Source organism: Poecile atricapillus, chromosome 2, assembly GCF_030490865.1.
Source record: "Poecile atricapillus isolate bPoeAtr1 chromosome 2, bPoeAtr1.hap1, whole genome shotgun sequence".
Lineage (NCBI taxonomy): Eukaryota > Metazoa > Chordata > Aves > Passeriformes > Paridae > Poecile > Poecile atricapillus.
The window spans coordinates 68,006,375-68,273,556 of NC_081250.1; the positions used below are offsets into that span (position 1 = coordinate 68,006,375).

The 267,182-nt window shown below is 42.7% G+C and overlaps 8 protein-coding genes and 1 long non-coding RNA gene across 16 annotated transcripts; 4 read left to right on the forward strand and 5 right to left on the reverse strand.

Annotated features, from left to right (window-relative positions):
* Nucleotides 1-5,701: 5,701 nt before the first annotated feature.
* On the forward strand, nucleotides 5,702-113,586 carry SLC22A23 (solute carrier family 22 member 23). Of its 2 annotated transcripts, XM_058830400.1 has the most exons (11): nucleotides 5,702-6,247; nucleotides 22,865-22,968; nucleotides 28,215-28,369; nucleotides 78,650-78,818; nucleotides 84,219-84,346; nucleotides 90,849-90,938; nucleotides 96,456-96,558; nucleotides 99,493-99,725; nucleotides 102,333-102,365; nucleotides 104,170-104,293; nucleotides 109,182-113,586. In XM_058830400.1, exons 1-11 carry the CDS (start codon nucleotides 5,717-5,719, stop codon nucleotides 109,537-109,539), a joined length of 2,028 nt encoding a protein of 675 aa, XP_058686383.1. In that variant the 5' UTR covers nucleotides 5,702-5,716; the 3' UTR covers nucleotides 109,540-113,586. The 2 variants fall into 2 exon arrangements, with proteins under 2 accessions (XP_058686383.1, XP_058686384.1); XM_058830401.1 differs by lacking the exon at nucleotides 90,849-90,938.
* A 1,262-nt stretch (nucleotides 113,587-114,848) lies between these two features.
* Nucleotides 114,849-120,780, reverse strand: PSMG4 (proteasome assembly chaperone 4). Its single transcript, XM_058830403.1, has 3 exons — nucleotides 120,507-120,780; nucleotides 120,329-120,404; nucleotides 114,849-115,110 (listed from the first exon to the last, which is right to left on the reverse strand). Exons 1-3 carry the CDS (start codon nucleotides 120,681-120,683, stop codon nucleotides 114,989-114,991), a joined length of 375 nt encoding a protein of 124 aa, XP_058686386.1. The 5' UTR covers nucleotides 120,684-120,780; the 3' UTR covers nucleotides 114,849-114,988.
* Nucleotides 120,781-135,110: 14,330 nt separating this feature from the next.
* On the forward strand, nucleotides 135,111-137,743 carry LOC131576554 (tubulin beta-2 chain). The gene is made up of 4 exons (XM_058833389.1): nucleotides 135,111-135,266; nucleotides 135,769-135,877; nucleotides 136,123-136,233; nucleotides 136,451-137,743. The coding sequence occupies exons 1-4, from the start codon at nucleotides 135,210-135,212 to the stop codon at nucleotides 137,509-137,511; spliced, it is 1,338 nt and encodes a 445-aa protein (XP_058689372.1). The 5' UTR covers nucleotides 135,111-135,209; the 3' UTR covers nucleotides 137,512-137,743.
* An 8,297-nt stretch (nucleotides 137,744-146,040) lies between these two features.
* On the reverse strand, nucleotides 146,041-170,860 carry BPHL (biphenyl hydrolase like). 3 transcript variants are annotated; one of them, XM_058833393.1, is made up of 8 exons: nucleotides 170,695-170,860; nucleotides 167,679-167,782; nucleotides 165,617-165,783; nucleotides 161,302-161,455; nucleotides 158,844-158,975; nucleotides 155,074-155,197; nucleotides 147,781-147,882; nucleotides 146,041-146,179 (listed from the first exon to the last, which is right to left on the reverse strand). In XM_058833393.1, exons 1-7 carry the CDS (start codon nucleotides 170,802-170,804, stop codon nucleotides 147,825-147,827), a joined length of 849 nt encoding a protein of 282 aa, XP_058689376.1. In that variant the 5' UTR covers nucleotides 170,805-170,860; the 3' UTR covers nucleotides 146,041-146,179; nucleotides 147,781-147,824. The 3 variants fall into 3 exon arrangements, with proteins under 3 accessions (XP_058689376.1, XP_058689373.1, XP_058689374.1); XM_058833390.1 differs by lacking the exons at nucleotides 146,041-146,179; nucleotides 147,781-147,882 and adding an exon at nucleotides 151,610-152,050; XM_058833391.1 differs by lacking the exons at nucleotides 146,041-146,179; nucleotides 147,781-147,882 and adding an exon at nucleotides 152,379-152,475.
* On the forward strand, nucleotides 148,880-151,672 carry LOC131576553 (tubulin beta-1 chain). Its single transcript, XM_058833388.1, has 4 exons — nucleotides 148,880-149,037; nucleotides 149,691-149,799; nucleotides 150,071-150,181; nucleotides 150,398-151,672. Exons 1-4 carry the CDS (start codon nucleotides 148,981-148,983, stop codon nucleotides 151,456-151,458), a joined length of 1,338 nt encoding a protein of 445 aa, XP_058689371.1. The 5' UTR covers nucleotides 148,880-148,980; the 3' UTR covers nucleotides 151,459-151,672.
* A 205-nt stretch (nucleotides 170,861-171,065) lies between the features above and the next one.
* Nucleotides 171,066-231,971, forward strand: LOC131576774 (uncharacterized). Its single transcript, XR_009277068.1, has 3 exons — nucleotides 171,066-171,168; nucleotides 212,320-212,382; nucleotides 231,784-231,971. It is a non-coding gene; the product is annotated as an uncharacterized LOC131576774 (long non-coding RNA).
* Nucleotides 179,407-205,427, reverse strand: RIPK1 (receptor interacting serine/threonine kinase 1). 3 transcript variants are annotated; one of them, XM_058833800.1, is made up of 13 exons: nucleotides 205,220-205,427; nucleotides 203,450-203,591; nucleotides 199,922-200,133; nucleotides 198,099-198,252; nucleotides 197,056-197,193; nucleotides 194,470-194,698; nucleotides 193,502-193,651; nucleotides 192,276-192,352; nucleotides 189,119-189,209; nucleotides 186,303-186,890; nucleotides 184,698-184,769; nucleotides 182,732-182,896; nucleotides 179,407-182,069 (listed from the first exon to the last, which is right to left on the reverse strand). In XM_058833800.1, the coding sequence occupies exons 3-13, from the start codon at nucleotides 200,071-200,073 to the stop codon at nucleotides 181,783-181,785; spliced, it is 2,103 nt and encodes a 700-aa protein (XP_058689783.1). In that variant the 5' UTR covers nucleotides 200,074-200,133; nucleotides 203,450-203,591; nucleotides 205,220-205,427; the 3' UTR covers nucleotides 179,407-181,782. The 3 variants fall into 3 exon arrangements, with proteins under 3 accessions (XP_058689783.1, XP_058689782.1, XP_058689784.1); XM_058833799.1 differs by lacking the exon at nucleotides 203,450-203,591 and having other exon boundaries at nucleotides 205,220-205,426; XM_058833801.1 differs by lacking the exons at nucleotides 199,922-200,133; nucleotides 203,450-203,591 and having other exon boundaries at nucleotides 205,220-205,421.
* NQO2 (N-ribosyldihydronicotinamide:quinone dehydrogenase 2) lies at nucleotides 208,918-216,136 on the reverse strand. Of its 2 annotated transcripts, none has more exons than XM_058833803.1 (7): nucleotides 215,940-216,136; nucleotides 215,600-215,652; nucleotides 214,032-214,196; nucleotides 213,014-213,144; nucleotides 211,373-211,486; nucleotides 210,898-210,999; nucleotides 208,918-209,747 (listed from the first exon to the last, which is right to left on the reverse strand). In XM_058833803.1, the coding sequence occupies exons 2-7, from the start codon at nucleotides 215,604-215,606 to the stop codon at nucleotides 209,574-209,576; spliced, it is 693 nt and encodes a 230-aa protein (XP_058689786.1). In that variant the 5' UTR covers nucleotides 215,607-215,652; nucleotides 215,940-216,136; the 3' UTR covers nucleotides 208,918-209,573. The 2 variants fall into 2 exon arrangements, with proteins under 2 accessions (XP_058689786.1, XP_058689785.1); XM_058833802.1 differs by having other exon boundaries at nucleotides 215,600-215,659; nucleotides 215,940-216,037.
* Nucleotides 228,069-235,722, reverse strand: LOC131576773 (ribosyldihydronicotinamide dehydrogenase [quinone]-like). 2 transcript variants are annotated; one of them, XM_058833806.1, is made up of 7 exons: nucleotides 234,435-235,722; nucleotides 234,250-234,302; nucleotides 232,998-233,162; nucleotides 231,981-232,111; nucleotides 230,893-231,006; nucleotides 229,460-229,552; nucleotides 228,069-228,580 (listed from the first exon to the last, which is right to left on the reverse strand). In XM_058833806.1, the coding sequence occupies exons 2-7, from the start codon at nucleotides 234,254-234,256 to the stop codon at nucleotides 228,407-228,409; spliced, it is 684 nt and encodes a 227-aa protein (XP_058689789.1). In that variant the 5' UTR covers nucleotides 234,257-234,302; nucleotides 234,435-235,722; the 3' UTR covers nucleotides 228,069-228,406. The 2 variants fall into 2 exon arrangements, with proteins under 2 accessions (XP_058689789.1, XP_058689788.1); XM_058833805.1 differs by having other exon boundaries at nucleotides 234,250-234,309; nucleotides 234,435-235,721.
* Nucleotides 235,723-267,182: the final 31,460 nt, after the last annotated feature.

Below are 267,182 nucleotides of genomic sequence, written 5' to 3' on the forward strand. Positions count from 1 at the left end.
GGGAGAATTGTAAGGAGTCGCATGTGGACATTAATCATTAGTTTTTGAGAGTAGGGTAGTACCTTAAATAAGTCATGGGTCTCCATACCAAACAAAGGAAAAATAAAATACTGAAATGCTTCTCATTAAGATGCAGATTCCCAAAGGTATTTTAAATGCTGAGAATCAAGACTCTTAGGTGAGCATCTATTTTTTTTGATTTATTTTTATTTTTAACTGAACAAAATAGGAGATCTACAAGAAAAAATGTCAGCAATTATGTAATTATAGGTTGTAGTATAATGCACAATTCATTAAAGTTTGCATCAGTATGCATGTGCACCAGATCTAGGGCACAAACTGACATTGCCCAAGCAATCTTAGTCACAGCATTTACCAATGTCAGATTGCTTGACTTTGCAACACGTAGGATTTTTTCCAACAATTACTGTACAAATAATTTTCTCTGGTTTTAGGATAATACACAAAGTCATCCACATTCCTCAGTGTGCTCACATCCGTAGGAGACAGGATGGGAACCTTTTGCCTGCTTCATCCCTCCCCATATGGGGTACATACCTCTGCCAGCAGAGTAAATGACACAAATAATTGGCTGTCGTCTTTTTTGAATCAGCATCAGGAGGGACAGAACATTTTTCCGGTGAGTTTCACCAATGTTTGCTGACATCAGAACAATGGTGAAAGTCAGGTGTTGTTGGTTCAATCAGGATCATAAGAGAGCACACTGGAATAAGCACAGGCTTTTCTACCTATTCCCCAGGTGGCTTAGCCCCTTTTACAACTTTCAACTCATTCTTGTTTCTTTTGGTTCATCTTACCTAACATCCAGCTTTGACAGTTCTCACCTGACCCTCCTGAGCTGAAAAATCTCTTATAGCACTTTGATAAAGTGCACATCCAGATCCAACCCCATAGCCAATTCTGCTTCAAGAGGAAGGGAGACTAGAGACCTCCTGATCGTTTTCAACTTGAATTTTCATATGATCCTATGAAGATACCATGCTTCTCTCCAGTATATAAATAGTCTTCATTCCAATAGGTAAGTTTATTAATCAAACTTTGCAGCAAGTAGCTTTGGTTTATTGCACTGTCATAATTTCACCTCTACAGTACAAGATTCCTTTAGACAAAAAAGGCAACGAAGCATGCATCCCATAAAACAATAAAATATAGCTACGGTTGTTGCTATGGAATGAAGCTGCTGCAAATTCCACATAAACCAGGAATTTATGCCAGGAGTTCTTCAAAGTACTGTGGCTGGCCTTCCAAGAATGTGAAAATATTAATGCCAAGGCTAAGAGAGCTTGATTTTTTTTTCCTTCCTTTGTGTAATTATGATAATATTTCTCTGGGTCCTGGCTTGAAACCCTCTTAAGCTGCGGTGGGTGCCAATAGACAGGATGTTTGTTCTGCAACAGGGCAGTCAAACTGCTCCTGTCAGAGTAGGTCATAGTCACCTTCTCTGTTCCTCCACCCCAAACAGTTGATGACCCAGGTTATAACGGTGCACAGTTTTTCTAATATAACTCAGTGAAGCTGGATGAAATAAATCAAAATATATTGATTTGTTCTCTTCTTGAATACAACTTATTTTTTAAACTGTATCTTTCTGTATTTTTGTGAAGGATTACTTCACAAATATCCTGCTTCTTCTCTCTGAGGTCAAAGAGGCACTGCTGGAGAAACCTTGATCACAAAATGTAGCTCCTCATGAAGACTTGCTCAAGAGAGAGAATCTTGGTGATTAGCTTCAGCATTTTTTCATGTGTAGGGCCTACCACACATCTGGAATATTCCTTTAAAACAATTTTTATTTTCTCATTTAAACCAAAATCAGTTTTCACAGAAATATATAAAGGCATTTTTCTTATTTGAAAGTTGGGTTTTTTTCCATAGCATTTTGCTTCAGTAGTACTTATTTCATCAAAAATTTATTTCTTAGCTCCTAGAAATGTGTTTTCTTTCCTCTTTTGTCTGCAACCTTCTCCAACTCAAAAACAGTCTCTTGAGGATCACTATTTCAAGGGCAGAACTCCTACTATGTAAAAATGCGTAACCCTCAGGAATATGCTACCTTTGAAATTTTTCAGTTCCAAACAAAAACTCAGGTTGTAGAAGCAGCCCAGAAAAGGTGCTTGGGATGAAAACATTTGATCAGTTTGAGTAAGGGTTGTAACCTCTCATTACAGGCTTTTCATTGTACTGTATGACTTCATTCTCTTTCTACAGATCTGCTATGCCACTTGCTTCTCTAAGGGCTCTTTTTTTCCCTCTCATTTCCCCCCAGTTTTCAATTCTTCGCGTTCTTCAGTCAAATTTCTCTTTTCTTGGAACTTCAGCTTGAGACCTCCATTCCTAAAGTTCTCTTCCCCTCAACATTTCAGTCTGTCAGTCCCAAGCCATGACATAGTATTTCCTCTTGAGTGAGCGGTAGCTGTGAATTTCTAGAAGACCTGTCACATATAATCACATTGCAGAAGAAATTTATGTATGTTAGGAAGCAGGCAATTGGGCTAATGATGAGCTCACAAAAAGCACACACAGAGAGAGCAGATCTTTCCATGGGATGAGTGTAGAAGTGCTGCTTGGCAGGAATGGGTAAGGACAAGCACAAAAAAAAAAAAAAAAGCCAATACCAGAAATAAAACTTAACTAGCAAGAACATCCTAAGTAATGAGAAATCACATGGTAAGTACATCAATGGTAAGAGGAAGTCAAAAGTAAGTGGCTTACTCATCAGAGAGAGAAAGCTATCGACTGGTGCCAGAGAGGGCTCAGACTGCCTCAGGCTTTCTTTGCACCAGTCTTGGCTAAAAGAGGTCTCTTTTGATCAGGTGACTGGTGTGATACACATTAATGACTAGGGAATAAGGCTTCAGCCCAAGCTGGGCTAGAACCAGTTACAAGAGAGTACTTCTGGCTGCACTTTATGCCAGGGTAGTGAAGGAAGTGTCTCAAGCAGCGCTGGAAACACTAGTATTTATCTCTGAGAATCCAGGGAAGATGGCCAAGAAATAAGCAAACTGATGACTGTCCTTAAAAGTGGCATTTGAAAAGAAATAAATAAGCCAGATTTTAGCCCCAGAAAACATCTAGTACAAAAAGACACACAATTTGTATACAGGTAGAAGGAAACAATAGGATAATCAACTATTAATATGAATTTGTCAGCTAGAAACTGGGACAATCTGGCTGAATTTCCCTAGGCAATGAGGAGCAGACCATGTTATGGAAGAGGGGAGAGTGGACTCCACTCATCTGTGCCTTGGTTAGGCTCTATGCACGTGCTTATGAGGAAGATAGTTGAGTTTATTTGAAAAAGTTCAAATTTTATTAGCAGCCTTCCAAGCTGGCATTAACTGGGGAGCAACTGCAAACACGTCGGAGGATGAAATAAGAATTCAAAATAATCCTAAGAAGTTGCTTGGAAAGCAAAGAATGTGACTGAAAAGCAATGAGAGGAATTGTTTTTGCAGGCAGGGCTACCCCCTGCATGTACAGAGGCTGGGGCACAGCTTGCAGACACCAGCTGAGAGACCAGAAAGCTTCAGGCAGTCAGTGGCCAAAGAGACTGCAAGGAAAGTGGATAAATTGCAGCTGGTCATCTTAAAACATGGCACAGGGATGTGATAGCAGCCATCAGATGTAAAAGGACACTGCAACAGAGAAAGAGGAGACTTCCCTTGGCAGGGACCACCACATTCACATTTCAGTAAAGAATATTCGGAGAGAAGGATAAGGTGTCACCTGGAAAGGCTGTAGAGCCTCTGAAGCTCTTCCTCAGAGCAGAATCCAGGGAAGCCCCAAAAAAAGGGACACAGAGCCACACTGAAGTGGTGTAGATGTGAAACCTTTCTGGTGTCCTCTCTAAGACAAAGAGCTAAAGGGAGGAAGGTCTAAGGCATTAATGGTGTACAATAATTTGCCAGCAGAGACCAAATCAAGTACATGAAATTCCATCAACAACTTGCTCTCCCATTTATATTTGGCAATGACACCCATCCTCTTCTAATGTACACAAGCATTTTCTGCTCACTAGGTGTGTTTATGTGTACAAGTGTATATTGATCTGTTTTCTCCCCTTCCCTTCTTACAAAGGAAAAAATAACCACACAGTTCAGTAATGCACGGGCTGTGCTCCACGATGAAAATAGTCGGAGGCACTTACACGCTGAAGTAAATTTAGCTTAACATAAAAATAACCTTCACAAATTTGAAATGCCTGTTTTACAATTAACGTCAGGTGCTAACAGGATATAATTTTCTTCGAAGTGTGTACTAATGTGACAGGCTGACTGAAGCGATGCAGGCACGTCTCCTCGCCGCCCTCTAGGTCTCAGAAATGCCCCCTTCACCTTTCAGTCCTTCCCTCCGAGTCTCGTCCTTTCTTCAGCCACACAGGGTGCTCCTGCGGCTCGGCGATGCGGTGCGCTCCCGCCCAGCCCGCTGCAGCCGCGCTGCGTTATTAAAGGCACGCATACCGTGTAAATAATTGATACGGAGCTAGCGCGCTGCGGAGCCGGAGCGCCTCCTCCTCCTACTCTTCCCCAGCCCTCGCCCTACCTGCCCCGGCCCGCCGGAGCGGAGCGGAGCGCAGCGCGGCCGCGGGGAGGCGCGGAGCCCCCGCCAAGCCGCCCCGCGCCCTCCCCGCCCCGCGGCGCCGGCCCGCCCCCGGCGGCGGCGGCTCCGTGCGGGGGGGCCGGGCCGGGCCGGGCCGGCGGCGCGGCGGGAGCAGGTGCGGCCGCCCGGCACCGCGGGGGCGGAGCGGGGGGCGGTGGCGCCGGGCCGGCAGGTGGGGGCTGCCGGGAGGCGGAGGGCGAGGAGCCGGGCGGGTTTGTCCGCCCGCCTCTGGAGGTGCGGCCGGCGGCACGGCGCGGAGAGCGGGTTGCCGCGGGAGGCGCACGGCGGCGGCGGTGGCGGCGGTGACCGCGTCCGCAGCCCGGGCCGCGGAGGGGCCGGCGGGGCCCCTTGCTGCAGAGCCAGATGTGCGGGACGCGGGACTGCGAGGGGTCGGCGGGGAGGTGCTGGGGGCTGCCGCCGCCGCTGCTGCCGCGGCCGGGGGGGAGCCCTTAGCTGTGCGGGAAGCGGGGAAGCCGCGTCGGGAGCTGTTATTTTCTTCTCCTCCTTCCTTTGCCTTGCCTCTCGTCCCTCCTCCCCCTCCTCACCAAAACCGGGAGAGGAGGCGTGTTCGGTGTCTTGCTGCACCGGTTTTGCTTGGTTTGTTGTTGCAGGGTTTGGTTCGCAGGGTGGCTGGCTTTTTTTCTCTTTTTCTCTTTTCTCTTCCAACCTCCCGCCTTCTCCCTTCCTCTCCTTTGGCCCATCGCATGCTCGGATCCGGCTGGATCCTTTCTTGTATTTTCGGCGGTGCCTCTCGGAAGGGGGAAGGGAGAGCTGGGATGAGTGCAGCTTGACGCACAGGAGAGGAGAGGGGGGGCACCGCCGGCAGCTGCAGCGGTTCGTGGCCGCAGGGTGCGGGTGAGGAACGGAGCGAGCGAGGGGCTCCCTCGGTGCCTCCCCCTTTCTTCGCCCCTGTCCTTCCTCCCCTCCTCCCTCTCTCCCTCCCCCATCCGTCTCCTGCCGGGTCCGGCTGGGAGCGTGTGTGCAATATCTTACGTTGCAAGGTGTGTGTGCGTGCGCGGAGCAGAGGGAGGGAAGGACTCTCGAGGGAGCCGGGGCTGCCCCGGCCCCCCCTATGTGAGCCTCCCCGGGCGGCTGGATGGCGATAGACCGACGCCGTGAGGCGGGCGGCGGGGGCCGGCCGCTGCCGGAGGAGAACGGCTCGGTGCCGGGGGCCGTGGGGGGGGGCGCCGCCGCCCCCCCGGGGCCGCCCCCCGCCAACGCCGCCGGGGCCGAGATCCAGGCGGTGCCGGTGCCGGCGCCCGCAGCCGCCTGCAGCCCGCTGCTCCTCGACTACGACGGCTCGGTGCTACCCTTCCTTGGGGGGCTGGGCGGCCGGTACCAGCGGACCCTGGTGCTGCTCACCTGGGTCCCGGCGCTCGTCATCGGCTTCAGCAAGTTCTCGGACTCCTTCCTCCTGGACCAGCCCGACTTCTGGTGCCGGGAGGCGGACGGGCAGGGCAACTGGAGCGAGACCCTGGCGCCGATCCACGCCAACCACAGCGGCAACGGGAGCATCTTCCCCCCGCCCGGGCTACCCACCCCCGCGGGGGGCAACGCCAGCGAGTGCGGCTGCCGCGAGTGGCACTACCGCATCCGAGCCGGCCTCGTCCAAAACGTCGTGAGCAAGGTGAGAAAGGCGACTTCCCTCGGCCCCTTCCCCGTCCCGCCCTCATGGACCCGCGCCTTCCAAGGCAAGGGGAGTAGCTGGACACGACACGGATCTGTCCTTGCGTGATGCGGTTGGGTCAGTCGAGCCCCCGTGGGTTAGCCTCCCACCCGGAGAAAGTCAATCCGGCAGCCCTTTCCCTCCCGGGGTGTCACACTAGGTGTCCAGCCTGTGGACTTGTACCCGCACGCTGGTTGGGGCACTCAGCTGCAAAGTTATGTCCTGAAACGGGATCCTGTGTGTGTCTCATCGGGTTCCTGGTACTTTCCTGCTGTCTCTGGGTGTCTGTGGGAAAGATGCTGTAGGCATGTCCCCCGCTGATAAGGGGAAAGGGTTGCGGAGAGGGCTCCAGTTGATCTTTGTGGAAGTATGCTAAAGCACATCAAAAACCAGGTTGGTTTTTGGGAAGAAATGGTGGCTGTTGTGAGTAAAATAAGACAAAAGTTCTCCTGAATTCTTCCGGTTTTGTACTTATGCTCTTGAGAACTGTTTTGGCAGAGCAATTAAAGAAACGTCTCACACAAGTTGTTTTACTCCAGAAGCAGAAAGTGCATGCTGCTGTGTTTTGTGCTTCCCCGTGTAATGACTAAAGTGGAAAATTTTTATTGAAGGGACTGTGCCGCTTACTGCTCTCTCTTCATATTTGCTGGCTAGTGCATAACAAAAAATCACCTTCCCTTTTCACCTGAAAGCTTTTGCTTGTTTATAGTGTCGGACCTGCAAAAGCCCTGCTGACTGCAGATGGGCCTTATTGATATTAACAGGCAGCCGGAGCTCCTGGAAATGTAAAATGAAATGGTTACACAAGGGAAGTAGTTCCCTTATTCTCAAGACCCCCTCCTAAGATCAGCAAAAATTACTTCCTGCCTGGGAACAGTGTTTTAGCTTAACTGTGTTTATCTAGCTGGGATAAAGAAACGAGGCAACAATCAGATGAACAACATAATTGTGCTTTGGTCAGCCAGCATGCACTTACATTAAACCACTGAAAATCATTTAGCTTTCTCTTTGTGTCCCTTGAAAGAGTGTGCAACAGGGAAAAAGAAAATCCCTCAATACCTTGAACCCAGAATGGATTAAAAAGGAGGGTAACCCAGCTACTACACTCCTTTCGTGAGAGAAACATAGGTACATGTTGGATCTGAATAGTTTGTGATACAGAAATGTGTAAGAAAATTAGATTTAAAAAGGTCAGAAGGTTTTCTTCTGTTTATATCCAGAGACTGAGCTATTCATATGTTTGGGGCTTTAACACCGAAGTTTTGGCGTGAAAAAATTCTCCTGAAATATTTTTTTTAGTCTAAACTTCAAAAAAATTTTTTGGAAATGTTTGAATCTTTTGAAGGTCATCGTCAAGTTGGCCACAAAAGGTCAAGGGAGAGTTAGTTTGCTGTCTTGCATGCTTCTTTAGAGATAATAAAAAAAGTGTTCTTTGGAAGAACTTGTGGTAAAGGGCAGATCAATTTTAAGGGATAAACAAACATCTGTGGCCCCTGCTGTCTTGTTTTCTATTAGAAAGAAAAATAATCATCTTTTGAGACTATGAGTTTTTCCAGTGTGGAGTTTTTATTTTTATTGTATGCTCACTTCCAAAAACCTGGCAGCTTTTTTGCTTTGATTTGTAATCCCATGTAATTATAATTAGATTGTTTTCTCAGGGTCAGGATTCCTCCTTAGTTTGTGCTTTGGTTTTGTTTTGCGGGCTTTCTGTGTGGGTGTGCTGCCTGTTTTTACTCTAATGAAGAAAGAGAGGAAAAACCCAGACAGAACACCATCATAGCTTGATTTGGACTTCATTTCTTATCAATCCCCAGGAGCTCTGATACACTGGGAGCAATTCTTGTAACTGCTGATTCCTCTTACATGCATCTCACTGTCCTTTGTGAGAAAGAGCTGCTCTGGATGAATTCAAGAGACTGGATGTTCAGATCACCCTTAACTCTCCTCAAAAATACATTTATTTCTGTAATGTATTATGCAATGTTCTCATCTTTCTAAATAGAGTTTTATTAAATCTTAGTCTAATATATGCTCATCTGTGTAGTAGCCAGGGGTTATATTGAAATATCATAAAGAGAGCCAAAAGTATATTAATAAAAAATGTACTTTTATTTGGCAAGTAAATCCTCTTGTACTTACTTTCAGTGGTCTGAGCTAATAGCTGCTGGATGCTCCATCATTGCTTTGTATTCAGAAACAATGAAACAATTCTGGTTATTTAGCACAAAGCATATTTGGTGTACGTGCATATGAGACACCACTGTTCCCCCCATTCCTCAGGGGCAGGATAGCTGTCCTTAAACTGTGCTAGGTTCCACTGTCTCCATAGCCTCTCTCTTAATGGTACACCCTTCATCAGATGCTGTATCCCTTTGCAGGCTTTCTCAGCTGACCCCTCCCTGGTGCCCGTTTTCTCCCAGCCTGTGTCATGCTTGGGATTGACAGAGCGGAGGTCTTGCTATTTCCTGCCCTGCTCGGTGCTTTGTTTAGCCCCACTTTTGAGTGTTTGCTGGAGCCAGGGCTGGCCTTGCACCTTTCTTGAAGACAGGCATTGCTGTGTTAGACACTGTCATTACCCTGACCTGCTTGACTGAGTCACTGGGAACGGTGCTTTTTATAGTGCTGCCAGTCATTAGAACTGGAAATGGTAGTAAAGGACATAGTGCTTATTATTTAACACTGCTGAAATACATGTAGTGAAGAGGTCAGATGCATAATTTAACCACAGGGATTCCAGTGGCCGTGTTAAATCACCCTTCTGAGCTAATGTCCTGACTTGGCACATAAATCTTGGTCTTTAGCTTGGTTTGTACATAAATATCTTCCCTTAGCACAATCCACTTGCAAGGCTTTTTCACTGCTAAATGATTCTTTGAAAATTTCCATCTATTCTTTATCACAACATCAACATCACCATACTGTTATAAACAGAGTGCACATGTATTTCTTGAGAGGTACACCCTAAACCAGCCCTTAGGCAAAAGGCTAGTTTAAAAAAAAGTCTTTTTAATGGTCCATGTATCATCTCACCAGTGTCCGAAGGAAGGATGCTGAGAAACACTGTTTTAATTTCTTTTCTGTGGGGGAACTTGAGATCTCCTTTTAGCCATTTGCAAACTGGTGTTTCAGGTAAATTATTAGCATTAACACAGTGAGCAACATAATGACAACTAAGCATATGTAGCCATGAAGTTTAGCAGGAAGCTGGAGTGTGTGCTCAGCAGGGACTTTTCTAACTCTCTTACTAACTTCTTTAGTGCCTGCACCTTCTGACTACCTACAAAGCCAGCTGTTATCAACGTTTTCATGGAAGCTCTTAGTTACAGGGTTGATGATTGTTGGTTTTTTCACTCTGTTACTAGGATGACCCATCCTCTGTGTTTGATTGTATTAAGTGGTGGGGTTGTTTGCTGTTCTGCATGCTACTTGCATTGTACAAATCAGTATAATGGAGACCAAAAGCTGGTGATGAGCAAGGACTGGGCTTGATTAAATTGCAGAGGTTGATGGCATAGCATCCCTCTGTGTGCACTTGCAACGTTCCAGATCGTTCCACCTCTTGGGGTTGGCGTAAGAGGGAAGCGCTTAGTTGAAGACTGCATTTTAATCACTTGGAGCAATTATGTAATAATATTTCATGTCTAGTCACAAGGGAATTCCTGTTGTGACTACTTTTATGCTCCAGATGCCTTGTTTTCCTGCAATGCTGTTCGCTTGGCTCTCAACTTCCCACTTGATTTGGGTTGAGTCATCTTCTTTCCAAAGTAACATGGCAATCATTTTACCTATTTGCCGCTGGTTCAAACATTTTCATGCCAATTTGGCTGAGCCCTTAGCAAATTGTCCCTGCCAAAAAAAGGGGAGCTGAAGTCAGAAGAGCCAAATTGTCCAGGGGCAAGGCTGGCTGAACTCGAATTGGTTTGGTCTGTGACTGGTACTCTTTGCTCCTGCAAGGGGAGATGTCTGTGATTAACTGGTCTTCCTTCTCCTTGCTTTTATTGCAGTTCTGGCACTTTTCTGGGCATACCTTCATCTGATTCAGCTTGTTAAACTGGTAGAAAACTTCCTCTTAAAAGAAACCTTTCCTTCTTTTCCTGTGTGTTCTACTGGGTTAATTGAAGTTAAATTCTTCAGTGTAGTAACATGTGCTTTAGTCTGTGGTGTTGTCTTGTGGGATTATTGCTGGTATCTGCAAGTATCCAGAAATGATGAAGCAAACAAACAAATTTCTTTGTGATAATAGTGATGATAGATTTGGCACAGCTTGCAGAATAATATTTCCTGGGCTAGAGGATAGGTGTGCATTTTAAATGGACCTTCAGAGTATAGTTATTAATTACTCTGAAGGGATCGCTCTGACAAGGTCCTTCCCAAAATAAGAACTGTGTCACCTTTATCTCCTCCCATTTGTGCCTGTAATCTCATTTGTTTCTGCATATTCTCCAGTTGGCTGGTCTCTGCAAAGAGACTTTAGAAATGCTGATGCTTCTTTTTTTTCCCTGCAACTGACAGAATTTGTCTTGTCAGTGTTAGTTTCTGGCTGACTGGCTTCTACCTAGTCCCAAATCAATGAAAACCTAGAATTATTGTACCCACTGTGGTACTTGGGTCAGAATTGGCAATATTGAAACTACTACATCATTTTGTTTCCCCTGACCAGATTGAAGGGGGTGTAGGGACCCGCAAGGCAGAGACTTGCAATGGGCAGAAAGTTTATTCTAAATTTCTTTCAGCCAAGGCTTTGGAGTGACTCTCAGCCTCTAATGGGTGCTGAAGGGGTCAACAAGTCCCTGTGGTCAGAGGTATCCAGAAGTACTGCTGGGTCATTGCAAAGTCTACTACTATCTTATTCCATGGCTTCCTCAGCTATGCGAGAGATCCCAAAGTATGTTTTTTTCCTGCTTCCCTCTGCAGGTTAGCTGATAAAGAGTCAGTGGTTACTGCTCTGAGCCTTCACAGCCTTGACAAATCTTTTTGTTAAAGAGGAGGCGAAGGGGACCTGTTGGCTTGTCCTGCTGCAGCTGCCCTGGCACTTGCTTGCACACACTGAGTGTGGTGATGGAGTCTCCTGATTATCAGGGTTCCATTGAGCAACACCCTGAAAGAACAGGGCGAGTTCCTGGCTGACTGGTATCAAGGAAGGGGACAGCTGTTTTGGGAACAGCACCTGCAACTTCCCATGTGAAGAAGTGTCCTCTGCCTGTAAACAGCAAATAATCTGATATTTGAAATAACCAAGTCTGATATCATAACGCTTCTTGCTTAGTGAGCCTATAATTGGTTTTACTTATTTGGGGGTGTTTTGTACTGGCCAAAGCCTTTAAAAGCAGTTGGTCTAGAAAACAGAGACTGGATTAAGACCGATACTGACGTCGGAACTCAGGTAGTTTGGGGTTTTTTTCTGGCATGGATTCTTTTTCACTACAGGAAACGTGCATGCAGTTCATGTTTATTATCACCCTTAAGATAAAGCAGCTCAGTTACAGGAATCTGATTTCAGCTTACCATCAATAGTTTGTAGCATTTCTAGAGCTAGCAATGATCCTTCAGGAAGGCAATTCTGTATTGAAATATCTTTAAGACATTCTCAGCTATCCAAGGCTTGCTATTGAGCCTTTCATATCAGTCATTTTTTGTATATATGTCAAACAACTGCCTTTTTTTTTTTTTTTTAACCTCCTGGATGGACATGATGTTTGAAATGCTTGGGGTTCTGTTTGTTTTTGTTTCCACTCCCTAATACATCCTGTGTCTCTGTCATGTAATTTAAATATACCGACCCTGCCCATGTTGTGACAGAAATTGCTGGCTGTGGTGAGTCTTTACCAGCTGTGCAGGCAGTCTAACCCCAAATTTCTGAAATTCACTAGTAGTTTTACTTCTTCTTAGCCTGGCTACAAGACTGCCTTTATAAAAGGTGACCTCATGGGTTTTTTTAAGCACTTGTCAAAGAAAGAAACTGGCACCCAGGAAAGCATGTAATTTGGAGCCAGTTCTGATGGTAATGTTGAGATGAGGCTTACAGGACAGCCAAACTTCAGGGGTTCTTTTCTTAATGAAACAACATCTGGACTAGCACAAGATTTATGATTTTCTTGAACTTCAAAACTTTGGCCATATTAATGGTGAAAAGTCTTTAATTAAATCTTAACAAATCATTTCTAGAGAACAGCTAAATTTAGAAAATGCTGAAAGAGATACAGTTCTTTTGTGCACCTCATCTTTTGTTTTCTCTGTCAGTCTATTTGTTCCTGCCTGCCTAGCATCTCTGCTCAGGACAGCTACTCTCACTCCCTCCCTTTCATATTCCTTCCTCTTCCCGTTCTTCTTCAGCACAGCCAGGCTGGCGCTGGCTTACCCACAAGTAACTGTGGAATTAATTAGGCTGAGATCTCGCTACGGAACAAAGGACTGGGGTTTGCTGCAGACAATGTGTAGAAGATCAGAGTAGCCTGTTGTAGGAATATGCTGCAGCTTTGCAGCAGTGCTGAGTGTTCAGTTCTTGCATCAAATTCCATCAAAACAGCTTCTCTCAGGTTTTGATCACCTCTACTCAAACATGTGTTTAGCTCTCATAATGTAATTTATTTTTATTTTTTTTACCAGCTGACAGCAGGTGACTTGTGTGCTTTCTGAATTCCCTGTTAAAGTCAAAAGGGAAAGAAGGAACCTGAAGGAGGGAGAAAGGAGTTTCAACAGCCTTTCAATCCATGTCATCAGGATGTGTTGCAGAGGTTTCCAGGAAAACCCCATTTCAGTGTCTGATAACTGCTCAGCACTACTGGAGCTGCAGTGGTCCACACCCAGTATTTGTGCTGGGAAGCCTACCCCCACACGAGCCTGTAAAAACTGGCAGGCAACAGGGATTAATGCATGTGTTGAGCTGTTCCTGCTGATCCATGCCATGTCACACCTGCTGGGAACGTGCAATAGTTTTGTAGCTATTCCCACAAAGAAGAATCAGTGCTGTGCTTGGTGTGACTGGCATGCTTGGGGTGGAACCTCCTGCCTGTCCTGTGAGCTCATGAGGAGAGGGTAAATGTGCTCTGGGCATGATGGGCTGGGAGGAAAGTTCAGTGTGTAGAACAAGGCTTTGTTAGCATTTTTTGTTTTTTCTTATAATCTGGGACCAATTTCTGGTCATTACACTGAAAAACAAGAACAAAAGATTAGGTAAGTGGACATATCCTGATCCTCATTTCTGGAATGCCTATCTAGATCCCCCAGGAGCAAAGCTGTGAGAATCAAGAATGCTGCTTGTGAGATGCAGAGAGGCGGTATGTTCGCCTTCTCCAGCAGCAAGTGATTTATAGTTACCCTTGTGCATTGTTTTCAGAGCAGGGTGGTCTGGTTCCCTAAAAAAGGTTCTTTGCCTCCAGACAGTGGTGGAGGAATTAATTTTGGCCCAAGTACTGTCTCTCTGCTACTCTGCAGCACTCTGGAGCTGCCTGCTTTCTTCCTGGCCTTCAGGCCAAAGTCCATGATCATGCAGACTGTGTTGCAACGTCCACCCTACAAATATTATTAAGGATAGGGACTGTAAATTAATCTGTAAGACCTTTTCCCTGCTATGTCTTCCAGGGCTGTGTAAAATGTTGTCTGCTTGAACAATACAAGCTTGAAAGAGCAGTTTCACCTTCTGATTTGTAAACCAAGTAGAATATTTTTCTCCCTTCTTACCTACCCTTAATATTTATTTAGGTCTGAATTAATACCAGCCCCTGGGTTTTTTTCCCTCTCCTTTTCTTCTTGTCTACATTGCAATAGTAGTTTGCAAATGATGAGAGGGCAAGGTCAGGGCAGGAGTAATTGCATGTCAGAGCTAAGGTGTCTGATCTTTTTATCTAAGATGGCAAGTATTTCTCATGAGGAATGACTTTCTTCTCTTGCCTACTGCTTCACCCTTCTCCATTTCAGAGTTTCATGCAATGCTTGCATTTGTTGGTTTTTTTTTACCCCTGGATTTAAAAAAGCCCAACAAGGTAGTAAACTAGGTTTTGCCATGTCAGCCCTGTCAAGCCTGTAACATATTTTGTGCATGCATGTTTTGGCAGCCTGAAAAATACCAGTCCACAAAGCATTAACTTATTTTTGATAATGAGATGATAGTGAATGTTAATATTTAACTACAATGTTGCAGGGTTTTTTATGTGTGGCTTCTATTTACAGGGCTTAGACCGGTTCTAAATACAAATTTGATAGCTAGTTTAACTTTTTTAGTTTGGTTGCGAAGTCAGTCCCAGCAGCACTCACCTCATCCAGAATAAATGTCGTTGTCGGCTGAAAACTGAGGAATGGTACCCAAATGCCACTTTTCTCAGTGTGTCTCAGTCCTAGGGATGGGCGTGGTTGCTCATGGTCTTTTCATGCAACCAGAGGCAGGCAGGCAGCTACAAGGTCTTAAAGCAAAGGCTAGATTGAAAATTAAAGCCAGTTTTGTGGTGAAATCTTCTAATCATGTCAGAATACATGCAGAAAAATTACTTAGTTGCAGCAGAGAGATGTAAAAGAGGTGTGGAAATATCCTGCTGCTGCTCTGTGGAAAATTATTAATATAGTATTATGAATGCTGTGCAGGAAAGCTGCAAGCAAGATTTTTTTATCTCCCAACTCTTTGATGTTAGATGACATGGAGTTGGGAAAAACTAAGCAGATCACTAAGCTGAGAAACAAGTTAGTTGACTAATCTCTGGATGGTGAAGGCTGGAAAAGATCTAAATGTCTCAGAATAAAGGGAACTCCTACTAAAAATAAAAGAAGTAGTGATGGAGAAGTGGGTGGTACGTGGATGCTACAAAAGTTGATTTAATCATGTTGAATATTCAGAAGATTGTCATATCATTAACAAATAGTATTTTAATTGTTAGTGTATTAGCGATTATTATTTACTCAGTGAATTTCTTTCTTGCCTCTCCCAGTGGGGAAAAGAAACAGATCTGTGATGAGAGCAAGTTTTGGGAATAGAAAAGATAATTGCTCCTGACTCAAGTGTGAAGTTGAACGGTAGATGAAATTTTTCAGCTCTGCATTATCTTGGGATTCTCTTGATGTGCCCAGTGGAGAGCTTGGAGGGTCTTTTTTGCTTATGGCATAGGCTAAGAAAGAATTTGATGCAGAACACTAAATTTAAAATATTTTCCAAGTTAATTTACTGGCACTGAAATGGAGTCAATGTGTGTCCTTTTGCATATTTGAAGTTCTCAGCTTGTCTTGTGACTGCAATGTAGCTTGAGCCTTCTCTTCACGCTAGAGATATGTCCCTTAAAGGTGAGCCATGACTGAAAGGCTTTTAGAAAGGTCTTTTGGCTGCCTGGGGGGGAATGGAGCCACGCAAATACTGCTTGTGAGGAGGAGAGAGTCTCCCTGTGGGGCACAGTGGACACAGCTTGCTTACTCTGAGGGAATTAATGTAAGGGGCACTGTGCCTCTGCCTCTCTCCAGTTTCAAGCAGCTTGAGGAAACCTGTGCCTTAGGTTTCCCATAATGATGATGGAGTCAAAGTTTTCACACCAGGAGGAAGTGCTGTGTTCTGTATCAGTGTTCACATGGTAATGCGTGGCACCAAGCCTTTGTGCTGTATTTTTAAGGCTGAAATACCAGACTAAAAAAATATGCAGCTAAAAAATGAATGTAGAAATTACACAGCTAAGACGAGCATATCAGAAAATTGTGGTTTTGAAGGAGATGTATTTCAGCAACTTTAGCTATGTTAAATTTCAGAAACCATTGAAGAAACTTGTGAAGTTCATGGTTATGCAGCCCCGTACTATTTTGTGGGGATGGAAGCTGTTTTCATATGTTCATATTGTGCTGCACAATTTAATTATATCTTTCTTGGAAGACAGCTAAGCACATGTCCCCCAGCTCATGTGCCACCCCTTACTTTTGTCCCCACTTCTCTCCCTCCCCATGTTCTCAAAACCTTTGTCTTTGTGGTAGTATCAAAAGCAGTTTCTTTGCTTTACTTTTCAAATGGTGCATTGGCCAGGTGGTCAGTCATGTCCGTAGTTAAAACAATCTGACAGTTTCTGTGTACATGACCTTGTGTTCGCTGTTGACAAGTCATTTTTCTGGGCTGCAGTTTTCCTTGCCAGGTGTCTGCTGTGGTCAGAAATGGTTTACTGGTTTCTGAGAATGAAAAGTACAGAAAATGTTGTTCCCACTGTAAGAAAAACAAATTGGATAAGAAGCTGAACCAAACAAGGCCTCACATCTGTTGAGTTAGAAAGCTCCAGCGTATGGGGATAAAGACCTCAGATTTATTAGAAGTGGGAAGAAGGCAGATGTTGAGCTAAAGGTCATACTGTGGTGCCAGAGGTATTTCTCTTGACACCTGAGTAAAAGTTCTTGCAAATCTGGATGATTATAAACCTCTTAAAATGCCAGTGTGTACTTGCTCAGTAAAAATTTTGTTTTGAAGTACTGAGGCTCTAAGCGCTAAGGCACTGGTCAAAGATTTCAGCAAAAACATCCACTTATGATAAAGCTGAACAATGATAGATGTACTTGGCTTTTACAGGTCTAGCATCATAGAGAGGAAGTAGCTTGAAAGTCAGGTGTTGACTGTGTGTTGGGTTGAGGCATTCCAGTGTAGGTGTGGTGTAGGCTTATTTGAGTGGCTGTTCAAAGAAAACAAACAACACAATCTCTCAATAGCTGGTTTGTTGTTTTTCTTGCGTGTTGTGTTTTTAATGACTCTTCTGGTTTCCAGTCCACTTGTGTCTGATTAAAAACATAAGGAAAGGTGTCGTTTGGTGAGGTTTGGTTCTGAATGTGGCTGGTAAAAAAAAGATAAAATTATTAATTTTTATACCTTCTTCTCAAGTCTTACAGGGCTAATTCTATCAGGTTTTTACTCTACTTAATGTTCTTATTTTCAAATGTGATCTTGATATTTCCACTCAGCTGATTGTACTGATGGTCACAAAAGTGCCACATGTTCTCAAGAACACTTCATTGACACCTCAAATACAGATTGGGAGTACTTTGCCCAGCTGTGATCTCAAAGGAGAGGGAACCTTACTCTGAACCCTGAAGGTTAAAGCATTTAAATGCTCTCATGTTGCCATGGCTGAGAAGGGGATACAGAGATGCCTGTGGCACTAAAACTCCCCCAGCTTTTAGTGTTGCAATTGGGCTGGAGCATCCCTCTGGGAGGCTTCTTCTGTAGTCTCCCTTGTGTGGTTGTACTGCACACTTGTTTTCTGTAGAGTTGAGCATCACATCACTTTCTGGATCTCATGCACTTTCTTAAAGATTAAACGTTGCCAGAGTGTCATTTTTGCTGGGGGCTGAGAAAGGGAGGAGAGAAATTATGTCCTTTAGCAGTCTAGAGGAAAACCTTGGTACAGTGGTGTCCTGTGGCTGTAATTATGAGTACTACTCAGATTATTCAGTTCTGTGAAAAGGAATTACTGGTAGGCATATTGTATTAGAACTACTGACTGCTTTGCTTTCCTGTTTGTTTTGGGGTTTTTTTTAATAGTGCTTGGTCTGCTGACTTGGAGCTTTTCCTCCAAGAATAAGTGCCTGGAGACTGTTCTGCCTTTTTTTATGTATATTGTATGAGAAACAGAACTGGTTTTTTTTTATTATTTTATTCTTTTTTAAAATAACTTTGGTTCAGGTTGTTGGTTTTTTTTAGGAAAAAAACCACTAAGATAATATGAAGGCATCATAAATTTAAAGTCTCACTGGATAAGGTGTTTGTATAGATGATGGATTCTTGTTATGTGCGGGTAAATTGACAGGTTTGGTTATAAAAAGATAGAACAGAAGGAAAGGAATAAAGGAAGATGAGATCCGGCATACCTCAGTGATGAAGAATCAATTCTTATTTTCATTTATTGGTCCTAAAATTGTTTTCTAATGAGCAGGCAAGCTGGTGGCTTTTCCCCAGGCAGGGTTAGATGCTGCTGTGGCATACGTGGTATGTTGAGGACAAGGGTCCCCAGGTGGGACCTTCACTCAAGGGACTGGGCAGTCATAGGTGGCGTGCGAAGCATCAAGGACCAAGGCTGCAGCTTCATGCCTGGCTTAGGGCCTTCCAAGGCAGCAGTTCTGGTAATCCTCTGGTCTCTTGTCTCTGAAACCACTGCAGAGAGCAGTCCCAGCAGAGCTACAATCCACCTGCAGACTGTTTCGGGAAGGGGATGCTTTCTTTCAGTGGCAATCTGGGCATCGAGCATTGGAAGCAGATGTGAGCCCACAGTGTGGGAAACAGGGGGTCTGTGTCCATTCTCCTCTTGTGGGCTTTTTGTACCAGACTCTGGGTTAGCGTTGTAGCAGAGAATCTCTCCTGTTTTCTCATTGCTCCCTTTTAGGACAGAAGGGCCTGCCTTGCATATCTCATGATATGGTGGTGAAGGTAGAACCAGCCAAATCCTCAACAGGCATCTTATCTCTTAGCAGTGAGTATTGAGTGTGCTTAGGTACCACAGACAGCATTATGGTCACTGGAGCACAAGGGCTTTTGAGACAAGAGCCCTTAGTTCAGACATCTCGTGTTTGTAGCTACAAACATGCAGCAGACTTTACTTTTACAACTTATAGCAGTGCAAATGCTGATGCACCACGTGAGCCCTGTCCATATTTTCACCCCTTGTAAGGAAGTTACATGATGGTTACTATTGGGGTGTGTTACTTTTTGCCAGGTGTCTTCCCAAGCATCCCATGTTTTAAAGAGTACTCAATCTTGCAATGAATTATAGTGAGTCACAGTATGGGTGGTGACTCACTGATACCAGTTAAACATTAGGCTCCTGAAGGTGTGACTCCTTCAGCTTTGACCAAAATACCCTGTCACAATGTGAAAAAAACACTTGCAGTATATTGCACAGTTTCCTAGGTGGCAAATTCTCTATGTTGCTGCACTGCTATGAAAAAGAAGCTTTTGCTCTTTTTTGTTCCTTTTCCACCAGCATATTTTAAATATAGTTATTTCTGGTTTGGCATAAAATACAGTTCTTTTTGTTTAGCAAGTCACTTTATGTGATCTCTTTCTTGTATTGGGAGGATGGATGGAGGACAAAAAGACATAAGAAACCCAGGGGCACACAGAGAAATCCCAGGGAAAGTTTAGAAGCATTCCCTTGTCAGGCTCAGCATTGTCAATTCCCTAGTGAGATACCAGGGGATTCGGCCAGACCAGTTACAGGATTTAATGGTTTCCCTGCTTGTAACAGATTAACCTACCCTTTGCAAGAAGTGGTAGAGGATTACTGTCCAGTCTTCAGCCAAAACAATCTCCCAGTGCAGATTTACTTGGAGTGCCTCTTGAACTGTCTTCAGCTCTGCCTCCCCGAGTGTTTTGTTCTGCAGGGCCGTGAGAGCTTGTCACTCCTTTCTCCTTGAAGCAAATCTGAGTGTCATCTTTGCAGGATGAAACTACTGACGCTTGGAGCAGGACCTGCTGTGGCTCTGGGCACAGCTGTGCCATGTGGGAACACATCAGCTCTCTTCTGCTCTGCTGAGCCCAGGTGTATGTAAAGGGAGAGGCAGCACTGATGTCATACAAAGGTTCCTGCTTTATTTCAAGCTCTTCAAAGCTGAGCCTTTTCCCTGGGAAAGGGGGAGCACTGGTCTCTGGCAAAATCTCTGTGCTTTCAGCATGACAAAGCTTTCCTGGTTTGCTCTGCTGCTGTGTTAAGGCATGTGGGGATGATACGCTCGCTATTAAATATGTATTTTGTCCTATTAATGTCATCTTTACCTGAGGCTGCTTTTTGACTCCAGCATCCATGTTTCTTCTCTCTCCTTATTCTCATCTTGCTTTGCAAGTTGAATGCCCTGGTGGCACCTACCACTGTCCTGCCAAATTTATTTTGAGTAACTGCTTCATGGTGACCTCTCTCTGGTTTGTGACAGCTGCCAGAGGAAAGACCAGGATATAATTCAGCTCTTAGTACTGAGCAAGTAATCTGTGGTCATGGCAGATTCTCTGGAATTGTGTGTTAAAGCAGCTGTTGATATATTTCACTATTCATGTATTTACAAGTTTGGAGGGTTTAGCAGAGGGAGATGTTTTGGGAAGGTCAGGGGCTGCCTGGTCTGTCAAGAGTCTGTCCGTGTGGGCTTGGGGGATCAGCTCTGATTTCTCCTGGTCTGCAGTGAGTGCTTAACAGAGGGCAGGAAAGGGCCAGATGCAGGGCTTGCAAGGAAATACATGTTTTTATTTTCAGAGCAGCTGGGGAGTTGGACAATAGCCTCAAAAACAAACAAACAAAGGATGACTTGCAGATAATCCTTATCGAGAGGAGTGGGTGTGTTTTGGGCACCACTGAAGGACAAGCTGATAGACTGACTTTTCTCCTGCTTTTAAACTCTTGCTCTCTGTTCCAGTGTTCTAGAGGGGTTTGACATCTGTTGTCCTGAAGTTTCACAACAGCTCTTCATGAGATTTTGGCTCTTCCAGCCTTTTGCCTACATGTATTCTGGTACTGCCCGTTCCCTGCCTGGGGCTTGCGTGAGGGCCGGCTATCATTGGTTAGCAACAGCAAACTGTGAAGATGGAAAGGCACCAGGATATCTCCTTTTCTTTTTTCACTTGGAGGACACTACTGTTCCTCTGACATCAATTAATATAAAAATGAATGTTTGAATTTTTAAATATGTTCTTGTATAAATAAGAATATTTTTAATAAACTTAATTTTTTGTCTACAAACAAAAATGATTTCTCGGCTTAAAGCAGCATATACACCTTCTGGATTGTGAAAATTAATCTGGAGAATTTTAAAGCCTGCCTCTACCTCAGATGGATCTTCTGAATTTTGTTTTGTTTGCAGCTTGTCTGAGCAGATATTTTTGTTTGCTAGCTAGAGATTGGTTTTAGAATTGCTAGTATTAGTAATTGCATTTCCTCTACTTGCTTCTGAAAAGCCAACATTTTTGGAGAGCAATCTACAGTGCCTTGCTAAGTTCTTTGCTGCAAATTTTTCATAGCTATTTGGTGGAAAAAAAATCCTTGCTTATACTACTTATTTATGGTTCTTCAGTGCCTCCAGTCTATAGGGTGGAAGATGATACATATACGTCCCAACTTCGACAAATCAGTGCAGTGGGGAACTCAAAATACATTTAACTTAAACAAAAAGCCTGAGTGCTGGCACATTTCTTTCAGCCACATAATTGCTATAGCTCTTGGTGAGATGGTATATTGTAGCGAGGACATCTGTGGTGTTGAACCAGAGGGCTGTCTTGCCTTGTTTGTGGAAGGGCTGTGCGTCATGGAAATGCTTAAAAGTGCAGTGCACCTAGCTGAACTCTTTTGAGGGAAGTTTTTTTTTTTGAAGTTGCATCTGACTTTTAAAAATAAACTGCATACTTTGTGCTTTTGGCTATGAAACTTCAGTTACTGGTGTCAGAAGGGCTGCTACTATTACATTACACACAAACAGCCATTTATTCTGCAAAGTTTTAATTCTGGAGTATCTGAGATAAGTACAGCTAGCTGTACTTATTTGTCATGAAAAGTGTGTGGCTGCCATTACCATCAATATTTGAACACTTCACAAACCACGGGCAAACATATCCTCTTACATTTATTCAAGGGTATAATAGTAACTATCCTCACTTTACACATAAGAAAGGTTATGTTACATGTCTGAGGGCAATGAGGATGTTGGGCTAAAGCCAGGAATGCAGTCTGGTTCTTCTGGTTTCCTCTGCCTCAGAGGAAAACTGCTTGGAGTTTAAGGAAGCTTCACTAGAAACCTTGTTGTTCCTATCTTTGTCGTGGGAAGGAGGCAGTGCCCTAGTGACAGGTTGCCTGAAGTAGTCCATTTCCCCTTTCTTTGGACAGAAAGGTTAATTTCAGTATTAGCATAGCTTTATTGTGGAGGTTCAGATCCTGTCCAGTGTCTGAGTTGTGAAAAGTCCCTGTGGGGCTGCTGTCCCAAGAAGTTGTATGAGGGCTTCCAGCTGCGCTGTCTGGCTCTATTGTCCTGACAAGTTGTGCCTTTATTCAGTCTTCATCTCCTTTCTACCACCTAGGGAAATCAAGATGCTTTTCTGAAAGCGAAAGCGTCTTGATGCAGTGAGAGCCCGGAGCAAATGGTCATTCAGGGTCTGTGGCAAAGGAGCTGCTTTTTTTCCAGGTTTCCAGGCAGCCCTGAGGACATTAATTGGAGCACTTGCTCTTAAATTGTCGGGCTTGCTGCTGGTGAACTTCTGGGGCCTCTGGTAATAGGTGTCTGGGGCTGGGGTGGTGAGAGGCTCCAGCAGCAGCAGTGGTACTGCCAGTGCCTGAGGGAGATTTCCCCTTCGGCTAACCTCCTGTGGCCTGGAGAGGGGCACCTCTAAGTGTTGGGTATTATCATCTTATAATTAAGGATCTGATTAAGCTCACTGAGGTAAATGATTCTTTGCTTTTCGTTTTGGGGTCTGGGATTTGACTTGAGGGGGAAAGCTTTCCTCCACCGTTTCCTTACTCTTGTGCCAGGATTGACCTTTGAAAGAAACTCTACACCGTATTAGTATGTTTAAACACATATTAATATTAAAATTAATATAATAATATTAATATAATTAATATAATATATTAATTTATTTCCATTTATCTGTCTCTTCTTTTCTTCCAGTGGGATCTTGTTTGTGATTCTGCCTGGAAAGTCCACATTGCTAAATTCTCCCTGCTTGTAGGATTAATCTTCGGCCACTTGATAACAGGATGTATAGCTGACTGGTAAGTGAAAAATCTTGTAATGCAATGCAACTCTAAATAAATAACAGTATTAAATACTGTTTTGATTGTCTTCTACTTTATATTCATTAGGAACCTCTGCATAATGATTTTTAAGGTTCTGAAAAAATCATGATGGACAAACAGTGTAATTAACAGGTTAATTGGACCTGAGTAATTTATATCAAGCTAAGTAGCACAAACTATTTGATATTTGGCATACTCATTTCCCACTGACACAATTTATTGCAGCTGTAAAGCTAGTATAGAATTAAGTATTTTCTAATTATGCGAGTGAAGCCTTTAATTCAGGATTGGTTTTCGTTTTCTTAACCAAATGAGAGGACCAAAAGAAATTAGAAGCGGCATTGATTTCACTGAATACATGACTAATGTAATGTCGACCCTGTGCTTACACAGTACCTTTTGCTGAGTTGAAGGCTGTTTTTTGCAAACCTTTTAATTGTTCTTTTTTTAAAGTTCTTGTTAGGCAAATGTCGTGATGTAGTGTTAAGGATTTGCTGACTTATGTGCTGATAGTATTGGGGTATTAAATTTAAAAAGAGATTATCACAATTCCTTGAATTGAGACAGTTGAAACGTTATTGGATATCCCACTGATGCCAAGGGTTCAGCTTTAATTTAAAAAGACGGTCTTGTAGTGCAGAAGAGGGGGGAAATATAACATGGATGACTCAAGTGATTTCAGTGGAAACTTGGAGCACCTAAAACAATAGCTCTGCAATGCTGTCCCAGTCACTTCAGTGCCTTCCAGCACACTTGCCAGTGTTGCTGCTTTTAATGGCCCCAAGTTAACTCTTTTGCCATTCATTAAAACAGGAAAAGAAGAAGAGTTGCCTATTAGGGAAATCTTATAAAACATCAGCAACTCGTCAGTCAGTTGGGAGAGAAAAGGCCCCCTGCAGCTCTGCAGTAATTTGGATCAAGCATTCCTAGCAAAAATTTTATCTTAATTTCTGAATAGTCACTAAAAATTTTTGGGCAAGAGACAAATAGTGACATTTCAGTGAAGTAGGGAACATGCATGAAAGACAGTTGAATTTGATTAAAATACCACAGTAAAACAGGGCTCTAATAACCCACAGAAAGTACAGAGGGGAAATGAATGAGGGATCTTGCTTGGCTTTCCTAAAATGGAATCAGTGTGGAGAAAGCAGACTTATTACCAAGTTGGGAAAGTGCTGCTATAATTGACAAATAAGCCACAAATAAGTGAACAACTTGTTGCCTAAGGCACTGGCTTTGAAAGAGAACTGCAGTAAGTGGATTTAATAGCTCTCTGCCACCAAAAGGAGCATCCTGCGCTTCCATCCATTTCTATCCCCAGTGTGTACTTTGTGCTGCCACATGAGCTTGTTGGACCCCTCTGCAAGCTGCTTAGCTGAGCTAATGCAGCATAAAATTACTCTGATTCTCAAATATCTAGAAATGTCTACTGAATTTAGGAGAATTGGTTCCCAGCTGTGTGCAAAGGAGAAAAAGGGTGACTTGGTGGCTGGAGGGAACAGTGACCCTTTTGTGGATGACTAGAATGGTCATGGTTTGCTGCTGCTGAAGTTGGTCCTCATACTCCTGTTTGGTCCACATGGCCAACCGATGCATCTGACACAGCAGGACTCGTGTGCTCAATAGGGTTTTTACCATTCAGCAGTAGCACTTGGGGCTGGTAAAAGAAGACCTAAATGGAAGTTACTTTGCTATTTAATCACAGCTTGAATTTCTGCTAAGGTGTGGGGTTGTGTAAAGAGATGGATACAAAGGGGTTGTACAAATTGTACCTGGTAGAAAGAGAGAATAAAGGTAAAAGGATGTCAGTCCCAAGCAAGAGCCAGGGAGATTAAACAGAGTAATGCATTGGAAGTTTTATAAAAATTCAAAATCTGTTTTCATTTCACTTATATACTACTCTCCAGTTCAGATAATTAGAAGATGCTCTGGGGTTTTTGTCCCATTAGGGGCTGTGCTTTTCGTCTTTGAAAGAAGCTTTTAAAGCTGGATGAGGCAAAGACTCACTCTATGGAGTGTATTAAGGCAATTTGCTAAGTAAACTGAGTGCTCCATGTTCAAAACACAGTAGGTGTGCACACTGGGACAGCTCTGTGTGGAAAATCTATAGGAGGAAGGTTTGCAAACATGCTCAGCTGTGTCCAGTGCCTGAATAAGTTACTTGTTCCACAGGCAGAGAGTGCTGCTGGCAATTCTGCCTGCTCTGCACAGAGCCTACTGAGGTTTATGTGGAAAGTTTTCTCCTAGAGCAAGTGGTCATGGTGTTCATGTAGCGCCAAGACTGTAGGTCTGTACTTGTCATTGCTCTGTAGTGTCCCTGCTTTGCACCTGCTCTAATGCTTTTTGGAACCTTTGAGTCAGTTCCAGTCCCAAAAGCAAGAGAGAGCCTGCAAAGAATGACATGGGAAGAGCAGCTGCGAGGGCAAAGCTTGATTATCTCAGAGTGGCGCGGTACACGCGTAGGAGTGTGGGAAGAGCAGGTCCTGTCCTCAGCCCATTCACTCTCCCTCTCTGCGGTGCAGCTCTGACATTAGGAATATCTTCTCAATGTATTTGCTTATCCTGCCATGTGGGGGCTGCAGATTGTTCAAAAGCCTGGGGTTGCTTGTATCCCTGGTTATTTACCTGTGCAGGCAGCATTTAGCATTTGATCTAGATAACAGCATGCAGTGTAGGCTGAGACTTCCGTGATACAGTAATCTCTCTCTGGAACAGTTTGGATAGCAGCAGATAGCATCCTGGGGCAGTTTTACCAGGGAAATTGTGTATGGTGTAATTTCTCACAAGCGTTTCCATGTACTGTTAGACAGATAATTCTGCCTGCATATAAAAGCCTTTTTTTTTTTTTTTTATGCTTTAAGACATCATCCTGTCAAAATGCTACTGGATCACCAAATATATGGCTGATAGCTGCCCTGGAGCTGTGTTTTTCTAAGAAGTGTGCTGCATGCCTTGGTGAAGAAGATGACTGGCTTTGTGTTTGTGAGGAAATGCCTTTAACCAGAGTGCTTATCTGGCCTCAGTTGGTTTATACAGTCTCAGGAGGCTCTTGGATTTTCTAATTTTTTTATTAGCAGCAACCATTCATTTGTGTGACTTGTATAACAGTAGAAGAAATTCTGTGTCCTAATGATGGATAACCTTGAGTACAGAGGGTGGGAGGAAGGGAACTGAAGTATGCTAAGCATGAGGTCTTTTTCAATCAACATCAGGGAATGGCAGGTCAGGCTTGTGATGAGAATTAAGTTCCTAATTCTGAGTGTTTGCATAATGCCTTTCATCTGCAAAACACTTCCACAAATACTAATTGCTATGAATTACAACTTGGCATAACAAAAATGGGGCTGCAAAAGTCTCTGCAGATAGCTGATAACACAACGTTCATAGGCTATTTTTTGTCTTTTCTGTATTCAAGGTTTTACATGAGGTATTTCCCCTCCCTACCCAAGTACTGTGTTCCATAAATTCAAAATCTGAAGCACAGACAGCAGTCGCTGCCCCTGTGTCCAGTGTGTCCCCAGTGTGTTGTGCATCACAGAGTCAGTGATGCTGAGTTCCCACCCTCAGCCCCACTGCAGCTCATCTTCCAGTGGGCTGTGCTTGTACCCTGATGGAGAGCAGCCTGCTTTGACCTTGCTTTCTTTCAGCTTGCATGTTGGTTCTGTTTTAAAAGTTTTGAATGGCTAATGCCAACGAGTTAAATCTTTGGGGGGCCTCACAGGTGATACTAGAGCTGAAAATAATAATAAACCTGTTTTCATGCAAGGAGCCATGACAACACTTTCTTAGGTGTGACTGAAAAGCCTGGTGCACTCTTCCAGTTCCCAAAAATGTAAAAAATTATAATGATGTCTCTTTTTCAGCCCTTCACTCCCTATTTTATTTTAAGTACTGCAAAATCCACAGTTCTAATTGTGAATGCATATGTATAATGAATTTTATAACTTGCTGGTGACAATCTGCTGAAATAATTAAATAGAAATGTTACAGCATGTGAAACTGGACTAAGTTGTGAGATTTAAATGCTCTTTATTGTGCTGACATTCAACCTGATGGCTGGCTTGCAGCTGACAGTCTGCTTTGAATGGGTCTGTGAAAGCTGCCTACGAAAAGCAAGTTCATGTATTCTTTGTGAAAATGGCATATGGAGCTGACTAAAAGGGATCCTCAGTTCCACTGGAAAACTTGTGGGAGTTGACAAGTTGAAAAATTTTGGAAATCTCCATATAATGATCCAATTCTTGCTTAAAAATAACCGTGTGCTCTGGTGCTTCATAACATTCTCCTTGCACAGAAAGAGGGGAGAGAAAGGGGAATTATAAACACTAAACATATGAATAAGAGATGTTAAAAATCTTGTGTTCCTTGGATGCGAAAGAGCCAAACTCTGCAGCAGCTGCCCCCACATTCACTGGTAGCATAACTCTTCTTCCTCGTCAGCACTGTACCAATACATGCAACTGCAGGTTGCAGCTGCAAAGGAGGGCTGCAAGTCCTCTGCCCCTGCTGTCTGTAATGATTTTTGAAGTGGTTTATTCTTCACCTTACCCTCCAGTCAGGCTGGTTCTGTGGGTCTCTCCAACTGCTATGGGGATACAAGCTGGAGGGCTTGACTTGGAGCTCACAATTTTCCTGTTATTATCGACTCTCTAAGGCTCAGTGAAGTGACCTGAGCCTTGTTTTGTGCTCAGTCCATGTTTGTTAGGCTTCTTCTCAAATGAGACCAAGAAAAGTAGTTTCCTGAGCTGGCTCCTCTTGTAGATGAGACTGAAAAGTACATGTCTCTTGGGAAGAGGAGACCTCTGCACCTAAAAATGTACTATGTCATGCAGCATATAATGCCATATATCCTCCTGTGCTGCTACAGAAAGCTCTGAGAAGTTGATTTTCATCTCCAAGGGACTTGTTTATGGTCTTACAGTAGTTCCTAGATGCTTCCTTTTTTATCTTTGTTGTTTTGAAAATGCTGGTTAAATCAAGCACCAATGTAATGTGCTGTCTCTGCTTAATCCCTTCTGAGAGATGGACTTGTCAATGCAAAGCTGGCAGAGAAATCTGGATTTTGTAAGAAGAAAAGGGAAGAATGGAACAAACATTAAAAATGGGTAGCAGTATTTGGAAGGGATTGCCTGACTTGTTCCTCTCTTTGCCAGTTTTTAATGATCCAGCATTGTGTCCATCCTGGATTTTAACACTGTTTCTCCATACTTCCTTATTTTTAGGGTTGGTCGACGGCCTGTACTGCTCTTCTCAGTCATATTCATTTTGATATTTGGACTGACTGTGGCACTCTCAGTGAATGTGACCATGTTCAGCACACTCAGGTTTTTCGAGGGATTTTGCCTGGCTGGAATAGTCCTCTCCCTGTACGCACTGCGTGAGTATTCCTTCATCGCCCACACAAATGTGTTTTTATCTAGTATGTGGTCGGCTGTTCTCTGGCTTCCTGCTTTTGTTCAAACAGATCAAACCAGAATCATATTGATTGCAAAAGCTTTAAGCCTGAATTTTGGTAAGGAGGATTTTGCAGCTGTCTCTTTAGGTTACTACAAAGCAGCCTGTCAGAGTTAAACTGAAAAGTTAGTGGTTTGAGTGGTTTGGGTTTGTCTGTTGTTTTTTAAACCTAGAAGTTACCTGGGTCATAGGAATAATGTGTAATGGGAGTAGATTTCACTCTGCAATATTGAGCTCAGTGGGAGACTTACCACTTTGGCTGCCTCTAGCAGTTTGTACTCTGGCACTTTTTCAGAACTTCCTCTATTACTTGCAGAAATATCCCGTGTCTCTGCCTCAGGATTGTAAAGTTACATCCAAAATATGTTAGAAGACCCTGAAGTCCTTTTACCAACGCTTTTTATTTTTTGGTTGGGCAATTTTGGGTCTTTGTTTGGGTGTTGATGTTGTTTGTCTATTTCATGAGGGAGAAAGAAATCTCTAAGAGAAACTTGAGAGAAAGCTTGTAAGAAATACCTACATGCTCCCATCTGGGATGACTTGTAAACTTGTAGACAGACCACTTGAAAATCCCCTCTGGAGGCCTTGCCTTTGGAGGGTGCATCCATGATGCCACCAGCCTAATCTGTGTCCCTTGGATGTGTTCCAGAGAGCATCTTCTGCTTCCTTGGCTGTTTGTAATTAACAGGTAGCACCACACCAACAGAAGAAAACACAAAATTTCCTCCTCTTTATTATGGCTCTGGAAAAGTATTATCTAATTATGTCCTAGAAGCTGCTGTGCAGATCTTCATAAAATTCTATTTACTTCCTATTGTGGATGGTATGTAAACCATCAAGATTTAGCACAGTACCCTTACTTTGCACGGAGTATTTTGTAGTATTAAGCTCCAGTTTTTATTTTTGGTCTGTGCCAAGGGGAAAGAGGCAACAGACGAGTTTGTTCTGTATTGCACTTCATTGTTACACCTGATATGGTATAACCCAAGAAACATGATTTTTTAATTCTCTTGCCTTTGCTCATGTAATCTCTAATGAGAATCTTTCACCAAAAAATGAAACTACCGAAGAAGACATTACACGTTTATTGGGAAGCAATTTAACCTGTGTGGTTCCCATGGGAGGGGGCTTCAGCAATTACTAGTGTGATGTTCAGCTGGATAATAGGCTTTGTCAGGATTTTTCACAGCCCAGTTGCAGTGTGGTTTTTTTTTTTTTATTTGATGAGGAGTTTTTTAACTTTTAAGGGATTGGAACTGATGATTTTCATGGGGAAATGCCAACTAAGTAGAAGTTTGATTTTGGACACTTTTATGATTGCAGTGAAAGAGTGTATGTGTTGCTTTAGACCAGATAATAGCTTGTCAGCCCAGGCTTTCATTCAGAAAATGGCATATTCTGGTTGCTTCATGCACTACTTGGTCCAGAGCAATGATTTGAGTCCGATATTTTATCCCTACCCCCTCTAAAATTCAGGTGTTTGCTATTACCACTGCTGTCTGCATAGACAATGCCTAAACTGAGCTAGTAGGTGTTAGGTGAGATCTGTGTGAAATTAGCTGCAGGCTGAACATCAGCACTCTTCTGTGAAGGTGAGAAAATGTGAAAGATGCAACACCTGCGCCTCTGATAAATCTTCTGACCTTCTGTCTCGAGAGATGAAGGGAGTGGGTTCTTACTGTATTAAATAATTTAAACAGAAAAGAAGTTGACACCTTGGTATGGAGTACTAAGAAAGAAGTGAGCCCTAAAGTCTCAAGAGAATGCGAGTTGTAGGGTTTTCTGTCTGGTGGTGGTTTTGATTTTAGTCCTCATAATCTGTTAGGCTTCTTCTCGGTCTTTATTTACTACCTTTTCTGCTTGAATCAGAAAAGTGTGTGGAGTATTCTTATGATATTCTCTCTCTTCCCTTTCCCTTAATGGCCTTCATTTCTTCCCCTGAGATTTTGTGCCCCTGAACTCCCAGCTCGCTGCACTGAACAGAACAATGAAAAGTGGAAAGTTTGACCCGTTAGTGGCAGCCATTAGCCAAAATTTCCAAAGCTACTGTGCAGAAGAAAACTGCACAGGCTTGCATAGCCTGCAAAGGTAATTAGTCTGCCTCTGGGATCCTTTTACACTGTGTTGAGCTTCCTAGTTGCGCTTGGATTTATGGCCTGCCTGAGGGAAATGGTAAATAACAGTTCAGGATGCTTTGGGAATGAGAAGAGCACCAAAGTGGTGTCTTTAAAACACAGAGCTGCCAAGATTGAGTTGCCTTCATCCAAACCACACTCTCCTTTGTAGCCTAGTGCTGTTTTCTGAGCTGTCTGCCCTAAGGTGCAGAGTGTGCCAGGGATGAGCCCTGCCCTCTGTGGAGGGACAGCACAGAGCTGCCCGTTTTCCTCTGCGGGCTTTCCTCGTGCTGTGGTGAGCTCGCTTCTTGTGCCCTCCGAGTACAGCCTCTTGCCCGGAGCTGCTCAGGGCTTATCTGAAGGAACCACCTTGGGATGTTGATTTGTTAAACTGAAAATTTTTCCTGCAGCTGCCATAGTTTTGTTGGAAGACATGTTTCAGGTGAAATTTTTAGTGAAGCTGCAGGAAGAGACAGGCTTTGTGCAGGTGATGGTGTTTGCTGTGAGGGAGGGAAGTAGAGGAGCATTGTGCCCAGGGCTTTCCCCTCTTGGCTGCTGTGGGTCCTTGCATCATCCAGGAGAATGAAAGGCAGCAAATCCTATTCCACTGAGCAAACATATACAGCTTTGAAAGGCTTTTCTTTCATGCTGATGTGGAACAGGAGGAGCTTTTACTGTCTTCTAGAAGTGTTTTCTTGCCTGGAAGCAGGTTTTCCTGCCAATCTTTAGCAGGTTCCTGTACTTGTCAGCAGTTAGCACACATCTTGTGTGGTCAGGGACCAACAAGAATCCTCAGAAAGCTCTTCCCAGGAGGGTACAGTGTCTCCCTGTATGTCACACTCAGCAGCAATGTGATGTGCAGCTGGCGCTGCCCGCTGTGGTATGCTGGGTGGCTTCCCTACTGTCTTTGCTGAGCAGATTTCTGCAGTAATGGGCCATCCCTAATTGGAAGAGGGTGCTGGGACCAGTGGTGAAATCTGGAGAGAGAAATGGTGAAGGGATGCGAAGGAGCATTCTGGCCACGGTGGTTGAAAGGGTGTGTATGGCCTGCCCAGCAGCTAAATGTACAAGAGTGTAGGGACTGGAGGAAGACAGGTTAAGAGAAGGCAGGGGGAAAGCTGTTTTTTTTCCTGAGGGTGCCCTCTGTTTGGTATTTGTTGGTGTGTGCACATCCAGAGAGGAAGGATGGGCATGCTGGGCCTGCTAGCTCAGCATGGAGGGATACACAGTGTCACAATCAGCTGCCCAGCCAAAGGACAGGAGGTCTGAGTTTACCCATTGGGGTGGAAAGCCCTAAGATGGCCCTGAGAGGAATTCTTCTTTGGACAGGCCAAGAGAGAGAGAGCGAGGAAGAGGTGTGAGCAGGGTCATGGGTGCTTGAGTAATGCCTCTACTGGTATCTGTGGATTTGCAGCAGCAGGCGAGGCATGCCAGTCTTACACAGATAGCTCTGCTTGCTGCTGCAACTCACGTGGGACCAAGTACACTCAGCAAATGTGGAAGTCATGGGAGAGAGCAAATCTGATTACTTTGAGGGTGGGGAGGGTGTTGCATCTGGGTCACTTTCCTCTCACTGGGTCATTGCCTTGGCCCTGACCACAGAGCCGCCTTTTCCTGGGTGCTTGTTTTGGGGAGAAGGGCAGATGCTGTGGATGACTCAGCACCGCTCCTGTCCTTAGGGCACGTTGCCATCAGCTTACACCAGAGCTCTCATGGCTGAGGGCAGGAGCTCCCCTTTCACCCCCTCTTCTCTCACATGCTGCTGCCCAGGTCAGGCTGGTGCCAGCAGCTCTCTGCCAGGCAAGCCACCCACCTTCCCTCTAGAGATCACCAAGTGTGCCGTTGTCAGTGGGATTGTGCCTTCTGATCTTGTGCGCCGCTTCCTTTGGGAGATCTACTGGGCACAGCATCTCTTGTGCTGCCTGAGCCTGGGGGATAGAGTGGGAGTGGGAGCTCACACTGGGCAGGGCCATAAAATGAATGAAGGGAAAAAAAGCTTTCCCTTCCAGCTGTTCATGTCCTGTGCTGTATCTGTTTTCCTGTCAGGATCCCTGCTTTTATCACTTTCTGGAGCCAAAGATAGGACTTTGGTATTAATTAAACTATTTAAGGGGAAGGAGAGGAAGGGAAGAGATATTTTTCTGGCAAATGCTCCTGGCAGGTTGAAAGAGCTTCCCATTAAAATGCTGTATGCTGTCGCTAATGACTGTACCTGAGCTCAGGCAGCACAAGCCATGGTGTGGATTTGCACACAATTTCAGGCTGTTCAGCAGTTTCATGGGTGACTGAGCTACAGATTATGCTGCAAAATTAGAAAGTCTAGACTTGAATGAACTAGTAAATAAGCTCTGGAAATAGCTTTGCTGGAAAGAGGAGGACATCTCAGGTTGAAGCAAGGAAGCAGGGGTGTCCCTCCAATGCTTAATAGCAGAATGAGTGGGCATGTTGCTTCTCTTTCACTGTTGGGAGAAAAAAGGTAGAAACACTGTTGAAAATCATAGGTTGTGTTTCAAAAGCCTGTGGAACCTTGCCAAAGGCTTTCAGACCAGTTAGGATGTCCAGCTGTGATGTATCTTTCTCATTTATAGCTAGGTCAGTCTAACCTGTTACTCCTGTAAATTACACAGGCAGTGATCTGAGAGGCTAAATGTGGCTTCTTAAGATATTATTTTTTAAAACATGCATCCTAAAAAGCTAGAGCAGAGTACTAGAAAGTTTGCTGCTGACTGAAGAGTGAGCAAGTGCCAAAATGGACCACCTCTGATTGCTGGGCTGTAGTGATGTCAGATTTGTAAAATAATTTTGCTTCCAGTCAGGTGTTAATAGAAAGGGTGAGATTTATCTTTTATTTTCCTCCTTTATTTTTCAAAAGTGTATAGGCTCTGAAACCCTGAAGTTTTCCCAGTTTATAATTTATTTCATTCTCCGTTTTCCGCTCATGACTCTAGTAGCAAGCATGGCCTTGGCAAGGCAGGTGAAGCACTGGAAACAGCAGGCTCTGAAGCTGTTCTGTGTAATCTGAGCTGGCTCAATAAATAACCCTGCAAAGCATTCCCAAATTGGAGGATGTGGAAAACATCTGATTCCTTTCCAGTGCATTGACATGTGAGTTAGCTCTGCAGTAACGTGCAGTTCTCTCCACTGACAGGTCTGTGATAAGATCAAGGTTGTTAAGCCACCTACCTTCTGTTTATGTAACCAGCCTTCCTTTGTCTGAGTCACTTGACGCAGATCTGGTAGGAGTGATCGCAGAGGGATCCACTCAACAAAAAATCTGACTCACCTTAAAGTGACCATTAATTGTTAAGTGATACAGAACCACTTTGTTTATAGAGCCACCACAGGCTGTTCTATCATTGAGCCGGGATGTGATTTTCTGGAAACAGCACTGCTACAATTTTCGATAGCTCTGTGGGAGAACTGTTAAAAAAACCCCATAGTATGCAATAGGAGCTCTCCAGCTGCTCAAAAAAAATGCTGTGCATGCCTTTTACCAGGTGCCTGGGGGCTCAATTTATGCAAGAGTGGAAAAGGTTATTGGAATTACAGTACTCTCCTTATAAGTATAAATTGTCCTTGTTCTACGCTGCTTCCCTCACTACAGTCAAATCACAACTCATAATAATCTGTTTGCCTCTTTTTCCTCTGTACTTCTGCTGAATTTCCTTCCCTTTTCTGATGGTCAGAGTGGGTATAGGCCCTTTGAGGAACACAATGTCTGCCATTAGGGCATGGACCCTCATCCTTATTTTAACCCCTACACACTGTGATCCAGAGCAGAGGTGCCCTTGAAACATTGCTAACAGATTGTCCTAAATCCTGGAAAAATTGTACCATTGAAGGCAGCCCATTTGAAATTAATTTATACCAAGTCTTCAAGTATGCCAAAGGAGAATAAAAGTAGTCTCATTCTAAAGCTCCTTGGAAGGTTAGAAGATGTTTGCTTGATGCAGATATTGCAGCAGAATATAATTTTAATAAATTTCTCCATTTCGTTTGCTGAAAATCTTGTGTGTTGTCAATGTGACAAAAAGCCTAAGGAATTAATTTTATTTGAGGTACTTTTTGTATGACTGGTCAATTGTGAATGCAATTAAGATGGAACACTGCAGTTGTTACACTTGTGATGATGACAATCAGATGAGATTAGAGTACACTTGCAATTTCCCCAGCTCAGAACACAGCTTGCATTTTTACCATTTTAAGTGTCTGTCTTGTAATTGTTCCAGACCAGCTCCAACACTGGGTATGCTCAGTCTGCAAAATCTTACCTTCTGTCACGCAAATACTTGAAACTGGTCAGAACTGCAATTATACTTTTAGGGTTTTTTTTAATTGGTGTCTTTTTATTTTGAGCAATGTCGAAGAGATTCTTAAGTCTGTTGCACTGCTGAAAGCTTGCTGCCACTGAAAGGAAATGAGAGGGGCTTTTCTCTTCCTCTTCCAAATTCCTTTGCATTGTCTCAGCTGCTCATACAACTAATGACTCTAGACTATAAGTGAGTGTTTAAAAAGTTGCCTTTCACTTGCAACTTTTTGACTCAGCTGAAGTGATGTTATATCCTCACTTTAAGAATAAATTGTGAAGTGTCTGTTCCCTCTGCTGGTTTGTTGGGGGTTTTTTCCCTCTTGCTGTAAGACAGCTGCTAAATGACTTTTTCTTGCTACATAGATCCAAGCTAGTGTCCTGTGTTGTGTAGGGTGGCTCGTAGCAAAAGCATCCCGTAACACATCTGTGCAGGCCACATCCAAGTGACTTCGGGTTTTAAATCTTTTTAATTTTTCCTAGCAGGAAGCTACATTTTCTACAGAGAGCATCAGAGAGAAGTTTCACTGAGTTTTAGCTGCCCTGTTCCTCATCTGTGTGCCAGCACTTGGAAACAGGATGGGCTAGTGTTGGAAATGAGACAAGCAGTGACATTCTCAGGAGTTGCACTTAAGACAGACAGCATTCAGGGTTGGATTTGTTTTTCCCCCAGATGCTTCTTCCAGTGAAGGCATAGACATACACACATTTTTGTGGGTGTGTGAGCCAGCTTTCTGCTGCAGAAGGAAGGATGCATAGGTTCATAAATCACCTAGGAATGAATAGTGCTTTACTTCCCTTTCCTGCCTACCCCTACAGGTTACCTTGTCAGGAAAACAAGCCAAGTTATAGCAACAGGATGTGCATAGAGGAAAAGCCATGTGTATGTAGAAGGTGCATTTAGAAGTTATCTGTTGTGACTTTGAATGTTCAAGTCCAGCAACAAATGTCAATACACAAATTCACATAAATATTTATGTGCCGTTCAAGAGGAACCATAATTAAACAAGGCTAGCCAAATTCCCATCCCCAGTCACGCAGACATGACTCCTATTTTCTCACTTACAAATAATATAACCCTGTGGGATTTTTACTAGTTCAAGTTAATTAAATTTCACTCAAAGCATGAAATTTGCAGGCAGTGCTCATTGAAGTAATTCTGCAAGTATGTATTATTTAGTCAGATACAATAAAAAGTTCACTTTCGTTTTAATTCTTCATTTTATTTGAAGACAGTGTACAGAATTTAATCATACACATCATATCAGTGCTCATATCACTCATTTTAAAGAAAACTCCTTGATGTAGCATTGTGAATGAATTTGTAAGTTATATACTACAATTGCTGATAGATCTAAAAGTATGAGCTATGTTTTTGTCTTTTGAGAACATCTGGTCCCTTCTTAAATGACTTGTACAGATACTTATGTAGTTTTTAGAGATAAGTTGAGACCTAAGTGCTTGCTAATATCTTGGAAACTTGTTTGTTCTCATTCTTTGAATTCTGATTATGGTATGAATTGTGAGAGAAGAAATCAGTTTACTAAAGTCTAGTGAATGATGTGCAAATCTTTGCACTACTCCAGTTTTGGATGTATAAGCTCTATGTCTACTTTAGACACCTTTATATTCAGTATGGAATCTTTCAACTTTTCTTGCAACTGTTCTTGAATTTAGGCCTGGTAAAAAAGCCCAGATAGTATCCTAGAGTAAAAAGGGGTTTGAAGAAGGTTCAGTGGCTTGGAAATAAAGCTGTCCCTTGATGAAGTGCTTGTGCTGAACTGTGGAGGGAAGCACTATCTAATACTTGAATCAGAAATTCTGGATCCATGTTCTTTCACCTCTCTGGGTGATGTCCCCAGCTCCTAGATGTCCCAGCATTTCTCTCTAAATGGCTTGTGCTTGGAGGAATTCTTGGCAGGCTAACAATTCTTGTGGCCTCTCCTTCCAGCTTTCTGCCTGAGTCCCATGGCAGAGACCACCCTCTCTGCAATGCCTCAGCCCTCTCCCTTGCAGTGAGGCATTGAAGTGCAAATACCTCTCCATCAATGGCTTAGATCACATAATCAGTGCACTCTAGGTTAAGGACATACATTTCATTCTGCTGTTGTTTATTCTCTGAGGAGAATAATCTCTGGCAGAAGCAGCAGGGGAGAGCAGTGTTTGCGCATGCCTCGGCTGGACTAGGACTGAGAAATGTCGTGGAGGAGGGCAAGCTCTGCTGGAGCACTGTGCACGGTAATTGTGGTTTTGTTAAAAATGCAGACTGGAGAACCTGTGTGTCCTGGTGCTAAGACATAGGTAGGTTACTTTATACTACTGTTATCCAGACACTTGAGATTAATTCCCTGGAGAAACGAGGAGGGCATTTTCTCTATGAAGCGCTGAGTTCAACGGATATTTATGCACCGGAGTTGTTGTCCAAAATAAATAAATAAATGGATCCCTAGAGTTTTCTGCTTGATGTGAAACTGCTGTCCAGAAGGAACAAAGTGTCAGCCTGTCAGATCTTCAGGGACCTTTTCCAGATCCACTGTTGCTTCCACTCAGATTTCAGTCTTGTACTTGTAGGCACGGTAGCTGTCTCCTGGATATGGAGCACTCGATTAACAGAGTCAGAAGAAAGAAAGGTAACAAAAAAAGCACAGTAAGCAGAATCAATAATGTGGTGAGGCAAAAAGTACTATAAGGGAAGAATTTCTGTGGGTTTTTTTTACTATTATTATAGCAAATAAAAATGGATTGAAGGCAGGAAGGAAAAATAAGAGCAACTTCAAGATTGTGTAATGCTGGAAGTAGCTTATGTGGTGACATTGCAACCAGTGTTCCTAATAACGTCTCATTTTTGTTTTATTTATATCTTTGACTTTGAAATGTTTGGTTGGGGTTATTTTCCTAGAACTTGACTGACTTGTTTTTCAATGCAGAAAGCCAAATCTGTCTTTCTAGGAAGTTTGAGGAAAATTAATTAAAGAGCTTTTGAATTATAGATCCATTAAAAATGACTCTGCTTTGAAAGTTAAATAAATAAATAAAACTGTCAGTGTTTGTCATCTGTTGAAAAAAAAAAAACAAAACTGTTTCTCTTGTTTCTGTACAACAGAGAAACCCAATTAGTGAACTCCAGTGCTTTGGAATTTGGGCAGGAGAAGCTTTGATTATATCAGCCTTGACTGTACTCACAGGAGTCTTTTCAGGTGTCAGGTGTGAGTTTAGAACAGTGAATCAGCCATTGTCCCATTGTGTCCAATCAGTTGTTCTATCCTGCTTATTTTTTTTTCTTTAGTGTCTGTGCTAAGACAGAAGAAAATGGAAGAAAATACACCAGATTCAATCTGCATCTTGCAAACCTGATGGATTTGACTTTTTCAGGAGACACACTTCGTCCTTTTTAACTGAGTGTTTTATTGCAATAAAAAAGCATTCTTGCAGGTGCCTTTCCTCCCTTCTTGACCTTTTCTTTAAAGGTGGTCTTTCCCTGTGGATGTTTCTTGTGGGTCTAGGGTTAGTAACACGTGCTGAAGCAGAAAAGAAGAATAGTTAATGCATGACCCAAAGAGGGAAAATTAAAAAAAACCCAGACTATACAGTACGTACTACAGCTGCCTCCTCTCTCATGCTGTGATAAAAGACAACGTGACAGATATTTTTCTAAAATAAGAAATCTGCTTCAATCCAGTGAAGAATAATAGCAGCGATTAAAGATTTTGTGTCCTAGTTGTTTTGGAAACAAAAAGATGGCCAGACAAAGCTGGCAGCACGTCGTGCTAGCATGTGTGAGTGTGAGTAGGGCTGCTGCCTCTCTGCTGTCCTTTGCTGGGATCCTGGCTGGGGGGCTTTTCGTACCTGCTGGGACCTGCATTGGGCATACCAGTGCTTTCTCCTGCCAGGACAGCTTTGGATTTGACTTCTGACTAGGATACTTCTATTTACCTGTAATCTCTATAGTGTGGCCACCCCTTTGGGCCACAGAAGCATGTCCTGCTTGCCCAGTGCTGCTCAGCTGCCAGCCAACAGCTGCACTGTGGCTCTGCAGTGCTGTGCAGGTGGAATGCCTCACAGGAGTGGGCTGCTGGGAGAAATAACCCACCTGCCTGTCCAAGAAGGACAGGGCCTTTTGTTTATGCATCTGATCCTTTCTGCCCTGATTCTGGGAGTAGCTGAAATCTCAAAATGACAGTGCAGGAGGAACTGGCTGGAGCTTTTGCCCATCAAGAGAGTCTGACAGCAGCTCAGGGACCGCCTAAGCTTACCTGGCTCTGCCTGTTCTGGGTATGTCCATCCTGCCCTGGCTGGTGCTCCCACCTCCCCCTTCAACAGAGTAAACAAGCAGATAACTGTTGATTTTATTGTTTTGTTTGGTTTAGAGTCAGTTTTCCCCTGGACTTTTTCCTTACAAAAGCTCGCTGCAGGGTGGAAGAAGCAAAGACAGACAAAGGTGGAGAGAAGGAGCAAGTGCCTGGGGAGTCAAGGAGAGAGGAGGGACTGCAAGGGCCATGGAATAAATTTGCCTTGCCATAATGCCCTGCTGTAGAAGCAGTTTAAGAGCCCTTGTGGCTTGCATGTCGTGGAAATGAATCAATTCTTGCAAGCTTAGTGCAGCAACCTTGGGTCAGGAAATTCCCTTGGTGTAAACAGATTAGTCTGTTGCAAGTCATGGTGAAGCTTGACTTAATTCAGTGTGGGTCATTCTTAAATGTGGGATTTAAAATTTATTTCTTGCAGGCTTTTTGAAGATTAGACAGTGTTTAATTGCATCTTGGCAGAGACAGCAGGTCTGATACGCTGACAAACATATGTCTTGGACAGGTTGGTGCTTCCTTTAAGGAGAGCTGTCTTTGCAGTAGTAGCAGATGGAAGTCCTTCCACCTTTCCTAGGCACTGACTAACTTTGAGAAGAGCAGATAAACTGGCAGCAGAGAAAAGCAATTCTTAAAATAATTTACAGAGATCTGTATGGCTTTAACTTTATTTATTTAAGCTTTCAGAGTGAGAAGCCTGGCTTTGGATTTATTGGAAACTTAGTTGGAGAACCAAATATGATAAGGTCCTAGTTACGAGACTTCCACTCTTCTGGCTAGCTTTTCTTAGCAACGTCCAAATTAGTGAATAAATAAAACCCTTCAGTCTGCTGATGACAACAAAAAAAAAATCTGTGATTCAGACCAAAACATCTTGATCATGAACTTGGCAGTGCTAACCTTGAAGAGCAGAAATACAGACCATCAAGACGATATTTCAGTACTGGAGAGAGTTGCTTTGAAAAGGTCATTTTGCTGCTGTCCCATCAATTTTATTCAGTAAATATTACCCTTCAATGAGACTAAATTTTATTTTTTGGCTTTGGGATAAGAAAAAGTTAGGTCTTGAACTGGGGGGCAGAGATGATGATGTTTTTGTCTAGGATAAAAATGCTGAAAGATGTTCTATGTGCTGAATTGTCTGTGAAGCTCCTATAACCTTGGTCTTTTAATCAGAACATTTTCAAAGTCTTTGGGATTGTCAAAGTGTGTGGGTGTTTTAGTTTTTGTTTGGTTTTGGCTTACGTGGTTTGGGGGTTTTGTTGTTCTCTTTTGTTTTTTAATTTATTATTTCTGCATTCTGAATTAGTTTTTGATTGCTAATTAGGTGTCTGCCTGAGAATGTCTGACTACAGCATGCCCATTTCTATTTTAAAATATTTTACTGTGTAAAATAGGAAATACAAAAGGAAGTTTCTGGATTTATGTGTTTGGGCTTCAGCTGTGTCTCCTATTTGTTTTGTTATAAATGGCAGTACTGAAAACTGTGCTCCCTGAAAAGTGAGTTTCACTTTCTCGACAGTAGAATGAAATAGTGTTTATTCTGTGGAGAAGACATCTATGAGAAAGGTGCACTACAACACTTGTTATAATATATTGGGAGTGTTCACTAAGATTTATGTGAAAACAAAATTTTCCTGATGATTCTGAATTGGAAAACTGGTCTGCAAAATATTATGCACTATTCTAATTTCAAACAGAATTTTAGTGACTTAAATTAAAGCTGCTGCAAGAGTGGTAAATGCCAAGGCAAACAATATTTAAGCAGATTTTTTTCATATCCTGCATGGCAGTTACACTTGTATAATGTGTAGCTGGTATGAAATGGTACTTTTGAAATGGTACTTTTGAAATGTAAACCTTAAGACAATTATAAGACAGTGTAAAATTTAGTGTAAAATTCACTAGGTTTAATTTCAATTAACCATAAATGTAAAATTATCACACATTTGAGTAACCTAAACATACAATCTGTTGAAAGTTCCATTTTCTGTTTGTTCTGCAAACTGATGAGTCTGGACAGGAATAGGATGTGGCTGGCAAAGCCTTTCCATGTTGTTGTCTGTACCTGGAGATTTTGGCAGCAGCATAGGTACCTCTCAAACAGCCTAATCCTGCCCCAGTGGCGGTACCTGTTGAGAGAGGGGCTGTCAGTGTGGTGTGGGTCTGGGGGCCAGCAGAGCTGCTGCCATTCCTCAGAGCGCTGGTGTTCCCCTGAACGTCTTTAGGGAAAAGTCTTAAATGCATGGGAACTGTGCTGCAACTGTGATCCCATTAGGATACTGATGTTCAGTAATTATTTGCTATAGCCTTCCTGTTAATGCAGTCACCATGTAGGAGAAACGTGTTTGCATTCCTGTAACTGCTCCTTAACTCCCATCCTGGGGGAATCCCAGCAGCTTCTGGTGCAGGGAGGAGCAGCCATGCTCACCTGCATTCCTCTCTGCATCTGCTTCCTCTCTGCTGGTTTTGTTCAGCCGCATAATCCTGCCAAAAAATTAACAAAAATTCAATTTGCTGAGCCGATTTTCTGCACTTCTGTTGAAATATCCATTTAGGGAGCAAACAGACGCAAATGTTAGGGGTCAATGTCAGGGGAGGTGAGAATGCAGGAAGGTGGATTTTTGTGATGGGGTGACAAACTGCATCCTGACCAGCATTATCTCCTGAAGCTAAATCTGAAAACCAAGCCAAGGTGCAGCCGTACCTTATAGCTCTCAAAAAGCACTGCCAGCGTCAGAATTTCCTGCCACATGTTGGCACCTCCTGAATTTTGCCTGTTTGGCTGGTTTTGTAGCTGCACTCAAAATCAACTGTGCAGGGCAATGTGGCTTAAACAAAATAAATCAAAAATACTTCGCAAAATATTACTCCCACCACTGTCAGTTTCTCTGCTGTTTTTTGACAGACCCACCCTAGGATTATTGTGTGTTTGCAGATAAGGGAACCATAGCCAGTAATGTGCTCTTCCCTTCTGGTACCACAATGTCTCTGTGCCTTCAGGGTGAACTATACTTACATGAGTTTCTTGAACTCTGCAGAGTACACTTCAGGTGGAACAAAATCAAAAGGGAAGAAATCAGAACATCATTCAGCGAGGAAAATTGAATTCTTGAAGTATAAAATTTTCTGATGGCAATCACACAACCTTGTCCGATATGGCTACAATCTTTGGACACAACTAAAGGAAGTTAAAGAAATTGTTGGTGAGGAATGGTGCATGTATGGATTGCAGCTGAGCTGGCCACCCTCACATGGAAAGGTCAGGGAGAGGAAGAGACTCAGTCAACTGTTTTTAGTGGCAAGTTGTGGTCTTTTTTCATTTGGAATTCTGGAATACTAGCAGCAGACCTAGCAAAAATAGATGAGTAGAGTGAATGGCAGCAAAGAGGTCAAAGGCACATGATGAAGCACTAAAAGGAAAGTATGGCATATGGGAGGATGTGTCTTACAGGAGGGGAAGATTTTTCTGCGGAAAATACTGTATTTTCTACAGAAAATACTTGGCTTTTCTGGCATCTCCCTGTGCTGGAGAAACCTTGGATGTTTTATTTTTGGTCACATTTAATATCTGTGGTCCCTGGAGATAATGTGTTGCTTTCAAATGTGATAATGTGTTACTTTTAAATGCTATGTGTGTTTTATTCCTCATGTCTGGATTCCTGGATCACATTTTCATTGCAGATTCTTTCCTTGCTAAACTAGTCTGTTGTATCATGGGAATCCTTAAGCAACAAGGACAGATTAGGTGAAAGCAGATGTCAAAATATTAAAATTTCTCACAGGATAGAAACTCCCCTTCCGACATAGGCAACATGTATAATCAATTGTTGGCGTAGTCTCCCACACAATTCATTTGTATCTCTTCCTCTTCATCAAGTTCTTAGTGACCAGAGATTGGCTTTCAGAAAAGACTGAAACAGGCACATGGTCTGACTCTGGGGGATGTTCTGTACAGGGCTGAGTTGGGCTCGATCCTTGCAGGTCACTTCCAGCTCAGTATGTTGTGTGATTTGATGACACTTGTGTGCAGTCTGTTGTTTGGTGGGAGAGACAGTTGCTTCCCAAATCTGCAGACATTACTCTGGTGTCCTGCACACCGCTGGCATTTACTGAAACAAATTCCCAAGTGCTGGCATCTATGTTTCCTTCATTTCTGTTGTATCCTTTTTACCAGAGTTGGAAGCATTTAGTCTTTTTGTGTACCTTATCCCCTCAAGATGGTGTGGTGAAAAATCACAGTGCAAACTTAGTTATTCATGTGATGATAAAATTGATATGAGATCAGGCAGTCAATTGACAAGCAGTAAACACAGGCTTTTTAATTCTGGAATGCTTGAGTGCTTGGTTCCTTTTGTAATGTTAATGTGGTGCATGTGACATAAGAGGAGACTTTTGTGTATATGCATGATGTCCTAGGCTTGTCTGGAGTGATGGAAAATCCTTACAGTGGCACCAAGCAAGCACCCTGAGCTGTGGTGAGGGACACAGAGGCAGCTAGCCATGCTTCTGGGAATGCCTGGAGAACTGCCAAAACTGGGCTGGCACCCTGAGAAAATGTGTCTAAAGATGCGTGCTGTGCAGTGCCTGGCCAGCGGGTATGCAGGCACGTGTGACACAGGAATGTTTCCTTGTATGACAGCCACAGGCTGTGGAATGTGGCTGGAAAGCACGGGGAGTGTGTGGGTGGGTTGTGGAGGTGGTGTTTTGACCACTGGTCCAGACAGTGGTGTGTCTTATGTTTTCCTAAAGTAGCATAAATTTTTGTTTTCTGGTTTATTACGTTAGCAAAGGATCACATAAATTGTGCATGAGTGGGTGTTCTGTCATAAAATCATAATAAAAAGAACAACAGCAAAATCAAAAGTCCTGGATTCTCTGTTAATGCAGTTTCCAAATTCCCAAGTTAGAATGTAAAACTGTATTATTTTTCATCTTAGGGAAGTTCTCTTGTTTAAAAAAGAAGAGGAAAAAAAGGCGAAGTCCCAAATGGTGCTATTGCCTTTAGGTCTTGGTACGGCAAAAGATTATGGGATGCCCTGCAGTCAGCAAATCCATTTTGATCTGGTTTGAATGCTCCTCACCTGACCAAAAGCACATAATTTTTGTGTGTGTCTGCATTAGTATTGATCCTAATTTCTGGGCAGTGCCACTTAATGGCTTTTGCTCGTTTGGAGACAGGCCTGGGCTGACTTTCCCAGCCGTGCCAGTGTCCCTGGAACGTCCTCCACCCCAGCAGTCACCGCTTCTCCCAAAAGCACCGTGCCGCCCGCTGGCGTTGGCATTGCTCACTGCGCTTGGTGTCTTCCTTGGCACAGCTCCTTAATGAAACACCTGATGAGTCACTGTTAACTAATCTCACTTGGGTGTATGGCTGTCACCTCCCTGGAGAAGTTCTCTCTGTGTCTTGAGAATGCCATGAACAACCAAAGAGAGAAGGTTTGTGTTCAGCTGCAGCTCCTCTCTCCACGTGATTTTAGAATTCGGTACCTGTAGGGATAGCAAATTGGAAGTGAAACTGGCACAAGCAGAAGGAAATGTATGTGTCTCTTGCTCCCTCAGGCAGCACTTTTACATAAGAGGGACACTTTAGAGATGCATATTGAAATTGATTTCATCTTTCTGTCCCATTAAACAAGCAATTGGTTTTCAACAGCAGCTCGCAGATGAATCTGAGTCAAAGCAGGATGATTAACTGGAGGACAGCCAGCTTGGCCACTGTTTGTCCTCTCCTGTTTAATACTCAGTGTATAGTGATACACACATTAGAGACTTCAAACTCCACCCTTTGAGAGGCAATACAGTAAATTAATCTGTTGAGAAATTGCTGAGATTCCAGCCTTCCTACCAACTTTTTCATTTAACCGTGTTAGATACTGCTAGCTGGAGTTACTCAACTCAATGACTCACAGCCAAACACTGTGACACACGTTATTTTTGCTTTTTTGCATTTCCTATCTATAGATGGGTGGTTTGGAGTTCAGTTGGGTTGAATACACTGAGGTGAAACTTAATTCCTGTCAGCTGATAACAACTATTCTTCATTCAAACAGAGAATATGTTCTGCTTTCACTCACAAAATTGGGTGATCTTTGCATGGACATATCAGCAACCCCAAACCTACAATGTCTTGAGGGCACATGTGCCCATCCCTCTTCTGAATATCTGAGTTTTGGGGTGTTCTACTAACTAACCTGACTTTAGAAAGGCAAGGATGGTAAGGAGTGTGTCTTCAAACTCCAAGAGGCTTAATCTCTGATGTCCCAGTATTTGCCATCCCAACTATTTTAAAGGAAAAATAGATGCACTTAAAAGCTGTTAATCATTGTCATGATCCCTCTTTTGGTTTGTTAGTCAGGGAAGCAAACATACTCTATTCTTACACGTGCTGACAGGAGAGAAGATAGAAAGACAGAGGAAAATGCCACTGCTGTGTACACTGTGCCTCTTAGCCAATTTAAACCACCATTTTCATCAATTTCCCATTGTAAGAACAAATTAGAAAATATAACTGTTGCTATCTACAGAGAAGGAAGAGTGAATCTATAAATTGAAGCTCAAGGTTATTTGAGCTCTTATCTGTCCATAAAATAGGTATATGTCTCTGAGCTGCTGAATATTTTTATTGCTGCTGGTTTAATAATTAATCTACCCTTTGGAAGCTGCAGGCCTTTTGCCTGGGATTAATGCACTTGTAACATCCCCATGTCTACCACCTTTTCCTGAAAGCTAAGTGGTACCACAAGAATCTGCTGCAGGGGGCTTGTTCCATCTTAGGTTGTGTCTTCATTTGTCTTCATAGAAAGCATTTTTAATCCCTCTCTGCTGCCAGGTTCAGACATAAAATCTCCGCTGCTATTCTGTAAATCTCTTCTACATAAGCTTGGAGGGCTGGTCCATTAGCAACTAGCAATGGCAAATGGAAGGTTTCTCTGAACTAGGCTTTGAAAGAAGGTATGTGAGTAACTGAAAGGGCTGTTGCACGTCTGTCTCCAGCTAGGATTGGGGAAATGCATGCCTTTAAATCACAAATCTTGCTGCCTATGGGATAAACTCCTTCCCCCATGTCAATGACTGAGTCAGTTCAGGGCCTTTCCGTGCTTTTCTGGGAGAGACCTTGCTTGCTGAGATGTTACTCGGATCTGTCAGCAGGCACTGCAGTTTTTTGGTGCCTGTGTGCTTTGTGCTTCTCCTGTCCTGTCGTGTTGGTGTAGAAAAGTGCTGAATTAGTATATAATGTCTGCCACAGTGAAAGTGGGGTGAAGCAGGATGCTCAGCTGCTCCCATTTGCTTGTGAAGGTCCCATTAGGTTTCCTGGTGGTGTTTTCTGAAATGAGGAGCTCTTGCTTTTGTCAGCTGGGAGAATCAGTACTGTGTGCCATGCTCTGCTCTGTCCACCCTTCTGATTACCATTAAATGTAAGTGCTGCCTGCCATGAATTGCCTGTTGTGCATGCTCCAATGTGTCATTCAGGAGCAAGAATCTCCATCTATATGTTGAGCATCATGCTAGGCAAGGTAGGATGAAGGAAAATGTCTTTTATCCTTAAAGGTATGTTTGGTGAATTTTTGATCCCTGTGATAAAGGGGAGAAGAGAAGTGAGGCTGGAATGTGGGATAACAGAAGTGTGGAGAGCGGCAGAGGCAACACATCCATCTCAAGGAAGCTTTTGTGCTTCCAAGAAGTGTTTTGTTGAAGAAAATTGTTTGGGGCAGCCAGTTATGCAAGCCCTCCTAACTATGAATGTAGGGATACCTGTGTGGGGGAGTGGATGAAGCAGAAGGAATGAAAATAGGAGCTGCTGAAGCTGCATCTGTGCACTGGTGAGAGGGAAGGACAAGGACACTTAGGATAGAAACAAGTAATAACAGGATTCTGACACTCAGTCATGTATTTCTGAAACACAGAGACTGGAAAGAGAAATGAAAACGTGGAGTTCTGATTTCTAACAAGATTTGTTTCTAGCTAGTACATGGAGTGACTTAGTGGACAATATAAGCCTTTTGAATAGATCCCTTCCCTGTTGTGTTTGCGGTTGATTGTTTCATATATGCAGAGCTTGAATTCTGAAAGTCTCTTCAGCATCTCCAGTTGCATCTGAGAAGAATCTTCCTTGGTAGGTGGTGGTTTTTATCCTATTTGTAGCAGCAGCCCATGCAGTTAAGAGCGGATGATGTTTACCTTCATGTCTGAAGCTGTGGTTTTAACCCACATTTCCAGAGGCAAAAAGTTATGTCTTTCTGCCTCATTGAACTGTTTTTAATTCAGTTAGGGCATTCTTTGGTCTCCAAACGACGTCGTACAGGTTGTCTAGAGGTAATAGAACAGCATGGTTGTACTGCCCAGCCTCACTGGTGGGCAATTTTTCAGTTAAACCAGGCCTGTGCTGCTTTGTTCCCTGTGGAGCTGCTATAACTGCACACACAAGGAGCACTGGCTACAATTGATGGCTGGGAGAAACACTGCTACTATTTTTCAATCTGGGCTGCTTCTTGCCTTGTTCCTGACAGTCTGAAGGAGAATATCCGCCCCTAATGCAAAGATGCCACATCAGAACAAAGTCATTGGCATTCCCATGGCAATCATAGAAATACAATATTCTTAATTTTATTTTAACTGTGGTTGAACACACAAATTTCTAGATTTGCAATGTTATACAATTTAGCTTGGTCTGTTGCTGTAGCAGTGACACTTTAAGTCATCACAAATACCTCTTTTTTGTTGTAAAGACATATGGATTTTACATTATAAGCAGTGATTATTAATTTTGTTTTCTGAAGTTTAGCTTTCTGTAAGGAATAGTCGTAGAAAATCAGACCAAAGCCCTAATAGATCCCAGTTTATTTGTGCTGATGTTGTGAGTTCGTTAGCACAGGCTCAAGTACTCTTCCTTCCAGGAGCTGAAGAGGATGGCTTTGTGCTGGTGTTAGACATAGCTTTTCTTAGGGAGACAGTTCTGTGTACAGCATCCACAGATCCTCAAGAGGTTTTGAAACAACAAACTATTTTTTTTATACTTCCTTGGGTGCATTTTTTTATACTGCTGGGCTGTAGCCCATCTGCTTTGTAGGGGTAATAAGGTGTCCCCTCTTGCATCCCTTCGCATTAGAGACTTTATCCATTCTCCCTGTCTACTCCACATGCACCACGCAACTTGCTATTGTCTGTAATTACTATTTGAGCTGTTCTCAGCTTATACCTATTTATTTGTCTTGGAAACTGCCCAGTGTTTTCCATGGGATTACTTTGCTTTGTAATAGTTGTTATGGTCAGGATGGTTTAGGCAAAGCAATGCAATGGTTGGTTTTGGGGCACCAAAGGTTAATTCAGGCCTCAGAAACCTTGGTTTGCAGCCCAGAAGTGCATGCTGCCCCATTCATGGCAGATAGTAATTGCTATCTCTTGCACATATGCAACTAATCTTTAGTCTTCCTTGAAAACATGAGGGTTTTACTTGCAGGGATCAGTGCTGGTTTGTAGTTATAGAGTGTGCTGTAGGAGATGTTCATATTAATTTTTGGCCAATTTAATTTTTTGCCAGCAGAACAGAGTAAAGCAAGTTTTTGCCTGGTGGAAGGGCAAAGCTAGCATTGAAGGATTACCTTCAGTGGCCTGGAAATGCCTACTTTATGGACATGGACAGCATTTTCTTAGTAAGAGTGTGGGCAGACCTAATTAGGCAGTTCTCCCTGGACAATGTTTGTTTCTCAGGTCACTGCAGTAGTTGTCTTGATCAGGTTTCTCACTTGCATTGAAACTGTCCTAGAGTGCCGTGAGTGCAGGCATCAAACTTTGTCCCTAAGCAATGATTTTATTTATTTGAAGCCAAAGGAGTCTAAGAAGCCAAGTTAACTTCATGTGGGCTTCACCCATGAGGTTTCTGCTGCTTTTATTTTTTTTTGTTTCCCATAGCAAAAGCTGGTGAAGTATAGAAAGAAGTCTCCATGACCTCATAATTGAATAAAATGAGACTGCTAATTATGTCTGGGAGGACTGTTAGATTGTCATCAACATTTAGGCCCACATACCTCCTTTTTTAAGAAGAGAAGGATTCAGGGTGGATGTCACTGCAGTCTATAGACTTTACTCGTTGTTTTCTTTTTTTGTGTGTTTCTACATGGATTTATTTGGGAAGCCTAATTGCTGGGTGCAACTATCTGCCTTGACAATCAACTGTTCTGGGCAAACAAAGGGTTATAATTTTATTATCCCACAAATGAGACTTGAAAGGTTTGCCTTATCTTTGCTTCCCTTGCCCTCTGGACAGAGGGAGGAAGAGATGCTGCCCTTTGGGTGGTACCTGCTTGTTCCCAGAGGAGTGGGAGATCTCCTAGGAGGAGCACCACAGAGCCTGTGGTACCACAGAGCTGTGCTACAGCTTTTCAGCAATCCTGTTCAGGAATGCAGAGAGGGGAGGCAAGTGCTGAGCTTTGTGGGTATTTCACTCAAACCAAGCTGGGGGGAAGAAGAGGAGGCAGCTCAATCCAGACTGCCTGTTATTCACCCTCATATGGCTGCGTTCCTCTGCTTTTCTACCCCCTCATGCTTCTCCCTAACTTCCTGGCAGTCATATTCCATGGCATGCTCTTTTCACCCCGTTTCAGGCCATGCAGCAGCAGTACAAGAGGGCCTTTGTTTAGCTGTAGCGCTGTATCTGAATGCTGTGAAAAGTATTGTGGCAGCTGCCTGTGTGAGGCTGTGCTTGGGGACGTCTCAGAGGGGATCTGTATGGCCAGCACCCTCTGAGCTGAGCAGCAGAGCTGTAGAGAGGCTTTAGGGGTACAGGAAGGATGCTGTAATGTGAAATGCATGGAAACACAACGGCTGTCAGTGCCTTGGAAGTGTTTCTGCAGAGTAGCTTCTCTGTGTTGATGTCGCACCAAAGCAATTCTAAGGGTATCCATGAAATGGAAAGAACTTCTTTGATGTCTGACCAGAGATACAGAGGCCAGAGAGAACTGTGGCAGCTGCATCATCCACTTGCAGATGGAATACCAGCTCTTGGGGAAATTCTCAGCTCTACCGGCAAGGTGTTTTCCATCACTGCCCAGCTCCTTGGCCCTGCTGTGCCCCACAGCCAACCCGTGTCTGTATTATTCTGGCCCAGTACTCAGTACCAAAATCCATCAAGAAGAGCTCTCCTGGGGAGGCCACTGGTACTACAAGAAGCCCTATTTTGAGTCAGTGTGTTGATGCTGTGCTGCAAGTGCATCTTGTTCAAAGGCTGTACTAATTATAAATTGGTCTTGGGAGATGAGGATAAAAATATCTTTAGTCAGCCTGTCTCTGTAAACAACCTGTGATGCTATTTGGAAATGTGGTGTAGTTTTCATGTTTCAGGGAACGTGTGTGCTCCCTGTGAAGGATTTCAGCAGCCACAGTGCAGAGCTTTCTTGTGGTCAGTCTGACAAATAAAGCAAGGAAAGAATTTTTTTGCATACTGGAGATGGCAAAGTAGATATTCATGACATTCTTTTCATGCAGTTAGAGGAGAAATTTGAGTTTACCTCAGGACTGTAGGAGGAAGGGTGTTTATTATACCAAGCATATGCTGTAATAGTACCTTCTTTTTTATAAATAAAAAAATGCCCTTGAAACACCTTCTCTGTCCTGGCCATATGAATTTGGGTGGAATCTCTCCTGTACATTGCAGGAGAGGATTTGCTTCTGTGGTGCAAGAAATCAGCTGGTTCACTGCTAAATCAAATACTGATGTGTACTGTCATCTGCAAGGTACATTTCCCTACTGGGCAGGGAATGCCAGAGGCAAGAGGAAAAGCAGGGTGCCAGTGACAGACACACAGGGAGCACCCATGAGCAGAAATGATGCTGGATCTCCATAACAGGACCTGTCTGCCCAGCTGGAAGCTGCTGCAAAGTGGCAGCGAGAGGAAACCCCACAGCCTCCTTTGGCTGTCTTCAGGCTGATCCTGACAGATCTGTCACTTGACTCCTAGTGGAGCTGAGTCCCCTGTGAGCACCCCCTGACCGTGTTTCAGACAAACCTCCAAATGCATGCTGGGTGCTTGGGACGATGAATTATGCAAGCATGCTTTTCAGGGAGGTAAAAGCACTTTGCCTTTCCTTTGTTCTTCAGCTCCACTGTGACTTAACCAGGATGGTGCAGTGTTTCCAGTTTCCTTAGGGTAATGCATCTTGCTGTAGGTCCTGGCCGGCCCTGTGTTCTGCATTCTGCTTTTTATGGAACAGGGAAAATACAGGGAGAGGAGGGAGGAACAGGTGCAGCCCCTTTTGGTTGTCTTCCAGTTCAATACTTTGGAACAACATCGACAGGCTTGAGGAAAAAATGCCTGAATGTGAAAGGGCTTGCCATCGGAACTAAATTATTCATCAGATTATTAAAAGAAGAGAGTGCAAAGATGTAAACTAAGCACACCCCAATGCAGGCTGTAATGAGCTAAAATTATAGTTGTGGTCTTGGGAAAAGACCACACTCTCAATTAGCTCAGTGCTGGCAGCTGCCTGAGTGCATACAGCACCTTCTGCATAAGGATGATGCCAGGCATTCGTCAACTTTGTACTCGTTTTTCAGTAGCTCAAATAAAATAGGATTTAGTCTGTATCAGCAATAGATAACAACACTGCAAGTTGATAGGGTGCTGTAAATCTGGAACCTCTTTGCACCTGTTGTCTTACAACTCCCCCAGGTTTTCTCATTTGTTTTTCTCCTTGCTGTTTGTCCTGTAAATGTGTATATCAGGCTTTCCAGAGATGTCAGCCTCCTCTGTGTCCCCTTGTTACATCAGCTATGTTTTCAGCTGTTAATCATATGTGCTTGAATCTGTCTCCATCAGTGTTTGAAAAATTAATGGCTTCCTCTTTTAGTTCACATCCTCTCTCTTTTTGACCAATTCTATTCAACAGTCTATTTTCTGACTCTGTTTTAAGGGAGATGACCTTGCCTCTTGCTGGAGTGTGATCGTTGGCATGCATCTTCTGCATTTCAGAACAAAGGTGAATGCGTTGAGAGCTTTAGCATGACTGAGTGACAAGGTTTTCCTCCTGTTTATTTAGGTCTTTTTTAGTGCTCTTGTGGAAAGGATGGGTTCAAGAACTGGGTCTTGCAGGGTTTTTAAAATCCTGTTAAGTCTGTTTTCTCCGTTTGTCGCTAGTAGTGCTTCAGGCAATATCTTTGTCCTCATGAACATGAAAGTCTTGCCTTAATTGATGACAAGCTCAGATGTTACAGCAGTGTGATTTAATTCTGAGAAGTGCTAGGGTTTGAGTGGAAGTCAGTCTGCATTCTGGGTAGTAGTTAGAATGCTTGAAGCTATAAGGGGACATGTTTGCTAGGAATGACGATGCTCTTCTGTGCCTTTCTCTGTTCTCCCCTCCTCCGACCCCATTTGTCTCTCTCTTTGTCTCTTATATTAATTAATAATAATCACTGTGTGGATGGGGATTTGTAGAACCAGAAATGGAATGAACTAGAAATGACCCAGGAAACTTCTGCCATTGTGTGTGTATATATAGCTCCTAGACAGCCACAACAAAGAAGATACTGCTAATTATTTTCCAAGTAACTTTGACAGAGACGTGAATAGAAAAATGTATGTGAATATTTTTGGAAGATCATCTGAGCTAAAACTCTAAGTTTAGCATTTGCTTGATCTGTTTTTAAAATATGTTCAATAAATCTTTAACAGACACTTTAAAAGATGAGAGGGAACTTTTCTCTGAGGAGTGAAACACAATTTCAGTTTTAAATGAAAATCTGAAAAAATTTGGACAGGATTTGTATTAGATATACTTGGGAAGGTTGGGGGAAGTGTGAAAAAAGTATTTTCCTGATAAGTTGTTCTGTGTGTACTTGGTAGAAATATCTCATTTGATGCAGAGCTCATCTGAAGCAATAACAGGAAAAGAAAGCCATACAGAGAGCTGTAAAATATGCTGATTCAGGGATAAGCAATTCTTATTTGAAACACTCAGATTATGATAGTATTTCAGGCTTCCTTCATTTTTGATAAATTCATTTATATTCAATGATGCTTCTTGGCAGTATCTTGATTTCCACACTGCAGGAGAGTCTGATTCTCAACTAGAAAAATAACAGTGGAGGAGGGAGAGCAGGAAGGTGTAGGTAGGTGTACAAATAAAGTGTGAATGTCTTTCTGCAAAAGAGGAAAACTATCATCCAGGGCCCACAGTGGAAGCCACTGGTTTTTCTGTATGTTATATGTAGCCTGCAAGACATTGCAGAGACTTCATGTGAAGCTGGGAAAGCAAACGCACATTTCTTTCCCCAAAATAATTGTTGCTACCTACCTCTTCTGAGAAATGCGTCTAACTCTGTCAATAACTAAGAAGCTACCTTTGTCATCTTGTGCTGCTGCAGCTCTGAAGTGCTCTGGTTTTGGTGGATGACCTTCATTTGTGTCCTTTGAACATCTTTCTGGTCCTTCTGCATTTTCATATCATCTTGTGTCCTGGGACAGTACTCTAGTTGGTTGCTCTAGCCTGGTCAACTTGTATCTATCAAGTCACAGGAGGCTTCATTTACCTCTGTTCACTGTCTGCTGAGTTCAGGCACTTCCTTATCTGATCTAGTTTCGGCTTCTTGCTCTTAGTTCATGTTCCAGCTAGTTTGGAAATGCTCTGGTTTTCTGTCACATTTAGCTCTTCTGCACAGGAGTCCATTACTGTTCATGTGGCCCAAAGGAATGGGGTGAAAGAGAAGTGTCCAAATCCTCAGTGCTTGTGGCTGCATCCAGCAGGGTCAGAGCCCTCCGTGGATGTAGGGCTGTGACACTGTGACTGAAGAGGTATTTTCTGCCAGTATCTGAATTGTTAATGTCCTCTTCCCCTTGTAGGAGGATAATGCTCTTGACTGTAGTGCCATCAGATCTTTTCTTTTAAGTGAGAATCATTGGGATGTTGACCAAACTGCTGTAGTTTTGCTTAATTTTTACCTGTTTGTTGGGGTTATTCCACTCCTCCTTCAAAAAAACTGAGATGAGCTTCTGAGGGAAGACTGTCATCTCAAACATAAAGCCTTTCTTTAAATTTATGGGCTTTTTGTATGGACTGCCATTCAGAAAAGGAAACTATTTTCTTCTTTTTTTTTTTTTTTCCTTCCTTTAGTCCAAGATGATGTGGGCAGGTTGGCTGTGGGAACAGTTAGTAGCTTTTATTCTTGTAACTTTAAAATTTATAGTGTAATTACACAAGAGATTATGTGCTAGCCTGTAAACAGTGCTCTTACTCCCAACAGCTTGGGAACCCTTGGACAAGTCTGAGAGCCATCTGAAGAAATGGGATGCACACTGGCAGGTTGCTTCATGTAGAGCTGAGGTGCACATAAACTGCAGTTTCATCATGCTCAGGGGGACACTCTCTGCCCACTGGAAGTTTTTTATGTACGGGGAGGACAAGTAGCTCTGGATCAAAATTGAGAGGCATCAGGAAACTCTAATCTTCAAATGAGAAAGTGAAAACTCTTAAAAAAACCCTACAACAATCCAACCAAGCAAAAAGAAAATCTACAAAAACCCTCACAAACCCCACAAAAACAGAGAAAAGCTTCCAAACAAAGCTTCCTGCTGCATGTGTGTTTGTGGGTTTTTTCCTTCTTGCTGCAATATATATTTCTCTCTGTGTTTATTGTCATACAGTTTGCCTTGTGAAAAACCGGCATGTTGCATACTGAGTCTCTGTTATTATGAGAATTTCTCATGTCTTTTTTATTAGTAATCATCATGTACCTGTGAACAGGGAGGTGACATGTTGGAATATGTGAAGTATTCCAAAGTAACTACAATGAAATCAGATAAGTGACAGTAAGGCAGGAGTGCAGGGAAGACAGCTTGCTTGTCTGCCAGCTTGACAAAGCATGTTAGTTCACTGGAGTTTTCTTTTGTTTTATTTGGTCTTGATTTTGATTCCCTGTTTGAATCCTGTCTCCACATGAAGTGTTCATTATGCATGTAATGCAGCACTGTTATTCCTTCAGGGTAAATGCTCACAGCCAGTTGTACAGTAGAAGGACTGGGCCTGACAGAATCAATGCAGAAATACAGATATCAGACTGGATTTGGCTTGTGCTATAGGTTCTCCATACTCTTTAGAGCATTGCTACACCCAGCTTCCTGCAAAGAGCACTGCTTCTCCAGTGTGCTCTTGTAAGGTGTTTACTCTAAGCTGCTTCTTAGGTGCTGAAGTGAAATCCATTTTGCTGGCTTATCTGTACCACTTTGGAAAGAGTGGGGAGAATACTCTGCTTCGTTTTCCCCTGTGCCAGACAGAACTGATAGAGTGTGACAGTACTGAGCAAACCCTGCAGAAGGAGGAGAACCCCTGCAGAAGTGGGGAGGAAAAAAGAGTTCTTCCTGGTGTTGTGTTTACAGTGCTAAGAGCAAACACGCTTGCAGAGATACAGCAGTTCACAAGTAGTAAGTATAAAGGGTTGGTGGTTTTTTTCAAGGCATTAAGTACTGTATAACTGAAACTCTGTTAAATTGTTGAACCAATTTATATATCCCTCTTAAAAGCAGGGGTCAAGCTTTCTTGGCACAGGAAAACATTCAACACTTCTTTTTATTTAATCCAAACAATCTTTCCTGCTGTCAGGCAAATTGCCCATATCATTTCATGTTCTCTGCTGCCAGCACATTCTCCCTTCTCCATAGTACATATGATCTCATGTTGTGTACAATAACTTTTTTTTTAAATTTTTTTCTGAAATATCAAACCAACTTGACCTGAAGGAAAAACAATTTTCTTTTTGCTATATTTGAAGCTTTCTATACATTTCCTATATTAGCTGATTCTATACTCTTAAGATGAAATCTGCCAGTAGAAAACAAGTAGAGAATGTACAGGAAGAGTCATGAGCAGCTTATGGTAACTGCTAGGACTAGGTGGACATCAGAGCATAATAACCACCCTTGCTGCACCAAGGCTAAATTATGGGTATTTTTAATGGGTTGGTAGCTAATGTTAGCAGCACAGATCTTCAACTGAACTTTTTGCATGTGGTTCCTTCAGGCAAGTTTAGCAGCTTACATAAGTTGGTGACAGAGTAAATTAGTGTTAATCAGAACCAAGCCATTTTAAATGCTCTGACAGGTCTCCACGTGCCAAGAAGGGCAGAGCACTCAGTCCTGAAGGTGTGAGAGCTCCCACAAAAGCAATGAACATTTCCTCTAGCAGTATCCTTTCTCTGGCTTTCTAGTTTAGAAGCAGCTTTGTAACTTGTCTTCTGTGGTTGCATCAGGTAGGGACTTGCCTTGTAAAGTAAATATCCTGAATGAAGTCTTGCTGCATGCTTCTAACACAGACCGCAGTCAGAAACAGTACTCCAAATTTTCCAGCTCTGCCTTAAATTTTCTGCATCTTTAGGCCACGTGCTCGTTTTTTCATTTAACTTTTTTAAAACTTGTTATCCTAAGAAAAAACAACTCATGTAGCCCATCAAGTCACAGTGTATCTTCCTCCTTGCCCCACTACTTTCTCTTTTTTCCTATGTCTGCATCACTTTTGAGCCTGTTGACCAGATTCAGTCACACAAAATCAAGCCAAAATCCTCAAGGTTTTTCCTCAAGGTGGAGGAAGGACCTGGCATGGTTCAGGCTTTGTTAGTGGCTCTGCTTACAGGCAGCTTCTTTGCTCATCAGAAGCCATCCAGAGAGGACAGGACTAGAGGACCAGAACACTTAGGAAGAAGTTGTCTGCCTTGTTCTAAGCCCTAACTTGGAGCGGAAGCTGGGCTTACAGACAGGACAACATGGGCTGCCCCAAGTGCCATATATACCATGGTGCATCATGGATCCTCGCTGGGGATTTGGTCCAGCCTCCTTTATTTACAAAGATCTCTGCCAGCAACACACCACAAACTTGGCATGCAGCTCCTTCTCATTACCTTGGCCTTCTTTCTGAAGCCAGGCTTGACAACTGGGAGGGAATCAGAAGGAGAAATCAAAGAGGAGTTTCATCTGGAACCAGAGAGGTCAGCAGACCTACAGAGCAAGGTGTATTGGCCCAGCTTTATGTTTTGTTTCAGGGCATTCGGCACCTTCAGGGGGCTCTCAACTTCAGCTGAAGGGCGGGAGGAGGCAATTGCACGTGCTTTAAAAGTAGCTAGCTAAATAGGTAAAAGCTCATATGGCATTTAAGCTTTGCACACCACTGCCAAGTTTCCACATGTTTAGAACATTGAGTGCTCCCGTAAACAAGATCTCAGCCCATGCCCTCCTCCTGTGTAGGTTGCCGCTGAAGTTTCACTTAGAACCCTGTACATGCCAGTGTGTAACCAAGGCAATGACTGACCCAATGACTCTGTGAACTAGACTTTAGTGATCGAGCCTTGTTACATGACTGGCAAGGCTGGAAAATGCTGGAGTGTCTCAGAGCTTCCCAGACAAGGAATGTGAAATGCTATGATGCGAAATATTTCCTGCTCCTGGAGCAGAGGAGTCCCCTAAAGGCAACTGAATAAAAGTAGCACAGCCTGGAGATGAAAGAAAGTGGCCTCTCATTTTAGGTTAAATAAGTAGGTGCAGAGCTCTAAGGCTGGTGGTTGTTCTGACTTGTTTCACAGGAGACTGAAACACATGCTGGGCAGGGCTTGGGGCACCTGGCTCATATGGAGAGGTTTGGAGAGTGGTTCAGGTGGAGATAATCTGTTAGTCAGAGGTGGATGGTGCCTCTTGAAAAAATGCCTCCAAGTCTGGAGGCTGAGTTGAGCACAGCAGTCACAGTGAGGTGTCTCCGTCCTCCAAGTAACAGCCATTGTCTGACAGGACACCACATTCTTCCTGCCTGAGCAGGCTGTTTGTGAGAATATGTAATCTTTGGACTTCCCCTTAAACAAGAGGATGAAAAGAATAAAGAATGTGTCATGATCATCAGACTGAGCTGAATTTATGTGTCTGGCAGTAAGACTGTTGGGAAATGGAATGGATCTGCATAGGGAGATATTTAAAGAGGGAGACTAGTCAACCCACGTGCAAATTAATTTAAATTTTATTTAGTGTATTTAAATATATCTGCCTGATCTCTCTTACAAAATTATGATTTTATCTATAAATGCATTTTACCTGTTAGCTTGGTTTTGTGTGGTTTTATATGTGCACTGTCAATTTTTGCATCTGAGATGTGAGCCTGTTTCTTTATTTTTTCCTTTAATGCACATTTAAAGCTTCATACAGAGTTGTTTCTGAACATTGTCTTTCTTATATCTCCAAACATAAAATGTCAAAGCAGTAAAATAAACAGCCTCCTTCACACCCCTCTCCAAACTAATTGAGGGAGATCTTTTCTAGTGGCAAAAAAATTTAAGAAGTTATAGCAGTGGTCAGGCCTTTGCCTCACTGCCCCATAGCTGAACAGGTCTTTGTCTCAACAAAAATCACATCAGTAAAATATAGTTACAGTGGGCCAGAATATTTAGGTTGTGAGTTTATGATTTAGTAAATCTGGATTTAAGGTGGCTTTTGTGGCATCAGAGGCACACTGCAACCATGTGGGCTTGATAGGTTTATTCAGGACAGTTCCACTCTGACAAATCTCCTTTGCATGCACTAGAATATATAAAGTCTATTTTAATTTTTTTAATATCCCACCTCCTCCTCAGAAGATGATTCATCCATCTACCACTGTGACTCTTCCTGTCAGATGTTGCTGTCCTGCCTTGGACAATGTTGTTCAAGCCTGTTCAGCACTGAACTTGGCTGGTTGTTGTAAGAGAACCATGAGTGGTTTTGCACACCTGACTGTGATGTTGATGCTTTTTTAATTTATTTATTTTTTTTTACTTAGTGCTAGGACTAAGACTTTGCTGACTGTGTGAAGCAAGGTCTAAAGCTTCACTTGATTGGTTTTTAACATGGCTGATGACAGCCATTGACATCTGAGCCAGAAAACCTTCTTTTGTCTGCAATGAAAGGATGGCCAGAGCAGTTTTAAAATGCAAAGGTCTTGAATGTTTTGTGTGTCCACCGGAATTCAAGAAGAAGTTGGTGGGAAAGGGAGGAAATTAAGTAGGCAGAGTGCTTCATGTAATACCCAAAATTCAGAGTGTCTGCTAGTTGGTGCATGAGGTGGTTCCTGTTCCTCCAAAATCCGAATTTTGGATCTTAAAGTAGACAAGGTATTTGGTATGCAGAAAGTCAAGGATTTGGCTATAGATTTTATATTCTTGCCTTCAGACAGCAAGGCTGAAACTTTAAGGTAAAGTCAGAATTTCATTATTTAAGATGCACTTTAAGAGGAAGTAGGTGGTCACTGGCTGGTAGTAATTCAAATGTGTTGACTTGTAATTAAATATGTTTGTCACATTCATTTGGCACTATTCCTGGAGAACTGGGTGGGTGCATGCTGGATGTGTACATGTGCTCACTGAAGTAGTTGTAGGGCTCAGCATACACTTGCTCAGATCCCTGATTAATGGTTGTTGTTCCCTTGTGGTCTTTGCCAAGATGAGCTTGGAAGCAAAATGGAATTAAAAAGCACTTCATTTAAAGACTAATTATTACTGAAACAAAAGCTTGTTCAAATGAGCAAAATAGAAGTTTACCAAAATATGGTTTTACTCTTTCAAGTTAACATGTCATTAAACAAAGGAAGCATTGTGGTTTTTTGTTTCTGGTCATCATGTACTTCAGAGTTTAGATAGAATAGATAACATAGTGGATACCGGAGGGAAGAGAAGCATAAGCTTTCCACATCCTGAAACTTTCCAATTCCCACAGCTTGCTTTCAGTGGCAAGTTCAAAGCCCACAGAAATATGAAAATTTAAACAAACTTATATTTACAAATTGTGTTTTGGCCATTTGGGGAAAAGTTTAGCTGTCAGGAGCTGAGTTAGACTTTCTGCAAACTCTTGTTTCAGAGCATTGGTCTATGGCTTTTGCAAGCTCAGTGTCTGCCTTGCTTGAAATCTTTGAGAAGCAAATCATTGTTTCCTTGAATAATGTTTTGAATTAATATAGCTTTAATTTTTTAGAATTAACTTCAATTATGGTAAGGGTACTCTTTTCCAAATGTAGAATTAAAAGGATTTTATTTAGATATTCAAATAGAGCTGATATAATTTCAGCTTTAAAAGTGCAGAAAAGTGTGATTTGTATTTAGAGGGTTCCCCCTCACTCCCTAAACCCCCACCCACCTGAGCAGCTCTTGCCTTTGCTTGTTAACCTTTTCTCAGAGTAAAAATCAGCCAACTGTCGTACCTGAACTATCTCCAGATGAAAAGCCACACACCTGAACAGGTTTTCTAGAAAGGAAGAGTAGGTCCTACATAGCACAGTGCAGTATTGGAGATAAAAAGTAAGTGGCAGGGGGGGTCTGTCTGAAAATAAGATGAGGTTTTCTTGGGCTATCTGGTATCTCTGCAGTGCACTTAACTTGTCAGCAGGTTAAAATTGAAGCCTGTCATCAACTGCTGCTTGTGTAAGAAGGAGCATCACTCAGCCCATCTCGGGAATGCCTAGGTCACCTCAGGGTGTGCGAGAGCAACGGCAAAAATGTCATTCAGTGTATTTGACTTTCTAAATTTACCTATGTACTTTATCTGACTCCTGAGGTGTGTGGTAGTTCTTGCATCAGGGAAGACTCTTGGAGTGGTGTTTGCAGAGAGATTGGCACAAATCCTCTGTCAGGAGTTTGGGAATGAGAAAGGTCAGTGTTTATCTGGGTGGGTGAGTGGGTGTGTGCCCAGTGGGGAAAGGAGAAGCAGTGGTTTCAGAAGAAATGATAAGGATATTTTATTTTATGCACTGAATTTCTCTGGGTGAAAACACCCAAGTGGTCTCAGTCTTAAGTGTTGTTCCCATTCTGTAACTGTTCCTTGATTTTAATTTTTTTGTTCTAATTTTTCTTTTGAGATGTCTGAATGAAATTGCCAAGTCAAAGGTCACCAGCTTACTTCAGTACACTTTAGGATTTCAGCAGATTTAGACATGATTTAAAAGCATCCCAATCAAAGTCCACCTTGAAGATGCAATAGAATAGGAAGTGTTCTCAGGTGCTGGGAACAACTTAGCCATAGCTATAAAATATGTGCAAAGGATGGTAAGTCTGTACCAGAAACAAGGAATGTCTGGGGTGTGTGATATTTGGCTATGGGAAGGGATTGGATGCCAGGCTGCTTGGAATGCAGTTCCTTTGGAAGAGAGAACCAGGATTTCTGAACAAGGATGCTTCCCTTTGCTCACTCCATATCTCTACTCAGTGCAGAGACCTGATATGCTGCCTGGCTTTGGAAATAAACAGGACTGCACCAATGAAATAGGCAAATTTTGTATTTTGCTAATATCTCCAAGGAAGATAAATGTCGTAAATCCTTCACATCACCACTTGTGTTCCTTGATTTCCCATGCAGAATACATCCTCCGTCTTTTTCCTGATAAATAAATTATTCTTCTCCAAATTCTCACTTCTTTAGTCACTTACATTCATGTGCTTATGATATGTAAGGCAGGAAGATGTTACTCTTTGAAAGAGCTACCCCAGAGGAGACTCTGGCCTCTCTCAAAGAGACATCTGATGGTGGCTGCTGCTGAAGCACTTGAAATGCATGCAATGGCAAGGCTAGATCTGGGAAAAAACATCATCAAACATCTAACACAGAAGCAAATAGGAAGAGAGCAAGAGAGGAGGTCAGGCTGCTTGTTTGGGGGGATTATTTATTGAGGCTCAGATCTATGCCTTTGGATTAGGAGCAGATTTGGCCCACGACATTGAGTCTGTAACACCACAGATTGGTATGCCTTTGTTTTCTAATATAAGATACAGAAATCTGCTGTGTTGCCAGCATTGTAAATGTACTAAGAAGTTATTTCTCTGTTGCCTCTCCTTATTTCATTCCAAAGAATTTAAGCCCCTTAGTGTCCCAGGCTGTTACATTCACTCCAAGAGACATTTGCATTTGGAGCTCGTACAGTGCTTTGTAGTGAGCTTCTCATGGGAAATGCAGTCACAGAGAACTTAATTTTTTCAGCCATGGCTTTCTCTTTTCTAATCCTATATAAAGTGCATTAGATCTTGGGCTTTGGATCTTCATACCCTTCAGTGTGTAACTTATTATAGGGATCAGTTAGTTCAAGGAACAGTATGTGGGAAATGCAGGCAATATTAGACTTCTGTGATTAGTTTTATGAAGTACTTAATCTAAAAATCTCTAACACTTGAAGACATCACTAGTTATCTTAAAGCACTATGGAAACCAGGCCTTACCCACCCCATCTTGTCTACATTTGCACATGTATTTGGGAATTCAGTGCTTTGGTTGCTCACCAAAAGCAAGGAATGTGGTGAGGATCATATTTCATGAACATAAGTGTCTCCTCTGCTATACCTGTGGTGCTCTGGCGACAAACATCATTCCCCAGGGCTGCACAACCAGTAGTCTCTCTGACATATCAGCTTGCTGTTGAGACAGTAGTGACATGTGGTGTGGCAGGCATTAGCCCCAAACTCGGGCTTTTTTTTTTCTCTCCATATTTAGAGAAGGTGCTTCTGATTGCTGCCATCCCTGCTCTCCCTGTTTCATCTCCTGCTCCCACTCTTGCTATGTGCTCTGCTCCCCACTTGGCCTCATCACTTGCCTGGTGTCAAAGCAGCTCCAAGATGTGGGGCAGAGATGAGAGCCCTGGGTGGGTTGGCATCTGTGCAAATACCCAAACACTGCTGTACTAGAGGGATGCTGCTCATTGCACCACAGCTGTGCATGGCTTCTTCCAGGCAACCTGTGGCCAGATCTAGTGTGCATAAGGTGTTCTCAGATATATGCATTTGCAGAAATATCTGCCACCCCCTTGCTGGAGACTGCTGCCCACTCCTGCTCTTACTTATCACTGCTTAAAGCATGTAGTAGTTTTGTGTTTGTTTTTATTAAAAAAAGGCGGCAACAAAACCAACCAAGTAAAAAACCCTCTTTAATGCCAAAATAATTTCCAGTTCTCACTGCACAAAAAAAAAAATTTAAAGAGGGGAGAAGTTCACTTAAGTGGAAGAACTGTAGTCTGTTTTCCAGAAATGGGGATCAAATAGTATGAGTGTCCCAACAGCAAATAGTACTGTGTTAGTGGCACCCCAGAGAATTTTGCAGTTAGCTGTTTTTAGACATGTTTTTAATTAATATGATATCTTAGTTCTGTTGAATTCAGAATGAAATAATGTCTCAAATATTTCTTGTTGCTCTCAACTTCTGGTCATCTGAACTTTAGAAAACTTGCTTCAGCTGTTGTGAGGCTCAACTTGTGAATCTTTAGGAGACTGGATATTTTTAATTAACCCAGTTTTTGGAGAGTGCAATATAAGTCAGGTGCATTCTGATGCTTACTGATACTGATGCATATGTAGTTTCTGCTTCTTCTGAAGAGTTATAAATTGTTTCCAAAATCCACAGGCCAGTTGTAGTTGCCCTACTTGAGTCAGAAAAGTCAGGACATGAAGATGAAATATTCTTCCCTCAGCCCACCACTTTTCTGGCCAGATGTGAAAGAGAAGCCCAGACTACTTCATAGTGAAGGCATGTTACAAGCCTCATTCATACCTAGGTAAATTCACCGTCTCATTTCAGAGCATGGTTGGTTTTTTTGTTTGTTTTTGTTTGTTTTATTTGTTTGGTTGGGTTTGGTTTTGTTTTTGTTTTTTTAATTTGCTGCTTTTCTGAGCTGGAAAGAAAGCATTGCAATGAATTTGTACAAAGGTCCTCTATCCTGTCACAGGAGCTGGCAGCCCCTGAGCAAACAGGAAGAGACTGATGTGTGTTTTGAGAGTCAGTAGCTTTTGTGTTAGGCTCCTTTGGTGATACAAGGTAGGTAGTGGAAATGTAGATAAATATTAACTGACTGCATATTCTGCAGCACATAGTCATTAAATAGTTTATGTGTGAAACCATGGAAGGGAACAGCTGGAACAGAGACACTTTTTCCTGTTTGATGTGAAATACCTGGTGTTGAGAGATATAATCAAGAGAAACATGTTCTTAGGGTGGTTGGCTATACACTGTACTCTTGTTTTAATTAAGCCTCGTCTGTTACACTTGGTGATGCTTGCAGTGGTACAAATGTCAGTTTGGCTCCTTTAACATCCAACATGTTTTGTTGAAACAGAAATAGTGTAGTCAGTCACTAAGTGAATCATAGCTCAGGAGTTGGGTCCAGGCTAACTTGTTTCATAGGCTGCAGGGGTGGTTTTAATGTAAGACTCCTGCTGGGCATACTTTCATTAGCTGAAAATGTTTGCAGATGCTGTGATCCTATATGTTTTTTCCATATCAAAAATCATGCCCAAGGTTACTTTTCAGGAGCTCATCCTGATGTTGGCCAGTTAGGTGTCTTGTTGCCTTGTGTTTTGTTTCTGTCATAAATAAAAAATAAGTTCAGATATCTTTATAATTACAGATTCTTATCTGTCTCTGAAATAAATTGTGCCTTCTTTGAATGTTTCTAGTCATGTTAATGAATAATTGACTACTGAGTAAAAGGAAAGATCCTTCTAACAGGCAGTAGAATCTGATGTGATGTATGAAAATTAATGGTTAGGCTAAATGTGATATAAATATTTTTAATATTTAGACGTGAAGATGTCCTTATTAGCAACAATTTGAAACATTGTTATTTATTTTGCATGCCTGTCAATGAATTCAGTTTCCCAAAAAATGAAGATTAGAGTTTGTGTATTTAGGACCTTTGAATGCAAAGACCCTTGTTATGTTATTTGTGATTAGGTGAGGGAGAGCAAGTCTGAGTTTGGGTTTTTTTTTTTCTTCCTCAACATTTTTCCCTCTTTGTTATGCTTGTGCAGGCATTAGTTCAAATTGAAAAATCAGCTCTGAGTCTTCATACCTTCTAGGAAGGAGGAGCGTGTAATGATTTTTAAAATAGAAAATATTTTACATCTATTGCTTTTATAGCTGGTTTTATATGTTAGCTTCTGATAAGCCAGTAATAAATCAGTGCAAGCCCTGCACGCCTACACTTTTCCTTCTTTGAACACAGCTTGGATATTTTTTGCTCCTCTCTCTCCTCTGTGTGGTGAACTGCACATGCACAGGGAGTTTTCCTGTGCAGCAGAAGGATTTGGAAATGAAGTTGCTGCCACACTTCAGATCTTAATCTTCCTTGCTGTTTGCAGATGATTCTTTGCCAGTCAGCTGGGTCAGTATTAAAACCTATCAGTGTCTCCAATTTCTCATATCTGGAATTCTGAAATTGACTATAAATTGAGTTCCTTAAAGGGAGGAAGGCCACGACTGACAAGGCTCAGCCATCTCCAGCCTGCCAGTGAGCTGCCCTGCCAGCCTGGGGCAAGGCAGAGGCTGATGATTTGCTTTGTTCCATTTTTGTTTATCAGTGTTTGTCTTCTCCTTTTAGAGGCTTGCATACCACTTTCTGCCACTCACGAGTGAATATATTAAGGCTGTTGTCCCTGGCTGGTGTTGGTATTGCTGTTATTATATTGATGTGTTGTTCTCAATTCCACACTCCCCAAAAAATTAGTATGTTCTTTCTGTTTTCATTTTTGTTTATGTGATTATGCAGAAATGTTGCCGGTGATACCAGGACAGCAGTGGAGATGGCAGCCTGACAGTAACTAGCTGAGAAATTCTGCCTTTCAAATCCTCAGCCCTTCTGTATCCGTTTGTTCCCATTTCAAAGGTGGTCTGCCTTCTACTTGACTTTATTTTAATCAAACGTGTGTGAGCAGAAGGCTGTGTTGTGGATGTGTTATTTATAGTCCTACAGTGTCAGGTGCAAAGTGATCTGATCAACAACTTCTGGTCAGGTTAAAAGAAAAACCACCTCAGGGTGAAGGTTATACAAACGACATAACTCTGTGTAGGCAAAGGTTGCAGGTGTGTGATGTCTGAATTTTGGGGTGGGGGAAACTCATTACTGGTGGTGAAACTGTTGAAGGCTGGTTTTGTGTTGTTGGAGTACCCATCCTCTGTATTTACTGGCAATTTACCCTTGGGCAGTGAATGCTGGAAGATACAAGCAGGGAGGTGAGAGAGCTTTACTGTCTGACAGCACATCTCAGTGCCCTGGAAGCTGCAAGCCTCTTGCTGAAAAGTGAAACAGAGGGCAAAAGCTAATTAGCTGCTTTGCAATTTTTTTCTTCATGAAAAGGTCATTTTTTATTTCACCACCAGTGCACTGGTTCTGCACAATGGGTGCAAGAGGCAGAGTGAGCAAAATGACAGGACCCTTCCCCACTTGCTGCTCTGGGATAAGGTGGTACCTGTGCCCTCTTCCAGCACTGTGCTGAGATTGTATACAAAGCTGGACAGGTTCTGTGTGGCTTGGGCTGCTCCCACATCTGTGATTTCTGGTGCAGATATCTGGCACCTCACTCATCTGGAGCAAGGCAGGGTGTTATGTCACCCAGCTTTTGTGAATGCCTGACATTTCCTCTCCTTTGGGCAAGAGCTGGAAAGGAAGTCGGTTTATTTAGAAAAGTGGGTTTTTTTTTGTTTGCTTCTGTCTATTCATACTCTCGGTAGAAAACATATTCCTTCTTCCATGTGAAACATCTGGCTAAATTTTAAATGTGAGGAAGTAGCTGAAGAAATTGCTTAACTGAATTTTTATGTAATTGTTAATTTTGCAGCTCTGATTTCTAAATTCTACACTTCATTGTGGCATAGCCATATAGAGCCTCATATTGCTGTGCAAATAAGCAAATAGTGATAATAGCAAAGGACCCTATTCTTAAAAACCTGAGCTTAAATTTGGTGTTCTGCATTGAGGCAGGCAGTGCTAAAGGAAATTGCTTCTCCATGCAAAGCCCTCAGGAGCCACCTGGAGCAGTCCAGGTGCTCAGCCTGAATTCCAAGTTTTTCAGTTCCTCCAGCTCTGGCCTTGTTTTTAGGTGAGAAAACAGTAATTAAACCTTCCCTGTGTCTGGAAATGTCATGCAAGTGGACACGGATGTGTAAAGAGACCTGCTTACTGTCCAGTGCCAGACAGCCTTGTGTATCAGCCTTCTCTAGGGGTCTGGAGAAATTCTAATTTTAATTAGAAACATCACTCAGCAAGACAGGGGAGCAGTTTTTATCTTCTCTGCTTCTGTAAACATATACAAATGTAAATGAACATTGATTTTAATTTTTCAAATTATATGTCCACAGACTTTGTTTCAGCAAAAACAAATCTTTCAGATTTAGTTATGCAACCCAGAATACCTTTTGGATATGGTTCTTTAGCTGGTAGCTTGGTAAAATCTGAATATAAGGTACAAGGTGGCTTTTCTAATTGGACTCTGCAACTTGTTAGATAAGTTTGTAGCCAGGAATCAGTTCCTCCTTGTTCCCACAAGTGTTTGAGAAAGTAGTTTGTAGGTTTGTGGTGTGAATGGTCTGGCAAAGGGCTCTGCCCTCCTTTCCTGGGGATGCTTTGCCCCTGAGCCATGTGCCTGGTGCTGCCCTGGAGTTGTGGAGAGTGTTTGGTGTTCTGTGTGGTTACCTGATCCGGGAAACAGTCAGGTCCCTAAGACATTCCTGTGTTGCTTATGCCAGGAGGGGCACATGCCCACAGTGTGTTCAGGTTTGCTCTGTGCCTGCAGGTACAGGGACCTGCCCTGAGAGGTGGCGGTGTCTGAGCCCTGCATGGTGGTGCTGAGGATCCACTGTCACACCAGGAAAGGCAGGATCAGCCACAAAGGCTTTTTTCCTCCTATCTCTCAGCATTTTTCTCATGGATAGGAGTTCTCATGTAGTTTACCACATTCCTTTATGTGGTTGAATGCGGTTAGGAAGTAAACTGGTGTTTGAGTTCAAAAATTGTTTCTCAGCTCCTGTACTTTTCCAGTTCAGCCCTTTTTTATCCACTAGCTGGCTTTGCAAGAAGACACGAAGGAAAATTTGGAAACAGTAACTGAATTATTTCTGTTGTGTCGAGCAATGGAATGATTTATTCAAAGCTGAGTGTGGGAAGGAAATCTGATATGATGAGCCAGGGGCAATCCTTCTGTTAATTATCTGTCTCCCCTCCCATGGTCGCAATCTTCCCTCTGTCATTCTTTCTCACTCTCCCACTTTCTAAACATTTTCTCTTGCTACAAAAGGGTGGTAAATATAGGAGGTGTTTTTGAAGTACCTGCAACTGTTCCCTGAGCAGGGATGATCTAACACCACACACGATGCAACCCTTGCATAAGGAACCACACATAAGATTCATGTTGCCATGGATGTGCTATAAGCAATCTAAGTATTGATGCACAAACAAAAATACAAACAATGGAAAATCTGCTTGCAGTCTGCATTTCAAAGTCAGTAGCAGAACTTACTGCAGAGGGAACCTCCCCAAGATCCTCTGACCTTAAGAGTACAGCTTGGCTGTACCTAGGCAAGGTGAAGGCTACGCCAGGCTCTGCTGGGTGGTCTCCTAGACAGCATTACCTCTACCCACAGCTCTTATCTTTGGCTTTGTACCATCACAGGTACAGCGAAGCATTTGGAACAGAAAATCATGTAGAGAAAGAGTTAGGTACTGCTAAGAGGAGATTAACAGTCATTCATTTCTTAAGGTGTGGGTATGGGTATATATCTTCACAGTTTTAGCTGTAGCTGTGATGTGTACAAAGTCTACTGCTGTTGTAATCGAAACAAGTGAAATCCGCTTTCATGAATTGCAGCTGGATTCTTTCCAAGAAGCTTGGTTTCCTTTTAATGTTGGGCTATTAATTAGCTCAGCAATTCATTCTAGTTTTATTTGGAACAACTCAGCAAGTTGCCATATTTGAACTCTTCTGTAAGTGCCAGGAGTTTTCTTGAAAGAGTTCTCTCACTGCAGAAAAGTGAACATACCCATGGGAGGATGGCTTCTACTCAGGAAGATCCATCTATTCCCAGCCTACTTGCCAGCTTCCATGGAAAGAAGACGTGAAGAAACATTGTGTTTCTCTTTTCCAAAGCTATTGCAAAGCAATAGGAGGTGTTCCATCCATTCATCAAAAACATTTATTTCTTACTCCAGTTTTAATGGGGTATATTAGTATTTGAAACTGATGAAGCTACATATTCATCTTGGCTGTGAGAAACTCTTGAATAAACTCACACATTTTTCAGGGTAGATTCTGGATAAACTTTGAATCCCAGTGGATGTTTCTGGGTGGTCTGGTTTGGTATTGCACAGACATCCTTAGCACAGCAATTTATATGGAAATATGAGATGCTGGAGGCATTGTAATGCCAGTTCCTTTTTTATTATCCTTCACTATCTAATCAGATTTTACCAAAATCAAAGAATTCTGGTACTTAATGGGCAAAAAGCTTTCACGTGTGGTATTTGTAAAGATAGCAAGGAAGAAATTTAAGGAATATTTAAACTTTGGCAATTACAAGGTCATTTTATGTTGTATGTGACAACAGCACATGAGGGATGTTCCACTGTGCTCACCTCCCTGTGTGTGCAACTACAGGTGCCAGCCTGCTGTGTTACCCTTGGTTTGAAACAGAGATGTGCTTGGAGAGGGCTAGAAAGGGAATGCTCTTTCCCTGATAAGATTTGTGCACGGTCACTGAGCCCATTGGATTACACTCTTTGCTGTAGAACTGCCCACAAACCAGCCACGAGCAGACCTCACTGTACAGAGCACTCCATGTGCACAGAGTGGTGGAAAGTGTTCTCTGCAGCATGGAGATCATACATTTAGTGTAAGGAATAAATGCCTGTAATGTTAAAACTTTATTTTGAATGAAAAATAGAACGTTTGTTGATTCAGGAAGCAGGTTTTTTTCCCAAGATTGGATGTCACCTCTTTTTCACTTTAAAATCAGTTGACCAAAAGGAAATCTTCACTGGTCTTTCCTCTTTTTTCCCTAGAATATATATTTTTCTTTCCTTATGGGGATGTTACTTGGAAGATAAAAGCTCATTGGGAAATGGAAGAGGAAAAACAGTATCTGTACTACTTCTAACTGTGTACTGTCTGCTTTTATATCAGGAGAAGTTTTCTCACCATGTATGCATTACCACAGCCTCATCTTTATTTTTGTACCCCCATGGGCTTAAAATTAGAGGAGATCTGGCCAGGGGCTGTCCTGCCTGCTCTTATTCAGGCACAGTGGTTGCATGCAGTGTTTGACATGGTTCTCTCCTGTTGGGTGGGTATCCCAATTCTGTCTGCCTGCCATTGCCTTCCCCGGTGTCAGGGTTAATGCTGAACCCTGGAGAGAGAGAGAATTAATGCAAAAGTCACCCCTTAGTCTGATGGCACCTTCTTCTCCAATGGATGCATGTGTTGCTTCAAGCACCCAAAGTATAGCAGCTCATTGGCTCTGCATCCCTGCAGTTCCCCTTCCACAGTGTTCATTAAATATCTATCCAGAGTGTGTGGCATAAATCTTTAAAAATGAGGGTGCCCTGGAGGCCAAATGTGTGACAGGCTTTTGCAAAGAGGCTCGCTAATTGCTTTTGATTGAATCGCCTGCACTTCTGCTGGCCTCAGTGAGCGCTTTCAGCCAGCGCTGCGGTGTTCTGCCCTCTCTCAGATGTGGTGATGCCACCTGAGCAATTCTGGTCCCCGAGGTGGGATGGGTTATTCAGGACATCACCCTAATTTCCACTGATTACTTCTGACATCACAGGGGGATCAGGGGAAGAAAAGGAACTAGGGGGTTTGGCCTTTACAGTTCTATCAGCAGTTATATCCATAAACATGTGTGTATGTTTGTATGTATGCACATGTGTGTGGGGTTACAGCTGTATTCGTGAGAGTTTAATAAACAGCACCCAATGTTTGCTTAGACACTGTGTGTGTAAGCCCACGGAAGGCTTGTTATGAAGTTGACACAAGTGAAAGGAGCAAGGCACTTTCCAGGGGGTTGTGCCTCTGGATGTGAGGTGCTTCAGACAAGCTGTCTGTCTTTGATCTGAGGGGGGGGGTGCAGGGCAGCCAAAGCTTTATTATGACCTTAAAAGTACCAAGTACATTTCTTGATCCTCCATTTCATTTTCTTCCATGCTTGTCTTTTCTGTTTGATAAGCTAGGCTGCAATCAACTCAAGTCTCCCGTGTCAAATTCTTGTTAGCAATATGCAGTTCTGCTGACAGTGCGCTCAAATCCAGGGCTCAGTGCTTCAATTCACTCATCCAACAGCATGATGGTAATGGTGAAAAAAATCCTCCTTGGAGGAGCACCTCACGTGGGATCAGTGCTTGCAGAGAGAGGGGCTGCTCTGCTGTCTCAGTGAGCTGGGAAGCGTTTAATAGACCTGAAACAAGGTGTTAGGCTGTTATTTCTTTGTTCCTGCCTCTTTGAGGACCATCATCAGTCTGGAGGTTGCAAACTGAGCTTTTGAAACAGCTGCTGTTAGAATATTGTTTTCCAGTTGGTAAATTAAGAGATGTGCAGATTTACAGCTACTGAATTTCTTCTCTGTTCTTATTTTAAGTAGCTACAATATTGTTTAAAATTCGATAACAAATACAGATGCAGATCCCTTTCAACTAAAGCATCAAAGAAAATGAGCTCCTCTGATACATCTCACATCAGTTTTTGTTTTAGCTCCTTTCATACACTCCTGTCAAAAAGATGTCAGTAATGATTTAGATCCTGCTAAGAGAAAAGGTGCCAGCTGTTGTGAACAGCAGAGGTGTTAGGTTTGCAAAGCATTGCTGTGACCAAGTGTGTATTTCCTTTAGAGAAAGTCTCCTTTTTGGAACAAGAAAGAGTCCCATATAATTCTGTGCAATTTTGCAAAAATAAGAAAATATTTATATGGATTTGGAAAGTATGTCAAGAGGGGGTAGGAAATTTTAGACTGGAGATGGATGAGAATTTTTTTTATAGATGGCAATTAACATATATAAAAACATATGTTATGCTAAAGCTTTTTAATCACTTTTTAATTGCATTTAAATTAAGTCATCTTTATACTGAAATTAGTGTGTTCTCTATCTACCCATTTCTCATGCTCTTTGTCCCTGCTGTTTAGGTTTCCAGGGGCATTCTCCTTGTGCTGTTTCATAATGCTGTTATTCACGTACAGGAACTGTCACCAAAAGTCAGTGTTAGCTGGGAGCTGCAGAGATGCTGCTGCTTTCCTTTGGATAGATGGCAACTGCAGTACCTCAAATGTGATTTAACATTTCTTTGGGTTTATTACTTTGTGAATGGCAGGCAGTGTGGTGTGTTAAAGGTTTCTTATGCAGTCAGCCATCTGTTTTGTAAGATGTTGCTTGTCTTGTGCAATGTAAAACTTGGCAAATACAGATGCCATGGGATGGAGGAATGACACATGCTTCTTTCCCTGCCAGTGATGCTCCTTGGGAGACAGGTTGCATCCAGGGCATGGTTGCAGACGCCTCTGTATCCCACACACTGGTCAGGCAGCCTCTGCTCAGTGTCTTCTGTGCCTGGAGGAGCCGAGGTCAGCCTTGCCCCACCCTCTTCTGCAGCATATACATTGTGCCTGGCAAGTCCACAGCTCCTGCAACCAAGTTAATGAGGATTGAGTAAACACCTTACATTGAATCTAACCTGGCTCTGTGCTTGTGGTCCAAACCCTCCACCTATGGGTTAGCAGCAGACTGCACCTCAGAGGAGAGCTCCTCCTAAAATACCCTGATGCAGCTGAGCAGTACCAGGCCTGAAATCAGGATGGTGTATTACTGATTTGTGCCTTACAGGAGCAAGTCAGGCATGTGGAAAGTAAAGAGAGGGAAGGCTGCACCTTGTGTTTTAGTTGGATTTTGTATGAGAGGTGTAGCTATATTTACTTTTTTCGTGCTATGCCTCTCTGTGAGGCTCCGTAGTGTATCTAAAGGGAATTTTGCCTGGCATCAGTTTTGGCACTATCCTGGTCTTTGTGTGCCAAATCATCATCTGATCTAGTTTTGATAAGAAAGAAATCTATTCTGATTAAATATTTCCCTATCAGGATAGCTCCATCCAGTAGATCCAGACTATCTGTTGAGGTCAGAAATTAACTGTGCTGCTGCACATCTGGTGAGGTGTCATTCTGGCTGCCTGCCCTGGTGCCAGCCTGACGGCTCTGTCAGCTCAGCTTATGTCAGGGCTCAGGCGACTGATTTGACACATATTAAATGTGTTAATTAAATGGTGGGCCAGCATGTGTTTAAAAGAACTCTCACCAAATTGATGATGTGTAGAAAAGTACCTTTGAAGGAACACCTGTGCCACTTCGCAGGTGTATTCTAGAGTAACTTCTGTCCTGATGTGCTGTTGGGGGAAAAATAATACTATTATTCGGCCACTGGAGGTTCAGTCTATTACTGTTCTCTTTTCTTGGAGGTGGATTGGATTTCTCCAGAGAGGAAATTAGATTTTTCCTTCCCTTTCACTCTGTCTCTGTCCTGGGCTTACATCAATTGTTGGTTGTTTGTGCACCGCAGTGTGTGTGATAACCTTTACTTCCATGAGTTACTTCATTTGCTGTTCTCTAACAAACTGTATTTACATGTGATGCTTCTTTCCTTCTGGTGACAGCAAAGGCAATCAAGATGATGTACTCCTTGTCTAAATTCGTGCAGGAATGAGTGCTGGCTTAGCCTGGGACATTTCAGCCAGAACTGAATCAGAAGTGTGCTAATTGAGAGCTGAGAAGTCTATGTAGCCCAAGGGTAGGGTCTAGTAACCAAGGGGAAATTTGTGTATATAAGCAGATATGCTGGATTTTATTTTCCTGTCCCCCTTGCAGCCAGCTGCAAATTTGCTGGGAGTTATTGTTGGTTTTTTGCTGCAATTTTATCTGGTCAGCTAGCCAAAAGCTAGCTTGGGGGCCTTGTTATTGTAGGAGTATCCAGTGAGATTATTTGTTTACAGCAGAGGGCAAATCCCACAGAGAGTGTTGGAGGAAGACAAGGTCCCAGAGGTTTGAGACAGCTTGGTGGGAATTAGGAAACACAGCAGCAGCAGGGACAGGGTCACCTCCCAGCAGTCTTCAAGATCACTGTGACGGAGGTGGCAGAGCTCACCGTGCCAAAAGGGTGACCTCAGGGAGCACAGAGGTGGTGGGACGTGCTGGAGGTGCTGAACAGCTTGGGAAACTAAATACTCTTAGAGGTTTTTTTTCTTTCCTTTTGTGCTCTGATGAAAAACAGAGTCCAAATGCAAAATTCTTTCTCAAGGTCACATCCTGCGCTTGACTTTTGGCTGAGCAGAGCAACTGCTGGGGCTGAGGCAAAAACAGCCTTGGTGCTGTGGGTTATTTCTGCCACTGGGAATTTCTGGTGTCCCACATTTTACACCTAAAGCTATGTTGCCAGAGAATTCTCCTCAAATTATGAGTGTTTTTCACCTGAGCCTCAGGTTTTTTCCTCTCTTTAGAAGCAGAGGAACATCTCAGAGGGGTGCTTAGAGGAAGGAATTAAGAGTATTGGGTATGCAGTAATATAGGGAAAACTGACAGAAACTGGGGGATCTTGTTTGTTTTGTGTTGTTTTTGGTTTTTTTTAATATAATGTGCAACTCTGAGTGTGAATCTAGAATCAGACGGTCATCTTGGGTATTTTTTTCAGTGTGAATGCTGTTGGCTAGACTTCAAGTGCTTTGTCTTGGCCATTTTCCCCAAGGGATACTCCTATATAATTACAGTCTTGGTGGTTCACAGATGGAAACTGGGCAGGGAGAGAACACTGGAAAGGCACAAAAAGCTGCTACCTTGTGGTTTTAGCTAAAACTTGCACTGCAGAGCAAGAATTTCTTTGTATTTTGGGTCTGGAGATGGGCGAGTGAATGCTAGAGAGTTGTTCAAGCAGCGCAATGTGGCCTCTTTTTCCTCTAGATATGCTATTTGCAAATGACTTAACTTCTTTATTTTTTTTAAATAGAAGTATTTGCCTTTCATCCTTGTGCAAATGTTCTGAGAATAAATGTCAGTCTTTTAAGACAAACGAGGTTTCTGAAATCTGAAACAGATCCTTACCAGTGTGCAAGTGTGAGATCAAGTGAGAAAGGACAGGATGTGTCTCTCAGTCCCTCCATGGCACAGACAGCTTGCCAGGTGGGATTTGGAAGAGGTGGGCTATGCAGGGCCATGTTCTATGGCTACATAAGCTGATGTTAACCTGGTAACTCTGCAGTTCTTCCCGGTCTCATGACTGTATGTTCATAGACTGCTCCTTCCACAGCTGCAGGTGGAGAGGATGGGAGACAAACAGTTGGAAAGGAGAGAGGACAGCATTTCAGATGTCAGGCTGTGGCATACTTACATGATTTTATTTCACTTTCACATCTTTTCAGAAGAGGTTGCCTGAAAAACTGTTGTGAGGGATAGCAGCCCAGTTTGTCCATCCCAGTGCCAGGGAGAGAAGCTGTTAGAAAAGATATTTTGCCCTTTCTGATGTAAAGTCCTTGTACCTCTTGTCACCGGTGCCTCTGCTATATTTGCATTGGCTAACCTGCTGTCTGACTTGTGGTTTTACCATGCCTCTCTTTGCTGATGCCCAGGGCAGTGACAAGGCAGTGGGGCTGAGCCCCCAGGGCACTGCAGAGGTTCTTCAGTAGCTCCCTCACTCACACCTCAGCAAACCTGAGTGCTCGTGGGTGTAACATATCCAGCCCCAGGACCCAGTTTCCACATTTCCCAGCCAGAGGTGCAATATGCTGCGCAAGGAGTCTCATGTGTTCAGTGCCTTGTGCCTGTGGGACCCAGGTCTGGATTACCCTGCGGTAAGACAGCTGCCCTCAGGCTGGCTTGTGCTTACAGCAGTTCGGAGCAGTTTTGCCTTAGGGGTTGTCTGGGTCCAGCTTGTTTGTCCACTGCTGCTGAGTGCCTGTTGACTGTGAGAGAGGCTGTCCCACGTGTCCTGAGCGTGCCTGGTTTCACTGCCCGAGTACCGCAGGTTGGATTTGCGTGCAGGTTTCAACTTGTCCCTATGATCACTTGCCTGGGACGTAAGGAAATTAGACTTCAGCTGCTCTGACTGAGCTGCGTGGAGTAGAGGTGCTGGGCAAAGAAGCAAAGTCTTTTACATGCGCATCTTCTTGCACACACAAAATTTTCCAAGAGCAAATGGATGTGTCTGGGAGTTTTTGGCATTGATGAGGATTTCCATGAGTAGTGTGTATGATGAGGGTTTGCTCCATGCTCCACCAGGTAATTGAGATGGAAACATTTTCATTGATTCGGGGAGCTGGAGCTTGCTTGCTTCATTTGCCATGGGTGGGCAAAGCTCATCTCAGTCTTGTAGTGATTTTGTCTGAGTCGGTAGTTTTGTCACGTGAACTGGGTGGAAATTGCTGCAGCCTCAGAGGCCTGGTGCCTGGGTGCATGGAGGCCCCAGTGTGAGCATCAGCTCAGTGCCTTTCCTGCTGCTGGGGCAAGGCTGCTGCGGCGGGTGGCTTTGCTGCAGAGGTGGGAAAGGGTTGACTGATAGATGCTTACTAAAAACTGCAGTGCTGAATCTTTTATCATATAAAATTGAAGCCAGATATGTTGGAAAGTCAGTAGGCTGTCCTAATATGTAAAACATTTCAACAGAGATGTGGCATTTCATATGCTGCTGGTGTTGCTTGAAAGTCACGCTCACCCAGCTACAGCAGGGATTATTTTTTTGTCATCTCCAGCTTTTTTAGAGGAAAGGGCAGAGACTGATCATATGCATGTGATAATCCAGAGAAGAAAATAGAGGGTAAACAATCTCTGAAGCTGTTTCCTTTCTATGAAATGAGTAACTGCTGCATGTGGAGTTTTCTACTGTGCACCAGTGACTTAATAAAATACACTTTTATTATTTGGTCACCTCTCCCTGACTTTGTATAAAAGTTGGTATCTTGGTTATTTTTATATTTACTTGATACTAACTTGAGCAATGCAATTAAAATGCCAAAGCCTTACGTATCTAATGCAGACTTCCCGTTTCTATAGCAACAAAACTCGACCTTGTACTTAATGAAGGAATATTGGAGTGTGAGTAACTGTGACTTTAAGGTTTAGAGAAACAAACAGAAGCACTTCATATTTGGAGATTAGAGAAATAAAACGGAAGTGACCTCTTTGCATAAAACAAAAAAAAAATTCCTAGGCTTGGGATACTTCATTAGTAAGAATGAAATCATATTAATGTCATAAGGAGCTCTGTGTTTTAATCCTGTTTACCAAACTAAAATGTAAAAGCCTTTTATGGCATGTGAGAGTCTTTGAGGGCTTTTTCTCCCCCTTTTGTTTCCAAAGCTGCTGTGTTTGTGGTTAGGCTAATGAAAATTTGGGCTGCCTGACAGCAGATACATTTTCCTTTTGTGCTGGCAAAAATCCATTGGTAATTTTGTATTGGCTGAAAATAAAGGGAGAAAAACTTGTGGTGTTTAATCCTACATTTGATCTACAAGCTAGTTCATGGTCAGTTAGTTTAAATCTGTGTCACAGTGATAAATGCAAACTGCAGGTTAGAGAGTAAATGAAGGAGCAGCTGTCATCTCTTCCTATTTTCTTGCAGCTTTTCAGTTAGAATTTTAATAGCCATTAAATTCTAATTTAAAACCACCATAGGAAACACCCCATAGAAAAGCAACAATGCTGATTGCAACATATCACAAATATTTACTGGCCTCTTTCTGTATCAGCGTTCCATTGAGTGCTACACAACATTTGTGGCAGGTTTATGAGCTAAAGTATTAGTCTGTGCAAGTGAATGTGGGCAAATAGGAAATATGAAATAGAGGCTTCTATTGCAATCTTACTGGTGAAAAAAAATCCACAAGCCAGTCCAGTTTTTGTGTTTTCTATTTCTTCTGTGACTTTTTTAAATTTTGTTGTTAGGCTGTGATTCTGATAAATTCATCTTCTGCTCTGACTGAGCAAAACCAGCCAGAATTCAGGGTTTAAGGAAACATTTGATCTAGTGAACTGAGTTTTATCTACTCACTTGTCACAAGACAGCTGAGGCAACCAAACCGTGAATTGTCACTGTTTGAATTGATAGTTGCCTGATAAATTGCCCCACAGCAAAAGGAAGGATGAAGGACAGGATAAGACAGATGGGAGGTTGGCTTGTTTGAAAGTTGATCAAGATAAGCTATTGGGAAAAGCAAACCCAGAAACAACATGCTCAGCAAAATCCAGCTTGGAATTGGCTGAGTCGGAGCATATTAAGCTGTGGGCAGGTGGCATCCCATTTGAGCTGGGAGCCTGCATCCTGCTGAGAGCTGTGCTCTTCTGCCTCCCAGCAAACTGTTTGGAAAGGCAGGTGGTGTCTCTGAGAAGTGTAAAAAGGCATGACCCAAGATCTTTGGCTTGTGTTTAACTATACATTTCCTTTTAAAAATAAACACCTTATGATTTAGCAAAATGCTTCTCTAGGCAGAGGCTGAAGGCAATCTGGCAATGAGGATAGAGCAGGTATATGGAAGTTGCAATGTTTGCACCACGGACACCTGTTAATGGGCTTCTCTAGAGCCTAAATATAGGAGGAAGCAAAATGTATTTGATTCTGCATAGCTTTGACCAAAGTTGCTGAAGGACATGAACTCCCTTAACGTTTCTAAGAGATGCTCTGGGGGTGTCTTTGCTGGTGGGGGCTGACTGTCTGTGTACTCTGTGTTTCAGGGATAGAGCTCTGTCCTCCCGGGCACCGGTTCATGATCACCATGGTGGCGAGCTTCATCGAGATGGCAGGGCAGTTCCTCATGCCAGGGCTGGCTGCCCTCTGCAGGGACTGGCAGGTCCTCCAAGCAGTCATCATCTGTCCCTTCCTGCTGATGCTGTTCTACTGGGTGTAAGTATTCCTTCCTCCTGCTAATGAGCTCCTGGTGTTAGGCCTGGGAGATGCTCCACTGTCAGGAAGTGTGTGTGCTTCACAGTACATGTGAGCCTTTCTCTTTGTTCTTCCATTCATCTTGTGCAAAGGCTTGACTTTGAAATAAGAAAGAATAACTTTATAATCTGCTGTAGCATGGACATATGCTACACCCTGCGACACAGTGGGCACTTGGGAGATAATTCCCTTTCCACTGAGGTGAAGTTGTATTTTGTTATTATTCTGGCTGTCACTTCCCCTTTAAAGACTAAAATAGTTCTTGAGAGGCTGCATCCCAGCCTAGCTGTTGTCAGATTGTGACTGCATGGCTATATTTTCTCTTAATACCTATGTCGTGGTTTTGGACGGACACTGTTGGTTTCTTTGATCCAAGAAAAGTTACAAATAACATCTGTCAGCCCTGGAACAAGCACACTTGGATGTTTTGTCTGCATGAGGTAGTCAGCCCTGAGCTAGACTTGATTTTGCCCAAATTAGCACAAGCTATGCTGAAGTCTGGGTGGCTGGCCTGTGCCAGGCAGTGGCTCGGGATTGCTCCTACAAGGAATTCCCCACTCCCAACTGGTCCCAGTCCTCTCTGCCTGTGGCACTGTGGTGTTGGTATGGCTGTCCTGAGACAAGTAGGGTGGTTTTCACCTTGGGAATAGTGCCAGGTCCGTCCCCACTGTGACATTACAAGCATTTCAAAAAACCTTCCTTTGTTGTTCTGTCTTAACAGTGACACGCAGTGGCAGCGTAGTACAACAGAGGCTTATGAGAGCAGTGTTGTACAAAACCATAACAATAAGAACATCAACAGGTTTAAAATACTGGGTTATTGTACACTGAGAAAAATGAGTTAAAAGGCCACTACTCTGTGCAGGACCAAGCTTGTTAGGTACCATGGTGAGCTTGGCTGTAATGCCTGACAAGTTACAACATGTAAGAAGTTGTTACAGTATGTAACAGTTATATTTTTGTGTTAATTTCTTACAGAGCCCTCCTGTGTTGACAGTAGTAACCCTCAGTGGGGATTTCACTGGTTTTTCCCAAGGTAGACATGCCTGCCACAGCTTGGGCAAAAGGTGCACTCAGAAGAGTTATGAGTCCCTTGCAAGATAATGGCAGCAGAGGCAGGGGGTTACCCCTGTTTTCCAACATACAACATTTAAATAGCCTCATCTTGGAGGTGTTAATCTTGATAAATAACAAAGAGTGGTTTTGTTAACCTATGATGCTGTTCTTCCCTCCCTTACCTGCTGTATGTTATGTACATGCTGGTCTGCTCCTTCATGTAGTAATGCCCATCAGCTGAAATACCTGATGTCCACTACTGGATAAAACACAATATCAAACAGAATTTCTACAGACATCTGTGTCCAAAAGGACGGTACAGTAGGATGGAGATGCCTAATGAACATGGCATGGAGAACAGGCATCCCTCAGCAGTCTTGTGGAGGCCACGTTTTCCAGGTGGCTTTGGCAAGGTCTCACTCATTCCTGTTGAGAGGTCATTCCTGAGTGACATTGAAAGGGACAGGAAATGCTAAAAATTACTCTGTAAACTGCAAGAGCTCTGTGGCTTTTTTAGCTGGGCAGGGCAGGCAAACCAAGCTGATAAGTCCCCCTTATACACTGTGGAACACAGCAGCTTGATAAATAGTGGTAATAGCCAGAGGATCAGCATTTCTGTTGCCCAAGGTTTTTGAATTTGCAGAAATGAACCTTGGTTGGAATTCCTCTTTAATTATATTGTCAGTACAGTATGTACTTTTCTCTTAGGCTTTTTGCATCTGTTGCATATTCTCTGGGAAGTGTTACCATTTTATTACCACTTTCTTTCCTCCCAAATGGAATGTGGACCCACAGCATGTGTTACAGATAAAGGAAGGAAACTAGCTGATTGGTAATAAAAGAACTGGAGAACTGCACTACTTGTTAATTCCTCATCATGTACCCAAAGCAGTGAGTCCAATAACAGATGCTTCAAATAGCCCCTTTACTGCTCCCTCCTTCCTCTGTACTCTCTTTACTTCCATCTCCTGCTGTGAGAGTGCTGTTTGCTCCTCCAGGACAGGGCTTAGCCCTCTTCCCACCCATGGTTTTGCTCTTCTGTCAGCCACATGCACATGGGAGGACATACAGTCCCTAGGAGGTGCATGACTGAGTGGATTGGGAAGCTGGGCGTGGATGGGGGAAAAGGGAGAGGCAGCAGATTTGTCCAGGAGGGATGGGCAGATGGGCTTGGATAAAAAAGCATGGAGTAGATGCTCCTACTGAGCTCTTGGGTCATTCTGGAAGGGCAGAAAGGCACCCATGTAAGCCAGACATGGGCACAGGGTTTGTGTCAGGTGTATAAAGATCATTTAATCAAAGTTAGACTCCTTTCAAGTGCGTGTGTGTATCAGAGCCATAAGGGGAGAGGATCTCCAGTTATACAGAGAACGTATTTCTTCTCCCTTGAACAAAGGAAGATCCAGACAGGATGATGCCATGAATGTCAGTAAAGGTATCAATAATTTGAAATAAACTCCTGCTTCACTCTAACCAAAACTGAAAGAAATGGGAAGAGGTGGCTGTTTTTTTTCTGGTGCTCTTAGATAGGACTTACTTGCACCAAGACACAAAGTTGCAATAACTGGGTTATTTGACCCAGTTTGTTGACGTGAGGCAGACCCCTAACTGACAACACATTACAACCTTTCCATGGGCATCCATTTTCCATCCCTCTGTCCAGAATCTCAGTTCTCCTTCCAGCTACATGTGGTACCTTCCTGGTCTTTGTCGAGGATTCTTCTGTTCTCTAAGGATTTCTCAAACTTAAGATCTTTTTTTCCAGTGTGCCTTCCAATCATCCCCCTCTCCCAAGCGGCAGCAGCTGTGGAACAGGAGGTGAAAGTTTAAGCCTACCCCACCCCCTGTTCTTTTCCTTGACTGTAAAAGTGTGGCCCTTTTCTTGCTGATGGAGGTGGTAGCAGACTATCAACCAGCTATTCAAGGAAAATACTGAAAACCAAAGTTCAGCAGGAAGGAGGGCATGCATTGGCTGTGGTTCACCAGGGACAAACTGTCTGCACACTTCAGAGCAGGAACACTGAGGGAGCTTGGTGTACTGCTCTAAGAGAGACAAGAAAAGAAGGATGGGGTGGCACAGAGGGGTTGTGGTTATGCTCTGTTTAAAACAATGCAGCTGATGGGAACTGTAAGCCAAAGGAATGACACAAAAAGTGACCAAAAGCTGAACTTTGTCATATTAGCTCAAAAATATGTATTACTTTTCACAGCCCCACCTATGCTAATGACTGAAGTCATCCAAATTCCAGCCTAAACATGAAATTACATCACCTGTAACTTTACCTTTTCCCTTCTCTCAAATAAAACACTATAAATGTAGCTTGAGGAAGGTCAGAGGAGACTTCGCCTTTGTATCCTGGGACCATCGATGGGCTGTACCTATCTGCTCTCTCACCACCTGTTGTGTAGGACCCGAACACAAGCAATACCTTCCTGAAATGCTTCTTCAGGAAATTCAAAAAGCAAGCTTGTGTTTGTGATCATGCTTTTAGTGCTATTTAGTCATCTCACAATTTAATGCATTTGTCAATGGCTCTATTATTCATACTTTAAGTATTCTTGGTGTGTGCTACCACAGACAGTGTATTTATCAGCAATCCAAGAACCTGCATTCCTGTTGCTGAATAAGTGACACTTTTGCATCTGGCTGAGAAATCTATTGAACGTGACAGAACTTCTGCTCTGGCCATAAGAGGCCATTGGGTGCAACCAGACTTAGAGTGTCACACTGAGAATTTGTGACCATGGGAGCTCCTACTGAATGTGACTGGACTGATGACCTGGACTCAAGGCAGCCCACAGATTTTTAAGTGTCCCTAAGGAACCTCTCACTGCTCACACTGAGTGATGGGGAACCTGAAAGATGCTAGGCTTCAGCACTTCCACTTTGAGAAACCTGCAGGAGCCAGAAGATAAGAGACATGTTTGTCCCCAACCTGTGACGCCCATCCTCATGGCTCCTTTCCTTTCCCTACATGTGGGTGGTCATCACAGGACTTGTTGTTTGGAACCTGTAAGCAGACTGTTGAAAATCTAAAACTTATGGGCTGGTGGCTGAGGCTGTACCCTCTCCAGGGCCAAGCATGCAGAGATTTTACATTCAAAAAATTCTTAGTACTTTAAAAAAATGCTTTTTCTTTACAAGACACTCTGCTGGAAGATGTGCCAAATCATCTGTGCAGGATGACGGGTAGTAAATAAGCTGTCAAGCTGAATGGCTGTCATCATAGTTGTTATATATTTTTATTGGCTGATAACATTTAGATTATTGTCTGCCTGAGTTCTCTCCTTTTTATTTCTTCTTCCAAAAATACTTTCTCTATCTAAGTTAGAGGCTTTGCTAAGGCATCTTCCAAATTGTATCAGCCCTAAGAGACAGTATGATAATGGTGCAATTAACTGCTTAGAAGTACAAGAACTGGGCAGTATCCACAGCAAAGATCAGTGCTTTGTGAAGGAAATTTGAGGTTTTATTAGGTATTTGAAGTTAAAAGTAGTTCTTAAATTTGTTTTTAATAAGGTCTTTTGGAAGAGTAGTAAAAACAAAGTCTTAACATGAAAAAAAATATACTTATTGAGTGAGATCTGAAAGTTTTCATGTCTATGGAAGTATGGGAGATTTTGAGGTTTTGTTCTAAGAGCTATGTATTTCTTTTGATTTTGTATTAAAATAAACTCATTTAGAAAAAAAGGGAGAATGACCAGTTAAGCTCACTAATCTGGTTAATATCAGCACTTGAAAGAAACAACTGGATGGAAAACTCACTTTTTAAACTGTACGCATGTATATATTTTTAAGGCAATTAACAAAGTATTATCTTTAGTAGGGGAAGCTTATCATCCTAAGAAGTAATTCTTTCATCTGTCTTTAAAAGAGAACCCAAATTACTTCTGTCAGCTGTTTTCTTTCTTTGGTCTGAATTACCATGTGTGAACTGCGCATCTCATTCATTCCCTTCTTGGCAGCAAATTCTATTGCAGACAGTGCTGCCTCTTCCTCTCATTTCTTTCCAGCTATATTAATGGACAGAGCATCTGTAATATGTTATAAAATTCCAATGTGCTGTATTTCCATGTGATAGGATATTTCCTCTACAATTTGTGAATCAGGGTGAAAGAAAATACCATAAATTTGCACATTCTGAATATGTTTTTGTTTTTGTTTTTTTTTTTTCATAAGTTATTCTTCTGTATTTTGAAATAATTACATAGCTTCTGAGTGGTTAAATGAGCAGCTAAAACTCTACCAGTTCATCCTCTGACAGAACCTTGGAAGCAGCCCTAACCTGTTTTCCCTCTTTAAAGTATTTTCCCAGAATCTCTTCGGTGGTTGATGGCTACACAGCAGTTTGAGGCATCCAAGGAACTGATCCTTCATTTCACGCACAAGAACAGGATGAACACAGAAAGCGACATCAAAGGAGTGGTGCCTGGTGAGTTGGACAGACAACTGCAAATCCCCCAGCTCTTCTCTAAAGGCTGCACATGGCATTACTGCCCAGAATTAATCTATTTATTGCCTGCAAATCATCTCATCCATTCATTCATTCATTCTGCTTTTCTTGAAAATCCATTCCAAACTCCAGCACTGTGTTAAAAAGTACATGGCCTGTTGAACAGTCCTAGTAATTATAGTCTTGTCTTGCAGTGCCGTGTGTCTTTAGAGACATCTCTTGAAGAATTTTACCACGGCTACAAGAGTGCGCCTTCAGCTCTGTGTGCCTCTGGAAACTGTTAAGGAAGCTGCTTGCTGGGATCCTGCCCATCACCCAACACTTACTCTGTTGGTTTGGAGAAGCAGCAGCACTCAAATCCCCTATACTAAAGTGCCAGCCCCATGGGAAACTTAAACTACATTAGAGTTTCTCCTTAAAGCCTTGCTCCAAGAGCTCTTTTGCTTTCCTCTCCTGCATCATCTGAGTGATGCTGCTTTAGGGATGGGGGGTTGCTGCAAGTGACAGTTTTCACTTGAGAGTCTAAAGTATCAATTCTGTGGTTTACTGATGCTTTTGGAAAGAGCCGGCTCCTCTCATCACCAAAATTGTCACTGAAATAGCCAAGATCCTGTCTTGCAGGTTGCTGTGCAGAAGAGACTCTGTGCATGTGTGTATGTGTGTTTGTCTTATTACAACAAAGGCAAAGAGCTTCTGGATCTTTATCTCAGTAGTGCTCCTGTCAGATTTGGTTCAAGCTCCCCTTTTCCTTCTCACAGGCTTGATACTGCCCATAAACAGCCATTTTGCACTGTCATTTGCAGTCTGTATCAGACTACCCTGTTGTCAGAAAATGGTGGAAACATTTCCCCCTTTTCCAACACTACCTGTTCTGACCCTGGGGGCTGCAGGGGGACCTCAGCCAGTTGCTCTGCCAGTGAGTGGATGTGATGCTTCTGCACTTGTCTGATCCTTGTCAATGGTCTCTGGGGTAGTTTCTTTCAGTCAGTGTTAAAGGCGTCAGTCAGCACTGGAACAGGTTTAATCCAGGGTAGAAAACTGTCACCATTAACGTCAGTGCCTAATGAATAAAGCAGCCTCCATCAGTGAGGGATGAAAAGCCCAGTTCAGGATCTCTGCTATGCTTACCCAGGTCATAGGTGTGATTTTCGGCGCAGTCGGCACACCGGTGTTAATTAGCTGGCTTGCATGTAATTGTGTGTCTGGGGTTACAGTTCCTGGATCTGCACCACACAACATGGCTTTGCAGTGTAAATACCATTTTTCTGGTAAAGTTCTGAAAAGCATTAGGGGTGTGAGAGCCGTCATTTACCTGTTGATCTGCATCCCCCTCCCCCCCCACCTCATTTTTGCAGGTCATCCTCAGAATAGATGATGGATCTTGAGAAATTATGGGTCCCTGAGCCAACAATTGGTCTTGGAGTTTCCCAATGAATTCCTAAATTTGGCTTTTGTCAGTCAGCTTCTTGAATTTGCAGATGAAAGAAGATGTATTTTAGGGGAAAGAAAAAACAAATTACCTGAGTTTCCTTTAAGGAATATAATAAAGACACAACTGTGTGCTTGAAGGATTTAGTTAAGCCATGTATAATGGTATTGCCCATGGAGGAATGCTAAATGTCAAAATGGCTTTATGACTATTATTTGTGACTGATTACTTTTCTCAGCAGTTTCATGGCAGGAGTATACTCCTGTTTAAGGAGGTGACTCCCTTTCATGAGAAAAAAAAGAGCATTATTTTATATCTTGATACTGTGGATCCTCTGACTGCAAATACATTTAGATACAGCAGTTGTCAGTACAACACTATTTGCAATTCATAAATAATTCAGAACATGGCCATTTCTGCCTCCTTGTTAATGATGAGATTGTTGGGATTTTTTATTTCTTCCCTCGCTTTTTCTCTTTAAACTCTTTCTGCAGCCCCATACTTAAGGGCTTTTCTGATGCAGCCCTGGAGGGAAGCTGCATTTCTGTAGGAAGAGAGGAGCAGTGCCTAAAAAAGCATGAAATAAAATGAACTATAAACTACTGAAGGAAAGACCACCTCTCTCATTCTGGGTGCATGGGGGTGTTGATGGTCTGAGTGAGGACAGGAGAATAGTAGGATTCTTGAATTAAGAATGTGAACAAGCTGCAGACCTTGTATGTTGCAGTGGGTCAGTAAGGAAGAGGAACTCTCTCTCCGCTCTTGTGTGCTGTAATAACATGCACACAGCTGCTCTAGCATGGAATGGGTAGAAAACTGGTACTTGTCTGGGAGAAAGGATGCCATTGAGCCTGATGCAGATATCCCTTGTTTTCCCTTGATTCCATTGTTGAGCTTTCCTATCTGTGTGGAGGGATTTTTGTTTGTGATTTGTTTTATTCTTTGTTTTCCATCTGAAAGGGCTGGAAACTGTTTTGCTCTAGTTAGGGGCCATTGTGTTGCTGTTTATTATTCTTCGCCTCATTGTTGTAACAGCCTCCTGTGATTGAATTACTCCCAATACATTTAAATGATAAACTGCTCACTTGCAGTCCCTTCCAGCTGAAAATCCCACTGTAATTTTACTCATACATACCAGTAAAATTAGTGTGTCTGATATAACAGATAATTACAGGAGTTTCATATATAGCTTGATATGAGTTCCATAGTAAAAAGAAGTAGCATTCAAGTGGACAAAGTATTTCTGGGATGCAAGAAAATTTAATTTTGAATTTCTTTCCAAGCAGTGAACAGGCTGGTTTTCCTTTCTGAAGAATCACACTGTTTCCACTGCCTGCTGAAAGACTTTACTCGTTCATTTGGCTACACTGCCTGTAGTGGAGAGTGCCACTAACCATCTGTAAGGGGCTCTTTGCTCCATGGGGAGGTGGCCTGTGTGTGAGGTGGGGGGGAAAAAAAAAGGAAGCAAAATTTATCTACTGTTTTTGTCAGTCTTTGGGTTGGAGTGGTTGCCAGTGCTCTCCTGGGATGTCTCTAAACACAACAACCAAAAGTCCAGACAGTGATCCAGCTGCAGCTGAACGGTCCAGCAGCTGCTGTAACAACCCCTGCCAGGAGAAAATGAGGGTGGGCAGCTGATGGGCAATGCCCAGCCAGCAAGACAGAGTGAGACTGTGCTTACATAGGAAACAAATTACAAAATGAGACAAGGTACATTGGTACATTGGTAGGAGTCTGAAGTGTTGTGAATTTACATTGCCCTTATCTTCAGTAGCCTGTCCCAGGGCTGATGTTGGTTGCATAGAAGGATCCTCTTTCTCAGCAGCTTTAAATGGTCTTATTTTTGAGTGTTTGGTGTACCTTGTGATTTTGGGCAGGAATAATTTGCCTTAATAATGAGCTTTTTGGGTTTATGTGGTGCATTTTCTTTTTTAATGCTTAAGAAACATAGGTGAATTAGACCTTGATAAATCACCCCTAGTATGTTTTGACTCAATATTTCACCAGTTGGCTTTAAACTTTGCCCTCTTTTAGAAATGAAAGTTTAAATCTGTTTTTGCATCAAGGAAATTTTTTTTATTCAACTGTGTATTGAAATGTCATTTTTAAAACAGGCTTGCTGAATTTTGTTGGCAAATATTTCAAAACATTACCCAAAAAACTCATCTTCAATCATGAGCAAATTAAATATTTTGATAAAATCAGTTCAGTACAGATTTTTCACTACCAATTTCTCCAGAAACTTCACCATCTCTTCCTTGTTGCCCTGCAGAGTGAGAACCAAACGTATATTTCAATGCAGCTGCAGGACAGTCATTTTTACCTTAGTGTCATAAATGCTAAGGAAGTATGAAGATTGTTTAACAAACAGGAGAAAAGAGTGTTTAGGGGAATTGGAAATCCTAAAGCACCAACCTCCTTACACCTTTTAAAGGTGGCTTTACACTTTAGGTGGCTTTCATTATTTTTATAGAATGCACTCTTTTACTTTGTGTGGGGTCGAATCTGTTTGCTGCCTGGAACAGACTGTCTTCTGCAGGCTGACCTTTGCTGCACCAGCACCCAGCCCTGCCGTGTTTGGGTGTCCTGGGAAATGCTCCGCTTGGAAATCTCCACTTGAGACACTGCTGGATCAGCAGCTCCCCAGGTGTCACACGTGATGCTTCCATGGAAACCCACCCCTGTGCAGCTCTCTTTTGGCTTCCCCTGTGTGGGGAGACATTTCAGGTGCTCCTTAACATGAAAATTGCTGCTTGGCCAGGCTGAAAAACAAAGCTCCCTTTCTGCCCGTCTCTGGATGGAAACACAAACCAGAGGTACTCCTGTGGGCAGAGAGGTTATAGCTGTTCCTTCCCAAAATTCCCTTCTAAGCTTAGAGAAATAATATTGATGTAATCACACGAGGTGGACAGCAAAGGTAAAGCATCCAAAGAGATGCCAGTACTTTAGCATGCAGAACACAACATGGAGAAGATGAAGGAGTGTGGTGGTGATATGGGGGTACTCTGCGTGTGTATGTGTATGGATTGCAGTTAGGAAAGCTGTGGTTTTCAGGGACTTTCCCTCTGAAGAAAAACAATTAATTATCTTTTACCTTTCTTCCTGCTGAACAACATGCTGCCATTACTTTTCTTTAAACATAAGCTATTTTTCTGTTTTGTTTTGCTATATATATATATTTTATTTTTCCTAAGCATGAGACTTGAATCTATATAATTATATTAATTTTCCTTTTCCACTGGGTAAATAGCAGAGGGAAGGGTGAAAATGCCTAATGTCTGAAAGTCAGTCTCTTTCCCTATAAAGCTTTATTCATATCCTTAGACCATCACACCTATCACTACTCTACTGGTTTAAAGCTTGTGATCGATGACGAGTGTATTAGCTAGAGAAGAAAAACAAGTTTTCTGGCTCCATAATATAGGTGATTCTATGTGATAGTGAAGTACAAACCTGCCAGATGTCCTCCTTTGCCAGATCCTGTTTCTTGGGTGTTTAATGGTGTTAAACTTAAATGTTCCATGCAGCTCCCAGAGGGTGGTCAGGTAAATGTGGGAAATGTAGTTAAAACAGTTCAAGGTGCTGCTTGAAGGTGGTCTATCAGCCACAGAGATTTCTGGCTCAAAATTTAACAAAAAAAAAAAAAAAAAAAAAAAAAAAACCACCCAGACAATGATTTCTGTTGTCCTCTTGTATGTTAAATCAGTTTCAGGAGGGTCTGGGTTTCTCCTGCTGGACCTCTGCTGTCCAGCACCAGGAACTGGTGGAGTTTGTGCAACTTTTTTAGGATGTGCTCTAATGATAGTGATTAACAAGAATAAAACTGGTCAGTTAGGTCCTCTTCTCCTGGCTGGGTCTACAGTAATGGAAGAGGAGAGCCCATGCATGCCCTGACTGTATACTTGGCAAAGGTAGTAGTGATATCTGACAGTATCAGGTTTTGGAGGGATCAGGGAGAAAGGGTGCACTCTACTGAGAATGTGCTTTTTGATGCCACTGGGAAAAGCCAAATATGCTAGAAAATTTAAAGGGGGAAAAACAAAAACAAACAAACAAAACAAAACAAAAAAAACACTGCAAAAATAAAAGAAAGAGGGAGCTATCAGCCTCTATTTCAGTTTGAATGACTCTTTCTCACTAGTTGAGTCCTCTGCAGACTCTCGCTGGCTGCACTCCAGCCTGTTGATTTGTGCCCCACTGGCACACTGGCTCTTTGTGCACAGTGCTTTACCTATCCTCCCAGAGGATCCAGCTTTACAGGGCATTAACCATGTGCAGAGGGCTAGCAGCAAGCCCTGGTGCCTCTGGCATTCCCCCAGCCCATGGGCGCCAGAGGAGGGAGGACTGGTGAGGGTTGTGGATGTGAAGTGTAGGAGGGGAAACCTCGAGAACCAAATGGAAGTGGGTGGAGAGCAGTGTGAGTGGACCAGTGGCCAGAGGAGAGAGGAAATAAGAGACTTTAAAAAGTTGTGGTAGCAGAGAATAAAGATAGCTGGAGGGGAGTTAGAGAGGCAAGGACAAGGGACTGGGGGAAGTAATGGAGGAAGAGCATTCTGTAGAGGAAGAGCAGAGGAGAGTTAGAGCACAGAGACTCTAAGGGGCTCTAAGCCCCTCAAAGGGGCTGCAATCATCTGCTTCCCCCTCCTTCCAGAGTAAGCTGTCAAGCCCAAAGATTCAGTCTCAGAACTCTTTTTTTGCAAAATCCACTCCTAAAATGTTTGCTTCACCCCTCCCTGCTGCCCAACTGGCTTGCTCAGCTTGCTGAGGTTCCCTCCATAGCTCCCACAACAGAGAGCAGTAATGCATGTGTGGATACCTGCAACCTCCTGATGGACACAGCTCCACACAGGGGAATTGGAGGTGCTCTTTGTGTTGTTGTTGTTGGGGGTTTTTTTTAACACTGATGATTTTAGAAGAATGTAAGCATTGACAAGTCATGCTCTGGGAAATGCAAGAAGTCAGGTTGCCTGGGCAACCCCTGCTTGGCCTCCTGGCATGAAGGCATGATGATACAGCCTTTAATAACATGATTACGACCTATTTTTTTCACAGGGCATAGGATGGACGAATCAGTGCATAGGATGGACGATGATGTGGGAATGAAGCTGTTGTCTGTTCCTCATTTGTTGCAGAATTTGGAAGGTGTGTAGTGAATGAGGCAGAGGGTTGCAGAAGGAAAGAGGACAGTGTTGGGGAAATGAAGATGAATACCTCCTGAAGAGCTGTACTCGTTCACTGGGTCTGTCAGGGATGTTCTTGTACAATGATGGAGATTTTCCTAGAATCAGGCCCTTTCAGTGCTGTCACTAATCACAATTTCTTCGGTGTCTGTTTCTAGTGTGCAATTCTGGAGCTTGATTTGCAGAAAGATGGGAGCATTTATATCAGCACCTACAAGGGGTATTGCTGCATGATGTTTTTCTCTTTCTGGACACCAATCTTCTCTATTTTATCTCCCTGCCCACAAAACAGGAGTAATCTTTGTCCTTACTCTTACAAGAAGGTGGTAGAGATAATTTCATTTGTATGTATGAAATACATGTGTATTCTGACAGCACTGTAGGAATGTCTCTAAGGAAATCTATGATATTTTGTACTCACTGGGCAGTTTGGATAATGAAGCTGAGGGGGTACATGTTGAAGGGGAAAGGCAGAGATCTCTTTATCACACCTGTCTCTTGGATGACCGTAGTGAACATTCTGGGGGAAAAACTGATGTGTGATCATCTAAATGCTGTATCATAATGCACATGAGCAATTGAAAATTGCAACAGCAACCTTATGTTTGACTTTCTGATCTTTTTTGAATGTAGTTAGAAATATAGGATTGAAATAAATCATTGCAATCAGTCCTTAGCTGTTACAGTTGCAGAGTTGCTGTTATGAAAGGATTTTAATTTTAAATGCTATGACTATTTATGTCCAGTGCTTTTGTTACAAGGCCATTCCAGTGTCCATATTCCTCTTGTACTGCAGGTACATTTTAGCATTCAAGTCAAATACACTATAGTTCTCTGGGTTTGTTCTTTTTTCCCTTTCCCATTTGCTCCTGTCTGTGCCAATCTTAAATCTCTTTTTCCTCATGCTGTATGAGAAGAGAGCAGCCCTATTCCTGTACTGAGATGAAGTTCTCTATCTCCTCTCCTTTTATAAATGGGCTTGTTGGAGGTTTAGTTTCTCAAATATTGATGACCAGAATTGTAAAAGAATTCCAGTATTTCATTGTTTGAATTGAAAATACCTCATGGTTGCATTAAACTGGTGCCATATAGTTTATATACTTGTGTTCAAGTAGTACATAACCAAGTCCAACACAGGTTTTGCTTATCTTCCACCAGAAACATCTCCCCTTCAATTCTCTGAGAATTTTGCCTTGTATTTCACATTTTCACTTGCTTTTGCCACACACTGGATCTCAAGCTCACCCAGTTCTCTCTGACAGCTCATTTGTGTTTTACTTACCTTTGGTAGTAAGGTAGTGCCTCACTTTGTCACCTCCAGACCTTATTGGTACATTTTTTTGTCAAGCTCCCTACTTAGGTTATTAAACAAGATTTTTTTAAATAAGATGAATCATCCCTACTAGGGATACTAAGACTGCTAATGTCCTGCCATTCACTTATCATTTCTATTTTTCTATCCCTTATTGCTCTCTGCTGATCAGTCAGTATTTTACCTACCTTATAATTTCTGTATGTGGCTTGAGAGCTGGACAGAAGTCTTGGAAGGTCTAAATAAACCCATGTACCAGTAACTCTGTCTGCCAGAGAGTAGATTACTTCACCTCTGTGTTTTGGACTGGTCTGCCTCCTGCTGCAGAGCTGTCATGCTCCAGAGATTGATTGAGTCTCTGTGCTAGGTTTCCATAGATCTTTTCATGTTCAAAGAGCTACTGACAATATTGTTTAGCAGACAGAAAAATCCAGCAGAAGTCCATCACCACAGGACACTTGTCATTTTGGACATAACTTTTCAGCGACTTGATTTGGGCTTTTGTCTGTTTTGTCTGTGCCAAGTGGTGCAGAGATGGGTGGCTTCATCTGAAGGCTTTAAAGATACTTTCTGATTTCAAAAGGCATGCTCCCGAAATGCAGAGGGTCCCATGAGAATTCGGCAGCATTGTGAGTTGGAAGCTGGTAGGGTTCCCCTTCCCATGAGACTTTTTTTAAAGTCTGCCACTGAATAGTTCTAATTTCCACTGAGATATAAAGAGTTAGCTTGTTGACAGTTTTCCTACCGAGTCCCTGAATAGGAAGCCTAGAGTGTGTGGGGGCTCTGGAGTATGAGAAAACTTATTAGGGGGCTCTGAATAAATGGATAGAAATATTTTTATATTCCACACTTTCCCTTTTGGTAAATCAAAACTGAAACATTTAATGCAAATTCCTTCTGTATTGGTGACTTCAGTATAAAATGAAAAAGTTGGGGGTACAGGGAGTCTTTCTGGTGTTAGTCCTGGGGAGAAATAGTTTGCTTCCATGAGGTTTTAATAGGCTTTGGCTTGACTTTTATTATCTTAACTTTGAACCTATGAAGTCAGTCAGCCTGAGGGCTGTCACTCTCCTGGTGCTCATCAAAGTCAGTCAGAGTAGGTCCTTTCATGCAGGCAGGCTCCCTCCAAAGACAGCAGGTCACTTACATGAGAGACAGTTCTGTAGCTGATGACTTTTTTGCAAGTCACATAACTTATTTGTTCCTATTGGAATGATATTTTGGTTATTGCAAGTCATAGATTTTGCAGTACAGTGGAAATTTTTGGCGAATATCTCACTAGTATTCATAGAAACAAAGGAGGAAGAAAGCCATCAGAAAGATGGATTGTGTTGGAGACTTGGAGACAAGTCATTCATTTAAAGCAGGTGGCTTAGATTTGGAGTTTTTACAGCATCAAACAGGGATAGAGGCATAAATAGCTGGTGGAGTCATAAGGCTCTCAATAAAAAGCCAGGTTCTGTTTGCATTCTCTGGTATAAGGTTTGAGGCCAGATTCTTTTTGATTCTTTTTTCCCTCTTTTTTTTTTTTTTTTTTTCCCACCCCTCCCTTTTCCCCCTCTTTTTTTAATGCTTGTAATGCTGTTTCATCTGGAATTGAGACGTTTTTGTATAGTGCTGTGATGTACCCATGGACTATAACCCCCATGAGAGCAGAAGCAAGGGGCCACTGCAGAAAGACTGCTGTATGAGTAGGGCAGAGAAGGGGTGAGCTCCCCATCATGAGTGATCCTCACTGCAGCTGACACAGGAGGTGTTTGACAGTTCACATAACCAAGTGAGCCTTTACTTGAGGGCAGAACAGCAGTTCAGTGAAAAACACTGAGAGGAACTAGTTCAGAAGCACTGATTTATGAGAAAGGATAAAAGGGGGGCCTGAGTGCACGTGAGATGGATTCATGACAATAACAAAGAACATATGTGTCATGGGAACCCCTGATGTATGAACAAGGCAGGAGTGGAGAGCAAAATAATGTCCAAAGAAAACTGTAGCCAAGTTGAGTGTTCCTTCTCTTAATTTTATTAAGTTGTGGCTCAATACAGCATGTATTTACAAGCAAGTCTACTCTCTGTCCTGAAAGAAAAAAGTAAAAAATTCTCTGAGAAACAAACAAGCAAAAAACCCTATCAGATTAAGAAATTTGAAGAATATTGCATAGGTACCCTCTGCTGACAGAGGATGAGATGTTTTACTTAATAGGATAGATCTGGTCATTCTTAGTTTGAGAGTGAACTCTTTTGTCCACATGAAATCTGTGCAGTATGTGTTGTTTGGGTAGTGATTTTGATTGTCGCCCTTCAGCTGAAATAGTAAACACCTACCAACAGCCTTTCAAAACCCTTGTGCTTTGTATAGTGCTTGCAGTGACTTTTTTTGCAGTAGAAGGTTTGGCCTGGGCTTAATCGTGGCTTTTAAAATTATGTTTTATCTAACTGCTTCCATTGCTCTGAATTATTTTGTTCCCACTTACTCCTTCCTAGAATCTTGCTACTAAAATTATTTTGAGCTTGTTCTTTGAGATTAGGTTCCATTTTTTTTTTGTTGCTTATGTTTTAATGTGGCCCTGATCCACTGCTGAGCCTGAAGAGGGCTTCTGTAATACAATTATTAATTTAACCAATTCCTTCTTTTGCTCCACCTTAGTTTTCCTGCTTTTGTGAGCTTCATGCTGCATAGATTCTGGGGAGAAATTGCCATTATCAGGTTGTTAGAAAAGTAGTATAGCAATATTCTGCATAAGTACAAGCACTACTGTAAAATACCCTTTGTTGCTTTTGTTGGAAGCCTTCTCAGTAGTTACTCTAGAGAGAAAACCAAGAGTGACCTGTGAGCAGTTAATACCTCAAGAATTTGCATGTCAGTAGTGTTTTTTTGATTTATTATTTTTGTGATGCACTTCTCAAATAATAGCTGGCAAATGTGGTTTTTGTTTAGTTTGTAAATTCGAGTGACTTTTTTTTTTAACCCACTCCCTCCCCCCCCACCCCAGCTTGCTTTTATTTTTCTCCTGTCTTGCATCTCTTTAGGAAGTTGCTATTCAGCAGAGTAAAACAGAGGTCAGGGCAGGCCAGTGTGGGCAACTGAGGACACCTAAGCTCATTGAGTATGCACGAAGGGAACACGTGCACACTTCACGACAGGACCACGCTGCTGCCTTTAAACACAGTCCAGCTAGAAAGCAGCAGTGAAAGCCTTTACCCCAAAAAACAGACCTAGTCTGTGCTCTTGGAGGGCATTATTTTTGTGATGCTTCTTTATAGCTACAGCTTCTCCTGCTTTTATTGGACTTGTTGCTCACTGACCCAGTAGCTTGGAAACAGCGGCTGCTTTGGCATGCTTGGGTAGGTGTTCAAGCTCTAACTGAATGGTAATTGGGAAATAAGCAGTGCCCTTCATTATTGTCCTGTGCCAACAAGGGTATCAGATGCAATATTTGTAAGGCTTGTGTGTTATTTCAGCATTGCAAGGAAAAGTTTACTTGAACTGCCCAGCACTGGAAGGACACGGTGATGCTTTAGTTCTGAAATGCAAAGACACCACAGCTGCTGATGCCCAGTGATTTTTATTTAAGGAAATGTCTTAACATTTAGGACATCCATCAGGAAAGTCTTAAATATTTGTAAAGGGAACGTAGTAGAAGATGGATGAGATGATGTAGTGTCCTGGCCACTTCATTCTGAAACTTGAATTTGACCAAACTTCAAAAGTTACCCATGAAAAATGAGTTTGAGCTCCAGTCTTTTCCATGACTTTTTAGGTATGCATTTCACAAAGGGAGCAGAACCTGTAGCTGCACCAGTGCAGTCCTCCCTGTGGAGTGGTTTGAAAATTAACAGAATCCTGAAGTTCTTCAAGAAATTTGCAATCATGCTTGTTGGGGCCAAGCTCCATACTGCTCCCACTTTACATACACATTTTTAACTGGGAGAAGGTTTGGAGTATGAAGCAGTTCTTAGTTCTTTTGCCCCAAGAAGATGAAGGGAAGCCTGGAAGAAAAGGAGGAACCTGTGCTGGACTTTAGGCAGGCAATTCAATGTTTTTATAGTTCCCATTAATATTATCAAGAGTGTTGTGCTCTCCAGAATATCCCTCAGAATATCTTAGTTCACAAGTAAATCTCCTTCTTCTCCTCAGTGAAGTGATAATTATGATTTGGTTTGTTTCAGAGCTGGAGAAGGAAATCACCAGGAGACCGAAGAAAGTCTGCATTGTTAAAGTGGTGGGAACAAGGAACCTGTGGAAAAACATCGTAGTGTTGTGTGTGAACTCGTAAGTCCAATCTCTTTGTTTAAATAGTTGTGTGGTCAGTGAACTGGAGCAGCAATGGGAAGTGATGAGGGAGCTCTACTATTTCCTACTGTGAGACCCTTCGCTAACATCTCTAATAAATGATCCTGGAAAAACACCAGCTGTTGCAGGGAACTATATTTTTTTATGGCAAACCTGGAGAAGATCATTGGCTGTTTCAGGCAGCAGAACCGCATCTTCTCAGGTGCCGCGCTGCAACTGCATTGCTGTCACCAGTGGTCTCGTGTGGCCATGTGCTGGTAGGTGCTCATGCATTCAGACATCTGCTTGGTATCCCAGGTGGGAGTTTTTGAAACCATTTATGCCCCAGGAGTGCAGGTTCAACTTGTTTACATCTGATAGGGCTGTGGTGCAGAGGAAGATGTTGCTTGCCAGTAAACACAAGATGTTCCCTCATATAACAGCTGTGCTTGATGGGTCTTCAAAGGCAGATTATGAAGTACCTCAGCACTCCCAAATTATGGCAGGGTGTCACAGAGAGAACGTGCACTCCTCAACAGAACAATGTGATGCTTGCCTCCTAAGGCTTCAGTTTGGATATGCTCATGTGAGCAAAACAAGCATCAGCCTCAGGTTACAAGCTCTGAGGCCTTCTGCCCAGAACTGAATGCCTTGTAAAGAGGAAATACATTGGCTTGCAAATTCTGGAAGGGCACCAGCACTGCATTTTCTAATTTTTCCATCTTGTAAAATGCCCATTTGAATTTTTCTTTTTTTTTTTTTCTTTTTTTTTTTTTTCAAATGGGAGATGAGGATGGAGAAGACTGGGAATCCCCTTTCTCTGATGAGTTTCAAATTATGTGTCTCTCTTGTGGCTTTTTCTTCCTCACTTCAGGGCGCTACTCTGCAGCCCTCACTCCTGTTAGCAGGCCTATGGATCAGTCATCACCCAGAGGGGAGAGCCCCTATGCTGGGCAGATATTCACCCAGAAGCACACAGACTTCAGGGGTCAATCTCCAGTGTTATTAGTTGCAGAGCCAACTCTGGTTTTACGAGATTTGTGTCTCTCTTCCACCCACCAGTGAGGGACTCCCTCTGTTCTGAAAGAGTGCTTTCTCCTCTGGTTCACCAAATATGTTTAATAGACAGTGTTAAATGTATTTGTGAAAAAAGTTTACATGGGGAATTCTCCCCTTCTCCTTCACCCACATTAATTTGTGTATTTGGAAATTCCCTAAATCAGAACTAGGCAGCCCAAAGAATAACTTCTGGCATTAGCACACAGAGGCTGTTTGCCATCCAAGCTGAGCATGAAGCAGATGTACATCTGAGGAAATAGATTTCATGTTTGTTTTCAAGGGGTGAAAAAAAAAATTTGATTTTACTTCTGTTATTCCTGTTAGACAGGGCTGGGCTGAATTTTTAAGACGTGGAGAAGGAACCTTTTGCTGGGAACAAAAAGAAATTAAAGGACACAAGGATTTAATTTTAAAAGTAACTATTCTGAGTGGCTCACCAAGTCAAGAGAACTGAGTAATTCTTAGAGAACAGGCTGGAAAGCAAAGTCCAATGATAAAATAGTTTATAGGTCATGGCCTCAACAGCAACTTCTGCAACGTGTTTGCATGCATAGAAGAGAAAGAAGAAAAACTGGTTAACTCTGCCTTTTTACTACTACTGTTTTGCTGATTAATATTTCTCTTATGGGAGGAGTCAGCTATAATCTAATTATTCAAAGCAAATGTCATTTTTTTGTAACAGCAAGCACTCGTGTTAGGTTTTATCAGGGCCAAGGTGTTTGGTATTGAGGGTGGGGTTTTGAACTAGAGCATTGATTCACAAGTTTGCAAGAGAAGCTCCTCAGGCCTTGAGCTGTCATGCACTCAATGACTGTGTATCCACCCCTGCTGCTTCTATGCTGATTTTGATATCCAGTTTGCACTGACAGAGCTTCAAATTCTTGGCCTTCAGAAGGATAGAAGTGTATCAGTGTAATGTACCTGCCATTCTTTTTTTGTTTGTTTGTTTTTTTGGAGTCCTAGATCTGTGCCTCCCACTCTCTCAGGCACTTAATTTGTGCCATGAGATTTGTCATTTGTCTTGCATAAGTGCCAGAGACAGGAAGTTCTTCCTGGCAGAGGTACTTGAGCTGCAGTTGCAGCCCTGCTGCTATCTTGTACCACATCAGGATTGATCCTGGGGCTTCTCATCTAACTTTTGTACCTCCAGCCCCTTCTTTTTTCTTTTTTTTTTCTATTTTTTGGAGGCATAGGGTGGGACAGGAAAAAGAGGTGTGAAATGCGATGGTAAGGTGTTGATCAGTGGCATCTCAAAGCTTTTTAAAAAGGAGGAGACACATTGCTGTGAAGGGTGGTGAAAATGTGTAGACTGAATTAGAGCTTATTGTTCCATAATTGTAATAATCATTGCAGCACATACAACTTCAAATATTCCTTTCTCGGGGCCTTTCAGTTTTAACAGGCTAGCTTGGAAAGTGAGGTGTAATGCTTATATTTAGTATGACCAAGTGCCACAGGCAGGTGGGTGTTCCTGGTGTTTTGCTGTCCAAGCTCAGAGGCTACTTCATCACAGCAGCTCTGTAGCTGTCAGCAGGTGCACTGGGAACAGAGAGATGTGCTCCTCTGGGAATGGGATTTCTCAAATACAATGGGAAAATCTATCATGCACTAGGAGATCTTCTAAAGTTCCCTGTGCCTTGATCATACCATGAGCAGCAGCTGTATGGATAAAGTCAGCAAATATTTGGTTAAATGGAGATTTTTTTTCCTTTGGTTTTTTTTAGCAATGCTTATTTTCACAGTAGCACCTAGAGATAAGTTTCTTAACTTAAGGTGTTTTATTCCTGCATTAGTGCCTTCCCACACTGAATTACATTGCAGTGTGTGTTCTACCTTCTCAGCAATGGTCTCTCTTGCCCTCTCCTGTTTCCCCAGGCTAACTGGTTATGGCATACACCACTGTTTTGCAAAAAGTATGATGGGGCACGAAGCGAAGATGGCGATTACCCACAACTTCTATGCGGATTACTACACCATGGCTGGGATTGCGCTGGCATCCTGCCTGGCCATGTGCCCCGTGGTTGGGTTTTTGGGGAGGAGAGGAGGACTCCTGCTCTTCATGATTCTTACAGCTTTGGCATCTCTTCTGCAGCTGGGCCTTCTCAACTGTAAGTTGGAGATGAGAGCTTTTCGGGACCACACAAGCTTAACATGCAAATAAGGGACCAGGAAATACTAGGATTTCCTTTGCCTTTCCCAAATTTGTCACGTGATACACCTGCAGAGTTTTAGAATCTGAATTTGTTTGAAGGTTTCCTCAAACACTTGTTTCTCAGGCTCATTAACAAAAGGCATTGTATTCTGGATGATTCCCATGGTGAAGTGCATTGAGCACTGGTGCTGTATCCGGGGTAGTCACCAAGAAAACAAACAAGGAAACAAGAAATGCTTTCAATTTTATTTTAGTGAAATAGCTCCCAGGGAAAGAGCTGTATAGAGATTGGGAAGGGAAAACTTTCCCACTCAAGTCTGCTTCTCAAGTGGCCTCTAAACCATGCAGAAGTCAGAGCAGTAGGTTTATGTCCTCTGCCTGCTCTTAGCATCTTGCTACGAACAAATAGTATGCAGGTAGCATGGAAATTGTGCAGCTGAAAGACCCCACTTTTAACACACTGTGTATGTATAGTCCATGTGAACATGATTTTGGGAAGTGACACAGCATTTCAAATGGGTTATTCCTGCAAAAAGGAACAGTGAGAGTGTTCCACCTCTTCCTTTGCAGGCAGTAACTTTTGTCTGGCCATTTTGAGCTGCTTCAGCTATTAAAACTACTATAAAAATGTTCCCTTTCCTTTTTAGATTTTATTTCATTCTCTTCATTTTTTTGTTGATTGAGGAGGTTAGCTTGATGAATCAGAGAGGTGTTGAAACAGAGGGAATGTGGGATGTGCTTTGCCACTCTCACAATTGCCAATCATTAGCCCCCTGGTCCATAAAATCCCACCCCAAGGAAGGGGTAAGAGTTTTGAGACATACTTTGGACAAACTGGTTATTACAGAACACTGGTTATTGCTGGTTTTAATTTCTAAGTTTAGTAATAATTGAGTGCCTAAATAAGAAAGAGCTTTTTGCATTGAGGATGGAAAGTTTTCACATTCTTGCATACTGAAGGCTGCTCCGAGCCAACAGGAATTGTTCATATTTACAGACTGTGTTTCCCAGAGGCATTTACTAAGTCAAACTTTAGCAAACAAGCTATTTGTGGGAGTGTAGGAGGGAAAGAGGGAACCTCTTTCATGACATGGAGGAAACTCCAGCGTCGTGTGTTTGCTCCCAGCTTGGCATAGATGTTTACATTCCCTTTGAGCACATATTTACCATGTCCAACAATCCCAGCTGAGAGTGAGAGAAGTCCCGTGGCTGCACCTCATCGTGTCTGTTGATGGACTGAGACCATTCACATGCAGAATCAGGCTGTACATGTGTGCAACCTCCCAAAACTCCATGCTCTTCTGGGGGTGTCCATCTGGGTCTCTCTACACTGAATTTTCCCATTTTAATTTTTGTTTTAAGAATGGGAGATGTTTGGTGAGGCTGTTGAGGCAAAAAACACACACTTGCTTAGTTGAGAGATGGTGTGTGAGAGCCTTTAGTCTGCTCCAGAGCCATGAAAATCTGGTTGCATTTTTTCAAAATAAATTGATGAGGGAGGTGGGAGGCAACACCCTGTAAGACTCGTTACAACCATTTCCATAACAGGTTTAGGTGGTTTTGTGAGCCAAGTTGCCAAAACTAAGATCAGGCAGGGCTTTAGGTTCTTTGTGCTACCGCGGCACTCTCAGTGCAGTGCTCTTTTCTTTGTGACAAAAGGAGGGAAAGGCAGCCTCAAACTTCAGAGCAGCTCTCCCCACTCCTGACCATGGCCACCTCTTCCTCAGAAGAACTAGACATTGTTTGGAGAGAAGCAATGACCCTCTTTATTATGAAATCTGTCACAGCATCTTGCATGTTTTAATTTAGCATAATTTGAGCATAATTGGAAAATTAAATCAGAATTTGAGAATGGCGAGAGAGAGAGGGGGTTATTCTCCACCAGCCACAAACCTGCAGCAGCAGACCTTGAAGCTCTCCTTGTTTGACCCGTCCTCTGTACTCTGGAGTGTCACCTGGGAAGTCACAGAACCCTGGGGGAAGATGACCAGCAGAGCTGTGCCTGACTTGTGCTGATGCCCTTCCCCTTTCTGCCCAGTGCTGCTGTGTGCTCCCATGTGATTAGGAGTGGTGGCTAGTGTGACACATGGACCATCAGCTCATGGATTTGGAGAGGAATAGGTCTCCCACCAGTCTGACAACACTGATGCACAGATTTTGCTCTCTAACCCAAGCCATTCACTCAGGGCTGCAGCAGGAGGGCATTTTCTCTTCTCCCCCTTCATTAACAACAAAGAGGCCTTTGTGTTAATCCCAGTGGTAATTCTGGGGTTTTTAAATATGCTTTACTGCTGGTTTGTTATCACTGTCTCATTAGCATGCTGTCCTCCAGCTGAGTTGTGCCTGGAAATAGCATGTCCTATCTGGTGGCCAGGGAAAGATGTGACGATTTTGGCATGGGAAAGATATGGGAGTCAGAGGGTGGGGCTAGGGTGGCATGTAGGATTTACCCCTTTTTTTTTTTTTAACTTTCAGACAAATAAACATATAAAAACTGTATATTCTTGTTTTCTCTCCCTTTCTCTTTTTTATCTTTCTCTGACTTCCATGGTCTTGGATCCAGTGATTGGAAAATACAGTCAACTTCCAGACTCAGGTATGGTTTACAGACAAATCTGCATCATGTGGGAAGCAGTCCCTCAGGGACATGTAGATCCAAAAGGCCTGGGCCAAAGCACCCAGAGCAGAGCTGCTGCCACAAAGGGGTGTAGGGGGAAAGTCCATTTCTGTGCAGTGCCTTGAGAGCCCACTCACAGGCAGGCCTGCTCATTTATGTGCAGCCTCTTCGTGTAGCATCCCCTACACATAGGCTCACCTCTGCATGTCAAGAGAGGGTGCAGAGGACCCCCAAGGTTTGACATACAGGGTAAGGCTTTCTCAGAAAGTCTTCTTCTGAGAAGCATTCCCAGTTCAGGAATCTCTGATATTTTTTAAATTTTTTCCCCCAGAAAAGAAAAGGGGACTGAAACACCTTAAGGACGCTTTTGATAAGAGGACTTAAACACCTTAAAGAATACTTTCCCAAGCTGAAGTACTGTAAGAGCAATGCAGTGACAAACTCCAGGGGAACGAAATTTACCTTTGTGTATCAGATTTGATGGACCTGTCCTTGCCCAGCTTTTCCAAGGTCTATTCTGCTGAGCCTCTCTGAGGGGGTCAGTGGTGTAGCCTCACCCAGTACGCAGGACTGGCCAGAGACCCGTGGTTTGCCAGGTGTTGTGCCCACATCCTCATCAGCTGGCAGAGTTTGCTCTCTCCCCCAGACTTGGGGTGCATTGCAGAAAGGGCTTAGCCCTGAGCAGGCTGTAGCACGTCTCAGAAGATGTAACCAAAGAACTCTCAAATACCTTTTGCTCTCCTGACAGCTGATCTATTCAGCAAGAACAAAAGCAGGTGTTAATTTTCATTGGATCCAACCCAGACAGTATGCCTGCTTGGGACTGCACACAGCAGCTCTTTCTTCAGGCAGGCCTTGGGATGTGTGTGTAGAAAGGTGAGGGAACATTAGCTGTAAAGTTCCAGTGCTTTCCCCAGTGCTTTCCCCAGTGCTCGTGTCAGGTATGAAGTGTTCCCCTTGTCTGGTGCAATCGTGTCTGTGAGTGATGTGGCCTCCTTGCCAGCCAGGACAGGCCACATGAGCTTGTACAACCCTAGTCAGAGATCCCACCCCTGCCCACAGAAGGTGGCAATCGGAGATCAAGTGAGAGATGTACTGCCAACATTGCCAGAGACAGTTTCCTTGAGCTTTGTTTAGATTTACTGGGGGTTCTGCAAGTGCTTGATAGACACTGTTTGCTCCCTGAAACCTTGCTGCCATGCAGCCGTGAAATGATTGAGCAAACAGCCCTGACTTGAGGGAGTGCTTCACCGTCCTTGGCATCAGCTTATTCTCGCCTGGAGTTGTCAAGCTGGGAGTTACAACAGAGTTTGGAGACTGATCACAGGCAGAGGCTTAGCACAGAGATGGGAGCACTTCTAGTTCTTTCCCCTCTTGTCCTGGAAGCCTCTCCAGTGCCCAAGCTCCACTGTACAAGATGTTTGGCAGCTCGAGGAATGCTGCCTGCCTCCACTTGTCTGTCAAACATGAGAGGGAGGAGGCTGGTGCCTAAAATAATGCCCAACGATTTGTTTTTATATGGGTTTTACCTTTTCTGTAGTGGCTGAGCATAAAAAAAATCAGAGATCACTGCCATTTTTTGGCATGACATTATGTTTTTTAATGTGTGTTTGTATCTCAGGTGCTTGGGGAATGGATTTTATAAATACCAGTTTTAAATTAGTATTACAAAATTACTCAAATTCTTGTTGAGGGAGAAGAGTAAAATAAACTATTTTAATTGTTTTCTTCCTCAGAAGTTTGATCTCCTCCTTACTCTTTATGAACACACTTGTCTTGCCAGGTATGAGTGACAGCGTCAAAGACAAATTCTCTGTTGCATTCTCCATCGTGGGTATGTTTTCTTCTCATGCTGTTGGAAGCCTCAGCGTGTTCTTCTGTGCTGAAATCACACCCACAGTAATCAGGTGAGACTTTGGAGCCCCCCTCAAAAGATGGGGACAAAACTAACCTCATTTAATTGATAATGACATGTGTAACTTAACACATTGTATGGGAGAGGAAGCCCCACGTAATTGGAGACCTCACAGCAACTTGGGGGCTGCTTTTTACAGCAGCTGCAGTCAGGCTGTGCAAGTAAATGCCTGCCTGTGTATAGAGAGGCTTTGTTTTCCATGGCTCCACCTTGTGTCCCATCGTGGTGATGATCAGCAGGCCTGGCAGCACATGAATTGCAGCTTGATAGGGTCTTAAATACTCAGCTGAACCAGTTTGTGTGGTTGACCACTGTCATTGCTTCACTAACTCTGCAGGATTTGTTCGAGCAGTGATCGGGTGAGTTCTGCATCTTGATTTTAAAGGAGATATTCTGTGACTGTGCAGAGGAGAACATGGGTGCCAGCAATCCCTGCCTCCATAGGGCAGGCTAACCAGGACAGATGCAGGGCTGCTTCAGTGGAAGTGTTGAAACATGTGGTGTAAATGCTTTTGGTGCATAGAGGTCCTCTGCAAGCCTGCCTTTCTGCCTTTGTTGCAGATAAAGCTGTCTTTCTCCTCACATACAGACCTATCTTAGCAGAGGCTCAAAGTTTTTCTAAAGAGGAGCACTTTCATCCTGGGAAATAGGAGAAATCAGAGAAATGATCTTTGTTGGAGAGTTTCACATAACACATTTTTGTATGGTCAGGGGTTTGTATCATTTTATACATGCACTGTTATCTTTCAGAGCACAAAGGTTGTGCTTCTGTGCTCTGGATTATGCTTTCAACAATGCCACAACAATTCAGGAGTTTGCTCTGGCTTCACTGAATTTCCCAGGAATGTAGGTCATATGGGTGGGAGGGAGAGTGGAGGAAAGAGGATACTTTTTTTTTTTTTCATCCCCTCCAAATTATATGCCTTTTTAGTAACTTTGCAGTTACTGTATTATAAAAGTATTATTGCAAAACTGTCATTTGAGTAGCCAGAGTCTCCTTGCTCCATGGTGTTTTTTTTCAGGCTATCTAAATTTGTGAATGTATTTTATGGATAACATTTTTTCCACAGGAAAAGGCAGTGTGAGGAGTGAGATTATACAGCAGCCTGAAACACTAACAGCTATTTATTTATGTGTGTGTCAATCAGCCTGGTGTTTTTATGCCTTTTGAATTTTCTCCTTGTCTCTGTTTGAAAGACACACAGATAAGGAATTGACCATGTCAGCCAGAAGAGAATTTGGCAAGTAGGGTCAGATGTGCAGTCTGAACTTAGCAAGCTTTTTTCCCTTAAATCACTTACGTTGCTACAGGGAGGTGGACAAAATCCTGGCTGGGAGCCAAAATTCTGCTTCCCCTGACTCTGCCAGGTGACACCACGTGAGTGACAATAGCTAGATATGCCTCAGGTTCCCTGTTTATTTATAGAAAGTATGACACTCTGCATTGCTCTGTGATCCTACCACCACAATAAGACCCATTCAGGATTGTAATTAGGAGGAATAGCTCAGGACAATGCATAAATCTGTCTCAAGCAGAGGTGTGCTTAAGCTGCCTCCTGTCTTGCTTTTTGGTGGGATCTACTCTGCCCTCCAAAATGCCACCCTGGATGCCCTTTGGGGGTTGGAGCTAGATGATCCTTAAGGTCCCTTCCAACCCAAACCATTGTACAATACTAATATTCTTTTGGTTGGATCTCAAGGAGCCTTAAGAAAAAGGAAGGCAAAGAGAGCCCTGGGGTTGTCTCTGGGGTTTCACTGATCAAATCTATTATCTGCAAATCCCTGAGAGCAGAAATCAGCCCTGCCATTACCTGGGGTAGCAGTGGCACAATAGCAAACCCACAGCACCCATCCATCTCCACTGCTGTGGTGTTGAGATGAACAGTTCCAGGAGAACAGCCACATCTTCATCACCAAGAGGTGATACCTGCTCCAGCAACATGAACATTCCACACTGTCATGTGTCACACAGGGGTCCTTCAGATCTGTGCACTGCACCCCAGTCTCCTGGCAGTAGGCCAGGGGGCTTCATCAGGAGCTACCCTTTTTGTACCCTTCAGTGCACACCTCCATCTGAATGCTGAATTAAAGCACCAAGTGTCACTGATGATCCATATGGGATAATGTTCACAACACTACAGCCTGCATGTCTACTAAATACAAATAGGATGAAAAAAACACAGCATGTCCTCTCCTCACCCTCCACATACTCAGTTACTATCAAGTGGAGGGTGGTTCTGGCTTTTTCTCTCGGTGCCCACACATCAAAGAATGGGCAGCCATGGCTGAATTAGGGTCTTTTCCCATCCACAGCTGACTCAAGCCAAACTTCCAGTTGTTGAGGAAACTTTCCTGTCAGACCACCCAGGAGCCACTCAGCAGTCACATTCACACAGAGGCTCTGCACCAGTTCACAGCCTCTCGTCTTGGGGTGCCATCCCCCAGAGCTCAGTCTGCAGCTGACACTGCATCTTGCCCACCCAGCTACCTGCACTGAATGCATTCCTCAACACAGTGGGATGCAGGGCTGTTTACTGGGAGCTGAATAAGGCCTGGCTTCTCAAAGGTGGTGTGTGCTCCACGAGGCCAAGGGTATCCTGGTGTATTACTTGAATCTCTGGCCTAGGACTGAGTGCACAAAATGTCCCCTACAGGCAGGGAAAAGCTGTGGAGCTTTCCAGGGACTAACTCGATCATCCATGGGGCCATGCCATAGGAAAGCCCTCCACAGCAGCCACTGGCAGGCAGAGGTGAGAGGGAGAAAGCTGGGACTCGCTGTGGATGCCAGCAGCCCTCACACTCCTTCTCCAGTCTCTGCTCTGCATCTGGAGAGTGTTTGAAGTACAGGCACTGACCCCTGCCATGGAATTCCTCGTGCTGAGGAGGAGCAATGCCCCAAAACATTCTGAATGTTTTTCTTTTCCACCTGCTGCCCCTTGTCACCTGCAAAAAGTGTGAATCATGAGGGTGATGCCTCTCTTGCCCTGTAGCTGTTTTCCTGATGTGCACAGTAACAAAAAAATTCCTGACAGTATATTCAATTTTCTCTTTTTTTTCCCCCTTCACATTTTCATATCTGCAGTGTAGTTAAACCTTAAAGAAACCTCTTTTAGGACCCACACCAAAATGTACTTTCAAGCCTTCTTCTGCCAGGTTTTGATGGCACTGGAAAAAGTAATGCCTACTCTAATTACTGACGTCATATGGAAAAACTTTTTTCCCCACTGCAAATCTGAAGCCACTTGACCCATAAATGACAGAGCAGTCTTTGTTGTTGCCTTTTCCCGTTTTCTTTCAGCTTGCTTGATGTCCTTCTACAGCAGCATTTAAAACTCACCTCAGGTCCTTCTCAGAGGGGTTGAGATACAATTTAGCCTTTGCAATCACTGATGTAAATGAGCCAGGCTTTTGTTGCTCCAGAGCCAGCTTGGAGAGAGATTTGCCATGCATTTGGGACTGGTTCTGTCGATTACTCATGTGAGTGTATTAATGAAGTTGCAGGGAGGCCAGTTGCACAATAGTTGCTTTCAGCTGGGTTTCTAAATTGCCATCGGAAAGCTGGCAAGTTTTTAAAAAGGGCTTTTGCAGCACTTGGGGAAGTCACTGCTGTCTGTGAAAGATCCTCTGCTGAGTCTGAAGAACTGGAACATACATATGTGAATTTTTGATCCACTCAGTGTCCCAAGAGCATCTTTTGAAACCTATGTTTGCTGTCCTTCAGCTGTCAAGTAAGCAGCAGTGGATTTTGGAAAGGATTGAGTGAAGATTAGCTTTAACACTGTGGTTGGCTGAGTGAATTTGGCATTTGTAGATTTGTTTGTACAGCGATTTCTAGGATGCTTAATAGCCAGGGAAACTTTTTTCACAAGTATTTGACATAAAGCAGTCTATTTGCCTTCTGCAGGTTGTCTTCTGTAAGGGCCAGTTTTTATTGATAGTAAAAATCAATTTTTACTGAGCACCTGAGCCCCTCTGATCTCCAGAGGGTTTGTGAATAGATGGCATATCCCAGAGGAAGTGCACGAAGCGTGCTGCCCTCACAGGCTTGGTAGGGAAGCAGGGTGCCAGTTATTAAACTTTCAGGGAGGTCTCCCTCTACAGGCAGCAGGGTCTTTGGAAAATGAAGGAGCTGCCACTCTCACAGATTTTGTGAAAATGAGTAATTTAAGGATGACACTCGGCTGGCAGGAGACCTCAGTCATGTCACAGCAGGAGGGAATGGCCTGCCCCAAAGAAACACTTCTGTGTGGGGGCACAGAGCAGAAACAGACGCAGGATTGTGAAGTGTGCCAGGCCTCCTACACCAGGGCCTGGAGAGGTGCTGACAAGGAGAGAGCAAGACAAGGAATTGCAGGAGAATTTGCTTGCATACTCAAGCATTAGGAGAGAGCACTGAACTGGCCTTTCACATGCAGCTTCTGTGCCTTGAGCTGGAGGAAGATGAGTTTACTTTCACACTTTTTTTTTTTCTCTGAAACGTACGCATTTAATTACATTTTCAGTACATTGAGAAGTTCCAGCCATAACATAATTTTATGTAGAAAATATTCAGTGTTTGCTGTAATGGATCAAGACAGTGGCTTGTGAAGTCTAATCGCCTGCCTCCACTGCTGAATGGTGCAGATATTTTAGAGGCAGCCAAAATTGATTATTGCACTTACTGCTCCTTGGTGTGTCTAGTCTAAGTGGAGAAGGGTAGCATGCTAAGTAAAATCTGGTTTTCCCTCACTGAATGTGGGAATACTTGGAACTGGAAGTACTTTAGAGTGCTTTCTACACCCTCACATGGTAAAGCTTCTCTTCTTATTATGTGGGGGCTGTTAAATGGGTGTGAAATGATACTTGAATGTAATTATTTCCCTGTCTGCTTGTGTTTGCAGGGGAGGCGGGCTGGGGCTGGTCCTGGCCAGCGCGGGCTTTGGCCGCCTGACCGCCCCCATCATGGAGCTCCACAACCAGAAAGGCTACTTCCTCCACCACGTCATCTTCGCCTGCTGCACACTCATCTGCATCATCTGCATCCTGCTGCTGCCCGAGAGCAAGAACCAGAACCTGCCTGAGAACATCCCGGATGGGGAACATTACACCCGGCAGCCCCTCCTGCCGCACAAGAAGGGGGAGCAGCCCCTGCTCCTGACAAACTCTGAACTCAAGGATTACTCTGGCCTCCATGACTCAGCAGCTGTGAGTGACGGGATCTCGGAGAACACCACTGCCAACGGGATGAAGTCAATGTAACTGGGTGGATTTTTTTCCTTCTCATTTTTTTTTTAATTATTTTATTTCCCCTTCTTCTATTTCTTATCTTCCTTTTGTATTTTATTTGATGCTGTTGTGCGGGAGGAGTAGCACTTTGGGCAAAGGTGTTTTGCACAGATTTTACAAACCAGTGATGGAGCAGACACAAACTTAGAGGAATTCAACTCTGCTACTAAAGCAAATTTTGGCATCTTCTACAGTTATGCAGATTACTCTTGAAAAGTTTTGGGGGAAAAGACTCTTTTGAGAAAAGACCTGGCTGGCAGTAGCCCTTCAGAACTCTTTTTTTCCTGCCATTAAATATGTATATTTATTTTGATTTATTCTCAAGAAGCACTTTATTTCCTTTTCCTTTCATAGATCACAAAAATGAAGCCATCTTATAAGAGGTGCAGCCATTCCAAGAAAGAAACCATGGGGGGAGGGGGAGCGTTGTTTTCTGTTTTGTTTTTGTGTTTCTTTAAAGGAAAGAAGGATTCACTGCAAAGTTGAATTGACTTAAACTTAGACTTGTGCAACATTTTTCTGCCTGTCTAGAAAGTCCAAGTGCCCAGATTGCCTGCTGTGTTTGTACACACTAAAAAAAAAGGAAAAAAAAGAAAGAAGAAAAAGCGAAGCAAAACCTGTTGTGACTCAAACTCTGACTGCATTTTATGAAGCTTATATTTGTCTTTATAGCCCATGTGCACTTAAAAGTTACTTTCTAAATTAGTCCTCTTTTGTTTTCACTGAATGCATTGGAGAAAATCCTACCCAAACAAGCTGATTTTTTAGTAAGAATCAGCTTTCTGCATTTTAAGAGCATATTAATCTATTTTAGGTGGTTGCCACTGGTCCTTAATAGTAATGTAGATGATGCAAATGATTTGACTAATGATGCAAAAATGAGTTTTGCCTAGAATGGCTATAACTATCAGGAGGCCCGGGATCTCTGACTGCTCCAGGAGAAAAGTCTAGATTAGCAGTGATAAATAATAAGGAGCATGGGCAACAATCTATAACTTTATTCCAAAAGGCAGCATAGCTGGGATTTCTGCTCCTGGGAAATGAGTGTCCTGGTATTAAGTGTTTTTAGAATCAGGGTTTGGGTTTTCAATTTAAGTGGAAAAAATGCTTAAATTAATGTTGGAAAGGAATGAATTGATATGTGAATAATGATTTACTGAGCTGTCTTGGGTTCTTAGAGATGTCCTATTTCTGACCCAAGAATATACAATGAACTCACCCTTATTTCCCAACTGCTCTTGTAAGATTTTAGTTCAGGAAAAAAAAGTTTACTTAAATTGGATTAATTCTACACAAAGTGAACATCCAGTTTACCTCCTGCTGTGCAGATGGCACTTTGATAGTGGCCACTTGACTTCTCTCCTCCAGCCCCCAAACCAACTATCTCCTTTGGCCATTGGCTTTTGGTTCTCACTCAAGAGAATATTGTGAGGACCTAATTCAATGCAAGGTCTTTGTTAACAGATTTCTTGCATTGTAGTTAACCCTCCCCTCTCTCCTTCCCTCCCTCTTCTCCTTTCTCACTCAGGCCATCCATTTGTGATTGCTCGGTAGTGCAGACGTTCAAACAGAGCAGCAGGATGTCAATGTTGTACTGAGTGTCCGTATGATTGCCACTTTGTTTGATGTACATCTTGCGTTCGTATGCAGGGGGAAAGTGCTCATTTGCACTTTCCTCCTCTACCTTCCCTTCCCCTTCCTCCCTTGTTGTATATATCGTCGATTAACTACTGTACCTAACGATTTCCATCCTCCATTAGGCTGCCGATGTCCTCCTACAGTCCCCAATAAATCAGAGATCCATGCTCCCCGGCAGGCCACGCAGTAAAGTAGCACATCCTCAGACGCTGATGGGTGCAAGGGGACAGGTAGACCTGCAGAAGCAACAGAGGTGGTTTTGTTCAGAGTAACAATGTTGTCCTAAAGCTGCTAATTTTTACCAAGGATGATGTGGACATTTGGGTTCTTCTTGAGCCTGGTAAGAAACACTGGAGCAGTTGATGGTAGTTTCGCCCAGTTACACTACTGGTTTTTTTCACCTTTGCTAGATTCGCTGTGACAGCAAGAGCCTGATCTTCCTTACACTCAAGTTTTATTGTCAGGCTTGAGTGCAGCTGCTTCTTTTCGTTCTGAGCCGAGACCTTTGCAGTCTGTGTTCACCTGAGGAAAGAGCCCAGCCCTTTCTTGAATACTCGTGCAGTATTCACGCACCAAATTTGTGTGATCTCTTTTGCCTTCGATGCGAGATGCTTGTTGCAAGCCACACACATTCGGGGACAAAAGAAACGGGTTCACAACAAAAAGCTGAAGAAGCGAAACAAGGCTTCAGGGAAGAGAGAAAGGGCCTGAGAGAGGAGAAGGTGCGAGCGCAGAGGCAGAAAGCAGCGTCCTGCCATCCATCGTGCCGTGGAGCCAGTGGCTCCTTCCTTCCTGGTCTTCTTTGTGGCCCGTGTGCTCAAGCCGCGGTACAGCTCTTGTAGAACATCCACAAGCCTATAAACCCGGCTGCTTCCAGCACTGTCAGTGGTCCTGGTGAGCTCACCGCTGTTGTCCACAGCGCTTTATCGTTTCCTATTCTGGTGGTTGCTCTCCGATGACAGACCGGCACAGGGAAAAGAATACTTGTTTAAACATACCAATTTAGATAGGAAATACACTAGGTGACAGGAACATGCAGCAATTTTTTTTTTTTTTTTTTTGTTTAAGAAAAAAATCTTGTGAAGTTGATTTGATTTGCTGCTTTTTTGTTTTTTGCTTCAAACCAGGTAGTTGGTACTGATCTGCAATGAAGGGAGCCCCAGCTTCTCTAGTTGGTCTAGCCCTCTGCCTCTGTCACAACAATAAAGCAAAAACTAATTTCCTGCCTTGGCAGTTCCAGTTTTGCTCCTTTTCCTGAAAACATGAACACTTCTGTGACGACTACATTCTTCCACACATGCTCACGGGGTTGGAAAGCTTTCACGGAACCTATCTTGTGTGGAGGATCCAGGTACCGAGTGATGCAGCAGGGCAGAAAGGAAGCATGGGGATGCTTGCCCTGCCTTGTCTAGTCCTGCAGCAGGACAGGGCTCTCTCCTGGGGTCCCAGCCTGCTGCACCATTGGCTCCTCGGCCATGTCTCCTCTGCAGCCATCACCAGGAAAGGCTTTTCTCAGGCGGCTCTTTCTGGCCACCACAACAGGGGAAGCAGTCCAAGCTGTCTTGTCCATTTTTGGTCTTTTTCTGTGAACCTTCAGTAACCTCTAAGCCCATCAGTACATTTTTCTTTGGGTTTACCATTTAAGGGCTTTCTCCATCTTTGTAAGTTCAAACAAAAATGTGAAGTGACATTATGCTTGATCCTGGGGGTTTTGCCCCTCTTTTAAGGTTCCAGTACTGCTTTTGTTGCCAGACACGCTGCAAACAGATAACAACAGTCACCTGTTTGCAAGTGTTTTGTGGCCACTCGGAAAGGGGGTTGTGTGATTTACTTTTGGGTTTCACTGAGCAGGTTTTTTTTGTTGTCGTTCTTTTTAGTGGAAGTATTTTGCTTAACTGTTGCCACTTCCTGGAGCCAAACACTTTATTGGTCACCAAATTGGAAGCAGAAGTGCCATTAACTGAACTCTGTGAATGTCAAATCAAGTTGCGCCTGTAGCTGGCACATAAGACAACACTATCGAGTGGAGGGATGATCTCCCCCACTGTAACTCTTTTTTATTTTGTTTTTTAAGAAAAAAATGAAATTACAAACCTCATTTTAAATGTATTGTGTAAAATGTTTCAGGAAAGGAGTACAGTGTGTTTTGTCTAGTGGGCGAGATCTCCCTCCCCATTTCAGTTTCCAATGAAGTTTTAAAGAATCGTGTTACTGTATGTTTTGATCATGAATAGTCTGGTGGTGCTTCCTCATAGCACAAGCTTAAATCAAGTACTGAAAACAGTCTTACAAGCTAAATGTCTGCATGATGTTACATCTGTTGTACCTACTGAGAAGAACTTTGTATGTAAATGTACAGAATAAAATGACGTTGTCCCATCAGTTTGCTCTCCCTGGTCTGGCTCCCTTGCAGTGACTTCTCAAACACCCAGCAGCAGCTGATGCCTCAGCAAATAGCCCTACCCTGCTCTACAAACAGAATGAGCTGTTTGTAAATCGGCTAATTAAAACAGCACATTGATTTGCAACTAATTATCCTTTATAGTCAATTACAGAAGCATAGTCGACTGTTTCCTGAGCAGTGTAAATTAAAAAGAAAATACCTTTCAACAGTTGCTTTTTGCTATTCTGATATTGAACTGTGGCCAAGGACAGGCAGCTGTTCCCACCAGGTAAGGAGGGGCCCTCTGCACTCACACCAAATCTGAGACATTGAAGCCACTGGGTGTTCAAACCCTTTTGGACAAGAGACACAGCAGCTGTTACTTCTACAGCAGCAGCCTCTTGGTTACAGTTTTTAATTGCTGATTGTGGCACCACAGCAAAGTAAATTCATCACTTTTCTGTAAGTGCTTAGGACAGTTTAGATGCAGCACCAGTAGTTTAGTTTTGGTTTGTATCAGAAGCTGATGCTGGAGCTTGAGTCAAGGCTCAACTCAGAATGAAAAAAAAAACCAACAAAATGCCTCCACAAAAACCTGGATAGTTAAAACTCCTAGCTGCAATCTTATTAAACAAAGCAGCCCCTGGATCTGCCCTTGAAAGGATACACATCCTATCTGAAAGCAAGTCCAGAGATGTAGCAGCAGGATGTTTTTAACTGGTGGTCACGGTAGGAGACCTCTCATTTTATGTACAAGCTCAATTTACATGTGATGCTCCTCTAGCAGCCTGACAGATTTATCTGTTGTGCCAGAACTTAGAACAACAATTGTGCTTTTTCCTTCTATGTAGTCCTCAGGGACACATAAATAACCCTTTGTGAAATCCTTCTAGCGTTCTTAGTGCCCAAGGGATGGAAGGAAATCCATTTTTTAGCACCAGTACTACAACCAAGAGGGGCTAAAAAGACAAAAGTAACACTCGTGTCACAGTTTTACCATACAAAAATGTGGTGTTTCTTTAACACTAAAAGCTGCTATACTATGTTCATTGCTAGTACACAGTAGATTAATTGTACAGATAGCATTTGGAACTGATTTGCCATCAGATCCCAGTACTGTGTGGAAGCCAGACACCACATGCACTTTTTCAATCATGTTCATCCCTTGCAGCATCCATTTGCTATCCTACGTGGCAGGGTAGCAAAAAAAAAATTTTTGCTTTGAAAAATCAAATTGTATTTGAAAAAAAGAAAATCCAAGTCAAGTGTATCTATATTTAATAACAACCACAAATTCAATCAAAATAATACAAAAGAAATATACTAACTTAATGTCAGTGTGAAAATTGCAATCAGTTTTTCTGAAATAAAACCTTCATCTTCTTTTACAATGATGCACAATCAGAACTTCTCTGGAAAAGCTGTCATTTCTTCTTTGATCCTGTTTTCTATGAGTAAGGTGAAATTGCTGTCTGTGTTTTGAAGATTGTAGCTGACAAATATCTGCTTTTTGGTCTTGCTGGCTAAAAGACAAAACAGAGTTTATTCTTATATAAAAGTGAGGATGGCATTTGAGCAAGCCTCTTAAAAAGCCCCATCATGCAGATTTCTAGGACGTTCTCCACTCCTGCTTGTGCTGGGTGCAGTTACAAAGGAACAGCAGAGAAGTCCCTGACCACTGGGGAGTTGGGCAAGATTTTGCACATCACAGAAGTGAACAATCTAAGACTCGTGACTGTCAACTAGTTTTCGAGCTGACACATGACACCATTAGTCACTGGAAAGCCTTGCAGTGCTTGGATTTTTGGATGCGTCTTAAATAGCTTACATTGTAAGTGAAACCAGACTGTACTGGACTCTTAGCACTGAAATTCTGAGTTTGTAAATCTGTGCTGTGTAAAACATTAGAGGAAAAGCACACAAGAAAGTGACTGGGCCCAAATTAATGAAGCTCTGATTTTTTTATGAACCTTTAAAGGTTCATAAGCCTTAAAAGGCCCCAAAAAGCTATGCACTAGTTCTGTCTAAGCTTGCTGTCAATTTTGTTTCCTTTAACCTTTTTTCATACAGTGTCCATGAATGCTCCAAGAGGCTGGAGAGCCTTTGCTGAACATGATGAAGCCAAGCACAAGTTCCAGGCTACTGTAGTGACAAGTACCTAGAGAGAGGTGCTACAAAATTAAGAGCTGCCTTCCATGACAGAGCTAATTAACAGTGACAAAAAAAAACTGTCCAAGGGGACAAGAAGACTTAATTGTCAGAGTAGAAGAGATAACATCAAGAAGTGTTTTATAAATGAAAAGCCATCCTACTTAGGTTTTAGCACAGTAATATAGCAAATTTGTGCCTCTCTTTATATATTACTGAAGGTAAACTTTGTGAAAAATGTAAGCACCATATGGGAAAAACAGGCACTAAATTTAAATTGAGTTGTGTAAAATAGAAGACAAAAAATAGTATTTGGGTCACGAGATATACTTGTCCAGGAATGAGGTGGGAGCTAATGATCCCAGGCACAAATCAGACTGTTCTGCTGAATATTCAAAAATATTCACCAGAATTTTTAAAACTTCAAAATAAAGACACTAGGACTTCTAAGATCTCAATCCTTTCTAAATAGGAAACTAAATAGTTAAAAACAGAAAACCTGTATATATGTATGTATAAAATGTAGTTAAACAACTCCTTTAAGGCATTTTCATTAGGCAAATTAATTTTTTATTATTTTCTATTCTAACAGCTTCCTGACTCAGTAAGTAAAGCTGCTTCTGAAATGCAAGGACTCGTTTGCCTTTTAGGACTTGGCACTACAAAATGCTGATATAATGCAGCTTGGTGCTCTGATTGCAAAAATTAGCACCTGGCACTAGATTTTTGTGGTATAAAGCAGCATGTTTTCTAAGCACTACTGCTTCATCATCATGCCCTAAATGAATGCAATGCTAATTCTGAACTAATTAATACCATTATGCTAGCTAACAAAACTATATAGTGCACTGCAGTTTCAGAACTCAACTTCTTAATTATGTTTGCCTACAGAGTCCCTGGGATGCTGTTCCAGTTCCCAGGAACAGTGTGAATCTGGGAGTGCCTCTGGGCTGCCTGTGCCAAGGACCTCTGTTCCCAGGGCTCTGCCCCAGCTCTGAGGGGCAGAGGGACCTTTTCTGTCCCTGCTTCCTGAGGATTGAGTTGGACATGTGCACTCCTGTGGAAAGGACAAAAGAGGGCAGATCTTATGTCTCCGTGAAAGACCATCTGCAGCTTCAGAGTAAAGCAGAAAACTGCAAAGGACAAGGCTTACCTAAAAAGCCCTCTGGCAGGTCTGCTTTCCATGCAGCCTGGTTAATAATCTGGCTCTTCAGAGTGGAGGAAAAACAGCCTTGACAGCCATCGTCCGGGATGTGCTGAGTGCCAGGAGAAACTCCAGCAGCACAGATCTGCTCCTACAACTTCAGGTACAGAGCAAAAGCCCAAACCAAAGCTTGAAGAGGAGCCCAGCAGGAGCAGATGAGGCAGGACAAACGTTAAACTTAAGTTTGTAGACTACTTATGCTGGAAAAGAGATGATGAAATTGATCAGTGATCAGCTGAGAAACACTCAAAGAAAAGGTTGAGGAGATCATCACCAAGAGTCCACCAGTCCCTACAGAAGGAAGATCAAAGACACGGCACTAATCAGTACTGAAGCCCAAAGCATAGTGATTCCAGAATATGCACCTGAGGGAGGCACTGATGGACAAGGACTTTCTCAAGAACTGGCCCCCAGTATCCTACAGGAAACATTCTTAGAATTTGGGTTTACTGACTAGTGAGACACATCTTGTGCCAAAGCAATCAGACAGGGTGGTGGGAAACAGTCCCTGCACTTCGCACAAGCAGATACAGATAGATATATGTAGAAAGAGGAATAAGAATGAAGCACATGTGTCCTCAGCAACAGAATAAAAATCAGAAATAAGGAAGGTGATAGAGCCAATATGTGAAATGCTGCTGTTGTGGCTAGGACCCCTACCAAACTACAACGAAAACAAAAGGAGAAGGTGTGCACTGTGATGCACAGCAGCACTGAAACTCCTGCTCCAGGGCAGGAAACCTGACATTGCAAGAACACACGGTAGATGATGGAATGTGACAGGCAAGTGTAAGAAATGGAAATAGTTATGTGCAAACAGCATTGCATGCTTCTTGTGGAGACAAGAAACTGCACGGAAAAAAATGGTGACAAGCGTGGCAGGGGGAGGAGAAAGGAGGAAAACTTCCTGCCTGAAGGTTACCACATGTCAGGATGGTTAAAAAGGCTACCTTGGAAGGACAACTACAAGTCAGATTTGGCTGTGAAAAGCATCTCTGCTATTACAGTTTTTGTGGGAGTAACAAGGATTTAAATTCCCAAAGAAAAACTACACACCAATAACAGCAAAGCTGGGTATTTCCAGCTGAGGTGGAGCACAGATTTCCTTACCAAGCACTTTGTGAAACAGATACAGGGATGCTTGGTGATGATCTTGCAGATCCACTGGTCTCAGTATAAATAAATAAATAAGTAAATAAATTTGGACTAAGTGACCATGAGTTGACCTAAATTGCTGGACTGTCAAAAGCCAGCCTAAAGACTATGGTGTGAGATTTCAAATAGATGTATTTCTTTTCCCAGAAGCTCAGGTAAAGAACAAGCATATAATTTTCAAAGCCATAAGTGAATTATTGACCTTCCCCTTTGAACAAAAGGTGAAAAGGGTCTACAGGCCTTCCTCAAAATAACATACCTTAACCAGGATCACACAAGCAAGAACAGTATATAAAAGTAATATGAAAGGAGCTGACTGGCAAGGAAACCTGCAACCCAGTGGATAGAGGTCATGGATACAGAGGAACATGGACCAGAAGCCTAGCTGGGCCACAGCTGGCTCAGAAGTTTAAGATAACAAAATACGTATCATAAAACAATAACAAAAGACACCTAAAGCACACAAAGAAAAATAGGAAGGTGCCTTATACTCCAAGGATAAAGAGTAACCTATAGAACAGTACCAAGCAACAGTATCAGTTCTCAGTAACAAAGTATGGGAAATTAGTAATGAAAATAATAAAAGCACCTTAAGGGAGAAAAATAATAATAATAAAAAAAAAAGATAAGAAAAAAAGGCAGCAAAACAGACAACTCATTTGGAGAAAGAAAAGTCAGGTAACTCAGGCAGCCTGTCCTAGAACACTGAAAGAACTAATGGAAGAAATAGCAAGTTATTATGAACTTCAGCTATGAAACGTGTAATAAATCAAATTTTAAGAGTGAAGATAGCAAGCACATGTAGAAAAAAAAAAAATCCAAAAAGAGTATGAGAATCATTAAGATAACTTGGAGCTGTCAGCTGGGCTGCAATGCTACACAGAAAATTGGAGCATGATTCAGAAAAAATTAGTGACAAGGAGACCAAATTGAAAGTGGAATAAATGTTGTACTTTATCCAAAATAAATCCTCTCTGACTACATTTTACTGACTTCCTAAGGATAAGTGTGACTAATTACACATAAAGAAGTCACGTTATACAGTACCCCATAAAATTATTACTTCTAGTGTAAAGGATTGAATTCAGTGTGTAGAGAAAATTTTGCCACCATGGTCGATTAAACAGTGTCTATCAAAAGAGAAGTTACTGTGAAGAAGAAAATACACTAATACTGTTTTTCAAAGATCAGTCTTGTGAGCAAACCTTTTTTTATATGTGGTCATAGAGGAGAAGCAGGTGTAGACTCATGGAAGAGCCTGACAATATAAACTCAGGACATACTGTCTGAAACAGAGATCGGCACACAGATCATTAATAATTCTGTGGTCTTTCCATGTGAAACAGAGGAAGTAAGGTGAGACTGAGCAGCTCAGCATGTTGCTTTTAAAACCTGGTAACAAGCACATCAGCAGCTCACCATTTGGAGCTGCATCAGCCGCTAGCGGGTGATGATGAGCAACCAGCATGATACAGCTGTCGGAGCTGTGAAGTTGCTAGGAATGCATTGGGCCAGAACGCATTAATTAGGTGTATTTTTAATCTTTTTAGTATGGACATAGGAGTTTGCAAGCTGTTGCAGTAGCTGTAGCACTCTGCATGAATGATGTGATGGAGAAGGAAGCATCCCGAGTGGTGCCCGTTTGGGTCAGTCAGATCAAGCCCAGGCATCTGTGAGACAACCCTGGGCTTCCCAGGCCAAAACTTCTTGGAATGTGGGGGCTAAAAGGTACGAGATGTGATCTTCATCTTCAGGTAAAATACACGTGCCTGGCATGACGGCCACCTCGCCCACCAGCACAGCAGTGTCACAGGTTTACAGACAGGAGGTCACTTGGAACCCCACTCGACAGGTGCAGTATGCGCTGCCCCTGCCTCGCACCCGCAGCCAGGATAAGGATATCAAATAATTCACTTCTGCCACTGCACGGCGTGCCCAAGGCCGCTGACTCAGGTGCCGCAGGCTCGTACACGGATGGCAAAAAGAAGTGAACCGCTGGATTGGACGGAAGCTGCCGCAACCTGCGGCAGTGCAGGCTCTGCGGCCGGGGCAGCGCGCACCGCATCCTTCTTCTCCCACACAGGCCGGGCTAGCGGCTCAGGGCCGCCGGAGAGGCCCGGCCCGGTCCCGATCCTGCCCGACCCGGCCCCAACCCGGCCCAGCCCGATCCCGACCCGGCCGCCCGGCCCCGTTTCCCCGCACCCCCCGCCCGCAGCCGCCGCGCCCGCACCTACCCAAACGCTGCGCCAGGCAGGAGGAGGCGGTGTCCGAGGGGTCCCCCAGGAGCGAGGCGGCCACCGGGATGCTGTCCTGCAAGCGGAGCACAGCACAGGGCACGGCTTAGTCCCGGCAGCGCGGGTTAGGGGCGGCGGGGCTCCGGGGGCCGGGCGGGACCCCGGCAGCGACACTCACACGGGGGCTGCACATGGCGACGGCCAGGCTGGCGAGGGCGGGCGCGGCGCCCACCCAGAGGAAGAGCGAGTCCCGCAGCCGCATGGCGTGGAAGTGCACCCGCTGCTCGCCCAGCTGCCCGCTAAAGTCGTGCAGGGCGATGCCGCCCGCCGCTCCGCCGCCGCCCGCAGCCTCCATCGCCGCTTCTCCCGGCGCGGCCAGGCCCGAGCAGGCAAGGCCCGAGCCGGAGGCTGAGCCCGGCCCGCGGCCCCGGGGAGGCGGAGCTCGCTCGCCGCGCCCCGCCGGGAGGCACCGCCCCGGCCGGCCCCCGAGGAGTGCGCGCTTCCCAGCCCCCGGGGAATACCCGGACACGCACACCGGTGCCCGCCCCGCCCCGGGCCCCCCTCCTTCCGTGCAGACCCCGGCAGCACGAACACTCCCGGGCACGGCTCACCGGGTGCGAGCCTCCTCCGTGTGCCCTCCCTCCTGAGCTTGCGCTTCCCCCGGGTCGGTGCACGCTCCCTCCGTTTGTCACTATTCCCCTCCCATCCCAAAAGACACAGCCCCTCCCGCGGGTGCACAGCCCCTGCGGGGCAGCGCAGCCGCAGCCCCGGGAGCACAGGCTCCGTGCACGGCTTCCCGGGACTCACAGCTCCCCGGGCTTTCCCCGCTGCCCGCCCGGGAGAGGGATAAAGCGGAGGCAGCCGCAGGGATGGGGAAAGCCCACTAGGTGGCAGGTGAACCCCTGCGTGCAGAGAGGCACACCGGGGGCTCCGGGGATCCACCCGGGAGGAGCCCCGGGGTTTCAGACTAAAGGGAAAGGGATAGCGTGGTGCTGTGCGGCCTCGGGAAGGGGGAGCAAGGTCACGGCGACCTCGGCTTCGTTCAGCTGTGGAGGTTTTCGGCATCGGGGCTCTGCAAAGCAAGCGATTCGGGTTGGCACAGCTCTGGAGAATATGAAGCCGTGAGCAATTAAAAGCCCTACTTTGGGTGTCAATTTTGTGCTCATCACTCTTCCCGGCGGTGCACAGCAAAGCCGGTCGCTACTGGAGAGGATTTTCAGTAACCGTACCGTCTGTCGCTGATAAGAATATTATTGGTTCTTTGATGGCCTTGGGCACCTTACAATTGGAAACACTTCACACCACCGGCAGGGCAATCACCACTGCACATAGAGCAAGCACGTTAAGGGTACGGACTGGCTTTTTAATCAGCATTTCCTCTGCCTCCAGTTTCCTACATACCGCTGGAAATCAAAATTTCCATTTCTACGTGGTAAGATCTCATTTTTCCATTGATAGAAGTGGGTGGAGGGAAAGGAGCCCTTCATCACTTTTCTTCCCTGAGCCGCTCCAGTTTTCCTGGCATCTGCCGAAAGAAAATCCTCAACCCTGCTAATTTCAGCCCATGCTGCAGCACTGACACTAAATCCCGGGAGGCAGCTAAGCCCGGCTCAGCTTCCATACCCCGACATCCCATGGCACAGGATCAGCTTGGAGACAGGGGGGGTCGCACGCCACCTCCCTGCCCTACATTTGTCACTTGCTTCTTGCACAAAGCATTATGGGGATGTGTGGTGTCAGCCCCCCACGATGTCTGTCCCCTGCCTCGCTGCTGAAACAGCATCAGGCTTATGCTGGTCCTCCCATGGCCCCCACTCCATATATCCAGTCGCAGCACTTTCCCTCAACATGGGCTGGCCTCCCACATGGTGAGGTACTGCAGAAGCTGAGTCTTGTGTTGGGGCCCGAAAATCAGATTTTCCCTGTCCCCACAGCCTGTTGCAAACTGACACTTTGCCCTTTGGCAGCTGTGAAAACAGACAGGCAAATAGGTGATGAAAGCCACCTTGGAAGGGAGAGAGTGTTGGCTGCACCAAACACTTCCCTCTCTCTGCTTGTTGCAGCTGCAGGTTCACTCCACAGCTGGGTAGGTAGGCCAGCCAGGAGCATTGCAGGAATAAAAATCTAGGAACAGGATAAAATGTCTGCTGGGAGCCACACAGGTGGTGGTGGTGAGATTCCTGTGGCAAGACACCTGCAGGTGATGGAATGTCCTGGTTTGAAAAGACAGATGTCTGCTAATGAAGGCAGGAGCCTCCCTTGAAATGGAAAATGTAAATCCCCTCCAATTTATTGTAATTTTGAAAATAAGGGGCTCTCAGGTAAAGATATGGGAGTAGGAATAACAGTTCTTTACAAGTATGTATAAAAAAAAAACAACCCAGCACTACAACTTAATAGGAAAATTAAAATAAAATGTACTACAAAAAAAAACCACAGTACAGTGTTGTATTGTCAATACAACCTGTCATTCTGTTGGTCAGGGTATTTGTAGCAGTCTGATTAAATGGCAGCTGCAGTCCTTCTGGAGTGACAAATGTGGTTCTGTTGAAGCAGTGATCCTATAGAAGGGCATCATTTTCCTCTAAAGGTCCAGTGGTGGTGTAGATGGGCCCAGTCTTCATCTGAGAATCCGGTGGAGAAGGACTGCCTGCAGTGTTCCAAGTCTCTGACTATATCCAGGTAGGAATGCTTGACTCCTCCCCCTGGGTGGAGCATCTCACAATGGGATGATGTCATTTTATCAGTCATGCAGTGAGACTCGGTGGCCCATTAACAGAAGAGATCCCCCTGGAGTTATGAGGGATGGGTCATGGAAGACATAAGGAACACTGCTCCACCTGGTTTTAACAGATGTTATAGAATCCACACTTTTGGTTACATCTCATATTGCAACCTAAGACATGGAGGAATTTCCCCCAGGCTTGCTTAATCGGTGGAGAGAAGAGGAAATATTAGGGCACAGTTCACCTGAGCTGCTTTAGGTATCTCTTTTGAGAGAGAAGGAGCCCCTCTTGCCTGGTTTCCATTGACTTGAAAAGAGGTGAGGGTGAAAGGCAAGGCATTGCACAGCTCTGCAGACAGTTTTTTTCATGCAGGCAAATCCTTCTCTAAGTGTTCAGAGCCAGTCTCTTTGCTATGGTGGGTGAGAGTTGGCTTCTGCATTGGAGTCCTGCTGGAGGATCTGTTCTAACAAAGTTCCAGCTCAGTGTGTCTTCCCACAAAGCAGAAGTTTTGGCCTCCTTGTGTGCTAAACCTTTGTTAAAGTAACCTGCTGGACTGAAGTAAGTTTTCTTCACTGGTCTTTCCACATCAAGTGCAAATGTCTGGTGTTGCTTCTGAGGCTGTCTCCAGGCTTGCTTCTCCCTACAGGGAACTGCCTCTGTTTCATCATGCTGTGATCTGTTCCTCTTCTCACCAGGAGTCTTCTCTAAAGTGCTTGTAACTTCCCTTATCCTAAACCCTGCAGACCTCTAAAAGTAAGTCACAGGGCTTCTCTGCGCATTAGCAGTTCGGTGCATTCAATGCTTCTCTGTGAAATGCAGCTGCTCTCTGTAAATCATGCTAAATCCTTGCTTAAGCTCAGAAAAGCAAAAACATTCATCTAGTGACTAAAATCCTGGTTAAGCATTTTTATTTGCAGTGCAGGTGTGTGAATAGAGCTGTGCAGAACCAGATCATCAAGTGTGAAATTAATTTCTTGATTACAGCACTGCAAGGTCATGAGAATCCCTGCAAAATGAGAAGGGAAAACACTCTATATGTGTATGGAACCTCTTGCATTTAATTTCAAAAGTTCATCTTTTTTTCCCCATGGCCTTGAAAGCAGCACCCATAAGTCTGCCTCGTTTGTCAGGTATGAGGCTGGAATACACCTCAGCTGCAGTGAGACACTGGAGAGAAAAATAATGATAAAGCAAACATACCTCAGCAAAAGCACTTCATGTTTATATGGATGTGCATGTATTGCTGCTCAGGTGAGATCCAAGCTCCAGGAGATGTGATTTAAAGGTATGTACTTCTATCTGCCTTGTTCTTCTCCAAAAGTTAGGTTGCACATAAGATCCTAAACTAGATCCTAAACCTTGATTTTTACTGACCATCATCTCCCCTTCTGTACAGCTTAAAGTGAGGAGTAAATCTTCTTCCTGGTTACTGTGGAGTCAAGACCCGTAAAGCACAGTTATGAACTGGGATATCACTGAGTAGCAATTTTTTCTGATTCCAAAACGTATTCTGTGCTTTGGCTTCTGCATGAATAAAGAGTGAATTTGACATGTGAGAAGGCAAGTAACCATTAGTGTGTGTCAGTGAACCTCGTCTTGGTGCCTAGGATGTTCTAGTTTTCTTGATCTGTCATCCTTCTGAAGAGGAATAAATGACTCTTGATAAAGCCAAGCAAAACCTTCCAGCTGCTCTGCTAAGGCTCCATGACACCAAGCTGCTGCAGTAGCTGTGCTGTAGTCCCAGGCTGCCAAGGATCTACTCTGTTTGAGACTTGGATGCTCATTGTATGTGGACTTCCATCAGTGACATTGATGACTGAGGAGGGTCCTTTTCTCTCCCTCTACATCAAGGCACCTGAGGATCTGGAAAAAATACTTACTTTTTTTTTTTTTTTTTTTTTTCCATCATTGAATGGCTTTTCTCAGCTGGTTCCATCCTCTGATGTAGATTGTTGTGCCACTTCTCAAAAATTTGTGCTGGCATCATGGAGGGCAGAATCAGGCAAGCAAGAAAGGGACAAGTACCTCTTCACAATTACTGTGGTTGTGATGCTGTGACCATCTAAACCACTTTAAGGTGGGGCTGGCCCAGACCTTCTTTCTCCTGCTCATCTAATATGATGATAAGTCAATTCGGAGGATCAAACTGGTCACAACCTTTTCCTGGGATCCTGGCATGGGTTTTTGGTTAGATGTGATAGGAAGTTGCTCCTGAATCATCTAGCCATGGCCATAGGGGTAACCTGAGGACTCAAAACACCTTGTCAAGTGTTGATCAGCCTGAGTTGTGGTCTCAGAAAAAGACATGGAAAGAGAATCCAGGCTAGATTCTCTTAACTTCTTCTCAACTTAAAGTTGCAAAAAATGGAGGAATCAGACTTGCAAACTTGTATGAAAATCAGTTTAAGAGATCTTCAAGGCGACTGTACCAAGTTCATGCTATGAATCTTGCAATCCAAAGCAATATCAAAGCCAGCCCTCTCTGAAAAAATACTCTGAAAACCACTAGTAAGCAGATGCAAAATACAGATGTACAAGCAGTTCTACATCTGCAGTAGCTGCTTTGACAGTGTTAGCAGAACTGCTACAACACCTCCTCAGCATACATGTTGGTACTTAGGCAGGCATTGCTACAAGGAAATGCAGTTCCTAATTTTCAAAATACCTAAGTTAATATTTTAGGGTTTTTTGGGGGGGGTGTGGGGTTTGTAACCTCAGCTGTTAGTATTTCTGTACAGGTGGGATGAAGGTGGCACAGCAATTCTCTGTCAATTGTGTGTTTGATTAGAAATCGTGTCTGTTAGGTTTTGTGCCAGCCTGACCCAGTGGCCTCCTGCAAATCCCTTCTACCCTGCTTTATTCCACTCCTCTGCAGACTGGAAGACTACAATAACTGTTGCCTATCTCCCTGCAGCTGAACACAACTCTGTGTGGCACACAGCTTGTAAGGACCTTTGTGAGCCCAGCCTAAATTTCTGCTGTTATCAAATCAGACAGTTTCCTTTCATTGTCATATGAGTCATTGGAGGACCTTGTCTTAGATCTGCTGGAGCATTTGAGACATGTGGTTTCATAGCTGCTGGATGGGAGGCCCTAACACGGAGTGACTCATTGCTCCCCTCGGGGACAAGAGGTTTATTCAGTCAACTGGAAATCATATTTTGTATTCAGATAGACCACTTCCTGGTGGAGACTCCCAAAGCATCTTACCAACACCTACTCTGCTACACAAGTGTCAGGAGTTATAGTAGATCTGCAGGAGCAATGGGTAATTACACACCAGTGACCTGACAGGGAAGGGCACAGGTGTGAAAGCCTAATGGAACAGACTTTTTGAAGTGAAGAAAAAAAAAAAAATCCCCACAAGATAGTATTGAAAAATGGTTTTTTTCATATTTTTTAATTAAATTCCTAGATCTTAGATGACATACAACACACCTGGTGAATCCTGATACTTTTCTGTCCCTGGGTCACCTAGCACAGTGCAAGGCCAGGGTACAGAACATGCAGAGGGTATGTGGTGTCCTTGAACCAGAGGGAACGCCACTTTGCTGCAGACTCGAGGGCTCATCTGTCTGCTCAGGCTGCGGAGAGTCACGTTCATAGCCATGGAAATTACTGATTCAACATGCAACTCTGGCGGCCACATAAACAAAGGTTTGACCGAGATTCAGGCTGCTTTGGGAGTGGAATGAATTTCCTTTTTTTGACAGATAGTTTGCTGTTGCCATGGTTATGGAACTTGCTGCACTTCTGGTCTCTTCCCCACCCCTCCGGGTATTTTCCTTCTGCTGATGCCAGGATTTCCATGAATCTTCTTTTGCTCTTTACACTGAGCCTTGGACTTACTAGTCTCTGTCACAAGACCCTTAACCTGCAGGTCCAACTGGACATGTCTGCATACAGCTTGTCCCATTCTCCAGCATGCCAGCAAGGGCCTGTCTCTCATTTTGGTTCTCCAAACAGCCGCTCTCTTTCATTACTTTTTAAAGCGATGCCATGGCCTTTTCATTTTTCCATTTGCAAGTAAAACTAGCTGTACAAAATCAGCTTTGATTGTTTTGCATCCTCTTCCCTGGGCAAGTCAGGAAGCTAACAGGCCTGGCATTGTCCCCTTAGCAGCCTCCCAGTCTTCACTCAGAAGTTCCTCAGCTCAATCCATTTTTTTCTCTTGGCTTTTTGTTCCTGCTCTGTTGAACACAGTGGTTTATCAGAAAGAGCAAATATCTCAAACAATAGTTAGTACATTATTAGAGTGCAGCAAATGTCCGTAAGGACCGATCCATAAGGATATGGCTGCTTTGGCCAGGATCTCCCAATTCCTAGTACAGTTCTTGAAAAGCATGATTTAGGTTTGGTGTGTATTTTGTTTCCTAGCACAAGTGTGCCAAACAATCATTGTTTGACACCTCATCAGTGTATCTGATGTTATTGGTGATTACACTGACTATAACTTTTGAAAACATCACTCAATGATCTGTTTCCAAATTCCTGAGTTAGAAAACATTTTAAATAGCAATTCACACTAGTAGCCAAAGATGGGGGTGTTCTCTATTTGCATGACAAGAGAACAGACAGAGTAGTTGTGCTGTCAGAACACATCACCCTAGGAAGATGTTATCAGTCCCTTTACCACATTTTCAAAGTATGATCCCAAGAGGCTGAAACTGCATCTTCAAAATGTCTGTGTCCCACCCTTGAACAGAAGCTGAAAAATGTCCTTCTCTGCTGCCTCTCAGAAAGCATGAGAAATTATCTCACTTTTCTGCTTTTTGTGTTTGAAAAAGCTGGTGCCAGGCACTGTTGCTGCTATTAGAGCATCCTGAGGTGGATGGTGGCCTTCCTCAGGATTGAATGATCTGTGTGCATGAAGTTATATGTTTCTCTGGAGGCAAACACGAATCAGTGAAAAGTATCCCTAAATCCTGTGAAGACCCGTAAATGGGAAAATGGGAGGAGAGAGCAGGACAAAGGAATTCATGCTATTTTGAAATTATATTTTCTTTTAATGCACTCAGAATCTGAGCCAGCCTCTACACAAATCAGTTGAAAAAATACCTACTCCTGCGAGCAGAAGATAAACCTTGTAATGATGAACCTCGCTTAGCCATTGTGTAAAATGCTGCAGTGTGTGCTCAGAGGTAGTGCTGGATGGTTCTCTTACCTACCTGCATTCCCACCTGTGCCAAGGTGACGCCTCAGCCCATAAAACCCGGGCAACTCTGCGGGCACAGGTCGGCTCTCCCCCTGCTCCCCTACAAGGGAGGTTTTTGATTGATAGGATCCCCTATCGATCACCTACGCTGATGTCCCCGAGCGACAGCGTCAGCGCTGGCACTGTGATCCTCTGTCACCACACCCCAATTTTGCTGCCTCTCCCTCATCAACGCAACTCCAGAGCAGGTATTCCTTAGAGCACAAGGGGAAGGGAGTGATGGAAATGGCGCTTTCAGCTGTGCTCTTGGTTCTGTCTTGGTGAGGATGCTTCCAGCTTTAATAAACCAGACGATCAAAGCCTTTGTGTAAATCCTGCCATCAGGAGAATGGTTGTACTGCTGATAGCACAGCCCAGCCCTGCGCAGCTCCCCCAAACCCTGCTTTTCTCAGCTGCAGGCTCCTGACAGACATCCAGATCATCTCCCTCCATCCCAACACGGGACGGCAACGGGTGCCGGGGAGAGAAATCTCCCGGTCATTTTCTTTGCCAGTAAGACAGGTATTTAATATACATATGAATGATCCGGGACCGGTTTTTTTAAGCCCTCAAAATCACATTTCTTTTCTTTACGCTCTTCTGAAAATGCATATCAGAGACATCTGAGAGGCCAACGCAGCTGCTTGATAAGGTCTTTACAATTAATTTGCACGATCATGCCTTTAGCGAAGGAAAAATAAAGTGTTAACGAGTTGACAAGCACACTCTTTCTTACAACAAGCAGCGCTGCCAGCCGCAATGTAACTGCAGGGAGGAGAGAGCAGGGTGGTGGCAGAAGACCTTGAAAAAAAATTCTTTGTTCGAACCGCTTACACAGACTCCTGCTTCCCTAACATACCAAATCCGAGCTGGTCGAGGGAGGCAAAGGATTCAGTAGAAGCTAGACTTAGTACTGACGCAGGGCAGCGTGTTGCTATCGGGGTTTAAAGGATGAGTCGTTGGGGTGGAAAGAAAATTTTTTTAACCAACGAGAATCGAAACAAAAAAGGATTATTTGCTGGTCATGTGGCTCCTGTAGCGCTGCGGTTCCAGATTCTGATCTGACGGCTGCAAATGAGGGTCTTGCCAGCGTTTCTACCCTCTGACACTGCCATTTGCAACAGGATCCTCAAACTGTGCAAATTTGTCCCATTGTGCTTCAGCCCAAACATACACACACGCCCACCCCCCAAAAAATCCTACTTATGAAAGAAAGGAGCAAGACCAGATTTCAAGAATAACTCAGACAAGCAAGTGAACATTTTCTTTCATGCCTTGCTCTTTTGCATTTACTGAATTTGTTCCACATGAATGTAGAAACAGCTGCATCAGCAACAGTACTGAGGCTGGAACCTTATTAATATTTATGCCTGGCAAGCAGAGCACACAGGAATCAAAATGCTTTCCCATCATTGGTTCAGGGACCCCAGCATCCATTCAACATCTTGCCACGTTTGGTGGCCAGGCAAGAGGATTTATTAGAGAGCAGATCAATTTCTCATCAACACTCTCACCCGGTAGTAGGCAAACTGCCCTTTGCCTCTTATTACCTGCTCTTTGCTTCTTGTCATTTAGTAATTTCCTAATTAGAGAAACAATTTTTCATCTCTCTTTTGCACTTCTGTAGTTTATACTCCCACATATTATATATTATTGAAGACTTTGTAGATGCTTGAACTATTATTATTATCATAACTTTCTTATTGGGGGCATACCCATCAGCCTCAGTGTGAACAAGATGAACCAGGAAATAACACTGTCACAGGTTCATTATGTGCTATGGGAAATCAAGTGCACAATATGTTGCACTATGCACATGAAAGGTGTCATGTGGTCCTGGGATGTCCTTTAGAGCCTCTTTTGGGGCTTCTTACTGCTGTAATTTTTGCTGACAAAGTGCTGCAGTGAAAGTCCTTCAGCTGAGGCTGAGGGGTTTCCTTTCTGAGAGTACTGCGTAGGGTTCTGGCTGACAGCCTTGCTCCAGCTTCTGTTTTGTGAAAACAATCCTTACGTTTGTAATAAAGAGGAACTGATGAGGAGGCAGGTGCTCTGAGAAAAAAATTTAACAGTCACAGACCTTTTACTATTTGCTAGGAACAATGACTTGTAGCAGCAGTAAAAGAAAAAAAATTATCTTGTGATCTGGCTGAAGCCCACTGTGGGGAGGATGCACCAGAAGCTCCTGGCTTCAGAAGAGATGGGGCCAGGAATGGCCCAGGATGGGCAGCACTGGCAGGGGCTATGGGGCAGCTGCCCTGGCTCTGGGCCCCTCTGGCAAGCGTGGCAGCACTGTAGGGGTGACCTTGCTCCCCTGAGGTGCTGCCTGGGAGGATATGTGGGCTGTGAATACAGCAGGTCCACAACCCAGACCTCAGCCACTGGGGCTTTTTGGGCGACCAGAGCCCACCCAGCAGACAGGATGGTGTGGGGCCACTGCTGACAGTGTAACCACCCCTCACTGTCCAGTCCTGGATCACCCTGTGCTTGTCTCATCGGGTACATGTTGGCATTAACCCTGGGTACTGTGGCCTGAAGGCAGCTTGGCCTTGATGAGCTGTGGGGTTTAAGCATTACACTGATGGGCAGAGACAGACTCTGGTGTGTTGGCCGGGCAACTGCAGGCAAAAGGAGGAGGGCTGGACTTTGCAGCTCCCATGGATGCACCCTCATGGATTGCAGTTTTCTGCTGCCTCTCTGTTTTCCTCCTTTAGGACCTCACAGCTTTCCATGCTGGTGTTGATTCTACCCTGTCCTTCAGCCACAGATGAATCTTCTCTCTGCCTGCATTTGTTTGTACCTTTTCTTGTTAGGCAGGGGGCTGTGCTGCTGGCTTTCCCATGGCTTAGCAATTTTCTCAGGAGTCTGGGTCCAGGCAGTGCAGTTGGGCTGTCACAGGCAGGGGTTTTGTTGGGAGCAAAGGTAATGAGGGACACAGCACACAGCTGAGGTTACTGCCAGCCTTGTCCTTTCCCAGCAGTGGGCACAGGTGGCTCCAGCCACTGACAGACTGCAAGCAACCTGTAGGCAAAACCATGAAAAATGGAGATACTCAACAAAATTTTGTTTGCAAAATGTTTCTTCTCCATCTGCACCACCCTGAGTTCTTCTCAAATGTATGCAGGGTCCTCCCAGCCCACTCCTCACTGACCCTCTGCTGAGTTACAATGATTCACGCTGAGGAGCAAAATATTGGTTTGCCCTAAATGACCTAATGAGCCACCTTAGATGTCCAGATTGGTCTATGGTCTAAGACATCAACCCACGAGAGCCCAAACTTTCTAATTTTTGTATAATACAGCACCTTTTCCCTCAACATACAGGTCTAGGTGCCTTTCTTGAGGGTTTGGGCATAACTTCAAGGTCTGTAAGGAATTTCCATCCTTCTAAGAGGAGCCACAGACAAGGAGTGGAATCTCTGTGAAATGTGATGCTGAGCCATGGGACGGGTGCGAGTTTCTTTATAGAAAAAACCTTCTAATGACCCACAAACTATGCCGCAGTACATCCCACAAAAGCCCATATTTTCTATTATAAATTAAAATTACTAAGTCTTTCCCTTGGGCTTTTGTTAGCTGGCTTTTGCAACCCTCTGCATTTAGCAAGGAAACCAGGACTTTCTTTCATCAGTGCCCACTTCAGTAGCGTAAAACAGAGGCTCTGACGGTGATCACACCCAGCATTGTAGTAGGAGAATGGGAACCACAAAAGGAAGCGGGGATAGGACACGTTAGCTAAAACTGGGTTGATCCTCTGAGCTTCGTTAAGCAAACTCTTGACTGCGATTGTGTTACTCCTCTTCTTTTATGTCGACAACGACTGTGAACATCCTTGCAAGCTGGCATTTCACCCGCCCTGCCGCCGTTTCCGCGGTCCTCTACCCACAGTGCTTTTACACCCTGGGAAATAATCAGCCTGGAGAGTGAAAATGTTGCAGCCTTTTTTTTTTTTTTTTGGTGTGTGTGTGTGTTCCTTTCTCTTTCTCTTTTTTTTTTTTTTTTTTTTTTTTTTTTTTTTTTTTTTGTGCAGCTCGTTTCTGCCGGGCAGGGGGGGGTGGTTGCCTGGGCAATGGGGATGGAGGAGCCCAGGCAGGGCCGGCCCCGGGGCTGGGGCAGGGGCTGCGCTGACAGACACAGCAGTGTGAGGCACATCCAGAGAGGGGGGAGAGAGGCACGGGCAGCTAAGAGCTGAACACTTAATTTCCCTGCAAGTAATTCACAGCAAGCTGCGCCGAACCTTTGAGGAATCCTTCGTCCCTAACACTCACCTTTGAATTAAAATGGACTTGTCTGAAGTCTCCTGAAGTGATTTGAACGGCTGCTATTCACCTCTAAGGAGTCAAGAGGCTGCAGAAAAGCTAGACCTGAGTTTCTTCTCTCATCCCTCTAAAAAGCAGCTGTTTATTTGAAAAACAAACATTTCACCTGTTTTATTTTTCTCAACGAGTTCTATACAGCAGATATACTTGAATTCCCCCTGCTTCAAAAATGTATATTAGTTGATTTTAAGGCAAAGCAGTTGGGGTGGGTTTCTTTCCTCCACTGTTAATAATCTGTTTTCCTTGAATTGGATTTTAAAATGGCTTCCTTTGAAGCCTCAAGCTGTTAGGAATGAGCTTAGCGTAGGTATGGAGGATGTGTAAAATCAGCTACTCCCTTCTCACCGAAGTGTCATTCCTCTTCTCACGAGTATTCTTCTCGTAAAAAACTGATATGCAGTGTACAACGCTCAGAATACTTGGAAATTATAGTAGCAAACAGTCACAGTACCTGTATTTTGCACCAGCTCTGTTGTTACCGAGTTTAGCTGTGACAGGGTTTTCAGGAGCACACCCGCCGCAGCCATGGAAAGACTGGCATTACTTTGAGTCATTACCTGGAGTGGTCAGCGGTCCCCTGGAGCTGCTAATCTGCAAGCTATTCTTGAACAAATAATTATACAAGAGGATGTTGATTATGCAGTTAGCATGCCACAAAAAAACTGTTCGCTTGGAATTACAGCTACACATTGTTTGTGAAGCGTAGTCAACCAAATAATTAAATTGCTCCTGGCTTAGGCCAGTAAAAACAGATTTCACAGGGACTGCAAATGATCGGATTAATTTTTCTCAAAATCGCTACTGAAGAGACAAATGTGAGGGTGTATTTTCTAGCATGCCTTTTGGAGATGGGATGCCTTCTCACCGTAAGGCAAACAAAAGAAAGGTGTGGATGCGTTGGCATATCAATCAGAGGAAACTGGGTTGTGCTGAAGATTGCCTTGGAAGAAGGTAAAATCAGATCTGGAGTAATCCACAGGCAAGGTTAGCGATCTGCAGGTTAGAGAGATTAGGGACATCGACACGTGGATAGAACAAAGGAAAGAGAAAGAAGAAGAAATAGATTGAAGAAATACGGATTGAAAATGGTGATGTGCTTTAACCTGCACCTCTAGAGCAGCTGAAGCGTAGAATAGATGAAGTAGCCTTCATCTAGCGGGTCGCTGGAACGGGGTTTAGTGGAATCCCGCCCGGCGCCGGCTACGGGGAGCCTGCCTGTGCTATCGGGGCTCGGAGCAGCCTCCCGAGGGAACCGCGCCCTCCCTCCGCTGCACATGCACACCGAGACCGTGGGGAGCAGCAGGCGATGCCGAGGAGGAGCCCCCACGCCGGGCTCACCGTCTCGAAGGGCACCGGACACGACGGGAACCGTGCCGTCCTGCCCGTGCTCTTCCTCCCCTCGACCTCCTCTTCCTCCGGCGGCGTGGGCAAGTGCCGTGCCCTGTCCGCCGCCGCGGCCCCCTCCTGCCCTCCCTGCCACCGCTGTAATGCCCGCGGTAACACATACGGGGCTGCTCGAAAATAAAGTGGGGGACCAGAAATCATCTCTGGGGACCACATGTTCAACCCTCTCCTGCTCCCCCCCTCTTTCCTTTCTTCATCCCTCAGCATCTGTAAATCCGCAAAGAAGGGAGGAAGAGCAAGACCCTCTTGCTGCAGAGCTGGGGGAACCACCCCCCTCTATCCCCTGGCCCTGTGCAGCAGCCCCGCGCTATTGTCTGCTTGCGGCTCGCTGGTGGCTGCGGCCGGACGGGGGGACAGCGCGGAGCAGGGCGCTTGGCTGGAGAGCGGCTCCTGGCTCAGCTTCGGGGACCAAATCCAACCTTTTTAGGCATAGAACGAGAAGCCGAGCTGGGCACCGAGGAGAGGCAGGCGGAGACCGCTCGAGGGCAGGGCTGGCGGACAGGATCACCGCACAGCCCGTGCTGGAGGGAAGCCCTCCCGCATCGTGCCGGGGATAGATAAACCGGGTCAGGGCGCGGGGCTCCTGACCACCGGTGCGGGCTAGTGCGGGCAAACGGGCGGCAACCACGGGCGCCTGCTGGTGCCAGAGGGTGCGCGGTGTCCCCACGGGGGAGGGAGTCTCCCGCCGGCACCGTGTGAACGGAGACATCGGCGGGGGGGCGGGGGCAGCCGCGGGGTTCCCCCTCCCACGCCCCCGACGGCAACGCCCGCTGCTGCGGCAGGGAAGGCTGCCCTTCGCGGGGAACAAAAGGCTGCGGCGGCGACCGCGGGAGGGCGAAGGGTGGGACGGCGGCCGCAGGAAGGTTCCGCGGTTCACACGTGGGGGGCCCGGCCCGGCCCGACCCGGCAGCCCCATCGCGGCGTTCGGCGCCTTTGTCCCCGCTGTCAGCGCCGAACCGGGGCGGCGGCGGCGCGCCCCGACCGCTCCCGCCGGCCACGCCCTGGCCACGCCCCCAGCCCCTGGCCACGCCCCCGCGCCCGACACAATGCCCCTGCCGCGCCCCGCCCCCGCGCGCTCATTGGCTCCGCGCCGTTCCCGCATGACGTCACCGGCGGGGCGGGGCGCGGCGCCCGATTTAAGGGGCGGCGAGGGGCGCGGCCGCCGCAGCGAGTGCGAGAGCGGGCGGAGCAGGAGGTGAAGGCGGCAGGAGCAGCGGGGCGGCACCTTCGGACACCGGCAGCATGCGTGAGATCGTGCACATCCAAGCTGGGCAGTGCGGCAACCAGATTGGCGCCAAGGTACGAACCGACGACCCGCTTGTCCGCCCGGGACTCCTCGCGTGGGGCGGTGCCCGCTCAGCCGGGCTCCGCGTGTCCCGCGGAGAGCGCTGCCGGGAGGGAGAGACCCCGGCTTCCCGCTACGGAGCACCCTCGGGCTCTCCCGTCCCTGGGAGGGTCCGCGCGGGACGGTTCCCGGCTGTTCCATCTTAGGGGGAAGCGTTCTGGGGCTTCCGCGCCGCGGGTGCAGCGCGCCTTGGGGAAGAAGGGTAGGGCGGGGGCATTAGTAGCTGTCCATCAGCCCCTCGCGGACTGCAGGGGTCCCGGGCGGGGGAAGGGGCATCGAGGCGGTGCCACACCCCTCCCGTCGGTGGGGGGGGGTTGTACAGGGCGCGGTAGCGGCTCCGTCTGGCCGGGGGGGCCGCACCCGCGCACGGCGAATCCCTGCGCGCCACGTGGCGAGGATTTGGCCAGGGGGCGAGAGAGGGGCGTGGCGGCACTGACCACCCTTCGGTCCCCTCAGTTCTGGGAGGTCATCAGCGATGAGCACGGCATCGACCCTACGGGCAGCTACCACGGGGACAGCGACCTGCAGCTGGAGAGGATCAACGTCTACTACAATGAAGCCACCGGTAACGCCCCTCTGTAATGAGCTTCCCGGGGGAGGGGCCATAGGGTGTGCACCCCAGCCCTCCCCGCAGTGGGTGACACCCCAGTACAGCTTAAATGGCTGCTTTGTTTTCCCATCTCTGTATCTTTCTAAGTTTCCATGCTCTCAGCAGGAAATCTTAGGGGAGCGGAAGGGAGCACAGCAGGGCTCCTGTGACACTGGCTGCCGACTGCGGGGCTGTGACGCTGCTGTTGGTTCCTCCCACAGGTAACAAGTATGTCCCCCGTGCCATCCTCGTGGACCTGGAACCCGGCACCATGGACTCCGTGCGCTCTGGCCCCTTTGGACAGATCTTCCGTCCCGACAACTTTGTCTTTGGTGAGTGACTGTGGGGTGGAGGAGTTGCCAGAGTAGGAGCTCCTGGCACAGAAGAGACTTGGAGCGAGCATGCAAGTGTCCCTGGGGAACCTGAGTCCCAAGAGCAGAGTTAGGGGATGGAAGGGAGGGGAGGAGCCCGTAGGGAAGGGGCAGTGGCATCATCCGTGCTTGTCCCCGGGACGCTAACGTGGCCCCTGGCTTGTGGTGTGCCCTGTAGGTCAGAGCGGGGCTGGCAACAACTGGGCCAAGGGGCACTACACGGAAGGCGCAGAGCTGGTGGACTCCGTGCTGGATGTGGTGAGGAAGGAGTCGGAGAGCTGTGACTGCCTCCAGGGCTTCCAGTTGACCCACTCGCTGGGCGGAGGCACGGGCTCCGGCATGGGCACCCTCCTGATCAGCAAGATCCGGGAGGAGTACCCCGACCGCATCATGAACACCTTCAGCGTCATGCCCTCGCCCAAGGTGTCGGACACGGTGGTGGAGCCCTACAATGCCACCCTCTCTGTGCACCAGCTGGTGGAGAACACGGACGAGACCTACTGCATTGACAACGAGGCCCTGTATGACATTTGCTTCCGCACCCTGAAGCTGACCACTCCCACCTATGGGGACCTCAACCACCTGGTGTCGGCCACCATGAGCGGCGTGACCACCTGCCTTCGCTTCCCCGGCCAGCTGAACGCCGACCTGCGCAAGCTGGCGGTCAACATGGTGCCTTTCCCGCGGCTGCACTTCTTCATGCCGGGCTTTGCCCCGCTGACCAGCCGCGGCAGCCAGCAGTACCGCGCCCTGACGGTGCCCGAGCTGACGCAGCAGATGTTCGACTCCAAGAACATGATGGCCGCCTGCGACCCCCGCCACGGCCGCTACCTGACGGTGGCCGCCATCTTCCGGGGCCGCATGTCCATGAAGGAGGTGGACGAGCAGATGCTCAACGTGCAGAACAAGAACAGCAGCTACTTTGTGGAGTGGATCCCCAACAACGTGAAGACGGCCGTCTGCGACATCCCCCCGCGCGGCCTCAAGATGTCAGCCACCTTCATCGGCAACAGCACGGCCATCCAGGAGCTCTTCAAGAGGATCTCGGAGCAGTTCACGGCCATGTTCCGGCGCAAGGCTTTCTTGCACTGGTACACCGGCGAGGGCATGGATGAAATGGAGTTCACGGAGGCCGAGAGCAACATGAACGACCTGGTCTCTGAATACCAGCAATACCAGGATGCCACTGCTGATGAGCAGGGGGAGTTTGAAGAGGAGGGAGAGGAGGATGAGGCATAAAGTTGAGATGGGTAGGAGTTAAGTATAGTCTGAGCAGGCAAGTATTCATTGAGAGAAGGAATCTGTGCAGTTGTGCTGAAGCATGCATTTTTTAATTTGGTGCTCTCCACTGTTGCTTCTGTCAGCAGTTTTGTATCCTTGACTGTCCAATGTAACAGTAGTTGCAAAATACTTCAGAGTCTTCTGTTGAAATGGTTAACTTCTCAAACATAAAGGCTTTTTGTGTCCTAAACTGTCTCCTCTACTTTTTTTTCTCTCTAGATTAAGCAAGTAATTCTTGTGTAGTTTTCTGTGGCTTCATTTCTCAGTTTATTCCTGAATCTCAGTGAAAGGTTAAGCTCAATAAAACAAGAATTCTCAGGCTGTGAATTTAGCAACATGTGGAAACTGTAGTAGCTCAGCTGAAGATGCCAGGTGTTTTATGGAAACTCCTGTGTTTAACAGCTTAGCTAATTGTTGCGGCAAAAGCTGCTTTAGCTGATAAAACAAGATACTGCACTTGAATTGAGGAATTCCTCTTCATGGGCATACATGGTAGAGAGGTCAGAGAGAGAAGGTATTGAATTCCACATTACAGGCTGTCAAAACTGATTTGATAGGATAGCTGCAGGCTTCCCTACTGCCATTCAGCAGCTTATTTAACTTGTTCCAGGGACTATAGCACAGGCATATGGGTGGCTGACTGTGATTTGACTTGATGCTGAGCTTGCTTATCTTTCCCTCAACTCTCCTCTCTAAATACAAAAATTCCATGAGCAGAAGCATGGGTCTGTACTAGCAGGGAACTTGAGAGCTCAGGTAAAAACCCAAGATTTTTCCCTTCAAGAATATAATTTATTTTTCCCAAAAATAGCTGCTAACCTGCCCTTAACTGTAAAGTGATTGATTCTACAGGGCAATCAATTTCCTTTAGGAGATATGAGGTGATGGGCAAATTTCTAGGCTCAAAAGGCTGTCCAGAGCATACCATACAATCTTAGCCACCTGTAGATACCCTGACAATAGCTGTCTCCAAGTTACATGTTTAGAGGGCAATTGTTTACTCCTGGTTCCTGCAGGAGATGGGCCTCTACCCAGGCAGGGAGAGCAGTGCAGCTGCACCCTGCTGTGCATCTTTGCAAAGGTAAGTGTTGTTTCTTTACAGTGAGAGAGGTGGGATTGATGTTTCTATGTTCTTATAGGATGCAAGAACCCTGAATGAATCTACAATGTTGTTAATAGTAGTTAGCAAAGTTTCATAGGTCATAATTCTCCTACATAGCAAGAGTGAAATCCCTGGTGGAGTTCAGCAGTTACCCAACAAGTAAGCTTAGTCCTTAGTTCATCCAAAAACCACTTAGGGGAGTGGTCCTGCCCTAAAAAAAAAAGTGTTGCTAAGAGAACTGCTACCAATGCTACAATTACTGCAGTCCTTACTGCTCTGAAAGAGCTGGTATTCACATGTGTGCAGCCTCTATTGTGATCCTTTACTGAAATGCTTGCAAGGCATTACTGGAATAAAGAATTAAAAGGGAGCTGCTGTGCATAACTAATATCTTGCCTGTTTTGAGTCCTCTGCCTGTGGATGCTGCTCTGAATGTACGCTGTTCTTTGCTGATGGGTCTAGCTACACTGGTGTGTGCAGGACAGCAGGCACTTGCTGAAAGCTTCTCTCATCTCTAGGTTTGGTTTCTGGTGTACGGAGGAGTGAGAAGCTCTTAAACTGTCTGGACTGTCAGTAAACAAATGCAGCTGTGTATACCCACAACAGTACTTGCATTTCTTAACACTTGAACAGTTCTAGGATTAAACATTAGACAAATTGAGGTTATTTTAGTAACTGAGTTAATACATGCTGCCTCAGGCCCTTAGGTTATTTCCTTAGGGGAAATAACACTGTATCTGGTTGCCGCAGTAACCTTGCCTTGAAATTACCTAGGTGGATTGCACTTGAAACTGTTGATCCTACAGCTTTGGGTCTACATAGGAATCTAAACAGTGTCACTGAAAGAGGAGACCTTGGTCTTTGATAGTAAGGATCTTCCTTTCAGCTGTGACACTGTAGCAGGTTTCACTAGTTTTCAGCATGTCTAGCATCTAATTCTTAGTGTAATTACACTCTGTCTCTAGCTAATCCTTAAATATAGCTGCCCAAGTGACACATTTCACTACAGCTCTCTTACTAGAAAGTAGGACACCATCCTACATGGCTTGCTGTTATTTGTAGTCTGACTTTTTTTTTTTTTTGTTCTAGAGGAAGAAAACCCAGAAATAGAAATACTCTAGAAAGAAGCATGTCCTTTCATAAATCCTACATGTCTTGTCAGTCATAATCATTAAAAAAAAATTAAAAATCACACCATAATTTCAGTAGGAGTTGAGAAATAAAAAAAAAAAAAGGGATACTGAAAGATTTGAAGGGAAGGTTCAAAGCCTGGTAGGAACAGTAAGTCAAATATAAGGGAGGTTGAGTCTCATCCTGGGCCTGGGACTGCAGTACCTATTTTTGTCTATCTTTGATCTTCAGCTTTATTAGTATTGCCCAGGAGACATTGTAAAAACTGGAGCTGACTGCTATATGCCAAACAACAAAGGGGTATCTTCACAGGTCTTTGTGGTTGCAATTTTTCTGTTTCACAAAGAAAGCAGAATCACCGGAAAGATTTTAGATTGGGTTATCTGACTACCTTGACCTCTCCTGGGTGTAGATTTATATTTGTCCATGCAATGAACAATATGTTTAGGGCTGAAGGTCTTGCATGAGGCATTCTGTTTGGAAGAAATGGGGATAGAAAATATAAAATTAGTGGTCTGCAGATTAGGCCACTTATAATGGCTAATTTGTGTTGAGATATAAGTTAATAATATAAAACAATCTATTTTAATTTCAGTCGATCTGTTGTGGCCTGAAGGGAAGCATTCTCCTTTGTTGACAATTAGAGCTGATGGTGTTGGGGAAGGGAACAATACCTTTATTTATTTCTTTTTTTAAATTCCCTTTGTGAAATGTGTGGAATTTTTAAGCATGTTAGTAGAGTGTCTTGACCAAGGCAAACAATCAGTGCTTGACTGCTGTTAAGTGCAAGAGGGTAAAGATAAATAAGGTTGTAAAAGCAGCAAGGCAGCATGCAGGTTTAATTTAAACAGAAATGGCATGAGTTGTGGTAGCACTGGGATGCCCTCTTTCCTAATTTCTCTTCCCTGTTTATTTCTCGAACATCAGTCTAATCCATTGTGGTGTGTTGTGGAAATCTAATCCAGTATGTGGTCTGATATTTCAAAACTCTTAATGGGATTGTAAACTGACATCTGTTTTCCAACAGATGTTTTCCAGTCTTTCAAGTGGGAGCAATAATGATTCTCCTCTTCCCAAGATATATTAAGTGCCTATTTAAATCAGAAATCTGGTTGCATTCAGCATACAATGATCCTGGTGACATGATAGTCTAAGAATCAAACATGAGGCTCATCCTGTTGACAGGTGTATCCTTTCAGAAGCTATGAGGTGAAGAATAGAGTAAGCCAATAGGATTTATAACATGAAGAAAGAAGAAAATCCAGATGTTTGTGTCTCCTGTCCAGTGAATTCCCTGCAAAACTAGGGCAAACCCCTAACCTTTAGCTCAAAGGTGCCGTGCTAGTCAGTTCTTCTGTATGTGCAAGTTCTATGAGCTTAAAGAAGCTGCAATGCACTACTGCAGAGCACAGCTCTGGTGTGCAACCAGAGCAACCCTGGCAAAGTGGTGTGAGAGGGACAAGTTTTCTTGCCTCACTTGAAAAAGTTGGGGCCCATAACAATGCACCCTGCATCTTTTGTTTGTCCTTTGTCCTGTAATCTCCATAGCCAAGTTGTGTAAATCAGGATGAAACCCAGTAATGGCATTCAGTAGGACAAGTTTCATGATTGTTCCACTGAAATCACTTTCCAAACAACCTCCTCTCTCCCACCTAAAAGAACCTGAACCCAACGCCGCACATCTCATTGTTTTATTGCTACTTTTTTTTTTTTTTTTAAGGAAGGGCTGTTAATCTATATTAGATTCTGCCTCACAGTGGGAGGTGCTTTAACTAATGCATTTCTGTTTAATGAAGCCTAATATTTTTGTTTGCTATAGCTATGAGGAGCTAAAATCTTCTCTGGAGAAATCATGTGAGTATTCCCTATTATTTGATACACAACTTTTCTCCCAAAGGATATTATTCTACTTTTCCTCTCCACATTAAAGCATAATGAACTACTAGGGACTGTTCAGAAATGGCAGCCTGCACATGAGTTATAGGTAACATTATTCCTTCAAGCCTGTTCATTGTAGGGAAGGCACTGTTTTTCATTTACAAATCATCCCCTTCTCAATCTTCCCATTTGTTTTTTCAGCTGCTTCTACATTTCCACAGAACAAAGCTTTTGATGCTTTATATGTGGCTGGGGTAATCTGAGTAAGGTTATTTCCCCCCCCCCCCCTTTCTTCAGCTAAAAATAAACCTCTACAGAAAAGGAGCCAAATATATGCAAATATGTGTTTATATGTGACTAAAAAAAAAAATTGAGAATATTTCACCTTCCAATCTAAAATCCATTCATAGTGAGCACCTGCCTTTTGATACATCACTAATCATCTGTCCTGGTCTGTTTGTTAATTATTAAAATGGGAAAGACCAGACTATTTGTTCTCAGCTACTCCCATTTGATTGTGTCTTTTCTTTAGCTTGCTTACAAGAAAATTCAAAATGGAAGCATTTGGTCACAGGAAAGTGCCCCAGGCCATGATGGATTTTGGAAAAAGACATTTCTTGGCCATGAGTCTCCTGGACACTCGTCCAGCTGGAGCCCTCTGAGCATTGGAAACCAAGGCAGAGGGAGGGTGTGGGGGACACTGTGAAAGCCTGCCCATCTCCAAATATTCTGCCTGCAAAGGACATGGTGCAGGTGATAACTCCCCTCCCTGAGAAGTTTAACAAGAAGTGATCTGTTTCCCTGCTCCTAACTTTGCTCTTATTTTAAGTATTTTATTTGTGAATCTGCCAGAAAGAAAAGTTGTGTCTCTTTGAAGTGTGTGTATAAGAAGGCTATCTATTTACAGTATCTAGGTAAAAAAGAAATAATTTAAGAGTAGGTCATTTCTTCCTCCCCAGTCAAAGTCATTTTTCCCTTACGGGCAGAATTCCACTTGTAGGGGAAGAAATCAAGTCAGCTCTGTTAAATTCTTGTTTATTAACATTTGGTTCTTGTAGTGTAGAGATTTTCCAACTGGTCTCAATTCATCCATATATCATCCTTAATAATCAGGTTATTTTTCTCACTTGGCTTCCTTGGAAAGCTTAAGGCATAGTGGTTTTTTTGGTTGCTTTTGTTTGATTGGTTTTTGGGTTTTTTTTTTTTTTCCTCCTTTCTGGCAAGAATGCCTTTATCATTGGAAAAAAAAAAAAAGTTAACATTTCAGTTTAAGCACAATGTGAAAAAAACACACTTGCTCCAGAGGATGAAGTGGCTACCCTGGCAGAGGTTGTGTAGCTTATTCAGTAAAAGGTTCTGTGTTGTTTTGCAGTGAAAAATGTTTCCACATTTTCCATCAATGCAATAGAAAGATACTACCTGCCTCCATAGTGAATAATTAAACAGGGGTTTCAAGCAGAATTCAAATGGTCTCACAACAAGCTTTACAAACACTTAATGAAATTCAAGCACTGACTTCTTACAGCATGCTTCTCTGCATCCAGCATACTGCTGGTCTTATAATTAATAAATTGATTGTGTGGCTGTTTTTTGAAATTTCAGCTAAGAAATTTCCAGCTCCACCCTAGCAGGCAGGGATTAGAGATTTTATTGCCATTGAGAAAACTGCCACTTCCTTAGGCAAGGCTGATTCTGTATCCTCCAGCTGCTAAAAAGGATGGTCCTATTCCCTTTGCCCCGCTTCAGGTGTTACCTTTGTGTCATTTCCTCTACCAGCTCCAGAGCATGTCTGACCCTTTCACCAGCCTTTTCCTCTTCCTTAACTCCACAGATAAGGATAGAAAACTGAGGGGGTGGAAGGTTTTTCTTCAATTAGGTGGTGTGCCAGAGGGAGAGCTTGTGCAAAGGAGGGAAATGTGGGCAGCTGGAAGCAGGAGAGAGCAAAACAAGGTATTTGGTTGATTCTGCCAGCTAGTGCAACATCACTCTGAACTCTCCTGCAGAGAATCCGGGCAATTTTAAACAATGTACACTGAATCACACCACAAACTACTGTGTCTCTCAGCAGACCTCACAAGATGTAGTTCAGAGTTTGCCCAGCCTCAGTTTGAGTTACAAGTAACTATCGGATTGCAAGAAAGCAAGGAGCTAAGGAACAAAAGAAACAGTAACTAGCAGATCAAAGTCACTATCTCTGCCTTGTTCTTGATGACGTGAAGGAAATGAACTGCCCTGGAAAACATGATATCAGCGTTTCATTTATTTTGATGCTGGAATCTTAGTCAGGACCCAGTTTGTAGGGATATCAGATGTATTTCATCTACTGAGCAATCTTAAAAGGTAAATGCAGCCTGGATGGGGGCAGGAGCCATCTGGCTGCTAACCCATCACATCTGGTGTGCCAAGAGGAAATAATGAGAGGCTGCATTGTTTTGCTTTTCTTCTCAGTAAATCGCTGCCTGATGATGATCACCACATTTTTCCCTTTTTGGAATAGTTTTGCGACATGTGATCGTGTTTATTATGGTAACTTTGGAAGCCAGAGAAGTGGGGTTCTGTTTGCTGTGTCCTGTACAAGCACATTCACAGAAATGCCTGACTCAGAGGCTGTAATCTAAATTCACAAGAGGAACCATATGGTGGGGAAGAAATACTAGATTCATCAAGAAATGGTTCTCCCCTCTAAAGGTGCATGGGTTATTTTAAAATTGACAGTGTCCCAAATTGCTCTGTAATGTGATTTTCACTTACACGCTTATCCTCTCTTTTTTGTTCTTGGTTGAACACAGAGACCCTCAAGTATAATAAACACAAGTTCAGAGGGCTCTACAATGCAACTACTTTTGCTGATTCATATAAACATGCTCAGTATTTAATAGCTTCTAATGCCTGCAGGGAGTTGTAATATTGAAATAAAAATAGATTTCCCTTTAAGGTATTTTATTACTAGTATTAAAATTGCTTTCACAATTATTCCATCCTCTTGCTGGCAGAATATTCTTCTATCTTAATGCATATTGCAAGTGATTAAGCATCATGTTCCAAAGGTGACCTCATCAGGTGGGGATGTCATAGTTACCAGGTAGAAGGCAAACAATGATGTAATGAGCAGAGCCGGCTCATTTGAGTACCAACAGAAAGACTCAAAAAGCCTGAGCACCACATGATATCACCCCTCACAAATGACTGAGACTAAAGCCGTGGGCAGACATTTTGTGTGCTTGAGAAGCTTTCCTATTTGTGATTCTTCCTCAAACAATGGGAAATCACAGACAAACATGAAAATGTTGTGGGATCCCTATTGCCTCCCTTGAGCATCCATTGCCAGGCTCCACTGTTGCCTTGGAAACTGGGTAGGCAGGGCTTGATGCAGGCAAGGGAGGAGGCTGTGGCAGAGTTTTGACTGCTGAAGGGCCCATGGGTGTTCCTGGGCACATGCCCTGCCTTTCTACGAATGGGAGAATTTGGGCTTTCATTTGCAATTCTGACAACTTAGAATTTATAGAGCTATATTAAAAAAAAAACCCAAAACAATAGGGAACACCCATATCTATTTAAGTATCCTTGTTGGCTAAGATTTGTTTAAGTGTTTGCCATAATGAAAGGTTCTGAATTGACGTTCAAGTAGTTGACATTTAGTTCGATTCCCTGTGTGTTCATGGATGTTCAGCATTGCTGAAGGAACTTGTACACATAAACATGTACTTCCCTTTAGGTACTCAGAATAAAACCTGGAGCTACATCCCCACCCTGAAAAACACAGTGGGATCTATGAAGAGACCAGTATTACAGTATCTTATTTTCCTAATTTCCTCGTTTCTTAATAAAAGCTCAGAATTCTCAGTGGAATAACTTTAAAGGAGGTCATTGTGTGCATGTGGGAAGACAACATCTCTGGGAGTGTTCAGGTGTCTTCAAGATAAGATTCATAATGCTTCAAGCTGGAATATTCTGGCACCCAAAAAGCTCTTCAGTGTCTGTGGATCCCTCAGAGACGCAGTTGTGTTGCAGTTCCACTAGTAGTTAGAAGATGTAACTGCCTGCTGCTGCCCAAAGGGGTGGGTTATGCCTAGAGCAAGTACAAATGTATATGTAGAAGTGGTGTGAACAATAACAAAGGCTGCCTGTGATTAAGTGTTGCTGAAATATGTCAAAGGAAAATACCGACGACAGCTGGGATATAAAGAGCAAAAACTCCTAAAGAATTTGGTGAAAAGATCTCAGTGCCAGCACAGCCCTGGACACTTTGTGATTGCAAAAGCCACATGGGATAGCACCACACTTAATTCTGTGTGTTCAAAGCTCAAGCCAATCTGTGCTCATGACATTTCACGGCAGCTGAGGTTTCTGCACCAGGCAAGAGAATGAGCTACAGTTGATAAGAAAGTCAATTCACTGGAGCAAACTGAGAGGCAGTTTTGAAAATACAGCCAAAGCACTTTTTCAAGGTCACAGCAGCCAAATTCCAAATTCCAGGCAAAGATATGGTACTTCTTTAGCCACAAGTATTTCCTGCTGTTGATAAAAAAAAAAAAAAAAAAAAAGAAAAAAATTAAAAAAAAGAAAAAAAAGAGACTGGTGTCATTATGCATTGATTTATACTGTGTTAAGCACAGCTAACTTGAGTATCATGTAAACAATTCTGATCATTCTGACTTTATTCTTGATAGTGATAATGATTTCCCACATCAATTATTACCTCACCTTTGCAAAAATCTTCTTGTTTTGAAGGTGTTATAACACCTATTGCAATATAATGTTATAATGTAGTATGAAACTGAGATGAATAAACTGCCAGTCTCGTGTTGCTGATTACACACAGCCTCCCACTCCTCTCTTTCATACAACCACACAATTGTGGAGGTTGGACAGAACCTCTGGGATTATCTAGTCTAGTCCTTTACTTTGCCTGACAAGGTCAGCTAGAACAGGTTAATCAGGGTTGTCCCCCTTAGAGTTTTGACTGTCTCTGAGACTGGACACACCACAATCTCTGGGCAACCTGTACCAGAGCAAAGCATTTTTGTTTGTGTTTTTTTATATGTTCAGGTTTCTGTATTTCATTCTGTGTCCATTGCCCCTCTTCCTGTCACTGCACACCTCTGAGAGGAGCCTGGCTCCATCTTTTTTACTGCCTCCTATCAAGTATTTATACACATTGATAAGAATCCTCCAAGCCTTCTCCAGAAAAATTGGTCCCAGCTCTCAGCCATTCCTCGTATGACAAATGTCCCATTTCCTCAACAGCCTTCATGGCCTTTCATTGGACTCACTCCAAAATGCCCATCTCTCTCTCATATTGGGGAGCCCACAATTGGATGTAAAACTCCAGATGTGTCCCACCACATCTTATACCCTTCCTCGACCTGCTGGTAACAGTACTCCTTGAACAAGGATGTTGCTGGGCAACCCTTGCTGTTAGGGCACACTGCTCACTCATGTCAACTTAGTGTCCATCAGGATCTCCAGATCATTTTTGGCCAAGCTCCTTTCCATCTGGGTGGTCCCCAGCATGTACTAGTTAAGTGGGTTGTTCCTTCCCAGGTACAGGACTTTGCACTTCCCTTTGTTAAACTGCATGAGGTTCCTGTCAGCCTATTTCTCCAGCCTACTGAGGTCACTCTGGATTGGCAGCCAGCACAAACCCCTGGTGTATCATCAGTCCCTCCTCCCAGTTCTGTATCATCAGCAGACCTGCTGAGGGTGCACTCTCTTGTCATTTAACTCACTGATGGAGCAGTGGATCAGTCTAATGGCTACTAATGGCCAAGGATCAGTCACTGGAGTACAGCACCAGTGGCTGGCGTCTGAATTTCATGTTGCTGGTGTTAAGCGCTTCAGCTTGGCAGTTCAGCCAGTTTTCACTCCATCTGACTGTCCATTTGTCTACTCCATACCTCATCAATTGGCCTATGGGGATGTTATAGGAGACAGTTCAAAAGCTTTCACAAAACAAACAATGTTAATTATGCCCAGCCTGTTGACACTTGGCAAAGTTTTAGAGTTTGCAGTATCATGCTGTCCCCTTGGAGCTTTAATGTTGTGCTTAAAATGAACTCTCTCCAGTTTGACTATGCTGAACACAAGGTACATTGTTTTGCATCCTCTTTACCAACCTATTCCTTGATTTTTGGTGGGCTGTCATCTCACTTCCCTGGTGCTAGTGTACAGCTGTCTTCAACAGGGTGGCCAGTTGGGTGGCAAAGCTACTTTCACTTCTGAAAAAAAATGAGAGCTGTGAATCAAATACTGTTTTACAATCAAGTTCAATAGTTTCTGCACAATCCATTATAGACCATGCTGAAATTTGTTTCACTAAGATGTTCTCCTTGGCAGCAGTGCAGATACTGGTGTGTATCACAGTTGATTCAATTATATTCTTGTTGTCCTTGAACTGTCCCTCCTTCCTTGGTAATCCACCATGTACTTGTCTCAGTTTTTTCTGTGAGAGGTCAGGCAGAGATGCTACTAGCAGGATTCAAAGTTTTCAAAAATGAGGTGTGTCACAGGTGTGTGGTAACACAGACTATAACTTCACTTACAGAAAAGAAACATGTCCCATTCCTGTGTGTGTTAAACTGCTGTCACTGCTGGATAACTCCCAGAAAAAGTCATTCTTTAGCAGTAGCAGAAAATCTCATGCCAGCCTTTTATGTTTCTGAAATTAGAGCCTCATGTATACACGTTTAGCAGCAATATCTAAAGCAGAGTTTTGTGCTTGAAAGTGGCTATGGGCTTTAACATCACCACTCTGCTTGTTTCAGGTGCCCAAGCTACGGAAAAATTATGCTTGTGCTTCAAACATACTGAAACATGATTAAACAGGCCTGAGCTAGAAATACAGGCTCGAGGGTGCTAATAAAACATAGCAGCATGTGCTTTGCTGCTGTGGCATAGTAGAGTTGAAGGAAGCAAGGGGACGAGTTCCAACAGGTGTGCAAAGAAGAGTTAGGCGGTTTTGTTTTCTTTTTCACTTTTTCACCCTAAGATAAGCCACATCGTATCCGATTCCAGCCTTTTCCCTGACGGCTGAAGACGAAGTTCCCCCGACGCCCCAAGCCAGCGGCCTTTAGCACGCGGAGGGGCGCCCAGCCTGTCTCTCCCGGCCCGGACCCGGACGCGGAGCCCGACCGGGGCGCGGGAGACAATGCCCGGGCCCGGCCCGCCCCGCGCCCTTCCCGCCGCACGTCACCGGCGGGGCGGGGCGCGGCGCCCCATTTAAGGGGCAGCGAGGGGCGCGGCCGCCGCAGCGGCGAGTGCGGGAGCGGGCGGTGAAGGAGGCGGCAACAGCAGCAGCAGCTTCGGAGGCCGGCACCATGCGTGAGATCGTGCACATCCAGGCCGGGCAGTGCGGCAACCAGATCGGAGCCAAGGTACGGACGGGCGCGGAAGCGGGGCGCTCCTGCGGGTCGCACCTCGCGGGTGGCGTGCAGCCCGTCCCGAAATGAAAAGCGACCCGAGGTTTGCTGAGGCGTCGTGGCTCCTGCCCCTGTGTCCCCCGTCACTGCCGCTCGGAGCTGCCGTGGGGCTGGGTGGGGCAGGGATATGCCCGCGCTCCCGCCCGCCCTTCCCGCAGGCAGCCGCGGCCATCCCGCGCTGCCTCGCCCCTCGGCGGCCACGGCGCCAGCTCCCGAGGGAGGGAACGGGAGGTGCCTCGGTGCTACTGAACGTGTGCAGGTGTTGCCATCTTGTAGCGGCTACAGGGTCTTAAGCCAATGCTAGACAATGGGAGGACACCAAACCGATATAGCCAGAGATGGCCACGTTTTTGATACAAGCTACAAAGGAATTAACTTGTACTTCAGTGCTCTGGCTGCTCGTCAGCCTGCTGCTAGTTCAGCTGCTGCGGCCGGCGAAGACCTTGTGCACTGACTCACCTTCCCACCCGGCAGCTGCTCTGACATGCAAGGGAGTGGTCAGGGCCCGGAATGCGTGGGCTGCACTGGGAGTGTGTGATTGGCATTGGCCAGCTGTTTCCACTGGCAGTGGAAATGGCTAATTGCCATTTTTCAAAAATTTCCTCTAGTTCTGGGAGGTCATCAGCGATGAGCATGGCATTGATCCCACGGGCAGCTACCACGGGGACAGCGAGCTGCAGCTGGAGAGGATCAACGTCTACTACAATGAAGCTGCTGGTAAGTGCCTGCTTCCTCAGATGGCCTTAAATAAATGGGGTAGGCATGACAGTTCACTGAGGCTGGAAAAATCCCTGAACAAGAGCTGTCATCTGCCACTGACTCCTCTAAGAGACCTTTGTTCTCAGAAAGGCTCTGATAACACGGCAGACTTGATTGTGACAGGGCCTCTCCAGAGAAATGCAGGGAGGTGGAAGGGAGCACAGCAGGGCTCCTGTGACACTGGCTGCCGACTGCGGGGCTGTGACGCTGCTGTTGGTTCCTCCCACAGGTAACAAGTATGTCCCCCGTGCCATCCTCGTGGACCTGGAACCCGGCACCATGGACTCCGTGCGCTCCGGCCCCTTTGGACAGATCTTCCGTCCCGACAACTTTGTCTTTGGTGAGTGACTGTGGGGTGGAGGAGTTGCCAGAGTAGGAGCTCCTGGCACAGAAGAGACTTGGAGCAAGCATGCAAGTGTCCCTGGGGAACCTGAATCCCAAGAGCAGAGTAGGGGATGGAAGGGAGGGGAGGAGCCCGTAGGGAAGGGGCAGTGGCATCATCCGTGCTTGTCCCCGGGACGCTAACGTGGCCCCTGGCTTGTGGTGTGCCCTGTAGGTCAGAGCGGGGCTGGCAACAACTGGGCCAAGGGGCACTACACGGAAGGCGCAGAGCTGGTGGACTCCGTGCTGGATGTGGTGAGGAAGGAGTCGGAGAGCTGTGACTGCCTCCAGGGCTTCCAGTTGACCCACTCGCTGGGCGGAGGCACGGGCTCCGGCATGGGCACCCTCCTGATCAGCAAGATCCGGGAGGAGTACCCCGACCGCATCATGAACACCTTCAGCGTCATGCCCTCGCCCAAGGTGTCGGACACGGTGGTGGAGCCCTACAATGCCACCCTCTCTGTGCACCAGCTGGTGGAGAACACGGACGAGACCTACTGCATTGACAACGAGGCCCTGTATGACATTTGCTTCCGCACCCTGAAGCTGACCACTCCCACCTACGGGGACCTCAACCACCTGGTGTCGGCCACCATGAGCGGCGTGACCACCTGCCTTCGCTTCCCCGGCCAGCTGAACGCCGACCTGCGCAAGCTGGCGGTCAACATGGTGCCTTTCCCGCGGCTGCACTTCTTCATGCCGGGCTTTGCCCCGCTGACCAGCCGCGGCAGCCAGCAGTACCGCGCCCTGACGGTGCCCGAGCTGACGCAGCAGATGTTCGACTCCAAGAACATGATGGCCGCCTGCGACCCCCGCCACGGCCGCTACCTGACGGTGGCCGCCATCTTCCGGGGCCGCATGTCCATGAAGGAGGTGGACGAGCAGATGCTCAACGTGCAGAACAAGAACAGCAGCTACTTTGTGGAGTGGATCCCCAACAACGTGAAGACGGCCGTCTGCGACATCCCCCCGCGCGGCCTCAAGATGTCGGCCACCTTCATCGGCAACAGCACGGCCATCCAGGAGCTCTTCAAGAGGATCTCGGAGCAGTTCACGGCCATGTTCCGGCGCAAGGCTTTCTTGCACTGGTACACCGGCGAGGGCATGGATGAAATGGAATTCACGGAGGCTGAGAGCAACATGAACGACCTGGTCTCTGAATACCAGCAATACCAGGATGCCACTGCTGATGAGCAGGGGGAGTTTGAAGAGGAGGGAGAGGAGGATGAGGCTTAAGCTGCCTGGTATCAAAGGAGCTTCTGTAAGCAGGCATGCATCTGAATGACTTCTGATAGTGGTGGTGAAGCATGTTTTCTAGAAACTATGTACCCAATTATCCTCTCAGCTTTTGTGACTTTGACAGATTTCTCAATGTAACACTTCTGAATCCTAATTCTTACACTGTTTTTTTGTCCTTTAATATTAAGAGCACATAAAGGCATGTATTCAAGATCATGGTTTCTGTCTTTCTTAATACCTCTTTTGGACAAAGAACAACAGCTGTTCAGCCTAGGTGGCAACAAGTAAGTTTAAAGATATGTCAGAAATCTTGCACTACAGTGGTATGCTCTGATCACTGAGGCTTACGTATTCTTAAGATGTATGCTTCTCATGCAAATATGTTTAATGTTTTTCTTACAGGACTCAAACCTATCTATAACTGCATTGAAAATGGGAAGTCTACCTTAATTCCTGAACAAGGCAAAGGCTAAGCACTTCTGACTTGTTCTACAGTTCATGTCAGCGTAGAAAATTTTCCACTTCTCTGTTGAAGTCATTTGCAAAACGCAGGTGTAAATTATGCTTTCCTTCTGGCATCAGAAGCAACCTTAAAAAAAAACACCAAACACTGATTATAGATTTTATCCTGTGAATATAGGTATTTTAAATGCTTGTTGCATTTTCCTTGCTCTTGGTTACCCAGTAAGGAATTGTAGTAACCCCATGTATGTGGTTGAAATGTGAACCACAACAACAGTTGGAACAACAATCCTGCTACTTCTCCCACTCTGGGGAGAATGGAATAAGCCTAAACCAAATTTTTGTGTCCTAGACCCAGTTTCTAGAAAACTTTCTGGTGATCTTCAGAGAAGATAAGATTCCAAAACTTATGTAAGATGCACCTTTGAAAGGTATGTAAAGTACCTGAGCACTTTTGCCTCTTTCAGAGATCAGTAGTTGTGCTGGGCAGTGAAATGTGGAGTTCTTGTCATTACCCAAACTTGGTTAGTACTTATACTTTGTCTGATCTTTCTGCAAAAAGACAATCCAAAACTAAATCCATTCATCCATTAAAATAAAAAGGGAAGTCAGTCATTCTCTGGCTATACCAAAAGCTTAGAAGTAGTACCTGTGAATAAGATTAAGTTTTTATTATATGAATATGATTTTGACATGCCTAAAATTCAAATTACTTTTGCATTCTATCTGAGACAAACTCCATACATCAGGGATATACACTTCTTCATATGGAGGTGGAAAATTCTTTAGATTGTTTTGTTTCATTGTATACTAACCAGTTTCAACAGGGCTAAAACAATTTTGATAGTATGTTGTCTTCATTTCAAAGTCCCACTATAGTAAGAGAGATCAACCTCCTTTTGGTGGTGACAAGTGCTGTTTTGTTTTGGAAAAAGAGCAGCAGCCTGTGAGAATACCCAGCTTTTCTAGTGAATTGTGTCTGAATTTTATCAAGTTTGTTTCTTCAAAGATAAGCAGCACACAGTTGCACAAAGCACTGTCCCATGCTATTTTCTATGACTGGTAATGTTTCCTACTACTGTAGTGCTACCAAACTCCAGCCATACCACGTGAATGCAAAATGATGGCACACTCTTTGACCATGAGAGAAACCAGCAATGTATCTGCACTATAATCACAGGAAGCTTTTTCTACTTTACTACTAGACAAAAATCAAGGCAAGAAAAACTGATGGTAGAAGCATGTATTACTGGAAATGTACTGAATTTAAGCTTTTCCTTCTGCTTCACAAGGGAAAATGTCATTTCCAATGAAACCAGGGAAAAATAAGACCATGTACTCAAGCATTAATTTCAGAGAACACCATTAGTCTGGTTTCTTTTCTGAAAAATACGCAGACAGGGGAGCACTTCAGCACAAAGACAGCCAAAGAATCACTTTTACATTTTATTGGATAGCAGTTTCTAACAGTGCTTTTTCTTTGACTTGTCTTCCAAAGAGAAGCTATCAGATTCTTGTCTAGTTTCTTGGGATAATTTGCCTTAGTCAGCATCTGGAGTATTTTGGAGCTCAGTGAAACCAAGCAGGATGGTAAGTGTTCTGAACAGGGCATGTAGGAGTGATGAATCAGAAGACATTAAATAAAACACCTGCATGTGATTGTTAGGAAGATCTCTTGTTCTCTCCTTTCCTCTAGCAGAATGCATTACTATGATCAGTAGGACTGACTTTGAGATATCATTCATTTTTGCACTGAGATGACACCAGTGAAACAGTTCCCTACATTTTGCATTCATAAAAATACTTTCCCCTCCCCTGCCACTACTTCTGTTCTCCAGTGCTAATCATCACAGTCTGTAACTAAGTAGTAATAGAATGCTCACGTTTGTGTGCAAATTCATGAAGAAAATTCAGCTGGTAAAATCACATTTTTTATAGTAAGTGTTTCTGGAATTTTCAAGTTCTGCTGGTTTTGGCTAGGATTGAGTCAATTTTCTTCACAGTAGCTGTTACAGGGCTGTGTTTTAGAGTTGTGCTGAACATGGTGTTGATAATACAGAGATGTTTCTGTTATTGCTGAGCAGGGCTTGCACAGCATCAAGGCCTTCTCTGCTTCTCCTACTGCCCCACTAGGGAGGAGGCTGGAGGGGCACAAGGGGTTGGGAGGGGACACAGCTGGGACAGCTGACCCCAACTGACCAAAGGAATATTCCATACCATATAGCATCATGCTGAGCATACAGAGCTGGGGAATGAAGGAAGCAGGATGTTTGGAGGGATGTTATTTGTCTTCCCAAGTAACTGCTATGTGTGATAAAACCTGGCTTTCCTGGGGATGGCTGAACACCAGCCTGCCTGGGGATGAGTGAGTTAACTCCTTGTTCTTATTTTGCTTGCATGTGTGGCTTTTGCTTTAGCTATTAAACTGTCTTTATCTTAAAACATGAGGGTTTTTTTTTCATTTTTACTCATCTGATTGTGTCCCTCATCCCATGAGTGGAGGAGGGAGTTGCTGTCTGAGTTGCTGTCTGGCATTAAACCACAATGCACATGAAGCAGATTTTTCTTGATATTTTTCTTGTTTATACAGTGATGTTTTTGAGCATACCTGTACATTTTTTTTCCTCATTCTGCTTTTCTTAAAAACATTGAAAATTCATGGGACAGCTGGAAACAGAATATTTGAGGCTGTTCACATTGATAGGGCAGAGCAAACAGAAGTAAACTGTGTTTCTCTCTCTAATAACTGGGACTCTCCATTCATAGTATCTAAATTCCCCGTTCTGCTGAATGGAACAGAAATGAGGTCTCTTACAGCAAAAGGAATGCAATAGTCATAACAAACAACTTTGCTTGCTTTGATAAAGCTTAGGGAGTAGTAGTTCTGTTTGTGTAGTGGAAAGAGGAAAAGGAACTTACTTGGTTTCTTTCAGAGGGATTTAGGAAGGAGCTTATTAAAATACTGTACTTTTTATATTGCAAGAAATGTCCAGCTACTCTATTTCCATTGTAACTTGCTAGGGAAGTTTAGAATAGCTCTCTGTGTGGCAGAGACAACTTGTCCAAATACATTTTTTTTTTTTAAACACTGGGTTTGAACTACTTAATTTCTCCAACAACAGTTTATAAAAATTCCATCATTTAACTTACCGAGAGCCTTTGATGTGCTTATGAATATATTCTGCATGAGCTTGTGGGACCAAAGGGTCTTTCTCACCATGAATTATAAATGTGGGACATTTAATATCTGGCAGCAACTGTTGGCAGATATTACCTAGGGAGAAAACAAACGAAGGTCACACTTCAGTTTAAAATTGTATGAAAGATGAAACTGCTTCCATAAAGGACTCTGAACTCTGTTGGGTTCTGGCTATTGCCTGTCCTTGTGGATTGTGTGTGATTAATATACAGAACTATGTAAGCAGGATGATAATTAACATTTCTTTTTCCAAAATCTTGCTTCACTGCAATTTTCTCCATTAATGGATACTAGCACAAAAGGATACAGAGAATGAAGTACTTTTGTTCCACATTTCCCCCAGGCTCCCTTTGACTCTTCAAAGCCAATACATGCATCTCATTCCCAGCTTTGTTCTTTTCAGCCTTAGAGTCTTCTGGCCCTCATTTAAGCTGCATTTTGTTACAATAGTTGTCAGGTTACCAGCTTTGCTACTTCTTTGGAACAAATTAACCTAGGACGTACTTATACTTGTTGCACCTCCCAGGCCCTTTGCTGTCAGCAATGTTCTAATGGAATGACCCTGGCTGGATGCCAAGCACCTACCTAAGCCTCTCCATCACTCCCCTCCACAAGTGGACAGGGGAGAGGAAACAGAAATAAAGGTTCACAAGCTAAGGACCAGGAGAGAGCACTCACTGAATACCATCATGGGCAAAATGGACTCAACTTAGGCCTGTTAATTGAATTTATCACTAACAAAATCAGAGCATGAAAATGAGAAGTAAAATGAATCTTAGAAACTTCTTCCTGGGTTCTACCTCCTGTCCCTCTGTGGTTCAGGGAGATGGGGAGTGGGAGTTGTGGTCAGTTCATCACAAGTTGTTCCTGCTGCTGCTCAGGGAGTCCTTCCACTGCTCCAGTCTGGGGTCCCTCCCACAGGAAACGGTTCACATGAGCTTCTCCAACACAAATCCATCCCACAAGCAATGGTTCCAATTCTTTGTACAATCTGCTGCAAGGTGAGTCATCTTTCCACAGGCTGCAGTCCTTTAGGCACAGCCTGCTCCAGCATGGGTCCCCCCACTGGGTCACAAGTCCTACCAGGAGACCTGCATCAGTGTGGGCTCCTCTCCCCATGGGTCTGCAGGTCCCTGCAGGAGCCTGCTCCAGCATGGATTTCCCACAGGTACAGAGCCCTCTCTTTAGCATACACCTCCTCTGGCATGGGCTCCTCCATGGGTTGCAGGTGGATCTCTGCATTCCTGTGGACCTCGATAGGCTGCAGAGGCACAGCTGCCTCACCAGGCACTGCACCATGGGCTGCAGGAAAATCTCAGCTCAAGCACCTGGAACACCTCCTTCCCTTCCTTCTTCACTGACCTTGGTGGCTGATAGCTGTTCCTCCCACATATTTTCACTGCTCTCCTCTGGCAGCAGTAACGTCTGTGCAGTAATTTTTTTTTTTTCCTTCTTAAGTATGTTCTCACAGAGGTGTTACTGGCATCACTGATTGCCTTGGCCAGGGGCATGTCCATCATGCAGCAGGCTGGCATTGGCTCTGCTGGAAACCGAGGAAATTTCTAGGCATCCTGCAACCCCCCTAGTACCAACACCTGGCCATGCAAACCCAGTACAAATGCATAACCATTTGATATAAATTGTACTAAAACTATTCAAAGGTTATTTTCCCTGCCCATTCATAATTTTATGCTTACTAGTCATTAATCTCATTAGAAGTAACTTCAATAGTTTTGCTTAAAGGCATTTCTGAATTTTTCTCCCCTTGTTTTCCTCATTCCTTAGTAACCCAGTTTCCAAACTTATTGCCTAACTTCCCACATTATTGCAAGGGAATCTTTGGGCAAAACATCCTTGATGGGCTTTATGTTCCATTTTTCTTTGAGGTAACTTTGTCTATTTGTAGTTGTCACCTTGCAACTACCAACAGCTGTAAGATTAATGTTCATACATACAGACTTTCCTTAGCTCTAAAGTCAGAGGCTATTTCACAGTTTTTTTCAATTGTTTGGTTATTTATGCAGCCTTTGCAGTTCTACAGGTTAAATATTTTCCTTTTGAACATTTTACCCATAGTCCTCTAACAGCTGCAGAAATGTTGACTGTTTTTCAGAACAAGCACCAAGTAAATTTAGGTTATTTATCTAGGATCATAGTTGGCAGTCAGACTATTATTTCCTAGTTTTCAGCCCTATATTTTGTACTATAACCACTAAATTATACGTACCCTAAAAGCATGGAACAGCAAGAAGAATCTTGGATGTTGTGACTTTATGCAACTTACTCAGTTTCATTAAGTGTTGGCTCCTTCTAAAAGTTCATTTCTTATGGTATTTCACACTACAAGCTGTCTTATTCTGGGAAAATAGTCTAGTTTAAGAAGACCTTGAGTTTTTGACCAACACTGGCTTTGCTGTCCTCCTTTTATCTCTGATGGGTTTTATTAACACCTTTTCTTATACCTTTTGTATCTGTGCCTTTGTTGCAGTGTCTTAACTTTAATTGCAAGGTGGTCTGTTTGTAATCAAAGTTGGAAAATTTGTTTTCTCCTGGAAAGAAACCTGCAGTTTGATAGCTGCTCATCTCCTGCAGCAAACATTAGGCTTCTCCTAATATCTGACCCAGTTTCAGCATCTAGGTAATTCAGCTCCTTGTTACATGTTTCTTGGTGGTTTCTTTTCCACAGTCACTTTATCTCAGTGTCTGAGGCATGTGCAGACAGTGAAGGGATTCCACAGCCAAAGATTCACCAGCCTGGGCTTTTCACTTCAGAAAAAATATAGTTTTAAGGAGATTCCAGAAAAGGTAAAATAAAATCGGAACCTAATTTGTTACATCACTCTACTGGGAGAAATCCTAGTCCTAGTTGATCCTATACGAAAATTTATGGAAAAAATAAGACATGAAGGAATGTTTTCTTTGTAGTACCTGCTGCCTGTTAATGTACATCATCTCCTGTCTTTTATTATAAGGCTACAGGAAAATGTGTATAAGAGCTACAAACTCTGTTTTTTATATGTTATGTATTACTGCTTTAGGCAAATTAAAAGCAAATTCCCTTTGAATCAAAATAGAAACACAGACTATTATTCATAATCTCCTTGCTGAAAAGGTCTATGTAGAGTAATTGCAGAAATCTTGAGGGATAAACAAGTATATTGTCTAGTTTAACGTTTTTTGTTTTATTTTTATACATCTGAGCTGCTTCAAGAGTGTTTTTAAAATCTGTTTTTTTAATTCTGAGTTCTCAAAATCTGAAGTCCCTTCTTTTTTGACTCACATGCTTCAAGGTTTGAAAGAGTTCTTCAGCTTTGTTTTGCAAAAGGTGGAAAGAACATGCCTTACTTTTGGTACATCTTAACTATGTCACCAAGAGATAATTCTTTGACACAGAGACAGAAGAGAGATTCTACCTGAGCAGAATCCTTCCTATTTAGTCTGCACAAAAGCAGTGACTTAATAATGCAGTTTTGTGGTGGAACAAGAGGAGAGCCTTATCAGCTCATGTTTTCTGTAAATGTTTTCCTCCCATATCTTTCTGGTTCTGTGAACCATCTAACGAGTAATTGTGTTATTCCTGAGTGTGAGTCAGACCCAGCTTTTAATGCCATATGCAGTCATTCTTTTACTGGCTGCTAGAAGTACTGTTAGATTTTTTTTTTTTTAATCCAGAGCTGCCTGCTACTCTAATTGCCTCAGTTCAGCATTGTGAAATCCTTACCATCTGCATTTTCAGCAAAGCGCGATATTCCATCTACCCAAGCTTCACAGGTTTCAGCAAAGTACTTATGTCCATATAGCTCTTCCAGTGGTTTCTTGACCTTTTCACTCCATTTTGAAACATCTCGGATGCCTACACAAAATAACATTGAAATATGTTATGTCCTTTCCAGCAAAAAGGTAGAAACCACACCTAATATGGGGAAGTTTTCAAACCAGACTGCAAATATGCATTTCAAACTTGAAACTGCAATGCATATTTCAAATAATTCATGGTATGGAAAGGGCATAAAAAAGACAGCTGTACAACTTCTGCTGTGGTCTTCTGAGTTGTAGAGGAACATCTTGTTATTATGGTCATAAGGAAAAACAGAAAAAACAAATATTCAAAGTCCTAAAACTTCTGATGGTTCTTTCTGGAAGGCTTTCACAAGAGAAGTTCAAGGACTACTTTCTGCATAAAAATGTGACTGTTTCATAACAGTGTGCTAGACCTGGCAGTTCTTTTTTATATCCTTTAGCCTTTTGCATTGACTCATGGATGGAAGTTCTTCCATGGCTCCTACCAGCTCTCAGAGGAAGGAAGTTCTTACTAAAACATTCCAGCAGACTGACATCATGGTCCATTTGCCATAGTTTTACACAAAAACAAGTGACTCAGTAGAAATCTGTGACTCATGGCAGACTGGCTAAAACTGTACAAATAATCTGACATTTTAGTTACTTGTCAGTTATAATCTGACATATTTAGTTATCAGATTTTCCCTCTAAAATTTTCAGTACTGCTCACAAACTAGGTATTTAAAAGGGTTATTTTCACTAAACTATATTTCAGCTGTACAGCTTTGTACTGACAGACTGAAACAAGGTTGGCACAGCAGAGAACAGGACAGTACTGAATCATCAAACTGCAATACATGCCACTTGCAAAGATTTTAACTGGTTTCAGAAGGGAATTAAGGGAAGAAAGGAGTGAGGTGTTAATTAACAAAGAGAACCTGTCCAGCCAAATTACAAAGGTAGCAGTGACTGAAAGTATTTTATAACAGCATCTGATGGGAAATGAGTCTGACCACCCCAGGCTAGGTTCTACTGAATAACTGTTTCCTGTATAAGACCTACTGTTTTATCCTTGTGGCTGGCATTAATTTAAAAAAAGAAGGGAGAAGCCAATGTTGAGAGGGCATAGATACCAAATCAACTAATTTCTCTTCTGTCAAACCCTCCACTGCAGCTGAGATGCACTGATGAACTAATTGTAGAAGACTTGTGCTGATGCCCTCTGAGCTCTATCAGCCAGGGAGAGATGTTGAAAGCAACAATCCATAAAGGACAAAGACCAATATTGCAGCGGGTGCTCCATGTAAATAGGACTTCTTTTTTGTTGTTGTTTTGTTTTTTATTAAAATTTTTCTTTCACATTTTAGTCTGTTGAGCAGGGAGGAGATGTGCATTTCATAGTTATACAACAAAAAATTCATAAGTATAAAAACATGTAAAGAAACAAAGCATTTTACAGAGCTAAAAAGCATTTTGCTTTCTGAACCAAAACATATATTACTACTACTACCACCATTTTTAGTTTTAGTATAGGTGAGGTAAATACAGATGTGAAATATATACACTTGTAACTTTGCTGAAGCCAGAGATTTCACAGCTGATATAAACCAAACTCCAGTCACTAACATTAAACTATACTGGGTTACATTTGTTGAGAGCCAAAATGGTTAACTCTTTTCATTTCTATGTTCAAAAGGAAATTACTGAGTTCACTGGCCATTTCTTCCTATTTTCCTTTATAGTGAGAATGATCTCAGATTCTATTTCATATGAGTGGAATAAGGATCAGAAATCTCATATTTCTTTACTTTGCAAAGGTTTTCTAATGATAATAATTAACTCTGAAGGAATGCAAACGGTAAAGACATCTTGAGACATTTATTTGAATGACTCCTTTGCTTCCAGAACTTAAAAGGTAAGTTATGAACTTGTTTTCTTACTGTCTATATTATATAGGCCCTAGAGGCAAAAGCTGTAATGAGCTAGCCCAGTGATTATCTGTGGATGTGGTTTTAAAAAGGCTGTGCAAGATGTGAGATAAGAAATCAAACCTGGGGTTTGATAGTATTATTTGGAAGTTATTTTTAGGAATTTGTTATAACAACAAAAATTTCACTTTCTAAGAACTACTGATAAACTATCATAACTTCTGCTTTTCATCAGGGTGAGGGCTAGTTAAAAAAATCTATTCTATTACCCCTAGAGAAATTGTTAGAGAGTTTCTCACTATAATTGCATCTATCCCTATACTTAGCAATGTAGTGAATTTTGTATCTTGTCTCTTCAGGTTTGTTGTGCCCTCAGTTCTGTCTCCACTTAGCTGTTGCATGACTAAGATTCTTGGGTCAAGTAGAAATTAAAATAATTCATTTCGAATATAACATGCAGTTCGTACATACCATTGTAAATTCTCACATCCTCTTGAGTGACGCTGGCATTTGCTCCCCAGACAACCAACTTGTGGATAAGATTTGGGTACCTTGCAGCAGCAATGAGCGCTGTAATTCCACCATCACTCCACCCCAGCAAGGAGAACTTCTTAAACTTTAGTGCCTTGATTCATACAAGAAAGTTATTTGCAAATCACCAACTGGCTTTACAGCCAAATGTCAAATATTTCTTGTAAATTAACTGTACAGTTTTAAGCACAACACTGCATAGCTGAACTATAGTGAGCTTTTATAATTGGAAAATATAGTTTTCTTGCTATACATAAAAATACTAAAAGAAGTCAAATATTTAATAAACAAATTACACCTGCCATTTCAATTTTCTATAATTCTTTAATGAAACAGGCAATAGTCCTATTAGATTCTTGCAGTGTTTTAAAAAGAAAACAAAAAAAAGTCCAAAAAAAGAACAATTGATTTAAAATGGAGAGTAAAGTCCTTTTCAGAGAAGCCGATCATATGAAGAATCCATGGATTCTCTTGGTGTGAAGTTGGCAAGGACTTATCACAGTGTGGATAGTAAGCAATCCAAGATTAAGCTAAACTTAAGAAGAGAAGTGTAAGACTTGAAGAATGGAAGCCAGTGATCTGGTTTACTGATGCTAGCTGAGCTAAAAAAACAATCTGCTCTATAACAAACAAAAAATGCTTAAAGTATTATCTAAAGGATTGCATCAAATTTTAGTTGCTAATTCACGATTTCTGAAGCTTTTAAGTGTATATTTTAAATGTAACTTCATGGTCAGTTGCAATTCAAAACATTAATAACTAAATTCCTCTGTCTTCAAAAGGAAAGCTCAGGGCAAAAAATATGACAACCAACATCTTAATTCATTCTGACTAGTCACAAGACCCAAAGGAATGGCATGAAGCTGAGTTGGGGGAGGTTTAGGTTGGATATCAGGAAAAGGTTTTCTACCCAGAGGGTGGTTGGGCACTGGAACAGGCTCCCCAGGGAAGTGGTCACAGTGCCAAGCCTGACAGAGTACAAGAAACATTTGGACAATGCTCTCAGGCACATGGTGACTCTTGGGGTGTCCTGCACAGGGCCAGGAGTTGGACTTGATGGTCCTGATGGGTCCCTTCCAACTCAGCATGTTCTGTGATTCTACACTTTCTACTAGAATTTCAAACTCTCGTTTCTTCAAAAATCACTATATGTGGTAAGGAATACTGGCAGTTACAGAAGAAATGATTTTGTGTGTGTTATGTTCAGTGGGGAAAGAGTGGGGAAGGTAAAGGCACTCATGAGAAAATACATCTGAAGGTTGTGGAGGGATGATATTCAATAGTTAAACAATACTTGAATACTTTGCATATAGGAACTGCAGTTTGTGAACTCATTCACAAGAAAATATATTTCACAGTGTTTTTGCTTTTGTTCCGCAGAAATTACAGTCTTTTAGATGTAATGTTCTTTTTTAAAGGAAAAAGAGCAAGTTAGTCGAATGAGTTGGTTTTGTGCTTGGTGGTGTCAGAAGTCCAGGCCTGCTTTATTGTGACAGAAGAAAGCAAAAATGCAGGCAATGAGAGAAACAACTACAAAAGACAAAAAGAAGCTTTTACTTTCCTTGTAAACTTGATGCTCAAGTGAGGCATAACTTTACTAATCAACTCGATATTTAGCAAACTTCCGTCCCTATAAGGCTTTTCTCATTTTAGGTTCTTCCTTGGTATTCTGCTCACTGTAGTTCTGACCAAATTTAGATTTCACTCTGCAAAGCTAATATTACTAAACAGAAAGGAAATAAGGTAGGGGAAAGAAAGGGACATGTAAAGTAAGAGCTGATAGCAAGGAAAGAGAACTTTGAATATTTACAGCTGATCAGAAGTTGGCCCTGGTCTATTGAAGAGGTAGTTAATCTGTATACAACTTTCACTATTGTGCTGCTGAAGGGCTCCTGGAATCCTGGCAGATTTTGGGGGTTGGCAGCAGTGCTTGTAAAGATCAAGCTTTTGATTTTGCTACTGTTCCCCTACTGCCAATAGCAAATGATGGAGCTCAAAGTTGGCTGATGGATGGAATACCTGATTAAATTTTTTGTTCTTCATGCCAGGTTATTTGAGATCTATTTGCTTCCAGTATTTCTCGTGTTTACTAGCCTTTATCTTGATGCATTCTTTGGGGTACCTCAGGATGCCTTTCCAGCAGGAGGAATTTAAGTTATCCTTTGCAGCCTTCAGAAAAACAATGTGATGTAACAGATGTGCTGGATCAGGTGAGCATGTTTGTTTGCTTGAATTTTTAACTATTGACAGTACAGGTCACCAACCTAACATGGGCAACAACCTGAAAGCTGGTTGCACAGCACAGTTTTGTGGGTGATTTTGTGCTGCCTTTACTCAGTGAGTTAACAAAATTTCTTTTGAAGTCACCTCCTCCATCCCGGCCTATGTGAGATGCAATCCAATGACCACATAGAACAGTGAGCTGCAATACAAGATCACTCTGCACTGCACTTATGTGTCTATCACAGGGAGTGTAGCACAAGCAAGTTACAGTTGATCTACAAAAACATAGAGAAGCCCAAGCCCATCCTTTTGCTAGGACAGTGGCTCTGAAGAGTAAGAACTTCTTAAATATCAACACTAATTATTTCCCTAATGATTGTTTTAATGCTATTGACTTTGCTAGCATTAGACATTGGGGTGGAGGGCAACAAAGTGAACTTGGGTGCATTATGCTCCTTTTATTTCAAGCAAACTCCTTCACAGAACACAAACAGAGGTACAGAACAATGTCTTCTGCATAAAGGTGCTAAATACCCTGCAGAATTTTAGCTTTTGTTATTTCACAGAAACCTTGCATCACTCACAGCTCCAGCAGACACCAGAATCTGAAGGAGACTAGAACAAAGGTTCTGAAGCCTCACCTATACGGATGTGCTTTTTGGCTGATTGAAGGTTGGATGTATATAAACCATTATATTCTGGAAATCACAATTGGAATGATTCATAGGGATTTGTGTGATCCTTTATAATATCCAAAAATAGAAGTAAATCACACAGGCTTGGTAACATTTTAGTAAGTGGTTATTATATGCTTATATTGAAAAGCATCTTCAAAAAACCAGGATGCTATGCCTCATTTGCTTTGGCAGCTCCAGAGACTGGTAGGCTGCTGTCCTGTTTGTCTGGAAGCTAAACGGCTACATTTCCTTTGGGGAAAGCTCTGTTTAATATTTTGCATTTATTACTATTTGAACAGAGAAAAGAAATGGGGTTACAACCATTTAGACTGCAAGTTTGTCACCTATTCATGGCAGCATCTTTATTTTCTTTCCTAGTGTAGCAGAAGAAATTGAAGATTTACAGTACAGAGACATAGCTTTTATGGTTAGAGGGCAAATCTGTGTCTTAATCCCGATTCTCCTGTCAGATTTACTTTGTTTTGCTATGCAGAATACACATAGAAGGCCACATTTCCAGTTTCAGATGGGTTTTCAGTAAGGTTATTATTTATTACAGAATTACAGTTGGACCGGCTGTCTGAATCTTGCCTCATATTTTCTGATTTTTAATGCTCTGCCAACTGTTTTAACATGACCAAAGAGACTGTACATCTTAATATAAAAAATCCAGAATATTAGTTAAAGCTAAACCAGAAAATAGTGTCAGAAGTTATAGGACAGAATAAAAGTGGAACACAGAAACACAGATTTGAATAAAAAAATCTGCAAGAAGGAGAAATAATAACAGCTTTAGGCCATATTCTTTATAACCACAATAGCTGTATTAATTAGTAAGTCTAGGTATGGTCACAGGAAGCTTTTGATTTCCCACAAAAACGACCTCAATAATATGCAGTAAAACGCAAAGCATCAAGTTAATTTTTAGAATCAAATGTTTCTTAAAATGAACTGCTCAAGGCAGAATGCCAAGATTCTATTCAATAGAAAATTTTCTAAGAGCCCTTCAGTATGGTAATCCCTTCAATGAAATTAATTTGCACAGACTTTGTTTCCTGTACACACATTTAACTAAACTTATATGGTTCTTGGCTACAAACCTCTTAGAGCAGGGTCTTAGAATAAAAGCATATTGCTTTATATTCATTCCCACTGCTGAACCTCTATGCATTTTACAGAACAGGTGGAAGGAAATATTTTCTGCAATAGTGTGTATATGCTCACTTTTAAGCCTTCATTTGTATGGTCTTTTCATAATCTGCTGTCTACTGGAAGCAATGTTCCTCCTCAATATTTAAGGAAAACAGCTTTAAAAAAAAAACAAAAGAAATAATAAAATATCGTAATAGATTTACCTGCATAAGATCCACAGCATCTTTTGCATCCCTCTCAAAGAAATCTGGAGGAAAGTCTCGAGACGGAGGAATAGACTTTCCATATCCCCGAGGATCCCAAGCAACAACTGTGAAAAGCTGCTTATTCATAGACTTAAGCTGCGGTCCAAAATCAGTTTGACCACTTCCTGAAACATTATAGTTTTTCAACTTTATTAAGCACCATACTGCACACATAGTATACATACTCTAAAGGGAGAGTGGGGAAAACTTGTAACTTTATGCCAAAAAAGAGATTATTCAACATGTGAAGTACTCTTTAATTATAACTATTCACTGCAACTCTTGGACAGGATGTGCCACAACTAAAATCTTTAGAAGCATCTGCAGCATGCTCCGAGCAAGCCATTTCTTATAGGTTTATCAAGGTTATCAAGAACAGCGCCCTCTCATATGATTAAACTGAGTTACCTGAGTAGGGATTTATCTTTGACAGATTTAAAGAACTAGCATGGTCATTGTTGTTTACCTGGACAATACAGGTGAAACTGAGAGGGCAGGAATATTTTGCTACAAATTTGTAAGTGAAAAGCACCATGCCAGACAGTTATTATTTGACAAAGCATCTCCATGAGAATATTGGTGGTTAGAACACACCTTTAAATACTTAATTGCAGGAGGAGACTGTGGTGACACAGAAGCATAAAACTGTATTTTTATTTTTCTAGTATGTAAAAACAAGCGAAATACAGCCATTTTTTTCTGATGCAGGACCATTTCTTTTATTAATGACTCAGACCTTCAAAACATTTAAAAATTAAGTACTCCTGTCTATTGCACTAAGCTATTTGATTAAAACTTGTTCAAATTTAATGTGCTGAAATATAAAATTTGTTATCCATTGCTATACTAAAAAGGCCATTTAAAGGCATTTAAGAGATTTTTTTTCTGTTTATTTGGCGAAATCTGTCTCCTCAGATACTATCAACAGGTCAAAGTTATAAAAGAGGCCTTTCACAGCCTGCTATGATGATAGTAATGTATGCATAAAAATAATAATAATGAATAATTATCAATAATAATAATATTGTTCACAACTAAAGAAATACATTATTTCTGTTTAGAGTTTGCATTGGCAACAGGGATTTCTAGTTTAAAAAGCTGTTTAAAATCAATAGATTGAAACATATGACTACTTGAAGGATGACTAGCACCCTCCCCTTGAGAATTCTTTGAAAGAAAGAACCACTTTGTGAAGACTTGAAAACATTGCTGCCAAGAAGAACAAATGTTTCCTGCTCTTCAGTTCTTGACATTTTATCATCTTATTCAGCAATTCAATTAAGCATTTGCCCAACTCTGAGCACAGTAACAGTCCTACTAACAGCCTGCCATGAACTGTTGGTAAGTCTGATGGATCCTTTAGAACTGCAAGAACCCAGAAAAAATAGGCCGTGTTAATTTTAAAAGGTTTTTATCAAAAGCAGCAGTTTCAGTGTACAGACACCACTTAGCTAGCAGAACCTGTTGCCCATCTCAAAAAGCCAACTAGAATCTTAATGATGTTGCCCAGAATAAACAAAATGTGAAAATACATCTTTAAGCAAAAGATAAATTTTAACAGAGACTTTTTCACAATAAATTTTAAGAGCTACACTACATCTATTAATTCAGTCGGAATCCATCCAGCTTCTAAAGAGGAATGCATAATTCAGTCTGTGTAACAAAAATAACTGACCTGATTTTCCCCCTCTTCTGCTATTTTCCACTGTGTGTAGCTATTTGTCACCTGGAACACTGCCTTTTCACAGTTAAATCCAAAAGTGCAAGTGACCATTAGGTAAGTTAAGACATTGTATAAAAGGTGCCTGGTAAGATAAATTAAATCTTCTAAAAACTGTTAACTGATGGCAACAACTCTGCATTTTTCACTGTTAAGTGCAGAAATTTTTTTTTTTTTTTTAATGACAATGCTCCATAATCAGGTGTTGAATACATTACAAAATAGTTTAGTGCATTCCTGCTTGAGACCAGATAGATAAAGAAGTGGTTGCTCTCCAAAGACAAGATAAAATCTCCAAACCTAGCATTCCTGGAAGCAGAAGAACGGCATGGCTTCCTTCTCCTGTTTGCTGATAATGCAGGTGGACTCCATTCACTTGGATTTTGGAAGATGTTATTGAAGTACTAGGGATAAAGAAAGAGCAGAGAAATAGCAAAACATTCAGAGTTAATTTTCATTACTACCTTGTCACTCCAGGAATACAGAATAATGAATTTTCCTAGATATTAATGACAGCGCTGTGAGATTTTAATGGACTGCTTGCCTTTCATGGGTGCACAGAAGATTAAAAAAAGCTTCTCAGGAACAGAGAAGTATTCAGTTGTGACCACTGTGTAGCTTTCATACCTAGGTTACAGGGTTGGGGAGGGAAAAACTGTCTTAGCAGTGCAACCAGGAAAATATAAAAGCAGCTTTATGTGGCTACAGAAACATTAAAATAAATACATTAGAGAGGAGAAACCTCATTCTGTCACAGCATAACTTCCAAAATGGCTGGTGTTCACCTTGCTATTATTAAACTGGGCCTCTTCACCTGCCAGAGAAACCACAATCTATTGTTGCTGCTCCTCATGAACCACAGTGTCTGCAATGAAAACCACTTTGCACTGAGATAAGAGCGGAGAAGAAGAATGTGATAATATTTCTGTCAGTGTAATCTCACCAGGCAGTAACGCTTAATTGGAAAATACCACATGATCAATAAATCCACCCACTAAAAGATCACCACAGAAACTGACTGCACAGGCCATCTCTCAGCCCCAGCACTTAAACCCCGACACTAATCTTCAGTACAAAGCAAGAGGTGTAAATGCAAATCAGTGACCTGAGAAACCACATCCGGATGCAAACCCCTAGTGAGAAAGTAGCACAGATTCAAAGCATCTTCTTAACAGTATAAACCATTACATCCATTCTCCCAGGCAAATTTGTGCCCTAATGGTTGCAAAACATCTTTTCAACAGCCTAACTCATTTTATTTAAAGCTAATATGATAAAAATCTTGAGATTTGGTTACCTATTGATTAACCATAATTTTACCTAGATTAAATATTCATGCCCTATGAATTCAATCACTGTGAATTTAATGTGCATAGAGACATGCTGTTCTCTGGTCTTAGATATAACAACAATCTCTATTCCATTACATGTACTAGGCAATTCATTAACAATTTAATTGTAATATATAAAGTCTGAACTACTTACAGTATGTATAGAGTTGAAAGTGGTGGATTACAGGTAAAAACAATCCCACTAATTTAAACCCTTTTCACAAGAAAAATGAACAGTAGCTTGCAACTCAGGTTCCCAATACCTAAGTGGAATTAAACCACAGGACCTCTTAAACACAAAGCCAATTTTGGTTTTACATAAAATCTTGGGTCTATGTAACCCATATCATGCCATGTCAGAATAAAAGCTGTGACTGTGCAGAAGAGTATCAGCTCCTTATGTGCAGATCCAATTTGAGAACTGGAGTACAAACGCAGATTAGTGGCAAGAGTACAGCTCAAAGAAATTCATTGTGTAATTATAAGTTCAGTGAGTTTTGCTGAATTGCTATGCTAATGTGATCCAAATGATAGTTTTACTGTGATGCTAAGCCTCCTTAAGGTCTGTGTATCACATTTGATGATACACAGTTCAAATCTGCACAATTCAAATTCTGCACTCATAGTGACTAGTAGTCGTGTCTTACCCCCTTTTTTGAATATTACCTTTCACTTTTTTTCTTTAAAAGGTTTTTTATTCTTCATATGCCATCTTTTGTTTGTCTTTAATTTCAATGGGCATTTTATGATAATTCTCACCACAGTATATCAGCACATTGCTCTTATTTAATTTTAAGAATTTTGTGATGAGTTTTTTACTTGTGATTAAAAATTGCCAAAACTGTTCAGTTCGTAACAAAACAGAAATAATCAACATCTTGTTACCTTTTCAAAAACCAGTTAGCAATGTACATTTAACAGACAGTGTTATATATTCTGCTTTCCTGATTCAGATTTTTTTCACACAGTTCTATGTTTTTAGGATTAATAATTAGCCTCAGGGGCATGAGAATTTTGCTGACTCTGTGATACTTTTCCATTCTTGGATTATGCCTCGGTGTGAAGTCCACTGAAATCCAGGAGTTTTGTGCAGAGGGTATTTTCAATACTTTTTGGACTAATAACAAGAGTTGGGTTTTTTATGCACAATTGTACTGGAACTGGCAACACTGAAGGCATACTTGGTCCTCCCAATACCAAAATTCTGTGAGCCTGAAATTACTTTATCAGTGTGCTTGTCAGCAGGATGACTTCACTTCTGCTAAGTTTTCATACAGAATGTTTTTTTCGTTGGTTGACAGAACTGGAAACTCTGGTAAAACAAAACAAAAAACCCACCCTGGTATTTTGAATTAGTAATGTTAAGGTGTACAACTCTTTGAGAAGCACTGGATACATACTGGCTGTGTTTATCAAGGCAGCACAGATGCAGACTGGGCACATCTTGTGCTTCACCTCGCACTCTGTAGGAGTGCAGCTTAATCTGGGAGCTGCCCCTGTTCCAGCTGCGCTACAATACCACCTGCTCCCTACCTGTGCAGGGGAAAAAAAATTACGGTACTATGTCAATCCTCAATAGGATCCGCGGAATAAGCAGTATGGTACAGACAGATACACGTGTTCTCTTGGCGACCTCGGCGACCTCCAGGGAGCCCCTTAGCAGCAGCAGGTGGCCGAGGGGCAGCAGCGGCACGTCCTGCCCTGCGGGGACGGCCAGATGGGGGGGCTGGCCGGCACTGACCAGACGGCGCTGCGGAGCCTTCCTGGAACAGATCTTTGCAGCGCAGGGAAAGCAGGAGCAGGCTCCTCAGGACACTGCCTGAGTCCCCACTTCGTCACCTCCGCCCTCCCGATCCAATGCACACCCCCTCTGCTAAAACGCTTTGTCCATCCCGCCGCCTGTCTGGCAAATATCCCCTTCCCCAAAGCGCGGGAAGGGAGGAGGGAGCTGGGGAAAGGGAGAAGGAGGCGGCTGTGGATTTTACCCGTAGCAGGCGCCCGGTCCCCGGGGCGTGAGCGGCGCTGCCCGGGCGGGCAGCTGCAACTGCAGCAGCGCCAGAGCCCGGAGGGCCCGGCCCGTGCTCCGGCAAAGCATTGCACCCAGCCAAGCCGGCCCGGCGGGGAGGGACGGAGACAGGGGGGCTGGCCCGCTTCCCGTGCCCTGCCCATGCCGGGGAGGGGTGAGGGGCCACCTTCGGAGCGCGCTGGGGAGTGCAAGGAGAGGGGCGGTGCGCTTTCCGCGCTCTGATTGGTGGCTGTCGCTGTCACTCAGGGCAGGACGGAGAATGTTTGGCCTCTGTGCTGTAGCCCCGCCCCTCCGCGGCGCTGATTGGTCCCCCGGCGGGAGCTGCGGGGTTGGAACGGGTGTGTTGGTTCCTCCTCCCGGGTCGTTGTCCCGGTTCCTGACGCCGCCTTGGAGCCCTAGAAGGGATAGTGCTGCCCCAGCTTGAGGGCACGAGGTGAGGGTTGAGGGCTTTTCTCTCTCCAGCCGCCCCCAAGAGTAGAGCAGCGCCCTGCGCTGCGGAGGTGCTTGGCTGCACGGTCGGCCGTGGCGGGGAGCGGGGCACTGTGAGCGCCTCCGTCCTCCTCAGGAGGAGGAGACGCACCGAGACACGGCAGAGCCCGGGTGTCTGCAGGGAGCAAAGATCCCATCTCTGGGAGATACGTGGGAGCTGAAGCCATGAACTGCCCCTCCAGCAGTGCCCGTGCTGCAGGAGCTCCATGGACTGTGAGGACACAGAGGGCAGGGACACAGAGTTCTGTGGCTCCAGGTCTGCCTGGAGAACGGTTCCCTGGGCGGCTGGGACAGTGAGGGCAGCCCTGGGTAGTGCAGCCTCCCCTTTGGCGGTGCCTTCAGCGTCTCAGAGCCCAGGCATTCCCAGGCCCTTGGTAGGAATCATTAACTCTGCCTCACCAATGTTATTTGTAGGGCCTGCTTGTGGGGAACATGTGGCCAAGGGCTTTGCCCTGGGAAGTGCCTGTACTGATCAGGGGTGGCCACCTCTGGAGCAGCCTGACTGCTCTCGTTTAACACAGCACTTGGCCTGGCTTTCCTCTGCACCTTTTCACCAGTTGCACATAAAACACCAAGGAGACCAACTGCTTTCCTTGGTGTCCAGCTGTGTTCCATGGTGTCTGTTTTCCAAGCATGGAGGAGAATGGGTGAGTCTGAGTCAGAGCCAGCCAGGGTGATGGTGGAGAAGGTAGTGAGGAAAATAGCAGAAAACTGCAGAGCTGGTACAAAGCTTGAAACAGACCTAGGGTTGAAGGTCTCCTGCCTTATGAGAGAATGAGAGGAATTTCCTCAGGACAGGTCAGTGTTAATGTATTCCAGCCCAGCAGAAGCTCAGTGACTGCCCTGAGAGTGAATAGTTGTCAGCCTTCCCACCCCATTGCCATATCCGTGTGGGACTAACAAGTTTTAGAGATGAATGACAGTCATAACAAATCCCAGTGCATAAAGAGATTAATGCTATTGTGTAAGCATACTGGTTCAGTTTATCCCCTGAGCAGATCAAACCATTCAAGATTAAGGTTTTTAGTATGGATAATTACAAGCAATCCTTCATCAGGACAAGCTGCCTTCACTCTTGCATCTTTACAAGCCTCTGCAAATTCTTTGGTTCTTAGGCTACTTTGAGAGGCTCATCTTGGTTGTGAGTCTCACTAAGTTTCTGGTGGAAAATGACTGGAGGAGATGGCTGACTATTCTGTGTTTAGGACAAAGAAGTCGCTTGTCTATTGCTGTAAAAATGCAATTTTTTTTTTCTTGAAGTCTGCATTTCCTGTGAATCAAAAGGAGCTCCTATCTCATGTGTCACTATCAGCTTTCAGAGGGAAAGGTCTCCAACTTGTGTCCAATTTCATGTTGGTTAAAATGCCTTTCAATCTATTCTTCCTCCATACCAGCTACTTATTAAGGCTGAAGGAAATGTAACAAATTCTCAGAATGTGTGCTGAAGGATGAGGTAGAAAGGGTTTGTGATACAATGTAGGGGTGGGGAAAGAGACAAGTAGAAAGGTAAATCCAAATGCCCTTCTCAGCTGAGAGAAAAGGGAGGTGGGGAGATTCATGTACCGCCTAGATCTGGGAAAGTTTCAGGTGAGTTAACTCTATTGTCAATCTGACAGAAATTGGGGGGTCCCTCTGTAGAAAAGGCTGTCACAGTCGATCTGTTGCACCATGTGGTATCTCCAGCTGCAGTCACAACTCTGGAGCACAGGAGGCCTGTAAAGTGGCCATTCCTCTCCCAAGTGCCTGGACCATGCAACCCCTTCCACAGGCAGTATCCTGCCTTGGTTGGCCCAAAGAGAGGAAAATAGTGTGGCAGTTGGGCAGAAATGGCATTGGCAAAAGACCCTTTTCTCTGTGTGTGTTGAATGACTAGCATTGTGAGGGGAGCAGCTCCAGGAGAGTTACTGTCTGAGCCCCCAGGGAAATGACCCCAGGTACAAATGTGAAAGCAGGACTCTGCCAAGGCTGAATGCAGGGGATGGATGATCTGAGAACAAGCAGAGTGCAAACTCACAGATTCAAACTGTGTTCAACCTACTCAGTTCACCAGAACATCCAGTCTTGTTAGGAAAGCAGATTTACTCATAATGATGGTGTTATAAATGCAAAGGCAATTTTGGGATAAAATCAAAAAGAGAAATTTATTAATAAACAGCAAAGAACAACAACGAGAAAAAAACCACAATAAAAATGGTCAGCGCAGCGCTGGGTGGACAGGGTCTACACCGGAGGTGTAGGGTTCCCAAATCCACGTCTGAGTGTTCTCAGGCTTGGGGTTTTATGGGGATTTTAAGTCCTCAGGCTAAAATTCCAAGCAGGCTCCATTCACCAAGTGTTCTTGATTGTCCGGTGAATGGATTTCCTGGCTTGGAAAAATAGACCTAACCAGTGTCCGGACAGAGTCTCCTCATATGTAAAGAGACTCTGTATGTATTTCAATTTGGGTTATCAAGGCAGAAGTGGTGTGATCCGGGATTGGTGCCGATGGATATCTCGGCAGAGTCTTCCCTTTCGTTTCCAGTGATTGCATCTCCAACACTGGTCTGACAGGTGGGGCGTTCAGGTCTAGCGACGGATACTTTTTCTGAGGCTTGTCTTTGTCGACCTTGATTGTTTCCCAACAGAGATCTGCAGGGACGTTGGTCAGATCCGGAGATGGGTTTCTCCTCCGAGCTAGTTCCTTTGTTTTCCTGATGGCCCTCGTCCTGTCTATTTTCCGAGCTAATGTTCGTTATCTGGGTGTTGGCTGCAATCCGTTGCCTTTTGGAGGAAACTCCCAGCCAGGCTTGGAGAAAGGGTTTATGTACATTTTCGGATTTTATATTATTTCAACACATATACATTCTATTTATACCTTTTCGAATTTTTATTTACAAATAATTTATTACAATGGGAACCTGGGAGAATGCAGTATTTCAGTTCAACTATTTCCTCAAACATGTTTTCATAAATTACTGGCTGAAAGAAGAGAAAAAGCTTTGAGCAGCCCAGAAAAAGGCTGCTCAAAGCTTTTTGCTTTTTACACACATGAAAGAGTTGAGAACAACTGGAGCACTGGTTTTCCTGACCACTCCCATAAAATATTTTAATTTGTTCGGTTTGTTATAAATGCAAAGGCAATTTTGGGATAAAATCAAAGAGAAATTTATTAATAAACAACATAGGAAAAAACAGAGAGAAAAACCACAATAAAAATGATCAGCGCAGCGCTGGGTGGACAGGACCTACACCCGAGGTGTAGGTTTCCCAAGTCCACGTCTGAGCGCTCTCAGGCTTGGGGTTTTATAGGATTTTTAAGTCCTCAGGCTAAAATTCCAAGCAGGCTCTATTCACCAAGTGTTCTTGATTGTTTGGTGAATAGATTTCCTGGATTGGAAGAATAGACCTAACTTGTGTCCGGACAGAGTCTCCTCATATGTAAAGAGACTCTGTATGTATTTTAATTTTGGGTTATCAAGGCAGAAGTGGTGTGATCCGGGGTTGGTGCCGATGGAAATCTCGGCGGAGTCTCCCCCTTTGTTTCCAGTGATTGTATCTCCAACACTGGTCTGACAGGTGGGTGATTCAGGACTAGCAGCGGATACTTTTTCTGAGGCTTGTCTTTGTCGACTTTGATTGTTTCACAACCGAGGTCTGCAGAGACGTTGGTCAGGTCCGGAGTTGGGTTCCTCCCCCGAGCTAGTCCTTTTGTTGTCTTTGATGGCTCCCATCCTGCCTATTTTCCGAGTTAATGTTTCTTATCTGGGTGTTGGCTACAATCCTTTTTCTTTCCGAGAAGAGCTCCCAGCCAGGTTTGGGAGGAAGGTTTCTTTCTTTTTACATACACATCTTTGGTTTTTATTATTTTAACATATACATCTTATTTATATATCTTTACGAATTTTTATTTACACATAATTTATTACAGGTTACTTCTGATGGTTCAGGCTGGAAACTACCTGTTTCTGGCCATTGCATAGAGAATAAAAAAAAAAAAGTAAAAGGCGATGTTTAGAAGAGGTAGTAGCACCGCTTTGCCACTGATGTGTCCCTGAGGACAGATTTCTCTTTTAACTGCCCCTGTCATTTTTTGCCCTCCTTGCTGTTGCACCATCTCTTCCCTGTGGTCATCTACTACTTTCAGCGTTTCCCTCATATCCAGGTAATGCTCTACAGGGCATCATTGCTGCACAGTGGGACACTGTCACCTCTAATGAACCATCACAGTCCCTGCAGCCAGGCTCCACCCTTGGTGCTGCATGGATTTGTTCCTTTTAGAACTGAACACCAGCGGAAAGTTTTCCAAAAGTTCTTGTAAGGGACAAAATTGCAGAACAGTGAGATTTTCAATATGCCTATTAAATTGCAAGGAGGAGTCTTTTGACTCATGGCTGGATAGAAAATATGTATCTACTATTTTTGTCCTTCTGCAGGTTGTAGAAAATCTAGAAAAGACGTAGTCAGTTATTGACATAGTGGGTCCCTTGAGATCTGCTGGATCATCAGGCAGAAAGACTAATTCAGTTCTCAAGAGGCATTATTTTCACCCACGCATGGGATTTTCCTATCAGGAGCTGACATCCCGTACAAAACATGGGAATCATCAGCATTAGCAGGGATTTTACTCTGGAGTTTTCAAGAAGGAACTCATTTGTCAGGGCCATCGGGGCACTAATAGGCTTTAATGGCCACAATCAGCCTCAGCCGGAGTCCGCCCCACACCCTGGCTCATGGGTCCTGGAGCCTAATTTCAGTTTAGCACAGTGCCATCAGTCCCTGCCTGCGCTCTAGCTGTGTTACAGGCATCTCTGTGACTCCTTTGGGACTCCAGTGATCCCAGACTGTTGTTCCAAAATGTTCCAAAATGTTGTAGACATTGTTTTCTGAGTCTGTGAACATGCTTACTGATTATTTTTGCCTCATTTATTTTAGCTGCTTTTATGAGGTGAAATATCCTGCTATTTCTGGACTGTTTTGTTGCTTGGGCTCTTGTGCCTCTTGGATGTTGATTGTTATCTTTTCACCTTAGGGCAAAAATCTTGTTGCTTCAGCTCCACAAAGAGGTAAGATTTGGGTAGTGGGGAAAGTGGAATTTTTTTGTTCACAAATTCAGAACAAAGATGTGAAAACACTGATATTTCTGTGATTTGGTATTGACCTTCCAAATGAGAAAGGCTGAATATAGCATGACCTTTGAAACTGTGAAGTATGGGGAGTAGCAGTATGTGGTTTTGTAGCAGGAGGCCTATTTAGTTGGAGTATTAGCCAAGCTGAGAGCAATCAGACTTACATCACAAAGGAAAAGATGCTTTGTCATAAGCAGAACAGATCATAGAAAAAGATCCCAGATACCTTGGCTCAAAGAATATTTCAGACTGATGAAGAAACTAAAACACAGACACATATGTAATGATTTTCTTTGCATGCCTGCAGTTTCCTTATGCTAGGAAAGGATAGTGTCTGTCAGCTTAAGCAGTATCTGCATATCTTTGGTATGTTCACGAATAACTGCGTTATAAATGTGACACACCTGCACTTGGGCACTTCAATGGGAGGTGGTCTTGTAATTTCAAAATTGAATATAATCTCTATCTTGTAAATCCAAGTATAGTCTTGGTATAATTTCTGACCATATTTAGGACATTCTAGATACAGACACATGAAATGACTCCAAAATCTCTGGTATGAAGGAAGAAAAAGCTTGTCCCATGGAGAAGGCAAGAATGACATTTAGTGGATGGTTCTTGATTCTTTTATGGAAGGGGCTGTGCAAATCTATTTTGATGAACTCGGTGACAAAGAGATCCTTTCCAGTGCTGCATTTAGGTCTTTCAGCTAATGAGAGAACGGTGTGTGTGGGGTGCACAGGAGTTGCAACCCATCACTCAAAATCCAGCAGTACTACTGGTTTATTAAGGAAATTAGTGTGGGTTTTTGTTTCAAGCAGCTCTTATCAAGTATCTCTCTGAGCTCTATAGGCTACAATGCTTATTATAAGATCGCATCTTGGTTCTGGCAGAAGTTAGTCTGTATCAAAGAGACAAGGAAACCATGCTAGAGAGAAAGGAAGTGACCTACTTAAAGTTATAGAGGAGGGGGAAACCCAGCATAAGTCAGAACTCTGGTCTCCGTTTCACTCATAGGCAATTCTTCCTCCAGCACAAAGATCACTTCTAGTCTCTACAGTCTAAAGCCTGTTCAGATCCTACCTTCCCTTTTTCCCTGGGGCTCTGTTAAGGAGCTGCACTTCCACTAGCTGCTCTTGTGTGTTGAGGAACAAATGAGCATGGTTGATTGACTCCTATTGCTAATTGGTATGCTAGAAGGAAAACCTTACATGCTGCAAGGAGAATTTTCTGTAGCCTGTAGGGACTGTGATGAAGAAGGGGTAGGAAAAAATGTCTGGAAGGCAGTGAAGAAAGCTCTCCCAAGTGCTACTTAGCTCTAATGTGTCCCTGTTTGTACTGGATGATACTTCCTTGTTTGCCTGTAGCTCCTTCTCACTGGCTGAGCATGTTTCAGAGGCTTAGGGATTCTGACTCAATTTCCTATGTGCCTCCATGCTGAAAGATAGTCTTCATTTGTTATTGAACAATGCTGAAAACTCTATCAGAGAGAAGTGACAGTTTACTTAAAGCTGCTCGATCAGTCAGAAACCAAGTGTTGAGTGTTGCCTCTCCTTGGAAATTGGCCTCTGAGGAAGAGGAGCTGTATGTTGCCAGCTCAGTTCAGAGGTCACATATCAAATACTTGCAACAACGTCCTCTCTGAGTTTCTAATTCAGCATTATTAATTGGTATTATTTAGCAACTATGTTGGAATGAGTAAAAATTCCTCACATTTTTTAGCTGCTTGTACATTTTTAGTGGGGACATAGTAACAAAATTAAATTAGTTGCTCTGAATTACATGGACTCAGTCCTCTCTGCATTTAAGAGTTTCAGCACAGATTGGCTGCTGTGTGATGAGGATAGCTACTGGGCAGGGGTTATACTGAGTTGTCTTTGATCTAAAGTCTCCAAGCACTTACTCTATTGAAATGGGAAACCATCATGTCCTTGTGCATAACTGGATGAGTTCACCTCCTGCTCTTCAAGGAGAGACCATGATGAGATCTGCTGCTGCAACCCACAGCCTTTTCCTCCCTGTCTTGCACCTCCCCAATCTTATGAAAAATCTCTGTAAGGCTGCTGCATTAGTGCCGCCTCTGCCCTTGAGGCTGATAGCTTGCCAGTTTGATATGAAATTACTCTTCTGTCCTTTCTGTCCTTTGTTTTGCCATGAAAGGTATCAGATCTATGCCATAATACATCACTCTCTTTCATCCTTGTCCCCATTATTTTCCTCCATTTTTGATCTCTCATGAAAGGTTATTTTTCAAAAATCAGCTCCATCCTTAATTTTTTTTATTTTTTTTAGCAGGGAGATGAAATGAAATTTTTTTAGGGGGGATGGGGTGGTAGATGAAATGAACAATCCAGTAAGTTAGTATTAGCTTATTTTTCTCTTCCATACTTAATGTTTCTATAAATTTTTAGGTTGGGGGGAGCACTAACTCTTTTCCTTGGACCTCTTGTACACCATTTGCTTTTACATTTCACCTAGTTAACCTTGTATTGAGACTTACAGCTTTGATTTCACTTATAGCCACCTTAAGAAACAAGACCAATCTTAATTAAGAGATAATAAGAAGATCCACAGACTCCCTAGGTAGCTTTTCCAGTAGTTCATCATTCTTATTATTAAATAGATATTCCAATTTGGCATGCCTGGCTGCGGCTTCCAGGCATTGCGTCTTATTATGTGGTTTTCTACAATATGCTAGAGGACTTATAGTACTTTAGCCCTTCTGTCCAGGAAACTGAATCCTCTCTGTGGTTGAGTTCTGCAAAGGTTGAGGTGAACAAGCTCGTCTCTGGGTGAGTTCAGTTTGTGTTCTGTACCATCTACAATGTCACATGAACTATGAGCACTAATCTAGACTTGGACTTGACAAGCACTAAAGCTAACATGTCCTACATTAAAGACCTAGGACAGCCCCAGGTTTAAGTCTTATTCTAAAATGCTTCATGTTTGTGCTCCACATCTCTGTTCTTGCTGTTACAGAAAGTAAGGTCCAGACTTGCTTTAATAAAGAGCAAATTAAGCATTTAAAGTATGCCCATTAAATAATCACCATTCATTCTATGTACCAAATAAGACAAAAGATCTTATGATTGAAAAAGTGCATATTGTTTAAAGACTGCAGGTATGGAAGACTTTAAAAAACAATGGGGGCTGGGGAATTGATGTAGCAATACAGTGCAACCAGTGTTAACAAAACATAAATGGACTTTGTGATCTGTTCAGGGATCTGTTTCATGAACTAACACAGCAGCTGCTGGCTATATCTCTGTGGACTGACATAGAGAAGACACTCCCTACCCCATCTCTCTATCTGTTTAAAGAACAATTTTATTTTTTCTGGGAAGTGTATGCTTATTATATTAGACAGATAAACCACATCATTCTATTGTACTCAAGAGTTTATAGAAAATTTAGCATGTTGCTAAGTCAAAACTGTAAGGCAATGCAATAAATTTTAAGTAACTTTAAAGATGACAAATATGTTGATGCTTGCTTTAATTACAGTTTCATTTTGCTTCCACTGAAATGGTGGTTGCTGTATCAAGGAGCAGAAATCCAATCTAACTGCACCCCATTAAGTAGTTAGCTTTTTTTGACAATTAAAATTAATAATTATGAACACTAATAAACACCTAGTCTCTATGTATAGGTTAAATAATTACCTGCTCCAAAACATCTGCCTGAAAAATCTGTAAATCTGATGGAACAGGAAGTGTTGTCCCTAGAAAGAAGAGTTTGGCATAATTCTTCAGTCAAAAAACTTCCAGTAATTCTTCTTTCATAGATACTGCACACTGAGATTATGTCAATATGAGGAAGTCAGAGTGACAAGGAACATTTGCAGGCACTGGGATACCATCACCTATGCTACAGAGCTGCTCCAGTGCCCCCCAGAAACAACCTGAGTGCTGAATGCACAACATTTTGGAGGTTTAAAGAATTTGCTATTCAGGCTGCAGTATGCCAGTTTAACCTCAGCATGCAGAACATTTCTAGGCACATTTAGCCTACTAATATAAACACAGCCTAAGAGATTCAGAATGTATTGACACTGAGTCCCCAGAGTGAGGAGAATGGGTCTTCAGTCAAGAGGTAATAAAGCACCTTTCCCTTCCCAAAACTCTTTTATTCTTGAGTTTTTAATTTGGACTGCATACTGATTTAACTTATTTTTTCATTATTTCATAAAGCAGATGAGATTCTGTCCTGCTTTAAGACAAATCTGGGAGGAAACCTCTGAATGGTGTCTCTCTAGAAGGCATATTCAAGTGGCCCCTTCCGCTACTGGTTCGGGAAAAGATTTTCTTGGAGAAAAGTGGAAAAAACCTGTTTATTTAACAAGAAAAGTATTCTGAGCATAAAAATATTAATAATATTAACAGTAAAACCTCCTGCTGTTCTGAAGAGATGGCAAATTCAGAAAGTCCTTGCTGTGAGCTGGGCTCGCTCAGTCTCTTATCAGTCCCTCCAGTGCTGGAAAATACCGGGGCCCAGGCTCTGGTGGGCCATAGGTGTGAGCTTCCAGTGCTCTTCTGAATTTCTGGTCCAGAGCAGGGCCATACAGTCCCAGAGAAAGGGAAAAAAACCAAAACCAAACCAACACAGTCCAAGATACTCCTCTGCCTCAGCTTGCTTTTTAAACTAACTAAAAGCAAAGAAGAGCTCTCTCCCAGTGTCCCTGCTGCAGACGACAGAGTCCCTGAGAAGAAAAATGTGTGGGAGCAAGTCCAGTTTCTGAAAACAAACTGCACACTTCTTCTCCTCACCCTTTGCTGTCACAACCAGTCTTAAAGTTGCAGAACTTGATAACCAGCATAAACAGAACAGGCAACTGGGGATACAAGCATCATAAATTCACCCCAGGACATACTCTTACCCTGTAAAATCTTTTCTACCAAACAATGTAAAAAATTAATGCAACATTATAACTATAAAATATAAGTTATAAACTTTTAAAGCTAGAAATAGGTTTTGCTTTTATTTATGCTGCTGTTCTGCATAATTCTAGACATCTATATTTAATAAAAATTATAAAAATATTTAAAGTGTATTATTGACTAAGACCAGTCAAATACTGGTGTAATTAATTATTGGCACTTCTGGCAAAATGTAAGGTTTGATTTTGGTTTCTATACAAGTTTTTCAAGCAGTAAGTCAATCTTCAGAACTGAACAAGACTACCAACATGTTTCAAGACTAGAATGCAGAAATTTTATGTAACACATTCTCCTTGAATTTGTATTTGTCTTGCATTGTGTTATCTTCAGACAATCATTCTATTTGAAAGGAAGATGCTTTTTTTTCTTTTTTTTTAATCCTATGGAAGACCAAATATTGTGACATGAACTTTTTGATTTATTGGAGGTATTCACTGAGAACTGGTTGGTTAAAAAGATATGTTCCCAAAAGTCTGTGCAAAAAGGAGAGCTCTAGAAAGTCTGTTCTCAGTAAACTTACTCTTCTTGGATTTGCATCAAAGTACTAAGGAGATCCAGTCTTTGGCAGCCAAAGAGGGCCTTGGCGAGTTTTCCAACTGTAGCACCTTTAGAGCCTTCCCTCATTACCCATTTGAGCAGCATTTGGTAAACCTTTTCTTTTAGTCCATCTCGTTCATAGTCATGATCAATTTCATCTATTTCGGGATCACTGAAGCCCAGTTTCCGAGCACAGTGCTTCCACTGCTTAGCCAGCTTTTCTCTCACTAGATTCAAATGCTTTTCTGTCAGGACAGTAGTATTGTCTGCAAAAAGAAGAGTGTAAGAGAATTGCATCATTCAACAGTTCTTCTGCTCCTTTCACTCTCTCTCTTCTATCCTTCCCCAACTATTTATTGGTAATATCTGGAGACAAAATCTTAGTGATGCAATCAGATGTGGATTTTATATGGAAGCAGCATAACCCAGTGAGGCAAGAACTGTCCAGACATGTGTATTCACAGGTCAGTTGCTGGACTTGCTCTTTGATCTGAAGCTATCAGAGGTTGTCACTTAAACCTGCAAGATTGAAGAAAAACCTTTCTATAGTTCTTAGAATTGTATAGGTTTTATATTCTGAGATACAAATGTCATTTAGGATACAGGGGATAGTTTAATTCAGTACTGACCAATGAAAATACATTACATTTCAAAATTGTCCAACTTCTATCTGAATGAAGTTGTTGTGGCTCTTGAATATATGGTTTAACTTTTAATTTTCCCTGTGTTGTGTCAGGCACTGGACTCTATAATCTGCATGGGTCCATTCCAACTCGGGATATTCTATGATTTAAACTAGAAGTCAGGTGAGGATCTCCAATCTTAGCCTTGCTTCTACCCATTTGAGTGTTTTATACATTCCAAACCAAATGATTCTCAAACAATTATATGGGATGAATACATAAAAAATAGGGAGCTATTCTCTTACCAAATATACCCATTGCTTTATAATGTGTATAAATTACTTCCATAGCAACAGGACAAGTGCTGACATGCGGGTTCTGCTCTTCAATCTTCATGTGACTGAAGGATCCAATTTGAATTCCAGAGCTGTTATTTATGTTGTACTTGATTGAATCATCTGTATGAGGAACTTTAACACAAATTTACAAACAACAGCATTAGGTTCAAATATCAAGAAGTAACATAAGAAGGAAGAAGTTCTACTAATAAGGGGAGTGATATTCATTGCACTTGATGTAGAAATAGCCATTTACTGGCAACCGTGCTGTGAGCGTATTTTCACTGTGCAGTGTGACACCAATGTACTTTAGTGAAAGCCCAGTCTATTTTAAGACAGAGTGCCACAACCAAGCTGATAGTTACTAGACTGTAAATAATGTTCTCTGTGCCTTGGGAATGCATAGTAGCAGTCTTGCTTTCTGCTGCCTAACAGCTTCAGGAGGCCAGCCTTGACTCAAACACTCCTTTCGTTTAAATCTTAAAGCCTAACTTCTGCCTCTCAGCTCTACTTTTCATAGATGTAAGTTCAGATTTACAGTCATGACTTCTGAGTTCTGTGAGACTACAGCAAATCATTTCATGTTGCTCATAAGATATGATTACTAAACCACATAATTTAATCTTTTGTTTACTGTTGTCTGATTTACACATGGAGCATTAAGCTAAGTCACTATTCATGTTAGCTGATGTCAGTTTTCTGTTCTCTTGACAGTGTTTTCTGAGCTCTGCTTGGATAATCATCCACTAAATATTCTAACTCTAGCTTAAATGGTAAATCTCACAACCTGGGTCTAAAACTGAAGTACAGATACTTAGAATGATACAGCAAGCTCTGCACTTCACCTGAAATCATGGTTATGTTCTTGTTACACACTCAATTGCAATGTGAAAGTGTGAAAATCTGTTATGTATGAAAATCTAAGTGCACTTAATATATGCTAACCTGAGACTGCAAGTCAGAAATATTATATGCATGATTAGATTGATGAAGTTGCAAAAAAGGAAAGCATTTTATCATGTCTCATAACATTATTACTTCTACTCATAACATTATGATTCCTGTATCTTTTTTTTTTAAGAGCTAGAGGACTCAGGAAACACATTGTATTTGTAGTTAAAAATATAAAGAAACCTCATGTTTGCTATATTCTTATCTAGCAATAAAATGAATTTAGCATAAGATATGAAAATGTATACAAATAATTTGTCAATACTACAGTATTAACAGTAAAAATTACTGTGCTTATAAATCTCCTTTCCCAAACCTTTACACTTAGCAGCTTCTCAGGTTTGGGTCATCATTTAAGGGATGCAGACCCAAGAAAACAGAAACCTGCTCTTTCATGTTTTCTTTGTAGTATAGACCACTTAGAAACTGGACAGGCCTTTGAAAGGGTTAATTAAAGAATTCAGAGTGCTCCAAGCAACACAACTTGAAAAGAGCATACATTAATAACTCCTGAAGGATATTACATTATTTTAGGGGTTCAAGGCAGTAGAACTGTAGAGACCTGTGTCCCAATGAAGGCCGATCAGTGTGAAGCCTGTAGCTAGAAATTTGTATTAAAATCCAGAGCAAGATAGGACAAAGTGTCCCAAATGTGTGCGTGATTCCAGAGCTGGGGAGAGTGACAGCAACTTGAAGATCAATCTAAGAAAGTGACTAGTTTAGGTGTCCAGGAGATTTTAAAATTCTTACATAAAATAATGTATTGTCCTTGATTTATCAAATACACATTTCATGGTGTGTTTAGGTCTTGCTAGAGATAGGAACTAGTTTTTACCTACTGATACTGAAAACTTCAGCTATGGTTAGAGGTATTTAGCAATAACAGAAATTATTTCAAGTTTCTGAAGTATTTTGCTTCATTGCTCAGGATGCAATGCACAGCCTGTTGCCTACCAGGGCAGATGAAGGCCACAGCACTTACCTGGACTTACTTTGGATGCACTAGGATAGTATGGAAACGTTCCCCTTGTGAAAGAAGTGGAATCCCTGTAACCTGTAGAAAGAACAAAAAACCAAAGAAATGCCAAAAGCATTACGTAACTAGAAAAGTAGATATACATAACAGTGACTTCCATATTTGTAAAATGTGAGTATACAGTACTCTTAAATACAGAGATGAGAAGCTTTTTAAGTAGCAGGATTATGTCTCCATTAATAACTTTAGTTTAAGCATGATCTTATTGTGGTTTTGCTGAGTTACTAATAACCTTAACCATCCTTGGATCTCAGTGAGGACAATGGGCTTCCACATGGGTGTAGGAGTATCTGGCAGTGTGGGATCACAGCACACTGCAGTTACAAACTGAGCTGCCTTGTATGAGGTATTCAAACGGGCAAATTCCAAACTCCCAAGTGTGAGTTTTCGAATGCTCACAGATGAGTTCTGCAACTCATACCAGGGCAGCAAGAGCAGATGGGTTACAGTCACTCAGCAAGTCAATGAGGAGCTGAAATGCAGCTCTTGTGCACCTCTGGTATCTGCTACACTATTTCATGCAGCTTTCCTATAATAACTGTTTTCTTTATTTCCTTCAAACAGAAGGTTTTCCTGTATTAGTGATGAAAATTCTAATGCCTGCCTTCTGGCATGACAGCCCTCCAATTCATTTCAGTAAATGAACTCACATAAACAACTAATCACAGCCTCTGCATAAATAATTTAACAGAATAACACCTTTGTGGCATTCTGCTTGTAAAAAGCTAAGCATCCTTCATTTTCTTGTGAGATGACCTGGAAAATAACACCATGCTAAAAATATCCAAGAGTAGGAGCAGGCATCTCATGCTGTCTCTAGTTCCTCAAAGTTATATCTTGTATATCTTATCTCCAGTTACCACTTATTTATATGTTTTGTTAATGCCCAATATTCTCTTCCTTCTTTGTCTCCATACCTTTTTACTCCATGGCTTACCAGCAAACACCAGCAGAAGCTCTCCCTGAGCACCAGGCAGAGCTCTCTGGAGAAACCAGTTACAAGCCTTAGCTCCTTGCTGGCTCCCTAGGTTTGAAAGTCTCTCAGCTTGCTGCAAGTCAAGCTAAAAAATACCCATCTATTTTCTGAAATGCTACATGTGTTGCATGAGCAGAACCTATGGTAGGAATGTTACGGTTTTGGGAGTCAAAGTTCTCAGCTTTCCTAGAATGACTGGTAGCAGCTCCTAGTTTTGGGAGCTGCTTTAGCAGTACTTGCTGTCTGCTCTTCCTTGGCTGGTAGCTGAAGAGTCAGGTGCTGGGTCTTATGCTCTTCTGTTACACTGATGCTTTAGAAATGGTACATCTGAAATTGGCAGCCTGACATTAGTGAAAGCAGCACAATTAAGTCAAAGCTAGAGCATTTTAACTTTGAGTAAACAAAGAGTTTTTATTTCATTTATTAATGAAATAAATTCACCCCTGCTGTATTACAGAACCTGCAATAAGCAGGTTGTTGAACACCATGACCTACAAAACTCTCCTGATGACTTCACTGAATAGAGGAAAAGTGTGTTTTCAGAAACATAAGTGTTGGGGAAGGAGGAATCTCACCTGTATCTGTGTCTGAATTCTTTGAATACCGGTTTACATTTGTCTGTGACTGCTGGTTTTGTCCAGATTCTGGCACAGGAGGTTTACTTAGGCTAAAGTTACTGGCTGAACACAACCCATAGGCATCCACTGGGTTTCCTGTTGGAAGACTGTTGGGACTGGGCCCGTAAAAAACATCTACATTTCCCCTTTTTGGCGTTGTTGCAGCTGCCTGTGGCCAGATATTTGGATCAATGTTTGCCCAGAAATATGGATTAGTGTTTGATCCTGTTTTATCAGCTCTTGGATATAGTTCATTTCTCTGAGAAGTAGGAGATGGCTTTGCAAACGGATCACGGGAAACTCTCCGTCTCCTTTCCTCCTCTATCATTTCAGGGCTGTATACAACAGGTGGAACTGCTTTATCCATCCGGCTCCCAAACGCGTGGTAGTTGTATTCATGCTGAAGTTTTCTTTCCAGATTATCAGCAGATGGAAATGAGGTCTCACAGCTCTCGACAGGCTGGTTCTCAGGGTAGGCAGCAAGCAGGGCTACATTAACCTCACTGGTCATGGGACCTTGAGAGCTGTGTAGAGAATTAGGCTGATCTGAAAGAGAAGAACATTAAATGTTTGAAAACATTCAAATGCAAGTATTTGACTCGTTGCAATGATACTAAAATCTATTAACCTAATTTATTATTATTGTATATCTAAAAGGTTTCAATAAAACATTACTTCCAGCATAAGAAATTCTATAAAATAAAACACAGCTTTATTGACAAGTAGAATAGCTTTTTATTTAGGAAGTACAGGTTTGCTTAAGCTATCTGTGTTAAAATCTCACTATCTTGAGTAGTGTCAGAATTCACTGCATACTAGGCTTATGCTAACATCAGCTGATAATTTTCAGCCATTGAAACAAACAAATCTGGTGGCATTTGTAGGGTCTGATTTACTGGTGTGTCTCCTGTGGCATTAACTGGAGTTTGATCAGTGCAAAACTGAAGTGTAACAGGATGGAAAATAATGCCACTGTAATAACAGGTGTAATTTCATACAGCACAAATAATTTTCCATTAAAATCTTATTTAAAAATAATTATGTAAATTGTCTTGTCTGGGTATTTAGTGATGAATACTCTTGTCCCAAAGAATACATTTTTACAAGTAATGTCTACCAGATAAAATAGTCTGTGCCATCTACATTTTTCAAACTAATTCTCAGTATCAAAGGAAGCTCTACTTCAGAATTGAGCTAGATGGAGTTATAATCTGTATGATGCTGTAGCATTTGAAGACTAAATAAGAAACAAAAATCTGTTTGATACTACTTGTACTTATATTTTCAAGGGTAGTACTGATTCTTTCTTAAAGTTCTGAAAGCTTCACACATTCCTAAAAAATATCATACATTGCTTGTAGCAAGGGACACTTACAGAACACTGTAAAACTGGAATAAAGTATATGTATGGGCTTCTATTTAGCTCAGATAATGCCAGTGAAATGGGTTCCCCCCACCCCAAAATTACATTGTTCCAGCTCATATTAGGCAGGACCAAAACTAGTTCCTTTGGATGGCTATATATTAGTACACCTTCAGTCAGACTTGCTCTGCTTGTTTTGCTACCACTGCTGGAGAGGAAGTGTGAGGAATGGCTAATACAGAAATAACCCCAAAGTGACAGCTCTTAGCAATTCAGTATCAGCTTAAACTATATGGCATCTGTTCTCCAGGGCAAGCTTGAGATGTAGGAGCAGATCCTGTGGGATACTTTTCACTACCACTGTCTGAGTGATGCCCATTGACTAGAGAAAAACCTCTGCCTTTGACTGACAGGCTGGCAAGATGGCATCTTTCTGCAGTGGAGGTTCACAACAAAGTCTTGTACTTAAAACATGAGAGCATCTGCATTCTGCAGCAGTCATACATGATACTTTCTGCTCAGGAATTGTAACTACACTCACTTAAAAAATACAGGAGTGGGGCTCCCTTAAGTGTATCAGTTCTACTGAGGAACAGTTGTAGCAAACCTAGTTTTGGGGAAGAATTTTTAGTTGCATTACATTTAATAATATTAATTTGATCTTGTCTTAGGTAACTCAGCAGAATTTTATTTCCACTGGATTTTTTATTATTTCACGTAATTCAGTGTTTTTGCAAGTAAGATCCTGTGTCCTTTGACATTAAGAAACTTTGGTAAGAGAATTCCAGATACACTCCTACAAAACTCTAGCTGTATCATATTAGATATATTATCACAGATATATTACCAAATATTAGAGAGCCAGCCCTATAAAATCACAAAACATGCAACTTATCCAAGATTTGATGAAAGTATGAGAGAAAAGAGAGAAAAACCCTATCTACTAGTGTTTCTCAGATTCCTTAGGGAGCAAGGTCCTAAAAATACACTTTACAATTATGTATCTTGGTCATATTCAGAGCATTCAAAAGAAAGGATGGAGGGCAAAAAAGAAAAATTAATTAAATTAAAGCCTACAAACCAAGCAGTTGGCATGAGTAAAGAAATGAAAGATTAAGTATGAAAAGTTATTATCAAAGTGACCATTGTAAAGCTTAATGTTGAACAAAATTTTTTGCATGGAAGAGGAAAGCAGAAAAATCTAAAAGGAGATGAGTTTGAACTGTAGATGATGGAAAATTTGAAATTGTAAGTGTGACTTCTAGGAACAAATAACATATCAGTGATTACGATTCTTTCTGAGGTGCTGAATAATTGAGTCTCTTAATAACCCTTAATGGTAAGGTTACTTGCTTTGTACACAACTTCATCTTTGGCAAATACACAGAATAATTATATGCTAGTGACTTACCTACTTGACCATTGCTGGTATCTTCTGGTACAGCATCTATTTGAAGGGATTCCATGCTATGCAGAAGTTCATTTGACTCAGGCCACATTTTCTGCATGTAAGAAAGAACAAATGATTAAATTATAGGCAAAAGCTTAAACAAAGGGAGTACCTGTAGAGTATGAAACAGAACAGATTCACTGTGAAGTGACTTGGATGAACAGATTCTGTGAATCTCTGGGAAAAGATCCCATACTCATTCAGAGAGCACAGCCTGACTGGAAATACCTACTGCTTTGCTACAGGTGGGAAAAATATTTTCTTCAATGAAGTGAGGGAGGACTGCAATGTAACTGCAGTATATAATACTCTGAGTTGACCAAAAAATACCCTTGCCTACATGAATGTAAGCTTAATCCACAGTGGCTATGGTATATGGTATTTATTAGCCAGACTCTTGGCAACGAATCTTGATGAGGGGATGCTGCTGAGGTAAAAGTAGCAAACATGCATCCTGTTCTGTGGATCTATATTTAATAAGTTCATTCATCAATGGGGAAGAAGAGGTGAGAAATAATTAAAATTCAGGAATAGGCACACTGACTTGTATAAAGATGATTAGGAATGAGGAGTTTAGAAGAAATTTTTAGAATGGATCAGTGCAATTTCCTATCTATAACCCTCATCTCACTTAACTAGAGTTAAGGCAAAATCTACTCCTGTTCTACTCTTTTGATGTTTCCATTATTTGGGCTTTGCTGGAAGTTATTTTTTTTTTTAACCTGGAAAAATTATTTCTCAACTTCCCCAAGTGCTGATAAATTGTAAAATATTTTCCAAAAGTAGAGTTTGTGTTAGTGTTTTTTCTTAAAAAACTAATAAAGCCCAAGAAGTACTTCTACAGATTAAAAATCAACAATTCCTACCTATCTCTTCCCCAATAAATTGACTACCCTCGAAAAGCAAAAAGTGATGTTCTAATGCACATTACAACCATAGGTCCTTAGATTTTACTTGAGTAACAGAATTGTTTGAACAGGGGGTTGAACCAAATGACTTCTGGTCCCTTTTGACCTCAACCATTCTGTGATTCTGTGATCCTTTTAGTTAGGAGGCTTCCACGATTGCTGGGCAGACAGCAGGAAGGTTATGCCCAAACCCTCTAAGTCCTGTTGCTACTGAAGCTGTACTAGTAATTCACATAGTGACTTGTCTTGGATCCACTCTTCACAATCTGTGCCCTGACTGTAATGGATGCTTTCCTTCCTGAGAAAATAATAAACTCACAGCCCATTTCAGTAGTCATTTTGTCCCTATGATATGAGAGGTGCATCTGCAGAGAGCTAACGCATCTAGTAAAATTTTCCATTGTTCTGATTTGGGGCTGCTGTCATAAATTAGACATATATACAGCTCACACTGGGAGTTTGATCAAATCAGTCCAAGAAATCTGTTTCATCAGTTTCATTTTGCAAAACTCTGTTGCTTTTTTGAATGGTTACTGGTGCTTTGTAAACATCACATGAAATTTCTTTCATTTCCACAGTTGAAGACTTGGTGAGAAGGAAGCACTTTAAAAAAAAAAAATGAAAGAATGGTTTCACAAAGAAGTTTGTTGTTTGGGGTTTTTTGTTAGTTTTTTTTTTTAGTTAGGAATACAGATATATTGTCTGTGAGTGAAGTCTATACAGTCAAGTAATTAAATTCATAAAATCTGTGATAAAAAGGTTCCATTATCAGCCCAGTTTTTCAAGAAGTTCTGATTCTCTTTTATTCAGTCAGGAAATGATTGTTTTAATCATAATTTTTAAACTTACAGCCAGAAAAGTAAGAGAAACCAACTTGGATACTCAGGAGAACTACCTGAATTTAACCTTTACCTGTTAATATTACTATGGTATAGCTTCTTGGTCTCAAGCAGGGTGAAACTCAACAGAGACTGCCTGAAGGCAGGGCAAAAATTACCAAGAATTTATGAAGTTACTTTAAATCAGATTCTGCCACTTTTGAATTGCTAGGAATAACGTTTTATTTCATGAGTGAGACCTAATGGATATATGAGGAGCTTTTGCAAAGTATCATCATAGAATCAGTTTGCTGTTCAGGTGGAAACAGACCTTGGGCCCACCTCCTGCTCAAAACAGGGTCACTTATGGGATCGGAGTTGGGAGCTCAGAGCTTCGTGCAGTCAGGTCTGAAAACCTCCAATGATGGTGACTAGACAACCCCTTTAGGTAACTTGTGCCGCTGCTCTGCCCTCTTCAGAGGGAAAAGTTTTGGGTTTTTTTCATTTTACTCTTACATCCAGTTTGAGTCTCTCTTGTTTCTGTATTTGTCTTTTTTCCTCTAGTCCTCACATGATGCATTGCTGGGAAGAGCTTGGCTCTATCTTCTCAAAGTCCTCACACATAGGGGCAGGTTGCTATTTCTTTGTCCTCAAAAGACATTGCATGGCTGGGCAGATGTAGTAATCTCTTATTAGGACTAACAAGGTCTGAGCAGATCTGCTGCCTGTGACACTGCTGGTGCCAGGCAGGCTGTGGCTGGTGCCCAGGTTGCTGCTCTCCATCACCCTGAGGTTCTTCTCGGCAGTGCTGCTCCCTGGCTGGGCAGCCCCTAGTTGGCACTGAAGCCAGGGGTTATTTAATCCCAGGTGCAACACATTCCACTTGTGCTTTCTGAATTTCACAAGGTTTCTCTCACCACATTTCTCCAGCCTGCAGCTATTGTCCTTGTCCTTGTGAATGTATTGACTGGTCCTTTTAGTTTGGCATCACCTGCACACCTCATGCATGCTCCATCGCTTTTGTCAGGTCACTGACACAGGAGTAAACCAGGTCACCACCCCCCTGCACTCCTGCAGCTGCTTCTGGCCTGCAGGTGAAGTAGGACCCATCAACTGCTCCCCTCTGGGACTTGCCATCCAACCTGTTTTTCTGCTCATCCAGACAGCAACCTCTGAACTTGAATACAAGAGTAGTTTGGGAGAGAGTGTTGAAAACCTTCTGAAGGTTGAGATAAATTACCTGCTCTGCCCTCATTCACAAATCCAGCCATTTTATCAAAAGGAAATCACATCAGTCAAGCATGATCAGTCTTGAAGTGGCAGAAGCTGCCCATAATTGGGGCTGGGAAGAACGAATGTAGGCAACCTTAAAATGCTTAGAAATCTACTCACTTTTAAATTTTTCAGATCTTCTTCTATATTTTTTCCTAGATTTTGATAGTAAAATGGCTTGTATCTTCCACTGATTTCTGCAAAAACAAAAGAACTAAGTGAAAGCGGGTTTCAATGGAAAGTAAAAGTGACTTGTACTGTTAACAATCTTGATGGAAAAGGATTGAAGAATGGAGACTTCTATGATGACAGAAACAAGAAAGGTATACATACATTTGTAATTTGTTCACATGGTACATTTAGTTGTAAACACTAACAAGAACAGGGTGACTTCTAGGGATTTGTTGTTGTTGTTGTTGTATTGCTTTTTAGGGTGAAATCTGTCTATGATCAGTAGCTGAGAGCATCTTTCCTTGAGTGGTATATGGGAAAATTAGAAGCTAAGACCCAATACAAACATAGGCTTAATCTATTAGCAGTAGATTATATATGTCAAATATGGATATAGTAGGTGGATTCCTCATGGGAAACAAATTTCCTCTGAGTATTTAAGTATATGCCTGCTGTATATGAAGCTGTTGGGGTCCCTCTGAATACAAACCTCAGTTTCCTGTTATTTGTTGGGGTCTTTTTTGTGGGTTGGGTTTCCTTTCCTCTTTTTGTTGTTTTGGGGTTTCCTGGGTGGTTGGTTTGTTTTTTGGTTTTTGTTTTTTTTTTTGACACTATGTATTGAGGCAGAAAGAAGAGACAGTGAGATATAGAATTTTGACTTATTTGCTCTTAGTCTCCTTCCCAGACCATTCAGCCAAGACTTCTAGCAATTGGAAATGTTTTGCCGTCTGACCATATGAAAGGATGATTAGCTATCAAAGTCACTCAGATTACTTATGGAAGGATAACTAGGACAGCTTTTGAATCTAGAGTATTTCAAATAGCATATTTTCTCAGTCATGGTCAAAATATACTATAGCCCTTGATGTCAGTTTTTATGTAAATTTCAGCAATAATATTATATTATGCTGGAAATAAATTATCAGGGACAAAGTGTCTTAATTAGCTCCATTCACTTACTAGGATTTCTCAAACCTCAAAATGCTGGATCAGATTGCATTTTTGGTTACGGTACAGAGAGCATGCTTTACAGAACATGTGCATTGCTATTTCAGTTTAGGTTTAAAAAAACCCCAACCTTATTTCAAGAGGAAAATACACACTCAGGTTTGTTTTGCTTCATTATAAATGATCAATTGATGCAAACAAATATGAATCCTAAAGTAGTGCCTTACCTGCAAAGGTTGGACGTTTCTCTGAATCTTCATCCCAGCATTGCTTCATTAAGTCAATAATTTCCACTGGACATTTATCAGTGATCTCCTTTATGTCTGGTCTGTTTCCATTCATGATGCCAAAGCAAATCTGGGTTTCATTTATACCATCTGAAAAACAAAATTTCCTATCAGGTTCTGTCTATGGGTTTTGCTACCTATCCATAGGTAAAAGAAACAATGAATTGGCTCCCTGTGTGTTTATGGGTATGTAAAATATGACTTCAAAGAGGTCCAGGTTACAGCTACAAATATTTTATATTAGTGAATTTGAATCCACTGCCCTGACTTCTGTGGTTCAGAGATTTATTTTAAGATTAGTGGATTTACTTTTATATGTAAGACGTGCAGTGTAAGGGTGACAGCTCTTTAGAACCTGCATCTCAGGTGCATCAGCTCTGCACTAGATATGAACACAAAGATGGCCACATTTAGCCATTTAAATAGCAAAAAATCCATTCAAAATTATAAACATGTTATTCTGCAATTCCACAGTTGGCTCCTATTGTTCTACGTAAGCCCATTGGTGCATGTTGAGAAATCAGCACCACACAGCTGAGAATTGGTAATGGACTGTGAAATCATTCTCATTTCCATGTTTAACCAGTCCAGTTCAGGAAATAGTGTCTATCAAAGTTTCCATCCTGGCCCACCTGAGATTTGCCTAATTTCTGCCAAGTCTGGTCTGTGCCCACACCATGTAGATGTGAGTAGTTTCAGCTCATGGCTGCATTTTATTCAGGTGTTCTCATCCATGCTTAGAAGGACGTAGGAATGATGCAACTTATTTCTCTCACTGGCCATGAGGTGCCAAACCAGTGTTACTCTAGGCCATGGATGATGCAATCTACTAATCTCAATTTTATAACATTAAATGCTTAATATTTGTAACTTATTTTTCTGATAGCATCCTTTGGGAAGTAACGTACTTTCGTATGGCTCTTTGCTAGCAAAAATTGCCCAGATCACAATGCCAAAGCTGTAAACATCTGATTTCTCCACTGGTTTAGCATTAACAGAGCGTAAATGCTCTGGGGCCATATAGAAAAGTGTCCCAGCATTGTTCTGGTAAGCGCTCTTCATTTGCTTCTGTCGGACTGTTTCTTCTTGGGTCAGCCTACTCCAGCTCTTAAAGGAGGCAACGCCGAGATCTGCAATCTGAAAAATGAGACACTTCAGAGCTAGTGCTGTAATGAAGACGAGATAAACAAGTATTGCACGCAGTGCTCAATTTTATCAAGACTTAATACTAATCTAACAACTTATCTAAAAATTAGTAAGTGAAAAAATACAACTCAGGAAAACAATTTTATTTTTTTCTTGTTTTTCTTTGGGTTTGTTTTTTTTTTGTTTGTTTTTTTTTTGTCCCAAAAAAAGTATCACTGCCAATTGGGAACCATTAGGTTGAACTTTTATTATTAATTGTGGAACACTTGCACAATGTGAGGATAGAAGAAATTTAGTTTCACTCATATTGACAATCGTATTTGAGGCCTGCTTTCAGCACTCATGGGAGAACAGAAGATTCATAGGAGAAGAATCTAACATTCAAACCTAGAATCAATCTATGAGATGGGCAGATATGCCTCCTTCCTTCACCGCCCTTTCCATTCAGATTCCATTTCATTCAACCACTTCAGATCTTCCTTCAGAAAAGGGAAAGAAGAGGATCTAAAACGATGTGATACATATAACAAAGAGACAAGGGAAAGAATAGCATGGAATAGGTTAAAGCAGAGATACCTGGGTACTGTGTGCTTGACAGTGTGATATTACTGAAACTTTAGGGTGTGGTTTTGCAACTAGACTAATGGCTGGTGGTGAAGAAAGTAATCCTTCCTTCCTTTCCCCCAGTCTCCTGTTATGTGCTCCCTCTGCTCCTCTTGCTCCAGCATTGACACTTACCTGGGAAGACCTAGTGCAAGGCAGTCAAGCAGCTTGCTGAACCAAGTACTCCCCAACAGAAGGATAGCACTGCCAACAAGGTAAATGGTAATCTGCTGGTTTGGTTTCCTAAATCAAGGCACCAGTAGCACCAGCGCTAACACAAGGGAACAGGAGGTCAACAGGAGAGGAAAGCTGAAAGAAATTTGGCCTGTCTCTCTTGGACACAGGCAGCTGCCAGAGTTGTGTAACTCAGTTACTTCAAATAAAAGTGAGGGTGACACCTTGCCTCACTTCTAACACTTTTCTCTCTTATTGCCTCTAACTAGCTAACTGTTCCTCTTGAATTTCTGAGGCCTTGGGCTACGTTTAGAGGTTGTGTATTCAGAAGAAATCTAGCGACATTCTACTGAGGAAGTAGGAGCCCAGGTTCATGTCTACAAGTGAGAGGAGGTCTAGTGATAGAGAAGGATATGACATAAATCTTCCTACATTTACAATTTCCTGGAACTATTTGCCTAATTATTGACAGTGTTAGACACATTCAAGCAGATAGATTGTACAACAGCTGCCTTAAATTATACTTTTGCTCAAGCTCCTTAAGGAAGTCTTATCTGATTCTGAATTTGATCCCATGTTCCAGATAATTTTTTGTCATGAAATGTGATGATAGCCTAGTTTGATCCTGTCCATATAAGCGAGCTGAAAGCCAACTCCCCATACAATTTATATTTAAAGCAGATCATGATGGGGTTTTTATTTTTGGAAAATAAATAAATTTATAATTCTTATCTGCAAGCTGCTCATACTGCACTTGCTACTATATTAACCTTGTTGAAGAACTTCTCACTAATTTATGAGTGAGAAATAGAAAATGAAGAGTTCTCTGAGTTCTGTGAAGAGTTCTCTTCACAGAAATTTATTCTGTAATTTCAGATTGTAATGGGGTGATTATTTCAACAACTCACCTTGACCAGAGACAGGATATTTGATGAGGACTGCGGCAAATTCCCCTCAGGTTTATTCCTCAGTAGCCTCTATATTTATGTGTCTTGATCCAAAACCATACTAAAGTTAATAGAAGGGCTTTGGAATAGGCTTATAAACCATTCTTTGAAGTAGTGTCCTGATGGGGTTTTTTTTGTAGCTCCTGGATGTCATTTTAAAATGATGACTAGGGGAAAAGAGGGATACAAAAGAGGAGAAGATAACAAAAGAAAGGAATAAAAGAAAGGAAGTGAAGGCAGGAGGAGAAATTACAGCAATAAAAGACAAAAGACATTATCCATAAAACATTCTATTTTGTTTCAAACTTTGTATTAACATGTTTTGTCTTTCTAATTGTTCTGTTATTTATAGCTTGTTAGTTCTCAACAATATTATTTTTTAATGCCCTTAGTGATTGTTTTTTTCAATTGGAGGAATGTGGTGCAAATCTCAGACTCGGAGGCTGTATAGGCCACTATAATGAGTGTTAGCGGTCCAGGGCCAATACTTTCTCAGGGATAGTTCACTGAACTACAAAGGCATTATCTACCAATTCCACCAAGTTAGGAACTCTAATCAGCATGACTGAAATGGGTTCTTCAAACCAAATCACCAGCCTTCTCTATTCACATTCTAACAAGTACCTTAATATGGAAGTCTCTGTCCACAAGGATGTTTTCTGGTTTTAGGTCTTTGTGTACAAAGCCTTGCTCATGCAGATAAAGCATTCCTTCTGTGATCTCCAGCACAAAACGCCCTCTCACTGACAAAGGTAGTGAGAGCTAAAAGAAAGAACAAGAAGTGCCATCTATTAAAAAATGCAACTACAACAATCAAATGAAAACTCAGTCTTTAAAAAAAGTTCCTCAGTCGTGAGAGTACCTCTGCTTAAGCTGTGGTAAGAAAAACCTACATTGCCAGTGGGTTGAGGGAGTTGATTGTTGTACTCTACTCCACACTGGTATGGCCTGACCTTGAATACTGCGTGCAGTTTTGGCCACGATTTAAGAAGGATGTAAAGCCATTAGAGAATCTCCAAACAAAGGCACAAAGATGGTGAAAAATCTGGGGGGAAGCCATATCAGGAAGGGCTGAGGTCATTTGGTCTGTTCAGCCTGCAGGAGACTGAGGAAATCCCTCATCATGGTCTACAGCTTCCTCATGATGGGAAGCAGAGGGACTGGCACTGATCTCTTCTCTCTGGTGGTCAGTGATAGAGCCTGTCAGAATGGCATGCAGCTGGATTAGGCAAGGTTTAGGTTGGATATTAGGAGAAGATTCTTCACCCAGAGGGTGATTGTGATTTTTTTGGTTGTCCTGTGCAAGTTGGGCTTGATGATTTTTCAAGGTCCCTTCCAACTAGAGATATTCTATGGTTCTAAGGTCCTTCTTGGATCGAAATATTGGTATTAAAATTACTCTAGAGTCATTCCATATTTAGCAAATTCTCCACATATCTCTACAGCCACTCCTAGAATTTTTTAATCTGTAATTGGTCTGCTCCTCTGTGATACACAGGAAAGCCACTGCCATTGTCTGCTGTCTCTAGAGAAGGCAGTGCTGCCACTGGCTTTTTAATACAAAAAGAGTAAGAAATGAAAGACTCCATTCTCTGGATATGGTAGTAACATCCTGTCCCCTTCAAGCAGCTCACCAGCCCTAAGGGATGAAGTAATTGACTGCTTACATTCTGTAGCACTTTCATCATGTTCCCCCGGTCCACGTACTCCATCACAAGCGAGTAATTTCCATCTTCCAAAATGACACCGAGTAGCTTTACCACACGGTCATGCTGCAGTCTGCGCATAATCCTGCCTTCTTCAAGAAGGGAAACATTGTACCTGTAAAACAGAAATTGCACTGAATTTAGGTGCCGGCCTAGAAAGAACAAAGGGATGAAAATCACACTACTTTGTGATGAAAACCATGGCCAAAAATGTCAACATCCCTAGAACCCCCTGCATGATTAATCATACCTTCTGCTGATTTTGAATTGATACAGATTTGTTCATGCCAGGTTATGTTCTCTAAGATTCTGCTCAAATGCCTTACACAGAGACTGTCTGCTCAGTCTGATTTTAAGGCCTGCTTTTCAGAAACTGCATAAGCATTCTTTTTGTAGGTAGCTGTGGATGCCCGAATCTTTAAACTGGGGTGAGATCTGGGCAGAGCTGAAAGAGCCTTGGAACAAGGAGGATCAAGATCCACTCCACTACTTCTTGTACAGGAAACTTACAGAGATCTTATTTCCAAAGGGCATCAGGTTCAAAACAGATTTCTTACAAGGGAACCACACACATACTAAATGATGACAGCATTTGCTAACAATTACTGGTTTAGGATGAATTAAAAGCCTAACTCTTTACCTCGGCCTCAGTACAACCCATCAATAATCACAGGTACATAGCTGGGAGCTCACTAAGGTTCTTAAAAAAGGATAGCATCCATTACATAATGAATAGAAGGGGTGGTGTTTTTATTACTGCTCCTGTTCTGGTCATCAGACAAAAGGATGTAAGAAAATCTTGAAACTACACTGCTTGCTAATGCTTTCCTACCCTCTGACTTAAAATGAAACTGCTTTCTCTATCTGTGTTCCTCCATATTACCAGAGAAGAAACTGGTTGTTTTGTTTGCGTTAGGATCAGTTAAGAATTTGCTAAAGACTTTTGGTTCAATATTTTAAGAAATAGCAAGATTATGAATCTGTGTAATGAAAAAATAAAAACAGACACAAAAACACACTTCACAGGCTTGTTGTTTTAACCGTAGTCATCCCAAACTGTCATTGTAGGCTGCAAAATACTAGAATATCTTAATTTGTTTTCCACCAGCAAAATAAAATCTCAGTTATCTGTCATAACCCAAAGCAGAAAAAACATGGAATTTTGTCTCTCTCTAGGATGATTTATGGGAGAGTTTTAGGATTGTGTTTCAGATTGTTTAGGGCTGTGATGTGGTAGAGCTGCAATGTGACCTAAGTCCACTGAAATCAACAGCTAGTTCAATCTTTGAATTAAATCAGTGGGCTTGGCTCACTCTGCTCTTTCTCAAGGGAGTGAGGATTATATTCGTGGTATTAACACACATGAGGCTGGAGTCTTACCGACAATTTATATGTGTTTAGTTCCTAGTGGACATCTACAGTTGGGTAATTTCATTGAAAACATATCTGCAAGTTTGAAAATACTGTGTGGCCACTGAGTTCTTGCATTTCCTTAAGTGTGCAACAGTCCTCTTGACTCTAACAATTTGTGATAGTGGCTCACCTTGTAACAAAAACCAGGAACTTCACTGGAACTATGAGTTAAAACTAAAAAAGTTGTCTCAAGAGAGGAAAAAAAAGAAAATTTTCAGGACAGCTGTTACCATTGTTTTCTTTTCCCCACATAAAATATCTCCAGAATCCAAAGATCTGAAATTATTGCACTCCATTTAGGTTTATCTTAATTGAATTTAGAGGTCTTAGACTAACTGAAACTAAAATCAGAACTGAGATTTGTAACTTACTCAGTGCGCTGTGGTCCTGTATACACTTTTTTTAATACTACATATCCATGTTTCTTGTGAAAGCATAAAGAAATTGTTCCAAATCCTCCAGCATCTAATTGTTTTTTTTCAAGCAAATCCTTGGTGTTCATGTGGATGTCTTCCAGAGACATGGCTGCAGTCTTTATGGCTTAGCAATTAAAACAAAATCAAGCACTGTTGTGCTTCTGGACCTGTAGTATAAAGGAGGAAAAAGAAGTGTCATTGTGAAAGCATTTAGCTGTTCCACTAAATAAGTGTACATTTCAGGAGTGGGACAGAAACATAAACTCTCATGACCCTTATGAATGCTGCTGGAAACCAAAAATGCTGTGGTTCTCACAGAATCAGACTTAAAGATCACAATGATTTATCCTGTCAACCCACTATATTTAGTTGATGTAAAACCCTTTCTTCACCTGAGGATCTCAAAGTGCTGTTGATAAATAGTTTTTATCCATACAATATGCCATAGATCGTTACTGTCCCTACACTTCACATGTGCAAAATCCAAGCCCCAGAAAAACCAAGAGCCACAGTCCTAAAGGCAGGTAGTGCCTAATGATTCTGATGGGTATCTTATTTTCTAAATTGCCTGAACACGGACCTGTCAGGTGCCCAGATTCTTATATGACTCTAAGCTACCTTCTAGGCATCTTTGCAAACCTAGCTCTAAAGGGTTTGCTTAAAGCTTAAACCAACCAAATAAAAGGTTCCTCTGGAGGGTGACATGAAGGACTCAGCTTCTGTGGGAAACTTACTTGCACATGAACTCAAGGGGACAAGAGCTAAGGAAAGAGTATGTATGGCTGCTTCTCCTCTGCCCATTAAAAAGAAGAGGAACGAAGAAATTGTGAAGGCTTGTAGAGACTCCTAAGTGCATCAAGACAAAAAGAGAGTTTATGGGATCCTATGAAGTGGGTAAGCAATAGATTAGTAAACAGATAAGTAATAGATAAGTAAATGCCAGTGGATGCCAGAATAATTTTAATCCTTTGATAAAGCTGTGCTGCTGTGAGAAACAATGCTCACTTTAAAATTTTAAAGGTTTATTAAACCTTAACAGAAATACAACCGAAGACTGAATAAGGAAAAAGGACAGCGTGCTGGGAGCTGGTGACGTAGCAGCTACGAGCTAGTTTATAAAATAGCTGCTCTGCCTTTTATGCCCCTGCGGTTGCATCAGGCAAGCCTGGCCCCTCCCGAAGTTTGTCAGTCAACTCTTCTTCGCCATCCATGGATGGAGGCTGCTTTCTTGCAACTTGCTTGGAGGTCAGGTGCTGCCATGCCATGCCCCTTAGCAACAAGCCTTCCCTCTTCCCAAAATGCCCCAGGCAAGGGGCACAGGTACACGTCCTCCCTCCACATGTCCCAACCACCAAGGCTGTTCCGTGGCAACCACACCGGGTAGGGGGGATATGGGGAGAACAGAGGACATCTAAACAACAAAATCACAGTAGCGTAACTATATATCAATAAAACTTTCTTTAACACACACATAATATTCATCCTTTAATTGCGAGAGCCAACCATTGCATTACCCATCTACAACAGTACTCTCTTGCCTAATATGTTTCTCAGGCTAGACAGCACCTGCCTTCAGCATATACCAGCAAGCTGCTTTGCTAGCACTGGTGCAAGCCAGCAAGCTCTGCTTTTATTCCCCTCGCTAAGTTTTTAACTTAAGCACCTTACATCAGGTAAAGAAAGGGTTTGCTGAGAAAAGACAAAGTCCAAGAGACTGGCAGGGCTGTTCACTTTCCATTCATCTTGGGTAACTACTACACAGAGCTGGGGGAAGGGCACCACCTCTAAATGCCACTATCAGCAACAGTAGATTGGCTCATTTCAGTAACTAAGAGCTCTAAATTGTGTAGCAAAGGGACTCCCAAGTTTTTTCAGACCAGCAAATGACTGCTAATTCCTGTAAACTACTGTGCACCTGTATCATTCAATCTCTAATTGAAATGATTGCTTAATGTTGTTGTCAACAGCAGCTGCAGCTTAATTTTGACTGCTTCATTACCACAGCCTCTTTGGGGAGCCTGGGAACTAAGGAGTTAGTGTATGTGGAAAGTAGGTACCTAAGGGAAGAGAGATGTTTCAGTGCTGAGTTGGAAATGGTCTTATCAGTTCAATACTGACAAACCAAAACAGGAAAGACTAAGTTAATTTTTAAAAAAATAAATTAATTATGCCTGTAGAAGAGATCGAGCAAGAGGTTTCTTTTCAAAATACATGTAATGATTCTACAGGCTGTTGTAGTGCAGACAGATATATACATACAATAGATACAACCTCCCTACACCCAGAGAAGTGTCCTCTCTTCAGAGTTTTCTGCTTTGGCTTTATGGACTTCAAAAAAATGCAGGCTTTGTTTTGCTGCAGCGCTAGCCTGTGTTAGGAGCACAGGCCTGAGGAGATGGCTGCATCCGTTTAGTAAGTTAAGTCCTCCAATGCCTAATAATGATTAGAGGAAATTTGTCTTGTTTTGTTTGTTGTGGTAGGGGTTTTTTGGGTGGTTGTTTGTTTTGGGGTTTTTTTGTTTTGTTTTTTTAATTCCTTTACAGCAAATCAAATAGCAGATAACAAATGACTCATAGCAGTGCCACTGCTGCTTTCGTCTCCCTGGAAGTTTCTGCTGGTTGTTCTCTGGATTTGTTGGTGTGGTCATGCTGATCATACTGACTTGTGCAGATGGGCTGTAAATGTACAAGAGACTAAATTCAGTCATGACAGTCAAACATGTCATAAACTAATGTCTTGCTTCTTTATCTGGGTCTCCCTTCCAAGAATTGGTTAGAATTATTCATTATTATTTATTATTATGCTATTATTAATATTATGTATTATTATGTAACTTAATGTATGTTATTTTTTCCATGCTAACAGCAATTATGCATCTAGGTAGTAGTTATAGAACTTGTACATGCTTTTCTTGGGAATGCAAAGTAGCTGTGTATTTTTGAATGGCGAATCTCTAAAGTTGCATTAATACCACTGAGAGCTTGGGATTGGCATTCAATACCATACAATCTGGCAAAAAATATCTCTGCCCAAAACTGCAAGAAATACATAACCTTGTTCTTATTTGCAATGCTAATTATCTTCCTACTGCCACATGTAGTCACTATAACCAGAAGTTTTGGAAATTCAAAAGAAGCAATAACTGCTAAAATCATAATGTATCTGCTGAAGTGAGCTGGGTAATGCTCAAGATGATAGAATTAGATGGGAGGGAGCCTTCCCCATTGGGCATGGTAAGATGCTACTGCTTTTTTTTGCTGTTCTTAATAAATAATGAGGTACTCTGAATAGAAGCTCTCTGATCTAATGACTTATTTTGAACTCAAAGTTTTGTGGATTTTTTTGTTTTTGTTTGGGTTTTTTTTGTTTGTTTGTTTGGTTTTTTTTGAATGAATATCACAGGAAAACAATGTCTAGCCGGCTTTAAAGCAAAGACTACATATGCTAGTATACTATTTAACATAAGATATTGGCTTATGATACCTTGGAATGTCAGATGATGAAAAACCAAGGACAGAAGCTCAAAGACCCAGGTTCATTCCAACCTTACTGCTTCTTATTGAGATACAGGATAATTTATATGTATCTTCAGTATTTAGGACATACCACTTCAGGCATTATGTATCTGTGGTTAAGAGAACAGAAATTTTGTAGCTTAATTTAGTCAACCCTTACAGAAGCTATGCATACTTCTAGTGGTCACTTTACATTCTGTGAAGTAGTCCTCATCTGTATACTTGATTAATTATAAAGCAGTTTCTCCCATATACTATTCTGAACATTTGTATTCAGTTGGGTTCCTATTTACCAAGTACCAGCATGTATTATGAAAGTTTTGAATACCAGTAGCTAGAAGAGAGGAATTTCTGTCCACCGGCATGACTGGTGTTCTTTAAAAAAGGCTAGAAATGTGCTAAATGAGTTTGTGGCATTTTTCTTTTTAACACCATGGTTATGTCCTCTCCTCTAACTCCTAAAGGGCATATAAATTCACAAGAATCATAACCTGGACATTAGGTCATCGGGTCATATTCCTCATCACTGTTAAAATGTGCTTTGCTCAGTTCTTACGATTTGTGACTGATCTGGTGCAGTTACATCAGATCACTTACAGATGTGACCTGCATGGTTAAGGAGGAGCGCTGAGTACATTAGCACAGTAATATGAAAAAACACTGATTGCAGCCTTTATAGTCTAATGATGCTCCCAGCACCTAAGTTCTTAAGAGGTGCTACAAACTTTAATTGGAGAAAGTGAGCACATTTAGAAGTAGCAAAACTCGTGGCCACTGAGTTATCAGTCCATAATGGAAAGGAACAAAGTACAGAAGCCAAAGCTTGCTACAGAAGGGATGCTACAGCTGATAACAAAAATATTGCCTGTGTCAATGATGTTTCAAAAGCTGTTAGGGTATCTCAGATCTGTAAATGTCATAACCCACTCCATCTAAACCTTTCCTTTCTGGTCAGGTTTTTCAGCTGATTAATCTTTTCACTAAGGAATGATTTTTTTTTTCTTCTTTCCTTTTGGAAATAGCAGAGAAAATACCTGTGTCATATCGTCAGCATGTTCCAGAAAGGATCCCGTGGGAAGGGGAGGAGAACCCAATACAAGGGAAACAAAGGTGTTACGCAACACACATTTTCACAGCAGCAAAGGCAGCGTGGGAAGAGGAAAGGATGGGGGTCTGTGCAGTGGCCTGTACCCGTGCAAAGGTGTTACAGTCGGTTCTGGTCACAGAAGCATGCATTCCGTATGGGAATCGGGAAGGCTGTCTCGGCCGAGGCGCCAGGCCAGCCGTAGCTGTCGTAGCTCCGGCTCAGCCCCAGCGCGGCCCCGCTGCTGCCCGGCCCGGGCAGCGCCAGAGGTGTCCGCTCGCCGAGGGGCCGGGAAGCCCTAACGCGGGGCTGCTCTGGCCTAGTTCCTCCTTGGCCAACTTGCTATATCGCCCTTCTCCTCCCGGCGGCTTCCTGCCGCCGCGGCCGCCTCCTCTCGTACGCACCGCTCCCCCGCCCGCTGCTTCCCCTTCCCCGCGAGCCCCCGGTGCGGGATAGGACAGGCGGGACGGAGCGCCGCAGCCCCGCCGGGCTGTCTCGCCTCGGAGCCCATCATCCGGGCAGGCCCCCGGGCACCGCCACTCGGATCACGCAGCGGCGGCGACGCCTTCGCACAGCGGGGTCGCCACCGCGGTTTCGCTTTCGCTGCAGCGGCGCGGCCCCTCCCTCTGTCCCGCTCCGGCGCTCCTGCCTTACCCCTCTCAGGATCCTGCCGCTTCCCCGGGCACCACCGGCAGCTCGCCCCCAACCCGCTGAAGTGACGCCTCGGGCTTCTCTTCACTCGGGGCAGCGGGAGGCGGAGCGAAGGAGGCGGCTGGGCAGGCGTGGGTGCCGCCCAGTGACTGAGGAACTGGCACAGCTGTCTGGGCGCTGCCATTGGAGCCACACCGTGACTGTGTCACTGCTCGGGCTCTGTGGGAACTCGGATCGGTGCCACACCGTGACTGTGTCACTGCTCGAGCTCTCTACGATGTCGATGACATGGTGGCTTGTCACTGCCTGAGGTCTCTGGGCATCAGGAATCTTGAAAGCCTGGCGACGTTATCGAGACTGAGAGCAGCTTGGGAGTTCGAGGCATGTTGGAAATGCCTTTGTCTGTGGAAGATTTGGCGCTGGATATGTGAGGATCTTTTGGTTCAGGAAGGGCGGAAGCAGGAGTTTGTCAACAGAGTCACTGTCACATGTCAACAGTCCTGGGGACAGTTGCAGGAATACATAACCAAAAGGATGTCCATAAATCACCTAGCTCAGCCGCCTTCGGATGTCAGGTGTGTAGTTAATAGCTTCTTTACATAAGGGCCATCCCTTTGCCATTCTTCTGTGAAAAGCATGGTGATGATGAGTGTCTAATGTCTTTATTGTGATCTTTCCCATTCTGGGGAGCTGTTGCATTCCCTATGGTGCTTTAAAGTGGCAATAATAGAAGAGCTGCAGCAGATGACGTGGTAGGGCAATAGCAGCCCACAAATTATGTTTTTCATTTCTCCTTTTGATGGTCAGCAATGCAGTATGTGAGCTCCTAAACCATCCATCTACCCTTCTCTGCTCTTGCAGGGGTGGCACTCTCTGCTTTGTGCCTTGTGCTGCTGGCCCACCCCTGCATCTGCCGGGAGCAGGGGGCTCCTCCCTTCCAGCTTTCTGAAAGCTGTTTCATGGGAAAGACAGGTGGGACACAGAAAGATGCAAGCACCTGTGGGTTTGGAGAGATAGGAAGGACAGCCTTGGTGATCACTTTCAAGGTGAAGTTTTCTCTCTGAGTATCAAAAGTGCCCTGTGTTCGACAAACTGAATAAACAGCTCCTTCCTAAGATTTTGCAAAAAAAGCCAACAACCCAAACAAACCGGAAAAAACAAATCAAAAACAAAAACAAAAGCAAAACAAACAAAAAGGCTGACAGTGGAACTAGTGGAACTGATGCAGGACCATCACATTCCTGTTTTCCCCCGATTCTGGATCAGCTGGTATTGAGACAGAACAGGAGCTTAATGCTCTGAGCATTCCCACTTCAAGGGCTGATCACACCTACTGTAAATAGGAGACTCGGGACAAAATACTGAATTGCCACACTGAGCTCACTGTAGTTTGCATGCAGCAGTTTTGTGTCCATCCCCACTGTGAGGTATCACAAGGAGAGCATTATTGAACCTTCAGTCCAGAGAGTCTGGGGCATTTGTCAGCTAAATAAACAAAATGCAAATAAAGATGCGGTATCTCTGGTGGGGCAGTTGTGCAGTTTTGATCTTCTTCTGCAATTCCAAAGGCTACAGAAAGCTTTGGATAACATTTGACTTCTGAGTTGTTTTTTTTCCTTTCTTTGGTCAGTTGGTGTAGCGTGCCAGTTGTGGGTGGGGAGATGAAAACTCCACAACTCGTGAAGCAAGTGCTCGTGAGACAAAGCAGCCTCATTTATTATGCAGAGCTCACTTTTATACTCGATTCAAAACTCCTGGGCTTAGCTATTGGCTGGTATCTCTCTCCACCCACTCTCTCCACTCAGATCTCTGGCCAGTGATGTGCTTCTCAGCTTGAATGGGGCTGGCTGAGGGTCCCCTGTAACTTATCCAGTGACATGTTCAGGCATGAACCAGGCCAGAAGAATTGGACTTGTGTTATGGTCAGATTTACTTTGTCCAGTCCAGGCCAGCTGTACTGTGACAATACTGTGACAAGTTGGTTTGCCTGGTTTGGTTCTTCTGCTGTTTAGCTTTGCATCGTGTATGGGGCTGAAGGTGTGGTCTAAAGGAAGAGAGATGGCTGAATTTATAAGAATTGCTTGGTTAAAAGGGTGTCAGTCTCATTCAGTGGTGATTTGCCAACAAGCACTAGGCAAAGAAAGAAATTGTCATTTATTTGTGTGTGTTTAGAGGTCGTTGTTGCCAGTTATGACATTCCTTCGTTAAATGAATAGGGAAAATAAACTGATCCAGAAATGCAGTCTGAATTTACAGAGAAATATCTTAATTCTGATTTGAGAAGAAGGAAAGGTCATCTTGAAATGGACAAAAAGATTGGTACATTTTTAGTACTTTTCCCAATAATGAATTTATCTGAGCAGAAGTCTTCAATTTTAGCATTAATGTGAATTTAATAAGCCTATTAGTTTTCTTTTAACTTTAACTGAACTTGCATTAATTTCAACCATTCACATACTTTGTACTAAAAATCTCAGCCAACTTATCAAAATTTAGTGCTACCTTATATGTGGGAGCATGTGTCTGCCAATAGTGTCAAGCAGAGTATCCTCAACATTCAGGTCAGTCTGGCATTCTTCATCTAATAGTTAACCCCACTAAGCTCTGCAATTGATCCAAAGCAGTAATGTTGGTTTGACAGTTGCAACTTCTGCTTTCACCTCAATTTCCTTCTTTCCTGAATAGTCTATTAATTGAATAGTGAATAGAAGGATCAATTATCTTTTATGAAATTTTAAAATATGTCCTCAAATTTCTCTTGGTAACTAAGCTGCTCTCCTTAAGTCTTTTAGGCATGAATCTACTTTTCCCACAACTTAGATATGTAACACTTTCCTCCTTATTCCCTTTCACTTTCCTTTTCCTATAACAGAGCTGTTGAGCCAAAGTAAAATTCCTGCTTCTGCAGCCTAAAGACTTTGGCTCACACGCCCCACAGCAGACATCCGTGCCAGCTTGGGGCAGCTCTGCTTGCTGGGAAATGTCTCTGCTGGATGCGGCCCTCCACTTCATATGGGAGCAAACAGGAACACGTGACGCTTTCCCTGTGGTGGCATTTCCCAGTCTGGTATATCAGCTTACACTGAGCCTCCAGAGTATGGGCTCAGAATGTTTATCATCCAGTTAGACCCTAAGGAACTGTAAGGCTGGGGTGTGATAAGACTGCAACAAAGCAGGTGTGGCAGATGTACAAGGACCTAGGTGTCATTGACAGTGACTCAGGAGATGGGTTCTTATTGAGGCCACATTCTTTTAAAATCAAAGTGCAAAGGCAGCAGTTAGGTGAGCTGGTCAAAGCAAGAAATTCAGTACCTAAGCAAGAAACCCACCCCTTGCCATATGCACAAACATGGTTAACAACTCTAAAGCACAAAAATAATCCTGCTACAGTTCCAGGTAAAAATCCTGACTATTACTAGCCAGACAATTTATCTTTCCCATAGATATTGACCCACAGACAGTGCACCTGCAGGTTTTTGGGTTAGTGCTCTGCCTCACCAACTGCTGGCGTTGGAGATCTCCAAGGAAGCCCATTGGTGCTGATGCTGGAGAGGAAGCAAACAACCTCCAGAACCAAACACCAATACTGACTGGTGTGAGGGGGCAGGCAACAGATGGGATTCCTTTTTCTCTCTACTTTGATTATGGGAAGCTGCATACTTTACAAATGGAACTTGTAGTCTACAAAGGAAGGCAATTCATGCACACGCCACTACATTCGTATTTATTTTTTCCCATTTCTGGTATCTGTCATAGCTTTAATATTGCTTTATAGATACCTGGAGAAGCCTAAGGCTGCCCTCAAGGCTTTCCAGCTGTTTAAGACACTTTGCAGCCATACATCCTTTTGCAACACTGCTCATGATGTGGTTTTATAGCTCCAAGGCACAAGTGTTGGAACTCTCACAACCAATGACAAGTGGCTTTTAAATGACAAGTTGGGTATGGGCACCATATTCCCTGGTAAAGGAAAAAAAGTGGCAACTGGTATAAAAAGTGATAAAATTAACTTGGCCATGTACTTCACTGTTTGACAAGCAGCAATGGCATAATCTGCCGTGAAATATCACACGTGTTCTCATCCACAAGGAGGCAGAATGACACCGTTCATGTGAGCAAGGAGAACAACACAGAGTTTTGCACCCATCCTTGGAGGGAATCCCTTGGGAATCAGTGAAGATAAATGCTGCGTTATAATAATCAGTTATAATGTTATATAATCAGTTAAACTGCTAGATGTAGTATTCAAGATTCTTAAAATATATTTGATTTAGGAGATTAGAGTTCATGTATTTAGATAGAACATCAAAACGAATTAAGGAAAAAACCCTTCTCTCTGTAGTCTTACACCTGAACACTACTTGAAATACCACTCAGGAGAGCAGTCTATGGGTTCTTCCTTCCAAAGAGTCTTCAGACGCTGGGTCCAGGCAGTCAGCATCTCCTTCCTCTTCTCCTCGGAGACATTCTCTGGAGCATAACAGATGTGAGGTTCAAGGACTTTGACACCACAGAAGTGCATGATTCCATGCTGGATGCAAAACAAAGAAAGAAATGCCTCAGGAAATATCTACTCTTTTACTTTCTTTTGAGGAACATGGAAGATTCAAATCTGTTCTGTTTCTTTGACTCAATATCAGCCAGGTTTTCTAAACCTGTGCATTTATCAGGAGCAGGAATATAAATTGCAGAAATTCACTACCTATCCAGGCAGCCACCATTGAAGGCATTCAGCAGAATGGTATACAAGGTACTGAAAGACAAGGGCAGCTTCATTTATTCTGCTGTGTGGAATTTATTTTTAACTGCTGTAAATCCCACAGAACTGTCCTCTTTGCCAGCTGTTCACTGTTTAGCTTGCAAGGATCACAGGTGGCCAAAAGTTCATTGTCCAGTTTGAAACTCCTCAGATTTTTCTCTAACTGCAGTGTTCCACATCTACTTCTAAGATGGGTTTTTTTTAACCCTTTACCTCTGGCTTAGCTAAATGTTTCTGCAGGAAGGCTATTGCCTTTGGAATCAGCTCAACTTGCCATTTTCCCTCTGTGTTTTTGAATTTAGAGTTGTTTTTTACGTTTTTGCCATGTTGACCTGTGAGCTCTTCAGCTGGACAGCTCCACAGGAGCAGGCAGCTGGTAACTGGGTGTGGAGTGGAGGAGACTGGAATTTTAGATAATTTGTTGTATTGTGTCAGGAAGAAGCTGGCAAAACTTGCCTTACCACCTGTATTTCTCAAACCATGCTGGTACTTCTGATAAAAGAGTAGCAATTAGAAGAGGAATGCTAACTTTTGCATGTTGATTGTTACTGCTAGTGTAGTATGTGGCTCCCCTCCTGCCCTGCATCCCACATGAATTGGGAAACCACAGGGAACAACTCCTGCATAGCTGAGCTAAAGGAACTCCTGTAACAGCAGGGAAACTGGAAAGGCTGACAGTGTTAAGCTTTCTCTACATTCTGATCTGCAAGAAGGGGGACAAAACAACTTTAAATGTCAGTGGACTTTTAAAGTAGACCCAGGATTTTAGGTAACAGTTTACAACCTGGAGATCCTTGGAACTGACAACTTCATTATTAATTATTATGTTTCATATAGAAAAAAACCCAATAAAACAATTGTTAAAAATAGCTGGGATAATAAAAAGTAATGTAAACAACAGCCAAATGTTCATATATTATACCTGCATGGGCCATAGGACATAGCGAATATCACCACCGATACCTTCTTTTGAATACATCTCTTTGCTTCCTCCCGTGGTGAAAGAAAACAGAGATAATTTGCCCTAGAATTAGGAAAGTAGTGGTTGATTAAGACATATTTAAAGAAGAGTGCCTGAACGGTTCAAGAGATATCCAGGGAAACCTGGACAGCATGGATGTCCAGGGGAGAGGGTGACCTCTTCTTTCCCAGACCTTACATGAAGTGGCAGTTCTGAGGCAAAGATTGATATCATACAATTAGACAGTGGACTGGCTGTCTTTGGGAAGAGATAGGTTAAAGAAAAGGAATTATGTCTTGGGTGAAGCAGGGCTGATGCACTACTGCAACACAGCGTAAAGTGAGAGTTCTAAACAACCACAATGGAAAAGAATGAACAAGGCCCCACAGAACATGGTGCAAGCCTTGACCTTAGTAAAACAATTCCAAAAACATACCTGGAGTAAGCCACCATCGTAAGCCTTTGACAAATCATAAGCAAAGCCTTGGACCAAGACTCTGTCCATCCAGCCCTTCAGGATTGCAGGCATGTTGAACCAAAACAAGGGGAACTAGGCAAAGAGAGAATTACCTGGTCAGCACAGACAGTCTGGGCCACCCTTAGGCCTGGTTTACAGGACAAATCCTGTCCTCTGAACCTGCTCAGATGCTGCATGTGCCTTCTGCCAGCTCTCTGTCAGGAGAGGCAGTAACTGTGCCTATCAAAAGGAACTTGGGTGCTTTCGGTTTGTTGTAACCTCAGAACCAGACCTGAGCATCTACAGCACACCAACCCCATGGTGCATGTGAGGGCTACCACCCAGACCAAAAGGTGGAATAGGATGAAGCAGGAGGATGCAATTTAATTCAGGTTTAAGACTGTACAGAATCATGTCTCCTATGGCTGGAATGCAAAAGATTTTAATATTTTATTAGCAGGATTGACATCTGGTGGTCAGTTCCGATCTAACACTCTGTTGACAAATGCCAGGGGATCTTAGGAAAGACTTATTTTCAAATCCTGCTGAAATCATGACCCCAAATCCCTTTACTGAGAAGAAACAAACTTCTTTAACAGTTGGGTCTTTGTTTTCTAGATCTTCAGGTTAGCCAATGGAACTGCATCCCAGAGCTATCATGTCTTCATGGCATTATCTTGACTACTTTATGGGGTCTTACACTAGGCTGCATCACTACTCCTAAACCTTTGTACACACTGCACACAAAGGAAGAAATTCTAAAAACATGTAACCACATGTAGCTTAATACAAGGTGAAAACAAAATTGAAACTGGGAAACCACCACAGTCCACTACTAGCAGTGACTTTAGTCTATAGCAAATTTTGAATTCCTTTATGATGTCCTTTAGATGCTTTTTAAATTTCTTTTTTCTTTTCTGCACCAGAACACACTCAACTCTTCATAGCATTCTACAGATGGAAAGTAGAAGGCAACCACTTCCTTCAGGGTATGTCTTACTTTTATTATCTGGGAATTGATAGTGTGAAAATGATGATTACTTACAGTGAAATGCTTAATTGAGATATAGCCCCATTCAAAATTTAATCTAACTTTGGACAGTGGAATATATATAGATATGTCTAAGGCCAACAGGGACACAAAGAAATGTAAGATTACTATTTCTCTTCACAGTTCTTTGGGATTTGTATACATTGGGAACAGAACTGGCACAGTGGAGAATAGAAATGGGCTGTAAAAATCCATTAGCAATTCCCAATACTGCTTGTGCAACTCAGCAACAAATGAGATCAGCCTTCTTGGGAAAGCCCAATTCCCTGACTTTGCTGGCTTCCCCCAGCTCCTCACCCAGAAAATAATCCTTGCTCTGCTTACTGTCAGCCTGCCTGGCATCCATGCTCATGTATGTCTTTGTGTATCCAGACAGGAAGTTTGGCCCAGTGTTGGGGAGTTCCTGGGATTGCTGTTGTTTCAACCTGCATCATGGTGCTACTCAGTTTCTGGATTTGCTGTAATAATGACCCAGGTAACTGTGCTGCTGATTCATCCTGTAGTATTTCCTGTACCACTACCTAGAGATAAAGTGAACATCACAACTCAATTCTGTTTAAAATAATGACCTGAAAAATCAGCAAGTCTGCTTCCTGCACCTTCTTCTGCTCTTCAACCAGATCTTTGGACAAACCTCCTCTCTTGTAAGCTTCCCAGGTTTCCACACCATAATTGAAGGCTTCTGAGTTGTGCAGGCGACCTGTGGGTAGAAGTGAACAGTCATTCCTTGCCCTGTGTCCAGTATCAGCACCAGATAAGAGCGGATGCAGGTTGCCATTCCCAGTTCTAAACTGAGTTACCGTGTTCCATTTTTCCTATTTTCTCGTCTTGGTTGGATATTCAGCATCATCACAGCTGATGGTAACTCGATTTTAAAATGGAGAGGAATGTAGGGTCTCGGAGTTCTAAAGCTTCACCTTCCTGTGGCAGCACAGCAAGTGCAGTAAGAGCACCTCAGCTTGCCTCAGGAGTCTGGGCATGCAGGTGGATGATTTAAGAGAATGCTCTTAATTGTTCTGCCTCTGCTTTAGGGTTTACTGAGACCATCATGCACTTGTAAACACAATGGAGCTGCTTTGCAGCCTCTGTAACTGGGAAATTCACCAAGGGATGGGGAACCAGTACTGGCCAGCTCTACTGATTCCACTAGAGATCACCGGTCTCTAGCAGAAGACAGGGGGCAGTTGTAGCCTTGTGAACTAAACTGTAGCAAATCCCAGAATGGGATCTGAAGGCATTTCCTCCCCATGAGGAATGGACTTTAGAGGCTGATTATGGACACGTGCTAATGTGTTTTTTCCTGTCAGTAATCTCACTGTGATACAAAGTTCACGTTCAGGAGTGGACTTTTCGAAATGCAGATGTCTGTTCACAAACAGGTTTCTTATTAATGAAGGAAGTTTTTTATTCATCTCTTGATGATCTGAGGGCTGGAACACCTCTCCTACCAAGACAGACGGAGAGTTGCTGACTTGTTCAGCAAGGAGAAGATTTCGGGGAGACTTTTTTCAACCTTCTGATATTTGGTGGGGGGGCGGCCTTACAAGTCCCTGGTTTTTGAAAAAGGTGTCTTTTGGCTGTTCTCACCAACAATGTCATTTCTTGTTGCTCTGGGCTCAAACTGCATGGCGTATAAATCCGACACGGTGACGCTGCAGCCCTGCTTGGTCAGTTCTTCCACAGCAATCTTCAGCAAAGATCCATTGAAGGACTTGGGCTCTTGATGTGCATAGACTATCAGGACTCTTTTCCCTGGAGGCAGGAAGAAAACCAGGAGACCATTGGAATCTAGGAGGCAGATGCAGAACAGTTTGTAGAGTTGGGGCTTGTTCCTTGCTTTTTCTGTAGTGTCTTTTCCCAAGGGCACAAAAGCAGTGAAAGCAGAGTGGCAGTGGCAGCATTTGACTCCTGCTCAGCAGCAGGGAGTGACTCCTGAGTCACTGATTGCTGCATGTGCCCAGCCCAGCAATTCAGTGCTACACTGGGCTTTCCTAGGTGGAACTCAGTGGATGAGGGGGTTGTTCCATAGCAGGTCACACTGCCCTACGTCAGTAAACCCAGCCCCTTCTCTTGAGACAACATTTCTGTTAGCCCGATTCCACTACCACCCAAAAACCAGTGCCAGCTTAGATTGCCCTAAAATGTCATGTAAACAACTTCTGAGAGGTCAGAACACCTTCCTTCTGCAGTGGGGGATCCCCTCCTCATCATTCATTTCAGTACTCGGCAAGTTACAGCACTGGGGTAGACATTTAAGATGCTCCTATTCCACTTCAGCACCATCACAGTGACTTCTGTAGAGAGCAACAGGATTTTTTTTCAGATATTAGATTGTCATATGCATCTCAAACTGCTGTCAATGTGGATTCACAGTAAGATGAGTGGCCGAGCAGGTTTGTAGGGATGGAACATCTTAGAGGCATGTAACAAGGCTCAGCCTAAAGAGCTCCATGGTGTGCTCAAAGTCTTATTAAGCATAGGCCCTACAATTCTAATAACTTTCTTAAAAACCATTCATCGGTGAAAAAAAAAAAGTAAGATTTTGTATGGAGTTGTAGTTGTTTATAGATAACCAGAGAGGGAAATGTACAGGGATTATTGAAAATGGCTAGATCTGCAAAACATGCAGCTCTTGCTTCCTGACTGCCAACATAAAAATTCAGGCATCTTCTGAACTCAGTTTCTCTGCGGCACAGCTTCTGGATGTGGGTATGCAGTATCTATGAAACAAGAGCTAGGTAAAAAAGACTATTAAAACTTGCAGGTCAAGTGCTATCATAAATTAAATGTGTATATAAACTGTTTAAATCCCTGCTCCATAACTTACTCTGGAATTTCAGGAGCAGTTATGACTTTGCTGCTCCTGCTAGATCTCAACAAATGGAGCTCAGTGAGTGGACGTGTAGCATGCTCCAAAAGGTGCTCAGTTTGATTCTGCAAAAATGCTGATTTGTTTCCATTTTGGTGGAGCTGAGGGCACTTGGGCACAGGGTTTGGAGAGACTGGAGTTTTCCAAGGCACCACTTACTGAGGTAATTTCAGTCGTTTGGAAAACCAAGACCTCAGTGTGCCGATTAAACCCAGCAGAGAGTCCCCATCCCTGAGGTGCCCAGCGCCCTGGAGCGAGCAGCATTTTCAGGCGCATTTGCTCTTACCTGCCATCGCTGGGGAGCGCTGGGGCGCCTCTCTCTTGATAATCTGGTGGTGCCTGAGGACTCAAGTGAGAGATTTGCTGGTGAGAAACACCAGGAACAGGAGCGAGGAGAATCGCTGTTTCAGTGGGAAATGTGCCGTAGTGTGAGCACCGGCCAAGCGCGACCCAGCGGAGCGGGAGGGAAGCCCTCGGCTCTCGGCCCTGGAGCAGGAATTCTCCTCCGGCCGCCTGGGCCCGGGGCTGCGCCGGGCGCATCGCGCCGCTCCCGGTCCCGTGCCGCCCTCTGGAAAGCGCCTTCGGAACATCCCCCGGCGCTCCGGCCGCAGCAGGGCTGCCCTTACCTGCTGCTCGGGGTCCGGAGCACATCCGAGGCCGGGAGCCTTCCCGGCGGCCCCGCTGCTCGGCCGCCCTCCCCGGGCCCTGGGGCAGCGCCAGCGCGGGGCGGGATCGAGATCGGCGCCGCCCGCGGCCCCGGGAGCACGCCCCCGCCGCTGTGAGAAAATGTGACACCTACATCATCTCTGGAAATTATGTTTATTCTGAGTCTCTGCTCTTCTTCAAGTACAGAGCTCGTCCTTCATTTCTCCCAGCAACGCAGTATGTGAGCTCCTAAACCATCCATCTACCCTTCTCTGCTCTTGCAGGGGTGGCACTGTCTGCTTTGTGCCTTGTGCTGCTGGCCCACCCCTGCATCTGCCGGGAGCAGGGGGCTCCTCCCTTCCAGCTTTCTGAAAGCTGTCTCATGGGAAAGACAGGTGGGACACAGAAAGATGCAAGCACCTGTGGGTTTGGAGAGATAGGAAGGACAGCCTTGGTGATCACTTTCAAGGTGAAGTTTTCTCTCTGAGTATCAAAAGTGCCCTGTGTTGGAAAAACTGAATAAACAGCTCCTTCCTAAGATTTTGCAAAAAAACCCCTCCAAAGAACCGAAAAACCAAAACCAACCAAACAAACAAAAAATAAAAGGCTGACAGTGGAACTAGTGGAACTGATGCAGGACCATCACATTCCTGTTTTCCCCCGATTCTGGATCAGCTGGTATTGAGACAGAACAGGAGCTTAATGCTCTGAGCATTCCCACTTCAAGGGCTGATCACACCTACTGTAAATAGGAGACTCGGGACAAAATACTGAATTGCCACACTGAGCTCACTGTAGTTTGCATGCAGCAGTTTTGTGTCCATCCCCACTGTGAGGTATCACAAGGAGAGCATTATTGAACCTTCAGTCCAGAGAGTCTGGGGCATTTGTCAGCTAAATAAACAAAATGCAAATAAAGATGTGGTATCTCTGGTGGGCCAATTGTGCAGTTTTGATCTTCTTCTGCAATTCCAAAGGCTACAGAAAGCTTTTGATAACATTTGACTTCTGATCTTTCTTTTGGTTTTGTTTTTCTAATTTTAAGCTTTGCATTATTTATGGGGCTGAAGGCAGGAAGAGAGATGGCTGAATTTATAAAAATTACTTGGTTTGAATGGTTTAAGTCTCATTCAGTGTGGTTTTGCCAGCATGTACTAGGCAAGGAAAGGAGATATTGGCATCTATTTGCATGTGATTAGGTCACACCTTTGACATGTAGCTGTTTTTTTTTTTGCCAGTGGGATGAAAACTGCTGTATGTGAAATTTGCAGGTGTCATTGCACCACTGGAAAAATTGTAGGGACTGATGAATAAAAAGCATTAAATCTCCACAGTACTAGACCTAGGCTACCTGGAATGGTTACCTCATTCCTTAGTCTTAAAAATCCAATCACAGTAAGTTTGTGCCATAATGGGAAGGTGACTTTGTATCTGTTTTCCTGGTATTAACTTTAAGGGCTATGTTGTAGTAGCAAGCTTTGCCAACAAAGATTTAATTTTTAAGTCTCCTTCCTCTCCTCCTGTAGTTTGCTGCCAGGTATCTCTTTAGGGACTTTTCCCTTTCCATTTCTCTGATGAATTGCAAGTTCTGTAGGGACCTGAGCATAATCATTCTCTGTCTGTCCCTGGTTTAACACTCTGCCTGGCCCAGAAAGGATGAGTGTTGTCTCAAACAGGAGGTTTCCAGCTCTGGAGATAGCTCAATGCTGGAATGCTCATTCAGGGCTCTATACCCTGTCCAGAACTCTGGGGAGGGGTGTTATAAATGTAAAGGCAATTTTGGGATAAAATCAAAGAGAAATTTATTAATAAACAATAATAAGTAGAAACAGCGATAAAAACTCACAATAAAAAGAACAGCGCAGCGCTGGGTGGACAGGGGTCTACACCAGAGGTATAGGTTTCCCAAATCCACGTCTGAGCGCTCTCAGGCTTGGGGTTTTATAGGATTTTTAAGTCCTCAGGCTAAAATTCCAGGCCGGTTCCATTCACCAAGTGTCCTTGATTGTCTAGTGAATGGATTTCCTGGCATAGAATAAAGACATTAACTACTGTCCGGCCAGAATCTCCTCATATGTAAAGGAGACTCTGTGTGTTGCAATGTTAGGTTTTTCATGACAGGGTGGTGGAATCCGGGCTGGTGCCGATGGGTATCTCGGCCGGGTTTTCTCCTTTGTTTCTCTTGATTGCTTTTTCAACACAGAAATGTTTAAGTCTGGCGAAGTCTTTCTTTTTGGAACTTGTCTTTTTCACTGATCAGTTTCTGTACTCACTGGAATCTGCAGGGCGTTGCTTGGGTCCGGAGGTAGATAATTTCCCAGCCAGTTCCATTGTCTTTTTGATGGTCCGTGTCCTGTCTGTTTGTTTGAGTTGATGGGCCGGTTTGGGTTAGTTATCTTGGGCGTTGCTGGCAATCAGCAACTCCTTGGAGAAAAGCCTCATCCTACTTTGAGGAGAGGCTTTTCTATGCTTTATATTTTGTTTTGTTCCTACAAAACATATCTTTCTTATATACACTCCGAATTTTTAATACAACAATAATTTATTACAGTCCCCCACTTAATAATTTATCACATTTAAAAATTCGTTACTTTCACACTTTCTTTTAAAGAAAAGTATCCTTTTCTTACTCTTTTTCATTATCATTTTTTTTCTTTTATTTTACTTTCTGGGTCTAATCCTTCTTCATTTTTTTGAAAAACAGAACACTGGGTTAAATTGAAGACACGAGTTCTCGTCATCTGACTTCAATAGTTCCAAAATTATGGGTTCATTATTGAATGTCAGCTTTGCCTCGTGTTTCACATTCTTCCCTTCCCAGTACAATTTTCCCCCCATCATGCATGGTTTTAAGTTTGCTTTACTGTAGCAGGTAGGGTTAACTCGGTGGTAAGCCAGAAATGTCGAGTGTTTCTTTCCCCCAATTCAGACAGTTTTATTACACTGTTCACAGACTTCGATTGGGGGAGTTCCCTTTATTTCTCTTTTGTTTCGGAAGTGGGTCATTGCAACCCCTATTTCTTCCAAGTTCCGAATGGGTTTTTCCTTGATACTTGCTCTTGAATTCGAGCACCAGATTTTCTCTTTTGATTTACACAATTTGAACTGAGTGCCGTTTAACCAACAAATACTTGCGTGTAGTTCTAAAGGGCACTCGGTCAAGCGCTCGATTTTTGTGGCAGTCTGACACTGCTCACACTTCCCCTGGGGAACCTCCCCTGGGGGTACCTCGGGCTCTATTTCCTTGATTGAGCACATGACTAGGCTCAGGGACATCAGGATTCCCCACAATTGCATCCCTCTGCCATTCCCTCCACTCGTACAAAAGTATACGGCGGGGATAACCATCTTCTCGGCAGCAAGGACTGTCTTCAGGGGCCCTTGATGTCCTGATGGCAAACCTCCGCTTCAAGGTTGCCCACCGAGACGCTTTAACCGGTTTAAATCTGCACGGTACTTTCACGGTCTTACGGCACTCAATTTCCAAGGGTTCTGCTTTGCAATCAAGCTGACTCCCTAATCCTTTTTGATAAAACAAGAACCACTCCGGAGAGTCTAGTTCTAAAAGGCCCGCTCGAGTTGCAAGTATCAGGAATCTGTTTGTCTGGTCTAGTTCTTTCTCGTGGCACCTAGAGCACAATTCCCTCGGTTTATTACCCCTTATGCAATGAGCTACCCAAATCTGCTTACAGCAAGCACACTTAAAATGTATAATTTTGACAATTGTGATTTTAATGTTTGATTTATCCTTTCTACCTGTCCCGAGCTTTGAGGATGCCAGGGAGTGTGATATTGCTATCTGATTCCCAATGCTTCTGACAGTTGTTTAATGATTTTTGAGGTAAAGTGAGTACCTTGATCTGTCTTCCAATCTTCGGTAATTCTGTGAAATCCACCTGGATTCTCTCAAATGGTCTATACGAAAGCGGTCGGCCACCCCAATTTGTTTGTTTTGAATTTGAACGGTTTACTTTCTGGCATATCACACACCCCTGTACCTCTTGCTTGGCAAGTTTAAAAATTCCTTTACATCCGAAAAATTTTAAAAATTGTTCAGCCAGTGCTCTGGTTCCCCAGTGGGTTTGTTCATGCAATCTCCGGAGTATTCCTCTTGCTATACTTTTTGGAACTAGCTCCCTCCCGTCTGGCAACCATCATTTATTTTCTTTGAAATATCCACTTACCTTCTTGAAGTCTTCTCGCTCCTTCTCCGAAGGAAGCACGGATACTTCTGGGGGTTCCTTGGGACTAATCTCAGGAATACTTACCGCCAGTAATGCAGCTCGTTTCGCCTCTTTGTCCGCTAAGTTGTTTCCCCTGGTGTGAAACTGCCACCTAGTTTGGTGTCCTTTTACATGGACTACCGATATCTCCTGGGGCTCCCTGACAGCTTCTAAAATTTGTTTAATTATCTCTCCATGTATTAATCTTTTTCCCTTGGTATTTATTAAACTTCTTTCTTCCCATATTTTTCCGAAAGTATGCACTACTTCAAATGCATACTTTGAATCCGTGAAAATCGTTCCCCTTTTTCCCTTCAGGCCTTTGAGGGCTCTTAAGAGCGCAAATAGTTCACAGGCTTGAGCCGACCAGCATGCCTGCAAGGGACCGGATTCAATGATCTGTCCGGTCATACCATTTATGATGGCATAACCTGACTTTCTTTTTACTTCTACTATTTTTGATGAATTATCAATGAACCATTTCTCCCCCCCTTCTAACTCTTGATCTTCCAGGTCCGGTCTTACCTTAGTTTGCAATTCTACCGCTCCAATGCAATTATGAAGTAGCTCACCTGTTGGTTCCCCAAACAAAAACTGCGCCGGGTTTTGGGCAGTAGTTGTCCTTAACTTGAGGCCTGGCGAACTGATTAGCATGGCTTCGTATTTCAGAAGTCTTGAATCAGTTAGCTATTTCTCGGCCTTTTGTTGTAAGATATTCCTTACATCGTGTGGGGTGTAGACTGTTAGAGAGACTCCAAAAGTTATCTTTTTTTTGCTTCCTCAACTAACAGAGCTACTGCAACAATTGCTTGCAAGCAAGTAGGCCACCCTCGACTGACTGGCTCTAGGATTTTTGATAAAAATCCTATGGGCTTCTTCTTTTCTGCCCACTCCTGGGTCAGAACTCCTTGGGCTGTTTGTCCACTTACATCGACAAATAGCTGGAATTCTTTGCTAGTGTCTGGCAAGGTTAGAACAGGCGCAGTTATGAGTGCAGTTTTCAATTCCTGAAACTTGCTTTCATCCTGAGTAGTCCATTTCAATCTATCCGTGTTTAATCTTTCATACAAAAAAATTTTACTTTTTCGCTGTATCCTTCAATCCACTGTCTGCAATATCCCAGGAGCCCTAAAAATTGCCTGATTTGTCTTTTTGTTTTTGGGGCTGGGAGTACTAGAATCCCGGCCACTCTGTCAGGGTCTAACCTCTTTTTTCCCTGAGAAATCCAATGTCCCAGATATTTTACCTCGGGCTCTGTGAACTGCAGTTTGGATTTTGATACTTTCAAACCCTTTTTTCTCAAAAAATTCAGCAACGATATTGTACTCTTTCTGACTTGTTCTTCCATGGTTCCGGCAATTAGCAAATCATCTACGTATTGCAAGAGCTTTGTCCCTTCCTCTGGAATGAATTCAGTAAGTAATTGCTCCAATGCCTGTCCGAATAAATTTGGTGATTCTACGAATCCCTGGGGGAGGACCGTCCACCTTAACTGTTGATTTCTGTTCGTGTCAGGATCCTCCCACTGAAAGGCAAAGAAATTCCTACTCCCTTCATTCAAAGGACAAGTCCAGAATGCATCTTTTAGATCAATTACACTGTACCATACATCCTCAGGTGAGAGTCTGTTAAGTAAAGTATAAGGATTTGCCACCACCGGAAACCTGGTTCGGGTTCTAGCATTTACTGCCCTGAGATCCTGAACCAGTCGGAAGCTCCCATCCGCTTTCTTTACTGTTAGGATGGGGGTGTTATGTTGGGACATGCAGGGTTCGAGGGTACCCCCTCTAAGGAGGTCCTCAATTACTAATTTTAAACCTTTTCTCTCTTCTATTGGGATGGGATATTGTTTGATCCTTATCGGATCCTCTGGGTTTTCTATTTCAATTTTGATGGGGGTAATATCTAATTTCCCCACCTCCCCTTTTGAATGCCATACTTTGGGATCAATCTCCCTTTCATCTCTTGGAGTTAAATGGAATATCTTTATTACTAATTCAGAATTCTTTACAACAATGTTTATACTCAATGCGACAATCATATCTCTTCCTAATAAATTGTAATCGGCTTCTTCTACTAATAATAAATTTCCTAGGCATATTCTATTTTGAGATTCGATTTCCACATCTTTTATTACAGAAACTTTGAAGGGATCTCCTTTAGCACTAATTACAACTACTTTTTCTTTATTTGCCACGCACCCCCTGGGTAATTTCTGCAGGGTGCTTCTCTCAGCTCCCGTGTCAACCAAAAATTCTATTTCTTGGTGATGGGGACCTACTTTTAATTTTATCAAGGGTTCTTTTGCTGTTACCATTCCTATCTGAAAGAGCCCAAGACTTCTCTAATCTTCTTGAAATACTTGTTTATCTTTTAATTTCTGACGGCAGTTCCGCTGAATGTGTCTTACTTTCTTACAGTAAAAACATTCTGGGGAATCCTTCCGCGGGGCGGAGCCGTCCTTTTGAGACTCCTGCGGCTTTTTCGGCGCTGTTTTAAATTTGCCCTGTGCCTGTTCTTGTTTTCTGAGCCTCCTTTACTGCGGCCACTAGTATTTTGGCCTGGAGTTTCTGTTTCTCATTTTCTCTCCTCATGTAAATTTTTTGAGCTTCCCTTAGAAGCTCTTGGAGACTTTTCTCTTGCTACCTTTTAATCTTTTCTAATTTCTTTCTAATATCCTCCCATGACTTTTCCCCAAATTGGTTTTTGAGCAAAACTTCCCCCACTGAAGGGCTAGGATTAGTCCTAGAATATATCTGCAGACTTTTCCTTAATCTCTCTAACCACTCAGTGGGTGATTCCTCTTTTCTTTGGCATTCCTCAAATACTTTGCTAATATTCTGTCCTCGGGGGACTGCTTCTTTTATTCTTTGTTCACTATGCTTTTCCTACCTTCCTCTGTCTGGCCGTTCCAGCTCGGGTTTACGCTAGGCCATTTTTCTGCCTGGCATCCCCTGTGGGTTACGCCGTTCTCAATCCCTGATACTAACTTGCTTACTACTTCTAAAAAAAGTCCAACCTCTCAGTTACCTTAAACGGGTCATCTAACAATCGTCTCATCTCTTTCTTAAACGCTCGCACATCCCCTGAGTTTAGGGGTACATTCACAAATCCAATCACTCCCGGAGCAGTAGGCACTTCCCTGAGAGGGAACATTCTGTGCCTACTCTCATTCTCTTCCCATTTTTCACTTATCTGCCTAGACTTAAAACGAGTCCTGCTTGCGGGGGGGAATAGGGGTTTTTGAGAGTCTGGTCCTTTATTACTGATGTAAAGTCCGTTGCCACCAGGTTATTATGAAGGATTCCCCCTGTCAAATTTGAGGGACCTGGCTGTGGCAGTGGGACGGGCAATGGGGGATAAGGAGATCCCCGACCTTGCACCACCATGGATTCTGGAGAAGCGGCGGCGGCTGCGGTCCCCACAGGAGGAGCCAGAGGGGGGGGCCACCGGAACCACTGCTGGTGCCGGCTCCCCTGTTTGCGATGTGTGTGCTTCACCTGGTTGTGCCGGCGAGCTCGTGGGAGCTGATGGCACCACTTGATCCACCACGGGAGGTCCTGCCGGCCCGTGGTACGGAGGGGGTAAATGATCAAGGGGCTCCCAGGTTTCTGTTTTTGTTTTGCTTTTTAGTTTCATTGGAAATAGCCCTACTCTGGCCTTTAGCCAGAGTTTGGCGTATTCCTTCTCCTCAGAGTCTGAGGAAACCTTGCTCTCTACATAAGAGAGCAATTCATTACACGTCCACCTTTCAAACGTTCCTAATATTGGCCAAATGAGATGGGGTCTCAGTTCCTGCCCACCCCAAACCTCGGCACAATAGTAGATCATTTTTGCCTTGGACTTCTTTTTCTCTCAGGGCAATTTTCTTAATATTTTAACAACTAACCTAAAAGGACTTTCTGGTGGGATGTCTAACAATTCCTTCGTTTCTATGGAAGGATTCTTCTTATCTACTGGCTTTTGTATTTTACTCTTTCTCTGTCCCATGGTGAAAAAGGGAGTCTTACCTGTTTCTCTGCGTTGTGTTTGTGTTTTGAGAGACAAAAGTCTGCTAATACTCACCTTCGCGGTTTGCTGTACCGGGGTCTTTCTTAGCGCTTTGATCTCTCCTCCGGACTTCTCCTTGGGCCCTGATTGCTAGAAGAGTTTACTCATTCCCGAGCTCTACTGGACGTTTTCTTCCTCTTCCAGCCCTTTGTGATCGGTCCCCCAGAGCACCCCTTTGGCCCCAGGCTTTACAAACGCGTAGAGAGAGCCCTCTCACACCGATTCGCTTCCTCCGTGGCCGGCCAATTCCCTCGCGGGAGGATGGAACCGCGGCTTTGGAGTCCGCTCTCGCTCCGTGATCAGATCACGTCTCACACACGCTCGCCCAATCACCCTGCTCAACCTCGCAGTACTTACAGCAATTTTCTTGCGAGGATGTCTTCGTGCACGACTGACTTTTTATGAGCTACCAAGCCATGGCTTTTTCCCGAGCTCTTCTTGGATCCGTATCCTCTTTTATTGTGGTTTTTACCTCAGCCTAAATTTGGTTCGGATATCGGAGTGAACTGCGGAGGTTCTCGGCTTCCCAGGCCGCTGAAATCAGCGGGGGTACCCTCCTGGACAGCGAGGTTCTCCCACAGTTTTCCGATCCGAGTCACGGCACCAATCTGTTATAAATGTAAAGGCAATTTTGGGATAAAATCAAAGAGAAATTTATTAATAAACAATAATAAGTAGAAACAGCGATAAAAACTCACAATAAAAAGAACAGCGCAGCGCTGGGTGGACAGGGGTCTACACCAGAGGTATAGGTTTCCCAAATCCACGTCTGAGCGCTCTCAGGCTTGGGGTTTTATAGGATTTTTAAGTCCTCAGGCTAAAATTCCAGGCCGGTTCCATTCACCAAGTGTCCTTGATTGTCTAGTGAATGGATTTCCTGGCATAGAATAAAGACATTAACTACTGTCCGGCCAGAATCTCCTCATATGTAAAGGAGACTCTGTGTGTTGCAATGTTAGGTTTTTCATGACAGGGTGGTGGAATCCGGGCTGGTGCCGATGGGTATCTCGGCCGGGTTTTCTCCTTTGTTTCTCTTGATTGCTTTTTCAACACAGAAATGTTTAAGTCTGGCGAAGTCTTTCTTTTTGGAACTTGTCTTTTTCACTGATCAGTTTCTGTACCCACTGGAATCTGCAGGGCGTTGCTTGGGTCCGGAGGTAGATAATTTCCCAGCCAGTTCCATTGTCTTTTTGATGGTCCGTGTCCTGTCTGTTTGTTTGAGTTGATGGGCCGGTTTGGGTTAGTTATCTTGGGCGTTGCTGGCAATCAGCAACTCCTTGGAGAAAAGCCTCATCCTACTTTGAGGAGAGGCTTTTCTATGCTTTATATTTTGTTTTGTTCCTACAAAACATATCTTTCTTATATACACTCCGAATTTTTAATACAACAATAATTTATTACAAGGGGGATCATCGGTGGGCAAAAGTCTAAGGAAATACTTTATCTATAATCTTTCTCTAATCTACCTTATAATCTAAAAATAAAGCATTATCTTGTCTGATTGATCCCCCTCCTATCCCACAACCATGAAGATATTATGCCGTAGAGCTGATTTTAGAGAAAGAAGCTGTGATCTTAGCTAGTTTTGCATCATCTGTGCACCAAAATTCATACTGTATTTCTCTTAGCCCTTAGAGGGCTGAGAGCAACTGCAGCAATCAACAGAGCTGATGCTTCTGGAGAAGGGCTGTAGCCCCCTGGGGAGTGTGAATGCAGAATGGAAGGCTCCAAGGGCCTTGAGAACCACTGTAGTTGGTGACCGATGGCAGCCACAGATTTTCACTGTAGTTAAGTTCAAAAGACCACTACATGACATTTCCCATAGATGCTGAGCTGTGGCCTAGCAACAGATGGCAGCACTACAAGGGTGTATGTGTAGACTACATTGAAAGGATTTAATTTTCTCTTTGATTCTTACTAAATTCCAGTGAAGAACCACCTCTGTATGTCTCACTGGGGTACAACCGTATTTGCAGTTTTGGCAATCTGTTATGTGGACAAGCTGGTTAGGTCTTGGTTTATTCTCTCTGTTGGCTGTCAACAAAATGCTTTCTCATTTCATCAAGGGCAATTCAGAAACAGCTATGGGGTATTTTGGCTTCATGGTCCTAGGGAAGAAGCTGGTTTTTTAGTCTCCTTCCTGAGTTTTTCAAACAGATCAGAATTCCTGTGTATTCAAGCTGCACGAAACTAAGCACTTTAATACTCTTAAAATGATGAGACAATTATCCAGCACTGACTTGAGTGTAACATCAGCTTAACCTCTTTGCACATCTTCTGCAGAATATAGCCTCTTTAGGCTTTAAGTTATCTAATAACACAGTAGGATTTTTCTTCTAAAAAAAAGAAGGAGAAGAAATAGTACTTGCAGTGTGCATGGTATTAGTTACTGCCTGTTTCTCTCTTCAGCACAAACTTTTGATAAATTGTCTATTACAAAGTATGTTCGTCTGCAAGCAGGCAGCTCACCTCAGTGATGTTGCTTCAGGAACCCAATATTAAACCACAGAATGAATTACACCTGGCTTTAAATGTCAGGTTTTTTGAAACCTGGATTAGAGTCACCTTACTGCAGAACATCAGTCTTGGTTTCTCTAGGCTATGAGGCTTCTTGCTAGCATAGTTGAGATGGGTGTCTGTTTTCCTCTGTTGTTCTCAGTTGCAAGTATGTTTGGCCTACCATATCAGAACATCAAATAAAAGAAATACAGTCATGATTTCTGGAAAAAATTGTCAGAGAAAAAGATCAGAGCATTGCCTAGACATCTGTGGGAGAGGAAGACCACCAGCAACAAAAAACAAATCCCCAGACTAAACAGAAGTGGAAAGCATAATCCTTTATACCCTTCTTCCCAGCCTGAAGTGCATCTACAAGTTACTCACCTAATTCTAGTTTCAGTCTCATGAAAGCAGTGCTGGTTTGTCAGGGTGACACTTGACTTTTAGCATAGTGTGATTTAGAAGGACAATTATTCTTTAGTTCAAAATGTCTGTAACGTTTCCAGTGCTGCTAAGAAAGTAATATTGCCACTTCTTTTCACTCTCCTTACTAACCACAGATCAGTCTCTGTTGGTTTTCTATGTGGTAATATTCTCCTGAGTTTTGGAAAGGCACGTGTAAGAACACAGGTGCAGGCCAACACTGTGCCCTGTGTATAATGCACTGAAAGCACATCAGGACAAAGACAATACCTCTTGGCTCAGCACCCACTGTGCCTGCACAGTCGATGGCTTCCAAGGCATTGCAACAGCAGCACCCTTGTGGAACCTGGAAACTTTGGCTCACATGCCCCACAGCAGCCACCTGCAACAGCTTGGGGCAGCTCTGCTTCCTGGGTAATGTCTCTGCTAGATGTGGCCCCTCACTTCATACAGGAGCAAACTGGAACACATGACTGGTGTGAGAGTGCAGGAAAAAAACAGGATTCCATTTTGTCTCTACAAAGGGTAATCAAAATAGAGAAGTCCCTTTGATTTTAGGAAACTTCATACTTTACAAATGGAAGTTGTAGTCTACAAAGGAAGGCAATTAATGCACATACCAATATACAAAATTTGTATTTATTTTTTCCCTTTTCTGGTATCTGTTATGGCTTTAACATTGCTTTGTAAATATGTCTAAAAGCCTAGGGCTGCCCACAAGGCTTTCCAGCTGTTTAAGACGCTTTGCAACTGTACTCATGATGTGTTTTTTGCATTTTTTGCAACACTGCTCATGATGTGGTTTTACAGCTCCAAGGCACAAGTGTTGGAACTCTCACAACCAAGTGGCTTTTAAATGACAAGTTGGGTATGGGCACCATATTCCCTGGTAAAGGAAAAAACAGTGGCAACAGGTACAGTGATAAAATTAACTTGGCCATGTACTTTACTGTTTGACAAGCAGCAATGGCATAATCTGCCGTGAAATATCACATGTGTTCTCATCCACAAGGAGGCAGAATGACACCGTTCATGTGAGCAAGGAGAACAACACAGAGTTTTGCACCCATCCTTGGAGGGAATCCCTTGGGAATCAGTGAAGATAAATGCTGTGTTTCAGTTAAACTTCTAGATGTAGTATACAAGATTCTTAAAATATATTTGAAATAGGAGATTAGAGTTCATGTATTTAGATAGAACATCAAAAAGAATTAAGGAAAAAACCCTTCTCTCTGTAGTCTTACACCTGAACACTACTTGAAATACCACTCAGGAGAGCAGTCTATGGGTTCTTCCTTCCAAAGAGTCTTCAGACGCTGGGTCCAGGCAGTCAGCATCTCCTTCCTCTTCTCCTCGGAGACATTCTCTGGAGCATAACAGATGTGAGGTTCAAGGACTTTGACACCACAGAAGTGCATGATTCCATGCTGGATGCAAAACAAAGAAAGAAATGCCTCAGGAAATATCTACTCTTTTACTTTCTTTTGAGGAACATGGAAGATTCAAATCTGTTCTGTTTCTTTGACTCAATATCAGCCAGGTTTTCTAAACCTGTGCATTTATCAGGAGAAGGGGAATAAACTGTTGTTAAACACACAGAACTGTCCTCTTTGGATGCTGTATCCTGTTCAATTTGCAAAGAAAAGGGACAGTCTAAAGTTCATTGACTTGAACCCCCTTGGTTGAACTTGGTTGAACCCCCTCAGATTGTTCCTGAACTGCAATGTTTCACATCTACTTCCATGTTAGCTTATTGGATTTTTGTTTTGTTTTGGTTTTTAAGCTTTTGCCTCTGGCTTAGCCATCTGATCCTGCATGAAGGCTAGTGCCTGTGGAAGTTCAGCTTGCCATTTTCCCTCTGCGTGTTTCTGAATTTTGAGATGTGGTCCATGTTTTCATCACATTTACGTGCGAGTTGTGGACAGCTCCTCAGGGATAAGGAGCTGGTAAAGCTAGTGACTGCAATGGGAAGGAGACCATGCATCCTACATGAATTGGGTAACCACGGGGAACAGAAATCCTGCATGCTGGAATCTTGTAACACCAGAGGCATGGAAAAGCTGACAGCAGAAGCTTTCCCCAGATTGCAAGCTGGAGGAAGGGGGACAAAGCAACTTTAAAACTCTATAGATTTTTGAAGTGATCTCAGGATTTTAGAGCCCAGTTTATAACATGCAGATGCTTGGAGCAGGCAACTCCATTATTTTCTATTATGTTTTGTATAAAATAATCAATAAACAATTGTTAACAAATAGCTGGAATAGTAAAATTAAAGCAAACAGTAACCAAATATTCATATATTATACCTGCATGGGCCATAGCAGATAGCGAATATCACCTCTGATTGCATACTTCTCTTTGCTTCCTCCCGTGGTGAAAGAAAACAAGGATAATTTGTCCTAGAATTAGGAAAGTGGTGCTTGAATTAGACATGTTTAAAGAAGGGTGACTGAATAGTTCAAAAGATATTTGGGGAAACCTGGACAGCATGAATTTCTAGAGGTGGGGGTGTCCCCTTCTTTCCCAGGTGTTCCAAGGATTAGCAGTTCTGAGGCAAAGATTGATACTATGCAATTATATCAATGGACTGAGTGTCTGGGCTTTGGGCAGAGATGGGTTGAAAAGAAAGCAAATTATGTGTCTGACATCCTTGTGTGAAGGAGGACTGATCCTTGTTCTTCCTTATGCAACATTCAGAAAACTGTGTCTGGAAAGCCCCCTGTTTACTGTGAATATCTTAATTCCTGTCCTCTCTGACTGCAGAATTTTTTTGCTAAAGCCCTGCTTCAAACTCAGGCTTGTTTAACCACCATGCTTCTTCTGCTTCTGTGACTATGGTGTTAGCCATATGCTCAGCTTCTCTCATCTCAGTTTTAGTTTCTGTAATCGAACTAGTATTTTTCCAGTGCAGTATTCCAAATGTCTGTACTCCATATGCAGCTGTGATCATTGGGGATTATGCCTATTTATGGCAGTGAGGCAGCCATTTCTGAAATTAAAAGAAACTGAAATGTTTGAAATTGTTAAGAACATCAGAACTAACACAGATTAACATGCAGTGAAAGAAATATGGAACTAATATTGATTGTTTTTTGATGCTGCATTTGTTACCAAATATGATCTACCAGAGATAGTGGGCCAGAATTTTCCAGGTATATTCCCAATGCTGTAGGGAATTAAAAATGTATGAATTGACATTAAAAGATACTGATGTTACTAAATTAAAATCTACAGAGAGGAAAAGGTTCAAAGTAGATAGTTGTGACAGAGGCTTATACTCTGAGTATTTCAGATTTCTGATTACGTTTCATAGTTCAACCTTTGACACCTAATCCCAGAACAGGACTTTGACATCTAGTGTGTCAGTCATTACAGATAAGAGCAGTCCTATAGTGGTGGGAAGACTGTAGTTAAATGAAATGGATTGTTTTAAACTGTTTGCAAGCCGTATGCTACCTCAGTGCACTCTGATACTCCTAATATATGGTAAAGCCCACATAGTAGGCCAATGAAAATCTCTAGATGACCATTTAAATATTTAAGAAATGCTGCAGTCTCCTTAATTTCCTACGTTCCAGACCGTGGGAACAACCCAGAAATTCACTCAACATGTTACCAAAGCATTATTTCAGAGCAGTGTAAAGTGAGACTCTGAACAACCACAATGGAAAAGAATGAACAAGGCCCCACAGAACATGGTGCAAGCCTTGACCTTAATAAAACAATTCCAAAAACATACCTGGAGTAAGCCACCATCATAAGCCTTTGACAAATCATAAGCAAAGCCTTGGACCAAGACTCTGTCCATCCAGCCCTTCAGGATTGCAGGCATGTTGAACCAAAACAAGGGGAACTAGGCAAAGAGAGAATTACCTGGTCAGCACAGACAGTCTGGGCCACCCTTAGACCTGGTTTACAGGACAAATCCTGTCCTCTGAACCTGCTCAGATGCTGCATGTGCCTTCTGCCAGCTCTCTGTCAGGAGAGGCAGTAACTGTGCCTGGCAAAAGGAACTTGGGTGCTTTCGGTTTGTTGTAACCTCAGAACCAGACCTGAGCATCTACAGCACACCAACCCCATGGTGCATGTGAGGGCTTCCACCCAGACTAAAGGTGGAATAGGATGAAGCAGGAGGATGCAATTTAATTCAGGTTTAAGACTGTACAGAATCATGTCTCCTATGGCTGGAATGCAAAATAATCTAATATCTTATTAGCAGGATTGACATCTGGTGATCAGTTCTGATCTGACACTCTGTTGACAAATGCCAAGGGATCTTAGGAAAGACTTATTTTCAAACCCTGCAGAAATCATGCCATCAAGCCATGTCTAAGGCCAACAGGGACACAAAGAAATGTAAGGTTACTATTTCTCTTCACAGTTCTTTGGGATTTGTATACATTGGGAACAGAACTGGCACAGTGGAGAATAGAAATGGGCTGTAAAAATCCATTAGCAATTCCCAATACTGCTTGTGCAACTCAGCAACAAATGAGATCAGCCTTCTTGGGAAAGCCCAATTCCCTGACTTTGCTGGCTTCCCCCAGCTCCTCACCCAGAAAATAATCCTTGCTCTGCTTACTGTCAGCCTGCCTGGCATCCATGCTCATGTATGTCTTTGTGTATCCAGACAGGAAGTTTGGCCCAGTGTTGGGGAGTTCCTGGGGTTGCTGTTGTTTCAACCTGCATCATGGTGCTACTCAGTTTCTGGATTTGCTGTAATAATGACCCAGGTAACTGTGCTGCTGATTCATCCTGTAGTATTTCCTGTACCACTACCTAGAGATAAAGTGAACATCACAACTCAATTCTGTTTAAAATAATGACCTGAAAAATCAGCAAGTCTGCTTCCTGCACCTTCTTCTGCTCTTCAACCAGATCTTTGGACAAACCTCCTCTCTTGTAAGCTTCCCAGGTTTCCACACCATAATTGAAGGCTTCTGAGTTGTGCAGGTGACCTGTGGGTAGAAGTGAACAGTCATTCCTTGCTCCGTGTCCAGTATCAGCACCAGATAAGAGCGGATGCAGGTTGCCATTCCCAGTTCTAAACTGAGTTACCGTGTTCCATTTTTCCAACTTTCTCGTCTTGGTTGGATATTCAGCATCATCACAGCTGATGGTAACTCGATTTTAAAATGGAGAGGAATGTAGGGTCTCGGAGTTCTAAAGCTTCACCTTCCTGTGGCAGCACAGCAAGTGCAGTAAGAGCACCTCAGCTTGCCTCAGGAGTCTGGGCATGCAGGTGGATGATTTAAGAGAATGCTCTTAATTGTTCTGCCTCTGCTTTAGGGTTTACTGAGACCATCATGCACTTGTAAACACAATGGAGCTGCTTTGCAGCCTCTGTAACTGGGAAATTCACCAAGGGATGGGGAACCAGTACTGGCCAGCTCTACTGATTCCACTAGAGATCACCGGTCTCTAGCAGAAGACAGGGGCAGTTGTAGCCTTGTGAACTAAACTGTAGCAAATCCCAGAATGGGATCTGAAGGCGTTTCCTCCCCATGAGGAATGGACTTTAGAGGCTGATTATGGACACGTGCTAATGTGTTTTTTCCTGTCAGTAATCTCACTGTGATACAAAGTTCACGTTCAGGAGTGGACTTTTCGAAATGCAGATGTCTGTTCACAAATAGGTTTCTTATTAATGAAGTAAGTTTCTTATTCATCTCTTGATGATCTGAGGGCTGGAACACCTCTCCTACCAAGACAGACGGAGAGTTGCTGACTTGTTCAGCAAGGAGAAGATTTCGGGGAGACTTTTTTCAACCTTCTGATATCTGGTGGGGGGGGGGCCTTACAAGTCCCTGATTTTTGAAAAAGGTGTCTTTTGGCTGTTCTCACCAACAATGTCATTTCTTGTTGCTCTGGGCTCAAACTGCATGGCGTATAAATCCGACACGGTGACGCTGCAGCCCTGCTTGGTCAGTTCTTCCACAGCAATCTTCAGCAAAGATCCATTGAAGGACTTGGGCTCTTGATGTGCATAGACTATCAGGACTCTTTTCCCTGGAGGCAGGAAGAAAACCAGGAGACCATTGGAATCTAGGAGGCAGATGCAGAACAGTTTGTAGAGTTGGGGCTTGTTCCTTGCTTTTTCTGTAGTGTCTTTTCCCAAGGGCACAAAAGCAGTGAAAGCAGAGTGGCAGTGGCAGCATTTGACTCCTGCTCAGCAGCAGGGAGTGACTCCTGAGTCACTGATTGCTGCATGTGCCCAGCCCAGCAATTCAGTGCTACACTGGGCTTTCCTAGGTGGAACTCAGTGGATGAGGGAGTGTTCCATAGCAGGTCACACTGCCCTATGTCAGCAAACCCAGCCCCTTCTCTTGAGGCAACAAGGAAAGAGGAGATATTTTCTATGCAGTAAGAATTGTTTATAGATAATCAGAGAGCAAAATTTATAGGGATTATTGAATATGACAGGGTCTGAAAATCATGCAGCTTCTAGTTCCTGACTGCAAAGACAAAAATTCAGGCCTCTCCTGAGTTCAGTTTCTCTGGGACAAATCTTCAGCCCAGAGCAACACCTGCTGAGTGAAAGGAAAATTTATGGTGTCAGAGATAACTAGTAGAAGACAAGCTGAAGATTTGATGAAACAATATCTCATTTTCAACCTAAATGATTTGGGGTAATTACTTCACCTGGGTATACAGTGTCCATGAAACAAGAGCTATGCAAAAAATAGAATTAAAACTTGTGCATCAAATGCTATCATAAATTCAACATGTGTACAAACTTATAAAACCCCAGAATACATGTTATTCTGGAATATAAGAAGCAGTTGCCTCTTGCTGTTCCTGCCAGCTCCCAGCAACCAGGGAGCTGTAGGGAGTGCCTGGAGATGGACAATTTCCCCAGGGTGCTCAGTTTGGTTCTGCAAAAATGCTGATTTGTTTCCATTTAGGTGGAGCTGAGGGCACTTGGGCACAGGGTTTGGAGAGACTGGAGTTTTCCAAGGCACCACTTACTGAGGTAATTTCAGTCGTTTGGAAAACCAAGACCTCAGTGTGCCGATTAAACCCAGCAGAGAGTCCCCATCCCTGAGGTGCCCAGCGCGCTGGAGCGAGCAGCATTTTCAGGCGCATTTGCTCTTACCTGCCATCGTTGGGGAGCGCTGGGGCGCCTCTCTCTTGATAATCTGGTGGTGCCTGAGGACTCAAGGGAGAGATTTGCTGGTGAGAAACACCAGGAACAGGAGCGAGGAGAATCCCCAGGTGCATCGCGCTGCCCTCTGGAAAGTGGCTCCAGAACGAGCCTGGCCCCAGCCGGGCTGCCCTTACCTGCTGCTCGGGGCCCGGCGCACACCTGCGGCGGGGCTGGGAGCCGCCTTTCATAAAATCACGGAAAATCCTGAGCTGGAAGAGATCCATAAAGATCACCGAGTCCAACTCTTGCTGGCGGCCCGGCCGGGCCGGTCCTGGGGCACGGCCAGAGCTGGGAGGAATCAGGATCGGCGCCGCCCGCAGCCGCTGCTCCGGCTTTTTTTCCCCTCTGCATCTGGTTTCATTTGGTATCCCAGAGCTGTAATTCTTGTACTGTGGGTGACAGTGAAGGATCAGTGCGTGCTCTTCCCCCGTCCGCTGGTGATTTTGTGAACTTGCAGCCTGTGCCGGGTGAATTGCCTCTTTCCTGGAATGTTCTTCGGGGGTGATCTCTGTTCTGTGTTTTCAGTCCTCTCTAGTGCTCTTCTCTGCCTCTTTCCAGTTTTGCTGTATCCTTTCTTTAAGCGAGGGAACCAGCTCCACACATAGCTTTCACACTGTGGACCTGCCTTGGATATACCCAGTAGTCTGATTTTCTGTTCTGTGGTCCCACTAATTCCTGATGTAAAATTTGTGCTTTTTTGACCACTATGGGGTGCTGAGCTGATGACTGTCTGGAATTATCTGTCATAATTAGAAGATTTTACTCCTCTGTGATGATAGTCAACTCAAAGCCCTTTATTTTAAATGTGATGCAAATCTGGTTGGTTTGTCTCCCATAGGCATCTCTTAAGGCTCACAGAGACTAAAAACAACTTTCACTTGTCTAACCTCCTGAGCAGCATTCAGAACACTGTGCTGATCTTAGTTCTCATAGAGGTTAGAAAAAACCCTTCTGCTTTATGAGCAACTTACCTATTGGAGGAATTTGGCACAAGTTTGTAGCTTAAATACTGTTCTTCAGATATATTATAGGTACACTTCCCTACTGGTGTAGGGAATAAAATACTATTACTCTTGATTTGTAGCCCCAAACTCTCTAAAGAAGATGAATAACTTTTATTCTCTGAAAATCTAATCAAGAAACTTGAAGAAATTTAATTTTCTATTGATTTTCTTGGGGCAGGCATTGGACACTTAGCAGAGGAGGGTAGAAATACTTGTGGGTTTTTTTTTTTTGTTTCTTTTTTGGTTTGGTTTTTGTTTTGTTTCTGGTTTTGTTTTTGTTTTTTGTACAGCTGCAGTATTTGTTTATTGGTCCACTTGTTTAGAAAGTTCATGAGTTGGATTTAATTCTGTCTTCAGCTTGAGGGAAACCAAACACCCATTCTTAAAGAATGACCTCCACATCAGACTGCAAGTTGTTTATTCTGGAGTGGGTACATCATTAGTTCTTGTTGAAACTGTTTCACTGCAGAAAAATATTTTACGTTTTGGTGAAGGAAAAGAGAGAAAGCAGGCATTATTTTATTACTTAGGCACTGAGATGACCTTGGCACAGGAAAGCTTCAGTCTTTATGTCAAGAATTGCTGAAACTTTTAATATGCAACAGCAGCTGGGTGCTGTAGTGGCTCACAGCAGCAGGTGAGGGTAACCCAGGTTCTTGTTAATAAATTCCTTGGGGAGGATTAGAGGGAAACGACACTGAATGATCGGTAAAGAAATGGTTCCTAATGTCCAGTCTGAACCTGTCCTAGTGCAGCTTTGAACCCTTTCCACTGTCATTGGATCCAGGAAAGGAGAGCTTAGCACTTCCATCTAAACCACTCTGAAACAACCAGGTTTGTTGATTCAAGCCAGCACCGAGTTGAGTCATAAACACAATCAAAGCTATTATAAATACCACTGTAAAGTACAAACTCATGAAGCACTTAGGTTGATTGATTTCTCCAGCAATTGAACTAGATGAAAGTTTCCCCCTCCCACTTTATCAGATGACACAGCACACAATGTTGTGATGCACAATAGTTGTTGTATAAATTCGTGTGGAAATGTTAATATCGTATTTGTGTGTGCATGTGTGCGTTTTCTTCATACAAATGGCCTACTGTGGGTTAGAGTGCAAGGGATGGTCATCTATCTTAGAAAAGGAATTAATTAGAATATAACCATGCAGGAACTACTTTAACTATTCTTACACTTTATCCTAGGATTGATGCGAAGTTTATTGTACACACTGTTCTGTCTCTGGAGTAGTATATCAAGGCTTTGAGATACTGTGTATCTAAAGGATATTTATTGGGCCCTCTAGCGCCCAGTGCGAGGGTTTGCCTTTACAGCAGAAGGGAAGCTTTCACCAAGGACAAGCTTTTAATCTCTAATGCAAATTCTGTCCTAGACAAAATATTTTAAGAACCTTTGTTGCCAGTGTTAAGAAGCAACAAGGAAAAACAATGCTAACAAACTGTTAGTGTGAGAGAAATCCTATTTAAGATTAGTTTTCTGTGACTTTTGCAGGGAGCACAGCCACTGGGGGAAGTTTTAAGCTGTGAGTACTGTGGTTCTGCACTGAAAAGGAAGGAAAAAAAAAAGAGAAACTGAGAAATAATATCGAACAGAAAATAGGTCTTTACCCCATACATGTCACAATAACACCATAGGTATTTGTAGGCTTGCTTTGTTATGTAATAAAGATGACAGTCACTCTTGTATTGATCTTTCTTCTTCGAGCAGAAAAGTTGACAGGCTTGTGCAACAGGAAGGAAGGAGGAGGACTGTGTGACTAACAGCCTCTCACTGTGACCTATTTTCTTCTCAGCCTGTCTGTATGGTAATGAGTAAGAGAAATAGAAAACAGTAACCTCTGGGATTAACAAGTCTGCAATACAGTCTCTAAATCAAAAGCAAATCAGGAACAGGGATAGTGTCCCAGAAAACATCCCTTATCAATTGTTCAGCTTATTTTTAAACTTTGTGATGTTATATATTTAACACTGTGAAAGTATATAAATGAAATATATATCTAAGGCTTTTATCTGTTCTAAAACTGAATTGCAGCTTTCGTTAGCAGATTTTTGCCAGGGTGTAAGAGGACTAGTTCAGTCAAATACAAATTTGTTACTTTCAAATTTTTAAACCCTTCTGTAACTTTTGATTGAGGAGTCTGTCCTGAGATGCTCTTTTGAAGAGAGGCTGAAGTTTCAAATCTGGCTATGAATTCAGTCTTTTTCTGTAAAGCACAGCACATCTAAGATTTGTCTTTGCATCTAAATAATGAGAATCTTTGCTAAATGTGACTGTCTTTCTTTGCCCCATCTGTGACAGCAAAAGGCAATAGGATGTGTCTGCATTCTCCCTCAACTACTTGTGGAATATTTAATGTAAACAAAGAGTGAGATTAATATTAACTGGTACTTAAAGAGGCAATAAATAAGCAGTATAATTTCAGGGCAAGGTACTTTATGGAGTATTTGAACTGAGAATGGCAATGCATTAACTATGATACTAAAAAACTTGAATACATCTGACCATAGTTTTCTGAGAAGGTATTTTAAAATCTGCTGATATTCTACAGCTCTGACTTTGAACACAAGTTCAAAACACAGTTTTAAAGATTGTAGGCTTTTTCAGGAGAGAGGTGAAGAGGGGACTAAGTAGATTTTCTATGCCAATAATTCTTCCCTTAGATGAAGCAAAAACTTGGGAGACCTCTTTTAATAGTCATTGCGCATCAAAATTGCTTTCTATCCCTAATGCAAGATTTGCATTTGTCTGTTATGGAGAAAAGACCATACATCACATTGGCATTCTGTTTTCATATTCAAGCTGATGCTTCTTTAGATGTGAAAAGTGATGCTGGAAAGGAGCCCAGCTGCTGGCTGAAGTCTGTTGTGGTGGGGGATAACAATCCTATACAGCTGATCAACCGTAGACAGGCAGCAGAATGTACATGAGGTTCTGCCTCTGGTGAGTCCAGTGACGTGTGTGACATTATGTAGTTCAGAAGCAACTAATTTTAGATATTCTTTCCAAAGGAATTTTTACAGGTTCCTCTTACATGCCAGAGTACTCATCTGAAACATCTGCTCACAGGTCACTCTGTGCACCTGCAAGCCCCATGGGGAGAGGGAAACGAAGAGAGAGCACTTGCTCAGTGTGCCATGACCTCATCCTGGTACTCTATGGGACGTAGCCATTACAGTAACTTGGTGATTGTTTTCCAGGTACTGTTGAGCCTTTCATTGACTTGGAATCAAGCTATGATATGGGATCAAGTCGTGTTCAGGAGCACACCATCCCGTGAGCCGTGCACTAGCCATCCTGGTAAAAGAGTCATCAAAGGAAAATTGTTTTAACACACAGCGTCCTGCCCAGGATTAACAACCTGACACTGGAAATAGTGAGCAGCTCAGTGACAATTGGCTTCAAAACAAATCAGCTACTTAGCCAGAGTCCAAAGAATAATGTTGTGCAGAGGACATAATTCTGGGGGGAGGCCCCTCTGAATTTCCGCCCAAACCAGACTCTCTGAGGCTTCAATAGAGCGAAGCAACATTTCGTGTCCTGTCACCAACTGACTGAGCCTGTTGTGAGTGGCAGAAAAGTCGGGACGGCGCTTGCCCTGCCGGGATCCCAGCTGGGGGTGCTGGAGGGCAGAGAACGGCACCGTGAAATGCTTTAAACTTCTTCCGCTCCTCCCTCACAGCAGCGTGTTTTCGCCCTTGTGTGGGTATTTGCAAAACAAATCGGGAATTAATCAAAATCTTTCCTATGTTTGCCAAGTGTGGCTCTGTGGAGCAGCTATTTTACTTCCACCATCCTTTCTTTGTCTATTTTGTATATCAGATAAAGAATCTAGATATCTTGGGTTTCACCTGTACATTTAACAGTTTACTCATAGAACAGATACTGTCATCATCATAAAAAAAATACAAAAGAAGAGTAATGATTTGTGTTTGATGGACAAGCAAACTGATGCTTAGGGGCTTGAGGGAGACTCGACAAAAAGAGATAACCACCTTCAATCTGCCTATAGACAAAATTTCAGCCCTTTTAACTATGTGTTGTCCAATCTGCTATGCTCAAAATCCACCTGGAGAAAACTTTCTGATTTAGGATTTGACCTGGAATTTTATAGGTAATGACTGTGTTGAGTGAAACACAAGGAAAATCCTTGGAGCCAGAGCTGGGATCCAAACTCCTCTCTGTGCTACCAGCAGGCCACAGCCGTGCTGTGCTAGAGCTGCTGCTGCTGCCTCAGCTCTCTTCTGCTTCTTCTGGAGGTGGGAGTCTCTCCAGCACAGAGGTGCCCTGACTTCTCCCTGTCCTCACCTCCTGCTCTTCTACAGCTTTGTGGGGCTTGGTGGCTGAGGTGCCCTGAAGTGTGAAACATGTGAAAAAATTCTCTCCAGGGAGACAGGGTTTCAATTCTAGTCTTAATCATTGGGCTAGAACATAGAAGGGGAAAAATAAAATAATCAGCACGTGCTGGGAAAAGATACACGTCAACTTCTGTTTATGGGAGTGAAGGCCTGTTGGTAGTTGTCCCCTCGGGATGTACCAAAATGGTTGGGGAAGATGAATCAAGACATATTCCCGATATTACTTGCTTTTGCATTACTGTTGGCTAGCTGCAGGTAGTCTGTCTTTCTGTGGCCCTGTGACTCCCGAGTCCAAAGCCTCGTTGCTGGGATGTCCATGTTGGCGCTTCTCTCTCTGTCATTGGACCCTGTGCAGGCTGCAGCCAGCAAAGGTGCTGTCCCGGGGAGCATCCGGGGTTTGGTTGGTGGCCCCCTGGAAAATGACTGCTTGCACCCCAACCTCTTAGGCCCTGCCAGGTCAGAGCCCGAGCACTGCCATGGGCTGCCCGTGGGCTGTGATTCTGTGGGATAATCACTAGGTTTATAACATTCATATCCAAGGTAAGCCTCTGCAGGGCTGGAGTGTTACTGTATCTGAAAGCTGCTCCCGCCCTCTCGGGCTCCCCGTCACCAGAGGTGTGAAAGGGCAATATTCACAGAAATATAACCAGTACCCATATATGCCTCCTCCCCATGCAGGGAAAGGAGGAAGGAGTTCCCACATAAAGAGGTGTTCTTCCAGTACACGTGCAGAACCCAGCGTGGTAAAGAATTCTGAATGTTACAGTTTTACAGATCAACCAATACAAGGTTTTGGTGATTGACCGAGTGGAGGTTAGATGGGTGCAAAATTACATATTCATACAAGTTGTTGTTAATTCAGTGATTTGCTTGCGTTTAGTGTTTTGGGAGTTCTGGTTTGAGAAATATTTTGTTGCTATAACATGAACTAAAATTCACACAACTCAGTGTGCCCCATTACTTTAGATTGCTTCTAGCTTGGTCTGCATGAAAGAGTTGGCAAAGACTTGTGTGTATGGCTCAGAAAGGTCTGTCCCAGGCACTAAGGGGCATTAGTCATACACCTCTAAGTATACTTCCTTTTTTTCATGTGGCTGTGGGGTATCCCCGTTTGCTCCCAAACCTCCTACACAAAAGGCACAAGCAAAGTTACTTCCCTGCAGCACCCTAACTAGTAGTGCAGATCCACCACTGCTGTCACAGAGCTCTCAACATTTGAGAATTACTTCCTTGCCATACATCTCTGCTGCCCAGCCCCTTCCCCTCCCCCTTTCTTCTTTGCTACCTGCAGTATTGCAAACCCCAAGAGTAATGAGCAGAGCTGAGAAATCCCCCAAACTCAGTTAGCCGTGCAGCTACTCAGCATGACTCTCACAGCACTCAAGCAATGTGCATTGCTTCCCCCAATGGGTTTTTTGACCTTTTCTGTGGCCTATTGTCATCTAGCATCCTGTGTTCACACCACCTCACAAGCCAAAGTAGTTTGTTCTGGGATTAATTTCTGTGGTTCAGGGGCTCAACCTGACAAGTAATGTAGCAGCAGTCAAAGCTTACAGCAAAACCCCAAATAGAAAATTGAAAGAGAGATAAATTCCTTTCCCTCTCCTCTCTGCAAACTCAAATGCTCAACCTAAGGGATTCTCCATACTTTTTTTGGATAAAGAGACATCATAGCCTTTTTCCCTCCCCTTTAATTGCTCTGTCCCATAACAGAACCCCTCACTACTGCAGTTTTATCTTGTGGGAGGATAGCATAGCGAGGTATGTGTAATTTCTTCCCCCTCTCAAACTACTGCAATGATAGCACAAATGCTCCTGGAAAAGTGTGCATTAGTGTTTGTGATAGTGAATGCACAAATATGAAAAATTATTGTGGTTTAGAGCTAGGTTGTACAAGTCTGGGAAGCAATAACAATTCATTTATTCCATTGACAATCTCCATGGCCATAAGAAAATTCCATAGACTCCTGTTTTGAACAGTCATTCAGTCAAGTTCATTTATCTTGATTTTTGGATGCCTATCTTGAAACAGAGGGGGTAGGGGCACGAAAGGGCCACTCAGCCCCTGTCTCAGCATATTCCTTAAAGAACCCTTGGCAACAGGCACTCAGGAGAGCAAGCTCAGGCTGAACACTCAGAAACAAAAGGCTACTTTTGAAAGAAGGGCTTTAAGGCTAAGGTTGTGAAAGTGCAGGTTATCATGAATGCTTATTTCAAAAGGTCAGCTAGTGCCCAAGATGAGTATTCCATGAGAGTGAGGGGAGTAAGGGCATCTCCTCCTCTGCTGCTGTTTCTCTGGGGAATCACAGTCCACAAGTGATATGAAGGCTGACAGCATTCTGCCCCCTTGCTTGAAAAGGGGCCAAGGGTGACGAAGCTTGGATGTTCTCTGCTCAAGAATACCTTTGCTGTGACCAAGTGCTACTCCACAGCAGAGCTGTGATGGTGGTTTAGAGCTGATCTTAGGAAGCCTTGCTGCCACTTAATAGGGTTATCTGGTCAACCAAGGTTATTTTAACTGTAAGAAAGGATATGAAAAAATAAACAGAAATATGAGAAGAATGGGAACAAGAACATGCACTACATGTTCCTGGGCTGTGTAAATGAGTAATGGAATTGAGTTTAAAAAAATAATAAAGTAATAGAAACCTCTGTGGATAACTAGTCATCTGCTTTATTAGTGATATAATAAGATTTAAACAGGAACATTTAGCCTGGGACTAACAGAAACCAATTTCTTCCCTTTTTTTTCCTACTAAAATCTTTAACTAAGATGCACATACACTGCTCTCCTTCAAACATCTCTGTTCCAAGGCATACTTCAAACTTTTTACCTCATCTCTTGCAATACAGGCAGATTTGGCTATAATTAAATACATAACCTGATGGCTTATGGATCACACTTGAATTTCTATGAGCTCTATGATATTGCTCTAACAATATCATAGAACAAACACTGCCTGCATAACCTCATAGATGTCAGTGGTTTTGCTGCAGAGGAATTTAGTCAAACCATTCTCCCCAGCAATATGTTCTGAAGCTCAGTGGTGTTTTCAGGCCTGCTGGAAACATGCCAGGCTTCTGCTGAGCCTTACATGTGCTGGGGCATGACTTGGAGTAAGGCTGTGTGAATATATTGCCTGCAGTGTTCACTAATGGTAATGGTTTCATCCCTCATGATGTAGCGACTAATTTCTTTGTTTGCGTGAATGTGGCAGGTAATGCTCCTAAAGCTCTTCTTAGGGTTTCTGATGAGGGCTGATAGTTGACTTTTTAATTCCCATGTCCTCTCCTCATGACATTGTTTCTGGAAAGTCTTGTTCTCAAAGACAAATTTCAATTTAATTTTGATTGCCATATCCAGTCTCCTTACTTGACTTTCCACCCTGGAGCAGTATAAAACCTAAAATCATTCTTTCACTATGCTGAAAAGTCTCTAGAGAAGAATGACACTGTGATAGCTCTTTGTGCAGTACATAGCATCTATTATTTGCTTTCCCACTTCCACAGCACAATTGTATTTTGGAAAACTGCTTGCTTACAATTACATGCTGGGGTTCATATAAAAGATTGTGAAAATACCATTTGTTTGAAATAGATGTGGGACTGCATGCTTGTGTATGCCTCCAAGATTGGTGTATGTGGAGCACCTTGCTGAGAATTTTTTTATCCATACCATCCTACTTAGCAGTTGTACTGAACAGTTGTACTGTTCACCTTCCTCTAAACCCTGCTGTGATCTCTTCTTGGGCTGGACAATCTGTGTGATGAGAAGGAAATGTCAGTGGTCTAGTCAGTTGTCTAGACTGCATAATTTTTTCCTGGTCCCCTGCAGAATTTACAGGTGAGGGCTGTGTAGATGAATAATTTTAGGCTGAACATGTGTTACACAACATACTAACCCCTCTGTGCTACAGGACATGTAGTGTAAAGGGTGAGATAGCTCAGAGCCAGCAGCTTCTAAAAAATACAGAAATCATGTTGCAGCAGCGCTGCCATGTGTTAGGGATGCTGCTCAGGAAGGTTTCCTGTGGCTTCCCCTAGAATTAGGAAGACACATGCAGAGCCAAGGGTTGAGCTGCAGCATGTGCAAGTTTGGGCTTTGGGCTTTAAGGATTAGCTCTGGTTTTCCCAGAGCCCAGGACTGTGCAGTATCATGTGCCAAATTGTAGTAATAATTTTGGTTCTTAAATGAAAAGTGTGGGTGTTTGGAGAGAAATGATTGTATGTAAGTGATGTCATGCAATGTGAAAGAAGAGAAAGTGAGCCTTTGTTTCCCTCTGTATGTGATTTTCCAACTAGAGCAACCTTTGCTGCATTCAGAGGCAGTACAGGACTAACAGGAAAACAGCTGTCTGCATGAAAACCAAGAACAAGTCTTCTGTAGGATCCAGAATCAAAACTAAATAACTTGCATGAAAATAAGTCTGTGAGTCTTGGATGTAAATCTTCACTATTGATAATAAATGAAATCATTGTTTTCTGTCTGTCTGTCAACAGAAGGGCTCATCCTAAACTGGGTACAAGTCTTAATCTTAACATCTGTGGGGTACAAGGTTCAAGCACTCTGAGTTACCTCAGTACATAATGTCAGCTTCTGCTGTTTGATAGCCTGTGCTTATAAAGCAAACATATGCAGTCCAAGATGCCATTTCTGTTACATGAAAATAAATACCTTAAATATCTTAAATTTTAAGATTTTAATGTCAGAAATACTTATACGTTTTAGATGTTTTAGATGGCCTGGATTAGCATTAATTAGAATAGCGAACAGTAACTGCAGACAGTCTAAGTACAGCTGCAATTACAGGCAGGGAGACAAATCTTTGAACTGTAGTTCTTCAGTTTTTTATTTGTAGGTTTTACACAGTTTCCTTTCTAAACAATTCCTTTTTCTCTCACACATTATTAGAAAATTTAGTTTCATGGAGGTCACTTGGGAGACTCAGTAACCGGTGTTTTTTGAAATATTGTAAATATACAATAAGTAAATTGGTTATGTAAATTTAGGAGTTTCCTGGCAAAGTTGAAAGTAATCATCTCATATTTATCAAATTCCATTATTTTCCCAGGATCTAATGGTTTGCCAAATGTACAGGAAGATGATAAAGAGTATTTAATGTGCTGAATGATGATATCCAGTGGGCTAGAGAAGGAAGCTCTGAATGAAATTGCACTTCAATTTTATTTCAAGCTGACTTAAATGGGAATGTGTAACTAATGGTTTGAATTGACCACCACACTGACTTTTACAGCCAACATTTGCCAAAACTGACAGAAGAGCCCTGATGTGTTTTCATTCCTTCACAGGGCAGTAGAACAGTGTTTTCAGCTCATTGTTCCTGAAGAGAGGTTGCCTCAGAGACCAGAGTGCTCCTGTGCAGGTCCCAGCCCTGTGCTTGATAACACCCAGGCAGCTACGAATGATATCCAAGGCTGTGGTATGGAATTGCTCATGAACGGTTGGTTTCACTGTGAACTGCGTTCTCAAGCAAGAGGAACATATTCTACCAACATTTTCTGATAACCCACACCACCCACATCCTCTGCAAGTCAGAGGCAACAGGCAACAAGGATGATAAAGGCGCTGTGTATGCTCCCCGCAACTCACAGGTCACGATGAGGTTACTAATGATAGAAAACTCCTAAATGTTACCACTCGGCCCCCAGTGCAGGGCAACTCCCCTTCCCCTCACCTGGACATTTTCTCTGAATATCTCATAAAATGTTATAAACAAAATCTTATGTTTGTTTAATGGTATCTGAATTACTCTGCTGGCACAGTATTTGACATTACTGTACGCTGGAGAAAAAGAAATTGTTCTTGCATTAGGCTCAACACAGTGACAAAACAAGTTGCCCAGCACTGTTCAGAGTAAGTCTATTGCAAATCAACTTTGGATATCTTGCAAGTGCCACAAATTTGAGACCATCTTTAATCATTTAGTGCTTTCCTCCAGGTTTTGAGTGGGCAGTAATAGAATGACAGCAAAATGCAATGTTATAAAGAGAAGTTTCTCAAGGACCAGTCAACAAACTGATGACAGCAAAGAAAATAGAAGTGGCCCTGCTGTGGAAGGTTTTGTTTTCATTCTGTGTGCTAGGAGGAATCTGCTTTCTGCTTAGTGTGTAGAAATTGTGTGGTGTTTCTTTAAATGGCTGTCATTATCTGGTTTTAAGTGATTTGAAAATCACTGTGGCCCTGATAAAACAAGTAGATGAACTGATGTTTGTATCAATAGAAAACAGTTTGTATGAACCCTAGAGTGCTGATGGAATTTCTTTAGAAGATGTTTGTCTTGGGCATAAAGGAAAGGCATTTAGATGATCTCAAAGGTTTTGAAAAATGTAAGCTGCTTGGTTACCCCCACCTCTATTTGGTAGTTGGTCATTCCCTTCAGAATTTCAGGGCAACAAGAGACTGAATGTTCAATGATACCTAAAGTGAGGCTAATTTTGGTTGGAAAAGACTGTGACTTGCTTTTCCCACAGGCTTGTTTTCCTGATGGTAGTGTCTGGGACTTTCCCTTCCTGGAAAGTTGTTCTCTATGGCTTCCATCTCATCACAAGCTTTCTCTCCCATCTGGCACTCTCAGGAGCTAAGCCAGCTTTCTGCCTCGTCTCACTACTCCCACTCAGAAAAGTTTTCAGAGCAGAGTAGAGTTGCACATACAATTGCAAGGGGGTCCTTTTTCTTAACCTAGGACAGCACTGTAGAGATTTTCCACTCTTTTTATGCGGGTACAAATGCTGTGCACAGTCTGGTTGACACATCCAGTGTGGCCACTTAGGGAAGTGGAGAAGATGGCTGTTTCATCTGGTTTTGCATTTGAGTTCAAGTGGCAAAAAATATGTCAGACTCTTGACTTTGCCACACAGCTACTGGTTTCCAGGAGTAAGAAACACATCATGGCTGATGAAAGGCAGGTTCACCTGTCTGAAGTCTCAAAATAAATCCTTGTTTGTTGGTGATAACTGGCAGATGCCTTCTGGAGGACATAATGAATGGGGAAGCAGAGGTCTCTGGGAATTTGCCCTTAGAACAGGGTGACTCATAGAAGGGCGAACAGAGCAGCAGGTGGTGGAGAAGAAGAGTCAAATCTGTTGAGAGTTTTTGGTATAAGGGCATTAGACTAGAGGCAGCCACTGGTTTCACTTGTAACTGTGCTACACATGGCGAAGTTATTTGAAAATATAATGTAAGCGTATTTGAATAAAACCATGCAGCATTTACTCTTTCCTTGGCATTTAGTACTCAAGCTTGCTGCCTACAGTTTGAAATAAGTCATGTACTAAAGACTGGTATGACAACAGTAGGCTCAGGGTGCGTGTCAGGCAAACCAAAAGGTGAAATCTGATGACTCTTGCAGAGCTTTACTTGGGGTCTTTCACTGAGGTAAACCAAGGCATGGCCATTTGGCATGATCACTACCTGGATCTGGGATGTTTCTTCACTGAAATTTTTTGCTGTGTTCAAATCCACAATAAAGCAAGACTCTAGGAGAAGGGCTACAAACAGATTATGGTTGAAAAGGCTTGACATGAACACCTGCACATTGGTCTCGCTGCACTACCTAGTAGAAGGGTCATATTTCTTTGCCATGGGTCTAAATACTCCATTATATTGTTTGTTCACTGCTTATTTCGTCAGTCTGAAGAGAAGGAGAGCATAATATGGACCCAAATTTCTCCAGACAAGACTGGTGTAGGTAAAGTAATGCTCAGTCTCTAACTGATATTCATTTTACTGCTTTATTGCCTTTTATAAAAATAAAAATGTTTCAGAATAGCAAAATAACTGTTTCTCTCTGACCAGCATTTACACCTTCTAAGATTTCTGGTTTCATGATTGATTAAAGTTCATTTTTTCTTTGGTAATGAAGTTACTATTAAAATATCAGTACATGAAAAAGAATATTAAAATTGAGTTACTGAGATTGATGTTCTTAATTTTTAATTTCTTTAATTTTTGTATTCTTCACATAAAAGTCCCTGATTTAGACTGTGACAGGATATATTGACAGACACCCACAGGAAACTATTAATATGGATTTTTTTCCCCTATGGCTTTTTCTCAGTCATGCCTTCTTAAAATAGGGGGAGAATGTAATAACTTAGCATGGATTAGCATCTGTGGCATAAGGATTTAGTGGAAATTTTTCTTCTCAAGATACAGTATAGAGACAAGAAAAGAAGTGGGATGCCAAGTTGGAAGCTTCAGGATCTGATTCAGATACAGAAAATGTTGTAAGCCATTAATTTCAGTGTTTGTATGAATCTTCATTTCATCACTGACACAAGAGAAAAGGCAAAACTGGAATTATGGGTGAAAAAATTCATACTATGTAATGTACGTCCACTGAATTGTAGCTACAAAGTTTACTCTTCAAAGCAATAATCCAAACTAAAGAATATTAGTTGCACTACTTCAGTGTAAACAAAAGATGTCACTATCAGACACAAAAAGCACTGAGGCAACTAAAGCTCATTCTGAAACTATTCAGATCTTACCATTAAGCTTTAATAATGATTATTTTTAGTTTCTTTCTTTCTACAAAGGGAAACCACTGAAGACACTCTGTGAAACTACTTAATATGAAAAAAAAACCCAAACCTCTACCCCAAATTCTGTTTTAAAACGTTCCTTTTTTGATAGGAATGTTTATAGAAATGCTTCCAAGTTCCTGTAAATGCCCCCACGTTTCACACATCATGTGGAGCTGTTCTTGACCCCAAAGAAGATGCGGCTGAATCATTAAACCAAAATGAAAGAAGAAGAATATGGAGGAAAGAAAGTGTGTGAGTTGTGAGGACAGAACACAATATAAAGTGGAATGAAAGGGGAAGTTTCAAAGTAGTAGATACTATAGAAAAAAATACACCAAACGAAGAGATTTTCTTCTGCCCTCATTCATATTTTAGTGAGATTAAACTAAATGCAATAGAACAATGTCTGGTGCAGCATGGATCTCAGTTGCTCACTGATGTCAAACTCCCATTGACTCTTCAGAAGTAGGACTGGATTCATGTGTTGCAAGCAGGCTAAACAACAGGGCAGCATTTTTACAAAAGGAGCATCATTAACAACAAAAATGCATCTGCAGACACAGCCAGAGCCCTTCCAAGGTCAGATAGAACTGACCTATCTTTCCCTCTTGTTCTGAGTTACTTCCTCCAGAAATATCTTGGGCTGGATATGAAAGTTGTTACGTAGGCCAACTGTCCCTGTTCCAGCTTTTCTGAGCGTTTCATCTCTCCTCTCTGCTTCTCAAGTGTGATAGAGCAGAACATGGGCTTCAGGTTTTCCTCAGCCTTTATTAAGGTTGAGCTCCCAGAAGTCCAGGCCATTTTCTCAAAACCAGTATTAGGCAGAAATGCCATATCTGCATGCACGATCCTCTTTATCCCTGTTTCCACTTCTGACTCTGCATCCTCTGCTGGACTATTGAGATTCTTGTACTTATTTTTCAGTCTTTGCTTTTTGTGTTGGTTTTCTTCCTTCTTTCTGAAGGGTGAGCACAAAATTCAGAAAGGAGGTAGTTCATGAGAAGAAAAGAATCGTCCCTGTTAGTCCCTTGGGGAATCTTTTTGATGCTCAGTACAACTGGAGACTTGCATTTATTTCTCTGTGAGTCCTGCCTCTTCTGGGGAACTTCCCCATTTAGGGGGAAATCCACATTCAGCCACAGCTGGGGGACTCCCAGGCAGCTGGACAAGAGGTGAGAAGGGTGTAAAGGACCTAGAAATTGCTTCAGAGAAACTAAGGCATCTCTGTAGGCAATCTTCAGTGCACACCAGTAGATGTAACTTGGAAGACTTGTAGACTAGAGTCCTAAGCCTACTAGTTGTCCTATGGTGAAACAAACTGGCTACCTTTGTCCCGCTCGCTGGAAATAATGAGTTTGGAAAGTTGGTGAAAGCACGTTGTGGAAAGTGAGGGAAATTTTGCCTCATAAAGCAGTGGGGAAAAGCTGAGTGAATATGAGGAGATTTCATCAGATGAAAGGAGAGGAAGCCTCTGATATTTGCAGAATTTAAAAATAAAGCTAAGTGGGGATGTAGGAATTTTATGTACCAGACTGGGTCACACACTGGTGAGACATTATGCTGGGAAGATACCTGTTCTGTGTAAGTGTCAATACATGGGCAGGTGACAGGAACCAGGCTCTGTAGCACAGCTGCTTGTGAATATATCTAGAAATCAAACCCATTCTTTCTGTATTTATTTCCAGGTCCAGTAATGACTACAGACCACTGGGTCAGGTTAACTGTGGACATTATCATATGCTGGGTTTTAGGGTAAAAATTTGTATGTAAATTTGCCTTCACATAAGTTGTTCTGTGAGAACAACTCAGAGAAAGAAGTCATTTTCAACCTATCTAACCAAAGGAAGTTTTTCTATTTCTTTCACAGGATCTACAGACCAAAATATAATTTTCTAACTGAATGATAATAGAAATGTTGGTGGTTTGAGCTTACAATAGATGAAGGTCTAGAAAAAGCTTTTTTTGTTTGTTTGTTTGTTTGTTTGTTTTTTCCCATCTTATGAAAACTATAAGATAGATCACAGAATCACTAGGTTGGAAGAGACCTTCCAGCAGATGAATTAAGAAATAATCAAATGTTGATAAAAATGCTGGTCAATTTTGAATCCTGTAGGAACTTCCCTGAAAGGTGAAAAGCATAGGTTTCTTTTATTTTCCTTATCTTGGCACCTCCTTAAATCAGGTATGTCACTCAGCAGAGTGTAGTGTTACATTAAATATATCATGCCATACAACATTTAATGAAAGCAAAAAAATATAAAAGTCAAATTACTGCTGCTTCTTAAGAAGTTTGCATAATATGCAGAATTTCTATTTCCTTAAGCTATTTCTATCATTGCCACCTTTTCCTAAATTTTTTTACATATGCTTCTGTATAGTAAAGTGGTTACATGGTATATTTATAAATGTTCTTTAGTTACCAATTCACATTTTTATTTTCTGGCAATTTTAGGATATTCCTCTGTAGCAGTTCTTTCCAATTACACTGTTATAAAAATTCATATATAGATCAAGAATCTTCTCTGTTTAAATAAATCTCTATATGCAAAAAGCTGATCATGCAGCACCACTTCACTTAGCAGTCATATCATATTCCAACAGGGGCATATGCAGACATTATCCTGCAATGCACTGTATGCTGATTTATAAAAAAAAGGTATTCTAAAGTAAATCTGCTCAGGTATAAGTGTTAGGGACCTCATCAGAACTCTTAGTTTGTACTGTATTTATTAACTGCTTATTGATTCCCAGGGTTTCCAGACTGAGCATACATGTTCTGTGTAGTCATTTTACTTGACTGTGATATGGGATGCATCTGCTCTAGTAAGTAAATAAGATTAAACTAAATAACTTGATACACAATTATTTGAAATGTGCAAGCATTTATAAGTCTTTCCCAGAGTACTTTAGAAGTAAATTTTATTTGGAAAATATGTCATTTCCAGAAGGATTATAGTATTTAGGAACTCTGGACAGAACCATATAATAATACAAGGACAAGACATTATTAATTTGCATATATTTCTATTAAAATTAGAATTTTTACACAGGTACCATAAACCCCTTTGCTGTCAAGGTGGTTCTCTCCTCTTGGAGCTTATGTTCTAAGAGTAACCTAAAAGTGCAACAGTAGAACACAGTCCGGCAAGGAAGATGGAACTTCAATTATCTCACTGTCAGCGTAACTAGGGCTTGCTTTTGTTGTAATGGACCATTTTACAGGGAAACATGAAGGTACACATAAGCAGGATAAAAGAAAAAAAGCAAAGGTGTAGTCTCAATATGTGACAGGTGGTTGTGTAAGAAGATATTTGAAAGGACCTCTCATACTCAGCATTTCAATAGGAAACACACAGTCAGTAGATTAGAGTCTAGACTGTGATGGGTCCTACAAATAGAAAACTGGTTGGGTTAAATTTCACATGATTTAAAAAAGCAAGGATAAGAGGTGTCTCAAAAAAAATGAGATTAAATAAAAAAATCTTACTGTAGAAAGTTTGTTGAAACACTTGCATGGTGCAAGACTGTGCTGCCAAAGCTAGGAAAAGCAATTACTGGGGGAGAACGATTAACCATATTAGGCTTCCACTGATGATTACACGTCCAGGGTGAGCTGTCAGAAAGACAGGCGGAGTTGTTAGCTTGGCTAACATGATACATGCCTAGAGTGGAAATGTGGATCTGTAAGTGATGAGTATGAAGTTGTTAAGTGAACCAGGGGAGTGATTATTCAGAGGTAAGGGGCAGAAGAAGAGAAGGGAACCAAACCCAGGATTTGACAGAACACCCCATACTCCTTGCAGAGCTGGGGCGGAATGAAGATGCCTCCAAAGAGCTTTGTGAGCTGTTATAGAGGGTGGAGGTGAATCAGGAGAGAATGGAGACCCTGAAGCCAATGAGTGTGAAATTGTCAGAAATGATGTGCCAAGAACAAACAGCAGACCAAGAACGGGAAGCCTGCAGTGCTTACAGTGCAGAACTGTAAGCTGCAGTTAAGAAGACACTAGAGACTATGATGAACACAGTTTAGTTGAATTCAGTTGCCAGGAACTGAACTGGTGGAGGCCTGAGATGTAATTAAAAAAGCTCGCTCTAGACCATGTGCTTACAGGTGACATGTGCAACATACCTGCAGTATCTGAAATCATCAGTTCGGTGCATTGTCTAAGTAGACACCATCTTACAAAATAATTCTAAAGGAAAGAGCTCGTCCATGTTTTAAGTATCAAGCCTTCAAGAAATAGCTGTAGCTAGTTAAGGGAGAACACTGGTAGTGTAGGATTAATTTGTTGAAAGAAATTAAAATGTGGTAAGGAATAAAAATTGAGTAAATGGTTTGGAAAAAACCAAACTTCACCCAGCATGAAAACCTCACTGATGCAATGTAAACTAATCAAAACAAACCCAAACTAATAATGGTACACAGTGAAAAGAAAGAAAAATAACACAGATAGTGGAAAGTAACAACTAGAAATAATTGGTAGAGTTCAGAAACAATACATTTTTAAAATCAACAGGCAAAGTTTTGTTTATGTTGCACTGATTTTGAAGAGAAAAATATGCTGCTCACATTTCTGTCAATGTCCTGTATGTAATGCAAAAATATTTGCCATATTTTAGGCATTTTGCCTTATTGATAGAAATAGTATTTATCTGCTTCCTGGCAAATCTTATTCCAACAGAGATGAGAGAGAAAAATCTGTGGAAGTAGAAGAATTGAGAACAGAATATATAATCAAGGTTATTTGTATTGGGAGGAGAAACAGACAAAAAAAGCTGAGAATAAGAGGTAGGGAGAGATGCAAGGAAGTGCAAAAGAGACCAGGAGCTGGAATAGGAAAGGGTCATGATAGCAAGACAGGATGTTATGAGGAAAGCAGGTAAAAATTTGTACCTGTGAGGTGAGAAGAAGGAGAAAGCCAAAGAAAAGGCATCAGCAATTGAAGGCAAGCAAAAGTGAGGAGGAAAATCACAGTGTATTTAACCAGTAATCACTGGAAAGAAATGGATGGCTTCTGGTATGATTTAGTACATGTTCTATGACATCCTGAAAGTTCTCAACCAGAAAAGAGACCCATTAAATTACACACTAAGTAGCTGTAAGGACTCATTTTAACCATTTTTCCTGCTGGGCCTTTCTTGTGTGAAATAAATGTCTTTCCCCAGGTATCCTCTTTATGATGACAAATTCCAGCTCTAACTTTACATTTGTGTTTTTCTTTTATTAATATTTTTTTCACATGAGAAAGATGGTTAAAAGCATTGACTTTGTTCTGGATTATTTGTTCACTCTCCAACCCTCACTTTATGAACCTGCTCTCTTGTATTAGAAGGTTCTTCTGCTGACCACTACTGAATGAGTGATATTTCTATACAGAAACATAGGGAAGATACCTTTCATCTTTTCTTTCTAAAGTGGTATCAAGAAGCTGCTTTCACTATAGGTTCAGTTCTCTTCAGGCTTATTAATTCTCTCTTCATTGCCTGTGGTGAAAGATCACTTTTTTTCTTCCTTATTCAGACTAAAAGTCTTCTGGAAATCACCAGATTTGTTTCAATGTGGTATCTCAGATACAGAGGTAACATTTTAGAGCTAGCTCCACAATAGAAGGCTAAAGGGATAGGTCTGAATGGTGAAATGAAACTTGGGAGTACTTGGAACATCGCAAGGCAACAAACCAAAATCAAATATTTTAGGTTCTAATTGGAATGCACCCAAAACTAGCAAAATGTTTCAGTCAGGAGCAAAGGGTGAGAAAGGCTTTGGGAAGTTCCAGCCAAAGCTGAGATTTGATTAAAGCTAATTTTGAAGTTCCCCCACCCACATATGTCACCTGATATTCAAAAATACTCTCAGAAAACAGAAACTGTATGGAAGATTTTAGTTTCAGCTGCATTTCCTAGCTTAACTTACAGGACCAAGATGAAATGACAAAAGTTACTCTCATTGATTTTCTTAGAAAGCAGATTCTCCTCTGAAAGCCTGAAGCATTAGAAAATATGCATTCTCAAAAGGCTGCCCTTTAAAAGCTGAAGCAGTACAACCTGTTGGTGGCGTTTTTTTGTTTGGTTGTTTTGTTTTGTTTAAATCTCTTCACTCATTCAAAAGAGTGGATATCCAGTTTTGCCTTGGAAACATATAATAAAATATATTCCTTGCTGGAAAGATGTTAAGATTGTCATACCCAGAAGAAGGTTAAGAGGGTGGAAACAGTGTTATGCCTATTTTTCTGAGGTGCATTTTTTCACTTTTGGTTTACCCTTTAGACTTCAATAGGTAAATAGATACCAAAGGCAGGCTTAAATAAAGAACTCTGCTTTCAAAATGTAAATTAGATGTCTCAAAGTCTTCACGTATTCCAGCTGAAGCACTGCTAATTCATATGAAGCTCTGCACTATGGACCTATTGAAATGCAGGAAACACCACCGAGTGTTATGAATCTTAAATCCACTGTCTTTGAACCACCCTTCCTGTCATCCAATAGTAAAGATGTGACATGAGAACTAGAAGGAGGGCTAAGACCATGGTATTAATCTTAATTTTAGTTCATAGAAATTACCTTTTTTTAAAATTGTCTGATTAAGTCTTTTAACAAAAGAAAAAGCAAATGGAAAGCAAAACAAAATCTGTGAAACTGTAGAATATCTCAAGCGAGTCACCAAAAAGTGCAGAAAAAACTCAACCAAATAACCCACACAAAATGATGTACAGAAGTAGATGTAATACTAATATAAACCTCACATCTCTGGAATCCCATCTTAGGTCCCTCATTACTGAAAGGGAGGGATGAGTGTAAGAGATTTGATGTACAAAGAAATGGCAATGTTTAGCTTGAATTTGTAGTCTTAAAAAGCTGGATAAGAAAAAGATGGTACCTAACAGTGAGACTGAACTTGAGGATTTTGGAAGAAAGGCTTGAAATTCTGTCTGCGTTGTCTTTAAGCTGATGGCTAGACACCATGAGAAAATACTGAAACAGGTATTTATGAGGAAGGCAGAAGGAAGGTCCAGGAAAAAAACAATTGTGAAAGGTCAAGGCTAGCAGGGAAGAGCTACTGTAGCCATATTTTTATGTGAAATATCCCATAGCAGTGGGTGGTACCTGGGAAAAGAAGCAGAATTGTTGAGTCCAAGACTTAACTGAAGTTGGAAGAGATCTCTGGAGGTCATGTAGTACAAGCTCCTGCTCAAAACAGGGAGCATGTCACACACACAGATCAGGTTGCTCAGGCCTTGCCCACTTGGGTTCTGGTTGCACACAATCTCTCTGGGCACCTGTTTGAGTGCTTAACCACCCTCTCTACGATGAGGCGTGAAACTCTAGAAGACCATGTAGGATGTTGGAGAATGGTGCAATCATTAATTTTAAAGGGATGATTTCAGTATTAGGACAAAGTGCCAGAAGTTGTCAGTGAATGAGGTTTCAGAAATGGCAGGTCAAAAGCAATTTTGTATAAGCCCTTGAAGTATGTCACAGAAAGAGTTGAGACTTTTCTAAAAGGCTCCTATGAGCACTAGGGATAAGAAAACTTAAAATTTATTTGCATTGGTAGACAGACAGTTAATTCGTATGTGATTCTGCAGATGTTATCCCTTTCACTGGTTCACCTGTCCACATTTCTAAACCAGGTTTTTGTCCCCATTTTTCTGATATGTTCATGGTCACATACCTTTCCCAATGTTTAAAATACTCTGGGGAAGCAGAGACAGAATTAAAATGAAAGACTTAATTAGCAAAATGCTTTCGGAAGCAGGTCTTTTGGAGGTTCTTTTTGGCCCAATACAATGAAATGCTTTATAGTGCACAGCCATCACCCAAACTCAAGGTCAGTAAAAATACTGTCAATTTTGTTGAAAGCAGAGTTAGGCTGACAGTTTCCGGTTTTGAAAATTCTACCCATAGATGACAATTGAAACTACTCAGAATATTAACTGTGATGGAAAAAATGCATAAGTAATAATATTTGAGACTGAGAGTTACATTGCACAATTAGTAATGCCATCTACTTACACACTAGTGCTAGATCAGCTCAGTTTTCTCACCTCCATGCCATTATGCTCTACCTTGTTATCAAAAGGGTGTCTCAGGGGGTCAAAAAATAATGAAACAATAGCTTAAATGTCACAGGGACACAACAAGCATGCAAAGCAAGTATCAGGCTTACAGCTAAACAGCATCCTGGATGTTTGTTCAACTAGTGAGTAAAATTTCAGGTCCTAGGGAGAGACATGCACCTTGTCTAAGCTTAGATCACCTGCTGGAATGTACATTAGCTCCTCACAAGTTTGTGCATCTAGGCTTCACTGCCAAAGTGCAAGTGAATGTAGTTGTGAGGTTGTCCGGTCAAGCTTATGTTTGGATGCAGATAAGGTACCTGGTCTCAGGAACTGGACAGTTTTCTTCTGCTTCTTAATCTTGAAGTAGCTTCAAAGTCTGTCTTTCATTTCCAAGAAGCGTAGTGCTTCTGACTTTGCTGCCGCTGCCGATGCAGCTGTCACCATTTCTCCTGCATTTTTGCTGAAATAGCAACCTTCTTGCTGGTCAGCCACCAAACTAACATCACGAGAGGGTCACTGAAGGCTCACTAAAAAGAGATCTGTGTCTAAAGGCCAGTTTAAATCTGACACTGTTCTGAAGTCACCATGGAAGAATTCCACCTTCTGTAGGAACAGCTGTCATCATCACTTGTGCTGAAGAAGGGGTTTTCTCCTGATTTTACCTCTGTGCAGCTAGGTGAGCAACTAAAGGAGGTGATATTTGATTCAGTTTTGCACAAAAAATTCGGGTTTTTGCAGCAAGGATTTTTACGCCTTGACTCAATGTATACAGTAGCACTCCCTTTGTGTCACATTATATTTCAGTCACTCTCAAAGTGGTGTTTGCATAGAAAATAACAAGGGAAATAATATGATATTCTGGAGAAAAGTTTCAAGAAGGAAAGAAACCATCACAAACTGTAGAGGTCTGGCTGGATGCTATCAGACTGCAGAAACAGGGTGATCTTTCTTCCACATAGGCAGAAAAACTATGTACAAAATACAGAAGCTGTTGTTTTGAGTGATGATTCATCATTGCAACAGAAGTTGACTTGCAAACAAATTTTCACTTTCTTTCTCATTTCACATGGACAGAGGAAAAGAGCTTCTTAATTTTAAGAATTAGCATCAAGACTTTCAGTAGAGAATCAAGTATGCATTGAAGGTGCCAGACTGCCAAGTGCACCAGGAGGTACACAGAGACTGAAATCCTCTCTGTAACCACAGAAAGGCTCACAGAGGCAGCAGCAATATACACTTCCCAAAGACATACAGCAATCTTGTTCTAAGGGTATAATTTCTTCTATCTCTCCCCCCCTCCTTCCCTAGTACTAGAAATGGTTGAGTGACCTCTTCTATGTCAGCGATTTGTTGGAAACCTTTTAGACATAGGGGCAAGTGATTCAGCTCTGCTGATTTCAGTCAGTGTTGCACTTGATGGACTGGAACTGGCTGGTTGTCACTTTTTGGTTTCCAATAGAACATAAACTACATTGGGAGTTTTTGAACACACAATCATATGCAGCAAAATCAACCCTTTTTATGAATGTTCTATTTTTAATTTCTTTTACAGGCAGAGAAGCACTGAATATTCAGCATGGGCAGCATGTCATAGCTCCTGTTCCACAATAGTTGGTACTTTGGCCTGTTCTGTTTGCTGATGAACTGCACAAAAAATTATTTCCTGTCATTTGTGCTCTGAAATTATCTCCACTGTTGGAGTGAATAAATCAAAAGAGGTCTGCTTGTTTCAGAGAGCATCCTGCTGCTCCATAGACTATCCACCAAAATGTCAAATAGAAACACTTCTGTTGGATCACTCCCACAGGTGTCAGGTGTGTGTAAGTGGAGGAGAGCAAGAAGACGACAGAACAGACAGGGAGTGGAACAGCTGGGGGTTTTTTTTGAGAACTTTTTCTCCTTTGAGCTTCTTGGGATTGGTGTTTCAACCAGTGTAAGATATTGCCACCTGGACTAGCACCAGCTCTGCGGCTCAGCTGTGAACTGTATCACATATAACAGAGATACAGTCTTGGTAAAATCAGATCAGCAAATACCTACCCCAAGAAACATGTAGCTTTCATTACATCTTCCACTAGCTCTCCTCCTTCCTACATCCTTTCTCCTGAATACGACAACACACAAAGAGACATGGAAAAAAGTTAACTTGCTTATCTTTCTATGTTTCTTCTCTGTTTCCTACATTGAAGGATGCAACATATTTGATTACTGTAGATGCAAATGCATCTGTCATAATCCTGCTGACCCCAAGGTGTGGAAAGAAGGTGAATATGTTTAGAAGGTGAAGATGTTTAGGTTCATGCATTGTATTTGTAAACTTCTTTAGGTTTGGAAAATCTGTGGTTTTTCTTTAGCTCTGGCTTTCCAGGCATGTTTTCTGGGCGCTGAATTTCTGGAAACACTTCCAGGAAAGGGGATCTTGTGGTCCACCTGCCTGAGCTAATTTTTCAAAGTGGTGTTTTCTAGCAGCTTTTGACTCCATTATTTCTTTCCTACTGTGATATTTTATATTCAGCTCTGCAGAAAACCTGATGCCATTAAGCCAGAGCTATCCTATTGTTCTGCAATGCTTCCAATTTGCATGGAAAATTATTCATGTTAATAACTCCCCATTGTTCATGTCTTATCTTCCTAAGTCATGTCAGAGAGCTACACAATGCAAGCCCTGCTGTCACAAGGTTTCTGTACACTTAAAGGCATGAAGCAATTTTCCTTCAGTGAATTCAAATGAATTCAAGGTTTTAGGGACTTATGTAAAATAAGACAGAATTCTTAAGATTTTCTTAATCTCTCCTCAGGTGACGTTATCCACCTCTGCTTCTGCTAGCAGTCTTTGACCCAAATACTCCTGCCAGTGCTACTGCTGTGTGTTTCAGAGGGAGGCCACCTGTCGTTCTGCAGCAATGGGAGGTGCTCAGCTCACAGTGCAAGGGAAAGGTACTTTCTCAGCTGTCATCAAGTTAAGGTATTGATTACAGACACCACTTGAGTTCAGCAAACAATATTTGGCCTACATGTGCATTCACTGCAAAGGGGTTTGCCTGTTCCTACAAACCATAAGTATAATGGCTGGTCAAGTGAAGTTAACAAGGCTTTTAGGTTTATTGCCCTTTTCCCCCATTTGTACACATAAGGTAATGGTCCAGATAAAAGAGAATGTTTTAGCAGTTAGGCTCATAAGCATATTTTCTTAACCTTCAAAAACTGCTGACATGCTCATATTACAATAAAAATGTTTATGTTTGATAGGCATAATCCAAATTACAGAACCAGCCTGATAAAAGATGTAGTGTCTTGTACATAATCACAGAAAACTCTAACATGTTTCTAGACTATAGGGGAGTGTTTTAAAAACCATCAAAGCATCTTTTCAGTTGCTGTTTAAAACCCTTCTTGTTTCTCAGTTTTTAAGCACTATCACTCAGCACTGGTTTTGCTTCCTAATGTTGATTTACTTTGAGGTGAGCTTTTGTTTCACAAACTTTGTGAAACACACCTGTTTAAACACTTTGGCAATATGGAGCAAACCTGAAAATGGTTCAGTATCTATTATTTCATAACTGAAACCCAGTCAGGTTTCTTTTGTATTTTAGTATAATATTGTAAGCCACACAGGAAACCTACCTTCATTTCTGTAGTGACTTATTGTAGAATATTTGTTCAGATATTATCAACCATATAATATATTAAAATTACTCAGTGTTGGCACCACTCCTAAATACAAGCCCATGTACATGCATTATAGCTCTATTCGGATATTAAGAGTATAAACTGAGTTTCATTTTCTGACAGATGACAAATAAAGTAACCATCAAGGCAGGTGGAAGAATAATCAAATGAAAAAAGACACTCTGAAATTTCCTGAAATGTCTTCTTTCATTATTTACAAAAAGATAGGTCAAGGGAATCTTGTATGACAAATGGTGTTCCTTTTCCTACTGAAATCAGTGACTAAGCTACTCTGACTTCACTGGCAGCATAAGCTGTTCCTGTTAGGCAGTAAAAATGCAAACCCTGACTATGCCTTCATGGACTTCAGTATGAACTTGCGTTAACCCCACCCAAGTCTAACTGGAGTTTGGGTATTGCATTCCCTCCCGTGGGTTTGACTCCTTCTGAACAGAGTACAATTGTTCACTATGAAGAGACAAAAGTATTGTTGCTTACAAAACTGGGTTCAAAGAAATGAGTAAATGAAAAAAAAACTTAGTAATTCTACTCATAAGCTGAACATTCAGCCCACGTTATCAGCATTGCCAGATGGATTTTGCTGGAAATATGCTGCCTTTTCACAAGTAGTGCTCTGGAAGACTAGACCATTTTCTCAGGTTAAGGGGAAGTTTAAACATAAGAAGACTTTCTTATGAAAAAATAAAACCTTTCTGGTCTCAAAGACAAATACATCTCTTTTCTCTCCACCATTCCCCCTATTCTGATTCCCCCCAGCATTTGTGTAATGGCATTTTTCAGAAATCTTTTCACAGGATTCTCCAAACCTCAGAAGGCTCATTAAAAAGCCTTAGTTTGAAGGAAGATCCTTTTGTGAATTAGTAATAGGTTAGAGGATGAAAAACAAAGGTGGGAGCTACTGATCATTTTTCATAATTAAAGGAATTTTCAAAAAGGCAAGCACAGGAGATCAGGACAGGTCCTGCATTGTCCAACACATCCACAAATGGGCTGGAAAAAGATGGTGAATAGCCAAAGTGGTTAATGATACAAAGCTGTTTCCAACAGTCAAAACCAAAACCTACCAGAGAAAGTAACACAGGGATCACATTATTAACTAACTGGGTAGTAAAATGGCAGAAAAATACAATGCTGATAAATACAAAAGAGTGCATATGTGAAAAATACAGCCCTAATAAATGCAGCCCTAATAACTGTTTCTGAATGAGCAGTTGTCACTTGAGAAAGAGATCTTGCAGTCACTGTAAATGTTACCACAAAAACACCAGCTTAACATTCAGTTCAGGGACAGGGTGTGCCCTTGGCTCACAAACTTGACCTGATGGTTGCCAGAAACTGGAAGATATAAAAGAGGAAGGAACCTTCTGTATTCACCCTGTTTCTCATAGGTGTCCACAACTTGCCACTGCTGAGGGAAGATGGAGCTGTGCAAATCTTTGCAATGGCTAGAACAGCTGCTTTTATATCCTTATGTGAAATGAACACTTTGAGAGAGTAGATCTAACCTGCAGTCACAAAGGAAAGCGAAACCATGGAGGTACATAACCCGAGAACCAATGTCTCAAATTCCAGACCAAGGACCAAAGCATCAGAACACACAAAAAAGCCTCAGAAGAGATCACAAGGAGACCCTGTATTAACCCTTGCCAGTTTAGAAACTTACTTGGTGTCCTGGTGCTTTAGCATGGGAATTGACTGACAGTCCAAAACACCACAATAAAACATCACAGTAACGCCTGAAGAGTTCAGAGACAGATGTAGCAATATCTCCTGCAACTGCAAGGTGTCCAGTAGATGCAAAGAGACAGACATCAGCTTAGAGAGCAGAGTCTAAGTGGAGAAGAGAGTATCAGCAGTTCCAGCAGATATTCCCTTGGAAGGAGGCACTCCTTCAGCTTGGAAGGAGTTGAAAAGAAGACCAGTGAAATGCCAACCTGAAAGCAAACAGTAGCCATCCCAGAATAGTAATGCTTCTGTGACACAGCTTTACTGATGACTGCACCTGTAATGCCAGACAAAGCATAATGGATATTATAACATCTGAAAATATGGGTTTAATGACCCTGAATTTACACCATGTGCAGTGGAGCACAGGTTTACATATCAACATCACGTGTTCATCTGTGCTTAACAGGGTCACATCAATGGGATGGCTTGTCAGCAGTGGATACTCTCCTCAGGAGACACAGTGCTCAGCAGGGGATGATGTTAGAAGAACAAGGATTTTCAAACAGCAGAATTTGAAGTCCTGGCATTGTTACTGCTTCCTGAGCTTGATATGATTCACATCCACAAAGGTACTTAACCACTGCCAAGTTGCAAGGTACTTAACCATTGCAGTTGCAATCATATTGATCCAGGGTGTCTCAGGTGGCTATATACTTAGAAAGAAAACACATTTTAACTATAACTTAAACTTAACTCCTGCAGAAGGCAGGAGGGGCAGAAGGGGCACTGAGTTTGCCTCTTAACCTGAGAACATCTTAAGGGTTTACACCTACACACACAAGAGGCAGGTTTATTGGCTGTAAGCATGCTCAGTGCTCTGCTTCCACGCATCTCTTGTTCCCAGCTGTGCTACAGACCACACCCAGACAAAACAATGAAGTGTCCTGGACATGCTGAATCACAAATGCATTGGAGCCAGAATTTTTAGGTAACCACATAGCTTAGAAGCAACTTTGGAGCAACTCTGCTGTCGCAGATAACTGCAACAGGCAAAAATAATGAAACCAAGTGAAAACTCTGCAAGAAAAATCATTAATACTTAATACACAAATCCTTAATGCTGCACGATAACACTCTTGCATCAAGAGTGAGCCACAAAAGCAACAGTGCAAGGGTCTCACAAGGTAGCTGGATGCTCTTGGAGAATGTGGTCGCATAACTATTTGTGTTGGTTTTTCATATGTGATATTTAAGGGCTATTTATCTTAAATTTTGGCCAAGAAAACATAATATAGAACTGAGAACTGTTTTCAATTTTTCAAACACAGGAGATCTTATGACAAATCCCATTAAGGAGAAGCTATAGGGAAAATGCCATCAAAATAAAGATCTCTGTCCAGCATTTTGCCAGGAGGCAGGCCCTGATTACCGAATACCACACTCTACAGTGAGTATCATTTGATGATGGAGGGATGGGGAATAATCTCCTGGAATTGACCACAGCTTTTTGTGCACTTGATTCAAAGATTCCCGCTGATTTTGGGGGGTCAAGCCCTAATGCCTCTCAAGTAATGGCTGAACATCTCAATGATGTTCACCAAGTTTCAGTGGGAAGATCAAAACCAGACCTCTTTCTACTCTGCAGAGTTTTCAAGAGGAGTCCAGTGGCTATAATAGTCTGTAGGCCTTCTCCACAGAGGTGTTGTGAAGGCTCTGTTGTGTTTCTCTAGGATTACATGTACATGGCCTGGAAGTAAAGGTTAGGCTATTATAACATTATTTTTCCATTTGAGGACACTTTGACGTGTGCCCAGAGAGAGGAATACATGCTTAACTTATCAAGGGAATGCATTTGGATATTTTCACTCACACTCAGCAATGGACTATTCTTAGTAACTAATAATATGCATGTGCCTTGCAGCATGCTCTTTGATAGCCTTGTTTCTATTCCTTAGGGATCTAAGATTTTACTGTACTTCCAAAGAATCCTGGAATAAAAGAAAATGTCTTTTTCTTTTTATAACATGGCAGTTTCCTGCAGTGAAAAATTAACAGAGCTGCTGCTAAGACCACTTTCTTTCTTATAAACACATTTGAGGTAAAAGTATCAGGTTGCTATCAGGCTGATAAATATGTGCAAGGCAAAGCAGTACAAATGCAGGGTTAAAACTGCCTCCTATGAACGTTAAAGAAACTATGTATTTTTTAGCCACTTACTGAAATCAGAATTTTCAAGGGCTATTATTTTTTCTATGTCTATTTTCTAAATGGTATAAACCAAGCATCCCACAGCAGTCCCAGTATCTGCACGTCATTTGCAATCCCTCATGAGTTTGAAGGTGGCTTAATTTGTTTTAAAGCCTGAAGTACCTACAAACAAAATTAGCTGCTGGCAGGTTTAGAGACACATAAGTGGAGCAATTTGGTACATGGTTGCCATGGCAGCTAACCTACATCTAAAGTATCCTACATGCTTTTTGCAGCCATTCTCTGGCATTGTTCCTTCTGTCTGAATTGTTGGCTCTTTTCTTTTTTTTTTTTAAGCCTTGCCTTCTGCAAAGCCCTTCTTTGTGCCACTTTGGTCTCATCTCCTGGCTCAGCCCTCACATCCTGGCATACTGTATAAACTGCTGATATTATCCATTAATGGAAAGAGGAAGCAAGAGGAGTACAAGGCAGAATTACAGTCTTCCAGCTACTCTGCCTGTTGAGAGCAGCTTCCTGAAAGCTGATTTTTGCTGAAGTAAACCACAGTGGTAATTCCCCTCATTTTCAGGACTTAAAGCTTGCTGCAAAATCATTGATTTTGATGAAGCAATTGCAGATTCACAGAGATACAGTAAAAGCCAAATTTGGCCTTAAGACGGTGAATTTATCAAACTACTAATGAACTTTGGTCTGAGACTGCATGGCAGTAAATCAAGGTGTTATCTCTTCTAACCAGAGAAAATGGGTTTTGAAATGAATTGGCAATGTTTATTACCAAATAGAAATATTAAAAGAAAAGGCTTCCGAGGTCTTTCCCTACCACTGATCTCCCTCCCAGCACAGTTAGAAAACAAACCCACTGCTATTTATGAGTAAAGTTAAAGTTTTGTTATTTATTTCTGATGGAAAAGTTATTTTCTGTCAAATTACTCTGTTTCAGAGAAAAACCATCCCACTGGCTATTTCTGACCAATCATCCTTTATTATCTCCCTTCTTGCCACCTCTGAGAGCTAAGTTGTGACGCTGCTTCCCAGGAACCCAGCCCAGGTCTTATCAGTTCCTGACAGATCACGGATAGCTGACATGCCTTCTGCCCATGGCTGCATGTGACCTTAGGGTTTAGAGAAAGTGAGATCTGAAGATAAGAAATGGAGAGTATTTACTTACTTATTTTTAACATAGTAAGCTAAACATACTGTCAAAGCAGAAGTTTTGTCGAATTTTTAAGAGGGTTCAGTTTCGTTATCAGTTTGGTTGGTTGTTAGTTTTCAGGCAATTGCCTAGAAGACGGTCACTGCTGTTGAAGGCTTGACATTGCCAGATATATTTGTGTGTGAAGTCAAGAAGTGGGGATTACTCAATTTATGATCCTCATATCACAAAGAAGTAGGAAAATCCCTGGATTTGTGGGATTACAGGCAATGCTAAAGTGATCTCTTTTCAGAGATACTGACTGAAGACTATGAGATTCAGTGAGAGCTTTTCTCTTTTTTCTGAGTTCATTTATTCACTCCAGTCATCTCAAGATAGCTTGCTTTTTAAAATGAACTTTTAAAATATTAAAAACAATGCAGATACTAAGCACAAGGAATAAGAGAAGTAACAAGGAATCTTGAGAAGTGACAACAAATAAACTCTTTATGAGGATTTAGGCTTCCTGAAGACCTGCCCCAATAAATGCATTCTATGGTATTTTATTAAAAAAAAATTGGCTGAAGAACTAAAACAATCACTTTTTGGAATAACTGGGTAAGAGACTGGCAGGTCTGGCAACGGTATCAGGATTCCCCCGTAGATGTGTGGAGAGGCAAAGGATATACTGTACACAAGGGTAAATGTTTAAGAGAGAAGTGTATTTCCTCTCATTGCCTTTTAATTTTGGTCTGTTATATTCTTCCACTCTGATTTTTGCTCTTTCACTGTAAAACGTTGCATGCATGCAGTAAAAGTTTAATATGGGAAAACACTGCAGGCTGAAGTAGGAATCCTGAAGAGAGTCACAAAACTTGAAATTAAAACAGAGGATCACCCTTCCCATTCAGAAGAATGAGGATGTTTAACACTTCCTATTCAGAAAAATGTCAGATACTAAGTTAGAAATACCTGTATTACATCTGTATTGCCTAATATAATAATTTCACATGAACTTCCCATGCACAGTACTTTTCCAGGGCTCTTTGAAAAAAGGTCAGAAATAGTGTTATTTATGTTTTTCAGATAAAGGAACTGAGTTATGGGGAAGCAAATTAATGAACCCAGGCTTCCAGCAAATTGACCACAAGGCCCTCCAGTTATCCTGGACCTCTTAGCACAACACAGATCCCTGCAGTTATTATGGATATTATTTACTTTTTATCTTTCTTGCCAGAGTTTCTGACAACTTTCACTTCGGGGATATAATGTGTTTAGCAGTTATGGAAAGCCGTGATTCATACTGTTTGGACCTCATTCATATTTTGTGTGGCATGAGAATAAAGTAAATTACATTCTGGAGAGCTTTGCCAATGAAATATTAAAGACAGTATATGAGATAAAGCTCACTGTTGTGAGCTTTTCAGCAGTAGGGAGGGAGAAAGAAGGGCAGCACATTAAATCTGATGGCTATTCTTCCTGGCCTTACAGAGAGACTGCTCTGATGTTTTTGAGGCTGGTGATGACATGATACAGCCCCCAAACTCTGTTGACCCTCAGGGAGGGAGAGGTTCAGGAATGTTTTTCTGTCTTTTTATGTACCTAAGCTTAACTTCTGTTGGCTTTCAGGTGTGCCATTGGCTTCTGTGGGAACGACATCAGCCCTTGATCAGGCTGGTCCTGATCCCTGTCTCTGTGCACACTGATCTGACCCCATGGGGAGTGGGTTTGTGACTCTTCAGCTTTCCAGAAGGCTCATTCTCTGTCTTGGTGTCAAGCAGACAGGTGCCAAGGGTTGCCTAAGGAAAGGGAAACAGAGGCGCTGTCAAGGGTAGTGCAAGGACGGCAATGCTTGATTGCAACTGGAGGTTGTGAAATTTTTCCTTTGGAGTTTGCTTGTTCTGGCAACCACTGACAGTAGGTAAGAGTCCCCTGTCACTAACCTATCCTTTACAGAGTTCATCAATCCATTTTTTCATACCTGGCCTTGTGGCCCATTGGCTTTACCATGTTCTCCATCTTTCACCCTTTCACTGGACATAGCTGGACTGCAGATGCCCCTGACCTGCCTAGTCCTACCAAGGTGTGCCCAAAAAATGACATCTTCACTTTTTACACGCATCTGCCACTGACACAGGTATAAATGCACAGGGAATCTGATGGTGGCCACATCCTCCTCTGTCTTACACTTGAGCCACT

Excerpts from the sequence above, each read along its gene's own strand:
- SLC22A23 (XM_058830400.1), top strand. The coding sequence starts at position 5,717 with ATGGCGATAGACCGACGCCGTGAGGCGGGCGGCGGGGGCCGGCCGCTG. Across the intron at positions 6,248-22,864 it reads TCCAAAACGTCGTGAGCAAG|TGGGATCTTGTTTGTGATTC; the intron begins GTGAGAAAGGCG and ends CTTTTCTTCCAG. Across the intron at positions 99,726-102,332 it reads GCAGCTGGGCCTTCTCAACT|TGATTGGAAAATACAGTCAA; the intron begins GTAAGTTGGAGA and ends TCTTGGATCCAG.
- PSMG4 (XM_058830403.1), bottom strand. The coding sequence starts at position 120,683 with ATGGAGGCTGCGGGCGGCGGCGGAGCGGCGGGCGGCATCGCCCTGCAC. Across the intron at positions 120,405-120,506 it reads TCGCCATGTGCAGCCCCCGT|GACAGCATCCCGGTGGCCGC; the intron begins GTGAGTGTCGCT and ends CTCCGCTTGCAG. Across the intron at positions 115,111-120,328 it reads CTGCCTGGCGCAGCGTTTGG|CCAGCAAGACCAAAAAGCAG; the intron begins GTAGGTGCGGGC and ends TTTGTCTTTTAG.
- LOC131576554 (XM_058833389.1), top strand. The coding sequence starts at position 135,210 with ATGCGTGAGATCGTGCACATCCAAGCTGGGCAGTGCGGCAACCAGATT. Across the intron at positions 135,267-135,768 it reads GCAACCAGATTGGCGCCAAG|TTCTGGGAGGTCATCAGCGA; the intron begins GTACGAACCGAC and ends CGGTCCCCTCAG. Across the intron at positions 135,878-136,122 it reads CTACTACAATGAAGCCACCG|GTAACAAGTATGTCCCCCGT; the intron begins GTAACGCCCCTC and ends TTCCTCCCACAG.
- LOC131576553 (XM_058833388.1), top strand. The coding sequence starts at position 148,981 with ATGCGTGAGATCGTGCACATCCAGGCCGGGCAGTGCGGCAACCAGATC. Across the intron at positions 149,800-150,070 it reads CTACTACAATGAAGCTGCTG|GTAACAAGTATGTCCCCCGT; the intron begins GTAAGTGCCTGC and ends TTCCTCCCACAG. Across the intron at positions 150,182-150,397 it reads TCCCGACAACTTTGTCTTTG|GTCAGAGCGGGGCTGGCAAC; the intron begins GTGAGTGACTGT and ends TGTGCCCTGTAG.
- BPHL (XM_058833390.1), bottom strand. The coding sequence starts at position 170,804 with ATGCTTTGCCGGAGCACGGGCCGGGCCCTCCGGGCTCTGGCGCTGCTG. Across the intron at positions 158,976-161,301 it reads GGATGTGAGAATTTACAATG|GCATCCGAGATGTTTCAAAA; the intron begins GTATGTACGAAC and ends TATTTTGTGTAG. Across the intron at positions 152,051-155,073 it reads AAGCACATCAAAGGCTCTCG|GTTGCTTCTGATGCCAGAAG; the intron begins GTAAGTTAAATG and ends TTTTTTTTTAAG.
- RIPK1 (XM_058833800.1), bottom strand. The coding sequence starts at position 200,073 with ATGTCTCTGGAAGACATCCACATGAACACCAAGGATTTGCTTGAAAAA. Across the intron at positions 198,253-199,921 it reads ACAGGACCACAGCGCACTGA|GTACAATGTTTCCCTTCTTG; the intron begins GTAAGTTACAAA and ends TCTGTTTTACAG. Across the intron at positions 194,699-197,055 it reads ACAGAGACTTCCATATTAAG|ATTGCAGATCTCGGCGTTGC; the intron begins GTACTTGTTAGA and ends CTCATTTTTCAG.
- NQO2 (XM_058833802.1), bottom strand. The coding sequence starts at position 215,964 with ATGTGCTCCGGACCCCGAGCAGCAG. Across the intron at positions 213,145-214,031 it reads AACAAGAAATGACATTGTTG|GTCGCCTGCACAACTCAGAA; the intron begins GTGAGAACAGCC and ends TTCTACCCACAG. Across the intron at positions 211,487-213,013 it reads CAGACTTGCTGATTTTTCAG|TTCCCCTTGTTTTGGTTCAA; the intron begins GTCATTATTTTA and ends CTCTTTGCCTAG.
- LOC131576773 (XM_058833806.1), bottom strand. Across the intron at positions 232,112-232,997 it reads AACAAGAAATGACATTGTTG|GTCACCTGCACAACTCAGAA; the intron begins GTGAGAACAGCC and ends TTCTACCCACAG. Across the intron at positions 229,553-230,892 it reads ATGATGGTGGCTTACTCCAG|GACAAATTATCCTTGTTTTC; the intron begins GTATGTTTTTGG and ends TCCTAATTCTAG.